This window comes from Trematomus bernacchii, unplaced genomic scaffold (genome assembly GCF_902827165.1).
Source record: "Trematomus bernacchii unplaced genomic scaffold, fTreBer1.1, whole genome shotgun sequence".
NCBI lineage: Eukaryota > Metazoa > Chordata > Actinopteri > Perciformes > Nototheniidae > Trematomus > Trematomus bernacchii.
In genome coordinates, this window is record NW_022987973.1 from 18,057,378 (window position 1) to 18,345,735 (window position 288,358).

Below are 288,358 nucleotides of genomic sequence, written 5' to 3' on the forward strand. Positions count from 1 at the left end.
TATATCAGATTGTTACTATTTAAAGTCTACTTCCAAACACCTACCCTCCTCCAAATATCCCTGAGTGCCTTTCTCGTACGCATCCATGGCCTTTCCCCTGTCCTGTGCACGAGCAACACCCCCTGTTTTTGATTGGCTGGAGGATTATTTTGTGGCTCAGTACTCGTTTTTTGTACTTCTCCGCAAGATAATTATAAAAACATTTACTATTTGAAACATTGATTTAACAGGACACATTGCTCTTAAAGGTGGGGTAGGTAAGTTTGAGAAACCGGCTCGAGATACACTTTTTGTTATATTCCATGGAATGCTCTTAACATCCCGATAGCAATGAATATCTAAGTGCTTTGACAAAAAATCCATAAAAAAATGTCATCTGTGGAAGCCGTAGTACTGTAAAAAGCACGACCAATTATTGTAGCCGGCCCGGCTAAAATAACTGGATGGCCTACCTGCCTGTCAGCCTTCCATCTGTGCACAAACTTATCTCGTGCCCTCATTGGTCATGTGCACGTTCGTGTGTGTTGGAGGAGGGGCTCTATAAGGAAGTGGCAGATTTTCTCCGGTTGTGTATTTCCAAATTCTAGCGATCTCGAGCCGGTTTCTCAAACTTACCTACCCCACCTTTAAAGGCATATTTTTATTTCAGACCTTGCTTCAAATAATAAAAAAGGCCCCCCAAAAAAACGTTTCAACCAGAATAGACTTTTCTTTGCTGGTGGCATTTTAATTTAACAAAAAGGAGGAGGAGAACTGCACAGAAGGTTGACTCTTTCTTGACTCTCTTTTAAGTCAAAAAGAATGATGCTGTATCAAAGGTCACAATTTTGGCATCATCTGCATTACATTTATCTCTTTCATTATTTTCTTTCTCCATATCAGTGCCATCTTGCAGTCCAACTCATATATCTACATGGAAATGAGCCGAGGATGAATGAATAGTCATTTACTCATAAACAATGCCACAGTTTCTCAGTCTTAACAGGAATTCTGTGAAGAGTTTGAAAGCAAATCAAAAGGCAACCGTGTGTCCTTTTTCCACTGTGATGCTGTACACTGCTGTGGGCTATGAGTCCTTAATTGTGCTCACTTACTCACTTACAGATGCTGGCCGGATGGTCAGTTCTTAATCAATCACCATTTTATCTGAAAATTAACTTGGTGGTTGTCCAGTTGCATTCTTGCATGAACATGAGGTCTCACAGTGTTTGCCGGCAGCGCTTTGTTTAATTTCATAATTTCATGCAAATCAGGTTCAGCCACAACATCATGGTTCAACAGTGATGTTGTTCTAAAACATACAGTCCCTGAACAAAGAGGTGAGGCCTTTTGTAGCACATATTTAATGTGATGATACAGAATGGTGAATCATTTGAATAACCTACAGACAGCACAGTGGGAATTTCTGGAATTCAAGATTTTTCTTTTAATGAAAAGTAATTGGCAAGCTATTTTGTAATTGATGCAGTGAAAATTGGTGAGCTGAGCGTATGCATGTATGTCATATGTATTTAGGCCTCCAATTGTAAGAGGGCAGTAGAATAATTTATAGACTCCCAAGCCTGCATGTTTTTTAATTGCCATTTAAGCTAAAATCCCCATGCATGGGCACGTGTGTCATTTATCATTATATTAATAATTAACCTTCTTAAAAGTGTTGCTGCTCTCCCTCATTCTGTTTTATTTTAAGTTTAGCCAAAACTAAATAATCAAATAAAAAATATATTTAACATTTCTGTATTCATCTTCTCATCCTTGATCCTTGTGTTTCTCTCCATGGGATGCATTGTTTTGGAGGATGCCTCTCACAACAGGTTTGAAAGTTAAGAGCTGCTTTCAGTGGGACTTTAAAGGGCCCATGTCATGCTTTTCCGGTTATTACCCGTCCCCTTGTGTGTTATGAAGGTTTTTATGCATGTAAACGGTGTGCAGAGTCACAAACCCTCAAAGTACACCCTGTAGCGAGTAAAACTCTAACACAGAAAATACCTCCCCAAAACGCCTCGTTGGAGATACGTCATTGTCCATTTGATTCTTCCATTTCGTTCCGGGTACGGCATGATGTCATGCGGTACCCGGAACGAAATGGACCAATCCGTGGAGCCGTTACGTTACGTCCGCGGAGCCATTACGTTAAGCCCCCGCTGATTGGTCCAAATTGACCAATCCACGGACTTCCTCACACACACATCTGTGTGCAGGGAGCAGGCAGCTCAGCTGATTTCTCCTCCCTGGCTGCAGGCTGATAACAGACAGTTGGGATCACGGCGAAATTCTCTATGCAGACCCATTCTCACAGCGTTTATCAACCTTTTTCTTACTCAATATCAAGCCACACTTATTGTTTTTACTTCGGCTGTGACTGTGTGTGCTCAGGATGAGTTTGGCTGTGTTTGGAGCTACAACGAGCCGTTAAAGGCAGAGAGTGAAATTCAGTGAATACACGTAGTTTACAGAGATGCTGTATGAGAAACCAATGTGAGTTTGGAAAATTGCACAATATAAATCTATTCTAGTAGACCTCAACAATGGAATTATGATCAGTGGAAATGGCCATGACATGGGCCCTTTAATAATAGTGCCAAACAGCACTTTCTGGTTGAGTAAATCACCCAGTTGGAGTGATTTGATTAATCTTTCCTTTTGTGATTCACAACTGATACATCTTTAAATGTATTTTAATCATAAAAAATGAGCCTTGTCCCCACCCGTCTACATGCCAGGCATGCAATATGCTTGAGCACCTGGTCAGCAGATTATTTCTCATATCTAGAGCAATGAACAGATAAACATCCTGGCAAGTGTTTGTGAAATATCAGAGTCTTTCTTTATCAGTAAGTTCTATGAAGCCTCAAAGTTCCCTTAAAAAATATATGTAAATACCATGTTGATAGCCAAGACGCTGTTGTTCTAGCTCAAAAGTGACAAAAGACTTGACATGTTTAAAAGATTAAAAGAATACTTCTGTAAAATCATTTAAATAACAATATATTTCCAAAAATAAACATTGCATTAGGGCTGGGATCTATTTTCATACAGGTAATTTCATGTCTCAATAACAAAACACATCAAAATATATCGTGTTTTCTTGTAATACAGTTAATAGTCTATATGAAATGACAACATGGTAAAGCATTTATTTTGTTACTCCTGTGTGAATTATGAACTTATTAAATAAAATGTACCAAGTATTTTTCTGGTTTAATTAAGAATTGTTGTGCAAAATGAACAACGCAGTTTTAAGTGAAAATATAGAGAAGTATGTACAGCTGTACACTATGCTTACATGCATGGACACACATGTGGAGTATTCGAATGAAGACAATAGTGAAATGTCTGAGCAGATCTTTTGTGGAATATTTGCCTCAGTTATTTCAAATTGACTTTATTATATCAAATCCAGGCGACTGTTTACCATAATATGTGAATATGATTTCCTCACTGTATATTTACATTGTAAGATGATAAATTAACATATTGCACTCAGCCCTAGATTGCATGATGCACTGTCTTTTTTTGCATTGCTGTTTTTTTTATACATTTCCCAAATAGCATAGACTTTTCTGATCCGAATCCTTTGTGGAAGATTATATCAGCCATTGTTCAGCATTCTGCAACCTAATAATAGAAGTTAAGTACATTTGGTTGGATGAATACTGTTGGACTTATTATCCTTGGCTTGTTCCAGGACTAACACTCATGCTTCTTTAGAAAATCTGCCTCTTGCTGCAGCTGGATCCAACAGAGGAACATAATGCTAATAATCCCTTTGTGTGGTCTATTCAGACATCAAAGGAGTGAACACCATAGGCGTAGCCTAGTTTTTGAAGGTTTTATCCAGGGAATACAAACAGTGACATCTGGGACACGAGTATGTAATTGGGATTCAAGGATAAAAAAAAAAAGTTTATGTCATTTATTGTATGCTGGAAATATCTATTTTAAGATTTGGGGAAGAAACATGAACTGCAGCTGGTTTTGACAATGCTGCATCTGAGGAGCGCTGAGGCGGGCTGGTCTGTTCGGCTGCAGCACTTTGTAAGGATGCTAGAACAGAAGACTTCTTGTTTCCATGGTAACTCTGCGAGTGTGTGAATGAAAAAGAGGGTGCCGCGGTGTAGATGCTTTAGGTGAGTACATGGAACAAAATGATTGGACCATGTACTATTCTTCCTATTATAGCTGGGCTGGTGCTGTAGCATCTCAAATGTCCGTGCTGGAGCCCCCAAAGGTTTTTTTTTATCTGGCTTCCAGCTGAGCATGTGGCCCACACTGTAGTTTCTCCAAAAATAAAACTTGAGACTGAGGGTTGCTGGTGGGAGACTGACATGTCTGATGAGGATATCTTTACTTTTTCCCCCTCCCTCATTATTTCAGAAAGAGGAAGTGCTTTGATGTGTAAGAAAACCCTCCAGAGAGTTGTGAAGTGTGTGTATGATGCATAATATATTTAAACTTACTGTAGCTGGTGAGTCTCCAAAGACTTCCTCACTAACTCTTATTATCTTCTGTGACCTCTAAAACTAACATGTTTATTCTGTACAACACTGAATTGTGGAATATCCAGAACTAACTAAAAAGAGATACAATATAAAGAGTGGAAAAAATGTCGAAATGTGACCTTCTTGCAAAGGCATACTTTGTTCATTAATCTTAAATATAGAACAATAAGTATTGTACTTGTCCAACGAATTGCTGGCTGAATATGTTATTAAAGTAAATGTCAAGTATAAAATGTGGTGAAAAATGCAGCACGCTTTAGTATGAATCTTCTGAATTTAGGTATATAGTCTGGGTTTCCAATTTCAAGGCATTGATTATACATGAAATATCCTCTAAATTGAAAAATAACCACTTAAATCTATGTGTTAATCCATGTCTCAAATATGAAGTTTAATTAAATATTTGATGTCTAAAGATAATGAAATGTCCAAATGTGGTTAAATCTAGATTTAACTGCGATAAATAAAATGATTCAATTGCCTCCAGAATATTTTTAGCTTTTACATAATTATCTAAGAGAGTATAACAAAATCCCATCACACTTATAATGGTCCTTTTTTTCTTATTGCTGTTCAATTTTGTTTAAACAAGAAAAAGTTAAACGTACAAAAAAAGAGTCCTCCTAGTTTAATTCAGATGTCACATGCTGAAAAGGTTGAAACCCACCGGAGAGTTACGCCCCTGCCAATCAGCTGTCAGGCACCAACAGCTTGTACTTCAAGGGCCACTGAAGTGCTGCTGTTTCTTCCCTCTAGCTTTTGGAGAATAATTTAGCGGCCCCTTAGTTTTTAAATGAGACTACGGTAAGTACCACACCATGTTTTGTGTCCACTACTGTTGTTGCTTTTGCTCATGCAATACAAGAAAAGCCAGTACTCATTATGCACCACCGCTGGAGAGCAATAAAACATGCTATGTAGACATTAATGGGCGGCTTGATGTACCATCACCAGGCTGTGTCGATGCAGTCGTCTTAAAAGCTTCTCGATTTTCAGCAGGAAAAAGACCAAAGTACTTCAAAAGTCCATCTGGAGGCAAATATAACAGATGGGAATGTTTTACAGTGCCATTTACACATGAAAATGATATTCCTAAGGCCAGATTCAGCCATCAACTGGGCATCATTTGTATATAAATGATTGTTGTTTTGAGAGTGTAGGCTTGGATCAAAGAACTGACTTTGAGGTAACACACAGCGAGTTGTGTTCGTAAAATAACTGCCACCCAGCAGTAGCAGAAACGTTACATGGATTAGCTATATATAAGATGAAAATGTCAAACAAACACTACTTTCATTCTGGCCTTTATATCCCTCGTTGCTTTCTCATGCTCCCACCCACTCCCATTACAAGCTGTGTGTTATGTTGTTGTTGATGTTTATTGCTCTAGCTGCTGGCCATGTAGCTCTAACTGCAGCTCATCCCTCACTGACACAAAAATCCTACTTGTTGTTCCCACTAACATGTACCCATAGGACCAAACTACATCAGTAGGTGCCGCACCACAAGCCATGTTACCAAAGGAGATGCTGTGGGAATTATATCTAGGATCAAGGACAAACCTTTGGAACAACTAGAAAAACCATTATGAAGTTTGCACCTATTGGTTTCCTGCTGAGGGCTTATTTTGTCATTCCACATTGTCCTTTGCTTCTATTACTACTAGAGTAAAGATGAATCCTTTTTGAATTCAGACGTGATTGAGAGTACATGATGAACAATGCCGTCTCTTCACCCAGTGTTTGATTTGATTATAATTTGTGCCAAAAACTAAACACCCCTGTCTTTCTCCCCATGATATTTGTTTGAGCTCATGTCTGATTACAATACACCATGCTGCGAGTGCCAACACAAGCAGATAATTATCATAAAGTGGAGTGCAAATATCAGGGGTTTGTCTTTCCCTACACATTAACCTCTATCAAAACTGCACTGCATTTGCACCAAACATCGTTGTCACTTAACCGATGAGTCAACTTGTTATTTGACACTGTAATGATTTTCCTGTGTCTGAGGCTGAGCATAATGCATTTCTGCTGCTCTTTGGTGTAAGTGCTACCGTGACTTGAATTAGAAACCACTGATGTATTTTGTAATTTCTGCTAGTTTCATTAAGAATAATTTATCAAATGTGGCTGTCTCTACTATCTGTGAGAGACATGTCTTTGGTATTCTGTTTGATCTGAGCTATAATTTGTTATGCAAGGACATAAAAAGTCTCTTGGTAGAAATGTTTCCACAAATGTTCTCCTAAATACAGAAGAGAGTTACTGAATTTCTGACTAAAGTCAAGCAAACTTTAGTTTGTCATCAAACTGCGATGTATAATGTCAAAGTGATGGTCTTGTGATGTCACCAGTATTAATAAACCACATTGCTGACAAAAGCTCATCACAACATTCCGGTTTAAACACTCTGGAGACATCTGTAGGGTAGATGGTTCTCAAGAAAGAAAACTGAAATGTGTTCTTAAATCTGCATTACTGATTTTGGATTTGGATTCATTCAACTTGGAGAATATACGCCCACAATTAATTGACCTTTTAGCTTCTTGGTTACTATATTTTTATATATTATAGATAGTTGCTAGCTTTGTAAGTTAGATTTTTTCGCTCAAAACAGCTGCCTTCTAAATCAGGAAACAAGGTCGATGTGAGCTTAAGGGAACTGAGGAGTTAGAAGATATTTCTCTGTCACTGCCTCAACAGGAGAAACCATTTTCACATGAAAGTAATCCTTTGATCAATTGTTGTGAAAGATTATAGAATATAGATGTACTATTGCAGTGATTTACTGAATCCTATACAAAGTGCAGGGACATTTCTAAAGTCCTACTTTAGAAACTCCAGGAGACCATACACCCTTTGGAAAGTTTGGATGAGCATTAACGTTTGCGTTTAAGGTTTTGTATTTAATACATCTGTTCTTTTAACTGGACACTTGTGCTTTCTGAAAGTTGTATATCCCCAATTGTTGGTTTGTAAAAAAGTCTTTTCCACACAGCCTTGAAATCATGTTAGATAAAAAAAAAAGATAACCCCTAAATTCTAAGATAATTTGGATTATAGAGGGAAAGAAGAACATATTTGATTCATAGCCTTCATTTAAACTCATAACTCAAGTATGTGTAAGATAATTTGATTATTATCATGCAATTATCTTGTTTCAAATCCTGTAAAGCAAGTGTCAACATCTCACAAAAGCTCATCCCAAAGCAGATGTCTGCTAGAATTAATGACTTGGCCTTGTGCACTGAAAAACATTTCAATATTTAATTCAAGTCACTCCCACCACACCAGTGTTGTTACCTAGTGCTTCATAATCTTTTACTTTATGTCAATACTAATGTTTGTAAGGGTAAAAGGTGTACCTGTAATCACCAATGTGTTGGATTAGCCTAAACAGCGTTTAATGTGTCTGGACCCTTGTATTTCAGTCATTCAGCAGTGGCCTGAATGAGCATGGGCTCCTTTTGAGCTAATTCTGACATTGGCTTTTCCTCTTTTGCTCCATGTCCTTTGAGAATCCATTATTAAATGATTAAAAATCCAGATGTTTGATCATGTTTGATGTCTAATTAATACCTCACAGAATGTTCATCTCAGGATGCTGGAAGATGAAACAAAGCTGCCGCTGGCCAATATTTACTTGATGTTTTGAAGAGAATATTTGGACATTTTGGAGATTACTGTCGTACTCATTTTGTTCTTTGATGGTAGTTTACTATATATTTTTATCTTTGGAGCACACAGAGGTTACATCTTATGTTATATTACCTTGGATTTGTTTCTAACAGCAGTCTAATACACAGCATTGAGATACACACATGTTAGCTTGAAGACACAAAATCATTATTGAGTCTTTTTTTAAAGTATTCACACTTTAATTCAGTTTGATTCAGTGGTGGAACAAGCTTCTTCTGTGTCTCAAATAACTTTGACAAATAATGTTGCATGAAAATGGAGAACTTGAGCCATGATACTTAGGATAACAGGACTGATAGATAGATAGATAGATAGATAGATAGATAGATATAGTAGATAGATAGATAGATAGATAGATAGATAGATAGATAGATAGATATAGAAATAAGCTAGCTAGATAGATCGATGATGATAGATGTAGATATAGTAGATCGAAGATAGATGGACTGGCTGGCTGGCTGGATGTCTCGCTCGCTCTCTCGCTCGCTCGCTAGATCTCTCGCTCGCTCGCTAGCTCGCTCGCCTCGTCGCTCGCTCGCTCGCTCGATCGCTCGCTCGCTCGCTCGCTGGCTCGCTCGCTCGCTCGCTCGCTCGCTCGCTCCTGCTCTCTGGCTCGCTGGCTCGCTCGCTCGCTCGCTCGCTCGCTCGCTCGCTCGCTCGCTCGCTCTCGCTCGCTCGCTGGCTCGCTCGCTCGCTCGCTCGCTCGCTCTCCGCTCGCTCGCTCTGCTCGCTCGCTCGCTCGCTCGCTCGCTCGCTCGCTCGCTCGCTGGCTCTCTGGCTCGCTGGCTCGCTCGCTCGCTCGCTCGCTCGCTCGCTCGCTGGCTCGCTGGCTCGCTCGCTCGCTCTCTCGCTCGCTCGCTCGCTCGCTCGCTCGCTCGCTCGCTCGCTCGCTCGCTCGCTGGCTCGCTCTCTCGCTCTCTCGCATCTGGCTCGCTCGCTCGCTGGCTCTCTGGCTCGCTGGCTCGCTCGCTCCTCCTCGCTCGCTCGCTCGCTCGCTGGCTCGCTCGCTCGCTCGCTCGCTCGCTCGCTCGCTCGCTCGCTCGCTCCTCGCTCGCTCGCTCGCTCGCTCGCTCGCTCGCTCGCTCGCTCAGCTCGCTCGCTCGCTGGCTCTCTGGCTCGCTGGCTCGCTCGCTCTCGCTCGCTCGCTCGCTCGCTCGCTCGCTCGCTCGCTCGCTGGCTCGCTCGCTCGCTCGCTCGCTCGCTCGCTCGCTCTCTCGCTCGCTCGCTCGCTCTCTCCTGCTCCTCGCCCTCGCTCGCTCGCTCGCTCGCTCGCTCGCTCCTCGCTCGCTCGTCTGGCTCTCTGGCTCGCTGGCTCGCTAGCTCGCTCGCTCGCTCGCTCGCTCGCTCGCTCGCTCGCTCGCTGGCTCGCTCTCTCGCTCGCTCGCTCGCTCGCTCGCTCGCTCCTCGTCGCTGGCTCTCTGGCTCGCTGGCTCGCTCGCTCGCTCGCTCGCTCGCTCGCTGGCTCGCTGCTCGCTCGCTCGCTCGCTCGCTCGCTCTCTCGCTCGCTCGCTCGCTCGCTCCGCTCGCCTCGCTCGCTCGCTCGCTCGCTCGCTCGCTCGCTCGCTCGCTAGATGCTAGCTAGATCGCTCCTCATGTTGTTCAGCAGCAGCGAGTGTTCAGGCCTTAAGGTCCCATGTCATGCTTTTCCGGTTATTACCCGTCCCCTTGTGTGGTTATGAGGTTTTTATGCATGTAAACGGTCTGCAGAGTCAAAAACCCTCAAAGTACACCCTGTAGGGGAGTAAAACTCTAACACAGAAAAGACCTCCCCAAAACGCCTCGTTGGAGATTTCTCATTTTCTTCCTGGGTACTCTGACGTGGGGATACCCAGAGGCCACACCCTCTGCCAGCCTTTCACGAAACAAAGCTTCACAAACCTTTCAGCTATTCATGCCGGATATGTACAGCGTAGGGCACTGAAGAACGATGCTGTTCCTACTTTGTTTGGACCAGCGGGAGATTTGGGTACACAACCTGTAAGTATTCATTGTTGTTTGTGTATTTATGATGTTTAAAACAAACAAGGTATCTACCACGACTGTTTAAATGGGTAAACGTTTTTCGGGCTACTAAGTTGGGATCGCGGAGAAATGCTCTCCACAGACCCATTCTCACAGCGTTATAAACCTTTTTCTTACTCAATATCAAGCCACACTTATTGTTTTTACTTCGGCTGTGAGTGTTTGTGTGTGCTCAGGATGAGTTTCGCTTGTTCTCGCTGTATCGCCGAAAGGCTCGTTGCTGCGATCTGCTGCGAGGAGCTGACAGGCTTCCGCTCCTCGCAGCAGATCGCAGCAACGAGCCTCTCAACGTCACGCCCAATCAGAGCACACTGGGCTCACAGGGAGGGGGGGGGGGGGGGGGGGGGGGGGCAGGAGCTCCAACAAGCCGTTTAGGACAGAGAGTGAATACCGGTGAATACACATACTTTACAGAGATGCTGTATGAGAAACCAATGTGAGTTTGGAAAATTGCACAGTATAAATCTATTTTAGTATACCTCAACAATGGAATTATGATCGGTAGAAATGGCCATGACATGGGACCTTTAACATATTTAAAAGATGGAAAAAGGTATAAACATATCTACAATAGAGAAGCCATATATCACAAGCAATATAATAATAACGTTCTAAGCCCGAGAGACCCCGGTACCGGGGCACTGCCGCAACATCTTGCAGGAAACAGTGTCTGAGGGCATGTTCATTTAATAAACTATGAATGTTTTATATCCATGTAACGGGAAGAAACTCATCTAACTGATCATTTTTTATTTTTTTTCAAAATAAAACCCACAATGCTAACACTGAGCCTCTGAATTAGCAACGAGTGAAAAATGCTAACACCTTACTGCACCGAAAATCACTCACAAAACCTTATTATTCATCTCTTCTCTACATCCATGACATCGTTTCACATCGTGAGGTGACACAGAATCGATGGACACCCACATTATCACTGAATTATACGAAATGGCGACGTTATAAGCAAAAACGGACATCAAAACAGGTGACGCTAGATAGCTAAAAATGCTAACATTTTTACCTTGGCTCTGTAGTCTCTCCAAAGTGGTCTTCAATGGCATTAAAACGATAAAAATGCTGCTGAAGTTAATCCATAGGTTAATCTAATGTGTCTGTGTCCCTTTGAAATTATTTCTGATAATCCATAAGCATTAAAACTGCTTTTCCGTTTCTAGATGTCAAAGCTAGAGATAGGTTCACTCTGATGCAAAATTACATGCGCGAAGCCCCCACCTCTTCTCTTCACAATGAGTGTGTGTGGGGGACTCCCCCTTCGATTCTATTGGCTCTAACGGTCAGAAAGAGGTGTCAACCATCAAAATCGACCAAGGGGGGCCAGAGATATGGAAAATCCACCCAAATGACCCCAGAAGTGGTTTATTTTTGCTAAATCTCACTAAAAAGGTCAAATGTCACTTGTCAATCATCAATCTTGATACAGGGTACTTATTATATGTTGTACTTTGGATTCCTAAAGCTTTTAGTCTACCTTACCATCATCCAAGGGTAGTTTTCACTATAAGTACAACATAATTTTTGGACGGACACTATAATTTACATTTTTTTACTATGTAAAATCTGAATTTTCTTTAAAATAAAAAACATCTATATTGATTTTGACTTTTCTACATCCAACTCACAGGTTTATCATTACTTTGAGAAAAAAGATTATTAATTTAACCCTTTTAGAAGGGAAGATATGGTAATTTGTTCTGGGAATGTCATTTTCGAGCCTGAGACCTGAAAAACAGGCTCAGGGCTTAACAGGTTAAAAGACCAAAATACTGTAGCAACATACATATAGTTTACTATAGGAGCAGAGACATAGGATAGTATATAAATTGCAGATGTACTGTACTGTCCATGCCTGAATATTTCTCTCTGGGACTTTTTATGCCACAGCGTTTCCTGTGATCAAGTGGCGGCAGTAATAATACACGGAGGACCTTCAGGTACACAAAGGGTCCATTTGAGCGACCAGTGAAGCAGACACTCTTACTCTCTGTAATATCTATATATACACAGTATGTTTTTAAATGCACTAGCATCTAATGACTTGTTCCATAATTGAACTATTGAACATCATGAAAATGTTGGAAAAGGACATCCAATTTCCTAGGGTCCAACGTCAATTTAAAAAGTAAATGTATTACAATGAGGTGTTTGTTGTCTGACCAACCTTTGTGTATATATATAGAAAAATAGGCACATGCCCTAACATTTTGTACCATATATATATATATATATACAAATGTGTTTTCTTGATGATCGTTTTTTTTTTTTATTCTTCTTTCTCTTTACCACATAATCAAAGGCAGGTGTATAAAGAGGTGTTTCATTATGCTGTTGAAACGACCATAGCCTTCTCAGTTTGAGTCCTCAGTATGTTCACATCTTCTTTGAAGAGCAGGTGCAAATCTGAGATTTTCTGATAGAGGCCTACTGTTAGCAATGGCTTTAGACATTTGTGCAAACTGGAGACACGCTGTTTATGACAAATATAGATGTCCTTATGGTGTCCCACACTGAATTTCATTTCAGCTAACTGTAAAATACATTGTCACAGAATAGCTATTAAGCAGTGCCTCCCAACAGCCTTCTCATTCACACTCTGTAATAGTCAAGCTCCCCGCAGGTTGATTTTCTCTTTCTCAATGTAGACCAGTGCAAACACTAAACACAGCTCTGATTTGAAGCCATGAATGCAGGCATAGAATATACTCATCCATAATGCTTTAATGATAAATGGAAGGTGATGGGCTTGAGATGCTCTACCAGCAGGAAGATACTATAGTATTGAATATTTTAGCAAAAGCCTGAGGGCAGCAGGTGGTCTTAGTCTGGAGAATAGTCAACGTTGGTAGGGGGTCTGCTGGGATGCACATAACCAACCGGTTCCAATACATCAACTCAGGGAATATGTGAAGTACCGACTTGATACTACTATTTTTCACATATCTAAAATATAGACCTTACTGCATGCAAGGCTCCAGTTATTTGCAGCAAAATGACATGAAAGCTGAAAAGTACAAATTATTCTCCATTGCATTGTTCATAATCTATAATTGGTTTGCACTTATAACACCTCAGAATAAACCTCCCACATCTCATATACTGTCCATACATGTATGGTATTGCAAGGGCTAATGTTAGTGCTTTAATTAAGCAAACACACTTCAACGTATTAAAGTAATTTCTATTGAGGTGTACATTGTGAGATTAGTTAGCACCATAAGCTTAGTATGCTACAGACTGAAACAGAATTAATGCAATTTATTTCAACACAGATTTTTATAACAACTAAGCAACTGTATGATTGTGAACCAGTAACGTTATGAACAATAACAATCTGTTTAATAATTTCAGTGTCGGCACTGTTAACAATCCCATACACTGGACCAGGACCAGTGTTATCTTAAGGCATGGCAGGGCAAAGGGAAGGATATACAGTACTTGATTAAAGATTTGAAAGTGGTGTAAATAGGTCAGATATTGTCTCAAAAATCACTTGCCTTTTGGTGAACTACTGTAATATCAAACATGGCCAAGTAATAAACACCCCCTCCGCAGGTAATAAAGCCAAGAGGTATATGTTTGAACAGCAAGGAAAACATTTAGTAATAATTTATGAATATATCTTGATTTCAAAACTGCAATGCTTATACACCTTAGTTGAATTTACAATCGGAACAACAACACAATAAAGCCTTATCATTCAGAAAAATGCACTAGCAGAATAGCTCCAAACTCATATACAAGTATAAAACAAGCTACACATTCTGCAGAGAAATTAGCTACATTTAAAGTTGAATTAGGAAATGGGCTTTTACCAGTCTGTCCAATAAATAAAGCAACACTAACATACTAAAAAATATGTTACTTCTTCTGAATTATTTTCTTAAATAGATGCCACAGTTATTTTCCTTAAGCATAATCAATGTGTGCACATGGATGAATTGTTATCATGTGCTATTTTTATTAGTGTCTAAAAACATGGGAGACTGCAGAGGGAGGAAACTGGGGCTATTATAAACAGTGGAGGAGAAATAAGGGCAATTTTAGGCAGCCGCGACTGAAACAATTCAACAAGATTCAGGTGGTGACATGTGATGCAGAGGAGTCAGCCATGACATTTCATAATGGAAAACACTGTGCATCTTGCAGCTAAAATGGGGCAGCTGGAGTTTTTTCAGCTAGGGAATACAACTTTCTTTATTGTTGGTGGCATTTTTTGTTTGCATAGTTAGGGCTTGGCTTAAAAATATGTCTAGGAAACTTTTGCAGTTCTGAATTTAAGATGAGTGAAAGTGGCAAAGAGGATTTATTCATTCTAACAGCAGGAACATTTCAAACAACAATCAGATAAGTGGGGGACAGAGTTTTGGTGTAAATGAGTGCTATTTTGAAAACTCCAGATGTTTAAAGTTAAAATAAGTGGAAGGAGCATTACACACAATAAACATGTATTGCACAAAGTATACATTATTCCTTCTGAATCGTTCAAAAATATATAATTGGTTTTCTCTTAAACCTCCTTTCAATCAACCCCCCACATCTCATACACACTATATGTGTTGCAATGGCTCATGTAAGTACTTTAAAAGAGCCAACACACTCTTTAACTCAAGTAAATATTAAATTGAATGGCTTTATAATTTAAAAACACGATTTTCCTATTGTCAGTGGCTATTATTATTTGTACAGTAAAGGAAGTAGGGCTCCCTATTCCACCCAAATTACCCTTTATTTTATTTTATTAACAAAGAACTTGCCGATTGTGTTGGTCTGTAAAATGTCGGTAAATACATAAAACATTATTATGTTTTTATAGAGAGCTCCACTGTTTGTCATGTCTTCAAAATGCTGCTGTGTGTGTGTGTGTGTGTGTGTGTGTGTGTGTGTGTGTGTGTGTGTGTGTGTGTGTGTGTGTGTGTGTGTGTGTTTGTCTTTTTACAGCTCTCTTTCAGTTTGTACGGTCAGTAACAATACATCATTATGGGCTTTGATACAGGGAGAAAAGCTAATAAAGGCTTTCCACAACTTTTACTAAAACTTATTCCCCAAGTTACCTGCATTTCATCTCCAAATCCCACAGATGAATTTTGTTTTTTAAGTAAATTTGATGTATAGGTTTTAAGGGACCTCTCTAATCACAATGCGGCATATTTGAACTGTGCCAAAGTTATATTTTGAATGCTTTTTAATTAAACTATAAATCTAATCTATTCAAAAACATTCCCCGTATACCATTCCCCCACGTGCAAAACATATAAAACCTCGTATGGTATATCCATACATATATCTTCCACAAGGGTGACATACGTTTGGAGTAGATACAAAGAGGCAGGTGATCTCTTGCCTCTCATTTGCTCTGTATCCTCTGAAAACAACATCATTTACATATTCAGCTTGCCTTGGGAGTTTCTGCCTGAGGCTTGGTCTCTTGGTTTTACACCACAACAGTCTCCTAAATTCAAACACAACAATAGAGGGAGGCTAGCCTCCTGAGAAGAGACAATTAATTAATTTAGCATGAATAATAAAAAAGGTTTTCCTTCTAACATTAGTTGTACTGTGAACTGACTTGTCTTTAATAACCGTTTATTTTGGCACATGGCCTTTTGTGCACACGGGCTATTTTATTGGTACAAATGTGTTATATGCAGGAATCCTCAAAAAGTGTACAACTCATACCTGCTGGGACTCATGGTTGCATCATTTCTAAACATTTAAGCTTCAACACTCTGTAGACTGAATGACACTGCCGGCTCAGAAATCATTTGGGTTAGTCATTTAAGTTGTACACAGGGTTTATCTGGATAACTCCGGTTGAGACAAGATAATCTAAATTCACTTTTGCTTGAAGCTATGACTAAGAGTCACTTGCAATTACTGACTGTACCTAAGAGGACAACATCATAATAATATGTTTTAGTGATCAGGTGTCATTGCAGCTTTTAAAAGCAGGTATTAAATAAAGACGTTTTAAAATAGCAAACAAATCTCTGCACTATACTTGAGTTGATAAAGCCTTCTAAATGTTTTCAGTTGATGTTTTTGCCGTTTAAATGTATAGACATTTTGATGGTGAAATACTGGTCAGAAATGAAAAGCTACTTTATGGTAATACATTTAGTTTTCTTTAGACTTGTCATAATGTGCCCACTATCTCACAGATGAGTTCTATGTTTTCTCTCTCGAAATCCTAAAACAAACTTCTCAAACAGCATTATTTGTTACAAACCGCTGAGATGAAACCCTCAGCTGTACTGTGAATCTGGATGAAAGCGCACAAAGCCCAAACATCCATAGAAGAGACTAGAAGTCTGGTGAGAAAAATATAGGGGGATCTCCTAGAATGTAAGTAGCATAGTAATCACATGACTGATAGCATTTCACCTAATATCCAATATCTGAAATATACAGAAACATACAACTATTGGCACAAACTCAGATGATATAGTCGTTTTACAACATGCAAAGTCATACACTCCATAACTTGTCCTGCGCTCTCCCACACTCCGTTATGTCTTACTCTAAAAGCTTAGCCATCACCCTGGGAGTTTGAGGTGGAGCTAACAGACTCCCAGATCCTCTCGGTTGTCTGCTTCAGTATCAGATACAGGAGATTATGGAGCAGAGAAGTCCTCCACCTACAGTGACCCCTCAGTAGTAAAGCACACTGAGACTCAGTGTCCCACTATAGCATAGGCTTAACAAGCGAGACTGAGCAGTAACGAGAATATGAGGTGAGCCCCTCTATCACAGAGGCACACGCAGTTTCTTTGTGGCTTTCCACCCCAATTACTGCCATATTTCCAAATGTCTAGTCAGCAGAGACAGACTGAAAAGTGTGTCTGAGAAATCTTTGATGAACTGAATCTCACTTACCAGATGCAAGTCAGATTTCTTTCTGCTGTGAAAATGCATTTTGACATATTGAGCTTAAAACCGTGGGAGGTTCGAGCTGCCTGATTTACGTCACGTTTTTAAGCATGTTTGTGATTGCAAGATAATTCATTTAAAATGTAAGTGGCATTTTGATCAGGAAGACTTCAAATATACTCTTCACCTGGCCTAACTATAAGTGACCTTTTCTGTGCCAATACAAATGACCTTTTACATGCAATATGCAGTGTCAAAGGTTAAGATGTGTCGTTTGTATCTGAAAGTCTGTTACCCATTCACCCAAACAACAGAGGATGAACAAATGGAGGAGATACTCAAATACAAGGACATTACTTATATTTGCCAATTTGATGGAGCGTCCTATTGATGAAGGTGTTATTGTCCAGGATTGTCTAGTAATCGAGCTGAGTAGTGCAACCAATATGTATTGTATTTTGTTTAGCAAAGCACTGCCAGCAGAGGGAAGGGGTCCTGCAGCAGCCGCCCCACAAGATGACCCGTTGAGAAAGTTAATAATATTTGGTTCATTATGAAACTGTGGAGGGCGGTGATGCTGTGATGTGGCCCACTACATGGTTAAATATAGGGCAATGTCCTCCTATTGGTTTGTGTGGCTTGTTCTTTGTCAGATAGTGATGAGGAATTGAAAGTCAATACATATAAATATAGTTCACATAATGACCAAATCATAATAAACCGTGATAATTGATGTCTTAGTGAAAGATTACACCTTTGATCAAGTCAAATCTGATCTGTCGGTGGTTCATTGTTTACATACATTAAATATTTTTAATTAAAATGGAGCCCTTCCCAAATAAGATCTGGAATATATGTTAACAATAATCCTTGTGCAGCGTGAGAGGGGATGCCAGAATGAATGGGCTGCCAGTTTTTCAGTTTATTTTATAAATGCTGAGTAACATAGAGCAAATTAATTCAGTACAATGAACACTAATCAACATACATTCCAATGGGATTTATTTTTGTTTAAATGCTTGTGTCTGCAGAGTAGTTAGGCTTGTAACACTTAAAATTCTCCTCCGGCTATCAGCTCAGAGGGTTCTCAGTGGAAAAATAGCAGCATTGTTCATTTTATCTAAATCTATATTTATGTTTTACTGACAAGCATCCTCTCGGGCTGTGCAGATAATGATAGGTGTCCTTGAGAGGAAAACTGTAAGAAGCTTAATGTTGTGATACAGCAGGTACACCACCAACATGGGAAGTTGGGGTGCATGATAGAGTTACATTTGGTTTATTTTACCACAACCAAGTTTGTTCCCTAACCGTAACAAAGCTATTACGCGTGCCCTTGACCCACATTCCTTCCATTATCTTAACTAAGACTTAAGAGTCTCCATAGATTGCATGCATTATTGACATTAAATGTAATGTTCCTTCACAACAATTTGCATAATGTGACACTGTAGGATTGGTCTTCATGTTATGAGGTAATGTGATGGTTCTTCAGGGAAGTCTGGGTAATGCTTGCAAGGCTAAATCTTATTTTCTTTCACCTTGACACCTTGTGGAAGTCAGCCAGCCAACAACAACTCTTGTGTTGTGTCCTCTCTCTCAATTTGACTCCACTCCTTTATCCTCCTCCTCTCTGCCTGCTGCACCATGCAAACATGTTCTGTACTGTATGAATAACTGGACATAATGAAACAAACAAGTCAACAGTAGTCCCAAATATGTGTTCATGCATGCCACAGCAGTTCTGCTCCCCTCTCTTAGAACTAAAGTTTGTAAACAGAGAACTGAAAAACGTTATGTTGATATTTAGTTAAAGTAATAACACAACTTATCAATTTAACGAAAAAAATGTCCAGAGTTAGATGGTCTTACAAAGTCTGTCTCCTCTCTTGTTCGATATTATATATCAGGTCGCACACTTTCAACAGTAAAAAACAACAAGAAGCTGACCAGCTCATCTCAATACATCATGTCCAGAATAATTTATATTGCAAGGCCAACCCCACTGCTCCACAGAGGGCCATTTGAATAGCTTCTGGTCTGCCCTACTTGCTATAATGAAACTAATTCAGTGTATCGCTTCTGTGTGAGTTATTCCTTTAATTACGGGGAAACCTATGCAGTATTGCGTGAGCATGTTGCAAGTTACTGGTTGCATTTTACAAAATATAGGAGACCATGCTGTGCGGGTTTGCGGTATCTGTTGGTCTTTTGCATATGTTAGACATTTAAATCTCCAAATCCACCAAAACAAAAGGAGATGCGCGGCAAGATTATGCAGTGAGTTTTGCTCTCAGAGTAACTGTATCCTCTCAAACAACTGAAAACATTTGATTTGCCGTGAGAAGTTGAAGGGAAGTGTCGGTGGGGTGGGGTGGGCGGTGACTATTGTTTACTACTATAGTCAAACAGCATAAAATGTGCTCTAGCAGTAAAGTGCATTTATTCAGACAGCCTCACATTTGCATTAATTTATATGTTTTTGTTTTTCACATACAACTTTGCAAGTAGATCTTTCAGCCAGTTTAGTTAAGTTTAGTTTTAGTTTTTAGCTTAATCACATGTATTCCTGCAGCAACATACATCTCTATTAAGCACTGATAACCCATTATATACAATCTGTCCAGCATAAATGGCACATATGAAGTGAGTGACTACATTCTCTATTAACTTGAATACTTACAGTGTGAGACCCAAGCTCGTGTTTCTTCTAAAAAGATGAGGTAATCTTACCTACAGTCATATTAGTCAGATATACAGTATACGATGGATGATAATGTTGTTCTGCATCTGCTTGGACACAGGATTGTTTTTCCATTATATTATTTAAATTATTCATTTTATGTTTGTTAAAGAATGTTGAAAAGAAAAAAATGATTGGGGTGATTAGATAGCAGTGGTAAACCGTCAGGGCCTTCAAGGTATTCAGAGAATACCCTGACACACTCAGATTAAACAAACAAAAAATCGATTTAATTATATAAATACAATTTAATACAATTTAAATAAAATGAATAAATGAGAATCGTATCTGTGTTGTTGATCTGTAACATTACAGTGTTACGTTGATTTGTTTGTCCTTCTCGGACCATGCACTACGCATTTCAGTGGTTTTGTGTTAGGAAAAAATGCAACCAATCAGATATGTTTCTGGGTCTCTGGGTAGAATATCCTTCAACCAAGGTATTCTATATCGTTGATAGAATGCCCTGGCTCTTACACTGAATGAGAGCGTACGTTTGGACTGACAGTTTGATCAACCAATCATATATTGATCTGTAGCCAATGGGCGTATTCTGTCAGAGTTTCCCTCGGTTCCAGGGTATACTCTAGAAGGCCCGGTAGTTCAGAAGGTCCAGTTGTGATAGACACGGTTCGCCACTGTATAGTATGTGTTCATTGAAAAGACCAGAATCAAAAGATATGTAGGTAATTATCATACAAAGAAAAGCGTCAACTGCTGATAATAAAAAGCCACAACAAGAGGATCTTTGATGTTCTTGGTTTGAAAATGTTAAAAGTTGTCAAATTAGTAAATTATCAGTTCCTAAACTGCCTAATGGTTCCCACAACTGTGTCAACTGACCTAACACTATTTTCCATAGAATGACATTTAGACACTGAAAAGCATCAAGCTGATAATGAGTTTTATTAAATAGGATCTTTAAAGAGAGTTGCCAAATACCTTGGATCCTGCGGCAGCATAAAGTCAGCCTTCTTTTCCAGAAACAATTATCGTCTGTGCCCAACACTCTGCACAGCTTTCTCTCCAGACACTTTGACTAACAACTGGCTTTTTTTATTATCCAGCAAAAACATGCAAATGATTGCTTGCAGCTGCACAGTGAAGAGTGTACAGTACACAGTAATCTTTGTTGAGCTGCACAAATTAAATATTAAAATGATATTTCCTCCTTTCTGTGATCATAATGTAGTTATTTAAAGACCCACGGTATTGCTCAAAGTAAGAATTAAATCCCTGCTAAATAATGTAGTGTTATTATCCACCACATACAGTCTCTCAAAATGTCGGTGTTTATCCCCACTGAGGCGTTAAATCCCACCTGAACTTTATACACATTGGCCTTTGTGCTTTGAGTTGCTAACTGGCTTGAGAGAGGAGCAAGATGCATTTGACCATTAAAGTGTTTTGCTGTGCATTCGGCCAGTGCAGGTTACCCAGAGCCATGTATGCAGGAGGATGTATTTGTTATGGCGTGGGCCGTAATGAGAGTGTTGACAGCTATTATAAGTTTGGGATGGCTGAGGGGTTTAATGAGCATTTTCACAGCATCTAAGATAAAAGTGCATCATTCTCAGCAAAGGCCTGTATATAGTTATTGGTAAATTATTCTAAAAGTGTTGTTGTAGCTACAGCCTATTTTTAAATCCAGCATTTAGAGAAGGTCTGCTGTTAGGGGAACAATTGTATTCATCCCAACTTTAATGGTGCCTATAGTTGTTTACCCAAAGATTTCGGACTGCTCTCAGCGAGTGCCTCACTGTGGAACATTTTTACTGGAAGCTGAATGCTTTGAAGCCTTTTGTTTGAACCCACGGACCACAATTAGTTAGTGCTTCTGCAAGAATAGCATCTGCATCTTATTCTGGGCTACAGTATACTTAAGGGTGTTAGTAAAGGATGGATAATTATAGAGCAGAAGCATTAAATGACCCATGGACTTTTTGTGATTTCTACTAACCTTACTGCTTTGTCCCGAGCTAAAAGGTTAGTCCAATCATATTTTAATCATTCCCAGAACATTAATCAGCAGTTTATTCAATAATTTCCTTTAATCATTTTTCAAGTAATCATACCAAACATTAGCTTGTGCTTAAATGTGATGATTTGATTATTTTCTTTGTCGTGAAAGGTAGTAGATTCAATAACTGTTATTCCTCCCTGGTGGTGAAAGCCGAGGCTAGAGGCATTATATGTACGGATCATCTGTCTGTCAGTTCCTTTGTTGTGAACACAATATCTCCGGGAAGCCTTGAGGGGATGTCTTCAAATTTGGTACGTTATCGACTCAAGAAGGAACTGATTTTATTTTGGTGGTCAAAGGTCAGGGTCACAATGACTATGAATTAATAAACTAATCGTGAAACAATTGGATTAAATTAGCTAATGTCTGAAATGTCAAAGATCAATTTCACTGTTAAATCAATATAATCTGCAAAAACTAAATTACATAACTCAGGAAGGGAAGAATAGACTGTTAGTATTTCACATTTAGTTGAATACTGAATTAGTATCAATACATTTGGGCGTCCACCTTAAACCTTGGGTGATTGTATAGATTTCCTGCAGAACCGTGTCAAAGTTGAGTGTGAAGCATCCATTTATATATATCCTTTTTTTGGAGAAAGATTGGGTGGCCGACAGGTGCCAATGTGTTACAATGGCCCAAAACACTTCCATTAGGAAAAATGTGCTGCAGTTTAAAAAACGATGCACATAAAAAAAACAAATGTGCCAAAACACATGCAAATTAAGTAACATCTTCACCATCTTGACAACACATGCGCTGTATAAACAAACTGCTGCAAATACAAAACGCTGCAAGATGTTCAAAACACAAGGGAAATGGGGACAATAATGAGTGATGGACACAACTGGGACCAGAGCACTTGTTGACGTTCAGGGATTATAGAGTTGGCCAACGCTTCTTGCAAGGTTTTGTATTTAGGGTTTAAGCGTGTTTGTACCTGTCGGCCACTGTAGGACATGCACACTTGAAGCATTGTCTACAGTCAATCAGTCATGGCTATGTTTTTTTATCAGAGTCAGATTTCTTTGCCAAGCATGAGAAGGAATTTGAGTCCGTTTTTTTCTGTCTCTCAGTTAAGCTACAGACGAATAGACATACAGCAGAACGAGGACAGCACGGCTTAACAAAGCCAAGGCAAAGCATTCTTATTACTTGTCCCTCCATCAGATCGAAAATATTCCTCAAGGGTCTTCCGAATCAACCCAGCAAACAACATGTGCCAGGCTTTGATCTTGCTGGCCTTAACAACTTATTGAGACTGCTGACCCCAGAACCTTCCTTAATGCCACCACCTAAGTACAGCAGCAGGAAGAACCGAGCACTGCAGACAGATCTACAGGAACCTTTGACACTCTCAGGAGTCTGAGTCTCCTCAGGAAGAATAGTGCTCTGTCTGTCTTGGACCATTCCCATTTTTTATTTTGCTCCACCTACTTTGACCACCCCAATCCTAGAATTCAACCTTCATTTTGATCTGAACTACACATCAGTAAAGTTTTGTTACAGCATCTTGCACCCTCACAAAATCTGTCTTCAGGCATTCAAACAACAACTAAAATACCTCCTGTGGTAGTTCCCTTTACAGTAGGAGCCTCCAAGATCACATATTGCTATGATGACACACACTCAAGCACACACAAAGGGTGAAAAGAATACCACTGCAGCACTGTTTGGGGCTGGTGGTAACAACCATCACTATGGGTGCAGCCTTGGCTTTGTCAATATTTATTCTCTCTACAAATAGGTTAAAAGACCTGTCACTTGCCTTTAGCAGAATATTCTAACTTGATGATGTTAAAATGCGAGTAGGTAGGGAATAAGGGTGTCAACCTCAGACGACAGAGAGTTCATTTTGGGTTCCAACCGTGCAAAGACCGGAAAATGAGATGTGTAAGCCACAAATCTAGCTCCTCTTATTGGTATTGATCAACCACCCCATTCACCCTGGGCAGATATATTAAGGTCATTTTTTACTGTGAGGTAATAAAACCTTGCAAAAGGTTATTTGATATAAACTTTGACAGAAAACTGTCAATGAGTTGCAACTTCCTGGTCACTTAATGATGTTGCAAAATGGAAAGGATCTGTTCAGATTGTGCCCTTAGAATGATTATTATTAATAACTAACCTCATTTTCAATTCATGTCACATAGCGATATTTAACCACTTTATTTATTTTCTTTAATTATTTTTCACAGGTGGAAGGACTTGAATAGAATAAACACAGTAATAGAAGTGCTTATTCTTACAAATATCGCCCACTATTATGTCCAATCCATTTACTATTTCTGAATACACAATAGGTATTGACAGGCTCAGGTCAATGGGCAGAAACAGACTTTGTTCTGAGGGTCACCTAATGCTTTTCTAAAATAAATGAAAAACTGTGTTTATATGAATGAATACCAAACGCAATCAAAGCTGAGTGCCCCTGCAGCGAATCGATGTTTCTAAAACATGGTGAAAATGGTAATTACAATTCTATTTCTCCTTTGAAAGCCCATTGAAAAGGACACTTCCTCCAGTGACAGTAATATAAAGCCATTTCAATTATTAGGGCCCGCAGAGTTGCTTTTATGATAGGAAATAGTTTGTCTAAAAATATAAATAATATCTATATGACTGTTATTCAGTCAGATCCCCTTTTGTTTTATTTTGCTTTAAACTCCGTGAAGAGATTTATTTATTGCTTTTATAATTTACTTGAAACGACTGAAGAGCAAAAGCTGTTAGATGTACACTTTGACATTGTCACGTATTATAATATAATTAATCTTGATACTAATCCCTTTGCACTTTACAGTATGTGTCATAAATAAGTCTCACATTTTGAAAACAATAAAAAAATAGGCAAATGTTTTTTATTGTTTATTCAATGACATTGGAGCTTTGCCTCTAGCAGCATCTTTTATCTGAATTTCAATGTGAAATAATGTGGGTCTCAGCAGTGAAAAGCCACGTTTAACATGTGGCTTTTAAAAGCTTGTCAAATCACAAAGGAAAGGAGAATCTTCAGTGTCACATTAAGTCAAGCGGTGACCCATGAGCATCCTTCTTCCTTATTATCTCTTTGACTTTTCAGGATGCTTTCAAAATACTTTTTACAGGTGTTCAGGGAGCGAGTGTTAGGAGAGGGAAACTGCTGATATTCGCAAGAAGAGGATAGGAGTGCAATGACATCATACTTCATATAGATATTGGTCATGATGACAAAACAGCCAGGTCAGCAGTAGAGGCTACCATTATCAAACTTAATTAGATTTATTTCAGGGACCAGGCAGGGAGCCCTGCTCTCTATGAGGTTGTAGTTATCTTCTTCATCTTACAGGGAGAACTGTTTCTGTTATTTAAAAAACTGTTTTGGTTTCTCCATCTTATTCACCATGAAACATTACCAAACTAAAAATGTGCCTTGTGTGCCTCTATTAAAATGCATACATGGTAAGATGAGTGTAGTGGATTTGATTTTTACATGCCAAAATTACAAGGTGTCAAATATGTATATCTACACTCATACAGTTCATTATGCATAACCCAGCTCTGCCTTATGAATACAACTAAATGATTGGGAAACTACGTTTTAAGTTTGGATATTTGCGATACATATTCCACAATAGGTAATTTGTTTAATGATGGCTAAATGTTCACGAGAACAGACATTTCATTTGGTCCAGATTGTGGAAACAAGACCTCTGTAGCCTGATATTCTGCTGTCTTGTTTTTCTGAAAGATCAATGAAAATCATAACTAAAACCAATGCCGTAGCAATTTAGCCTAAATGCTTTTAACTCCTGATAAATTGAAGCAAATTGAGAAAATGAACACATTTGAAACCCCTGGGGGTACAAGGGGGGTACAAGAAATTTGTATTTGTAAATCGTTTCCTATGACTGCAGTCTAATTAGGAGCCGGTGTTTGTGCAACTGGGAGTTCTGGCAGTAATGAGTGCCAGACAATCATAGGAGAATATTAAAGTCAATGCTAATCTGTGACGGACATCTCAACACTGGCCAATAAACGGGTGCTCATGTGTTCCTTATTCTGTTCCTCAGCATAGGTTTAAGGTAATGCTAAAAAAAAATATGTGTCTGGACCAGATTTCTGATTGGTTCCCACGCGGTTCTGAATTGATGGGAGTGTGCCGCAGCTCTTCCATCACAGCCCTCCACCTCATTAAAATCATTTAGTCTCCCAGCGCATTAGCAGGCTGAGCTTTAAGTGTTGTGGATAAAGGAGCAGATGAAGTGGGCAATATCGACACACTTGTGCGCTCTCTATAAAGATTTTGCAGTCATTTGTGGGTGTCGCAATTCAGCATCACTCTCAACTGCACATGTTTAAATAGCGAGGGCTATTCACCGCCATAATGCTGATGACTTTGGCTGTCTTGAAATCTAATTCTCCGTTTGTAATTTTAAAGCCATGTTTTTCTTGAATGCACTGCCGGGTTGCTAAGTGTTTGTAGTAAAGAAATGAAATCACTTTCTATTACCCTCAATGGGGATATGTCTAGATGAAATATTGCTTTCAAAACACATACTCATAAGCTAAAAATGTAAATGTAATTTTTATACAAAGGGAAAACAAAGCGTTTTAAAAAGCAAAAATCATAAGGAAAAAAATCATAAGGAAGGTTGAGGGGAAGGTAATACATGTAAATGAGTCTTTCATAGTGAAATCACAATAAGCACACACAGAAATATCTCGACAGCAACTAGAAATGCTACAATTTCAGAGTGCAAGGGCACTTGAATACAACAGAGCTATTGTGTGTTATAAGTGACCTGTACTTTTCCCACTATGACATTTACAAATGTCTGCTGTGAAAAGGGCCTTTTCATTTGACAAGTGGAAGAAATGTCCAACCTGATGTAGGAAACAACCCTCCCAGGGGATATTTGAATAATGTTTTGTGATTACACAATTTGTATGTGTGTAAGTTGTCCAAATGTTATTGTTAAAATCAAGTTTTGAGTGAAAACTAGCATGTAATTAATTGAATGCAACCCACTAATCCTACAGTAAATTATGTTATAGACTTTTCTTTTCGTCAATTTGTGGCTATTTCCCTCCCACAGCTGGATGAATTGCTGCGTAATTACCGAGAAGCAGTTTCAATTTCCAGCTATTAAAAACCCATGCCTGTGTCTGCAATTGTGCCAGCCATGTTGTAATCAGGTTATTTTGTTCTTGATTCAAATGATCATCCTTGATTATTGCGTATCCTGATCCAATACCAATATTAGCCTACATGTTAATAAAATATTGATCCAACACATTAAAATGCTTTCAGTAGTTTTCCAACATATATCCAGTCTGCTTGACCCACATACTAAAGCCCTGGTGCAATCCAAGAGAGAAGACCCTGCTGGAGTTTGGCCTACAAAAACACACGGCCCACTAAAGGGTTCAGCGACAGTGACGCTTCATTTAGCTCCAAAACAATCTTTGGCAGACACCGGCTCGCAGAGAGCTCACAAACCCACATCTGAGTTTATATTGGCGGTCCTCGAGTTACTAACAGAACTATCATTAATTAGCAACAGCTGACCTGCAGACGGTAACGGTTTTTATTTCACTATTAGAAAGGATAAAGTGTGATGAGAAGCTGCTTCCTGAAGGTTTGTACACTGATCTCTGCTAATGAGGAAGAGAGTGGAGGGATAATAGATGTATTACCTTGATTAAAGAATCGAGTCAATCACCGAAGCAACTGAATAATCCAAACACTCTAATTTTCCTTTGCATATGCAGTTAAAGGCTAAAAGTGTGAAACCCAGCTATCATTATATAGAGCAGTACTTCAACACTAGCAGACTGTGGACAAAACACAGTACAGTTAAGTAAGGGATTGGATTGTGATCGGATTTGTTTAGCAGAGACAGATCTTTAAGACCGCTTCGGGAGATCTTTAGCTTCAACACATAACCTCTGCAGTAAAAGGCATGGCTTGTTATGCTCATATCAGACATCATGACAGATTATAACAGATATAGCGTTTGCTTTTTTTCCACATATGAAAAGTTGCTGTACGGTTTCGACAGATGGGACAGTAAAGATTTGTGTATGAGGATAGTTTGTGCTGCAGTTTTGTCCTGTTGGCATCTTTACTTAAAACGTTAACAAAGCAAAACGAAGGCACACTGACTGTCATAACTGTGACCCCTAAATAGTAAAGAAATACAAGTTTTATGTTTACAATAGGCCCTTTTTGTATTCAAATAAAGACGCTATTTTCCCACCGACTGATCAGACATTTAAAAGAGGTTTCAGCTAAGCTAGAATTCATAATTCTGAGTTAATATCTTGGAAAATACAACATGTCCCAAAGCTTTGAGCAGAAGGCAGGGAAATGAATATGGCTTACAGAACCCACACCGTTCCTTTGATCAAATCCCAAGCTTGTTTACTTCATAGCGAGCTCTCCATCTTTCCTCTCACCCACTGCTCCGGTCACCGGCAGCTCGGAGGTTTAATGGCAGCATTTGCAAGGTCTGCCTTCCGTCTCCAAATCCTGGCGACAGGCCCTTTTGTTTGCTCTCAGCAAGACGTAGAGCAGACCTGGAGGAGGTTTCTCAATCTTGCAAAAAAAGATGGATTACAGGCCTTAAAATAGAGCTGTGCACCTGTCTCCTAACATTTTCCAGCCTGGACCCTCGTGGATGCAGTGACCGCGGCAAATGTCACACGATGGGGTTGCTGTGACCACAAAGCTGATTAAAAAGCTGGTTGCTTTCACAAACAAATATAGACGCTAAACATATCGGAGTGATGTAAATGATGTTTTAAAATGGTGACAATGACATTGTAGAGATGAGTGGTACTGTATGGTGAAATAGACAATAGAAAGTAAGGGACTGGCTGTGGCTTTAAAAACATCTTTTTTTATGCTTCAATGCTATTTCTTTTCTTAATTCCAATACTTTCTTTGTGCAAATTTGACCGCAGAGCCGTTTTTAATTCCTTGTTTATTCACCTTTGTTTATTGTGTGACTGCTGTGTGAGTGACTGATCTCATATCCCCCTGTGGACGCCCCTATTTCTGTTTCTTTCAGTTTGTTTTCTTTATCCTCCTGCCAGACATTCACAGAGTAAAGTCATTCAGACCCACCATAAGCCCAAAGGATTTGATCGTTTGAAACCATTTTAACTTACCTGCCTCACAGGCATAATTTGCATCCAATTTGCATTGACTTTATAGGCAACAGGCCACCTCTAAAACCTGCTTTGTGCTAGTTCTGAACACACCCTTAGCGTCATATTTATCATCATGATCCCATTATGAGCTCCCAAAATGATCTTCTACTACAGCTTGTGTTTGAAGATTTGCAGTCATGGGTGAGCAGAAGTAATTAGTTAGAGGAGGCCTGGTTTGCGTTTTGGACAATAAAGGTCATAGTGGGACCTTCCTCATTCGTATCAGATAATTATTCAAAGTACATTTTTTTTATTATGTAATGAATAATTTAGTATTAGTACTTTATTTTTGGGAAAATACTCATTTACTCTGACCTCAGGCATGTCAGTGCCGCCTCTTCTAGTAGTGTTTGACGTGTAATTGATATTCACAAGACGCAAATCCTAATTGCTCTTTGCACCGTGCAGGTTTTGCCTCCGTAGATCACAAACATACTCACTCATTTCTTTCCCACGAATAACCGTTTATTCTTCACACATTTACTGAAAATTACAGTTTATTGAAAGGACACAGAAAGGTCAGATAACACAGATACATGTAGCTAGGAGTTACTACTCAGTGCATGGCACATTCTCAGGGAGACGACCCATTGTGAGTCTTTGGCTCTTCGCCTCTGGAGTGTTGGAGGCAGAAAGAGCGCTGAAATATTAAACGTTGAGCAGTTGGCCAGCCAACTGGAGCCTCTATATTTCAAAATGTGGAGGAGTAAATTAACCTTTTTACAATGAGTGACAAACAATAGTCTAAGTTGGGTAGTAGTAGTAGTAATAATAGTAATAGTAGAAGTATTTTTTAATTGTCAATTGATATACTTATCACAGGATACAGTGTCAGACCTCACCAGTGCAAAGGGATTTTTTCTATAAAGATCACACATTTAGAAAGCAGTGTCCTCACTCAGAATAAAACTAAAAAAAGGAAACAACAAATAAACAATCATAAAACAAGTTACCAGTGCCATTGCTACCTTTTAAAAAAAGAATTTCTAGAATGCATGCCATTTTACTATGGAGGTTTGCAGATGACAGTTTGAAATCCAGTGTCTCAGCTTTTGCAAACAATGCTGATATGTGTGTCTGTGTGTGTTTGTGTGTGTGTGTGTGGGCGCACGGATGTTTTTGTGTGAGTGCGCAAGTGTGTGCTCTTAGAAAGATCCTTCAGGCAATGCAGGAGCTCTGCATTTTGGATGATATGCCGTCCGCTCAGTCGTATTCATGTGGCTTTGTCTTTTTGCTGCTGCCTCCCTCTGCATCCTCGCTGGCGTCTGAGAGCTTTGTGGTGGATTTTACAGTCTGCGCCTGGCTCCTCTGCTGTTAGGTTCAAAAGATAAAGATTCTTAATGAGACTGCACAATAATATTCAACAGCATGCGCGGTGGTCTGTAATCTGAGAATGAAATGCCTCTTAATATATCTATGGGATGCAAAGGAGGTTATTTAAAGATAATATTCATGGTTACTGCTGGGCATCTTAAACAGACTTCAGTCCTGCTTCTGAACACACAACTGCTGTCCTATTTTAGGAGCTCCATACTTCATTTGGTTCAGCTAAATGCTAGCTTTTGAGAGGCTGAATGCTAGTGTGGTCTGAACCTCCCCATCCTCACCATTCAGACTGAAGGCAACATTCAAAATAGTGTCATTGGCAGTTTGGTCCTCTCCAGCTGAACAGGCATTTTTAGACAATAAACGTATAAACACACTGTGAAGGGTTACATTTCTAAGAGAAAACACTGGTAGCCACACCCTAAAGCATAATCTGCTTTATCATAAATAGGACGATAATTTACTAAATTATCATCACACTGAAAAGAAGAATTGAAACTAACCATTGAAACTATAAACAGTTCAGGAAGTGGTGATACATCAAGTGAGAAATAGGATTTCTTTGTCATATTTTTCTATAAAATGTGAATTTCGGTTCCCCTGTCATGGCTGTTAGAGGACATGCAAGGTTACCGCTGGCTTAACCTTCAGTTTTATCTGAAAAAAGCCCATGTCCCAAATTCTGAAATCGTATTTTGTGTGACGGGGGTGAACATGCTGTGGCGTACGCGGCCACATCATTCTTTTTGACTGATACCTAGGTCGCAATACTTAATATATTCTTGACAACCCTTTATCATACTCTGTTTTAAAATGCTGATTTTGAATGTTGTATTGTTTGTGGCGGGGGAAGCACCTACAGCTGTTTTATATTCCAGCTGTTGAGAAAATGAGTTGCACTTGGAATAAATGCATTAACTACCTGGTGGGATGGAAACCAGCAGATCCAAGGTTTTGAAGACAAACTGTAAATGTTTAAAGCCGAGTGGCACATTGTGACACAGAGCAGTTAAGTGTGTGTTTGGAGGATGTGTGTTCATGTTATCACAAATTCCCACTAACATTTTAAGGCAATATTATTGGGATGCAATGTTTTTTAACAGAGTGCTATTTTATTTGGTATTTTTAATAATTAAGTTTCAGCAATGACATTTTTAAGCACTGCACACAGCTTTAGAAAATCAATTCCCCAAGCAAAGCATCTGTTTAGTGTTTACCAATGTCACTTTGGAGAATGCCTTCAGGCTTACTGGCTGCAATATTGAGTTACACATCAGTCTGCATTGCAGAGGGTTATAGCTCCAACACCTGGCTCCAAGCATTTACAATTGGAATCCTTTCAGGACCGCTTTATAGTAAACTCTGAATTCCACCATACTATATCAATTATATAATAATACATTATCAAGTAGTAGATTTATTTTAGTATGTACCATCATTTGGTGACTAAGTACTCGATGACTCTCATTTCTATCCGCAGGCAAATGATTTCTCACTCTTGTGGCTTCTTTCCAACCTCAGTTGCCGCCCTCTTTGATGCGAGTTAGGGGTTTTCCTTTTTATGTGTGTGTCTTTATCACCAGCTGAAACTCCCCTAATGATATCCAAAAGTTTTTGTTTGAGAGTGGAGTTTTTAATATACTTGCAACAACTTTGTAAGTAGAAGCAGTACCACAGAATGTCGACCGTCAAGCTTTCTAATTATTCTTTACTTTAATCTCAATAGATAGATAGTATTTATTTTGCTGTTTTAGGCTTTCTTTTCATTGGATTGAAAGATAACTTTTGATATATATATTTTTAAGACTATGTTAAGACGATATGAATATATAAACACTTTTGAAAAAGTAAGCTACCCTCTTCTTTGCCCTGTTTTATTTTGGGTGTCAGTGATATTGCAGGCCAACAACTAATTATCTAAGTGTCTGTGCCACAGATGGTGTGTTTGTATTTATTGGTATATACTAGAAGCCAAAACAAATTCAACACATTTCTTATTGGTATTCTTGGATATTGAGCCCAGCTTTTTGTAAAATCCCAAAACACATAATTGTTGAGAACCCTGCATCAAGAGCTGACAGATGTCTTAATTTGAATGATTAATTGATGATTTTGAACAAGTACATCAAGCTCAGATGCATTCTTCTGTTGCTTTTTCCTACATTTACCCTTTCTGATTTGTGATTTTTCAGCTTACACCTTTAAAATAGAAAAAAAACTGATTTAGAATAGGGCGAAACAAACAACGCTTGCTCCACTGTGCTCCAGGGATATGCTCTGTTGTTAAGTATGCCAGGTTTTTTGCTGAAGTGTTATGCAGTTATGTTTTTGACTTCAGAAAAAACTGAAATAAAACTTTACTCTCAATGAATCTTAATCACGGAGTCGAGCAGATACACATAATGTGCCTTTAACACTGTATATTTACAGGCCTGAACAATGTTATTTTCCTCCGTGTTGTTGACATTTGAGCTAATCTGGCTAGAGGTCCTGTGTGGGCTTGTGCTGTTGGACTGTCAGCCTGTCGATGTTCAGGCCACATCGATGAGCCTCTCTGTCTGATCACTCTGCCAGGGGAGCCTCAGTGAATAGGCGAGAGATTATTGTACAATATGTTGCAGCTAAAAAGTGCCGATGTTGCTCTGTTGTTATTTAAACCATTCATTGTGTTGTACAAAAACACAACAGGTGCAAGACTACACAAATAGCCTTTTCTTCCAAAAGCAACATAAGGAGAGATGCCTCGCAGGGTCTCACACTCAGGAATCGAACACATAATGAAGGTGGAGTAGTGACAGGAATAGAAGGCACTTTAATGCAGATTGATCCACAGAGACCTGAATGCAAATCATTACTAATCAGATTGTTTACTACACCATAAATGATGAGTGCTGTGCATGAGGGATGCCGACCGACAGCAGAGAAAGAGAGACGATTGTTGGTTCACTGCTGAAACACAACGGGAAGATTTACCAATTATTGAGATAAAAAAAGATTTCGCAAGATTTGCATAGATGTCTGAAATGGGATTTGCTGAACTGAGACGTTTCAAGTTATCTCTCTTGTTCGTCAACTTTGCAACTGCTCCTAAAATATTAATCAAATAGAAGTCAAAATTAATTAAAACATTGGAAATCACAGAAATCATCTTTTGTGTTTAATACAAAAACACAATTTCATCTACAATGTTAATTGTTTAAGAAATGTCAATCATTATTATGTGTTTTGTTCCATCTTGCATCCTGTGTTGACGCAGAGCAGCATAAATGCCTCTGGAATAAACTGCCTTTGACTCAATTTGTTGAAAATGATAGTACATTGTCTTAATTCTAAACATAATACAATTATCTTGTATCATTATTTGTTTTATTACATAAAAAAACTCCCAGGCTTGTGCCTGGGAGTTTTTTTATGTAATTTGACAAACAAGTCAAATTACTTTATTATTAATTTGACAAACAAGTCAAATCTGCCCACTTGTCGAGATCTCATTTGGAATATTCTAATATTCTTGAACGAATAGTGTGAGCGTCTAAAAATGGATCGCTGCCACTTGGAATGCAAGGCGGTTGCTCAGTTACACAGTATTGCACTGCATTGAAATGAGATTCATTGTTTTGTTGCACCATCTGGCAGCGCCAAACAGGTGTGACTCAATTCAATAATTTGATGAGGGAGGCAGTTATGCATAGGCTTTGGCAACGCATTGAATATCACATATTATAGGTGACAGTGGCACACTGGATATAAGGTTTTATTAGATTGGTTGCCTTTTATTTAGAGACTTTCCTTCTGCGTTGCATGTCACACTGTGTCCCCTGCTGTGCTTTGTCTCACGTGCATGCTGAGTTTTACATTACAGTTAATTGTGAGTCTCTGTGTGTATTCACACTGGGATGGTCACATCTATTTTTCTTTCCATAAAGTCCTTTAAAACATGATTGTCGTACTCCTTCTTTTTCACATTTTAATTATGAGATTGTAGTGAAATGGAATTTATTTTTAAGTAGCTATAAAAAGCTCTCTTGCTGTCAAGAATCAAGAAACAAAACAATTAATGACTTAAAGGTGGGGTAGGTAAGTTTGAGAAACCGGCTCGAGATACACTTTTTGTTATATTCCATGGAATGCTCTTAACATCCCGATAGCAATGAATATCTTAAGTGCTTTGTCAAAAAATCCATACAAAAATATCATCTGTGGAAGCCGTAATACTGTAAAAAGCACGACCAATCATTTTAGCCGGCCCGGCTAAAATAACTGGATGGCCTACCTGCCTGTCAGCCTTCCATCTGTGCACAAACTTATCTTGTGCCCTCATTGGTCATGTGCGCGTTCGTGTGTGTTGGAGGAGGGGCTCTGTAAGGAAGTGGCAGATTTTTTCCGGTTGTGTATTTTCAAATTCTAGCGATCTCGAGCCGGTTTCTCCAAAATTACCTACCCCACCTTTAACCCAGTAACAATGATTTCCTTGTGTATATTTATCTGTCCAAAAAGATTAAAAAAACATACATGAACCACAAAGATGCCCTGGCCGACGTGTTCCTTCATTATCATGAATACACACACACTGTAGTTTATCTTCAGTCATAAACGATGCCTTAATTAATCCAAGGCTTGATATAGACCACCAATACATTCCTAATTTACGCCTGTTGGGGTAGAGTTGGCAAAAAACTGCAATTCCCAATTGTTTTAAGAAATATCTAGGCATTTTAAAAGATTTTATTTGTGAAACTGTTTGTTAATATTCACATTTTAATTGGGAATAAGTGTCAGACATGGTAGGCAAGCAGAAATGTCTGGACTACATTGTGGATTTTGGTATTTTAAGGGATTTCCTGACAATTAATACAAATCTATAGGTAATATTAGATTTAGCAAGTATGGCATTTCCCATTATAAACTGATATATCTTTCATGTGGAGCAAAAAAGACCAATAATTCACAACAGCAACAAGTAAACTTTGAAATGTCTGCATCTATTATGATCTAATCTGACCGCGCTCACCTGCTGTGGCTCTGGTAGCTTTTTACTATCTGGAGCTGATTCCTTCGTCTGATTCTGAAGGCAGTCGCCCCCGGTCTATAGGAGTAGAAAGAACATATTCAGTGCAGTGTAGAGAGTACATGCTGTTTGTATTCAGTAACACAATATGAACAGACCTTTATATGGGACATTCAAATCCCCCTTTTTATGTTCACTAGAAAGCAATCAGGAGTCTTATTGACTTCTTCTCAAAACCATTCAATAATCCAAATATGTTTCACACTGTATTGACAGTGATTTATTATTATTTATTCTACTACAGTTTACTAGTGATTCAACTGGTAATCATTTACTAATTAGTCAATCAACAGTTATTCAATCAACAACCAAATTGTATGAAGCAATGAATCATTCAAATGAGTAATTATAAATTAGAAAACCAATGCCTGATATTTGTTGGTGGTTTCATAAAGATCTGCTGCTCTCCTCTTTTCTTTTCTCACCTTACTATGGAAAACTGATTTTAGACTGTTGGTTGAAAAAAAAAAATAAGCAATTTCAAGATGTCACCTCTGGCTCACAAAACCTCAAACAGACCTTTTTTGCACTTATGACGTAAAAACAATCAATCTTGAAATGATCAATAAAGAAAATAATGATACGCTGCATACCTACAGGATGTGTTATTGTTGATCTGTTACAAAGTTGCACAAGTCGCTAAAAGCATCGTCAATCATTCCCCCGCTTCAATACACTTGCCAATTTGCCAGCAAGGTAATAGCTTTGCTTTCATGTAACATTGCTGCCAATTATTATGGCTAAAACAAAGCTTTGCACAGATTGAACACTAAATGTGGACATTACAAAATACATGAAATGCTTCTTTATAAAATAATAAGGTCAATTATGAATTACTTGCTTGAAGGACCTGCTGTATAGAAGAACATTTGGATGCATAAAACCAAATAAGTTTGATTTGAAATATAGATTTCAAACAGTTAGGTGTGACATCTTTCTACTGTATGACAAGCAAATCATTTGACAGCCGCAAACGTATCACATTCCATTTTCAAACTGAAACACAGGCCGTACGCTACACGCTCACACAAACTGTCTCTTGTCATTTCCTCCCGTCCTACAGGGGGGGAGGACAGCGGGAGACGTAGCGGTGCTCACGAGCGGACACCATATCTGAGTGTCTGTTTCAAACATGTCTCCTCTTATCTGTATCAAAATGTTTCTCCCTCTCGCTGTGGGATATTTTTCCACCCTGCCTAAATTATATAAGCAAATATGGGACACTGCTGAACATTGTTCTTGGCACAATGTCATTAAAGAACAATCTCTTTGACACGGTTTTCACAGAGGGTAATATCCTCTCTGGGTGGCATCCGTCCGTGCTCCCCTGTCTTCAGTGGTCTTTCAACTTTGATCTGTAATAGTTTTTGATAGTTGTAAAAATCATTAGGCTTCCCCATCAGAGATACACATTCAGAGCTGTCCTCAAAACTGAATCGTAGAGAGGCAAGTCTGTGACCATTAAAGCACCTCCAAAAGAATCTGAACATTAGAGGTCAGTTTCTCCTTCTATCTTCCCTCCCTCAGTACCAGCGTTCAGAGTGCTGTACCAACAATGCACTCAATGAAGATCCTCAGTGTAAAACACAGTGTCTGTTTGCACTGGGCAAGTTGAGCTGTAAGTGAAAAGCTCTTTGAAGTTGGGTTGAGAGTGAAAATAGTATCTTCACTGAAACGACAGTTCTCTTTCAGCGCAGTTAATGAGTTGCTGAAATCTTCCCTAAGTGAGATTTAAGGCTCTAAGAAACAATGATGTGGAATAATCCATTGTGGCATTTTGTAGATGAATGAATCATCGAAAAAACAAAAATATCCTGAGATTTGAGAAGCAGAAACTCGAGCATGGTGCTAATTGATTTAATCAAGTTACAGATCATTAATTTTACCAATTTTCTGCTGATTGACAACTCATTCATCATTTCAGCTGTGAAGTGTATAATTATTTCCTGCGGCGAACGCAAGGCTCCATGCGCTGTAAAAAAAAAAAAGAGATATTTTCATTCCTCTTAATTTTAGCTTTCACAAAGAAAAAATATGCTCTCGTGAGGTTGCATAAACTAAGCAGTGTTTTAAACGCTTGTGACCAGGGCAGGTCACAACTAATTACCATCACATTATTTTTATTATCATAAAAGACGTAGCAGAGAGGCTGGGTTAGAACTAGGCGCTGCAAGAAACATTCAACCTTCGTACTTCGTACTGGCCGCCATTTGCCAATAATATTTGACGATAAATCAATCAACCATTTAGTTTCTATAATCTGGAATACACTCAAAAATGGCCATCACAGTAGACACGTGTCAAACCAATTTTCCAATACCTGAAAGATATTTAATTAAATATGAAATCAAATGTTGCAAATATAAGCATTAAAGCACAATTGTCAAAAAATAGTTTATGATATTTTCTGTTTCGATAATTGTTACCATACCTGTTTATGGTCAATATTGTAATATAATAGTACAGTATAATCATTTGAAGTGATTTAACTCAAGTGTAAAAGTTGAACTTGATGATATTGACTGAAGAATGACGGAAGAATACTTAAACGTTTAGAATGTTTTGCATCAAGTTTTAGAACGAATGGACCTACTGTAGACCCTCAGAGCAGAAGAGGCTTGTCTGATTTCAGATGAGGGGCTTGAGCATGGATTCAGTGAACAGATGAACTTCATGGACACAAGCCCCCAGGTAACATATGCCATTATAGTTTAATTACTCTAAAGACTCACCTTTTCCATCTGGCAGTCCTTAACTCCGCCACTCTCTCTCCTCATTACTTCCATGTTCATGGGTGATTTACTGGCTGTGACAATTCTCTGAACTTTAGAGATATCCTGTTGGCAAAAAAAAGACAACATTACAATTTAGGGTTACAAATAAAATGTGTAAATGGCGTGTTAATGCAGCTGAAGCAATGGGGTTCTTTGAATGTAAACAGTTCTGACTCAAAGGTTCACAACAGCTTAATTTATACTTGTTCATTTATATTAATTCAGCTTATTTATGAGTAGTGAATAAATCATTGTTGGTGTGACTATTTCCCAACAAGCAGCAGAAAGGGCAAAAAACTGCATAATGACAAACTAAAACATAATTACTGAAATATTAAGGAGGTGATTCTAGTCTGGTTATTTCAATCATTACATATCCAATGACGGGGAGACTGACAAGGGACTAAATAAATTACTAAAAGTCATCACGCTGACAGGAAACTGCCTTTAGCTTTGATGAACAGCAGTGTTAGCGTTAGTTTTTGACTTCTGGGAATTGCATTTCCCTTAAAAAACAAAGTGGTGTTAATATGAGGAGAATATCTGCTTAAAGAAACCTGTTAAGTATCACTAACATGTGTTGGCCACAAAGCTCATTTGGTGCAATATAACTATATCCAATGGGAAAGTCCTATTGTATTTTGTCTAGCAACCACTTTAAGATGCTAACTTCCGTCAGCAGCATTATGTACTGTAAACACAACTGTTGGAAATGTTCATGAGCTTGGTTGAAGGGTATATTATTCTTTGGAGCAGATCCAAACTACAGGGTGTAAAAACACATTATTTTTCACTTTTGTTTAAAAAAACAGATAGGACAGTTGGCTTTGGCGCATCTCTCCGAGTGCCCTCTTAGTTTTGTTATGAAATTACATGTAGTTGTTATGTCCCCCATGTTGGACCTTCAAACCAGCATGCGATTGATGCCTGTACTGCGTGTGAAAAGTAAGCATAATCCTGGGAGGTAGATTTGAGCATTACAGCTGTGAGAGCTTCACATGATGGACAGTGATGTTACAGTGAAGTGACCCGGTGCAAAAACAGCCAAAGCAATTTCAAGATTGCAGAAGGAAAACAAGATGGACAGCCAGAGATGAAAAGCTTCTCTCTGGAGAATATAGAGCAATCTATAGCTCTACAGAAGGAAATGATGACTTTTGTGAGGTTGATGTGCTTTGAATCGGTGGTGAAAGAAACGCTCTATGCGTATAAAGACAAAAAAAGTTAAAAAAAGGAAGTAAAAACTGATTTCAGAAGTGTTACATGGCAGGGTTGAGAGAAAATTATTTTTTATTTCATACCATAATCCATCATTAAAATAATGATGATTGATCCTTTAGCAGGCTTCATTGCAGAGACCATGTTGTGGTTTGTCAAAGTGAACTTTTAGCATGGCTTGAGATCAAATTCGTAGCCTGTTTTGCATCACACTGTTAAACCCCAGCAGGATCATGTTGTCATTTATAACTTATATTTATAAGAAAATATTTCAAACCGCATTCTTTTAACATACATACAGTATCTACCTTCTAAATGTTGACAGCAGCAGAGTGACTCAGCAAGTTGTTGAGTTGTTATCCTATACAGTAGTCAAAGCTTCATGGCACCATTGAGTGTGGCAGTGCTAAAATGAATGTATGATAGAGATGTATCAAAACTAAGTATCCACAGATAGCAAGTGCCAAAAAAGTTAGCGGATAATCTTTGCCTTCAGGCTCCCTGGCAGTGTAGTGTGGAGAAGACTGATGTCAATATCTTGATTTTGTGAAAAATGTTTTCTACTTAGAGGCCCAAGTACAGCAAGGGCCTTCAGTTTGACCCTCCTGCATAAGGAATAGATAGATAGATAGATAGATAGATAGTACTTTATTGATCCCAAATTGGGAAATTGTTGTTGTTACAGCAGCATAAAAGGCATTTTGCAATAAAACAAAACTACAAAATATACAAGAATAGAAAGAAAAATAAAATAAAATATAAAATATAAAATATACATGTCGAAATAGAAAATATACATGCAGATATTATATATATATATACAAATATATATATATATATTCAAAATATATGGAATATGGAATATGGAGTATACATATTGAACAGATTATAGAGTAAAATGTACAACGTGGTTTTATTTCAAGAGAAACTATGGAGCAGAGAGTTCTCTTCCAGCCAGAGGTGATTTATTGTACAGTATTATTGCAGTGGGCAGGAATGTTTTTCCAGTATCTGTCCTTGTGACAGGGGAGCTGCAGCAGTCTGTTGGAGAAGGAGCTCCGTTGACTGTCCAGCTGCAGGTGGAGAGGATGGGTGGGGTTATCCATGATGGACAACAGCCTGTTCAGTGTCCTCCTCTCCACCACAGCTTCAAAGGGGTCCTTGATGCCGATGACTGACCCAGAATATTGACATTATTTAGTGTTGACCAAAGTTCTCACCCACAGTAGCAAACTTGTTACTACTACAGAAACAAGCCAATCCAAAAGTAAGATACTTGTATTTGGTACAATCTATCCATGCTAAATATACTGCTGATCCATAGGCCAGTGACTTACACAGGCGTTGAGACTACAATTCAGCAGGAAAGGGCATCCCTGTCATGTATTCTGTAATATGCCAACATTTACAAGCAGTGCAGAAAATGTACGGCGTGGATATTATTTATTTAGCCTGTTCCCAGACACAATTTTGAATAATTCAGCAGTAATATTCACACAAATAAATATAATAAATCATGCTTGGATTAGATCGTTTTTGTGCTAAAGTATACAGCAATTTAGTTAGTTAGCAACAAACAGTAGAATATGAACTACATTTTTTACAGCAAAACAAATAAAAATTCTCTCCGTCTGCACCAGGCTGCTACATAGTACCTTACCTAACTGGGTCAAAAGTGGTCTCTTGTGAGATGAAGCAATGGTTTCAGGCAATTGTAACCTGTCACTGTCATATCCCATTCTAACTTTGTCAACTGAAATAACATATGGCTTTACTTGTGAAAGTGTCCACTTTGGAGTGAACACTTGATGCATTATATCCTGACTTTTGACAGCATACGTCAGATCGAGGAAACATTTTCCAGTACAGCAATGGAAGAGGGAGGGCATTTAACAAGCTGTTCTGTCTGCAAAAGCCAAGTGTTTCTACAGTAAAAACTTAAAAAGGAGCTTAAACTGTGAACATTAATAATCATGGAATGTCTGTTTAATTGTAGACTACTTTTGTAAAGTAAAAATAGTTTAACGAAAAAGAGCTTGATTAGAAAAAATGACTTCTTAGTAAGCATTTTGACATGCATGATGCAAATGTAATTCTACCATTCAAATTCAGCCGATAACTATCTTCTCCGTCAGCCCTCTACTATCTCCTCCCTTCGTGGAAGAGATGAATATCCCGTTGATTTATAAAGACTAGAAAACAATCATAAAAGTAAATATTAAGTGCTGAGGGCAAATAAATTCCTGATCTCTCCTCCAGCTTAGTAATGTGAGCATCTAAGACATCATCTCCCATTACTTTGATGAAAATTGCATGCTATCGGACCACAAGGCTTGGCCCTCTCCCCGAAACTCTTAAATATGAAGTAACTTCTACTCCAATCTTGCTGATCTCTGCATCCTCACACTAATGAATCTTTCACCAGCGAGAAGAGCTGTGTGTGTGTGTGTGTGTGTGTGTGTGTGTGTGTGTGTGTGTGTGTGTGTGTGTGTGTGTGTGTGTGTGTGTGTGTGTGTGTGTGTGTGTGTGTGTGTGTGTGTGTGTGTGTGTGTGTGTGTGTGTGTGAGGGACAAGGCCTGGGAGAGTCTTATCTGTGGCTTCTACCAGAGCTTAAGCTCCATTATGTAAACGCTAACTACGAGCGTGAAGCTCAAAGTGGTGTCAGTGAGTGCTTGAGCAAACATCCCTGCACTTATCCACTTTGGATTTCAAAAACACAAAGCGGAATTCAACTCAAAGTGTTCTCATGAAACTAAAATGTATGTTTTATCATCCAGTTACTGAATAAATGCTTTCTCCATATGTTAAACGCCTTAGGGGAATTGATTTTTCGCGTTTTTCATTGTCGGTAGAGCGATAATACCCTGCTGTGCGCAGAATTATTGCCTTTTGATCATCAACAATATTAGCATATGATTAGCCATGCATTTTCAGAAAAGTATAGCATGTCTCACTAAATGCGTTCATTTACAATCCACTTATACTAATATGTCTTGTCCAAACCTACACAAAAGAAACTAGGAAACAAGGATAGAATAATAAAACTACTGAGTGTTTGATACTGTTAATGAGCATTATAACACCACGTGGTCATCAGAGACCCATGTTCCTGACATTTGCCTTTCTGTCAGTGAATTGTTTCCTAACTTCTTAGCTGCAGGTGATTTGGCTCGTTTATGCACAGTAAGTGCTATTGTCTGCTGTTTTTAACTACTTCATTTGAGATACATTTGGCAGTGATTACAATTTGCTTTGACCCACCTCTACTTGCACAGGCAAAGTGGACAGATGGAACACCCCGGCAATCTTTGCAGCGGGGGTGTGCTCAGATTGATCAGACAGCCCGTCAAAGTGTACAGCGGCTACAGGAGTTAATGGAGCTAGCAACAGCTCACAAGTGAAGTGCTGCTATTGGTATGCTAATAAAGTAGGAAGCATAAACCTCATTAGCATAAGCAAATCAACCCACACCTACCTTGAGTTTCCTTTACTTCTTATATCCTGAGATGCCTATTGTGTCCATGTGCTTGCATTTATTTAGCTCCCACTAATGAAAGGAAGATGACAGGGAATACACTTTTGGTATAATGGGATTATGTGTTTTGTTTTTGGCAACTCCTACCAGATTTCCAATGTGGACAGAAAGTGTCAATTACAGAATATTGCACTGTATGAAGGCACAGCAGAGGGACAGCGGTGACAGTGGTGCTACTGCTGCACGATAAGAAATGAAGAAAACAAAATAAAAATCCTCTAAGGCATGTCAAATCTCTTAGGCACCCTTGAAAAAGACGCAGGGTAAATTGTCACTGCCTTGCTGAGAGAAAAGCCTGTTAAAGACAGAATTGCTCACCAGGATCATGGCAGATAAGGCGCTGTGGTGCTGCGGCTGACTTGATGATTTCTAAGTGACTGCAGTGACTGCTTTGCAGGAACCAACTCAATCTCTGATTAAGGATGACATGAATGCTTGGTAGACGGACAAATAACCACAGGTTCTACGAGGGACATTTTGAAGAAGCAAAAATGATGTGTATAACGGCTCCATTTCGGTGTATAGATCTATAGAATAAAACAGGTTTGTTTATAACACTGTTACATGTTTTTGAAATGTTGACATGAAGTGTTTGTAGAATAAAAACATGTGGACTGGGAAAAATCTTGACACTTGAAAGGAGTCCTAACAACTAGCAACACAAAAGATAATATCTTCACTGAAATGGATTAAATCCTGAGCCTGTTGTTTAATCTACTGTGACCTTGACTGTGAGAATATCCCAAACAAAGCCTGTTTCTTAGTGACTTAATCGTATCTTAGCGAACAGACTTTAAATCTAAAATATGAAACTCTACAACCCTGTCTCCTCAAAATGACGTAATGTGGGAGAAAATACGTTTGTAACTAAACGTAATTGAGAATGCAGTTTAGTTCTGTGGGAACGTAATTTTGAGGAGACAGGGTTGAACTCTAACAACACGTTCAAATAATTAGGCTCGTAAACTACAGCACCATATTAACAAAATACTAATATTTAAATTACTGCTTGATTTAGACATGTTATTATTCTGAACAACCTCCAGAACTGTGTTTGCCTAACCTGTATATTTGGTAGTAATTATTTCCCGGGCTATTTCTCTCTGGAGAGTGATGGCATCAGATTGACAAATAGCCACTTATACACACACAAATGGCTATCACTTAAATTCATGTCTCATACAGTGCATTATGTGCTGTGATGTGTGGTGAGGTGAAAATGTTGGCACCGAGTTATATTCCATGATGTCACAAGGCTGGGACATCATGGAGTTACAGTGTGAAATGAATTTTAATTTGAAAGTGTTTACACAAAGAGGAGCAGAAAACAGCTGCCACCTGCTTTATCTTATCTGAAGAGTCTGAAGGAAATTATACTCCGCCATTACAGAGGCAAATCCTTAATCCTGCTTGCATTGCATTTTCAATGAACGCACTTATCTTATTTTCCTAAAGCATTGTAACTGCTGTGTTTAAACTGGGGTCACTAACAGTCAAACTGACCAGATATTGTGACACAACTTCAGGCTTTTTCATTGAAGAGAACCACAGGTGTAATTAATAACATTATTGAGTGCCACACTCCATTTAGCTCTACCTGTTTCAGGGCACTACTGATTCATTCTGGCTGTGTTTCTGACACTTCAATGGAATACAGTCAATGTTAATGGTAATCGGTGCACCTGAGTTTGCCTGCCGTTACAAGTCAAAATGTCGTCTGTGAAAATGGACCATTGGTCGTGTTGCTGGTCATTTCAATGGGCTGTGGAAATGCTTTTTGCCTTCAGCCTGCAATGTTTATTCATGGTTACAGTGAATGAGGCTGCCTTGCAAATGCAATCGACCATGATTACCACAATGACCTGAATCCACGCTACTAAATGTGTTGCTTAGACTTTTTCTGATTTCATCTACAGTACACTAAATGTTCACTCGGATACAGCATAGTTAATTCAATAATACTGGAGTTTAACAAGTTTAAAATGTAATGTAAGACTTTTAAACAATCTTAAGTTCAAGATAAATGTTTCCAAAAATAGTAGACTAGGTCAGGCGTGTATTTGTGGTAAATTAGATCTCAAAAAGTGATAAAAGATGTAATTATTGAAGTTCAAGCAGTCATAGTAAAATTACAAACATTTGAAGTGATATTTTTCATAAATGTTTTTATGGCTTATTGTGCAGCCCAAGTGTTAAATATATGTGCTTTCAGTGGCTATAAAGCTTTTTTAAAAAAGAAAACATGTAAGATATGGCAACCAAAAGGAATAAGAATATAGTTGATCATGACCTATTTAAAGCCTATTACTTCATCATTAACACTTGAATGAATGCAAGATATAAATGCTTCTCTTGACATCCATGAGCAAGCCCTCATCTACAATAGATATATCTTAGCCCGAGCATACACTTGACGATTCATTACATCTAAAAAATTGTTGGTGTTCTATAAGAACCAAGCCCTTCCTTTGAATAAACATGAAATGAGACGTGAGTGAGTGGAATAGTGAATTACCTTGGCATGTGGCTGCTGAAAGGTGACTCTGGAGCTGTTGATGAGCGATGAGTATCTGAACAGGTGGGAGGGGAGGAATCTGGGGCTGCTGCTGGGCTGGTTGTGCAGGACAGCTGAGAAGCAGATGTGAACTGTGTCCTTCAGCGCCTTCATCTGAGACTCCTGTCCCCAAACAAAATGACACACAAAAGCACATTTCTGAATCCCTCCATGCCTCCTTCCATGCATCCACAAGAGAAATGTACTTAAGCATTAAAGCCATTGGCCATGCTTGAAAGCAGCTTTAGTACAGCTACTGTTGGAGGCATCGTTAGGCAAGGCATGAAGCGTAACTCACTAGAGTTATAAAAGAAGCAATGCTCAAAAGATTATTTCACTTTAAATCAATAATAATAATGGACAGAATGATTGTTTCATCTTTTGTACAAGGGCCTCTGATGTCAGTACACAATAATTGCCTGTTTTGCTAGGCAACACTTTCCTCCCCATGTATTGTTAAGTCATCTAACTTGCCCCCGGAGTCAGTGTGTCAATAACCACATGTATAAACATTATACCTCATAAATGAAAACTGCCGCATTCTTTGAAACCTGCTGAAGCTAATCATCTGGAAAATATATTCTCCTTAATGAGACACATGGTTAACAATCATCCTCAAACTGCACTCCCTAGAACAGGTTAACACAAACTAACATTACTTAACATACTTTATTCATTAAATAATTCAAAAGCTATTTTATTATTTATTCGGTGTTTGACATCGCAGGGTTTAAATGGGTCAAATGAGAGGGACAAGATGAGTTTAAAGTTACACAGACTATAACACCCCTTACCAACCAACTATGTACAATATGTGCTATGTGTGCAATATATATATATGCCGTTATAACTGTGTAATATATACCTGGCTGATCAATCCTAAGAACTGTTACAGGATGTGTATTTTGTGAATTGTGTAACTTTTTATTTTATTCTATTTTGTATTATATTATAACCTTTTTTTTAACTTTAATACTTTTGTATGCATGCTTCTTCGTAACATTAATCTGTCTTTGGCTCTTTTTCTGCTGTAACAACGTACATTTCCCTTCTGTGGGACTAATACAGGTATTCTGATTCTGAACCTACGTATGATGGGGCATCATAATGTATCTCCCACACATATACAGGCTTATGTGTTGTGTGGACTGAACCTAAGTAAACAAATGTTGCATGGGCATAAGACAGCAGGAAATCATCCTTTCTTTCACCTTATCCAGGGCAGTCTTCTCCAGTTCTTCCTTGGCAATGGTTAACTTCTGCTCCAAGTCCATTAGCTGCTGCCCCTGCAGAAAGACATGGCTTTTGAATCAGCTCGACCCTCTTTGTTCTGTGCACACAAAGCATTTTCTCCAGCCCCAGTGAGTCTCCTCAGCACTATCAATAACACAGATCTATAGCACACAGGATTGAGACTCCTGCTTATTACATTGCCGATCATTCCCTTTGTCCTGACTTTTTTTTTTAAATCTGCATAATGACACTTCACACATACACACACATACACACATCGATTGGGTACTGAACCCCATTTACATTATACGCTTTTAAGAACTCAATGATTCCCTTGGGTCTTTACACAAGAGAGCATTGGGATCTCATAAACCTCCATAATCATAGTTGCGTTATATTGATACTTGTGAGTACTGAACTGCTTTATGAATAATACCTCTGATTTATTTCCTGAGAACAGAAAGGTGCAGAATCCAGAGGGATTAAAAAAAATTCATTCAAAGCCACAATTAAAATAAAGATCACATGAGTTCTTTAGAAAGGAAGGTTTAACCCAGACAGTTATAGGAGCAGGCCCCCTGGAACCATCAACGCCCTTTAATGAGCAGATCATTGCTAGAGTTTAATCCCTGAGGTGAACAACACACATACATATTCTCTGCAGTAAATGAGCCAGTATACCCCATATGAGGATCAACAGAGTACCTTCTGATGAGTCTTTCATTATTGATAAACCCATCATCAAGAAGAAAATAAACTCTTTTTGGATCATGTGCATGCCGTCTGTGTACGTAGAACTTGCCTTAGTGATTGACTTTGAGCCACAAACTTTTATTGGGTGCCTTTTACTGCCCTCTCAAAATGAAAAACTGCATGGGCCTACATCCTGAAACGCCCAAGGTCAGTAGGTCAGTTTGTCAGCTTACCCAAGAAACAGCATCCACAATCTTTGGGAAGAAAAAGTGTTTGGAGATTTTTGGAGATGGACAAAGAGGCTGATTGATGGTTTCTGGGGAGTTTTATCGTCGTGTTTGGTACCTCAGCGAATGTTGTGACACAGTGGGGGATCTTGGCATGTTTTCCACGGAATTCATCAAATTTTCTTTCATCTCGGTTTCTACCAGCCAAGCGTACATTTTAATGATGAACATGTCTGTCACTTCTACCACTCAACAGGGGCGGCTGAAATGATGTTTAAGTTTTCTCTGATGGATGAGTCATGCAGTGACAGTCAAGGACAGCGCAACTTTCACCACAATGAGTTTCTCACAGAAGCCCAGGAATCAAATCTTTCTCTTAGAATATTTTTTTTCCAATTTACAGTTTGGAACCATTTTAAAAATTCATTTGTACTGTAGGTGTCGGGCTGCGCTCCGCAGGGAATCTAAAGGTAATATATTTGGAGGAACAGCTCTTTAATCATCACACAAAAGATTGCAAATCATTTCTTTGTGGCAAATGAAAAGCATTCACTGATGATACGTTAGGATTTCTTTCAGCATAATGGGGTACAGTCCAATTCAACAAGACGTGTGACATATTATTGGAGATTTGCCAGTAAAGAGCTGGATAGGATACTATAATAAGATGTTACAATCAGCTGAAAGAACAAACAGCAATTCAAAACGCTTCACTTGGAGCTGCTGCGTAATGTATATATGTGTTTGGTTGTGTAGTACAGCAATGAATAATGATGAGATCAGGTTGCAAACACATTCAGCCAGCTCTTAGCTTGTCTCCAAAGACTGTGTGTTTGTTGTGTAGCATCACAGTAATGCGCCATTACCGTCCATTACACTGAGCATCATCAGCGGAGAGTCCTCTGAGGGCTGTGGGGAACATGGCCACTGACCCAGATATGCTGACTTTCAGGGTTAGTACCTCCAGGTCTAAAGCTCTATATTACTGCACTGAGTCCATTACAGAGGTGACGGGTCAGTGGGTTACTAGCAGACATGGGGTCGTTACTAAAAAAAAGTAATATATTACATATTACATATTACTTTAAAAAAAAGTAATATATTACACTACTTCGTTACTCTCTACATAAAGTAACTCGTTACTTTACTCGTTACTTTACTCGCAGGGCCGGCCCGCCCCTCCCTACAGGCAGATCACGCAGACTGCTAAAGTTTCAAATGTTCTCTTTAGTTCAGTTTCCATTGTCGCATAAGACTGATCCAGATAGCTCTGACTATGGCTGTCCTCTGTCTCCTGCTATCTGTATTTTGCGCAGTATATCTCTGAACATTGCGTTGGTGATTCCACTGTGCAAATGGGCAACATTACCTCTACTATGAAGGATGCTACAAGCCTGTCCATCTCTGCTTTGGTTACCGGTCCTCCAAATTCTAATTTGTGCTGCTTCGGTCGGCGGCGGCGCACTCACAACATCCTCACTCTGGGTTCGGGGGTCCTTAGCTATTAGCTTCACCTTAGCATGTGTTCTTTGCAGGTGTTTGTTGAGGTTTGACGTGGTGTTTGCAGCAGAGTATAACAGCTTCTGGCCTGGACACAGTTTGCACCTCACCGTCACATTCCTGTCTATTCTTCGGACGAACTCAAAATAATGGGCATACCTCCACCCCTCGAAAGTTATCGCTGACTCTGCCATGTTTATGCAGCACTGCACGTGGAGATGTGGACGCGCAAGTCGCGCAGATTACGTACATATAAACCTGCGGCGGAAACCCCTCTTGTCTGTCAGTGTGATTATGACTGATTTTATAAAAGTAACGAAGTAACGCGTGTCGGGGAAATGTTAGTAACTGTAGTGTGATTACTGAATTATAAAAGTAACGCGTTACACTACTCCGTTACCGACAAAAGTAATATTATTACAGTAACGCGTTACTTTGTTGGGTGTAACGCGTTACTTTGTAACGCGTTACTTTGTAACGTGTTACACCCAACTCTGGTTACTAGCCACTGCGAGACGAGGCATGCAACTGCAAACCATCATTTTACTTTTCACTCCTTCGCTTTTCTCGAGAAGAAACAGCTCTGGGGTAAATGTAAAAGTGGTCTGACGGAGTGAAGATGTGAAGGCTTGAATAAGGCTCCTCGGCCAAAAATGTTGTCTTGTAGGGATACGCGGGGGAAGGCACTGTCAGTTCCTCTGAAGTTTTATAATGTTTTGGCTGAGCAAGTGAAGGGGAACCTGCCTGTGTTAATGTTTACAGTTATGTTCTGGGGCTGCATAGTTTGGATTCACTGAGTCGGGACTCTTTTTAAGTTGTCCTTCAAATCTGTGGGCCATTACAAATTATGCACTTTAGAAAACATTCAGAAAACAAAAGGCTGCTTTTCTGTTACTGTGGGTGTAATGTAGTATGCCCTCATTTTTTTTAAACTCGCATTATTGCATTGTGTAAAAACATTGCAGTAGTTTTCTGTTTTATAATTCTTCATCTTTTATGGCGTACCTGTCAGTTTCAAGAAAGACTCAACGATTCCCAAGACAAAAATAATCAGGTTTTGAGGTGTCTTTATTTTGTTATGTGTCCAATATTGCAAGGTTGTTGTGTCTTTGTGCACTGTGACACTGCTGCAAAATGCAGTTTGATATGGTGCAACGCCCGTCATAACCAATCCAACTGTCTGCCGGTCAGGTGCTTTGACTGACACCCCCCCCTGTGAGGCTGAAGACATTTCAGAATCTTGAGTGACTCTTCTCTGCTTCCTGCTCCCTAGTCTCCCTCTGGGCTCTCACAGCATATGTGGAATACATATGAGTTTTCAAAAATAGCAACTGGGATCAGGGAGGTCAGACGGACATGATGCATTTCCTTCTGACCTTTTCTTTAGAAAAAAAGCAGAATGTCATCTCTCCTAAGATGAGTATGATACCATTAGGCTTATCCATCTGCAACTACAAATCAAATAAGACCATAATGTTTAAAGGGCCACATGAATCGTTTGGTGACATTGAGCATAAGGTTATGTTGTGTGAGTGACTGATGCAATTTAGAGAAAACGATTTATGAGCAATGACACCAAGCAAACAAGTAAAAAGCATCCATAATTCTCCAGCTAGAAATAGTACACGGAGCAGGACATTCAGGGACAATATATTCAGGCGTAGAAGCATAACGTTCAGTCTGCAAGGATTGAGTCATTTTTATCCATTAATGTCTGACACAGCTTTAGGAGCGATAAGTCTGCGGGATCAAAATGTACATTTCAGAAATGACATTGAAGGGCATTGTGGCAGAAATGTCAACTGACATTGTGACAGTGCAAACAAGGCCTGAAAGGTCAGTGCATTTACCAGTAAATGCCAATAAATATTACATATTGCTCTCAGATGGTTGGACATTTAATCTTTGCAAAAACAAAGGGCAGTGGCGTATGTATGGGTACAATACTGAACAGTCTCTTGTTTGCCACTCTTTGCATTACAGAGGAAGTATGTGTGTGGAAGATACAATTCTGATGCCCCATCATATGGATCCCACCAAATTGGAGCGTTACATGATGTCATCTTTAATTTCCGTCTTGAAGATTCCCTTAAAGGTTCTAATGCATAATTCTGTATAAACTTCACCCACTGCTGTCAACATCATTTAACCATATACCTCCCATGATTGAAAAGGATGGGTTGGATCTTGTAGAGTGGAAATCAGAGGACAGGGCTTATGTTGTGTGTGAACTGAGCGCTGGCCAATTGGCTTTGCGCGCTGCTGACAGGGTGGGACTTTGTAATTGCCGACTGACTAGTACCTCCTCTGATGGGATCATCCTTTTCAAGGTGGTCTGAAGTACCTGTTTACCCCTGGTCTGGAGCTACTATAAAGACACCCCCTTCAGTTTGAACTTACCTTAAAAATTAAATCCTTTTTCCCGTACCGCAGTTCTTTCAGTTGAGCCTGGATCTTTTTTGACTGCAAAGAGAAGATAAGGAAATAAGTGTTAGCTTATTCAAATAGCGAAATTGGTTTTAGATCACGAAGCAGGATTCTGCCAGCTGCAGCAGAAGACTCCTTTGTGAATGTTCCCTGGGCAAAGCTCTGGCTCAAAGGAAGCCCCTACTGAGAGGAAGAAAATATCAAATCTCCCCTTCACTGAACTGCATAGTCCACACAATGATGCAGTCATGCACTGGCTTCTTGCTCAATGTCTAAACCTGTATTCTCACCCCCACTACACACATTACCTGTAACATCACCACTCACATAACAGGCCCAGGATGGGCTCTCGTCTGTCATCGACACACACACACACACACACACACACACACACACACACACACACACACACACACACACACACACACACACACACACACACACACACACACACACACACACACACACACACACACACACACACACACACACACACACACACACACACACACACACACACACACACACACACACACACACACACACACACACACACACACACACACACACACACACACACACACACACCACACACACAGCAGCTTTTTACCTCCGCCCCCAAACTGACACAGTGGCCAGTGCTGCCTGACATTCACTCTGCTGCTTCACTTCAGTAGGCACATGCAACATAGAGGCTGTCTCCTAGATAGCTTGATACACAGCCATCCTCAAAGCTGCACATGATGTGAGCATGAACAGTGAAGCCTCCACATGGGACTCCGCACCAGTTCAGATGGTTGCTCTCTGTGACTTCAGTGAGGCTAGTGTAGTTTTATAGTGCTTTTTTTGTTATGAAGCATGGTGGACTATAACGATGTAATTGGAATGCAGATCAAATTGCCTGATGTATTGGTCAGTGCATATTTGAGTCATTGTGATTCATCAAGAGACAATCCTACTGACCTCTCTCTGACCTCCACTCTGTGATCTGTTTGGGCTTTCCGGGCTGCCATACTTCCATTTGATTAAAAGATGATGATACAAAAAAATCATATTTAAGATCTATCCATCCATCTTGAACTTGTTAACTGTATATACAGTATCAATAATTATTTATTCACCTATATCTAACTATATTTATTATACTTGATCTTTCTACTGTATAATTAGGGGACTTTTTATCCACCTGTTTTTATGTTTAATTTGTGCATCAGAACAAAAGTGGAAAGCAGAAAAGAAATCAAAATATCACAAAAGGTGTCCTGCTTGTTTGAGTTAAACATGTTGGTGTATCGATAAAAACAAGTTGCGGAATCAGACTTGTGCAAACTTTGGCTATAACAAAGAACCTCATCATGTTTGAGTTCACAAGGAGACTGTAAAGTTAAAATAAGAAGCTTTAGGGTAAGAAAACATCTAAAATGTCTGCAGCTCTTTTAATGATGTAACTTTGTCTAGCACTTATTTGGCAACTATCAGAGACAGAGACTGGACATTCCCCATATCTTTTATAATAAACAAGGCATTTGGATAAAAACGTTACTAATATACTTTTTTTCTTTCTATCTTTTACCCATCAGTTGATATCTCTGTCATTATATTTATACACATCTCTTCCTTTGTGCCTGACTGTCTATATCTATAAACCTCTCTTGCTCTCTTCCTATCTATCTCTATAATTCCTCAACACAGGCAGTACAAATGTGACACAAGGTCTAATCTTTCACCAAAGCGAACCCGATGCTGAAGGACAAATTCACTTCAAAGGGTTTTGTGTACTTGACAACTAGCACCCTCACCCTTTTTTTACGAGAGTCTTTATCTTGTTATTCCTCTTCCCACAGTGCTTCCATGTCCCAAGACACTCATCTCTGTCATGTGTAACTGGATTCAAAAATTGCATCCAGAGGCTCTTTATAAAACAAATTGTAAGGTTAAATAAACAAAGAGCTAAAGTTAAGCACTAACTCACAGGGCGAGCCATATATTTAATCTGGAATTGTAAAGACTGTTGCTGTGATACATTATCTTATATATCAGTAAGTGTGAGAAATTCTCTGTTAATGCAATGACTCATATTAACAGGCTACAAAGTCACACACTATTGAGTGGTAACTTATGAATGCAAATATCTGAACTTTGAAAATGTGCTGCGCTTTTCGACTTGTGAAAGCATTGATCTATGATTTTACTCCCTCGGCCCGAGAGATTCACAGCAGCATCTCTGCCATCTTGTTCCTGATGGTTCGAATCCTGCAAGGCTGGGACCTTAATTTCAAATAGAACTGGCAAAATGAAAAACACTGACATAGGTTGATGTAGTTGAACAGTTATGCCTAACGTTTTCCTAAAATAATGTATGACTGAGTCATTGTCCTTGTAAAAATGATGACAAAACTCAAACAGTCTGTTCCAAGGACAGGCTTGTTAATGTGTGCAAGTACTGTATATCTTTGATACTAATGTTCTGCTTGTATTATTAGTTATTTATTCCTAAAACAAATCAAACTAGAACTAGAGGATGCCAGGTTCTGAAGGGATTTGGTCTAGAACTGAAGGGAACTTTTGGGAAATAGGGGTCGCATTAGCATAATCAACAGTTTTGCATAACACAAAAAAAATTGATTTGTTATTAACATAAAATATTCATTTGTGCAATTAAAATTATGAGTTTATTTTAATGTCATAACCAGTTAATTAAGTCCCTTTTTCTGAAAAGCATTCAATGCCATCCCATAGTTCAAAGACAAGCCAACTGGATGTTCCTTCATTCCTTTGGGAGCCTCCCATGGACTGTAAGATATGGACGTAGTGTCTGTGATGTCACCCAAGGGTTTCTGTAAATCTATCGGCTCAAAGTGGTTGACTCTGCTCGTCGCCATCTTGGCAGTGACAGTCCTTCCCAATTCCCAGCTAATCCAAGATATATATACCCACATTTGTAATGTGTCCAATTAACTAGCCTTCTTGTTTGATATCGATCGTTTTTAAGATATACATTTTTCTTCTTGTCTTCTTTGCCTTTCGTTTTCAGACAGTGCCAATAACTTCAGTAGGAAATTCTGCATCTTACACATATCTCCAAAAGTATGGCAAACAGCCTTTAAGGAATTCTTATTATCCAAGTTCAAATAGCCTACAGCACAGTATATATAACACTGTGTGAACGTGTCTTGAATTGGAATCATAGAAAACAATCTGTGAGAAAAACAAAAACAGTAGTACAATCAAACCAAGACAAACACAAGACGAAACTGTAATATGAGTGTGTATTCATAAGTTGTCAGTATGATCTCTACACTTATGTTTATCCTTTGTCATTGCCCAGTAGCTGTCAAAGCTTTATGTAAGAAGGGACAACTTACAGTTGGCTTAAACTGCTACTGCAAACATTTGTTTACTTTTGGCAATGAATAGAACAGTTTTGTATGTACAGCCTTTGCCATAAATCATTGCCATGAGGGAACAGCAGAAGTGCTCCTATCTCACAGAAGCAGATTGAAACAGGTAACATGACACCTAAAGGTGATGACACCCTCAGCATACATCTGTATGCACATTTGTAGCAGGAGCACAGACCAGCTACGTTTCCCCGTTTACACAGATTGCCCTTCTTGTGGAGTGTGTCTGATTGGCTGAGGCATGGAACCTGAGATATACAAGTGACTGGCTGCCAGCCAAAACGTACTGACTGAAGAATATATTTCATTTCAGTCAGGGTAATCTGATTTATTCAATATGGATGCTGAATGAAGAAGAGCATGGAACTACATTTTTCTTATTTAAAGGATTATGCACATAACTATTGTATGGAAAGGTACATACATGAAGCTTGGAGCACACATCTTCCTACATATACATTATCACACCTGCCATACACCAAATACATAATGTTAAGACAATACATTGTCCTTTTGCCTATTATGTTCTCGATTAATGTTGAAATAAAAAGGAATTTCAGTGTTTCACATCACAGAAAAACAACAATATACCACTTAATCTGATATGGGAATTTACATTCAAATCAATAGTATGTATGACCTTTAGGACTTGCTTTATAAACATTTTTGTAGTTCAAGAATAAGAGCAGACGGTAGGCATACAGTACACCTCCTTTCTCCCTCACACACATGCAAAGTCTATTAATAAAAATGTGCGAAGGAAATGTATTACAAACTGATGCCTCGTTATTAAAGACAATGGAATCAGTTAGATTTATCGCCTCAAAACACTTAAGATGATAAAGGCATGCTGCTCCATTCAAAAAGCCCTGTAGAATTAATTACATGAGGCCATTCACCTTGAAATCAGTCATTACTGGAAATCCTCCCAAATCCAGTTACAGTATTACATTTTATCTTCATAAGGTTCAGGTTCTAGATGTTTTCAATAAATCCTGATGCAAGAGAGATATTTAATTCGGGTGATAACAGAGCTGAAGTGTTACGGCATCCTTCATCCAAATGACTTTGCAGGAACACCATACATTTTAGTAGGAAACAGGTGATACATTGTCGCTCTTGAGGAAAAAGATGCGCAACAGATTAAATGGCATCTCTAATGCCATGTGTCGCTCTCCTCCGCTGAAGGGTCTTAACCTTGACTTTGATTTAGGTTTTCTGAGCCATCTGATTTAACATGCCATTTTACCAATGAAATAGATAAAGAGCAAAACAAATAATCAGATAGCATATATATCTGTAAAGCATGCACTAGTAGTTACAGCATCAGCAAACTGAGCAGCATCTGCTATTAAAATGGACTGCTGAATTTAGGAGTGTTTGTGATTTGTGAAGTGAACAAACACTCAGCTGAGTCAGGGCAGTGGCTGCCTGCCAGTGGGTTTACTGACTGAACCTCACTAAGCCTTTTATACTTTTTGGTGACCTATCTTTATCCTTATTTGAATCATGACCGGGAGGTGTGTGGTGCAGTGGGTTGTGCATTGGTGTTTGGATCAGGGGGGCACAGGTTCAAACCCCACTGCAGTCAGCATGTCGTTGTGTCCCTGGGCAAGACACTTCACCCCAAATTGCTCCTGTGGGGATTGCCCACAGTATTGAGTATGTAAGTCGCTTTGGATAAAAGCGTCTAACAAGTAACATGTAATTTAATGTAATGACCATATGAATACAAAATACATGTTTAAACGTATGAAGAGTGTTATTCATACATATATGACAGGGATAACATGGTTCTGAAAGATGATCATTCTTCTTCTAGACTAGAGCGGGAATGATCAATCATAAATAGGACAGAAAATGTATCTGCAACTATTTCAATAAGCTATTTAGGCTTTAAAGGTGGGGTAGGTAAGTTTGAGAAACCGGCTCGAGATCGCTAGAATTTGAAAATACACAACCGGAGAAAATCTGCCACTTCCTTACAGAGCCCCTCCTCCAACACACACGAACGTGCACATGACCAATGAGGGCACGAGATAAGTTTGTGCACAGATGGAAGGCTGACAGGCAGGTAGGCCATCCAGTTATTTTAGCCGGGCCGGCTAAAATGATTGGTCGTGCTTTTTACAGTACTACGGCTTCCACAGATGACATTTTTTTATGGATTTGTTGTCAAAGCACTTAAGATATTCATTGCTATCGGGATGTTAAGAGCATTCCATGGAATATAACAAAAAGTGTATCTCGAGCCGGTTTCTCAAACTTACCTACCCCACCTTTAAATGTGTATTTAATTGTTTTAAAGCTAAAATGTCCGGTAAACAATGGCTCTAGCTTCTCAAATGTGAGGATTTGCTATTTTCTGTAAATATAGATTAAAATAACATTAAACTGTTAGTCAAACAAAACAACCCATTTGAAGCTGTCATGGTTTTAGAATCTTTAACTATTCTTTTACATTTTGCAGTTTAAATTACTTATTTTCATTAACATCAGTGCAGCCTCACCCCTGAAGTTCTCTCTTCATAGATCAACTACAAAACAAAACAAACATTCTTAACAAGAGCATTATTTCTTGGTAATACTTTAGTTTCATTAGTGTAATGGCTTTCTGAAAAACATAGCAAGTTTGTTTTCGTCTCAGGCAGTGAAGACAGGGGATCAGCTCATGCATTTTGGTGTAAAAGCAACCGCTCGACCTCCTTTGAAGTGTTAACATGTATTTTTAGCGGAGTAGTTCTCACCACACAACACAGATTAAGAGCACAAAGCCTGACACTCACATACAGTAGCAAGCAGAAGCAAAGCACAAGTTGAAGCAGCTTTCTAAAAAACGATTACCACACCAAGTGAAATGTATTCCAATGTACAATGTGGGAAATCCCAAAGCCAATTTTTCACTTGCAGAAAACACAAATCACACAAAAAGGAAAGCTGTTACTAATACAAAGTCTAAAAATGTCTCATGCTGCCAAAGGAGTTTAGAAAGTGTATCCAGGGCTAAGACAGAACAGGGCTAATCTCAGTTCTTGGACATGGCTTCAAAGCTCTCAGTTAAGATTCAAAGATTTTATCACAAGCTTCTTTATAAACTCTCAGGAAATCTTAATTGAAAAGATCTTTTGAAGATTATTTCTAGACAGCAATTAGGTACAAGTGAAATGCTTATGTTTGATGCATGTTAATTTAGGTTCAGTTTGGGTGTACTGTACGTGCAATAAAACACATATTCCATAATATTTCTATACAGACAGAGCATATATCATAATTTATGTTTACTAGAATCATGTATCACAATAACCTGCTTTAGTATCTCTTTCTGTGCCTCTGCTTTCATTACACGATTACAGCTGCAGTCTGTAACCCTTCCCCTTTAAACATAAATAACTTTCCTGGATGAAAGGAAGGGCATGTAAGAACATGTCTCTCACTGATTTACTTCAGTTTTATAGACTCACAAGGGAACTGAAGACAGTGACCTTCAGTGATCTACCTGTTAGAGAACACTCTCCTTAAATTCTTCCTTAACAAACCCAGAGTCTGTTTGCCTTTATATCACCCATACACGCCCCGTAGAAGAACACATACTGAGCGTAATATATTATCATATTCAAGCACAAAGCCAAGCAGTCATATCTTTAGCCGCTCATAGATCATTCCCTTTGCTGTCTCTAGAAATGTCCTGGCTCTGCGCTGACTGACCGACATCTTCAATCAGGACCTCTTCCTAGCCTTTGTACTCTTTCCAACTCTTTCCGTAAGTGTTATAATCAGACTTGGCTGGGATGTCAAATGTGCCATCATCGTCTCACAGTTTGAATATGTGATGATGGCTTGGATCAGCTAAGCTGGTGAAATGTCAGGGACGTTCAGCTGGAAGCTTTGTAGAAGGAAAGAAGCATGTCATTTTCAACACCAATTGCACGTGTTCCCAAAAGATCTCAAGAATAACCCTAGTGGTGGAGCACACTTCAGGGTCCATGAAAAGCTCTTTAACATCAAGGGCTTCCAAACACTCAATTCTCTTTGTGGACCTTTGCGCTGAAGTGTGCATGTAACTTAAGTCCATCATTGCTGATACTGTTAAAGTGGAACAGGAACCTTCACAGGTTGTTGCTAGTATAAAGTCAGTTTCGGTGAAGCATCCATGCTAAGCTGCTTCGTGCTGAAGTGCCAGCTTATGTTCCCTTGAAGTTAGACTTTTCTTTTCAATCGACCTTGATCCTTTCGTCTTTTGGAGTAATCAAGCTTCATTGGCTGTTGTGTCAGCAGTCTTTCCAGAACACTTTAGTTGCTTGAGGAGGCATTCAACTATGTAATGATTGTGTAAAATAAACACTGAACACTGACCTTTACCATAACTATTTTCAGATCACAGTGAAGGTATGCATTTACATTTAAAAAAAAAAAGTCTCCCATTATACTGTTTTTCATCAATATATTATAGGTCTCAGATATACAAAACATGTCTCTGACGTGTTTGGCTCGAAATACCAAACAGATCATGCATTGCAGCATCCCATAATCCCCTCTGTTTCAGCCCTGTTTCAAAAGGGCTGATTCTCTGTCTGTTACTTTAGATGAAAATAAGGAGCCACTCCCCACGCCCCTCTGAGAGAGATTTGGTTAAAAAGAACACAATGGTGCTCTAGGAGGAGAGATAAGGGGGGTACCTTGGTTGGTGATTGGCTAATGGTTACACGAGCCAAAAAATCTTTATGACATGATAAAGTGGCCCAAATCTGATCAGCTCATTTTCATACAGGTTGTTATATAAATGGATCAGGAGAAAAAGTGAGCAAATCTTTTTCCTGACATTTTCAGAATCTCTTTACACAGAGGGGACTTATGTTTATGTATAAAAGACAGGAACAAGTGGATTTTGCATAATAGGTGACATTTAAGCCCCTGTCACACTGTCCCGAAATTGACACCAGATGGACACACGATAAAGGAAATGTTCAAATTCGGCTCTGATCGTAACAACATCGGGTCATTCGTGAGGGCATCTTAAGCCATCGTATGACCGCCGGTGGAGTTTCTCAGGCTCCGGCAGCAACTTCGTGAGCGGTGGCAAAATCTTTGGCATGCCAAACATTTTAAAAAGGACCTTGCGAAGGTTCATTTTTGTGTTGAATTTGTGTGTCCATTTTGCCCTTCGTAAGGGACTCGTGAGGGAATCTTGTCAAATCGTGTCACCTTCGTCTGATCATCGGTGCCATCGGGCATTTTTCGCCTCACGAAGACAATAGGAAGGAAACAAGAAGCTGCTCGATTGTCTTAGGAGGGCAACACGACTACGTGAAGCCCTCGCAATGCCGTCGTGTAGCCATCGTATTATAGTACGATGACATCGAGATTGCATTTATTTCACAACAAAATCATGTAAACATATTATGGAAATAACCCAATTTGTGTTCTGTGAAACTGAAAAGGATATTACATTGTTTGTGTTACTTTCGTTGCAGTTGTATGTCTTAAATGTAATGTAGGTTAACTTCCTGTTTTCTTTAGATGCTTTTATTTTGAAGGCGAGTTTACGCTGTTGACAGGAAGTTGTTGTTGCTATGGAAACAACATGACGGAGATAAGTAATATCTTCTAATCTACATATAAAGACGGAGAAAGTAAAGAATAAAGTGTATGTTTAAATGTTAGCACCCCCCGAAGAGGCACAAGCTCTTACGTTGAGTCTGGATACATTCTAAATCATCAGTAAAGTCGACGACCATATTTTCGTTTGTGGTTCGGGTGCCATCGTGTGGCCTTCTGTAGGCATCGTACTTGCTTCGGCTGTTGCTTGGCTGTTGACCAAGTTCGGGGCCATCTTCGTGCAAAATTCACAATTCCATATTCGTGTGTCCATCTGGTGTCAATTTCGGGACAGTGTGACGCGGGCTTTAGGGAAAGCCTTCATCCCATTCACATATTTAGACTCACATCTAGAAGCTGCTAAGTACAACCATACTCTGATCTGGTGACCACTGAGCAGCAGCACGGGGCCATGATAGGGCTTCTCAGTGGTGGTAATGAAGGAGGGACAAGAGTTATTTCTTCCCTTTCCCCACCCAAATCTATCCTGCCGGTCAAGGTGATGAAACAAGACATAAAAGAGAGCCTATCAAAGTAACATCCTATTTGTTTAAGAATATACACTACAGTACATTGCCAGTTAATTTGGAACACCAAGCTAGAACTGATGCAGTTTCAACCATAAAACTGTTTCAACAAAAGCTCACTTTCACAGCCTTAATGAAGTTAACATGTATTGCAATCTGTTGGATTGGACTGAAAACGTTTTTATCTGCTTTATAAACTGCCAACTGAGTTTGTCTTTAAAAGGGCATACACAAGGTAATATAAGAGGTGCTCATGTTCCCTGTTTTTAAAAAGGGTTTCTTATTTCAAAGGAACAGTTAATGGGAAACTATTCTGGGACATGAATTCATGTGAAATAAATGCTATTGTCCGAATGACACTCTTTATTGTGTGAAAGAGCGTGTAAATAAGATAAATTAAGTATGTCAAGTATTAGTAATTGTAAATATTTTGTTGTGGGTACAGATTCATGATTTGAAACGCTAACATATTACAGTTTTCCCTGTAATACCTGCCAGGCTGCATAATTCCTTGTCTTCTCCTAAAAATGCAATCACTAACAACTTTTCTGTCATTCAAAATCTTTAGTAATATTCTCTGCGGCATTGACCAAACAAGCCTCAGCTGCCTTGGGTGAGGTCTAGCCGAGGGTCTTTGTAAAGAAAAATGTCCATCTGCACACCAAGGTTGCCATCTATCAACTTGTCTGCATCAACACACTGCCCTATGTTGTAAAAATCTGAGGTTATTCCAAATACTGCAGCCTTGGTACAGAAAGTGCATAAATATTGAGTCCTCAATTACACAGCTCCGGTTGCTCTCACTTCTCATCGTGGTGCTCTCAGGTCCTTCTGCCTTGTAAGATCCTGCATAGCTAAAACACAGCCTAGTATTGGTCAGCATTACGGCAAGAGCAGGAGTTCAAAGCCCTGCTTGAAGTGAACCTGGTGCATGCTAGCAGACCGTAACAACTGGCAGCAAAGCCAAAACAGAAAAAGAGCAAAAGTCTGTGACAGCTAAAATGACACAGACGAAAATGTACTCGAAGCTGCTCTCTATACAAGTTTGGCTCCCCGGATTGCTCTGTGCAGCCTTCAAAGAGCATTCTGTTAGAGAAAACTTGTCCTGAGATTCACTGGACAGCCAAAACCAGGCAAAGTTTGCATGTGGGAGAGAGAGTGAGAAGGACAGGAATAGACTGCTTCTAATCTATAATGTGAATCTTACGCCATGTACCCACCGAGAGTTTCCTAATCACAGTTAAATTAATAGTCCAAATGATAGTGGACAACTTGTTTTAATTACAAGCAACAAGAACAAATATTCTCATTTAGATGTTCTAATTTGTATTTGGTTAACGTTGCTTGATCACAAGAGAACGAAATGTGTGTGCAATATCCTATCGTGAACTGCACCTATTCCATTAACAATGAACCAACAAGTAGTGGGAGCAGGTTAATAATGAATGTGAGAAAACAGAGTGTTATAATTGAAAATCCTTACCTCTTCGGCATAGGCATCACAAAGTTTGTGTCCCGAGAGTAGTTTCGTTTTCAAGCTCTTGTTCTGAAAAGGAGAATAGAAAGAAATGAGTGATGCCATTGGTAAGTCTCCTCTGTGTTCGTCACTTCATGTTCCTTTAACTTTTTTGCTGCTTTATAAAAAGTACTATTTACTCAGTAGGCTTCAATTTCTCCAACAAGGCACTTGGCTGTTGAGGAGCCCTGACAGCAAGTGCTTGGTTGCCTCTCAGTTTGAAGAGCAGTCAGGAGTGCCCTGTCTCAAAGAGCACTCAGGCCCAATGATAGGTCAGCATTGTAGCTCAGGGCCAGACCCCCACTGAACTTTATACGTGATCAGTAAAGCATTAAAATCATTTGACTGGCAGCCTGTGAAGACACGCCATAGCACGGGTCAAAGGGTGTTGTTGTTTGGTGCCAGTTAACATCCTTGTTGCAGTTTTCAAACAATCTGGAGGACTGACTGCTACAATGTGTTACAGAAATGTTCATGAAGTACATTCAACCAAAAGATGTTTGCTGTTGAAACCAAAATGGTGCTACTAACAATGCCAGATTCCTTAAAAATCTCAATTCAAAGTAAAACAATGTCTTGATAAAAAAAAAGTCACTTTCAAATATGTATTTCTGAATAATTTATCTTAGGTCAAATAAGCATGGTAAAAAAAGTATCTTTAGTACAGTCCCTGTTTCTTAATGCTATTGTCACAGTCAAAGGCTTGGGGTAAAAAGGACTAATACCAAGATCTTTCTCACTTACAGTAATTTAGTTTCAGTACAATGCACTGCTATATATTTAAAAGGAGCCAAGAGGAATCATGTAAAGACACTAGAGAATGGGACCTGAGGGTGATAACAGCTTTTGAGAGGAGGGAATTTCCCCTTTTAATTGACAATGATCTGAATGGTCTTAAACCGACTGAATGCTTAACCCAAAGTACCCATCCAGACCTCAAGATGACCCAATAAAACAGCACAATCAACCATGAGGAAAGTAACACTGAGTCTGAAAGAACTACAATTGTACAGTCTCCAGCATGTGCAGTTAAGGGAAAGTCATTAGGGGCAGACAGTCTCCGCTGTGATTTTAAATTAGATGACCGTCGCAGAGATTTTATTACAGTGGGAAAAAGAAAACTGCTTGAGAGAAAACAGTATAATGCAGTGGACAGAACATACTGCACTACACAGCATATGTATTTAACAATCCATCTATGAAATACGAAGGCATACACAGGCTTTTATTGGTTTGTACTGCAGCAAGTCTGAAGCTTGAATCCATTTTAAACAGCTCCTTAGAATATGTCATATCAAAGTTAATATTGTTTCTGCTAAACATAATGGATGATCCAAGACTCAGTCGTTGTATCTAAGCTATCACATGCTTTATGATAATAAGAAGTTTAAAGACAATGGTCTGTTAATTTGTGTGTGTGAGAGTGTGAGTGAGAATGAGTGTTTACTGAAACATTTGGGGAAATATATGAAAAAAAGGCATCACAGATCCTTGAAATGTGTACAAAAATCATCCTGATGGCTGAGTAAACCTAAAACTCATCCAACAGCATTGTTGTATATTGACAGGAAATAATTGCCACTCTTGCATAATTCAAATTGTACCACTTGTTTTATCAAAAGAAAAAATACAATTAGATGCAACTTAATCATAGCAACCGGTGGAGATTTATTCACACTTTTTCAATGACTCGGCATAACATTTAAAATTCTAAATGAGTTTATCAATGAGCCAATTCACTGTAGTTGAGGGTCTATTATTCAAACTCGTCCATTAAAACTCAAGTGAGAGCAATGAATATTCATCCACTATACTCAATTCAATGAAACTGAACACAGTGACGAACAGAAACAAAGCACGACAGAAGAAGTTGGCCCTCACTCTTCTCATATAGTACATGCATTATGTTATGCTACATACAATAAACAAGTTAATGCCACAGCAACTATGTGAACGGATTAGAGTGTATGGGCTTAGACTGGGATATAACAGACTTTGAAACAGCATGATGGATGCCAGGAGGGTGGTCCTGAGCATCGCCAAGACTGTGTTGTGTTGCTGGGCTTTACCATGGCGGTAATCTCCCAACTGCACGACGAATGGACCAGAAAACCTCTTCACAATGTTTGCTATGTGGGAGGCAGCCCTTGGAGGATCTACATGGTACATGAAGAGGGTTTTTGCATTCCTCGCTAACGCACAGTTTGAAACAGTCAACATCGAGGGTAAAACCGTTTGTTCCAAGAACACACAATGCACTTGTTTAAATGACAAATCTCATGAAAACCAAGTGAAATCAAGTATGATGTAATTATATACCATTATAGTTGTATAGGGATGTTTTTATTACTCAAATTAGGAAAATGTGGTAATTATTACACAATGAGCACAAGAAAAGATTTACATTAGGAGAAAAGGATCTACAGTTCCAAAGATATTTAAAAAACTAAATCTCAACAAGCTGTTTCAATGTTTCATTAGTTAAAACTGAAGGAAAAGCAGATCTAACCAGAGCCGGCCCGACCCATTAAGCGACATAAGCGGCCGCTTAGGGCCCCGCAGCCACTAAGGGCCCCCTAGCAACAAAAAAAGAAATGAAAAAAAAAAAGAAATCTCAGTACACTGTCGCCGTGATAAGTATGTTTAATTAATTTAGTTAATATGCCTAGATTGCCTACTCTCAAAGTCATGTATTATATTATTGAGTCAATCATATAATACATTAACGTGCTTTACCTGAACCTCATCATGACACTAGAGGACGGCAAGATTGTAATTTCCCGTGTTCAGTGAATGCAACAGAGGCAAGACACCAGACCAATCACCAGAGAGTTGCATGGAAATAAACATCCGTCTTATTGGCTGACAGGTACCTATCCTGTGAGCTGTGACAATGTTTAAAATAAACCTTCAGTCGGACACAGAGTTTTTGAAGATGGACATAAGCACATTTTTTCTTAAAAAATACGACAATTCTCAAGTGGTGGCTCACACAACAACCCCAGAGCCACCACTTGAGCCAGGTAAACAAGGTATGTAAATGTCAGTAAACTTCCAAGTTATGCGAATGTAAGCAAGCATAAATTACAGCTACGTTGACGTTACTTTGAATCGCGGGGGTAAGCTAAACCGTTAGCAAGTAGCTATAGCTAGCCAGATATATTAAATAAACACTTTGTCATACAATCTAAATGTTATGTTTTTTAGCGTTACCTGGTGATTTCAAAGAAAGCTCTCTGGAAAATGTTGACTTACTGTTCGACATGAAGCTTACAGTACACAGCTGATCCTGAGTCCTGTCAGTTAAAGTGTTTCATAGTTAGCTTAGCTAAGCATCAACCTAGCACTGAAATATATGGATGTTATGTGACAGAAAAAGTCAGCTGAAATGGTGGCATAGTTGCCACTGCTTTACGTGTCGACAGCATGTTTGAACGTATTTGCAGCAGTAAATGTGGCTGTTTGGCCACTGACGTTAACAACACCGGAATTTAAATGTGCAACCTCTTTTTGTGACAGATTTTTGCTCGTTGATACTATGGGTACTTGTAAATGTCTATAACTATGTAAATGTATCCTGTAAATATAATGTATGATGTCCTTTATTGTTTTATGTTTCATGTGGAACCTATATGCTGCAGGTCTCGCTTGAAAAAGAGATCTATGATCTCAATGGGACAAATCTGGTTAAATAAAGGTTTGAAATGAAATGAAATGAAATTATAATTCTTCTGAATGATATTCCTATTGACAGCTAGTTTCTATGTGAACATTATGAGATGGACAGCCAGAGAGAATAAATGAAAAACAGGTATGAAATACTATATGACAAAACAAGAATACAGTTTAAAAGGGGAGTGATTAGTAAAATATCCATATAGAAAAATCTGTTTACAGTTCTGTTTCATATGGGTGTTGAGGGATGTATCCATAGATCTCTTAACTTTGCTCTCAAAGTGCACCAGATTGATGCTTTTAACTTCAATATTTAAAAACAAATCTTCCCGGGGGAGTATGCCCCCGGACCCCCCTAGAGGAGGTGAGGACCCCCCTAGAAGAGGTTAGGTCCACAGTGTTTACAGGCTTATTTATACAATATGTGTGCTTATGCTAACATCATAAGACAAAAGTTGGTTCCGTGTTGTGTATAGTGAGAACACGCTAGAGTGAGGGGGGCCCCCAAGCCAAAGCTCGCTTAGGGCCCCCAAAAGTCTAGGGCCGGCCCTGGATCTAACAAGGAAGATTTGGAAACACACATCTCAGACACTGTAGGGAAGTCTGTCTGTCCACCCTTCAGAATCAGTGCCAGTCAGTGCTTTTTTGGCTTCAGTACAAGTGAATCAAGTTTGCATTTCTAGGAGATTTTTTGAAATCACAACATTTCCAAAAGCAATTATTGCTCATTGATGCTGCATTGATCTTATTTAGGTGGAGATAACACATTTATATATATTATGTTGCCGTGCTCTGATGATGGATCTGCTGCTCAATACAATTAGGTGACGAGATGGCTGTGAACCACAGGGACATTTTGGATACAGGACGAGTAGGGGTGTGTGCATCCACCAGCTGGCCCTTGATATCTACTTATAAATGATGTGGCCACATCCACAATTCTCCCTCTGTCTCATGGAACATGCTGACTGCTATGACAATTGCTCACAACACAGCTGCATCTGTATAGTTTGAATTAGCCATTTGTTTGCATGTTTTTACCACGCTTGTAGCTTCGATCCATACTGAAATATCTCAAAAACGATATGATGAAATATTGTAAAGATTGTAAGACTCTAGGGATCGAACTGACTTTGATAATGTCCTGACTTTTCATCTAACCACCACAGGGTTTACTGTTGTGTCAACCTGTTTGCAGGACTATAATTGGGAACACAGCAAAAAGCTGCATTCAGATCAAAAAGTGGCATTTTCTCATATACGGTACTTCCTGGCCTGTTTCTTTCCTTTGTGATTCAATTCTTACTCCCACACACCTGTACAGTGTGCTGGTACTCCAGCACATGGACTACATGCACACTGAGTAGAGGTAATGAACTGAGATGGCAGTTGTTGTTGTGATTCAGAGGCAAATCTGTCCGTGTATCAATTCCTCACAGTTGCACCTCTTCTCGACCCTACAGAAGGACCACCATTCGAGGACATGTAGAGTTGGCAGCTGTCATAGAAAAGTGACGCAGTTTAGCCCTGAGACATTCTCAGAGTGAAAATGAGATGCTCTGGAGCTTATGTGCCATAGCGCATTATTCAAATGTTGATACACTGAGCCACATATGTCGTATCGTGTTATTCCCGCAGCGCAGTCATTCTGCTGACCTGAAAATAAATGTCATATTTATATGTTGCTCATATTTTCTATTTAGAAAAATGCAATAGTGCACAAATGAGTTGGGAAAAGTATTTCTGTCAGCCTGCCACAAGGTGTTCATCACTGATCCTTGGCTTGTGCGGATGCCAACTTTGAATACAAATCACACGAGGGAATGATGGTTTGCTGGTAGCTTTTGGTTATTTGATGATTTTAAATGCACAATCATATTATATTCTCTTTTCACAATCTGATTGCAGGAGGTTAAATCATTGAATAACTCCAACTTGCTTGCTGGTACCATAAGTGACACGTGAAGGTGGAGCAAAGGTCAACCGAGCGCTGAACGTTGAAGAACTGAAGACACAGTGAGATAGTGTTAGTGGTACAAAAGAAAACACTATGTTAACCAGTTTAAGTATGTTAACCAGTTTAAGTACTAGCAACCAGTCAATTAAAGTAGAAATGCACTAAAGCACAGACAAATTATTTTCAAAATGAACATCATGCTCTTTAGAGAATACCGGAAATTAGTAATTGAGACCATAAACTCATGATCACGATGTTTACTGAGGAAAATATTGACTGAGAAGGAGGGTCTTTTTTTTCTAAACTTCTATACAATCAGAATGTTTACGACCAGTAGAGTCGCCCCCTGCTTGCTATGAGAGAGAATGCAAGTTTAACTTCACTTAGTGCCTCACTTATTAGCCCTGAAGGTTGCCGCTTGGTTTGTTGCCAAGTGTTCACAACACATGCCATATAATTGCAACTCTCAAGGGTTGATCTTTGTCTCTCACCATCCCCCCCATTTATGTCAAATAAAAAGCGAGATTGACCAAAAATGTAATAGAAAATCACAAACCATCTCAAGGACTTCAGAACTCAAAAATGTCTATCAGACTCAGCTCAGGAGTTTCTTTCACACATTAAAAAGTGCTGAAATGTCAACATCAGCAACAACACTGAGGGTGTTGATGCTTGCTGTCCATCTAGGTCAACTTTCACACCACTTGACACACATCACTGCTAGATCCTTTAAGCCTTAGTGTGAATTTACACCATCTGGGTTAGAATGCAGTAATGCACAGTTAATTTTGCCGCAATACATATTTTATGTCATCATTAAATTCCATTTCCGATGTTAAGATTAACACCTCGCGTGAAGCCTTTTGTCACAATGTTTAAATGACTCAAGTGCGATTTAGTACGACATTTTTTCTTTTCGCTGCAGAGTCACACTAGCCATGGCGTGCATATCTCTTGACACCTCTCAGCTGTACAAGCGAGGGACTGATGTCACAACATATTTCAGCTTAAAAGGTCAATAAGCTTCATCGTTATGACAAAACCAACAAAATGACAAGATGTTTATTTTGCCTCCCGCCTTTAATAGCGTTGGCATCTTCGTCGTAAAAATATGACTTCATTATTCATGTCAATTAAAGGCCACAATTAACTGCAACCATGAACCAAAACAGAGCCACTGTTTTCAGAGGAGGTTAATACAAGACACAGATAAGTAAATAGTCCTAAAATGAATCAAAAAAGCTATTTAGTCTTCAATGTAGTTTTAAATTACATGTTCAAGAGATTTATGTTTAGCAAACCAAATATAGAAGTGCTTATTCTTGCATCAAGGAGTGCATTAATCCTCCTTAGTAAAGCAAACAGTGAAAACAGAAGATAGCATCTGAGAATGTAACACTTAGCTGAACTATAGGAGCAAAAGCTTGTTGAATTGATTCTGAGGGCGCGGGGCTTTATTGGAATCTCAATACTCACTACTATTCATGTAAGAGGTGAGTTTTATCTTTGAATTCCTTTATTTCATATCATAATTTAGCTTTAGAAATTCACACAGCTCTACTACAAACTCTTAGCCTGCAGGCAGCAATCAGAATTTGGTGAGACCTTGAGAGACCACACAGTGTTTGGCATTGTAGAAATTGGTGTGAGAAACTGCTTTCAGCCATTGTTCGCTTTGTTTGGTTGCAGTGGTGGGAGTGTAGATTGATAATAATCTGGCAAAGTGGTGTCAGAGCTTTCTAGACTTCCCTTTCATTTGAACTTTCAAAGACTCCAACGCTGAACCACTGGGGTAAACGAAGGGGAATTATAATATTATGGACTATTTAGAGTGTTTTGATTTTAAGTAAAAAACAAAGTCCTTTGTTGTGGGTTCTTATTCATGTGTCCCGTGTTAAATATTGAGTTGTCAAAGTATTACAATTAATTATGTGCCAAAGAAAGCATTGAAAGCTTGTTTTCTCTATGTATAATAATAGGATCAAAAGTCATGGGGTCACCCAAAGTAGAGGGCCCAGCAACCTCTAGAATATTCCAAAAGCAGATACTTAAATTGACATAATCGCTCACTGCACCGAAGACTGTTTTAGAAGAGATTTAAATCATATAGACAATGTTTGCTGCTAAACCTTTCCCCTCTGTAATTGTATTTGACATCATTTATGATAAACAGGCTTCCAAAATACAGGTCTGTTGATGAAGCAAAATAGAGTTGGAAATGAAACAGGAACTTGGCTTGCCGTTCAATGTCAGCTCAGCTTTAAAAACCCTAAAAAATAACATTGAATAATTAACAGTAAATAATTCTCGAGGGAACTTCTTTTCAGCAAATCCCCATCTTTTCCTGACAATTAAAAACTGTTATTTATGAATGGCAGCTTCAGCAGTTTTAATCTCTTATTTAACAGATTTCCCCCCCTGGATCTTGGTCCTCCTTATAAGTTAAGAAATGCATTCCTATTATAAAACAAAAAACACATTCGATCTATTTGACATCCTCCGTCATATTTGAATGAGCAGATTCCACACAGAACATAATCAATTACAGTCTCTGTCCGTACTGTCCGACAGGCTTGTCTGCTTTTTTAAAGCCACATCGGAAGAAAATTGTGACGGGGCTTTAGCACTTATGTAGCTGTCGAACGCATCTTATAAATATTACAGGCATTAGCAAAGCAAATGTTCACTGTGGATAAGCTATTAAATATGACATGGCCCCAGACGTCTTACAAAGCATTTGGCGGCTTAAGCTAAACTCATCCTGGCAGTTTCTTAAGGGCTCTTCAGGTCAAAGGGGGAATTATACTTTAGTGAAAAGATTGCACTGTGTCATTGTGTCATGATTTTAGTTTTGTGTGTTTAGTTTTCGGTTGTATTTTGAAATTCTGTTCTCCCTGTGTCTGGTCTTCCCTCCTGTGTCTGATTGTCTCATTGTATTCACCTGTTGCCCCCCCCTGTGTTTCTGCCTCCCCTCCCCAGCTGTGTCCTGTCCTGTGATTACCCTTCTGTGTATTTAGTCTCGTCTTCCCTTTTGCTTGATGTTCGGTCGTCGTCTTTCTCGTCCATGTTACCCACCTGTTCCTGTCTGTAAGTGTGTTCCCCGTGCTCCCCGGCTTGCTGATGTTAAGTTGTTTCTTGTTTTTCTTTGTCATCGGCTTTTTTTTATTAAAGCTCGTTTTTTGTTACTAGACCTTTTGTCTTTTTTACTGCATTTGGGTCCTATTTTCCCCAATCCTGACAGTACGACCGAACCAGTATGGACCCAGCAGTTTTTTCATTTTCACAAGAGCTGTATGAGCTTGAGAACACTCCTGAGTGCATCTTTAATGAGTGGATGAGAGCCTCATCTAGAGGGGCCAAAGAGGCTGTCCCGTTGGGGGTCACACCGACACCTGTTCCACCGGGGTCCCGCCAACACCTTGTCCTGTTCCGTTGGGGGTCCCACCGACACCTGTTCCACCGGGGTCCCGCCAACACCTTGTCCTGTTCCGTTGGGGGTCCTGCCAACACCATGTTCTGCTCAAGTCCCTTCCCCGTCGGGGGTCCGGCCGCCACCAACTCCTGTTCCGTCGGTGGTCCCGCCGGCTACGAACCCTGCCAGTCCTCCGGAGCTGTCATGCTGCCGTCGTGGTCTTCCTGCCCGTGCTTGTGCCCGGCCCCCGGAGTTTCCCCGCCGCGGCCATCACCCCTTCTCTGCCTCTGTGCTGCCCCTGGGCCGTCCATCCGAACCCGTTCCCAAGACCCCCTCCACCCACCCTTTTGGCCCTTAGTCATGCGATTTTTTTAAGTACAAAATTAATGGATGCCTACTAAATGAGAAGCTAAATATCTAAATTGAGCTCATACTTTATAAACAACAACTTTATATTTCCTTCAATTCTGCCAAAGAGTAAAAATAACTCAGTACAAAAGCTTTTACTTTATGCTACACAGAAAATAATAACTACCATCAGTTCCCTGTTCTTTCAGACACACCACTGTATTATTATCATCATTAGGATATGCTTTAAGGGAAATATTATCCACATCCTTATTAGACCTGACCACATGCATCTGCTCAATCATTATAACCCTATATTCCTCGTTGAATGGCCTTTGAATGAGCAGCTGTGTAAGATGCTTGACAAGGCCTCAGGCTATTTCGAGGAAAAGAGATTAGATGAACTCTATTGATCCAGCCAGGGAAATTGGGAAGGGCTGGCGTTTCAAAGACGAGGAGAAATATTCCATGCGAAGTAGTCTGAATAACCATCAGCATAATAGGAGAGCTGCAGATCTCTGCAGTTACCCACCCACCTGAACACTAATCTTTTCTGGTCATTTATTTCATTGCCGTTCCTTGTATTTGTTCAAGCTGAATAAAAAAAACAAAAATAACAAAAGACAGCAGAACAATGTTATAAATCAGATGGAAATGATGGTGAGGCCTCTTACGCAGAAAGTGAATTATCTGACAGATTAATTGAAACACTTGAACTGTAACATATGAAGAACGCCTAGACAAATTATTATTCTTTCAAATTGAATAAATCAAAGTTGATATAAACAATGGGTGCAAGGCACTGCTTCCGTCACTCTGAAGTGAAGTAGTGAAACAAAATGTATTTTACTGTGATGTTTCCCCAACAGCTCTAAAAAGTTTAAACTGATCTGTAAGCGTGTGCCTTGACATTAAGTCCGTAATCAGATTATTACATCTTGAATTTTCCCATTAATATTTCAGAGTTGCTAAGGAAACGAGTCGACTGTAGCTCAAATGATGAAGAAGGTTACCGATTTATCATACAGCAGGTAGATCAAATCATTCATTAGCAGGACACTGAACTCTAAACGGCTCCCGAAGCTTGTGAAGGATAAAAAAAGGTCCTCTAGGTAATGGAAGAATCTAGACATGGTTAAAATAGACAAATGTTGGTTTAAGACATTATACAAACTATGGTCTCCAGGGTCAAAGCTGAACATTCAGTATAACACTTCCTGCAATAGCATAACATTTAACTTTATACTGAATCCACATCAAAATAAAGGTAATTTTGATGTGGATTGTGCTGGAAACTAGCAAATCTTGGAGCTATTAAGGACATTAAGGGACACATCTTTGAAGACAGCCTTCAAAAATCAATAAGCTATGGATGTGAGGGTAGCTTATGTACAATTATGTCATACCCTGACATACAAAACAATAACTATGTTTGTTCCATTAAGAGAAATGTTGATCATACTTTATTGGACCTAGAACAGTAACATCTGTCCTTATACTGATTGTGCCTATTGTACAATACAAAAGTACAATAACTTTCTTACTAGTCAGTCTAATGTAATTTAATGTTGTGGTAAAACACATAGTAAACACATTCAATGTACTAAACTGTTGCCAAGAGATGGAACAACAATTTCTGTAGCTGGACTAATTATGTAAATCATACTGCATCGCATTAAGTTCAGTGTGTCTGAGTTCCACTGCAATATTTGCAAGGAGAAAATAAAGGATAGAAGTGAATATTGATGTTATGTTACCAGGTATAATGGTGCTTCAGCAATACAATCTTAGAAAGTCATCAGCTATTGGCCAAATATTATACATTTTTAGAGGGAAAAAAAACAAGACAAAATGACTAATTAAAATCTTACAATCAAAAGGACATTGTGTGGTAATTTAAGGCGTATATCCTATTTGAAAAGGTTGTACACATACATATGGAATAATAACTTTTCCCCACTACCCCCCACTGTCTGCAGTTGAAGTTTTAAGCATGAAAGATTAGCACTGTTGGGGTTAAACATTTTCTTAAATCTACAATAACTGTTTTAATAGTGGCAAACACGAGTTGTGAACACAACATTGACACATCATGGAGGTTCAATAACTGTCAAACTAGGGGAGGAAGAAAGTGTGAAAGAACAATTTAGCACAGATTTTTTTACTTCCCACATTTCAGATGTGATAGATTTGCTCAGGATTAAATACATCTTGGTAGAGAGGGGCATGGTTAATAATTGATCACCCCTTCCTCCCTGGAATATCAATCTGCTCCAATTGGGGCTATAGCCTGAGTACACTAGAATGTGCAAACACTATACTGTGATAATTATCTTTTCATCAAATTAAAAGTTAAGAAAAGTCACATTGAAGTTTAGTTCAAGTACTTAAGGCAATTTGTACATCCTCCATCATCAGACAGTTACTCAATTTCATTTGTTCAGCCTGCAGGTAGAACAGGTGGGTAAAGTCACAATCTGAATGCTTGATTACCTGTTTATGTTTTGCAATTCTTTTTTTGCAGCTTTTAAATCTTTCTTCTCTACTTCCACAATGGGGGTCCATGTTCTCTCACCAAGGTTGCGGTCGAATTGTCAGTTTAGCTTAGGAACCTTCCTAACGGAGTGAAGTGACTCAGAAGTACCTCAGTGGCAGCCATGATAAGAGCTGTTCGAATTATTTAGACGATAGGAAAGGAGCTTTGAAACTTCCTTAATAACCTCCTTTAGCTTAGGAAACACTGAACCTTCCTTTACGAAAGGAAAGGAGAAAATGCTGCCCCACAATGCCTTGCGGCCGCAACCTTTACCGTCACACAACATTCGGCCGTTCACGGAAACAACCGATTATGACCGAGAAATGCGTATCATGAAAGTTACAGTGCTTGTTAAGCAATTTACAACTTATGTGGTAACTTGCCAAAGGGTGTTTGAACGCTCAACACTATAATAATCAAAAGGAGGAATATGAACGTTACTTTTTTTACTGAAATTACCAAATAAAGTCTCACAGTCTTTACTGAGCTGTATGAGGTTTGTTAAACTTGTTTGAATGGTGATATACATAGTGATAGATGTTCAGGACTAACACGTTTATAATAAATACATTTGTATTTATTTTAAGATCTTTTCATACAATCATACGTATTGGGATTCATGTGGATTAATACGTGTGGACCGGAGGGAGAGGGTGACAAGCATAAGTTTCACTTTCCTTTTTTATTTCAATTCGAACCTCGGTCATGAATAATATGTTTCTCTGTTATCCACGTTCATAAAACATAACACAACAACATAAGAGCACGGTGCAACGTTTCCTAGATGCGTTTACAGTAGTCCGCAGTTCTTATAATAATATGTAGTTTAGGCCATGTTCCCGCTGTATAAAAACATTTCCTTTTGAATTCTCCTATCCACTATTCCTTAACCCTGTGATGTTTCTCACAGAGGTCAAGGAATAGTACATAGGAAAAGACGATAGGAGCTGATTTTTGGACTATTCGACTGCAACCCCAGTCGCTAGAGTTTCAATGGTGGTGGTGATGGTTATCAGATACATCTTTTTTTTTCCCCACTCAAATAGAAATGAGTCACATGGCACACTTTGATAAAAGGAAAAATAAGAGTAAGTATATAATCAGCCCACCACTTTTGTTGAAACATTTCGTCTGTATAATGACAGGAAAACTTGCTTTGCAGGAAAAATGTTCTTTCTAAAATAATTTCTGATATCTTCACACAGTCCAGGTGTCGAGACATTGTAAAATTGAACGCCTTTGTAGCCACAGTGTTTTTTAAGAAAACCTCTAACTTCAATAAAGTAGGAAAAAAACACATTTTGTGAACACGTCAAAAGACATATCTACAGTCGCAGCCTTCATCACAGTTGAAGCATTTGGATGTATCTGAGCAAAAATATAGACAATACACTTTCTAGTGTCACAGCTGAATACCACAGAAAACCGGTCACTTGTCTGGAAGCAGAGGGCCAGAAATCAATAGCCATGGCAGGCTGTGAGGAATAAAGCAACGCTGCTAAGTGACAGCATGGCACCGCGACTCTGAACACAGGCCTGTCTTTACCTCCCTCAGACAAGTTTCTATGATTCAAGTTCAGCGCCAGTGCCCACGTAGGCATACGGATCCAAAAGGCAGTATTATGTGCAAAAACAGTGTGCAGAGTGACACAAATGTAATACGACTTCTAGAAGGAATACAAAGACTTATACATAAATGTAGGAGCTACCAGCAGGTGGCTGACTTACCCAGAAAGACATGCCGCACACTGCAAAGGAGAGAGTATGATTTTTCACGTCAAGTTCTCGCGAAGTGAAGAGAGAAGCATCTCCTTGATGGCTGCTGGCGTTGGTGGTAACTTGGTGGCTGATTGTTATTATGCTTTCACTGTGGAGCTGAGGGTCCACATGATCAGAGTTTTCCGACGGCTATTAAAATGCAACAATATATATAACTCTGAATCATCAAAGTTGTAAGAAAGCACCTCGCTCCAGTCAGAGTTCCTACTGTGCAAATAAGGGCATCGAACTCTACATCGCTGCAGGCGCTGATAAGGTAATTTGCAGGTCTAGACATTGATGTTAAAGCTTGAATACATTTGACTGAAAAGCATAGGTCTTTAGATGTCTTGGTTGCACTTTTAAATGATTATAATTAGTAGTTTGGGCCTGCTTCACAGTTAAATCAAGTCATTAAAATGCTTTTAAATCAACTATTAAATGTAACCTATGATTAGCTTTTAACCAAGCTTATCTTTTGATTTGCTTTAGATTGTCCAGCTAATGGCCACTTCAGGAACGTTTCCTTTTCAGTTTTGTTATGTAAGCTTTATACTGTAGGACTTATGCAGCTGCAATGAAAGGGAGACATCTGTATATGTGGGCTTCAGAATATTCCAGGCTGCAAAAGTTTATATAAACTGCTAGCTGCCATAGACAGAAACAAAGAAGAAGTTTGTCTCCTCTGATTGTCACGTATGACGCTGCACAGAAAATGGATCAGAAAGATAGACAACTTGACTATGACAGCATCCCAAGAGCTTTTGTGTGCAACAGCGAACATTTTGGGACAGCAAGGGCAGCTAAATGTAAGGCTATTTTGGTCGAAACAATTCAGTACATTGACATTGATTATAGATTAAAGACTTGTGTTTGTTTTTTCAAATACTGTAAGAACATTTTCAAACTAATATGACAATCCTAGGCTGTGTGAGTGAAATTCAGTAAGTGAGATATATTACCTGTAAACAAAAGTAGATACTATATTGACCTTTTCTCAGAAGGTTATTTGTCTTTATGTATATTACAGTACTTTGGCAGTGTTGGGAGGAAATGCAGATTTAATACAAGCCTCGGTCTCCTAGAGGAACACAACCTCATTTTAGTACGAGACACTGAACCAACACATCCTGCTTTCAGGCAAACCTGTCACTCCAGATCTCATTACAGACACGCTTTGGCAGGATTACTGTACTTTATGATTGCAATATTCTCTAAATAGCTTTTATTTCTCTCTGACAAACCACTACATTTGCTCTCTCTGTTTATGAACTCATTATTCATTATTCAAGACCCTATATAGAGCCATCAAAGGGAATTAATAAGGCTTATTTGCAATCCCTTAGCCCTTGGTTATCAGTTTTAATTTAAAGAAAATAAACATCAACACAAACATTGCAAAACTAAATAGGGAAGTTCACAATGTGACTCACCATGACCATCCCTTGCATAAGTGTTCATGCTGATAATTAATGAACAGACAACCCTGACAGGAAACTTCTCCAGCACACCAGCCTCTGCTATGGGTGACGCAGCCTAACCCAGATCACAATGAGACAAAAATCAACTGCAGGTATTATCCATATAGCTCAATCCCAAAATGTTTTAATCCTGAAACATGATTCTTACTTTATCTTTTATACATATATTAGCAATTCTCAAAATGTAAAGATCAATTTCCTAAGTGTTTGTGTTTTATAGACCCAGGCTTTTAACTAATTCTGCTAAAGAAACCAGTGAATGGCATATACATTACTCTCTCTTTGTGCAGCGATAAATAAAACAAAACTGGCTTCTTTGCACTAAGCAAATAACATTGATCACTTGATATCTGATGAAGGCCACTATTCACCTTATCTACAATTCAGCATGTTCCCTCAATTAATAAAGAGAGAGAAATTAACCTTAGCTATTTGCTTCTTTAATAATTGATTTCAGCGTTGCACGGAGGAGGGACAGTTCCATTCTCCATTAAGAACAAGCTGCCTGTCAATGTCAGGGAAGCATAAACGGACTCTTTATTTCTGTTAAACTGTCCACTCAGTTATATAATCTAGCACATTACAAATGATGTTTGCCTGATTCCAATTAAACTATTTTCCTGTCTTCTTTGCCACACTCAACATCAAAGGAGCAGCGAGACCATGTTAGCAGTTGTCAAAATAAATTAGCAAACACTAATATAGATTTATTTAGTCCTGGACACTGATTGACAAGCAGAGACGTGTCCACTACAAATCACGTCTAAACCCTGAGCAACATTCGATTCCACGCTAAACTGTCCAATGAATTGATCGGTGTGTGTGTGTGCTTTTTGAATTCACTGACAGGCTCTCCCAACCTGATCTCAGCGCAGGGAGAATCAATGTTGCGCGAAGACAGCGCGGAGATCGGAGCTGTTTTGGGTACTGGAATCTGAAATATGAACATGATGTCATGAAAATAAATAACATACTCTCAGCATGAAAAGAAAAAGAAAAGAGGAACCAGCAGGATGGGCAATCCTCATACACATCATAGTTAGATTTTCCAATTGTAATGCTTATTGATAAAGTGTAAACCCTTAGTCAAAGTTTTATGATACTGATAATAGCTTCATTAAAAGTATTTGACTTATCTTTAATAAGGTTCAGGTAGCGTGTGTTTTGATTTGTTTTTGGTATTCTTGCCGTTGTCAGTATATTACAAACATTTATTTCTTGATTCCCAAGCATGTACATTTTAAACCTGACCACTGCTTTGAACTGGGAGTTGTCTTCGATGTGTAACGGACCGTTAAAATCTATTATTAGTTTCGTTTTTTCACTCATACAGTTTCTGGATGTGATATTTATTGTGTTACTTGTACCTTGTGTTAGCATATTAGCATAGCAACCAAAGACAAATGGATAACATGTTCCAATTTTATTTACCTCTAAATAAAATGCCCATAACATCCGAGATTCTGGACTTCAGTGAGAATAGTTGTAATGAACTATGATGAATTCTAGTGGATATGATTTTTCATGTAACGTCAGTGTTTTTCACAGTACATCATGAGTCATCATGCAATTTCCTGAAGCTTCAGCTTGACTGTTAGCTCACCTTTCAAAAGGCAAACAGATGAATCAACATGTCAAAATATGCTTCTTTCACATTTTTAAACTCAAGCTAGAGGGAGATAATGGTCATCATTTTGAATTCACATCACATTAATTTGTTCCAGAGTTCATACTCAGTTCACAATAATGTCACGGTTGTGTTATTGTAGTATTGAGAGCACAACATGCACAGATGCCTGCATCAGTTACGGGCTGCACAGATCTGTTTCCACATGCTGCAGGGGCCAACATGACCTTTTATTCTACAATGTTGAGTTTAGATAAGAAGGAACTGACTGTACATCATTTAACCATGAAGCCAGACTTCTAGCAGTGGTGTCTTTCAGGTCTTTGTTTGAATCTTAATGGATATATTAAAATTCTCATACCTCTAAAGAAAATCAAATAAACACAACTGGGAATTTGAACATTTCTCTGTGGCTAACCCTTCACAGTGTGTGGAGCAATGGATCCTGTTAGCATAGGCAGGAAAGACATGGCTTATTCAAGTCAATTTGTTTTGCCTCCACATGCCTCAAAGAGGTGATGCATCCTTTACATGTTCGGATAAAAAAACATGCTAACTGTGTATTTTCACCAGAGTTAATGCACTTTAATATATCATTGCCATCTAACTAAATCTTTATCATTAACAATAAACCCTGTCAGCCTTGCTGGTTGTCAAGTCCACCATTGTTCTCCTGACGTAACAAGTCTGGCCTGCTGTGCCTGATATGTGAACACCATCGATCAGTTTCCACATCGCCTGTCTGTCCAGTGCAAAAACAACGACATTGTATGCCATGACACGTCTCACTTTATTTCAATTAATCCTACATTTATGTCAGCTCACTTTGCTTTTAATGCTTGTCAGCAATGATATGTGTGACATTACTTTTGATAGAGTCCTTTGGGGGCCTCTTTGTGTTAATTCAGTGGCTACTCAGTTGTTGAGAAATATACCATTGGAGTAGCGAAGAAGCCGTTTATTCTCAAGGCAATATTGACTAGAAGCTTAGCGTGTCGTGTGGAGTAACAACGAGAAAAATAATTATTTTCAAAGTTGTCTTTTCCATTAGACAGAAAACACAGGCATTAACTGCCCAAATATTAATGAAAGCCACAGATATATTCAATGTCTGTGACTGTGACTCAGAGAGTACACACTTTTAGAATATTCAATTTCCTTTCTCATTTTATCCGTGCTTTGGTGACAATTTGAAGTACTTTAAATAACAATAAAACTAATAAAAAATGACTAACTAACATCTATTTAATGTGTTTTATTTTTAGTAACTTTATGGCATCAATAAGTGTTTTTTATATTTAAAGAAAAAAGTACATGACTTGCTAGACTATAATATTATATTAACTGCAGTATATTTTTCTTTGTCCTGTTCAACACTCACACTGATGCACTTTCCATTTTTGCCTACTCTCCTTTCTTGACTCTTTATTCCAGTAAGAGTATCACTAAGAGATACTGAGAGATCCAGTAAATGCCCTGATGCATGATATTTTTTAATGCCGTTTAGCCGGTGAAATTACATCAGGAAGACATGAAACGAAGAAGACAATGATGGGAAGCAATTTTAGACAAAAAAACATCAGCATCAGCAGCGAGTAGCTGAGTGCGTGGAAAAGCTGTCCATTATAATGCTCGGTGAGAACCTGATGAATCCCAGCAGGATCCAAATCAGTCTACAAATCATTCTCCATCAAAACACGCATAAAAGGCCCTGAAAGCAAATCATTGATGATGGCTCCACAGCTGTAAAGCTTCCCTCTGACACCACCACGCAGTTCACAGTTATTTGCAAATAAAAAACACATTTTCAAAGCCGATGTAAACAAAGAATATGGTTAGCTTTACATATGTTCCTTTCAGCTCTATCAGGGAGATATTTACAGACTCACAATTCTGAGTAATGTTATAGCATTAGAACCATACAGGACGTGAGTTTAAGCTACTATAGATATGGCAGTTTATTAGATACGATAAATGAATAAAGTCTAAGACACAGGGGTATCTCCTCTTGCACTTTATGCATCTCTTGTATCATCTCTTGCACTTAATAAATACTGCACTCTAAAATATCCCTAACACTAGAACCGCCAATCGGGTCAATTTGACCCAGAGCTGTTTTTTATTGTGTGTAACTTTTTTTCAATAAAATATTAAAGTCTTCCAGTCCGTGACTTTTCCTGAAAGTGTGTTATGTAGCACCCTATGTTGTTAAAAATTGTCAATATGAAGTCAGATTGAAGAAATCGCCCAAAAAATGGCCATTTATACCTATTTCCGCCCAGCGGGTCATATTGACCCCACCCCTTTTCATATAAACATGACGTGTTGCTATAGCAACGCCTTTTGTCTACTGCGGTTCCTTATAGATTGAGAGAGAGAGAGATAGATGGATAGATATATTGATAGATAGTTATCTAGAGAGAGAGAGAGAGATAGAGACAGTCTGTAGTGAAGGAGTGCGCTCCCGCTCACGGGAGACTGCTCGCACTGTGCTCCGCAGCAAACAGCTGTGGGGCGAGTTGAAAGTACGTTATGCTGGCCGCGGTGTCTAAATAATGCTTCCGGGCCAGCGGGCCATTTATAATGTCGAGCCCTGAGAGTCCACAGATTATATTGGTATACGTTTCATCGCTGTGCGATCAAAACTCACTGTTCAATAAAAGAACATTTTACCTTGAAAATCAATGCATTCTAATAGCGGGTCAATTTGACCCAGGTGGCGGTTTTAGGTATAAAAAATCTCTGGCGGTTCTAGTGCTAAGCTTCCCTAAATGAACATAAAATAAAAGCTGCTATGCATTCACACCTTTTTATATTCAAGGAAATACGGGAGCTAGTCCCAAGTTATGCACTGCTTCTTGAACTGCAATGTATCAGGACATAGAAACCAAGCTCATAATATTGTATAATATATACATGCTTGTCTGTAGGAAACAGTTTTGTTTATTTTAGCTTAGAAAACATGTATAAAGTTCTGACTTCCTTTATGACAAATAATAATAAAGGAAACCAATTGTAAACTAGTAGTATTGTATGAAAAAGGAAAACTATAAATGTGCAGGAACCTCACGTTTAACATTACGGCAGCATTTGTTATGGTGATATTCAATCAAAAATAGTGTATGCCTTTATTCCTTTTCTTTGAAGCTGCAGACCAGTCGAGAGCATGCAGTCGGACTGAGAATAGAATATTCTGCTGATGATAATGCTTTAACACTCCTGACCTTTGAGTTTGTGCAAGGTTTTTTTTCCGTATCTCACAAGTGTATCAGATGCGGGGAAATGATTCTCATGATTCCCTGCATGTAGCCACTACAAATGTCAGAGTGTCACAGATGTCAGAGAATTTCCCAGATGTCTGTTGACTACAAATGACCTCACTGTGATTACAAAGGCCCTCACACCAACAGAGACCAAGATAGGTACATTTGGAATAGAACAAGTCAAACCTCAAAATGTCAACAATGATGCACTCGCATGACAGGGGGGGGGGGCAATGGGTCTATGAAAGATGCTTTCCGTTTGTACTCCTGCTCTTTGCCTCGTCCAGCGGCCTTTTAACTAATATCAGTTACTAACCTTAGTGCTACTTCACCTGGTGTGCAAAGGCATTACCATGGCATTTCCACCAAAAACTTCTGTTTATGTTTCCAATCTGTAAATAACATTTCAGTTCACTCCAATTCAGGTCAAATTCTTGGCAACGCTGTTTGCCAGCTCTTTGAATTGGAGAGATTAGTGGGTACATCAACGAATGACTTATGGTAATGAGGTTTGGCAGAAAACTAAAATGTGTGTGGCAAATATCAGAGCAAATTTCCTTTTTACGCCGCCCTGTCAGTGTTTTAGCACCTGTTCTATTTCAAAATAAGATGTAATTTAAGAGAAAAATAAATCCCTAATTGTTAATTACAAAGACAAATCATGGCTTCTTATATGAGTCATTGAGTCTGTAAAAGCTTCTGCTCCAGAGTGTTGCCTTCATGTGCTACTTCCGACTGTGAAAATGACTTGATTCACGTGGATTTGTCTCTACATTTACCTCTGATTACCCCTTAGAGAGTTACACACGCAAGAAACATTCCAATGGGAAACATTCACAGACACCCTGAATTAAACCGCAAATTGAGATGTTACTTTTTAATCGATCAATGAAAAGGATTCAAGGCCTATCCACTTTAGAACCCATTTTATTATATTTAGTTTTTTGTCTGACAAGTATTTTGAATAAGTTTTCCTTTCAGATGTGTCCATTCATTCGTCGTTAAAATATTTTTGTATTCATTGCTCCTCTCAGCATTCAATCATAGCCTGAATACACAATCTGGATTTCTCTATAGAGATTCTGGTGTGCAATATTATATCTATTATATCCATCAGTTATACAATGGCTGTCTTTGTGGTTGATATAGTCACCTGAACTTTGCCAGAACATATTACAAATGCAAATTAGTGTTGAACTTCTCAGTCAATGGAAGAAATTAAAGAAAAGCGTTATATGCAACTGATAGATCCTTAACAATAGGTTTGTTCAATATTGACAAGATAGCGGCTTCAAAAGAAAGCTTACATCAGCTGCAGCCATCTTGTTTTTGAAAATGCCTCGACAGCTCTCTTATTTACAGCCTTTGCCTCAGACATGCGCCCTTATACAGTAGATACATGGTCACGTATCAAGTTGCTGGAAATCTTAATTGTTATTGTTTGTCTGGTTTCCATGCAAACAATATAGCGATGACTGAATGATAGCAATGGCAACATATTAATAATGTGCAACAAAAATATATACTGGAAAATAAACACAATAAACACCACAGTGGGAAATAAAGGACATTAGGGGCCTATGATATTTGAACAACAAACAGAAAATCTTAGCTATGTATATTTGTGAAATGCCAAATGTGCCATGTGTTCCTGAAGGAAAGTTATTTTCTAGCTAATCATTATTAAGTGGCTGTCGCTGCATGTTTTATATTATTTTTTCAAAGTACTGGTCTGCACAAGTTTTATCTTGACAATTTTCCTATGTGTATTGCTGACACACAAACAAAAGATACCAATGGAAACATCCAACAAGAAACCTCTTTAAAAAGCTGCAGCAGATGTAGCTCTGCAGCATTTAATGGGCTGATGTTGTTTTGATGTTGTTTTTTTAGTATTTTATTCAATTTTTTTCACAGATAACAAGGCAGATAATGTGGTGTCACAAATTCAGTACAGTTACAATGGTATTTGCCAGCAGAACTTTTTTTATTTTCTCTAGCTGTCTAAGGAATCAGCGGTAAATGTCAGGCTTTGGTGTCAGCCCCTCAGAGTCAAACAGAAAAAAAACTTTAGTTTTGACAAACTATACTGCACTGATGTTCAACAATCAGGCAGTGAGAAATCCAGTGCAGAGGAAGAATAGAATAAGCCGATTTCTCAACCAACGCAAGCCATGACAGTCTCGATAACAATCATGATCACAACAGACTCCAGTGTTTGCAAAGTGCACGCTCAAACAGACACATTTTTGCAAGTGAATGTCCACCTCTGATTAAAAGCTACTAGCTCTCTTCTGGTCCCTGGAGATATTCAGAGGGCATTTGGCAAACAGATAATCATTACATGACATAGAGGTGGTCAAAGTGGGGAAAGTGGGTTCCTGATCGGTCAATTGGAGTAAATTCTTCCTTTATGGCTACATATGCATCTCTTAAACGCACTAACTGAGAATACATGTTGTTTAAAGCAGGGTTCAAACTAGCCTAAATGATGCTTTGATGACTCACCTCTTGCTGTAAGTCCTTGATGATTTTGGTTTTTTTCTCCATCTCCACTTTAAGAAATTTGATCTGAAAACAGAAACAGAAAAAATATCAAACTCAATCCCCCACTTCATTGTTTGTTTGTTTTCCATTCAGTGAACATATTTAATGAAAGTCATGGAGGCTGAGCATCACCGCTTTAGCAGGAGCTGTATGGGAAATTAAGTGCATTGAACTAAAGGGATTATGACAATGAACCAAAATCAGTGTCCATACATGATTTATTGCCTTTACTTATTAAACGAAAGGTAGGCAATATTTTATTATTGTTATTCTCAGCAAAATCCCATAAAATCCTGAACTATCAAAGACAACAGGATTTGGACACAACATGTGTTTTGTGTAATATTAACAGACTTGTGATTTGCTTTGTGCTATTACTAATATTGATGAATATTTTCAATGTACAATGTTGTACAGAAATAACACATTTAGTTCCCTTTTTGGTCAAATCAAAGTGACATGTTTTCCTCTTCCATGGAGGCACCCCGGGTAACTAGATCAAACCGGTTGAGTCACATCCCCAAGCAGAGGGCATGATATAATCAAAGGTCATGTTCAGTCACTGTCACTGCCCCCGAGAGTAGTAACACAATAATTGAAACATATAGAGAGAGCAAAAACATCCTGATGCAGCATTTAGTTTGTTCATAAGGTATTAAATAACATACATTAAAAAAGCCTGTATGCATTAGCTGAGTGAACTGGAGGCTTGAGATGAAGCCAGTGGAAGTTGCAAAGACAGTGTTAGCACTTGATTTATTGTCTTTAATTTAACCAATACGAGCAGCGCTGGTACGTTTACATTGATGCAGTATATTCAGGCTCCAACCATAATTGAACACTGTTTCTTATAAACTGACAGTAACCCGGAGGCCCCCTTGCTGTAGTGAAATTTTAATACACCGTTTTTAGCTGGCCACCCATCAAGGCTTAAAGACTTTTTAACTCTGATGGAAAACCTGTCACATATTAAATTCCTCTGGTGTCGTACAATCTGAGTTTAGCATAACAAGTGTCCAGAATCGTCTCATCCGGGGCTCTCTGAATGCGGCACATATATACGCTTAGGCATTTATTCCTACAGTGAGTGACTACCGACTATCCACTGTGTGCCTGATTTAATAGCCCATATGCTTATCATTTCAGAGTGATATCTTTGTTTATGCCTTTCATCCTGAGCTCAGCATGTCTTGCTAGTGCAGGCCTGTGGCTTGTGTTTTTACAGTTAGACGGAGGTTCAAACACTAACTGCAGATGGCAAACTGCTGCCATGGGCTACCGTACGTAAAAATAATAAGGTGTGGGATAGATAGGCCAAGGTCTTGTCTTTCTTTCTTTTCTCTTTTGGAAAGACCTTTTTTTGTGTTGCATGTCCTTGAGAGAGGTCATCAAGATAGTGTGGAGGACAAAAAGGAAAAGCTTCATGAGGCTGGTGACCTCATAACAGGTGTGTACCCTAGGGAACTGTAAACTAAGCCTCACCAGTTGACTCATATCCCAAAGCAGGGTGAGATAACATCAAAGTTTACGTTTGAGCCTTTCAGTCACCGCCAGAGCCCTCAGGAACAGCTCGAAAAACAAATACTGGTGCAGCATTTAGGGATCGAAAGAGAGATACAACAAAACAGCATTACAGCATACTAGGTAAGTCTGATGAATGAAGCTATTGTTTGTATTAGTTATTATATTTGTTCAGCCATCAAAATAAGTTAATTCTACTGTATCTCATGTGACATGTACATAATAGGATTTGTTTTTCACTGATTCTCAAGTCAATGTATTTAAAACCATTTGAATATTGATTAGTAATTTGTGTGTGTCAGATGACATATTCTATTGGATAAATGTTTTTTAATTAAGGACTCTAAACTGAGAAATTGGAGAGTAGCTACAATAAATACAAATATTTATGCACAGAACAAAAACGTCCTGATGCAAAACACTGTCTAAAAAAGAGATTGGCTTGAACCGTATTGCCCATCTATCGGCACATATAACTTATTTTCTGTCTGCTGCTTGCTGTTTGCTCTTGGTACAAAAAACTATTTTTGGACCATCTCTCTTGAGTTCTTGCAAGTCCTGTTTTCCCACTGAATTTTATGTGGACATGAGGAATCTAAACCAGATACAGCATTTCATTGTTCTATTGACCGTCTGTGGCATTGTATATGCTGCAGAGGTGTTCCTTTCCATTTGGAATCTTAGCAGGAGGGATAAATTCCATTTAACAGAACATAAATGTCAAACTCAAATCATAAAACCGAGCAACTGGGATTTGTCACCATTTTAGAAATTGGCAACAATGTCCCTTGAAATGTTAGAGTTATATTAATGATGTGCTTTGATTGTTTATTGTTGTTGCCAATGAAATCTCACGACAGTGCATAAGAAGCCGGGACTATTACATTTCATCTTTTTATTAGCATATACTGGACATCCCAGAACAACTCCAGCGCTACTCTATAGCTTTCTTTGCAGAACAACAGGCTTCAGGGTGATTTGTTGATAAGGAGTTGTGTTGCAGAATAAGAGGAGGTCTATCTGGGACACACATGTTGGGCAATAAAGTAAGATAGAGCATATGCATAGACACAACTTTAAGTAAAACCAAACATCTACTGTACAGTACAGACTAGCTGAGTACAATGTATGTTAAATAGGTTTGTGTTTACACCGGCAACATATGTTAAACAATAATGTAGTGAGAACTTCATGCTATAGGTACTACAGTACCATGACTACACAACAGTCAATTGTTTGGAGTAAACCCATAGACTGTATATATCAAATGGAAAAAGTCGCACAGGAACTCTCTACACAGTCACTAGTTGCTTTGTTCAGTATAGTTCGGATGCCAAGAGTTTGTCGCTATCTTGTTTTTGTTTTTTTACAAGCAGTGACACAAGAGGGTGGGGCTAAGAACCACCAAAACACATTTTTTTAGGCAACTCACATTTTTACAATTTTTATAAACTAAAAAACACAATCTCATAAAGTTGATATTCAAAGACAAAAACAAGAACAACACTGGGGAAGTAACCTGTCAATCACAAAGTATACGCTGCTGTACGGTCTATTTTACTCTCTATGGGACTAACATTTGCAAAATAAACATCATGCTGTTAGAAGGATATTTGAAACCATAAATTAAGACCTTACATTGATGTTTACAATAAATAAAATGAGAAGTAAGGTCATTTTCTCATAGACCTCTACACACTTGCACTGCTTTATGCAACAAGAGAAGTCGACCCCTGCTGGCCTGAGGAACAAATGAAGGTTTAAGGCGGTTCTAAATGCTTTTTACAGAACCGGAAACTGTAGGCAAACAACTTTCATTTTGATGATTTGCTACATTTGTCAGAGAGACAAAGTTTATCTTAATTATTTGCACTTGTGTCTGCTTTCACTATAGAAAATAATACTGGGGCTCGGATAGTAAATCAAATAAGTCACAACATATTTTTAATGACATTGTTATATATTGTTAGCAATATGATTATCTTGCTACACAGCATTTGAAAAGGCCCTAAAATATAATTAGTATAATGACTGGAAACAAAAGCAAACATGCTTTTATGGACAAATGTAGGCTGTGGCTAAGTGGTTAAGTGCGCTAATCTTCAGATCATGGAAGCAATGGTTCAATCCCCACTGTAGTCAGCATGCCCCTGTGTCCCTGGGCAAGACACTTCACCCCAAATTGCTTCTGTAGGGATTGGCCACACTATTTAATGTATATAAGTTGCTTTGGGTAAAATCGTTCAACAAGTGACATGTAATGTAATGTAAACATAAACTTAATACACAACATAAATAAATATATACATATATTGACCTATTCAATGTGCAATAATTAACATAATCACTTCAAGACATTATTAATTTGGTAATTTAATTAGTTTCAGTCATGCACATTAATAACTCTAAAGACCTAGGTCAAATCCTTAGAGCTATGAAGATAGTGTCATCTGCATAAACACAACCACTATTTTATTAATCATTACATTTAAAATTAATGGATCTGAAATTATAAAGTTAATAGCTCAATTAGTCATCAGGTTAAGCTGACAAAACATGAACCTGTTCCCACTGGAAACAAGTGTTAATGTTCAGCTTTTATATGATTCCTTCAATATTAAACTCAATATATTGACTTCAGAGACTATTGCTCCAATTTCAATACATCACCTTGGGCTTTGAGTTCTTCACCATTTTACTGAAATTATAAAGACTTTGTGATTAATTTAAATTATTTGTGTAGTGTATTGTGTATTATTTGATAGTGTTTAAGACCTGTGTGGAATATAAAGCAAGGTGTCAGTGTATTGTGCAGCAGAGATAGATAGGTACAGTGGATACTGTAGACAGTGGGATTGATTGATGGATAGATAAGAACATGTTCTTAGGTTATAATGCCTTTGTCTGTTCTTATCAAATATTTCTGCGTGGGTGTCAGGGTAGGAGGACACAAAGATTTCTCTTTCAATTTCTGAGAGTTTCAACTAATGATGTATCAAGGAGGCGAGAGAGTTGGCTGGGTAATGAGTGTGGATAACGGGGGGGCTGTGTGACAGGTGACGGCGCTGGTTAGAGGAGATAGGATGTTGACGGTCAGGTCAGCTCTCTCTTACCGTGGCCTGCTGCTTCTCCGCTCTTTCATTGGCCTCATCCAGCTGCTTCTGCAGGGCGGTCTGGAGGGACTTCATCTCCTCTCTGTCAAGTGGGAGGGAAGGGAGAAACACCCTGTTAGCAGACCCTGCTCGCACCATCAGCGGCTTCGACCACACTGTCACACACAAGCTTTTCTTTTAAATACCACTGAGGAGAGTCCTTTTGCACAGACACTCAGTAAGGTAATTTCACGTCATAGTAGTAAAGAAAAAAACAGAAGGTGCATTTTTGACATGTTATGAAAAAAATGAAAAGTTGGAAGATTGCTGACAGGTTTTCCGTCTGCATAGACCCATATAAATAAACGTAGACATTATAGCAGTTTGTGAAGAAAATCTAAATACTGTAAATTCAAGTGTCAACAATCAGAAAGCACTCAATTCAATATGACTTTTATCTTTTAAATATAACAATTGTGGCTATACCTTTTCCCAGTAGGAAAACTGATGCAGTAATGCAAACAGTGGCACCTTATTTACAGTGTAATTAGGTAATGCAGATGATGTGTACCGGTAGCTAAACTGACTGCTAAGAGTGCTAACATTTCCTTTTTTTTATTTGCTAAATTCCATTTAGTTTATTTGAATTGATTGTCTTTGGGCAATTCTTTTAATTTTGCTGTCAAAACAATATTGTTTTGCAATATTCTTCACATAGTTTAACATTTATTTATTATCCTTTAAAGTTCCCCTGTTTGGATTTAACGGTTCAGCTGCAGAATTTTTTTTTAATGTTGAGTTTTTCTTTTCTCAAGATAAAGTACAGTTTAACGACCAAGAAGGCAAATATCAATAATGGTAAAGGTTATAGACTTAAGGTCAATAATGCGTTAAAAAATATATATAAAGAAAACATAGTGCTTCACACTGATTTAATGCATTCTGTTTGAAGGCTGGTGCTGCATTCTTTATGCACTTAACATAAATGTTAATTCTTGGTATGCAATGTGTATTTCAGTATGTGGGCAAGGGATGTGGGTCAGTAGTTTCAAAAACGCTTGTAGAAATCACACCACGAGGAAGCCTAGCTATTTTAGAGGTAGCATTTGATTTACTGTTTCCATGCATGGCTGTACGTTCAAAAGTCCATGATGCGTTTGTAGTCTGCCTCTGATGTAGTCAAGCGGCCAATGTTTGTATGGAAAGGGTGGCATTGCATTGCATTCCAGCTATATACACTCTAGGATTTCACATGCCAATGGACTTGTCTCTTGGCATAAGTTCAGCCGAGCAAATATTTTTCTTTACAGCGACCAGCCAACCACCACTGCCACGGAATTTCATTTCTTCTCTCATCTCCTGCATCCAAGGCTTGGAAAAATTCAGATCAAAACTGCCCAAACTCACAAAAAAGGGCACAGTAAATGAGACTCTAACATACCTTGAAAGCAGAGAAGTGAGCATAGAACACAATACTTCAAATAAGCAGCAGGTTAAATCACAGCGGAATTCCTTGTTACTATTTTTAAACCTTAAAATATTATTTTGTTGCCGTCTGCATCTAGTCTTTTTGTAAATATGTGTTGCTGCATTACAGTTTGTGGTAAACGTATTTTCTGAAACCAAAACCAATCAAATGGCTGTTAAGGGTTGTCAAAAATAAACGACTTGCAATGAATCACCTGTCTGCATGCACCGTGATTGAGTCAGCTAGTAATCACACTTGGCAGATATTGAACTCCAAAGTTGGATTAATAACATTTTAAAGAAAAATTGCAGCTCTCAACTGCTAGCTAAGCAGCATCGAGCCAAGCTGCGGCTTTATGGTTTTTAGCTTCATGACATGTGAGTGCTGCCGTACACTGGTGATAGGCTATTGATTGGCTATCAGGATACTGCACACAGAAGGTTGGACTTCAATCAGGCTGACATTTCAGAGAGCATGAAGGCCACAAATGACTCGTAATCATTAAAAGTCTCACTACACACAGCATTAATCAGACAATCCTAACTGGTGAAGCACTTTAGGTAAACGCTTTTCCAGCTTGCCCGCACAAAGATAAAGCAATACATCACAGACATTTGATGTGCTTTTTCACAAAAAGCAGACAGGCAAATTATTTTCGAATATACAAGAAGGATTTATGATTGGATTATGCATTCTCCACCTGCTCCTTTATATAGTGCCATGTGAAACAAACAGCAACACCTTAAAATAACCAACATCAATAATAGTAACTCAGACATTGTTTAACGCTTCTCTCTACTGCACAAGTATGTGATCCAATATGAACGCTTTATTTTCCACCCATGGTGAATCAGTCATTTCAACTTGGCAGACGTAGCAAAATACTGCAACTCCCATGAGCTAAGGTCCCAGACCAGAGGTAGAATTCTAGCAATAAGGACTTTAACAATGTTTTTCCTCAGTGATTGGATGTTGGTTGATGAAATGCACCTTGGGAGATGCAGTAAGTGCTTACCAAAAATGTTTTAAGAATCCCTGGCTTCTACCTTTCTTTTTTTATGAACAAACTAGTACATTTTCTAACACATTTGTTCATCTTTTGCACTGATGAGTTAACCAGGAGAGTTTCATGCCAACCAAAGCTATAGAAGGGCATCTCTCATGTAAAATACTCATGTTACGTTGATGGCAAAATAACTGGAATTATGACTTTACGATCCAGGGGTGCTCAAAGTAGTTGTTACTTGATTTGAAGAGTTTTCACAAGCTTAAATAAGTAATAACTATAGTAAGATACTTACATCAAACTGTATTTAAAGCAATGATTGCCACCATCACATATTCAAAGGCTTCACTGTCATTTTCCCAACAGCTATGGCATTGACCATCTTAAATATTGTGCTGGAATCTTATCAATCACAACTGCTTCTGGTTATTATAAATGCATAACCTACATTTTGATGACAGGCGTGAGCAGCCTGTTACTGTTGGTAACTCATGTGTCATCCACGATGCTTCACTTTACCTCTGTTTGTGGCTGAGCTCCAGAATCCTCTGCACGTCCTTTTTGGCCACTGAGTCATCCTTTTTCAGCGACTGAAAGAGCACAGAAGAAGAAATTATTTCAAAGTACCCCATAAGGCCAGAGACTCGCAAATACTCGTTATAAACATTCCTTGAATCTTGCAATAAATGTTTCAAAAATATAACACGGTTTTTAAGGTTACAAATAACCTCAATCAACAGGGAAAAGCGTCAGTGTTAATTATGCGACTCCTAAATGTAGAATACTGAAACGAAATGTCAAAAGCACCAGACTCTTAAGGTAATTGAGGTGAATATTATTGGATGATGAACCAGATGTAAAATGGTGTTGATGCAAAACACCCCCCATTGAAAAGAAAAAAACAAAGGAAAAAAAACGAAATAGCCTATATTAATGTTGGGATGAAAGTCTTCCAAGAATCCTAACGAGGGCACAGATTGGGTTTTTCGGGTGTCTAAGCATCTGCCTGATGGCTAATTATGGATTAGTCAGGTCTCTGATTGCTCAGCAAGCCCTCCAAGATATTTCTTACTTGTTATGAGCCAAACAGACATTTCCAGACTTCTAAGGGAGTGTGGACGCTTCTCTTTAAATGTGCTTGAAGGGAATATCTATGCAATTAACACAACATTTCCATAAACCCCGATTCCTCCTGTCACAGAGGAGATGTTTCTTCTTCTCGGCAGCCCCTGAATTCACTTCATGTTCATTTATGTACGAGAGCTGGTCTATAAACGGGACCAAAAACAACTCTTGACAATAGAGAATGTATATCCACTTCAGATAATTGAAGTTGTGCAGTTTGAATAATAAAGCATCATGAAAATGTATGTTATTTGCAAAATAACATACATTTCTCTCTCTTGTCTCCCTTGAATCGATAATTTGTATCATCTGTCATGGAGCCAAGATCTAAATGACCACTTTTCTACTCCCCCCAACATTATTGTCCACAACAAAAGAAAGATAAAAGCCCAGGCTTCTTATTTTAACAAGCATTGTTTTGTCATTTACTGTCACAAAAAGAGCTTTACTGTTTGGATGAAAATAATCTTCAGTACACACAGTGGCGATTGAAGTTGTTGCTGAACATAATTTATCCCTAAGGCCTAAAATGAATACAACATATTTATAAATAAAGACAAGAGGCGATAAAAAAAAAAAAATTATTTTGTGTGGTTTTATTCTCTTCTCTGCCTCAATTAATTTCATCCATAAAGAAACCAATATAATTTCCAATTAAAATAGGCCCAGTTTAACACATTGTAAAAGGCTTCTGTAGTTAAATAGTAAGTGAATATGGTTATAAATTACAGTTCCTACATTTTTATGTTAAAACTAAATGGAGATGTTCACTGGATCACATAAGTCTCTGTTCTTCACATACATCAGTGTTCTATTATTAGTGTTTCATTGTGAAAAATACAGTTTACAAGGTTCTTCTTCAAGAGATGATTCAAAAGCTACACAATAAAATATCTTTAACTATCAAACTGCCTTTTTTGTTTTTTACTTATGTGCAAATGTCCCATGTTAGGATAATCTAAATTGTCACTGGAGCCCACAGTAAGGGGCAGGATAAAAATATAGATAATAATGTCTAATCTTGTACTAACTGCTTCGCAGACGGGAGCGTTTGCCAAGAATAAATTCCCCATCACACAAAGCTTAATTATAAAGCGTTTCTGACCACCACCTATGGGTGACTCGTTAAAACAATAAACACTTGCTCCATCAGGTCTATCCGTATCTACTAACGGATTTTCCCTGTTGACTTGATTCCCCTTTAAAAGTTGATGAGTTATTTGTATGTAGATTATGTTTTCCCCCTGAAGCTTTGTTCCAGAGCACACTATTCCAAATCTAACCCAACCTCTGTCCTGCCCAGTGTGCTGGCTCGGGGCCCGGGGGCCAAGATGGATGCCAACCTGGCTAGCCTTGAGTGAATAGACATCAAAGCCTGCCCCGCGGATAATGATAGTCTTTCTGCATGAGCTTTTCCCAGACACATTGGACATCTCTCGCATACACACACAAATGTTGGAAAAATTGTGTACATCAGTTTCTTGATTTTCAGACAATTCTATTAGCCTATAAAAGTGATCTGAAAGTGGAAACATAGACATCCTGCGAAGAGGAAACTATCACTCACACTGCAGCTGTGAGAGCGCTGTGCAGAAACGCAGGGCATCTGGCACCAAAGCTCTTAATGTCCAAGAGGGAGGCATGTTTTGCATCATTGTTTCATACACTAATGGGACTGAAAAATAATACATGATTCAAATGTCTGAATGTATAATTGAGTTTCTCTCATTTCTTGTCATTGCCAGGAGCCATAATGAAGTTGACCTAAACTGACTGCTTGGAAGTGTGTGCAGTATGTGGCACTGTGATAATTATGTTATGCGAAATGCTCACATAATTATAATCTCACCAATAAAATGTGGTATTACTCGATGAAAAGTCCAGGACCAGAATTTGGGGGAACCAAGGGATATCTCCTTTTGCAATAAGGATAATAATCCTCATTACCATCCATCTAAAAGCTGTGTTATTAACCCATTCATATTCCTACATTATGGAAAATAAGCCTTTCTGTAGGAGCTGGGGTAAACATGTTTGTATATTTGTTTTCAGGCCAAATTTAATTGGGGCAAAAAAGCCAAATATTTTCAAAATGTAAAAAGGCGTTTGTGGGCATAACAACTTTTTTTTAGATTATGGTGCATTCATTTTTATTCTTTTATAAATCCATCAGAAAAGGTTGATTACAATCTAGGGGACAGGGATTTGTTTAAATTCTGGTTTTAAAAAGACATTACATTTTTTAGATTCATCGGAAAATGAACAGGTTATGGTGAACCAACTTAAGGGTTGTAAACAAGCGGACAGTAAAAACAATGTATTTGTTATCTTATAGACGTAACATTTAAATTGAGTGGACTAATATGATGTTCAAAAAAGTAGTTTGAGTAACTGTGATGAATGTTTGTTTGCCTGACATTTGATCTATTTTTGGTGATGTTCCCAGAAGCAATTACTCTGGTGGGAAATGTTATCATAACTGATATAATCGAGGGCTGGAGCTTTGAAAGTAAATCCCACGTTGTAATTAACTGTAGTTCTCCATTAAGCACAGTATTGATCCCAACAGTTAAAGGCTTTAAAATTGGATTGGGAAGTGTTTACATTTTTGTGAATTGATGGTGCTGTCAATCTTTTCAGTTTTATCCTTCCATCTCATAAGCTGTGTTGCCGCTGTTGTCATTAGAGCTGAAAACGTTCACTTGCTAATTGATCGGATTTTCCATCTTGCATTGCATTTTCAGTAACTGCATTTCCAGTAATACATGGCGTACATAACAATGGGTGGGCTCGCCAAATTGAAAAACATTTGCACATTAATTTGTAATAACTGTGAGTTGCTATATAACAGATTGATTGAAACAGAAGTGAGAACAGTCATGGGTTTCCTTATATGGCTGAAAATACAGGATGGAAAATAACCTCCGGCCTAGAATGACGGCCGACAAAGCCGGCTAAAACTGTGGTATCTTTGAAAAAGAAACACTACATTCACAACCTGAAGGTTGCCTTTTATGCTGTCCAACTCCTTTGATGTCTTGGAGAGCTGATGCAGGATGTTGCTCCGTTCACTGAAGACTTCTTTTAGCTTCTTTTCCAGCCCATCGTAGCTTTGTCTGTTGAGAGAATGAGATATTTAGATTTCACTATAACATTTCTTACACTGGCTAAGATAATTCACTTTATTGGCACCCTTGGGAGGAAGAGGTATGTTTAAACTGGATTGAAAGCACAATCTTTAAGGCTAAAGGCTCTAGCTATAGGGGAGATAACTAATATCTACTCAGCACAGTCTCTGGAAGAATAGAAGACAAGGAATAACTTATATTCCTTTCAATCAACCAATTTATTGAAGGCTCGTTTTACTGAGATATTTCTTGTGACCTGAGGTATGATCCTGCTTCTCCAATTTAAATATCCACATATTCCATCCAATTATTAAAGAGAACTTCTACAGGGCACATTTATCAAATCCTGTTTGTCTCTTTCAAAACTGAACTCTTGAATGGCACTGCAGAGGAGTTCTTTTCATGTATAACTGAACTCTGAAAATATGGAAGATCAGGGCACCAAAAGAGGAGTTTAAGGGGCCTGTCGGTAAAGGGAAAACAGACTCAAAGGAAAAAGGTCACTTGGCTAAAAGACCCAACCAATTCGACCTATGTTGGATCCATTGTTGACAACTGCATTTTCCCTTTGAACCCTTTTATTGATACATATGAACATACCACATAATATTATTTACTTCTGTACACAAATCAGAACACAGACAAATATATTGTTTACAACCTTGTTTTCTGAATCAAGGGCAGCAACAACTGATGAGAGGTGTTTAAAATCAATTATATCTGAATGTGATCCCCTGCAAATAAATAAGAGTCAAGGCCCTGTATTTCTATAATAATAATAATGATTCTCATACACTTGAATATTTTGATGACCTCACAAGTCTTCCGACTGTTGATGTTGATGCTGTCACAAGGACAGATACAGGAAAACTCCTGCCCACTGCAATAACTCTGTACAACAAATCACCTCTGGCTGGAAGAGAACTCTCTGCTCCATAGTTTTTCTCTTCACTGTACATTTTACATTTATATATTCAGTCTAATATTTAATATTCCATCTGTCACAACATATAAAGCAATACCTTGCTTTATATGTTGTTATTGCTCATTTGTAAATTCAACATGTATATTTTCTACTTTCTTGTTTATTTCTTGTCTTTTAATTTGTATTGTACAATGCCATGTCTTTTTATGCTGCTGCAACACAAACATTTCCCAAATTGGGATCAATAAAGTTCTATCTTATCTTATCTCTAACACTATCCATAACCCATCCAATGGCCACTCTCTGCTGGTCTGTTATGAAGTTAGCCGGTAGAGGAGAAGTAAAAAGAAGAGATCATTTTCATTTGAAATAAGAAATGTTATGCTTTTTTTTTTTAAATGTTAAATATGTTTTTCATCAGAATGTGAATAAATTAAATGGCCATGCCTCACTCTGTATTTGCCCTACAGTATTTTACTTTGGCCATTTTTTAGCAAGTAGGCTAATGCAGTGGTTGGTGCAAGGAATAAACTAATTTCACTCTTCAACAGGCACCACACTCTAATATGACTTATATTTGAGTATGATGGCCAGCCAGCCCAGCCATTGAGGAGCCGGAAATATTTTCAATTTCTTATGAAACCATGCCTGGATAACTTAAACTACGGCCAGGGCCACAGTCTATACAATTAATGTCAAAGACTGTGCTACTTGGATCAAGCCAACTGTTCTCCTTAATATAATGTAAAACATGAGGATACATTAAATAAAGATTCCATTGCTTTGGCTAAACCCTGCACATGTAAACCTTATTACTTGAGCTTTAAGTCAACGTTGATTATTTTTTTTGAGTGGCTAAAAATAACCATACAAACTTTGAATCCTGCTGTTTAGTCATTGAAGATTTGGTTTATTACGTTAATGAAAAACAAAGTTTGAGCAATCATTCCTTTTCTTTTTTGTTGCAAATAGGTCCCATATATATGTAATTATCTGGAACACATGTTTGTTTAATAGTCAAATAAGGTTTCATTTTTTTAAATCAAGCAAACAACAAAACAGCTCTGTTAGTATATTGTTCCAAATAATTCAAAAGATCAAAATAATTTTCTCTGCCTACTTCCTTACAGTATGTAATCTGAAACTCCAAATGACATCAGCAGCTTTAAGCACTACGTATGCACTTGACATAGCGGAATAATTCCTCGCTAAATACAAAAATCTCACATTCATTCCCTTTTACATTAATCACTTTTTATAGAAACACTCTACCATTCCCCACTTGCTACTGAAGGTACCAAAAAAAAAAGATTCTGCATCCATGGCTTCCTTTCAGCCTGGGCCCTCTTCCAAAAAGCCTGCACACCCCATGTCATAGATCCTAGGCGCAGATCATACACAATAACACATAAATCACAAATAGAAAAGCAACACCTGGGAAATAAATAAATAATACGGCATACTGAATCCCACACATGACTTGCCACCATATGGCATTGGCGGGGAAATATATTGCAGGTTCAGGCGACGAGGGAAGATGGGGTTAGAGATTCCTCCCTGTCTGCCATATTATTCACTGCCCAATGGAATAGGCCCGTGGGTATCTGTGAAATGAAAGCGACCTATAATTTGAGGCCCACTGACACAGAAACATGTATATCACAGGCTTGTTGGATTAGGTCTGGACTTTTTTTTACAACAAATCCACTATAAACTGCTCATTGCAAGAAACAAATGGTACCAGCTGCATGACTACATCATAACCTCTAAAAGTCCAGTGTTCTAGCAGCCTCCTCCCAATTTGTTTAGTCAGAGATGTTTAAAAATGAGAAAATCAGAAATAGCACCACCAGGCACATGGCCATAGAGCAGTGGAGAAGAGATAATTAAATATTTCATTTCAGACATCTGCAGTTTGAAATCACTCACTTGGTGTCTTTATAGAACTCATCAAATACCCAAGACTGATGCCGAGACATCTTTTATTGGATCCGACTATGGAGGGCAAATATGTCTGTTGGAGTCACAGCCGGTTCTGAGTTATATGAGGCTGACCTTGCATTGTGGGAAATAACTGCTGAGGCTTAAGAAAAACACTACAGTCAACAACCAAACAATAGCTTAATAAAGCAATCCAAGGCTATAGCATAACAGAGAAATCTGCAAGAGCTTACGATCCATTGTTGACAAGAGCTAGCTTCTAAATACAACGCTCATAATTGCAGCTTTTCCTAAACAGCCTAGTACTGCAACCACCCATAACACGCTGTTGACTATGATAGTGTTTGACATGGAAATAGAAAACAATACAAGTACAGTTAAAATTGTGACCCTGTGTGGGCAAATGTTTTTGTGCGCCCACACACTAGCATTAGCTTGAAGTAATAGAGAGCAGCCGGTAATAAACTAATATCCTTCTGCACGCATCTATCTCAACACACAGGGATGCCTGATGTACCCAACGAGTTGCGTTGCTATACCTGTTTCATCTTTGTTCCATCATTATGCTTATTTTGAATAAGCTGTCAGAGAGCTGTAGTAACTGGGAATGGGTAATACTAAAATAAAAGTAGAGTCGATAGCAGAACAATGGCTCCTCGTTTGTAGAGTCCAGTAAAACTTAATACAAGGACATTGAGGATATCCTCCACCATCATCTGCTAAGCAATTACCGTAGCTGTAGTGAAATACTCACAGAGGAGCTCCGTGTGTTAGCAGGTTGAGTAATCTAATGTCTCCCCCCCTCCCTAACCTTAATTCTCAAAGCTATTTTTGGAAAATGTGCAAGATGAAGTCGGCGGTTGGGGCAAGGACGAATGAAAGGATTCCCCTGGGCTCCGTGTCTTTGGAGGCCTCTCCACCACCAGACTAGTTGTTTTAAAACCCACCCAGAGCTGAAATCTGAGCAGTATCAGTAATTTATTCAACATGTCATCTACAGTATACACATAACCCAATGAACATAACAAATGTGCAGCCAAGAATATGTCATTTTATTTTCTTCTTGGAAATGGAACATGCCGACTAAGACTCTGGCCGTTTCTCAATGTCGAGTAAACCTGCTGCAGAGCCACTACTTCAAGTATACTACGTCATCGAGTGGACTGTTTAAATGCATGTTAAATGCCCAGCATTCGGCGCCACTCGATGACGTAGTATACTTGAAATAGTGGCTCTGCAGCAGGTATACTCGATATTGAGAAACGGCCTCTGCTTCTCTTTCTTATTTGGTTTTATGCTTTCAAGAACATTATTGAAGACCATGATGAAAAACAATCTATCAACATTTAAAGCTACTGTATAGTCGCCATCCACCTCTTTTAGCTAAAAGAGACTTGTCGTTATCTACCCATTTTACACCAAATGTCTATAGCTCAGTAATGGCTTTTTAAGCAGATATTTATGTAACCCTTCTTAATTAAACAATCCACATGTGATGTCATTTGTACCATCAATGGCAATGGTAGATTGCAGACCTCAATAACGAAAAGAAAACATAAATTGCGTATCCGGTGAGTGTTTCGGATCCACTCCAAATATTGATGGGTTGTAAATTGGCCCAATTTTTACAGCCTCCACAACAAGTTTCCTAAAAATCAGACCAGTATTTTTTTTCCCACAATGCTGCTGACAGAGAAGCAGACAAACAAACTGAGCCAGATATAAAACTTACATTGCAGAGTTTATATTAAAGGGGACATATTATGCTAAATGCACTTTTTGATGTCTTTTACACATAAATATGTGTCCCCGGTGTGTCAGGGAACTCACAAAGTGTCAGAAAACAAAACCCCTCTCTCTTTTCCTCCAGAATTTTCGCTTCTATTACTGCCTTGGCGACATCCGGCCGACATGACACGTCCCAACCAAGCGGCAAACTCTGGGGAAGAGCCGGGACGCCAATACGGAAGTGCCACAAACTGCAGTTCATATATTGGCCGACAGGCGATGACTGCAGAAAGGAGCAATTTCCATAGACCCCCATGTTAAAATGCCCAATTGTACAGCAGAAAAAAACATGTTTCTACCCCTGGATGCAATAAATATTATTATGGATATAGTTAGATTCCACCTTCATGATTATGAATCTGTGAGTGAATTGTTTTCTAACGCGACCATTTTATTTATATTAGGTCTTAAAGTGTTTGCATAGATTAGGGCGTGGTCACTTTGATGGACAGGTACGTGCCTCACTGTCAGCTAACAGCAACTTGTCCACTCTGCTAGGCTACAACGTTAGTTAGTTGTAGTTACTGTACTTGACCCTTTAGCCGTGTTCGTGGTGATTGTGCCTTTTAGGGAATATTGTTACAAATACCAGACAATTAAAATGTCGTGCTGTGCGCTTGAATGTACTTCCAAGAAGTCTAAAATGATAATATTATACATGTTAACCCCGTTAGCAGGTGTTTGTGTGCTTGTTAGCTTAGCTTGTTATGTAGCTTATTAGCCAGCTAAGGACGTAACCCTTTATACATGTATATATATATAGCCCCCTGCGGCTCCGTTTGCTCCGGGTGGTGGAGTCCGGCATTTTGTTGAAAACCAAAAGTGCCAGCAGTAACTTGGTATGCATGTATTTCATGTTAGCTTAGCTTCTTAGCCTGAGCTAGCTCTGTTTACTTCCAGTTCGGAGGCAGCAGGTCCCGCCTCGGCTCCGCCTCTTTGCCCTTATTTGGAGCAGGCGGGAGTTAGACTCTGACGTCACTGTCGAGCCGTTAGTGGCCGACTCCGCCTACTAAGGGCTTCTCGGCAACTCTGCAGAATCCTATGGGTGACGTCAAGGACACTACGTCCATTTATATATACAGTCTATGGTCCCAACCTATCGTCTCCGGCACACGTGACACGTCCCAACCTATCGTCTCCGGCACACGTAACACGTCCCAACCTATCGTCTCGGTATCTCTCGCAGCTGTGTGTCTGTGTATTCAGCAGGATGTCTGCAGGAGGCACTAAGAGTACAGTTGTTATATATATTACACATATAATGGCACTGTTCTAGTGGTAAACACTTAAGAAAGAACATGTCAAGCTATGTGCTGTATCAGAAACAATGCGCAGCGTGTTTTGGGAGTAATATGCTCTGTGTTTACATTAGCAAGCATGCTAACACTCAGAGCTAACCATGGAGCTAACGCTGTAGGCTACTGGAGAGAATATGTGAAACGTAATGTCTTTGTGGTAAACCCTGTGAGAGAGAAAGGTTTGAGCTCCATACTGTTTCAGAAATAATGCTTGAAGTGGTTGGGAGCATAATATGGCATTTAATCACCGCAGCGTTTAGCTGAGTTTCTCCCGGTAGAAAACTCTCTTAGCAGGGGAAAGCTGCAAGACGCTACAAAGGGGCGTGGCTAGCAGCAGCCGTTCCATTTAAAGCAGAATCAGCCTTTTTGGAACAGGGCTGGAAAAGAGGGGTATGAGCAGGATGAGGCATGGCTACAATGGGTGATCTGTTTGGTATTTTAAGCAAAAAACTTCACAGACATGTTTTGTATAGGTATGGCACTACCATATATTTTTCAAATATAGCATAATAGGTCCACTTTAAATAATTTAGTCCAAATAAAAAAGCACCATTTGACAAGTAAATTAAGTATTTTCAACACACTCTGTTGGTATACATTGAAGTCATTGCTAACCTGGAGACCTTTTGTGCTGTCTCCTGCTTACAATAAGTGTCTTTTGATTGTCAATAAATGTAACAAAATCAACAAATACAGCACAAAGGGAAAGAAAATAGTGTCGCCCATCAGTTATTAAACCAAAATTCAAATTGTGTAATATTTACTCTCATTTGTTTGCAGATTGCTTGAAATTCAAACAAGTTATTCATTATGATTATTTTTTTTATTCATGCAGTGGAAGCAGAAAGTTATTGGCTGGATGGTTATATTTGAACTATAAGAACATCTTAACGTTAGATGTAGTCATTACATGAACATCGTTGGACTTGAACATGGAAATACATTCCAAACAATAAGTGCAGTGCCAGTGTAACGCATCTTAACACACCATGCCATGTCCCTGGTAGTAGGATCACAGTTAAATATTTATCATGTTACAAGGCAGCAGTCACAGAAACCAACAGCTCCTAAGCATAAAAGCAGTTTATTTGCCGTCATGCAGATTATAGGCAGACAGCGGTTTATGTGGTACTTCCAATTTCAGGCTGGATTAATTATGCCATTAGGAGAGGGCACGTAAATAGTTTTAATAAGGGGGACAGCCCAAGGCCTGTCAGTGAATTAATATATTCCTCTAGCAGAGCATGACCACCAGCTAACATCTGCAACAAAAGTCAGTCATGTTTACAGACTGTTGTATAAACATAGCACACAGCAGGGAATATTAATTGCATGCATGTCAGAGGATGTCTGGCACTAAATCCTCCCTAATTGTTTAGAGGGGGGGACGTAAAGAAAACAATTGGTGGTGAGAAAGCCAATTTTGCCTTGTCAATAAAGGTCAAAGCAACATATCCAGGACATCTATTGCACGTAAATGTAATCTGGAAATGTCAGAGAAGAAATCACTAAACTTAAAGACAATCACAATATTGTTAATTTTATAATGATGTTCTTTTTATTATTTTGAACTCTAGGTAATACAATCTGATAGAACTTGAGTTTATGTTTTGGAATTGTAATGCCAGTGTTGTCCGAAGATATTCAAGAATAACCACTCTTTTATCTTGCATCTTATCCAACTCAGTGTAGACTATATCAAAGATATAATTGATGTTCTGAGCACCCCAAAACATCTATTATTATCTCCCAGGTTTGCATTTGAAAGGAAACGTTTTTCTTTTCTTTTCATGTGTTGCTAACTCTATTCTTTGCAACAATGATGAGTAATTTTTTTTAAAAGCATGAGTTCACACAAAGAGATGTTCTTGGGTATTACTTCAGTACTGCTATGGCACTGACACTACAATTGTTGAGGATTATCTTCTCTTTTCAGTGAAAGGTGCAACAAATATAGCTTTTTTTAACATTAAAGTTGACTGAACAAATATTTCTGTGAAGTTGTGGGGGAAAAAATGATTAACAGAAGAATGAAAGTCTTTATATTTAGTTGAATTAAAATGCCAATCTAATGATATAATGCAAGATTAATGATTTGGAAACAAGTACCATCCAACACTGAGAGCCTGATGCGTCTGAAATATAATTAAGTGAAAAGCAATTTGAACTTAAGTATTTTATCATTTAGATGGATGAAATTGTATTGGTATGAACCGATTTTACACATGAGCAAAAATCCAGACAGTCTGCATTTCTCATTCTTTATTTTATTATGTGGTTGAAATTGAGAGCATGCAGAAATGAAATGGATTTTCTGACCTGTTTGTGAGAGTTGATGTAAAGATCACAGCACATTTTGACCTCTGGTTAATCATGTAAACTGCCCAGCAGGCTGCGTTTGAACAGCGGATATAACATTACAGTGGCAGTGATTAAAATGATATAAGAACTCTCCATTTTATACATACTCCTTCTAATTTGTTCATCAATTAAGTTATGTAATTTTCCACCATGGGAGGTTTAAGGCATTGAAATAGAAATACTTAACATATTAAATGAATAATTCAATGATTACTCGCAGGCATTTTTATGCATAAGTAGATGGCAATTACTTTCCCTTGACATTGAACACTTTCATTCTCTGCCTGTACTTCGAAACAAAATTGTTTCTAGACCATTTCTAGGTTCAATTGATACATAACAATCCCAGAAATGGAACAAAATACACAATATAATGCAAAACTTAAGCGGGTAAAACAAAAAAATAAAGCAAATAAAGCTATTAAAGAATACCTGAAACATATGCATCCACTAACAGATACAGCATCATCTCTATGAAGCATTTTCTTCATTGGAAAACCAAGTTATTATTTAATATCTCTTTCGTTCAGCTTCCTGATATGTAAAGAGAAACATTAAAAGTATTTCGCTTTTTCTATTCAAGTTGAGCTGATCACAGTCCTTTATGTCTCGTCATTCATAATTTAAATCCCAAATCATATTCATTGAGACATGAAACCTAGCATGCCTAAACAAATCTGCTTTGGATTTAAAATGATCCAGGTCAAAGCCAAGCCCTTTTTTCTGGCTAATTATATATTCACACCGTGTTTGTTTTCTATTCACTGCTCCTGTATTTTACATACATTTAACATCGCAGAGATGGTGATGTTAAGTGCTTTCTTCAGCTTGATGTATGATGTTGATGTGACTCATTCTGTATTCCTATGGCAGAATCTCTCATCTAAGGATCTACTGTATATCACACAAATTACAGCTTTGAAAACATCCCAAGGACCTCGTACGGTTGCCAGCTTCAATTACATCTTGGATTTGAGTATATCTAATGCATATCCGCCCAACCTCGCTTTCCAAAGATGTGTAACACTGTGTTTCCAGCTTCAATAATTGTTGCGCTATAATCAAGCAGCGTTGAGCTCCGATTTTTTTAGTTTACTGTGAAAGGCGCACTGCTACTGCGAACAATAAAGGGATTTCTTTCAAATGGAAGAGCCTCACCTTTTCCCTCTGAGACATTTCATGACAACTTCTAATCCAGCATTGTTTCCGATGTTTTGTTTGGAGAATGCTACAAGAAGGAAGCTGTTTTACACCAGAGGCAAATTCCTCGGGAAATTAACACTACAAGCTCAATACGTGTTTCAATCTCAATTTGCTAAAGCAACAGCACGATGTGACAAAAGGACCAAACATGAACAATTGTAAAAATGTAAGAAAAAAACCCACAGATATAGGTCAATGCATAAAAAGTGTTATATTTCAGTGCAGTTCATTTAGCTTAATAACCCTTAAATAGCATGTTGAACTCATTTGTTCTGTCATTTTTCTGCACTAGTTGGAGTTTCTAAATAATGCATTGCAGTGTTATAACAGGATAAATCCAGGAATAAGACGAGTGAAACACTTGAGGGACAGTCTTGAAAAAGAATGCCCTTTTCACTAAAATAAAATAACATTTAAGGGCACTTAAAAACAACTCAAATTGATGTTACATTTGCAAGGTTCCCCCAGGTGATGTAATAGCAGAGATGGAAAGTGTTTGATGGAGGATTTCAGCCACAGGAGGACACAAAGCACTCGTTAAAATACCTCTGTGTGTGCGTGATAGCAACTTATTTAAACAATCGTCCAGCTATTCAATTTGAACTTTAGGCGAACCTCAACACAATGTTCATTCTGTTGGGAGAAATGTGTGTCCAGCAGGCATTTGCCTTGGGTTTGACCTGTGATGCAGAGGTAATGACAGCAGGATAACAGTTTCTGGCTTATACAAATATGTAGCATGTGTTGCTTATTTTCATTGCAGCTTAAAATTATAAAATGTTTAACAGGTAGGGATTTAATGACAACTTTTCTCTCAACTAAATTAATTGTCTGGTCTATAACATGTCAAAACTAATTGTGACAGTTGCCATCATGTTTTCCAAAAGCCTAATAACACAATTTAAACTGCTCTCTTGTGTGTAACCAACAGACCAAACAATTTTCCCTTTCACTTCAAATCCTCACATATGACATATCTTAAAAGGACTAATCCATTTTCAATTGATCAGTAATCCATTAATTGACTTATTGTTTACACTCCATTAATGATTTATTCTCACACTAACACGTTGCTCATGTTTTATTTATTATTTCCGTATCAATAGAGCATCTTTAAATCACAAAGTTGGAGAGTGTTTTGATAAGTAAGTTATTTAAATAGTTACAGAAAGTTAAAGAGGCCCTTTTATGCTTTTCCCTTTCCTCTAGTGTGTTAAATAGGTTGTTGTACATGTGAAGGGTCTGCAAAGCTCTAATCCCAAAGTTTCTCTCCCACACACTCCCCCCCCCCCCCCAGACAGAGGGTGAAAAGAGGTGCTGCAGCACAATACAAAATAAAGAGCTTTTTGAACATTAAAGCATGGAGACATGTCAGAATAGAGACACTAAATACAAATATGAACCTGAAAATGAGCAGAATATGTCATCTGTATATAGCGAAAAAAACATTGGGTAAAAGATGAGTCTTAAGAAGAGATTTCAATAAAGAGACTGAGTTCGCCTGCCACAGCGCATGGAGATAGATGGCCTATTGGCTATTATAATGAAACAGGTATACATTTATAAAGGTGTATTTAACTAAAAGAGTAACAGCAAAGTTGCACGAGTCTTTTTTGTATTCCCCCCTCCATCACACCAATGGCTAAGAAGTTAGGATGGGCTACCAGCAGGCAGATGCATCTGATTCACATCAAGGGCAATCAGTGAAGCCTCTCCCCAACTTCCAAATGTCACTCCGGGAAAACAACCGAGGACGAGTTAAGTCAGGCAGAGGAGTGGGAGGAGGGGGGAGCGCGAGGTGCAGAATTTGGAATTGGATGACGGATGTGACTTGATTACTGGTTAACTACCCTGCCGGTGCACCACTCCGATGTGGATGAGAAACCCACTGGCGGCTGGATTATCAATTTGGAGTAGGCAAGACTATTTGAATCTATTGTTTCATTCCAGGCTGACAGTACCAAGGCCCTTGTCTTTCACTGAGTTGGCTTTCTGGCTCGTACATGCCTCAGTGATTTGCCACCTCACCAACCCTTTAATCAAATCTCCTATCAAGCTTTTCATCAGATGTATTAGTCTTCTGTTGGTTTATTGAAGCACCTGCACCTGCCACAAAATGGTGCTTCTCACACAAACCCGCTGGTCACAGTTAGGACTGACATGATTAAATGAGATGGCAGACATCCGGAGAGAAGAAAGCCTTCTCTCACAACAGAACACTTCAGAAGAGAGCTGGAAAGAGTTTGATTCTGTGTCAAGTAAAAAAACATGTTTTGCGATCCAACTATTGTGTTTTTTCAAAGTATACGGGATAGGATCATAGCAAACTGGGTACAATTACCATTACTGCAGCGTTATTTTAAACAATTACCTATTTTTTGCAACCCATTAGAAAGAATGAGTATATATCTTGACACATCCCAGTTCTTCCACACATATTTACCGAGTTGGGAATCAGCCATGCTCCCAACACCCACATGCTTACCACCCTGGAATCAGTTTGTGCTTATTATTTAAAAAAACACATTTTAGAAGAAGATGTTATAACCTTGTGTCCTTCCTAAAAGCCTACGTACTGTACTACTGCAAGTTGTGCGTTTTCATGGCCTCCTCTCTTACAAATCTTATTAAATGTGCTGTTATAAAGATCTGGAAAGCACCGCTGTCTCTGGTGGATATTTGTATGAGTATGTTGTCTCTGATGTTGTTGCTGGTTTTCCAAAAATCATCCTGAGGCAAAGAAACCAACCTACACACAAGTTGCTGGCCAGTGATTTCCTGCACACTTACAAGCTGCAGGCTGCTTCTTGTCTGACCTCAGCAGCAGATTTGACATTGCTCCTGCAGGTAATGAGCGTTATGATATTTTTACGGGCAGGACACTCATTTATTGATTTCTCATTATCCATAAAAAGCTTTGGATTTAGTTCACTGCTTATTGACATAAAACTGTGTTTTTGAAATACCCTTGGGTGAGACATAACACTACTTAAGTCAGTCTGGCAGTGACAAACAGGAAGTATACTGTATATCTCAGCTCCTGCCTGTTTTAAGCTAATAACATTAAGCAGTTTATACCACTAACATAGATAATACTGGATTAGGATGTATGCATATTGCAATTTGCATACCAATGCATGCATTATATTACTAATGCCTCAATATGTAGTGACTGTGAACAAGCGTAACAAAGCAGTCAATGCAAGACAACCACAATAACTGCTGCAGGTCAGTGTATTAAACACATAACAACATGATAACATATGTTTGAGGTTGATTTGCAGTGTTGCTACTTGGAACATATTTTTAAGCTACCACATACCGGAGGAACTTTAGCAAAGCTTCCCAAGGGAGAATATAGAACTAGAACTAAACGACTACTTAGTATTTCAAACTTCTTAGATATCATATTAAATTAAAACGAAATACTATGCACAGAAACACGTGCCAGCTAAGAATACCACTTTGATTCTTTTTTTCTAAAATGCCCTCTTGTTTACAGGTCCAACATGAATAAAAACAAATGGAGTTACCCATTAAAGATTATTTTCCCTGCTCCTTTTTAGAACATTTCACCGACTCACGCATGTTCTTTTACACAGTACACAAAGCCTAAAAAACTGGTATAAACAATGGACTATCTTTTGTACTGTACTTGTCAGAAAGTAAGCATTTTTTTAGCTTTTACAGCCTAAAGTAGTCGTAGTACTTTCGGGAACTACACAAAAAAATGGCAAATAAGAAGAATCACTATGCAAATATAAATGTATGTAAATTAACAGCAAACTACTGTAATCTATTCAAACTACGAGTTTAATAACATGAAGTTCACTCGTCCCTCAACACTGCATATTTCCCTGCTGGAAATAATCCATTGCTGTCTAAGCCACCATAAATAGCATTTCCCCATTGATCAGAGCAAAAAGGATGAAATAGAAAAATCTCAACTAGGACAAATTGTAGTATACGGAATATATAAGTATCCTATAATGGCTCTCAGCTTCTAGGCTAAGTCATCTTTTGTATATCATAATTATGCTATAAATCGCGTTACAGGATCAGGCATATTTCAGGTGATGGGAGGATGATAACAGGGTTCCTGAACGTTTGAAGTGTGCCTTTAATGCACAGCTGTGTGCTTGTGCTTTGCAGGGAATCAAGGGGAAGCACCACGCCGACACCTGTTAACACCAAATTTGTTGTGAATAACAGTCAGGGACTTCTGTTTCATTAATGCATTAATTTTTCCACTACAGTCAGACAAGCTTTTAGCAAAAGAGCACTTGAGTCCCCAACCTCCAAAGTGATGGAGGTTAGCAAAGTGTTATTCCAATCCGGGAGCCAGGGATAAAAAACATTGTAAACCAATTATCAAACAAAAACAATGGAAATAGTTTGACCAATTTCTGTGACTTTCATGTGATTTAATTTGTATTGAAGGAGCAGGATGTGCAAAGCACGATTTATGGCTGACTCGAATGTGTGTGTTATACTGCCGGGTGGGGATTACATAGACACACAGTTTCTCTTCAACAGGGCTCTTGGGAGTCTGCACAGTTTAAACAGTGCATACAAAAAACCCTCACAACCACACGTTCCTATTAATGTGCTGACCGAGATGAGCGTGATGACGGACAGCCGGATGCTGATAGAAGCTTTCAGGTCAGAGCGACAACCTTGATTTCGGCACGTAAACAACACGTCACCTCCACCTTCAACAAATGCAATTTTCTCAGCACCAGACACATCAGTCTTGACGGTGAAAGCAGGTTATTGTATTGCAAACACACACACATTATCAAGTCTGCCTTTTAATCAAAGCCAAGGAAATCCCATCTTATCTGACAGAATAAGACACATTTAACATGTTGATATGCAATAGGCAAAGATTATTGAACTAATCCGCATGGATTTCAAGTCAAATTCATAATTACACTTATTAGCATATTAAGTAAAAAATTCAACTCTAATCTGCAGGTCATTTACGTCCATTATGCTACATTGAAACCAAAATTATCTACCATACCAAGTACCAGCAAACTGAAAAAAAAGGATTGAAGGTTAATAGAGGTCTTCACCCACAGATGAAAAGCAATAATGTGCCCATTTAAGGCTTGGGTCTTGAGTGACAGGAAAACCATTGACAATATAATGTTATTCTAGCCTGCTCAGAGAACCATCCAGTCATCTGATATGTTGCTTTAAAAGACAATGCGTCCTCTGATATCCACCGGTATGGGAGCTGGATGCTGTTGCTGAATACTGAAGCAGGGCTTTTTACAGAAACATGAGAAGGAAAAATAAATTAGGCTTTGCTAAATTGATTATTAGCAGACAGAGCAGGATTTAAAATAACAGCACATTGCTGATCATCCTCTAACAGTCTGGTTTAAAACCAGATTCAAACAGCATGTCATGGAGCTGCTGATATCTTTTTTTCAGAAATGTTTTATTTAGGGAAATAAATGGACACAAATATTTTCATGGGGGATTCGGGTCCCATACAATTCATTAATATAAAATACCAAAGTTAAGGTTTTTCTCTTCATATAATAGGTTTTTAATTCCTGAGTGAGAGGACTTTTCATCATTGAGTCAAACGCTCCTGAAAGAAACCTGTGTATCTGCTTTTTTCAGTGAGAAACAGTAATAAAGTCTACTTTGAAAAAAGAAATCAAGCGTTTTCTTTCACATTTACCAGTATTATTCACAAAGCACATTTCTAACTGCCTTTGTATTGGCATAACTCTGCTGCTATTTGTTGTGCTATTTCAGTGAAGCAGTCAATCAAACAGTGTGTTGCTATGCTCCCTGGTACCGGCCCTCTCAGTCTTTGCCATCTGTTAAAATGCTTAATGTGCTGCATACTCTTTTAGCTTGACCCCGTCTCAAATCACATTTCAGCATAAAAGCATCCATCTCTTTATGATGTACTCTGCTGCCTCAGTATCTTTTTCACTTGAATAAAGCTGCAACGGAAGATTTCTCAAATTGCTTGTCTGATGAATAAACTGCTGCTTGATTATTTTTGTTGGGGGGGGGGGTTCGGAGACACTTTGCCCTGAGGCATGGGACAATTTTAAATAGGTCCATCATTCATTTCTTAAAATCTCCTGCAGTAGCCCTGCTTGTCCATGAATATTAATAGCATAAGTAATAGTCATACAGTATATCTTCAGCTAAATGCTGATGAAAATGCAATTTTAGTGTCTATTTGCAGTGAGGTAAGACATGTGATGTCTTTAACTAGGCATGAAACAGGATTATACAGACTTAAGTCTAAATGGAAAGATTATGGTCACACTTATTTGCTGAATCTAGATTTAAGTATAGACTAGCACATTATATTTGATTACTTTAGGTATTCAAGTGTTCACTTTCTTACATATTTATACCACTTTCCTGCTTTTTACATTGTATTGCCATACAACATTCAAGGCATTGCTGCAAATGGTAATACATCACTAAAAAGGTGGGCAACGCTTAGATTTGTACTTGTCAACAAAGGTCAAGACATTGTGTGCATCCTCAATGCCTGACAAAGAGTTTGGGTCCATTTCCTCATAAAATATTTGCAGAGCTGATCTTTTGAATTATTTCAAACCAGCATTGTTTACATCCATGTTTGCTGGCTGTCAGTCTTCCCTCAGTGGAAAAGTGTGTATGTGTATCACTGTCTTGGTGGACAGGCATGGAATACAAACTAAACTCTGTTTTCAGCCATGCAAGGCAGATGTTTTGACAGAAAAATAAATCTATACCTGCTCAGCACCAGAAAGCAGACAGACACAATATGAGAGACTAGCTGGTTTTTATAGTGGCTGGCGAGCAAGATACCCCCTACCGGAGTTGGTAGAGACCAAGATCAGAGCTAATACACAGTGAATATTGGACTTCCAGTGTTTACATTTGCAATTATTAGCATAGAAATATGTTATAAAAGGATAAAAAGGGATAATATGTCAATGCTTTGGTCAGAACCCTTCAGCTTAAGTGTCTGAAAAATTGCAGAATAATGTGGAAATGTTTAGAAGCTCTTGATTTTTTATAGATGATTTTGTATTTATAGAAATTGATTAATCTACACTGGTATAACGGTTGACATGCATACATTTTGAATCCAAATAAGTCTACAGATATCAGAATCAGAATACCTGTATTAGTCCCATAGAGGGGACATTTACGTTGTTACAGCAGAAAAGAGCCACAGACAGCTTAATGTTACATATGTTACATGCATACAAAAGTATTACAGTTAAAAAAAAGTTATAATATAATAAAAAATATAATAAAATAAAAAGTTACACAATTTACAAAATACTGTAACAGTTCTTAGAATTTAGCAGCCAGGTATATATTGCACAGTTATTAACGCCATATATATATATTGCACAAATAGCACATATTACACATAGTTGGTTGGTATTTAACAGCAAGGGGTGTTATAGTCTGTGTTGTTGTGTGTGGGGGGGGGTCTACTAGGGGCCGTGCTGGTTATATAGTCTGACCGCTGCAGGAAGGAATATATTTCATTATATAGTAAAAATCTATCCATTTCCCCTTGAAATGAAGCATATAGTACTGTATGAAGTAGCAGAGAATGAGAAGTGCTTTAAACTTTAAGAACAGTATTTGAGTAAAGGAAAAGTGACACTTCCCTCCTCTACTCTTTAGTATTCAATACTGATTATTCAACAGTGAAATAAAAAAGTACGTATTGATGTATAATCTGTATTGGGCTCTTGTGATTAAAGGTTGGTTTTTAGAATCAATAAAAGTCGGAAACAATTTTCTTTTTACATTTTAACTGACCAGCCATCTTGATGTTCCCACGATGATTAAAGAATTACAAAATAGTATTTCAAATAAAGTGTCATATTCAACTTCCGCCTGGCGCCTCAGGGTTGTGAACCTTTTTTTATATTTTTTTATGGTGAATTTTCCAAGGAAACTAAAAATGTCCAGGTTTTAAATGAAGTACACCATTAAGCTAAGCTTTTAGAAGGAAATTAAGGCATACCTTTGGTTTCTTCATGGTGTTCAATCAACTAAGACATTCAATAGGTGAATAGATTCCAGCCTTGGTTTAATTTCGCTTAATGTTGTCTCAGCACACACTAGTTGAAAAAGGAAGGTGAGTGTCCTCTATCTTAATGGAGAGGATACAAAACAAATCCTGTGCCCTTTAAATGCTCACCACTTACTAATGTAAGCTCTTTAAGTGAGGTGCACTGAGTTGAAATAGCCCACACACTGTATAGTGGCACCGCTTAAAGGTTCTTTCAGACTTATTACATGGACCTGTTATCGTCTAGCTCTTCAAACAATCAATGTCAGCATTGCCCCCTCACAGAAGGGTCTCACTCTGAAACAGCCACTTGAGGACTAACAAGTGGATACAAAGCTTTATAAATGATCAACGAGGTTCGCAGAGGCTACACAAAATGTCAATAGTTATAACATTTCTCTTCAGGTTAAAGGTGGGGTAGGTAAGTTTGAGAAACCGGCTCGAGATACACTTTTTGTTATATTCCATGGAATGCTCAACATCCCGATAGCAATGAATATCTCAAGTGCTTTGACAAAAAATCCATAAAATAATGTCATCTGTGGAAGCCGTAGTACTGTAAAAAGCACGACCAATCATTTTAGCCGGCCCGGCTAAAATAACTGGATGGCCTACCTGCCTGTCAGCCTTCCATCTGTGCACAAACTTATCTCGTGCCCTCATTGGTCATGTGCGCGTTCGTGTGTGTTGGAGGAGGGGCTCTGTAAGGAAGTGGCAGATTTTCTCTGGTTGTGTATTTTCAAATTCTAGTGCACTCGAGCTGGTTTCTCCAAAATTACCTACCCCACCTTTAACATTATTAAAGAATACTAAACAAAGAGCAATATGACAAGAACACATCATTAGAAGGTGTTCGAAACTCAATTACAAGATAAGTAGTTTGCTGATGTCTTCTAAAAGTCATATGAGTTTACTTGTGGAAATGAAATTGGAGACTCTCTGCACGCTAGTATACAACCTTTATCACAAAAAATGTTTTACATTTGTGTTCACATTATGTTATATCCTGGTATTTCTCATTGTGTTCACACTATTTGAATATAACAGCCGGATAATGATGCTGCTTCACATTTACCGCAAACAAAAGATATTCCAAGATATGTTTCTTCCTCAGTCCCATCACAGTCAGCACCAAACGTAACACCAAGTCACCCCGTCTCAACACTCAGAGCTGTCACTGACTTGTTCAAAGCTTATCCATCCTCTTCAGTGACATTAATTAACTGAGCATGGACTGGCAGCAGCTAATCCACTGCACTCCGAGTGTGAACAAGTTCAGAGAAGAAAATGAGAGGCACATGAGAGGCGGGCTGATAAAAAATAAAGGGTCGTAGTGCATCTATCAAAGAGAAGACAACGTCTAATGAACATATTCACAGCACTTGTTTTCAAATCCCAAGAGATGTTTTTCTTATTTGTTCGGGAAGCAATCTGACAGGAGAACATTTATTTTTACATTGAAGCAACTGTTGATCATGTTATGAAAAGGCTTACAGGAGTTTTTACAGGAGAATTCAGTTTAACATCTATACTTGGTAATGAGTTACTTGGCATCCTTGAACTTGTTCCACAGGAGGCACAGGAGGTGTTGGTTTTGTGCATTTGAAATGTTCCAATTATTTATCTTCAATGTGACATTGTGGGTAATTTTGATGCATCGGGATTGGCAAATCTGAATCTTTTAAGTATAAAGGTTTTACTTTGAAGGTTTTCAGGCACACATATTATTAAAAGGGTCAGTTCACCCACAAATACATGCAGCAAATTGCCTCAACCCTCTGTTATATAACCAAACAGATCGTTATATGTCATTGTACCTTTCTTTAGCAGAAAAAAGCCATCACACCGATGTTAATCATTAAAAGCCATATGTAAGACATGTAAGACATCAGAAACAATGGGCACACGTCCTGGTTGTGAATAAGTGACAATGACTTTTATCACAGTGGAATTGAATTAAACTGTCATCTTACTTTGGAGAGCCTTACAATGTGCTAGAGTGAATTGTAATAAATGTGATGTATGCTCGATGAGGCCCATTTTTCCTCCCAAATTGGACAAATGGAGGAAGAATTGCACACTGGGCACGAGAGACAATTTCATCACAGACAAGTCTTTAATGATGTCTCATCTGCATTTTTCAATTTGAACAAGACAAGGCCAAAATTAGATCAGTGGCCAGGCTTTGTTGAATTGACTCACGTTAAATGGATAGCAGTGAGACAATCACTTATCCAAGGCCTACGTGTCTACTTTACCAATGTCCCATTAATATGTTTAACAAACCCTTAGTTATGATTAAATGATCATTTCCTGTTGAAGTAAATACTATCAAAAGGGATTTGTTGATTTTGTTTATTTGGATTTCAGTTAGATGGCAGTGGAGGCGAGTGCACTTGAAATAAGAACAGATAGTTATCCATTAAAACGTAAAACAATATACTACCACAGTAATAACCATAATAACATATATACAAATAATATAAGTGCATAAAATGTAATTAAAAAGCAGATCTACACACATATATGGATGAGTAATCAGCAAAATATTATTTTATTGATCAAATCAAGTAATTCAACGTTTTTCTGAAAGAAGAATTGAGAAAAATCATTTATGGATTAATCAGAATCCTAAATTGCAGCAATGAATGTTATATATTATTAATATAATGTTCAAACATTAGCCGTACATCTCGGTTGCATTCAAGTCATTTGAATCATGTTAATAACAATACAGTCATAACAATTTCAATTGCAAATGGTACATTAATACTGTTGCATTATACAAATGAATGCTAACTAAAAATGTAAACTTATAATTGCAAGGACTCTGCCTGTTACTGTCAAGTATTCTCTCCTGCTGCTGCTGTATCATATTTGCATAATACAAGCATGATATTTGAATATGTCATGTGCAATATTAGCCAGTATGTGCACAGAGTGTTACTTCCCCCAAGGAGAGGCCTGCCCTGCTAAAAGCCTGCTAAGAGCCTCGGCCTTCCACTTCAGATGTGGCTAAGCCAGTGACAACACTGAGGCTCTTTTTTTGTTATTGCTATACGCAGCCAAAGACTATGAACATTTGGATAAACTCAGCAGGGAGCTTTAATAGAAGTGGATCATAATCAGATGCCTGTGATGAAGTGAGACAGATAATGGGTAAAGCTGGCACTATTTAAGGGGTCAGAAAGCTTTATTTGTCGGTCTGGATTTTGCATTCTTCTCTCAACATAGCTCATGATATAAGCTCCTCATAATGTCTCCACTTCTTCACAAAGGCAGAGCAGGGAGTGCCGGCTTAGGCTCAACACACCCCTCCCTCTCGCGTGGCTCTTATGTCCCTTTATGTGAGTGTCAAAGTCAGAACAATCTCTTATTCTTCTTGCTCTGGGTCCTCAGTCCATTCATGACCTTTAAGATTAAAGATAAGTCAGAAGGGGTTTGCTTCACTCCACCAGTCCTTTTTCACCTTATTTTTTGCTGGTTGATCTTTGATTAAAGATTTAGAATAGCATTTCAAGGAGCTCTAAAGTGGCATGATGTGTAAATATAACTCAATCAATCCTGAGAATTAGGTGTTGTACGGCTTCACGACAAAAAAAAGGCTCGATGAGAGTCTCTTCCAGCAGAGACGTGAAAGCATGCCTGAAAGATTCCTGGTTAGCTCAGGACGAAACCGAACTCAACGCGTATATCTCCAGGAGCTACGACACAGTCTGCTAGCTGACTAAGCCCTGAGCCTGTTTTTCAGGTCTCAGGCTCGAAAATGACATTCCCAGAACAAATGACCATATCTTCCCTTCTACAAGGGTTAAATTAATAATCTTTATTCTCAAAGTAATGATAAACCTGTGAGTTGGATGTAGAAAAGTCAGAATCAATATAGATGTTTTTTATTTTAAAGAAAATTCAGATTTTACATAGTAAAAAACTGTAAATTATAGTGTCCGTCAAAAGATTATGTTTTACTTATAGTGAAAACTACCCTTGGATGATGGGTTAGTAGACTAAAAGCTTTAGGAATCCAAAGTACAACATATAATAAGTACCCTGTATCAAGATTGATGCAAAACAAGTGAAATTTGACCTTTTTAGAGAGATTTAGCCAAAAAAACCCACTTCTGGGGTCATTTGGGTGGATTTGACCTATCTCTGGCCCCCCTTGCTCGATTTTGATGAATGAAATCTCTTTATAACCGCTAGAGCCAATGGAATCGAGGGAAACTTATATACACACCAAAACGTTAACAAATAAGGAGTGAGAGTGACGCGTTACCAAAACCGGAAGCTGCATACACTCTGGTGGTTACCATTAGCAGCTAACTTTTCCGCTCCAATTTTTACATAAAAATGGAATTATGGATTATAAATAATTTTTTCAAAGGCACAGGTACATTATCAACCTATGGATCAACAGTTGTAGCATTTTTCTTTTTCGTTTTAATGCCATTGAACACGTCTTTCGACCTAATTGACAGCTACGGTGAGACGATCTGCCGTAAATGCTCCGTAAAGGTACGTGTTGTGATGTCTGTGTTTGCTTCCCCTGTCGCAAGTTCGGATCGCTCAGTGATGATACTATACCTAAATAATCTGTGGAGTCTCAGCTTTAATCGACTATATTGTATGTGCAGCTACGATAAGTAATAAGGGTATCTTTATCTTGAATTGTGTGCCGCAGTGCGTTAGAATCTTTTCGCTCAGGGGTCATTTAGACGCTTCTTATGAGACTTGTGTTTTGTTTTGGAAAAAATGATTCATATCTTCAGTTAGCTGAGATTCTTCCTGTTAATCTGGTGCTACACATTAATAGTTTCATAAATGTTAAGAAGCCCTGAGACATTGTCTCGAAAAAAAAACGGTGGGAGGGGTCCAATGGGGGGACCGCCGTGCTTAAGAGGTTAAACATTCGCAGAAACAAAGTTAGCACCACGTGCTAGCTGCAAAAGAAACAAAGGAGTCACCCTATTCTCTGAGCTACAAAACCAGAACCCAGAATAGGAAAAACACAACTTTCTAGTGTGACTGATCCAAATCCATTGGAATCAACCGCTAAGCCAACATAGCATAATGCTAACTGCTCTCCCGTTCATGGACTGAATGTTAACTAGGCATAGTTTAGCGTCATTTTAAAAGGCTTAGCTTGAGTGGAGAAGAGGTACAGTAAGTAAGAAGTTCATCCTAACCAATTGATACAAAAGTTCAAAGCACATATCATTCAACTTATTTTTTCCGACCTGTCTTCAGAACATATAGAGACACTTACACACGTCTTCCCTTAGTTTAGAAATGTTTGTGTCTCACCTTCACTCTTTTTTTAAATAAATACATGTTGAATACTGGTCTATATTATGTTGTAAAAGAGTGAATGCTGCCAAATTATAATGCTTAGACCTCCCAATTCCATTAACCTTTCCTGATAATTGGTTGTAGCTATCAATTAATTATAAATAACATACAAAGTTCAAAATAATAATAATACAAATAATGAAATAATGAACTGACTATATTTTTTCTTTGCATAAGGTGGTGACCTTTAAAATTTGATAAAGTTATTATTCAATATATTTTTTCTATAAATACTGATAGCCATTTCAACTCCTTTTTTAATTGCTGCACCTACTGTATAACGTGTGAAGAACAGAGCTTGCTGAGGCAGAAAGCTTTGATGGAAGGATACAAAAATACAGAGTGACATAATCCCCTCTGGCAGCACAAAAACATCACACGAACTCCAGCAGATGTTTTGTTGTTGTTGATTTGTTGAGTAATTAAGCACAAATGTGTCATTCCGACCAGCTTTTCACAAACAAGACTGAACAAAGCACTCATCACACAAATAAGCTGTTACATGATAGTCATTAAAGTGGGTTACAATATAAACACTTTACAGTAAACATAGAACAATATCATTCTATTTTAGTCAACCCATGTTTTGTGAATTAATTCAAATGAATCGTCCATATTTAAATGTGTGCAAATAGGTCTACCCGAGCTGCTGCATTAATAAAGAAAATATTGTAAGGTAAGTTAACTTGATGATGTCAGTTTAAACTGTAGCAAATTGATAAAGATATAACTTGGCTGATATGGCTTATGACACTTTAAGGTTTCTCGTATAAAACTTTGAGTTTAACTTTTGATCCTCAATTTTATATTAAGAAATAAGGATAAACAAGTAATAAAAACAATTAAATAAAGAAAACCCACTCGCATGACAACAGCTAGGACTGTCTTTATGTATTGCATTCGTTAAGCCTGTCATCTTAATTAATGTCCTCTATTTGTTTAACAGATAACCACTCTGTAAGAGTTGTCAATAAGCATTTGCCCACTGTCTCCATGGTGACTAGATAGTAAGCTCATATGCCTACAGGCGGTGATGCTTTGTCAGACTGAGAAAACTTGAGACTGAGATGACATTTTGAATCTTATGTAATGTAATTAGGCTGAATTATAAACATGCATAAACTAATAAATAAATCAGATGTCTATAGTAGACTTCTGTTAGGAAATATTGAATCAGTCTTCTCAGTAAATGTAAGCTTTACATGTAGCATTAATGCTATGCCATACACAAAATGTAGTATAAACATATACAAATGTAAAGGTCCCTCAAGGGACACAGATTACATATATAATTATGTTACTTGTCAGGAGAAATCTGTTCACATTCATAATAGCTCTTAAGACCAGCAGAGATAAACTGAATGTTTAATTGTGCAATATTTCCCCAAAAAATGCAGGATGATAATGAAAGTGTAAAGCGGACTGGAGTTAAATACATTATTACATTTAAGATATTTGTATTTACAGTTAGCCAAATGTGTTAAAATTAAACACTTGGTTGTGTAGGTTGACATTCAGTGGTACCATTTGCTTCCTAAAAATAAGGTTATAGATAATCAGACATTTTCAACTCCAAATATATTTGGAGTGGCATGAAAATAATGTCCTTGTTAATCTGAAGAACACACATGAATATATATTTTTTTGGTCTCCCAGTCGAACTCTTATCCTCCTCCAGTTAACACAAAGATTCAACAAGTTTTCTTCTTCGAGAACTAAGGCACTGAACGCTGCTTCATCTTGGAGTGCATGAAAAGAGTATATCTGATGAAGGTCCAACAGTGCATTTACCCTCTTAGAAGTCTCTGATACTATGTTCAATCTATACATTGTGTTTTGCTGTATGTAATAACTGCATGTTATATTGGTGTCTCCTTTTATCATAAAGCTGTGGGTCAAATGCTTTTGTTTCACAAGTATTAAAACAGCATTTAACAACATGTTATAGTTGTCTTTGGCTGCTAACATTATATCAGACACATTGAATTTTGTATTTAACAAATATCGACTCCTTGTTCCGCCATCAGAGTAAACAGAGGACAATATTTAGAGTTTAGAGTTTCTTACTCAAACATAGACTCAGAGTTTGGCTTCACAGTAGGACTCAGTCTACCTGTGTAAACAAAGCTCTCACTGTAGAATTGAACGATGTAATCAGCTGCACTGCAGGAATTTATTCACAGCGCCTGCTGTTTTGTTATGGTATGTATGCGAATTAGTGTGCAAGCTTGGAAGAAGAAACATTTCAGAAAGATATTCTTATAATAAAGTGAAATATAGTCAAATATCACATCTGACATCAGGACAGACATAGCAAATACTGACAATAGCATTAGCCTGGTTGATGACATGATAAACACATGACCTCATGTTTAGGCAACATCACAACATTTTGTATTCTCTAACAGTCACCGATAAACCTAAGACGAGACATTTCTAACTGAGGACTATAGACTCATCAAGTTCTCTCCAGGAGCGAGAGCAGTATGTTCCCAGCTCACCAGCGCTGCAATTTGTAAAGCAGTCTCAGTGGAGAGTAGCAAATAGAAAGACAGAAAACAAAACAACATCCACGATTAATCCTTGTTTAAAATTATATTATTGGGTTCAGCTGGTGATTGTGTTTACCAGGGGGAAAAGGTGGGGGGGGGGGGGGGGGACGACTGTGTAACAATGAAATAGTAATTAACTGGTGTCCAAGCCCATATTAACCCGAACCCCCTCATCTTAAGTGATAGCAGAATACGTGTTCCTTAACCCTATACGCACCTCTTTCAACTCATAAGAAGGATGTTGTGACACAAGTCAGAGGAATGGATCTGATGAGTTCAAGGTAGATCAACATTATCTAGAAAGAGCTGCATAACACAAGAACATTAATAAATCAAATACAGTGTATATAACCACTCTATATACTCACACTTCCTTCTATACATACATGAGCAGAGTGTCTGCAGCTGTAGGGAACGTGCAGGGAATGAATAGTAGTGCCTAAGATATATGTCCCAGTAGTACTTGTGTACTAGTTGTGACTACATGCTCTCTCCACACCCACTGCTGCAGCAGTGATGTGGGGTTGCACTATACTTCAAAGCTACATCGTAGCAGGGTGTGTGGGATGTTGAATTAAGTTTACCCCACAGAGTACAGGTGCATTCAACTGCAGAATACAATACTAGCACTTTTTTTCAGGGATCTTTTAATGTAAGGTAAAAGGTAACATCAATCACCCTAAAGACCTGCTCATTAAAAAATAAAAACGTTAAGTTATTTAAGTTGCTTATTTGGCATGATATACATACTTAAAGCTCTTCTCAAGACACTTTTTAAAGTATATACAGATACCCTGCTAAATGTATTTTAATATATTTTCCTAGTTTTCTCACATAACATGTACAACAACAAAAAACACTCGGAAACAGGGCTGGAAGCACATTACTACTACACTTGCCCCTTCATTTAGTAAAATAATGACTCTATGAATATGAAAATATGCAAATATTACAGGCCTTGTCTTATCCCATCACTACCACTTGCACTAGGCTTAAAAGAGAAGTGCACATCAGGATGGCAATACATGTTTTACCCAAATGAGGTATCTGTTGTGCAAATGGGTGACTAGCAGACACATCCCAAACACTAATGTGGTTAGAATCGTGTTTTTTTTTTCGTTTTTATGAAACAGCGAAACTGGTTGTAAAACTTACAATGACATCCATTGGTATTGCTATTAGTATATGTCAGCTAGTGGAGAGATATGTAAGCTCCAGGGCTCTGATAACATCAAAACACTGTACACTCATGTTTACAATTTAAATGATAGTATAATAATTACAACTTTTAATTAACCTCAGATTTTAGGGACATTTCTCCCTTCAGTAGAGAAACAAGTAAAAGGTTTGTCACACAAGTCAGTATAGTCAAGGTCAGACAATTTAGGGGATATAGACAAAGAAAATAAACTCATTTGTTGAGTGACAGGGTACTGATTTTCAGGGCCTTGAATAAGGTAGCTGTGTCCACTCCAAAGCATCGGATTGGTGCATCCCTCCCACAGAGGCCAGTGAAGCAGAAATCCGGTAAGCAGCTACTCAAGGCCCCATCACACCAAGCAAACTGTCAACCCATGTTCATCAAACATGGAGGCTTAGCCCACTGACAGCCCATCAGCTCTAGTGTTTGTGTTGTGTCCGGCTCTATTAACTTGATGAACCTTATCATTAGACGTTCATCCGATTGATGTTGAAGAGGGGATTCATGTTTGTTCCTAGCTGGAAGCAACTCAGTGACCTGCGCGGCTCGGTTGGACACAAAGAACTCCTCTAGCTTTAATGGAGGATGTGAGGGTGCTTTGATGATCAGCTTGTAAATGGGCGAAAAATGGATTGGAGGTTTCAAACGACTGTAGTCATGGAAATAAAAATGCTCTCATCTTATTTCCTGCTTTTAGTGATGTTTGTTCTCATGAACTTTAGTGACTCTGGATTAGCATCAGCAATGCATGTTGTGAGAAGGTCAGCAAAAATGTTTGTTTGAATGCCAATACTCAGTTTGCAATGGATAATACTGGTATATGGCTATCTTTGAAATCTAACAGTACGTATGTTAGCACACTGAGCCCTGTGAATGCTTCATGACTGTAACGGAGGTGATCTCTGGGGCCGTAGATCTAGGTCTCCGTTACGTATTATATAGCTTCACTATTGGCGAAGCATATTAATTTGTTCCACGGTAAAACATTGCACAGGAAGCATTTTATGTATAAAAGATGACAAGAGCTTGTGTGGTGTTCAAACCTGTTTTATTGAATGGTTGACGTCAGTATGAGAACACATATTAATCCTTAATGTCGGGGGGCTGGATTTGCACGCCAACCTATGGGTGAACAAAGTGTGATTAGCGTTTCTAGTAATTCATTAGATGTTTAGACTAAGCAATGTACCTTTCTGTTATATATTTGTCATATCATCCCTGCCGTAGTTGACATCATAACACTCACCTCCACCTGTTCTCCCGTCCCTACACTGTAAAAAAAAAAAACGTTGTTTTTACGGTAAAAACCTGGCAGCTTTGTTGCCAGAATAATGATGTAAAAAATACGGTAAACTGTAAACAACTTTACAGAACAATGTGTATATTTTACAGTTTAAAACTGTTGTAATTTACATTTTAAATCTGTCATTTCAACAGCCCTTTTCTGCTGAATTAGCATGATCACGTTGCTATTAAACTGATTATTTCAGTAAGATTTACATGCAGTTGTTGTCTATTGTACATTGAATCCCATTCAATTTTACAGAAAAATACCAAACAAATAACACTGTTTAACTGTAAAAGCATCAGTGTAATGCTGTAATTTAACTGAATTTTCCCGCAAATTGTAATCAAAAGTTGTGTATAATTTAGTGTATTTTGCCGTAGTAATGACGAGTTTTACAGTGAAAGCAACATCTAAATACTGCAATTTAAATTTTCTGTAAAATGTATTTATTACAATTAAAATGCAGAAAAAACTGTTCTATGAATAGCAATCTCAAATATATATATATATATATATATATATATATATATAGTATAAAACCGCCTGTAAGGATTATTGATATATAAAAATGTTTTTCCTATACATTAGTCAGATTGAAAGATTTCATTTAAACTACACCTTCACTAAACCTTCATATATATATGTTTGACTATTACCAGAAATGTGAAGAATGTAATCCAGGGTACACAGATTAAGCACTTAAAATTTAAAATGCAAAGCTAGATAAACCTCAAGAGCCACTGTATTAAAAGTTGAAAAAATTCCAACAAGAACTTGCCTTTCCAAGAATTTATTATATATATATATAATAGCAGTGATCAAAAACATCTGTCATTTCTCAACATACATATTGGTAAAACATACAAACTAAGGCTGCACAATAAACAAACAGCTCACATTGTCCAGGAAATTCAAGCTGAACAAAGTTGAGAGGTTACTTGCATCACATCAAATGATTTATGGGAAATAATGTTTTTAAATATTTTAGTACTTTATATGTCTCATCTCTTATAGTGGGCACCTGTATAATATAATACTCGACTGTCACAGCCACAGACTGAGCTGTAACTTAGCCAAAATAAGGGATTGTCTTAGTTGAATACATGTTCATTGCTAAAGGAAGTGTGTACGTGATGAAGCTACAGTTGCAAAACACATGTGTGTGTGTGTGTCTAAGTGAGATAGGTGAAGAGGTAGGGTCAGCAGAGACCCTTCACTTCAGAAGCAAAATCCCAAGTGGAAAACAAAACAAAACCACCCAGTGGAGTGTAACACATCAACATTTTTACACTCAACAGTGATGTCCTGAGCTTTTACAATGACCTTAAAAGAATAGTTTGACATTTTGAGAGTTACATATTGCATTTTTTTAAATTAGTTAAAAGAACATGGAAAAAAAAGGCACTTCAAATTTTAACTACGATTTAAACAATCAAACAAACTGTAACTTGGGCACATCGCTACATGCCATTGATCTTACTGTCCATATTCAGACATCACGCCACTCATGGTCCGAAAGTTCCTGTATCAAGGTGAGGACTCTCGGGTTCACCTGAAGACGGGATGCACGTGTCTTCTCCACTTTGGTGCCCTTCTCTGGGTTGATGGAGAAAAAACACCTTAAAATAAAAATACAAACAAACAACAGAATTAATAATAAAATAGCTTGCCTAACAACAAAAAACTTCACATCAATCTTATTATTTTGAAGCCAAAATGACAATTATCTTAACCCCCAATTCACTGAAGCAGCTGCTTTAGATTTGTTGCAGTTTAATAAAATAAATTGTTGGATAAAGCCAATCCCAAAAAACACATACCTCTGGACAAACTCCAGGGTGGATGCCAGCTCTGACAGGTAGGCGATGTTGAAGCAATAATAGCTCCCAAACATCATGGACAGGGCAGAAACCAAGGAGGGGATGTTGTCCTGTACTATGTTTCGATCCACACTCAGCATGAATCGCCTTGAAGAATAGCATGATCGTCCTAAAAAAGAAGAAAAACACAATTCAAACTAAATTAAAACAAGACTTGTCTTCCTGAAATATTTCACAAAACAATTTTAGCACACATTTTAAGGTCTGTTAAATTGCTCACCATCAATACAAAAATGTATGTATGTGTATTTGCAGGTTAAGGGGAGATAAATGTAATGTCAATTTGACTTGCTTTTAGGGGATAGTTCATATTGTTTGAAGGGGGGTTGTAGGAGCTACAGTTTGGAGAAACAGAGAGGAGAACCAGCAGACAGCTAAGCAATGCACTGCTGTGGACATAGTTAAGCCACCAAAAAAACTAAAACAATATTACTCTTAGTGTATGCTATATTAAAGAATATTTTCAAAGCTCTACCTTGCTGTCAGACAGCTATACAGTCTGTTTCTGATAGGGACTGAAGCAGCAGGGTACATTTGTGACAATATTATAAATATAGCGTACACGTAAACTGAATTTTTAGGTGGCTAAAATACGTTTCGCTGCTGCACCCATCCACAGCTTTACATACGTACCCGTACTCCTGCCTGTTCCTCCAAAGACATGCAAGTAATACACTGACTATGGATAAGTATCCATAAGCATCCAAACTAGCCCTTTACGAGCTTACAGTAACAAAAAACATTGTGCAACATAAACGTCTCAAATTAGACAGAAAAGAGAGAAAGAAGTGGCAGAAAGAACAGAAAAAAGTAGACTGCCAGTTAACTTTGAACCCCCTCAGATGTAGCTTCAAACCCCCCACTTCACAACAGCATGAATTAAACGAAAATAAAGAGTTCAGCTTTTAGCATGATACTTCAATAACGTTACCAGACTATTTAAATTAACTCCCGGTCAGTAGACGTTATAACTATGACTGCAAAATGCACTCAATCACAAACAGAAGCTAGTATTGTCCTGACAACACACCGTTGTTTGCTTGCAGTTCGCGCCAACACATTTGAAAAAACACTTATGCAATGCAGAACATAAACGTTTTGCTGCAAAATGCACTCAATCACAAACAGAAGTTAGTATTGTCCTGACAACACACCGTGTTATAATTGAAGTTTGAAGAAAATAAACGGTTAGCTTACCAGTGCTACAGATGTGATCCTGCGCTCATGTGCACACAGCTCCGTGGCATGCAGACTTGAGACAGACTTGGCCGCGCCCTGAGCCGTAACCGTTAACCTGCAAAAACGGCAGGTAATCATTTTTAGCACGCTAACATGACTGCCCGTTAAATTTGAACCCCCTCAGATGTAGCTTCAAACCCCCCGCTTCACAACAGCATGAATTAAACGAAAATAAAGAGTTCAGCTTTTAGCATGATACTTCAATAACGTTACCAGACTATTTAAATTAACTCCCGGTCAGTAGAAGTTATAACTATGACTGCAAAATGCACTCAATCACAAACAGAAGCTAGCATTGTCCTGACAACACACCTGTTTGCTTGCAGTTCGCGCCAACACATTTGAAAAAACACTTATGCAATGCAGAACATAAACCCTCAACGTTTTGCTGCAAAATGCACTCAATCACAAACAGAAGTTAGTTTTGTCCTGACAACACACAGTGTTATAATTGAAGTTTGAAGAAAATAAAAGGTTAGCTTACCAGTGCTACAGATGTGATCCTCCGCTCATGTACATACAGCTCCGTGGTCCGTGGAAGGCAGACTTGAGAGACAGACTTGGCGCGCACTGAGCCGTAACCGTTAACCTGCAAAAAGTGGCAGCTCCCGCGATAATTAAATAGTCCAATGAAATAACAGAAACAAACTATACTGCTCAGTAGGCGTGTCTCAGTTCAGCGGCCGTTTCCTTCGGAGGCGTTCGATTACTGTTTGGGCTGTCTGCCGTGGGCTGCATTCCACTCCAAATAGCCGGTCGGCCGCAGAATCCAAACGCCAGCTGTTTTATGGATTCTCATTTAATTTCCAAGAATATCTCAGTACTGGGTTATTTCCAATTTCAAAAATAAATATATGTATTAAACAAATAGAAATAAGAAGTAAGTATATTATAGTATATTCAAGAATGAAAAAATATAAAAAAACATGATTTTAACACTGTCATGTTGTAATTTTAACTGTATTGTATTGTTTTATGTATTACAGTTTTTCTGTGTTCAAACCACAGTAATCTGTAAATTATACAATGAAATATAATTATTTTAACATATTCTTAATGTGAATTTAACAGTTTTGTTTGGTTCAGTACTTTACGAAATATTACTGTAAATTAAACACTGCTTCATTGTTTCTCTATTTACAGTTTTTTGATGTTGTGATTTTACAGCTTTTCCCTGTTAATTTCACGGACTTTTTTTACAGTGTAGGTCCGTCACCGTAAAGAGTCTCCGGGGAAACGGCGAACCCTCTTTTATCATCCGGATGGGGTTAAAGAGCAGGATGGAGGCAGGGGTGGTTTTATATCGTGTACATTGATGTTGTTGGTTTATAATATTTGTCCTTTCATACATTAATTAGTCATAATTTAATTAAAGGATGTTTGTTATTTTCAAGTAATGTTTATTTTTCTTTAACTGGTTTCATTATCTGAACTAACCATCTTTGCACATACCACCCCTTTTGATGGTACAGTCCAATTGTTGGGCCTATAAAACGTGGCGTGGTAGGCTCATTGGGTGTGGGAATAGTGCTGGAGACAGTCATATGGATGATTGATGCTGTTAACACGACTGTTAATCATGTACCAATGATTATTAAATGCCCACACCGGGTTGTATTTGGACGTTCTGCCTCTGCATCCTTAATTTGGTCGGGCCGCTCACTTGCCGGTCTCACAATGACATCAAGTACATTTTTGAAGTTGTTATGTGATGCATGACAGCACATGGCAGAGTGCTATTGTGAGGAAAGGACAGTATGTTTTTGTCTTTGAAATGGATATTGTAAAAGCCTAAGACAATCTCCCTAGATGAAAGGTTATTTGGTATGCTTTGCTCCAGTAAGTACATGTTGCTGTTCAGAATGTCATTTTGTATGGCTTTATATACAGACCACAAAGCAAATCACATCTAACTGTAGATACCTGGAAAATAATTGAGTTGAAGGCTGACCACAATGGGCTGAAACTCAAACAATCACTCTAGTGCCAAAGACAATGTTGTTTAGACTTTCGTCAGTTAATTGGCTGACCCACAGTATACCCTTAGTTCCGGACGATTTTAAAGAGACACACTAATGAATGCTTGGACAGGTATTCGTATCTTAAAATAGCAGAAATCCCAAAGATGCATCAGTTTGCAACAATAAAAAAATAACGAAAAGATTGGCCCCTGCAGCAGATTCTGTCTGAACAGAAGAACCTCTTTCAGTTTAGGAGAGCACGGCTGCTGGTTTGACTATAATGTATTTTCTGGTGGATCGAGTTGATACATAATTCAAAGTGCAATCTTGTGTTTGACCTTCTATTGACCATCTTCCACCACACACACACATGCACACACACACAGCCTGGCCATTTCATTCTGTTTCCAGCTTTCAGACAGATCTACCTTATCTGTTTGCATCTACTTATAATTTGTGTAAATGATCATTGCATCTCATCACAGAGTGTGACAGAAGAGGGGATTGTGTTTCGCTCTAAACCAAGTACCCTTTGCAAAAGATCGTAATGAGGGACAGTTGTTACATGAGGAATACAGCTGTTCATTTCCAGTGAATTTTGCTTGAAATCCTGGGGAAGGAACTCTTACCAAAATCGAGCAAAAGGAACTCAATGTGTCAAAATCGGGGGCTACATTTTAAACGTAATGTATTACCTTTTGTCTAAATCAATTGAAACACTCCAACCTTGCCAACAAACCTTCTTCAATAGGACAATCATACTGCGTAAAATAACAATTGGAATTTCTGTAATGACAAACACTCTTAGGTAGATCAATTGACAATAGCATCTGCAGAAACTTACTATAAACGTAATTGGAAGGTTGGAAAGGTTTGCTCTGCAGAATCACAGCCTCTTGTGCTCATTGGATTGTGCATGATAAACAACATGCATGGAGCCGTGTTCATTTATTATATTAATGGACTGCAATGAGGTCTACACCATGGAGTGTGCACATTTGTAACCTCAAGGGAGCTGACAAAAGGATATTCATATAAACCTAAGGCGAGCTTTTGTGAGTGTGTTGGTTTGTCAAATTGCACGTGTAATTTTTTCAGTTTTTCCATTTAATACGGGAAACAAATCTCCAAATTGTAGAAATTACTGCCCCTTTGGCCTTGTTGGTCAAAGAACACATTTTCCATGTAGAAAAAGTATTACAAATGATGCATACTAATTCCTGGAGTCTCAGTCAAGCCTAATAGCAGAGAACTCAAACAGATTTGTTTTAAATGTCCTTCATGACTGGATAACCCTCCCTCTGTGTGATGGGTTGAAATGAGGAAGCTAGCGTTGCATTAATCAAGCCGATACCCTTGTCATGTTGCTGTTGACCAACCACAATTAGAAGGGCTCTTAAGTCTGCACATGTCTGTACTTCAGCAGGGATACTTTGTCATTTGAGAGCTGGGAAATGACTCACTGAAGCTTAAAACACCCATAGCAGTTTTTGTAATTTCCATTAACAGAACATCATTAGGACCTAAGAAGACAGTATGTGAGATCTTTCTTACAATAGGCATCCATCAATAATTGTAATCCATTTTTGGTCTTGTTTCTCCCCTCCAGTGTGCATCTCATCATGTTTAGGTGTGTCTGCATGTGTCATTTTTTTATCTTCCATTAATATGAATAACTGAACTGCCTTATAACCCTCTGTACACACACATACACACATGCTTCTCCAATCAAATGTGTATATGGTGACTTATTAACACTGACAGATATGGTGCAGATATTTGGATCCAAGGATAGAAAAAAGTGATCCCAAAAGTCAGGGAAACCCAATTGACCAAGTGACAGGTAAACTTCAAATGTAGGGACAGGCCCTTTAAGAAGTCCCCCAATTATATGTATAACTCTGTTTAACAAGGACTACAAATAATGGTTTCCCGTCCATGTACATTAGTTATTTAACAAATCAATTTGATACAGACAATTGACAAACTTCTCAAAGTTTGGTCAAGCTTTTTCTGTTTTTCTTTTGCCATCCAAATGCCTCAGGAGTCCTGACATGAACTTAGTATCCTACGAAGATCATGACATGAACTGAGACATCAATGAATCCATTAGAGGATGATGACTGAAGTGCAGCTAAAAGCCTTGGAAAAAATGAGTAATGGACCTTGAGTTAATATATTTCAAACACGTTTCATTAAAGGTCAAGACTTCTTTTAAAACAGACCTTTCTGATTCTCTGGAAATCCCTGGAGGTGAACTGAAGTGTATACAAACTTTGATTATCTTATTAGATGTTAACTACTGCCACCTCAGACAAACTATTTTATGTAAGACTTCTAGAGATCTTAGACTATTAAGCAATTACCTCATAAATGTTTATCTTTTAAGATATAAAAAAACCCCACTATGCCACAGTTTAGTAGGCCTATCCACTGTGTAATTAACTGTTTCACCTTGGTTATTAACCCACAAAATAATTATTGTGCTCATGGAGTACGCATGTTATGCCACTTAGGGGATGATGATAAAACACATTCAGTGTCCTTTAACTTCCTGCCAAACTGCAGTAGACTAACTTTATAGTAAATGACCCGCAACATGAGGACAAACACATGAATTAGAGTTAGTTATATGCCTGTCAAAAGTGTGCATCTTAGCAAAACATTTTATTACTGAACATGTCCTTCAAGGATAGATTTAAACAATTTAGTTTTAAATCAAGACACATTTGTAGAAGAGTAATGCCGGGCTTGTAAATGTCACAAAATGAAGTCCTGAATACAATTAGAGAAGTTTGCTAACAGTCAATACAACTTTCAAGATTGTAGCTTGGCCTTAATTTGTTATACTGAACAATATACAGAGCCAAATTCTGATCTTGCAATAAAAGCCTACTTTAAAATAAAAAAACAAAGCCGGCTCCACTTCATTTTCAATGTCAGATAACACAAAAGCAAACATATCTCACAAGCCACTGAAGAAGTATTTGCTCTAGTTTTAACACCTAAACGCGTCATGTAAGAGAATCCCTTACATAAAGAGACGGTTGCCATGTGAGAAGAAATAACGAAGCAAAGGCGAGAAAGTGGCCAGAGGGAGTGTGCTTTTATCCATCTGGACAAAGACAACTGCAGGTGAGAGTTCGGGGGACCATGTTTTGGTACAATATCACAGGTAGGATCTCAGAGCAGGGCTTTGAGCTGATTCAGATGTCCCTCATTCCCATTTATTAAATAAGTAACATGACCTTAATTGACTAAGTATAACAGTCAATATAGAAGCTGCAAACTCTACCTGAATGTCAATAAGTAAAGAGTAGAATGGCAGTGTCTATGCCATTTTATTTAAGATATGACTCTTGGTATATTGAAAGAGAGATAACAATCATAGATTTATCTGCTTAATACGTTTTGTTTAATCAATAAGACATTTGGTTCATAAAATGTACTGGCATAACACAATAGCTTGTTTTGTCCGATATGCAGTTCAACAATCCGTAAGATATAGCACCAGTTCACATTTAGACCCCTGAATCTAGGCCAGTTTTGTTTATGAAAATTGTATAATCTATTAATCTGAAGGTTAATTAATCCATTAAACTGTAAAAGACAAGATAGCGAGGTAGACTTAAATACAGCAGGCAGAGAGGAAACACAAACAAAGAACAGGTGCTGATTACAAAGGTAATGGAGGTTAGACTTCTTTCCAAAAAATAATTGAGGGCATTGCTAGAAATGTGGCTTGCTGCTATTATTTTGGTTGATTACCAGACGCCTTTAAACCCGGACATGCTGGGTTGCATATCCTATTTGCAATCTGCATAATACTGACAGGTAAAAAATAAATCACTCACGGTGGCAGGGAGTCTTCTTTCTGCTCTCATTACCGCTTCTTATTACAGAACAGAGTTGAAGTATATAGTGTGTTTTTTTAAGATTGAGAGAATCAAATTGGGCCTTTGTCTGCCTCTCTGCTTTATTCTACATAGTTAGATACCAGGGCATTTTCCTCTCCTTAGAAGAAGTCACTTGCTGTCAGTCATTGTCAGAAAAACAATCTCTTAGACTTCAACAATTCCCAAGTAAAATAATCCACTGCATTGAACATGAGCCCTAATTATTTCTCAGTTCCTCTTGAATTATGTTCTGCGTATACCTGACATCCAAAGAAGGAAATAAAGGTGAAAGGAAATACACACAGTTTCTTACCTATTAGTCCCATCTACTGTAGCAAAAACTATGTGAAAACCTAGCAATACATATGATGTCTTGAGGGTTATAATGTTCAGTTTTGTGGAAACCATTTGAGAGAGTTGAGATTGAAAGTTAATTCTTGACCTCAATCCTAACATTGAAGCCAATATGGAGAGAAGCCCTTTATATTATCAGGACACAATCAAATAATTGACTATATCTTTAAAACTGGGAAAACAAGGAAAATGTTGAAATTTGATTGAAAGCTATAGAACAGCTACAAATTACAATTCAACTAAATATTCAAAGAGGTTTGAGAGTCTGGAGCCATGCTAGCAGCTCTATTAGCCTATTATAATGCACATATATGCAATGAGTTAATGCATGAGCTGTATTATACCTGTTGTAGCAGGTATCATGTTTACCATCTTTACCATTTTAGCTTAATAGCATGCTCACATTTGCACATAAGCACTAAACACAAAGTACAGCTGCAGGCTGATTGGAATCCTATATTATTAGCAGGTTTTTGTTACGAAACATATTGAAGTATTGGACCCTATGTTCATTACAATTAGTCCTAAAGGAAACATGAATATCTCAAATGACGAGGCAATATTTGTTATAATACCTTTGCAGATATTTCACTGAAAAGCACAAGTGTGAACCTAATGGTGGATTAGGGAAGTTAAAACCATTGAAAACAAACTATGTTTTCCATTGCATCCCGTAAATGTTGTATTTTACAGGATAAGTGAAAAAACACGAGCTGCTGGTGGCTCTACAAAAGCCAGGGGATAACACAAGTCATTAGCTTTTATCCTACCAGGGCCATAAATGTCTGTACAAGATCTTGTAGCAATCTGTCCAATATGTCTTGAATTATGTTGGACTGGACAAAAGGGTTGGAATAACCAAGCAGCCAATAGATCGTCCAACACATTGCCATGCCTACAGCCAAGCTACTAGCACAGCTGATATTATACAGCAGGCATATCGGAGAATGTTTGGGTGGAATGCCAATTACAAAATAGTTGTAGACATTACTCAGGGGTCAGAAACTCCATATGACACTGGTAATGTTCCTGAAAGCAGCAAGTTATCCATGAAAATATCACTTGCAGTGTAGGAAAGAAAGAGTCCGTGGCGTATCTAGAATGCAGTGTATATTGATTTTCCAGCTCTGAGCCTGTGTATGATACTGATACTCCATTTCTGCCATTGGAGCGACTGGCCTTGAGGTAGTTTTCGAATGTCCACAGTATCACATGAGAGCAGAGGACTACATCAGGAGAAGAGACACGGTGCACACTTATTTAGTACAGCGGATTCAGAATGGAAGCTTTAACCCTGAGATGAGGCCTCATGGGAAGCTCATGGAAACAGGACTGAGTTAGGAATCTGCTTTCATCAATAGGCACTCATGAGATAAGACTACCGGACACACACACACACACACACACACACACACACACACACACACACACACACACACACACACACACACACAACACACACACACACACAACACACACACACACACACACACACACACACACACACACACACACACACACACACACAACACACACACACACACACACACACACACACACACACACAACAGACACACCACACACAACACACACACACAACACACACACACACACACACCACACACACCACACACACACACACACACACAGACACACACACACACACACACACACACAACCTTTAAGTGATCATTTGGCTTGCGGAAATGGGAGTTATTTTCTCTGCCTCTCCATTTCTTAGTCTTTGTAGTGTGTTTCGCTATGGTGATAACTTTTTTTACAACGCGTACAAAAATAATTCAATTCAATCAAATGCAAAAGGACAGTACTGAGAATTTCAAGGCTGCAAAACCTTGTTTTCAGTGTAATGCTGGTTGATTTCTTCAGTTTTGTTTGTTCTACAAATGTGTGTGAAAATTGATAAATATGCCCACATATCATAACTACCGAAAACTGAAACAGACATCTTATGGTGTCCTATTGTGTCCAACAAATTGGCTTAAAGGTAGGGTAGGTAAGTTTGAGAAACCGGCTCGAGATACACTTTTTGTTATATTCCATGGCATGCTCTTAACATCCCGATAGCAATGAATATCTTAAGTGCTTTGACAAAAGATCCATAAAAAAATGTCATCTACTGTATGGAAGCCGTGGTACTGTAAAAAGCACGACCAATCATTTTAGCCGGCCCGGCTAAAATAACTGGATGGCCTACCTGCCTGTCAGCCTTCCATCTGTGCACAAACTTATCTCGTGCCCTCATTGGTCATGTGCGCGTTCGTGTGTGTTGGAGGAGGGGCTCTATAAGGAAGTGGCAGATTTTCTCCGGTTGTGTATTTTCAAATTCTAGCGATCTCGAGCTGGTTTCTCAAACTTGCCTACCCTACCTTTAAAAGATTGAATGAATAATCACATGTCTATAAATTGTCATAATTATTAGCAATAGTATTATTATGATGATTAATTGTAGCAGTAGAAGTACTTTTGAGTACTTTGATGTTTTTTAATGAGTGCACTAGGCCGTGAAGAGAAAAAATATATTAAAGTTGAGTATAAGGCTCAAATGTGACATACTATTCACTATACTACTATATGACATGATTAAGGGATGCCATAATCACCATTACAAGTCAGATTAGATTGTGAGATTCAATTAAATGAGTAAAATTCAACAGAAATGGAAATAATAATCTAAATGATTAATGCATTAGAATGGCAGTTTGAGATGATTTACTTATAACTTAAATGTTTTCTCCTTAACCCCCCTCTTTGTCTCTGATTCAAGAGTCTATATCTCATTTTGCATTGTTTGGTTGTTGTTGCTTTAAACCCTGTCAAGCCACACCTTGTTTCTTCTTCTGTGACTCCCCTGTGATCCACCACCTGTCTACACAGCTGCTTCACATGTACTGTACAGTATAGTTAGCAGTGTTTTCCTTGCTCTTCATCTAAACAGTACTAGTGTTGTTACCTTTCTATTTTTCCATCCTTTCCATTTTAATATTTTTCTTGCTCCTACAGAGTTTTTCTCCGGTGCCTTGTTAGAGACTGTTAAGCATGCCTGACCACCAAGTAGAGAGTTGTTTTGCAAGCATCTGCTGCTGAACCCTCTCTTATTACAATGACTATCATGTATTCACGCCCTGACAGCTTTACTTGACAGCTATCATACAGTCATGTTGGAGTGCACTACACCCACAACGATGAGAGAGTACAAGAGTGACATGTTTATGTGTTTATATAAGCTATATAACTGTTACGTGCACAGCTATGCAATCCCAGTGATGCAAAGAAGCTCATGTTTTAACACATTTCCATTATTTTAATGCAACAAATGCATACGGTTGTTCCACCTAGGAGATATTCCATCAGCTAAATGAGGTTCACACACTGAGTGCAGAGTGCAAATTGTGTTTTTTATGTCACAATCCGAAGGCTCACAGCACTGTCACATTTCCCAAAATGTAATCTTGGGGCAAGTCATCTTCCAGAAAAGGTCAATAAAGCGTCACTGGACTTTATTGAGCTCTTTTGATCAGACTATTTGCAGAAACCTGAAGGTTTATTGTTTAATGTGTTGTCTCTGGGCGGCAATCTTTTATAACAGCTAGTGTGACATTGTACAAATTCCACCCCAGTTGCCTAAATCCCTCAAAGTGAGTTGCCATTAACCTTGAAATGGTGAATGACTTTTTAGATGACAGTGGAAGCTTGGAGCAATTTTTTCCCGTTTTCCGCTTGATGAGGAAGCAAATGGCCAAGAGTGTTACATATGTCAGCATGCAAGGACAAATGTCAAATGATTTTGATTGCTAATTCAAAGGACACTCACAGCATGTTATTACAGATACCGCAATGATTAATAATCCTGATTAATTTAGTTTCTTCAAAAGGGAGACAGTAATGCATTACCTCAAAAAATATGGGCAAATTAATAGATGGGTTAAATGTCAAATTGTATAATGTATTCAGTGTCTTGATGAAAACCAAAATCAGACACCATGTGGAAAAAATGTAGATGTCCAAAATGTTTTTAACAATTTTATTCAATAAACGATGGTGTTAAGCCCATGGTATATTAGCTATAGGTAGATATAGCTTGTAATACACATTGCTTGGTTAGTTTAATGATTCATGACACTTTATTCATTTCAATTCTATGTGACGGATAATAATTGCATCAGTTTCATCACAATAGGGAACTAAAAAGCAACATAGAATTTGCGTGCTGATTTCCTGTAATTACTACTTGTGGCTAGAGCGGTGGCTGTTCAACAACATTTACACTGCATCGCTTAAAAGAGGCACTCTGTAACCATAGAACAATGATATGTTATGCTGATAACACTTATCAATGGCAGTGACAGATGAATAGGTAGCTTGTCCTTCTTAGGAGAGCAAGGTATTAGTTACATGTTACTGATTTACTCTGGCTCTCTATACTTTGGAATGTTAGCACCTGTTAAACCCCAAGCCTGTTTTTCAGGTCTCAGGCTCGAAAATGACATGCCCAGAAAAAATGACTATATCTTCACTTCTAATGCCCCTTTCACACCAACGCGGTTCCCGTTCTAGCTCCGTGCTTGCGCTCTTCTGGTTCGGAACCGGTTTTTCTTTTCAGCCTCCGTTTTGTTCACACCGCCCAGAGCCCGACTGGTGCTGCTGCGGCTGCGTCATGACGTCACCGTTTACGTCGCTGATTTTCTCCCCAACAGCGTCGGGTCGATGATCGCGTTGCTTTTAATCATACGAAGCCAAATAAAATAAAAATAACTACTTCTCAACCCTTATACTTTTCTCCAGAGTGCCGTGGTTCATTGTTTATTAATGTGTTTCACCGGCATTTACCGACCGCTGCAGTGCTGGCCGCTGTTTGGCATCACAACGCTGTTATGAAAGTTTCTCTGGTATAAAATGGGTGATGTTAGCATAGCAACCGAAGCAAAACTGACTATCTTGACTACTTGTTGCTATCCTATTGTGGCATAAGCCGTTTTCTACAGGCACATTTTACCGGCGTATTTTTCATTATGATTCTACTTGTGATAGTCAAGACAGGACAACCCGTGCAGCCCATGTATTGATTCCATCTGATAGCTGCTATAATAAAAAACAAAACGTCTGCCTGCTCTCCACAATGATCAATGACAGCGAACGGATGGTCAAAGTAAGGTACAAATAAACAGAATCACACGAAGCCTGGTTAGTGTTGCCTGACTTTATAAAGTGTGTTTTTTTTAATAAGTGTGTGGTTGCGTTCGAGTTACTTTGGTCAGCGCTACTGCTTGTTACAACTTTAATTTGCCGTACTCGCCATAAACTGTTAATCCCGCCCCTGCCCCCACCTCCAACGTAAGCGTGACGCATGCGGTTCTTGCTTCTAGAACGACCATTTTTTGGTGCTTAGAGCCGGCTCCGCTGCGGTGTGAACAGGAAAAACCGGTGCTTATCATACTCTAGCTCCGGACCGGCCCTGGAACCGCGTTTGTGTGAAAGGGGCATAAAAGGGGTAAATGAATAATCTTTTTTCTCAAAGCAATGATAAACCTGTGAGTTGGATGTAGAAAAGTCAGAATCAATATAGATGTTTTTATTTTAAAGTAAATTCCGATTGAACAAAATAAAAAAAAGTTTCCGTCCAAAAAAAACATTACTTATAGTAAAAACCACCCTTGAATGATGGGATAGTAGACAAAAAGCTTTAGGAATCCAAACTATAACATATGTGACCCACTCTATCGAAATCAGTCAGAAGTCGCAACGGCTCATTTCAAAATAAACGTGCATTTGCGTAAAAAACTATTTTTTCGGGGTTCGGGTGTTTTGTTAAATAAACAAAGTCTTGGCTTTCAGAATATGAAACTTTTATTTCCAAAATCACACGATAAATACATTTGTGAAGCTTGTAAAGGGAAGATGACAGGCACCTCTCAATCGCAATCTGCTGTTCCGTAGCGCAGCCCCCCCTCCCTCTGGCTGAAATTAGGAATGTAAGGCATATAGTAATCATAGATAACACGGCAGGGTCCGTTACAGTTTGTTTTCATCTGATTTCAATTAAACAAAGTCTTGGCTTTCAGAATATTAAACTTGTTTCAGCAAATTTAGATGATAAATACAACTATGAAGCTTGTAACGGTATAATTACAAGCGGAGAACGGAGTAATTTAACGTCACAGCAAGCATAACAACAGCCGGTGTTTCTCGTGAGTGTTTTCCCCGGGAAACAAACACAATATACACAAACGCAAAAATACACAAACACACACACACACATACACACACACACTCGCGAGCTTCCCCCAGACCAGTAATCCAAACGGAAATATTTTCCTGCCGGACTATTTTGATCATTTGCTCCGCTAATAATCAATCAGAACGATGGATTCCAGAGAAGAGGAAACTTTGAAGGCCTTTTTCTCAAAATGATGACTCGGTGACAGTCATTATATAATGTGACATATTTTGCTTAATATTTGGAGTACAAAAACAATCTTGATATCATTAGAAAGCTAGGAATCTCCTCTTTCCAACAGTGTATACAACTCAAAATGTGTCTTCGGGTCAATGCGACTGATTTCGATAGAGCAGGTCACATATAATAAGTACCCTGTGTCAAGATTGATGGAAAACAAGTGAAATGTGACCTTTTTAGAGAGGTTTAGAAAAAGAACCCCACCTCTGGGGTCATTTGGGTGTATTTGCCATATCTCTGGGCCCCCTCGGTCGATTTTGATGATTGACACCTCTTTTGAACCGTTAGAGCCAATAGAATCAAGGGGAAGTTCCTAAATCCATCTAAACATTACCATTGGTGAATAAGAGTGATGCACAGCCAGCATGCCCAAAACCGGAAGCTCTCTTACACTCTTGTAGCTCTCATAGCAGCTTGCACAGTGATGATACTTATACCATTGGAATCTGTGGAATATCAGCTTTCATATGATAGTTAGTTTTGGCAGATTGCATGAAGTATAAAATATCGCTACCGTGAGTTATGTGCTAAGTGCGTTAGCACTCTTTCGCTTAGTGCTAATTCAGACGCTTGGCGTTAGAGTTGTGTTTTGTTTAGGTACAAATGGTTCATATCGTCAGTTAGCTGAGTTTCTTCCCGTTAAGTGGGTATGACACATTAATAGGTTGTTAAATGTTAAGACCTGAGACACAGTTTCGTGAATATTGTTGTGTTTTGCCCCCGGGGGCATGGGGTTTAACAGGTTAAATGCATGATTGAGGAACTACTGCAAAACATAACCACTGTGAGTCAGCAACTTGCTTCATAACCAATTTGTAAAAAAGGTTATACAAAATGGTTCACATTAAAATGTTTGCTGCTCTGACCATCACTCCACGTTGATTTGAATAAATAATGTTTGTTCTACTCCTATTCTATTGTTGATGCCCCAGGGTTAAACCATGTTCAAGTAAAGGAACAGAAGCAGAAATATGTCAAGACGTTCAGTCCTAACTACAGGTTAAGCTACCAAAACACTGGATCCTACATTGTTCATAATGCTTATGAATGGCACCATTTGTTGAGACCTCCTGCCTGGTGAACTGAAGGCTATGTATTTCTGTGCAAAATGTCAACACTCATCACCAGTTTGAGATAACTCTGATTATATTGTCAGAGGGGTTTTTCTCACACTTCTGGAATGTACCATTGGGAGCCAAAGAGACATTCAACACCTGTGTTCAGGGTGACAAGTAAACTGATCTTTATGTGTAAAATCTGCAGAGTGATTGCCTATTTCAATTTTCTTTTGTTTTAAAAAATAGCCAAAAAAAGTACATCTAATATCCAGAAACATAAATTCCTGAAAAGGATCCCTGTCAAATTAAGTGAGACAACACTCCGTGCCAGAGTTGCTCTGAAGGTCAATCTCTCTGAGTCAAGTGAAAGGCTGACCTTCACGGCTCTTGCACAATCAATAAATAAATCTAATCAAGGAACGTTAGCCGGGGTTCAAAACCAAATTATGTCAAAAATAAGGAGCTTAGGATTTGTGGGCAACCTGTTAAATCAGGGCAGAATGTTAAGGATAATTTCATTAATTGGCAAGCACTTCAATGTTTGCTTCATCTGTTATACATTATAAGAACATTTGTGTCCTCTAAAGGGTTCTTGGTTGCTAATCATCCTTGAGTAATGCTTGCAGTTAACCTTAAAAAAGCCACTTTGAAAAAGTCATTTCCAAGCGAAGTACAGACAGCATCAAAAGTACACCCATAATATACGCTTAAACTGTACATTTATACGCACATTTCACAGTCTTTGCATGCACACATTGAGAGGATTCAGCTTATATCGCTCAATTTACTGCAAGCTGGCCGTGTTTATTTAACAATTAGACTGTCATGTACTGTTCAGGATCCCTTTGCTACAAGCACCATCAGTCATGTCTAACCTGTCATCAACAGGAGTCATTCTGCTGCCCTGACATTTATGTTAGATGTTACTTCATCACACTTTGTCATACACACTCAGTGGGGGCACTAGTTATAAAGAAAGAAAGAGGGTTAAAATATAACAACCTCAGTATTTTGATTTAGCACGTTGATTTTATGATGTGACTAATTTTGCAGCAATTCATGTTTCATAAATACTTGGAGCAACATTACTGGGCAGAAATAAATTAGGATATAATCCAAAATAAATAGTCTGTTCTTTAAAAGTTAAAAAATGTTGGTTTTCATTTCTGTAATGTATTGCATTATGTATGCATTTCAATGTGATTTGTGAGGCTATATTTAGAAAAGAGAGAAGCAAGAATAGTCCATCTGTTGTTGTTTTTGTTGGAAACTGGATACTTTACTTTTTTAATATGATTTCAAGTTGGCCCAAAATGGAAGATTTACAATGTTTTTTTTTCTTCGAAATGTTGGGTCTCTTACAGCAATTTCAACTGATTTTGTCTGGAAGAGGTGCAAAGTAAACACCAAAGGAAAAACTGGAAAAAAGACAACTTCCATGTAATCAGCATTTTGAAATTGAGCCATTACTTTGGACTCATGTAAAATGGCATCGCAATTTCCAAGAAAGCCCAAGAGCTAATCATGAAATTGTCGACAAAACAACATCTTCAAATCCAGTTTAAAAATGCATTTTCATATCTGTAGAAAGACTAATCTAACAGGCCTCACTCCACCATCAAAGGCAGATAGCAGCAGTGCTTTGGTAAGATTCACTCCTGTGGAAAATCCTTAACCTTGCCCGTGGCAGATTGATTTTAAGGATCATTTAGGCCGGAGCAGTGGACATTTCACCTTGGTAATTCAGTTCTTAGGTGAGTGTTTAGGTTTATTGGGGATCCGACTTGGTATTCATAGCCGGGTGCATTGCCATGCATGATAAGAGTGAGCAGTGTGCATGAGGTACAGATGTGAGGCAGTGCTCATTCAACAGCTCGCTCAATCGGTCAGTAAGCTTACAAGGTTCCAATTTTCACACACATCTGCCTATGACCAGGAGACTGAGCCGGCGACTTTGTAGTTCTGTCACATTCGAGGCATCTCTTCGTTTTCATCAGTCTTCCAAAGCAGCCACTCTATCAAGTATCTCCTTGGCTGCATCTCTCGAGCTCCTTGAACAGAACTCCTCTATTAAGAGATCGTCACTCCAGGGTTCTTAACTAGGCTAAAGCATGTGATTTCATTGGATTCTGGGAGATAGTCAACACACGATCAAATAGTAAATACACATTTTGGAGCGGCGCTGAGCATCTGATCACAGTTATCCGAGGTGTGCAACATCAAATCCTCAACTCAAGGCTGGGAAAACTATTTTGCAGAGAAGAGAGCACAGAGGCAATGCTTTGAAATCTAAAGGGCCAAAAAATGTATCTGCTGCCCAACAGTTTCACATTTTCTCTGCTCATATATCCATTTAGTACTGTTTGCTACAAAGCTCAGGGGCCTCATTTATAAAGGGATATACGCTCAAAAAATGGCGTACGCCAGTTTCTACGGAATGTTTGCGATTTATAAAATACTAACTTGACGGGAAAATGTGCGGTCCTCCACGCAAACTCTAACCCATGCGTACGCACTAAGCACAACAACGGGAGAGACGAGAAACTGCGACACCTTTGGCAGAAGGAAGAATGGAGAAAAATATGTGGAAATAATACCATAAATAAAATGTTACCTCTCATTTATCATTTATGAAGAATTCATTTTCAAACATTGATTAAAGCCAATCTTAAAATGATTAGACAAACGCCTGTTTGCGACTCAGTGCACACAAAAACATAACTTGGAGAAATAAATAAATACGGTTATTTAAAACCACCTCGAATATGTTGTGTTAATGTTATGAAATGTTTTCTCATAAATGATGCGGTAAGCAGGAGGACAGAATTACGTCTAAACTGATGCCGTTTTGCATTTCTATAGGTTGTAGATACGAGCATGGTTTTATATAGGCCTACTATCACGTTTAATCGTGTTTTATGCCGTTTGCCAAGACGTGATAAGTCGCTCGTAAAACACAGGAGGCATGGAAACTAAGAACACCATATGTGGTAAATTGTACTAATATAACACAATACATTAGTTGTATTTCTTTTAACTGGTGGATTATGGATATATAGTTGCTGATCGACAGCTGGAACACAAACCACCAAATACAACAAAATAATTCAGATCCAGTCGTCATGACTCCACTCCGGAGGGATTCCCCGATCATTTCTTAGAGTTTCTCATCAAGGGGGTGTCTCCTGTCCCCGGGACAAACACACTGCCTGAGGAAGGTTATGTGTATTTTTTTTGTCATTAACTTTTTTCGGACCACTTATTTATTTATTTTGGTGACGATCCGACCTCCATGCTGCTACTCTGGTTCAAACTGCATCCACCAAACAATATGATTTATCTCGACCTCCCCAAAATAACCAAAATCTGACATGGTGTGAGATGTCTTTTTTAGCTGTTCTGTCCTCATTTCCTGCGATCTTCTTCATGCAGTCAGTCAAAATGAATGAATGAATGGGCGTTTCTTTGACTATTTATAGGCAAATATGGGCGTTACGTGAAGCCCGCAAAAGCTGCGCCGCATTTCGAGTCGATTGTGATTTATAAAGGGAAACAGGCGTAGGAAGTGCCGGTACGCACTTCCCTCGCCGGTACGCAATGTTTTGTGAATCGGAAAATGTACCTATTTTTTAGCTTTGTACTAAGCAACCTTCTCACGTCAATCCTACGCAAGGCGTTATAAATGAGGATGGGTAGACCTCAGGTTTTCTCCCAAGAGTATATACTTTAGGCATGGTTTACCTTTGTCCTATTGGGTTAAGTTCTATTTCATCATTTGGTTTTGTGATTTTAAATATGTTTTATAAGGATACGCTATGTCTTCCACCGATTCATTTGCAGCCTCAAAGCTTAAAAGGGTTTTTTGGAGAAAACTCTAGTTAACTCTTAAAAGGAGAAGTTAAATATAATGTATAACCATTTATCCCTAGAATTACAATAGGAAGGAGATGATTAACATTAAAAAAACAAAAAACAAAACATACTAACAACCATGTTAATCATATTAGAGCTACAATTCCATGAAGATTTATTTTTTTCAGATTTTTGGACTTCTAGGCTCTGGAAAACGTTTGGGATTTGTCACTGACAGTTATACACAAAACTGTAATCATCAGATTAAGCAGTTTAATGATGCAATTAATCATGAGTCGCAGCCCAAACATTCTATTATATCAGCCCTATACCTTTTTAGTCTTCAGTGATATTTAAAGATACTTTCAGTCTACTTGCCGTTGCTCAGTTCCCAGCAGGGATAAAGTGAAGTATGAAGAGAATAAATATGACCTTACTCGTCTGATAGTGTTGATTACCATTTGCAACAACTCACACAGAGCCGGGTGCACTTTGGATCTCAGGAAAATGTTGTATTTACAGTTTATTGTGTTCTCTGCATAAGGATGATAAAAAATACCATCAATCAAAGAAGTATTTTTGCTGTTATTTGTTATAGCAGAGAATTGTGGATATTTTGTGACAGACATAACTGATGCTGACAGATTGATATCTTCAGCAATAATACACTGTCAACCCTTATAAACAAGATAGGGTTTCAACTGAGGGCAGCAAACTAAAACTGTCTTTTATTTTGTCTTCTTCTGTCATATTTTCTTGAATGTTTTATTGCATCATTCGATCTTTTGTTTGATCCAGTTAATTTAACCAAGTGTGTAGTCCCTAAGGTTTATAGGCTACAAGACAAAGAGGGTTTACAATGATTTGAAAAAAATCTGCCTTCCTGCCTCTTGCAGCGAAAATATCAAACTGAATTTAACTTGTGTTTAATCAAAAGAGGAACAGAGCTTGAAGCTCCATTAAATTATAACAGGTCTTGGACGTCATTCATTTTTTAGAATGACTCTTGGACATCATTCATTTTTAGAAAAGAGCTGCGTAATGGCACAAATATTTCAGAGGACTTGGAAGAGAATAGATTCTACAAGTTGTGTTTGATGCAGCCTGTTTGGGGCAGAATCTAACATCTATAATAAACAATGGTTAAGACAACTATTTTTTTGCAAAATTGATTACAATTAATCCCAGTGGAAACTGCGCGACATATCAATCCATTGATTCTCTATTGATGTTTTCTTGGCAAAAACATTATTCTGACTTTACATAAACTTAGTCAAACTCAAACTTGAAAGTCCTGCTGCCAAAAAACGGACATGTTGTACATCGTTATTGGTGAGAGCAAAGTCAGATTTGTTTCATTATGTTGAATACTGACAGCTTGTTGCTTGATGTATTAAAGCAGCAGCAGCAGCATGTACCAACGGATGCTTTTCTATTTTGCTTCCATTATACTGTCAGCTTTGGATTTATCCAATTAGGTAGCAATTATGTCAATAAACACTGACGCTACCAAATGTGCTCCTCATGTATTGATTTTTTGTGATAAACTTTGGAATTAAGATGTCATTACTCTACCTGCAATGATCAAGTAAAGCATGGGAGCCAAACATTTCCTACCAAGGATAAAAAAAATGCAGCCAGCTATACAGTATATAGTTTATTTTAACCTTAAAACATCAACATATTGAGGTGATTTGCATTTTCTTCTAAAGCCAATCCAGACTGTAGACATGGATCTACTGTACCTACGCAGTTGGCCTTCATAAAATACAATGTTGGTCTCAAACCCCGGTAACTTAGTCCTTTTCACTTCCTCTCATCCTGTGTTTGGTTTCATTAAGGCCAAAACAAACAGAAGAGTAGCTTTTTGTAAAACCCTGAAGTAAGGAAATGAAAAGCTGCAATCCAATGCAGGCCGTTCAAATTAGCTCTATGAAATCTCTGTGAATGCTGACAGCAGGATATTATGATGGATGCTCTTGATTTTGTCCATTCCCAATCCATATAAATCAATATGGTTCCCAACCTCTCGCCACCTGAACAGTTTCTTCCCCTTCGTTACCAGCCTCTTAAACAAGGCCCGCCCCCCCCACTGACACTTTACCTCAGCCACAACGTAGTCTCTATATGCATTACATTAATGCACACAATGTTCAATACTGCTTCCTGCACATATTCTTATTTAATATTTCATAGTTTATATTCTATAATTCATTACATTCTATTTCGCTGTAAATTACTGCTTTATTTTATTGCTATTTAACTATATTTTATAACAGTGTCCTTAAAGATTTGTTTTATTAGATTCTTTGTTTTATATTTTATGTATGCACCACGACATCAAGTCAAATTCCTCGTATGTGTGAACCTACCTGGCAATAAATGAGTTTCTGATTCTGAATTCTGCTCCGATTGGTCCCATTTCCCCCTTAGTCACCCCAGTGTGAGTGTTTGTATTTTTTCTTCAGGACGATGAGTAGAACCAAACAGTCCTCTAGGGAGGTTTAGATGATGTGCCAAGTACAGACTAGGGGATAATTAACTCAGTTTTTCCAATTAGGACAAAACAATCCGCTGAGGATACATGTAGGGGGAGCATAAACACTCATGAGTCAGTATGGGAGGAAGACAGGACAGACAGATAAATAATGAGGGAGAAATACACAGGCTAATGATAAAAACATTCAAATGCCACAATATGGGATTGATGCCATCTCGCATGTTTTTATGCATTGTTTACTATGTAATTTGACTTTTTGAGGTATAATTATCCATGTGCCTTCCTGGAATCAAAATATGAGGATACTTTTCCATCTAATAGAGTACATGCATAGGATTATGTTGAATTATACATATATTTTATTTTTCAGTCTGTTTCCCCTATTTTCTCCAGTTAGACGAAAACACTGCTCAAATAAATAGTCTAATACAGTGGTTCCCAACCTGTGGGCCACGGACTAGGAAGGCATTGCAAGTGGACCGCCAAATACTTTTTAGGTTGACAACCAAAAACCACCAAAAACACAACATGGCAAGCATATTTATTGTTCCTTTAATCCCACTCTTCGTTAGAGCAAATTATTTCCCATTTCATGGCGTGTTGAGCCACCCTTTGATTTTTTTGTGGCAATAATTTTTTCCAAAATAAATTGTATTTTGTATCTACTCTTCAAACACCTTAAATTAAGATTACTCCTTGATTGACTTTTAAAAATGTGTATTTTAGCCAGAAGAATAGTTGTATTTATTAACTGTGTGCGGTCTTCATCTAAAAGCCCAAATGAAATATTAAAGGGTGTAAATGTAAATTCAATATTTGCCGCCAAATAATTTGCAAAATATTATGATTTGTGTGGAAACATTTTCATTATTAAGATTTTGTTTTATTTGAGCCTCTTTTCCTTTTTCTTTCTTGATCCTCCTTAGCAACGGGCATTACAGTCCTTGACAGCGGTCTGTTCTACTGGATTTACAACATGTCACATGTTCTGAATTGACCAATCAGAACTGTATTTAGCCTCCGTATTGCTTATGGTTGAATGTGGGCCGCGAAAAAAAAATGGATTCTTAAGTGGGCCCTGAGTTGAAAAAGGTTGGGAACCGCTGGTCTAATACATCGACTGAGGCCAATGTGTTGACTCAATTCCCTGAATAGACTCTGCAGACCACTGAATGTCATAGCTTTTCTTCCAGGAGCCCATGAGATTTACTTCAGTATAGCATTTATTTTGCTAAAATCACTATATATAACCTTAAGAAAAAATACGTTATGCCTTTGTTTTCAAAATAAAGGATTGATAGTTCAAGCAGAGTACACACTGGTCTTTTGGGTTGGGTTTTCATTGCAGATTCAGGGGGGTTGCAATCATTTGAAGTGTTAGTAATGGTATTATTTACCAGTTGCCTGCTTCCAATCTTCGCCACAGTAAAATCGCATCACTTTTAGCCTATGTCTCGTGTAATGATATCGCTGAGAAGGTTCAACTGTGGTCAATCTGATTTAGCTGCTACTGCTGGGCTTTAGAGGAAAATAGTACACTTAGGAATAGAAATATTTGTCATTCTTATGCCAATGCTCTTTTCTTCTTCTTAGCATGATACCAAACAAATCCAAAATCATGTGGTGCAAGGACAATTTCAAAGAAGAAAACACACTGAATAGGATTCATTTTGTTTCGCACATGTTATCCTAGTCTTAGTTTCTCCACAATTACAGATCTTCTGGCAGTGAAATTAGGCTGGCATGGAAAAAAGGACAGTCGCCATATTTATGGTTTTAACATATAGTATTAGAATACAGCATCTGATGAGCAAACATTAAAAGTAAACAACACAACTATTCAAACCAAAATTAAATGTTGACATACGTGTCTCTTTTTCTTTTTTACATGTATCAAATATAAAAAAAAATGTGTTTTCTGTGTTATAGTTTAGACGAGCCTCATGAATACTGGGTGAACTGCTGAGGCATGAATTCTGTTTATGGGCGGATTGTTTTTGAATACCGGAGCTGTGCTTCATTTCATCCACTGACACTGATTAATTTATTCATAGATATTTATCATCATATCCATATCTAGTGACAGTGGCTTAAGGCCGATGGATCACAAAGTCATAAACACAAATTCATGTGAGAAAATCAACGACTATGAGGTTAAATAAGAAAGCTCTTTAAGGGTGATGATTAGGGATCATTGTTTTTTTATTTATCAAAAAATCTATGAAATCCATAAAAAATCCAAGTAAAACATGGATTTTCACAGAGCTCACATTTTGATTTGTTTCTTTTTCTTGGGTTATCAGCATATCTGGTTCTACCCACACCTTTTCTGGAATAAAAAATTATTTCGAAACATTTGAATTTGTAAAAACGCTTTGTAAAAGTCGTAACTTGATCTTGATTAAAAGCAAGATGTTGCATACACTGATACAAACGATTTGTTTGCTCTAGTAAATAATACTATGATGATGTGTTTAAATTATACAAGAAATTACTAATAATTTTCTTTTACTCAAAATCTCTCCTTTTATTTAATGTGTTATTTGAATTTGCAAGTAATTTTGTATCTTCATTTTGATAAGTACATTTAAATCATAGCACCAAGTAAATGTGAACTAAAGTAATGTGTTGACCTACAACCTGTGAAAAGCTAGTAAAATGTACTTGGGCAATGTGAGTAAAGGTGGGCGACGCCCCCATGACATCAGAGGAGTTTGCGCACGGTACAGACATTTGAAAAAAAGCAGACGGTTCCAGTTGAAGAGAAGGGCGCATGGACCCTCGTCTAATATGAATACTCGTGGATTTTGAATCATGTAAGTATATTTTTGTACTTTATTAATTCTTTACATCCCTGTTAGCTTGTCAGCTTAATGTGGATATCAAACAAACGTTAGATAACGTCAGTGTTTCAGTTTAGCAATTTAGCTAGTTAGCGTGCTAGCTAATTTAGCCTGCTGTCATGGACGAGGCACACACAACATGTCAGTAGCGAGCCGTCAGGGCCTAAGATATTCTAAAATATCATATTTGAAAAAATAAAAAAAATAAAAAATAAATCCTTCGAATCTGCCTGTTCAGTTTCTGTTGTGAAGGGTTAAATGCCGTTTCTGCGAGTTATGTGAAGACGGGAGAGCTGATTAGCATAAGTTCGTTCATGATGGCTCATGTCAGTGATAGTGATTACATCGTTGCGAAATTATTAACCGAGTTATTTTCAAGATTGAGTTACAATGATAAATTGGAGTGGCAAAGGATCAGCTGCATGACCCCGCCATCAAGGCTACTTCATCCAAAAGGACACGAGGATGGACATTTTTTTACTTGGCTGTGGGTGCCCTGTCATGATAGGTGTTTATATAAATGGTGTTGTTTTGTGTGGTAGAGGGTCGCTGTCATTGATGCGTTTTGCACCCCGGGCCGTTGTTTTGATATTCCGCTGAAGTATACGCTGAGACGTAATAACTCTTCTTTTTTTTTCGAGGGAAGGGGGGGGTCAGAGGGCCTAGGTATAAAAGTCACGGCTCGCCACTGCAACATGTAATACTTAGTGGTTTAGTAGTTGCTTCAAATTAGTTAACAGCTGGCGAAATTCACCGTTTTGAATAAAACATGTGGCAGTGTAATAGTAGCTACGAGGACTAGTAGTCAGTAGCGTAGGCAGAAATGTACTTTAGGGCGGGCCTGTATAAAATAGGGTGGGCCAGCTTTTTCCAGGGGGAAAAATGACTTTAAGGTAGGCCTGGCCTATAATAATAATAATGCCCATTGCCAAGCATTGTTGTAGCATTTCCCTCCGAATAATGGTCGAAGACTTGACTGATGATATGAATTTATTGAAATCTCCAATATCAACGTAAGAGCTATAAAGACACAAAAATAACAGATACATTTAGGCTCCATTCGTATTAGAATCACTTTAGCATACTACCAAAAGTGAACTGTAAACAGCCAGCAAAGCTACAAAACAGCATATAAATGAATTAGGACACAACCTACATTTTTATATTATAGTTAATACCAACTTTGTGCCTCTTCGGGGGGTGCTAAACTTAAACATAAACTTTATCCTTTACTTTCTCCGTCTTTATATGTAGATGAATCTCCGCTCCTTTTCTCCGTCACGTTGTTTCCATAGCAACAACAACTTCCTGTCAACAGCGTAAACTCGCCTTCAAAATAAAAGCATCTAAATAACACAGGAAGTTAACCTAAATTACATTTAAGACATATTTACAACTGCAACAAAAGTAACAAAAACAATGTAATATCCTTTTCAGTTTCACAGAACACAAATTAGGTTATTTACAATCGTTATGTAACACTTTTATTGCACTCGGTAACAGCAACAATAGGTTGTAGCATTCAAACCTGCTCATGGACTTGCAGTGGTCCTCGCTTTTTTTTTATGTCTCTCCAACGAGTTACGCAGGTGCTTCCAGTCTACATATCCATCCCTCGTAAATGCACCTTCAGCTCCTGGGCTGGGGAAATGTCTGCACATTTTACAGAAAAGCGCGTGCCTACTTGCGTATTCCACCCAGGGAAAATCTTCATACCACCTCAACCAATTTTTACCGGAAATTAGTTCCGTTCAGAGGATAAAACAAATACAACATTAATTAAACTCAGGCCCGCCCAGTTTCACTGCAGCCTAAAGAAGGCGAGGGGTGATCCAGGAAGACTACCGTTGAACTGTTGGTGCCTCCTTCTGTAGTGCGTTAAATTGAAGTTAAGGCATAATCTTTGTTTCCAATTTATTTCTGTACTTACATTTATGTGTGTTCGCTACAATAATTGACATGTCTGTGTAACAGATGTAAATATGCAGTGGGGTTTATTTAATTTAATATTGTATAATCACACAAATTCTGTGTTTTATATTATTTTATTCTGTGTTCTTCATTTTATTGAATGTTAAATACCTGGCAAGGACGGAGATCAGTGGGCGGAACCTCTGAAGTGTGGTCGCTGTGCTCAGGAGTTCATTGTTGTGAGGACTTTCCCCCCTATATATTGTGTCCCTCCCGTTTCCTCTGCCCTTTTTGTAAACGTTGCACGTGAGAGGAGTCACTGAGGGAAACTGATGTAAAACTGATCGTTTTTATCTGTCAGGTACGTGCCCTTTTTGTAAATGTTGCACGTGAGAGGAGTCACTGAGGGAAACTGATGTAAAACTGATCGTTTTTATCTGTCAGTCATTAAACAGATCGTCTCAACTTTACGCTGGCTCGGGTCTCGTCCATATCAAAACAACGCAGAGACCGCTTAACCACACCGGTTACACTTGGTGCCGTTTGACCCGTTGCATCCCCGATCGGCGCTCGTCTGATCTGCCGGGAGAGAGCTGCGGACTCCCGTCTTCTCCCTCCCTCCTCCCCGCTCTGTGGACTCCTTGAACAGCGCTCGTGCCCGAGCGCGGGAGGTGTGTCTATTGTGACGAGGGATTAGAGTGTGTTTTTATTTAATTTTGTTCTCTCTATCTCTCAGTCCATTTTGTTTTCTTATGCTTGCGAGGCTATGGTGGCCTGAGAGTGCATTTAGGGTTACTTTTGGCATGGAAAAAAGGGTACATTTTTGAAAACGTGTGTGTAGAGTGTTATATTCTGTGTAGAATTAGCTCTTTTTATATTTGTTTAATTTATATATATTTTGTATTCATCTTGTGGTGATATTTGATGTCTATATCTGTTTTATACCTGTACTGAGAGTGATAACCTGTTTTTTTATTTTTCTCTTCATTGGTATTTATTTTACAAGTTTTCTGGGCATATTGTGATATCAGAGGGTGGTACATTTGATCTTTGAGCTATGGCTGGTCATGGGCATGACTTTACTTTTGGGGTGGGGAGGGGTCAGCAGGCTGCTTCTCCTAGTTTTGGTAGGGGTAGGTCTATGTTGCCCAATATTCTCAACTACACAGTTGATCAGTCGGCTGTTGATCCACGTTTGGCCCCCGCTGCCAGTTCCACACCATTCATCCCACCCGGCCCTAAGCCTGCACAAGTCATCTCTGTCGATACATTTGGGGAGTTGATTACAGACTTGGCTAGACAGATTGGGGAAAACATCTCAGCCAGCCTTAGCGCTATTCACCAACCCAGTGTCATCCAGCCTTATTCTGCTACGAGTCAGTCATCCAGTCATGATGGTTTGTCACACTTGAAGGTTGTTGTGCAGTCTGAATCAAAGGCTCCACCTTACTTCAGGGGTGACCATAGTGACACATTCTCAGTTCATGAATGGGAGGACATGATGAAATGTTACATGAATAGGATTAAATGTGACACTCATGAGGAAATGTTCGACCTGATAATGTCAAGGCTAACAGGCAGAGCTAGGGATGTGGTGAAAGTGTCGCTCCGCAGCCGCCCCGAACTGGATTTCACTGCCCTGCCTGCAGCAGTGTTCGACATATTAAAAGGTAACTTTAGCGAGCTCTCGTACTCCAATTTGCCAATGAAAGATTTCTATAGTACCATTCCCCGTGCAAATGAAAGTGCCATGGATTACTGGATTCGCCTCAACAAATCCATTGATGCTGCTGACGAGTGCCTGAGGAGACGAGGTAGGTCTGTTGAGGACCCCAGTGCTGAAGTGGTCATGATGTTCATTAATCACTGCCCCGATCCCAGTCTTACCATGTCATTCCAGCTGAAGGCACCTGAGCAGTGGACTGCATCCGAGGTCCAGGGGCGTTTGGATAGTTACACGATAAATGTGAGGAGGACAGCATCTGAGTCCCGACACACAGAGTGTTTGTCAGCTTGCAGTCAGAGTCCTGTGGCTGATTCTTTCCGTTCTTCATGTCCTGGCGGTGCACAAGCTGCCTTCGGGATATGCCAGTTGAATCCCCATCAGACCTCTCTGCCTGCCCCTGTGGGGGTCTGCGATCTGCCTCGTCAGGACAATGTGCTAGTGAGTCAACATGCATCTAATGCACTGCCTTCACCCCTTGCTGCCGTTTCTAACTCAGCCCCTGTCACCATTGACTCATCAACCAAGGAGCCTGGTGTTCAGCAGCTAGTGGCTATGTTTGATAAAGTGCTGTCATTGTGCTCTGCTTCCTTCGAGAACAGCCAACGGCCAGGTTACCATCAGGCAGTTTCCCGTCAGCCTGAAAACAGTCAACCACGCAATCGGCAAGCTGGCCGACCCTATCACCAGCAGGGTTCAGTTCCCACTACATGCAGAGTTTGTAGTTCAGACACCCATTCAACCCATGCGCATTGCAGACTTTACCGATTGTGCCTCAACTGCTTTGGTCCTGGTCACATGAGGCTTGAGTGCCCGCAAGCCTCCCGCTCCCCAACCACGCCTGCCCCTTCACCCTCCAATGCCGATTTAAACTAGCCAGCCCATGTAATGAGAGGGATAACATGGGCAGTGCTGGTGACACCCTCAGCAGGGAGGAAGATTTGCAGTCTGTCTATGCAAATTGTTCTAGTAGTCTTCCTGACGATAAGACAGTGATTTTTGTGGGATCACATAAGGTGGAGGGGGCTAGCGACTTGTTTTATGCTCCAGTGGTCATCAGTAGCCAGTCTACATTGAGAGGGATGCTTGATTCTGGGAGCATGTCATGCACGCTCAGTGAGGCGGCGGAGTCCAGGCTTAAGGCCACTGGCGTCATTCTGAATCCTCAGCCGGTTCCTGGAAATGTGATCCTAGTTGGCTGTGGTGGCCTCACGACACGACCCACATGTATCTATGACCTTGAGATTTTTGGATCTAAGTTCATTGTGCCAACCTTCCTTGTTCCTGGCCAGAGGGACGAGTTAATCATTGGGAGCAACGTTATCAGACCCATGATACAGAAGATGAAGTCTGATGAAAAGTACTGGGAGCTCATATCTTCAGGCACCTCAGACCCAGAGTGTGAACAGTTTCTTCAGATGCTCAGTGGCATCACACGCTGGTCTGGTCCTGAGTTGCCTGACAAGATTGGTACTGTCAGACTGCAGCAGGCTATCACACTTGCCCCTCAGCAAGAGTATTTGGTCTGGGGGAAATTACCCAGTAGCGCACCTGTGTCACCAGGGAGCACTGTCATTGTGGAACCAACATCCTCCCGTTCAGCCCCAAAGAACTTAATTGTTGGGCGGGTCGTAGCACCAATGTGGGGAGATCGCTGGGTCCCAATGAAGATCATGAACTCGACGAAGAAACCTGTGACGTTACGTCGCAATGCCAAAGTGGCTGACGTCTTTCCTTGTGTTGCTGTAGAGGACCTCCACATCTCCCAGGGTGTGAACAGGTCACAGGCAGATCAGCCTGCTGAACCGGTCTTCAACCCAGAAACCACCTGTAGCCCCCTTCAACAACTCAAGGAATGTGGTTTGGCGGACATAGACATTGATGGCTGCGAGGTGTCGGGCGAATGGAAGCAGCGTCTGGCTGACCTTGTTCTTACTTACCAGGATGTATTTTCCAAGGACAAGCTAGACTGCGGGGAAGCAAAAGGGTTTGTCCATCGAATACACCTCACTGATGATCATCCCTTCCGGCTCCCCTACCGTCGCGTCCCTCCAGCACACTACCAGAAACTGAGAGAAGTCTTGGCTGAGATGGAGTTGAAGGGCATTATCAGCAAGTCAGTCAGCGAGTATGCCTCGCCGCTGGTTCTGGTCTGGAAGAAGACAGGTGAATTGAGGATCTGCACTGACTTTCGTTGGCTGAATGCCAAGACAGTCAAAGACGCCCACCCATTGCCCCACCAGGGAGACTGCCTTGCCGCCCTTGGAGGGAATGCATTTTTCAGCACCATGGATCTCACATCAGGCTTCTACAATGTCCCCCTCCATGAGTCTGACAGACGGTACACAGCCTTCACAACACCATTGGGCTTATATGAGTACAACAGACTTCCCCAGGGGCTATGCAACAGTCCTGCATTCTTTATGCGGATGATGATGAGTGTTTTTGGTGAACTTCTCCAGCCTCCTCTGTTATATGGATGACCTGCTGGTTTTCGCTCCATCTGAAGTGGAAGCCCTGAGTCGACTCGAGACGGTCTTCTCACGTCTCAGAGCTAACAATCTGAAGCTGTCTCAGAAGAAGTGCCACTTCCTTCGCAGGTCTGTGCGGTTTCTTGGCCATGTGGTGAGCAGTGATGGTGTCTCAGTCGATCAGGGGAAGGTGGAGGTCATATCTGCTTTCAGGAAAGAGGACCTTATGGACGGTGACGGCTGTACTCCATCTCAGCAGAAGGTCAAATCTTTCCTTGGGATGGCACTGTACTACCAGCATTTCATTCCTGGCTGCTCTTCCATCGCCAAACCGCTGTACGCAGGGACGAAGAGGAGTGTGAAAAATTCCCCTGGTCGGCGGAGAGTCGGTACCTTCCGGAAATTGATTCCTCAGGATTGGACTCCTGTCTGTGAGAAAGCGTTTGAAGATCTAAAGAGTGCGCTTCTCAATAGTGTAGTGCTGGCTCACCCAGACTTTGATAGGCCTTTCATCCTCTCCACCGATGCCTCCCTTGATGGTTTGGGTGCTGTTTTGTCCCAGGTACATGCTGGTGAGGAGATGGCAAGGCCCATTGCCTTCGCCAGTAAGTCTCTCAGTCACAGCCAACTCAACTATCCTGCTCACAGGCTTGAGTTATTGGCGCTCAAATGGGCAGTATGTGATAAATTCAGTCATTGGCTGATGGGTCACAGGTTCACTGTCTGGTCAGACAACAATCCTCTCACATACATCTTGACCAAACCCAAACTTGATTCGTGTGAGCAGCGTTGGGTCTCCAAATTGGCGCCGTACTCCTTTGAGATCAAACACATTCCTGGCAGGCTAAATGTGGTTGCAGATGCTCTCAGTAGGGAACCATTTGTGAAGCCTTTGAGAGAACAGTTGTTGCTCGAGCCTTACTCTGAGTTGCTGGACCGGGCCTGTGATGTCAGTGACGAATTCATACAGGACTCCTTCCGTCTCACCTGCCAGCCACAATCACTGACACACCCATTGACCTCGTCGGCCCTTGATGTATCAATGTCAAGTGAGGATGTCTCCTCTATCCTCTCCTCGTTCGATGAGTGGGATTCAGCCCCCGGGCAACGTGCGTCCTCTCTAGCCGGTCATCTTACCTCATTGGAGCCTCCTGGCCAGGATGTGTTGCCATCTTTGTCTCTTGCTGACCTCCGGTCTCACCAACAACAGGACCCAGTAATCTCACGGGTTGTTCTCTATGTTGACAGGAGACGCAGGCCTGCTAGACGTGAACGCTGCAATGAGAGCCTGGAAACTCTGAGAATTCTTAAGCAGTGGGAAAGACTGACACTCACGAACGGCATCCTTTATAGGGTCACAAAGAACCCTCTGACAAAACACAAAAAGTTCCAGTTTGTTGTACCTGAGACTCTGGAAGCAGATGCATTGGCTGGTGTTCATGACCATGCTGGTCATCAAGGTCAGCCCCGCACACTTTCTCTGGCCCGCCAGCGGTTCTTCTGGTATGACATGGAAAAGGATCTTCGCAATCATGTAAGGAGCTGTCACAGATGCATACTCAGCAAGGCCCCTGAGCCCTCCGCAAGAGCCCCATTGGAGAGTATTAAGACCTCTGCCCCTCTGGAACTTGTGTGTATTGACTTTTGGTCGGCTGAGGATAATAACAACAAGTCTGTAGATGTTCTTGTGATCACCGATCACTTCACCAAGTTGGCTCATGCCTTTCCCTGTCAGGATCAGACCGCTAAAAGGGTGGCGAAGAAGCTGTGGGACAGCTTTTTCTGTATTTATGGCTTCCCTCAGCGCCTCCATTCTGACCAGGGGGCCAACTTTGAAAGTGAGCTGATCGCAGAGCTACTCGAGTTGTCAGGCGTCAACAAGTCTCGTACTTCACCTTACCACCCCATGGGTAATGGCGGTACTGAAAGGTTTAATCGCACCCTGGGCAACATGCTGAGATCTCTACCCCTCCGTTCCAAACAGAAATGGCCACAAATGGTCCAGACCATGACTTTTGTGTACAACTGTACCATTCATGAGACCACTGGGTTTGCACCTCTCTATTTGATGTCCGGGAGGGTCCCCAGACTGCCGGTTGACCTTCTTTTCAAGAATGTATTGCATGATGACACAGTGTGTGACTACGACGCTTATGTCAAATCCCTTTTGGATGACCTTCACTGCGCCATGGTGCTGGCTCAAAAGAACAGCACTGCTGAGCAACGACATCAATGTGACCAGTACAATAAACGGGTCAGAGGTCATCCCCTGTCTCTTGGTGACAGGGTGCTGCTGGCGAACAAAGGAGCCAGGGGGAAACGTAAGCTTTCTGACAAGTGGATGCCCATCATTTACACCGTGGTGGCCTCAAAACCTGCCTTGCATATATACCGGATCAAGGATCGAGAAGGGAATGAAAGTGTTGTCCATCGGAACCTGCTGCTCCAGGTTGACTTCCTGCCCATGGAAGAGGCCTCAAATGGCAGTCCTGCTCCTTTGTCCATGCCTACTGTTAGCTTGGCCGATGTTCCCCCTGCAACTGATTTGCACAGGACTGTGATCTCTGAGTTGGATACTACAGCTGCTGCTGCCGGATCGTCTCTTGCTGGTTCCCTTTTGAGTGCTGTTGGCTGGGCAGATAGCCGCACTGCCTCATGGGTCCATGAACAGTCCTCCATTGATGGCTCAGTTAGTTCAGAGTGTCCACTGTCTCCCTCTCTGGCAATTTCCCTTGCTTTGGATGTTCCTGCCCCGATCCCTGTTCCCCTGTCACAGTCACTGTCTGCCCATCCTGGTCCACAGCAGTGTCCGACTGCCAATGGGAGGCTTGCCTCTCGGTTTGGCAGAATCTTTAGGCCAGTGTGTCGTCTGATTGAGTCCATAACACAACTTGAGTATGTTCTAGGGGTTGATTCAGGCCCCGGAGCTGTTATCCATTTGTGAGAAATTGGGGTGGCATAGGATTGACGTTTTGTTTTATTGTTATTATATGTATAATGTTTTTTTTTCTTGTGACAAAAGAATGTTTTTGGTTAACTCTGCTGCTGTATGTCGCACTTTCTTTTGTGTATCCACATGGTTTGGCCGTATGTGTGATGTATAAGGCATCTCACTTTGTCTAGAGGGTGTCATGTGTTATTGCTAGGCGCCGGGTAATACTCTGATTCTCTTATCCTTTCAGTAGGAAGTTTATATTGCTGATTCCATACACTTTGTTTGTGTATTTCATGGCCGATGTGTTGTATGTGTGGATTGTTTTGGTGCTCAGAATTTTGTGTAATTCTAGGGGGGAGAGTGTAACAGATGTAAATATGCAGTGGGGTTTATTTAATTTAATATTGTATAATCACACAAATTCTGTGTTTTATATTATTTTATTCTGTGTTCTTCATTTTATTGAATGTTAAATACCTGGCAAGGACGGAGATCAGTGGGCGGAACCTCTGAAGTGTGGTCTCTGTGCTCAGGAGTTCATTGTTGTGAGGACTTTCCCCCCTATATATTGTGTCCCTCCCATTTCCTCTGCCCTTTTTGTAAACGTTGCACGTGAGAGGAGTCACTGAGGGAAACTGATGTAAAACTGATCGTTTTTATCTGTCAGGTACGTGCCCTTTTTGTAAACGTTGCACATGAGAGGAGTCACTGAGGGAAACTGATGTAAAACTGATCGTTTTTATCTGTCAGGTACGTGCCCTTTTTGTAAACGTTGCACATGAGAGGAGTCACTGAGGGAAACTGATGTAAAACTGATCGTTTTTATCTGTCAGTCATTAAACAGATCGTCTCAACTTTACGCTGGCTCGGGTCTCGTCCATATCAACACAACGCAGAGACCGCTTAACCACACCGGTTACATCTGCACCAGGTTGAATCGATTGTTCAGCAGCTTATTACGACCTATAGTCACGCTTCACGTCGGGCCGAACCACGCCCCTTAGCTGTGATATAATGAGCATATACCACGGCCTGTCGTGAGCTATTGCTTAAATATACGACCCTCCAGAGCATTTGCAGTTTCCGCAAATTGTTGTTTCTTACACGACCACTAGAGGTGCTAAACTTTAAAACGTGACTATAGGTCGTAATAAGCTGCTGAACAATCAACCTATTTGGTCGTTTTTTGGAGGAGGACAGGCTGACATTAGCTCTGTTCCATAATTGAGAAAGCCCTATTTACATTTGTAACAAAGCAAATTACTAAAATCCAGACTTGCAAAACTAATCTCATATCAATATTTATTCAATACTTCCGCTTTCAGCTGCATAACAAATTCTGCATAATTATTTAACAAAAAGTGCATTTTGTCTTAAACTTGTAGTCTATTTTCAGTCTTTATCTGCCAAAAAATGGAACCGAAGGGTCGCCGGTTCACGTCCCGATCGGACCAAACAAAAAGAAAAAAGATGGAGTGAGCTGGTAGCTGGAGAGGTGCCAGTTCATCTCCAAGGCCACTGCCGAGGTCCCCTTGAGCAAGGCACCTAACCTCGAAACTGCTCCCTTGGCGCCGGGTACCTGGCAGCCTCTGCTCTGCCACCTCTCCTATCTGCATGTGGTTGTGAGTGTGCATGTATATCCTCTGTGTTTCTGCATGTATATGCTCCCTGTGTGTAATGTGTGTAAACACAACAGAGTGGGGAAAGACATTTCCCTGTAAGGGATTAATAAAGTGTATCTTCTTCTTCTTTTTCTTCTTCTTCTTACTGAAGAAGTTGTGTTGCTTATTTTCACTAAAATACTTTGTAGAGCACTGCATGTAATAGTTATGTTTTCAATAGCCAAGGAGTTGTACTTTTATACAATTTATTTTGCTATAATGACTACATACAGCCTTGAGAAAAAAAACACTTCTAGTTTTTGGAATAGAAGTGGTAGTGCAAAATGCATTACAACAGTATTGAATAGTTTGAGAAAGTAGAAGAACCCCATGAGCAAGTCAAGGTGTGTGAGTAGCTCAGACCAAATCACACAATAAATATATAATGCACGAAGCCAAGGTCCAACGAGGTGGGCTCACTTGTTGCCATACTTTTAAACCATTATGGAATACTTTTTTTTTTACAAAGTAATCATTGTTAAAATCACAATGCTTTGCATTTCTATTAGCAAATGCTGTCGTGGGTGCTGATTTGTTTCATAATATGGAGAAAAACCCATAACATGTTTACTATTTTTCCGAAAGACATGAAGAAAGAAATGGTGGATGAGATATTGCATTGAGTTCCAGGAACAGGTGGAAAGTGAAGCTTTTTGATAAATCCAACCAATAAGCAGGTCACACCTGAGCAGATAGGAAGCATGTTAGGTGGAGGGATCAGAGATAGCCTGCTGATACATGGCAGAGAGACAACTTGAGAATGAAAGTAAAAAGCATCAGCCCTAGGGTTGGATGTTCAGAGACAACCTGTCAGTGTCACTGAGTTCAACTTATTTAGTTGACAGTGCTAATCAGCCACGCTTCATTCATGACTGGCATCATCCATCATTAAGAGGGACAGACTTATTCTTAAAACACATCAGATGTGAGAAATATAAAATAATAGAGGGGGAGAGAGATAGATGTACAGTATCTACATGGTTGCTGAGTCTATTAATCTCTTTGAAGATAAATTGAAAAAGTGTTCCTGGCAACTGCTGTATGCTGCTTAATTAATGATATTAAAGTCCCTCTATTTGTGTTTCTTTACATGACAAATTACCTTTGAATTCTTCTTATATTGTATTAATTGTTTTCTGGTAGAATTGTATATGATCTGATGAAGCACAGTTTGGAAACTGCCATGTTAACACAACAAATTATGTACCTTTGCATACCAGTTATAGTGTCGTCCCTATGTAGAATCTAATATTACAATTTATGTTCATGGGCATATCTGTTCTATTTTAAGAAGCTATGGCTTTTCCATATGTTTTCCATATCTTCTGTACATAAACTGCTATACTTTACAACCAAATAAATCCATTTATGAATACATCTGGGGATTTTTCTTTGTGAAAACAACAATGGAGCAGCATTATTGTGCTCTACAGTCAGACCACAACACAATCTGGAATGAATACTGGCATATATAATATAATATAAAGTATTCATCTTTTTTTAAATGTTTTTTTAGTGGGACCACAATTAACAATTTCATGGTTTAACAATAGAGGCTTTCTCAGGAATCGAAGAAAATATAAGTGTCAGTTCAGGTTGGGTTAGTGTGACATCACCACCATCACTTTCTGTTTGGTCGCTGTGTTTTTCCAATTTGAGTGACAGGACTGTGGAAATCCAATTTGAATCTTATTTCAATTTACCTCCAAATGTCGTGGCAATTGAATTAAGACTTTTTCAGCCCAGACTTTCTAAAATCAATGTGGATATAATATGAACAAGCCGGAATTAAACAGATACGGGTTAGATATACACCTGGGTTGGAAAAGACCGAATAAGCCCTTGAACATTTTTATTCGCATTAACAGCAAGAAATAAATAGCAGTTATGTTCCCTGTGCTGTAGTTTCTACAATACGATACGATAATACTCGCACCCCATCTCAACACCCCGCTAAACAGTAACAACACAGTGTCAGAATCCTCCCAATGGAAGGGTTAACATCATGTGTTTGGATTGCTTAATTGACTGGACCTTATAAATATATCTTCGCCCTTTGGCTAATTGACTCCATTCCTGACAAAATGATTGGCACCAACATAATCACACCTCAATCTCAGTGTGAAGATTGTTGGATATTTGTGTGTTGCCATGGCGACGGGGCCGTATCTGAATCACAGAGTCTGCAGTAAATCCGCTGATCATTTGAGAGGTTCATAATCTGATCAGAGACTTTAATATCCAAAGGAAACACAACATCCACAGGTATAACATTTCATACAAGCCATTCGCAGTAACTCTATGACGGGAGATGGCTCAATTACGTGTAATATAAACTTCAAGCTATGTTTTTAATAACAACTTCAAAGTTTAATTTAATTTGTCAAGTTCATACAGCTCAAAATGGACTGCCAAGGGATATATTTAGGGGTGTACAGTATGTGATACTACAATAGGAAATATGTTGTGTCATGTTGCGACATGGTGGTGGATAAGTGGTTCCTACCGAGAGCAAACAGCTCAGCAGGAGCTCTGACACTCAACAGCAACCCTTTATAGAAAATCATTATAAGGCGCATGTGTTTCTGGAGAGTTGGGTGTGGGGGTTGAAAAAGCGTCATTGAAAATAAAGAAAGAGCAGTGGCGTATACATTTAGTGACACATTATAACAACTATTACTTGACTTGATGCAGAAAGATCACTTCTTTGCATATCTCTTTATAATTCTAAATATATATTTGATATTGTTCTTGAATTTTTAACAACTCAGTACAGGATTTATAAATTATAATAATAACTTTTAAAAATGTATATCCAGAGATATGAGAAGCGCATAATTTATGATTTATCATATATGATTTTCTCAGCTCATGTGACCTTTTTCCTCCCTGAGGCCTTTTTAAGCACAGAAGAGGAGCAGATTAAATGTAAATGCCATACCAATATGGCAAAATATGACCTTAAAAATGAAAGGTTTTTATCCATCTGCTCTGATAAGCATCAAAATTCTGCTTTCCATCTGCTAAAATGTCACTTTATGTCGACATTGTTTTCAGATGAACTGAGCAAGATATTCTCACAAGGTCACTTTGCAACTAAACACTCACAATGTGTCTTTTATGTGCCAACAAATGGAGACACCTTGAGTTTGTATACATATTTAATACTTAGACTTTTTAATTAATTTAACAACTATCATAACATGTGCTGTCTTTGACCTATCAGATTTGAATCTGTCATACCTAACACCTTGTGTAAAATATGTCCCTGAATAGACAGAGGACACAGTTTATTATTTGCAGTCTTTAATGTGGCCACATTATGAGATGCAAAACTCTTCCCAGAAATCTGACACGTTCCCTTTTTCACCTCTGACGCCTCCAACCAAGGCATTTTTTTGGAACCATTGTCTTGCATTTGACATTGTAAATCTCATTATGTAGATATAATTGATTGGGGTCACGTTTGAATCACCGGGCTGGACCACGGGGTCGAGCTGATAAACTAATTCAAAGTGAAAATACATTTGTGTGAGGAGATGAAGGTGATGATGCCCTCAGTTCAAAGCCCCCGGTGGAGACACTATTCACTGTCAATGAATGTCTCAGTGGCCTTCCATTACATTATTCCTAAGGACAGCTGTCTACTGACACATAAATATGTACCCCTCATTCCCATAGGGGTCAGTGCAATCAATGCCCCGCTGAGGATTGGCTGTCACATTAGGTGTCGGGGTAAAAGTATCTTTAAGTGAATGAAGCCCAGGCTCAACAGGGGTTCTTGCTGTCTGAAGGACAATGAGGGTGACTGATATTGATTCGAGGGGTTGTAACTGTTATTTATTGGGACCATGAATAGTTTTTTATCAATGTTACTGGAAAACGGAGCGTCAATATCATACTATAACACTCCTTAACATGAGTAACAAGAAGAATATTCAGACTATTTAAACATCCTAATTTGTCTGACGTTGCATATCCAAGTGCACAAAACTGCATAAATAAACTGCAGGCATCCTCTGGAAAACAGACGTTCCTGTTGGAGGCGCCTGCAACAGGGCACCATATGTGCTTGCTGAGATAAAACGGAAAGGATAAGCATACCCCCTGTAGGTAAATACTCATCAGACCAGAGTATTGGCTGCTGTGTTACTAGATTATTCCACCATTAACTGGCAGTGCCAGACATTGTCCTGCAGTCCTCTGATGAGTTCGGACCCTGGTGGGCAGGAAACAGGCAAAAAAAAAATCCTTCCGCATCCCTGGAAGGAGCACATATGTCTTGTTTTCCGGGTAAGTGGCGAGTTAATTGGTAGTCTCAATTCTTGTTTTAGGGACCTGCTTGGACAATACTGATGTAGCAACTCTGTTTCAATGCAGTTTGGCTCATAACAAAAAAAGGTACATACTTTTGCCGCACACTCGGACATATCCATGATTTTTGCTTTTTATGTTGCCGACATGTATATTATGCATGTGTAATAGTCCTTACTAGTTCAATATCTTATTTTGAAGAATGGGTAGAATCACATGCTTGTGCATTTTTGATGGATGTGGACATGATTTTCTGATAAAAAGCTGCACGGAAAAGTGCAACTGAAGTCACCTGGCAGCCAGGTATGCAGTATTCATGAACCACCATATTTTCTGTTTGCATGCTGTGAAGCATAGACAGCCCTGCTGTTCACATGGCCGTCATAAAAAAATTCAATTAGAATCAATTCCATAGTCTCATACACAGCACACTGGATTGTTCAATGAACTTCAATGGAGCCGCCTCACATGCAATGACTTTTTCATGCCCCGATGAAGATTTAATAATATAAATTCAATAACTGACTATGGTTTAGTCACTACAAAGATAAGTACTGTGCTCTGCTTGGAAATGTAGGAAGATGAGATTAAATGTTTTGCACAAATACAGCATGCGTACGCCCTTCTCCAGGATACAGGCTCTTTATGACTGATGTGATTATGTTGTCACCCAACCGCTCCTATCTGCTGGTGTGTGTTACGAGTCAAACGGCCCATAACTCAGAAATCATGTGTTGCCTTTTCATTACGGTCCGACACCACCTACTTGGCATATGTGACTCTCATATTCTTCAATGGCGCTTGTGATTAATCATATCATATACAGCTTGGACCTTTCCCATTAAAGTCGCAATAAAAAGGACTTTTGTTTTGCAGATTCTCCACAGCAGAATTAACCTTGTTTTTAAAATCTGAAATAAATGATGCTCACAATATGTGTTTATTTCCAGGAAGAATGTAGCCTAACACTGTGCCAATAATTCAAGGTTCCCCAACTGCCTCTCCGTTCCTCTCATCACATGAACTGTCATAATGTGCACAATGTTTGCACCATGGTGTGACAGCACTAGATAATGCACAAAGCAATTCACATAGGATTGCTTTACCAGATACACTATGGAGTGGGCTTCACTGCTTTTGTTTTTTTAAATCTAACTCAGCCACCCAGCTCTGTTTCATGCAGGAATACCTCAATGTACTGAAGCATCACACCAGAGAAGCTGTCTACTGGTAAATAGAAAAACATCTGATATGTAGACTGATGCAAAGACCTTTCACATATACTTTAGGTATACAATATCTTAAGATTTAGCCATCCTTTAATGGAGGATGTAATGTAGCTTATAACATTTGTTCTTTTTCAAAAGTATCCAGAAATGGTTGATGAAGTGCCCTTTGTCGATATTCAAATGCATATTGAAAAAACTTGTTTTAAATGTCTCTAAAAGTAAAACAGTACAAGATACAATTTGTATTTCAAGTGCCTTTGTGGGGTTGAAGCGTGATGTATCTGATAATGTCATTTCTGGATCCACCATGTCTATTATAATATATTATGCTGCCAATTCTGAGTCAGCCCCTTCATTAAAATAGAAATAAAATAATAAATGAACCCACATAAAGGTTAACTCTAAGATGCACCAGGCTGCACATCTACTGAGTGTCATGGGGACAGCCGCGAGCTGTCAGACTCTCATCGCGGTAATGGGAAACCCCAATTAGTGACATTGTGCTGGGAGAAGAGGGCGACATCAACATGAGGCTGCTGCAGGTGCCTGAGAGATAATCTGCATTTCCTGTCTGAATACAGCGAAGGCAACTCAATTCAATATGCCACATTCATTCGATTTATAGACCAAAAAAATTTCTTTTATGGACATTTCATATAATTTCACTTACTATAGATCCTGCATGTGTTCTGTTTGTCTTGATAAACATTCCTTGCTGTTATGTGTTCTACACTTACAATCAAACAGGAGATGTACATGAAAGTGGCTCTCTAGTTTCTGTTCTTGTTGCAGCACTGGCTCCTATTTCTGGTAGGTTTGTCTAAACTGCCTCTCTGTCAACCAACCTCAAAGCTCCTCAAAACTCTGCTACTTTCTCTGTCCTCTCTCTAATGCGCTATACTCGTTCTTTCAGCTTTTTTAGACATTCCTTTGCTTTCTGCCAGATACATCTTTGATAGACTTAAACCTACTCTGTTCTTTCATTTATTTCCCTCTCCTTTTTTAAATATTTTCCATTCTTCAGGGACTCAGTTCTGATCCTCTGTACTGTATATCCTCAGTATCTTTGTCCTTGCATGACTCTTGGAGTTTCCAAAGTGTCATTCCTGTCATTGTTTGTACATAATTTAATCTCATTCATAAATAAAGGGGTTAGCATCTCTAGACTTGCCAGTGGTAAAACCTGAACATATTATTGACTGATTGTACTTTGTGATTCGCAATAGTGTGTTTTGTCAAATATCTTCAGCACGTTTGCTTAAATAATATATATATATATATATAAATATAAATCTCTGCACAAGGTACTAGCTAGTATAAGGTCATTCATAATGCACAGCGGAAAGTGTTATTTTTGGACCTTAAGTGAAAAAGAATTCTTTATAGATGACGTTGTGCACTTTATACAATTTATTTTGAGTTTCATTCTTTAATTCATGCAAATCATTCCTTATTCAGTAACTTTTATATTGTATAAAATGCTAATTACTATAATTATATCTTACACCTAATGAGAAAAGTAGTCACCATGTTATCATGAAGTCACATGGTTTTGCTGTCGTGTTGAATAGAGCATAATTAATTCATCTCGCCTTAAAGATGATTTTGGATTTACTATTAAGAAAACATTTGTTTTGTATATTTGTGAGGCTTGTCAACAACAATAACTGTCTTCAGAACATAGAAAGCTTATTGTTCATTTTTAGTTTGTCAAATCACTGCTGGTAATTTAAAATGTTCTAAGAATAATCAAACGTTCTGCATCTGAACTACCTTTTGTTTTTCAAGTAATCTACTTTAAAGGGCCCATGTCATGGCCATTTCTACTGATCATAATTCTATTGTTGAGGTATACTAAAATAGATTTATACTGTGCAATTTTCCAAACTCACATTGGTTTCTCATACAGCATCTCTGTGAAGTATGTGTATTCACCGGTATTCACTCTCTGTCCTAAACGGCTTGTTGGAGCTCCTGCCCCCCCCTCCCTGTGAGCCCAGTGTGCTCTGATTGGTCGGGACGTTTGCGAGGCTCGTTGCTGCGAGGAGCGGACAGGCTTCCGGGTCGGCGATACAGCGAGAACAAGCGAAACTCATCCTGAGCACACACAAACACTCACAGCCGAAGTAAAAACAATAAGTGTGGCTTGATATTGAGTAAGAAAAAGGTTTATAACGCTGTGAGAATGGGTCTGCGGAGAGCATTTCTCCGCGATCCCAACTTAGCAGCCCGAAAAACGTTTACCCATTTAAACAGTCGTGGTACCTTGTTTGTTTTAATCATCATAAATACACAAACAACAATGAATACTTACAGGTTGTGTACCCGAATCTCCCGCTGGTCCAAACAAAGTAGGAACAGCATCGTTCTTCAGTGCCCTACGCTGTACATATCCGGCATGAATCGCTGAAAGGTTTGTGAAGCTTTGTTTCGTGAAATGCTGGCAGAGGGTGTGGCCTCTGGGTATTCACACGTCACAGTACCCAGGAAGTAAACAATGGAAAATGAGAAATCTAAAGTGTGTTTTTGACTCTGCAGACCGTTTACATGCATAAAACCCTTCATAACACACAAGGGGACGGGTAATAACCGGAAAAGCATGACATGGGCCCTTTAAAGATAAGTGAGGCAGCTGCTGCGTGAAGATTAATATGGATGCTAAAAAGCTATTGATACGAATATCCATATAATTTCAACTGTTATGGTGTGTCATTAAAAAAATACATTTTGACCGTTCCATCATTTTAGTTTGAAAATCCAGATCTGCCGGTTGACCTATGTACCATTATAGAATGCCCTACATTAGTGAACACATGCTACATTTAAACATGACCAAAGACGAGGTCACTCTCCAACCACACAATTACTGCACTTCTTGTTTAAGGTATCGCTCTATACACTCTAACTGTTGGCCCACTGGAGGGCCGTGACTTGAATGCCAAATATGTATCTCTGCAGTAACAACCCGAGTTAGGATTCTGCAGTGCAAACACAACTACCTTTACCTGTCAGAAATAAGACCTCAGCGCTGTCACAACACATTACCATTGTGAGCTGGGTGAGAGTTATATTCCTTAACTATTACAGAGGATCTGATGTAACTATAGAGTGTGCTATGAAATTGGGGCTAAAGGCAATGAAGTGTTTGCATGCAGGAGAAAAAGGTCTCAGTGGTCTTATCAAGTGTTCGACTCCTGTCAGGCGTTTCAATAAATTAGGCCCAAGATACCTCCACCAGCCTATGCTATTACAACATCTCTGAGTTATCTGTATTCATATATACATGCACATGATTTAAATGATGTCTCTATAGCAGAGTGGACATGTTAGCTCATACATGTGTGTATGACCAGATAACCCCGTTAGTAGCCTGAATTCTTCACATTTCATCGGCAAATTACGAGATCTAAGGTTTGAGCACTGTATTTTTTTCCTGTCAGTCCAATTTACTGGTTCTGCTTTCCAGGCTACTTCAGAATCCAGCTTGTCAAAAGTCTTAAAAATAAAATCTTCCTGAACTATGTCTGCCCTCTTCGAAGTGATACAGTGTTTATTACCACTGGAGGAATTGTCACAGTTTTAAATGCCAGTTGAAAGCAAGCTCCTTCTTAACACATAATACGTGTGACAGTCCTGATTGCGTTTGTTTTCATAGTTCCTGTCCTTTCTAGGAGACGGAGGAGTTTGATAAAGAACATTTCTGCAATGACCCTACGTCCTATATCTCACGTTGTCATACTTGGCCCTCTTCCTATCCTTGATGTCCTCCACCAAGACATCCCAGCATCTCAAGCAAGACAGGGTTGGGCATTGTAAAAAAATGACCATATCAGTACAAATATCCGTAAGTGAAGGTAAGTGAGCAAATAACACGTTTCATTAAATCGAAGAACTCTTACGGTGATTGGCTCCGAGCAAAACCGTACAAGGAGTCAAGAATCAGTACAAACAGAATTGAATGCAGGGGATTGACTGGGTTTGTTGCAATACTTGGTACTGGATTATTTCTGTCAATACCAATATCTTAAAAAGGTATTAATCCTGATATCCAACCCTAACTATGACCCATTTGCTTATGTGACTCAACTTCATGTTGTTATTGGCCCTTAAAATCTTAAGGGTTCTCTCTAGACTTGGGGTTTTGTGTAAACAATCCCATAGCAAGGGAACATTAAAGACGAGGAAAAGATATCACTCAGCCTAAGTAGACCAGAGTCCTGTGCAGAGTGTAACTCAATGTTTAGACTTGCTTGCTGATTCACTGTGTCTTACCTTTTCCTTTCATCTGCATTTTTGTGACGTGAAGTCCACAAACTTCCGATTGTATTGTCCTAGGCTTAGCATTCCCTTAGCTGACCTGACGTGCATGTTCTTGGCATTAAATCATACTGATACTGTGAGGTGCAGCAGTAAGCACAGACAACAGACTGTTTTAAAATCCCTGCCTTTCCCCCCTCCTTGTTTGTCCCACATGCATTTAATATCGTTGCTCCAATCTATGCACACAAGGCAGCAGAAATGAAATGAACTTGCTTAAAAGCTTTGTATACAAAAGAGGTGTTTATATGGAAAAGCAGCTCAAATTCCCAAGTGTACAAGATCATTGTTAATCCAGTTAGCCTGGAAGAAATATTTTATTATTTGTCCTATCCATTGCAGTAATTGGATTCTGCTCACTATGCAGCCAAGCACCATATTCATAGGAACCTGTTGTCAACTCAGGTTGGGAGGTGTTGGATTAATGTAAGTTGTATAACATATTATACAAGCTTTGAGACTCTCAAGGGATGAGCAGTCAGAGATATGGTTCGCCCCAATATGCTGCAGAGACTCTGCTTAATACTAAGAGGGAAAGTGTTGTAGGTGCCAATGGACTGTTTTTTATTCTATTGGCACCTATACTTCTATCTTTGCACTACAATGGATTCACAGGGGGATTTGAAGGACTCACAATTGAAGAATCTTTTCTAACTCAAGGAGAGACAGGCACACGGAGAGTTGGCCCTACTGGGTTGCAGTCAATACAGCCGGCAGGTGACACTGCAGACCCTTTGTCTGGATTGAGGCTGATAAGGAGAAGATTGACAAGGTCGTGTCCAGAAGGGAACATTTCTGGCTCCCACAGGTGACCATTGTTCATGTCTTTTTAAACCTGCCATGTTTCCAGCTCGACACCATTGTTCGACGTTCTCTCACACTGCCATGTGGAGTGTGTGTTTCAGTATAATGAGTTTTAAATCCTACCAACAACAAAACATTGAATTGATAAATTCCTTGAGTCCTTAAAATGTTAATCAAAATGTCAAACGTGCATCTTAAAAAACTAAATTGAATTTACTTTCATACGACCAGAACAGATTCATATTTTGGGAGGCTGTGGCTCAGTGGAAAGTGCGCTGAACTTCGAATCAGGAGATGGGAAGTTTGAGTCCCACTGCAGTCAGCATGTCGTTGTGTCCCTGGGCAAGACACTTCACCCCAAATTGCTCCTGTGGGGATTGCCCACAGTACTCAATGTATGTAAGTCGCTTTGGATAAAAGTGTCTAACAAGTGACATGTAATGTAATGTAATGTAATATTTGAGTAGATGGAACCTGCTATTTTCTAGGTATTACTGCTATTATTAATAATAATAATTACTGAGTTGCTTGCTAAACAAGACATCTGCACCCCTTTTGTTTATTCATACAACAAGCATGCATAATGTGCTCACCAGGACGAAGACATTACACCACTTCTAGCAACAGGACAAATTATTCATAATGCCTGCAGGTGGGCAGACACGATGTGCTTTGTAATGCAGATTCGCACCAACTTTGCTTTGTTATATTCTAAAACATGTGACTTTGTGATTTGGCTCTCTATGTGAAAGACATACTGAGCTTCCTGAACATACCGAGAATCATTCTGCTCACTTTATGGACTTACATTGTGTGTCTCCCGCAGGTTCAGCTCTCTGCAGGAGAGAAACTAAATATTCTCATCTCGTACTGTGTCAATGACCTAAGTAACGTAGAATGAAGGAATAAAAGTGTGCTTAAAGGTGTTGGTTTATCTAGACAATCCTTTCTTGAAATATGATATTAACGATAACCTTGAACATAAAATAAATGCAAATTATGTTGAAGCTTTTAAAAGTTAATTGTCGATGTGGATATTTAAGTGTTAATTCTTACGTTTTAATTGATTGACTGGTGGTTACACATGGTGCATCTAATATCCTGCTGTATTTAAACTAAATAAGGTATGACTGTAGGACGCAGCAATCTGGCAATACAGCTTTGTTAGAAGAAGAGACTGATCTCAGAGGAGTATATTGTTTGTACAAATGAATGTAGCGTTTTCATTTCTGTATATAAAGAAGTATTACTGAGGTGTGGAGAAGCTACATTAAATTGAATGCCTGCAGTAAACCCTGAAGCTTTGATTTCCCTCCATGCTTAACAGATGTGTGAGCAAGTCTGTTTTTTCACCAATAACAATATGGCAAATAGAAATAGGAGGTCTTTTTAGAAAAAGACAAAGATTAATAAAATATGTTTGTACATGCATACATTGTATTTCTTCTTAGAGTACAGAATAAGAATAGTGTCACTGCCATCAGAATCAGCTTCAATCAACAATCACACATCTAGGTAACCTTGGAGATTGTTGCCTTGTTAACAACCTTGTGCATGCATTTCTAATTAAGCATGCCATCAAGATAAGAAACGGCATAATGACAGTCATATTACACATCACAAGGAATGTCATACTCGCATACTGTGAGGTTTACAAGCTAAAATAAAGGCATCATTTACACACGAGTAGAATATGTGTTCAGTGTTTTCAGTGTGTAAAGTCCCATGAACATTTTAATGGATTCACAGCAGACACTTTCCATTTGCTTATCTCTAAAAGTATCCTGGAAACTAGATAATCCCAAAATTCATCCTCCAGGGACTTTCATAAAGCTCATTAAATCAGTTTTAATCCAAACACCTGTCGTCAAATGCTAATTTGCTAAACATACCATGCAGGTTGTTTGGTAATTTATTTAAGGATATGAGTTATGTTTTGTCAAAGTACCTCCAGATGCTTATTTCAGTGACAAATTGTGAATTCTGATGTCAGTCTTATAGTTTGAAATATGTAGTAAATGTCCCAGATAACCTCCACAGTCCCCTGAACTAGACCCGTGCTTGTACCGTTTATTAAAAAGGGCTCTAGTGTAACTGGGCCCCTATTAGACAGATTATGAGATTAGAGACACATTAGAATGCAACTCTAATCCCACCAGTCAAATCAGGACAGTAAGCAAGGCAAGGAGAAGCTCAGAGAACACAGGATCTGCTCCTCTAACGACACTCAATCTGCGCTTAGACACACACCATCAACACCTTGTCATAATGATAAAACATCAGGTAGTATATTTTTCTACCCGACAGCTAATTGCAGTTGCTGGGATGTAACTGTACCCACAGTGTGTGCACAGTTTGCTTCTATAAGAGCAGGGACAGTGAAGTGTATGATGTTCTACATTCAAGTGACCCTGTGTGTTTTATGTAAATATTCAAATGAAGGGTCATGCCTTTTAGAAAGTACAGCTCTCTTCCCGTTAACTTTTTTTGGTGTGTGGGAGCTTCGGTGCTCATGGGGAAACGGTGCTTCGCTGCAGAATTGACATTCACTGGAGTGTGCCCCCCCCTCCTGTCATTTTGTCAACACCATCACTGTGTGGAGCTCAGCCAAGCAAGACATCTGACAGACAGGCAAATGGGAGTGGTGGACTTCAGCAACATAACACCCTCTCGCTGGCCTCTCTGTGCCAGTGGTGAGGTTCAGTGCCCATACATACACACGCAAAAGAAAGAAAGGCCATATTTCTTCAACCTTGGCTTCCTCTTTGCTCTCTTGTAGTGCGCAGTTGTCTTGGGCAAAAGAAGAATCTGGGACAGACACGGATTGATCAGAAAGATGCAATCAGCCAGAGAGACACTGCATGAGTGGGTTTCCATTTGTTGCCAAATAGTGGACCAGACACTAAAAATTGATCGGCATGTTACAATACCCCTTTTGTCTAGAAGCTTCATCCGGAGAACAATGTTGCAGGGTCAAGAATTATGACACTGTGCCATGGGATGTTTTTCTGGTCACAATTAAAGCCTTGTTTTAATCTCTTTGGAGAATTGCAAAGAGATTAAAATGGCACATTGCTAATTGAATGCCATCAATGAACAATAAAAAAAGGTTTAAAAAAATGGGATGATCTAGCTGTAATTTATAACCGGCATTAGTTTTATAGTGGCCACAAATTCATGCAAACTGTGGCTCCTTTGACCGATGCCTGTGGATTAATGACATCTCTGACTCTTCCCATTTCCTCAAGACACCATTTTTCTTCAGCAGTGAATGAGCTGGAGTCTCAAAAGTGCCATCAAATGCTGAGGTCTGCAGGCATGAAATCCTCGATCAAAATACAAAACAAAAACATTTATGAGATAAACTGCCACCATGGGCACCGCGGAATGGCTTCTCTGCACTAAATGCTGTGTGTCACTGCTGAAATCCTTCGCCCTTCTACAAACAGCCTGAGTAACACACTTATCAGTCAGGTGTCATGGCAAAACACTGGGAAAACAGGGCGATAGGGGACTCGCATGGAACCAGCACTTGTCAGACAGGATGGATCCTGACACCAGAATATGCTCAGGAAATGATTAGATAAAAATGACAGAATCCGCCCGGGCGTCTTCGAGGAGGTGTGCTGGCGGCTGATAAAGGACTCAGATTTATGTAGCCTTCACTAAAAAAGGAGATATTATGTTTTTTTTTATCTTTAAAAAAATGGTACATTGGAGTACTTGGCTGTGATGTACAGCAGCGACAGCAAATACGGAGGGGTTAATAAAAGACAGGAAATTAAAAACCCAGCTCCAGTCTGGCAGCGCTCTGTGATATCTTAAGGAAACAATTTCAGCTCTTGAACGTAAGTTTGTTGCATGTGCCCTTGAATATTGACAGTAAATCTCTGTCGGACATGTTTTTTTGTTTTATACCCATGCTGTTAAGAATGAGTGTCTTTGTAGCAACTGTAGCAGGTTTGTGTATTAGCGGAAAAGAGCTTAGTAATCAAGTGAGCAACTCACATCAAATATGTTTTGTTGAATTATGCTCAAGACCACTGACAGCAGTTGAGTCAATTCTGGCAGCTCCGACACTCATCCAACTGGTTCACTCAACACTGATCAGACCTCAATTACTCAACTACACGGCACCTACAGGAAGGCTTACACTTAGGGTGCTGTACTGCACCAAATTAATTTCAGATTTGCTTCGGTCTCAACTGCAATAACCCATAAGGGACAAGTGCCGCAAAAGAGTTTGAAATGGACCTTAACAGTTCAGAAAGCAAAGCGAGAAGAGATTAATCCGATACAGCACGGCTCGCCTGAGAGAGCTTGCTCTGTAATCATTCCTACAGGGGGAAGGGGAGGCTGTAAAAAAGTGAATCCCCGCCCCTCAATATTGTGCTGTGTTCATAGAACAGCTGTATGCAGGAGGTTCTGCCGATTGTTCACTTGCCTTCACACAAGTGGGTAGGGCGATGTCAAAATGTTGAGGGTTGAACAAAAAACTGTCTAAAACTCTGCCGTATACCGTTTCTACCAAGGTACAATACCTGTTCCTCTAAATGTGCTGGTTATTTCTGAAAAGAGCTTTTTAATCAATGTCCTGAAGTAGCTAGAATATGTCTGGCATCAAATCAAGTGGTTCAACATTTAAAACAACATTTCCAGAAAATGCACAATACACAGTTCTAGTCAGATCTATTATGACAGCAATAACAATAAATCCATCCGTCGTGAGGGTCAACATGTTGAGTTTATATTTATACTGTTCTATAAGTGTTAACTCTGCTGTCAATCCTTTTTTTCTACTGTTTAGTCAATACTGTACAATGTATGAACAATTTAAAGAAATATCAATCCCAGTTTCTCAGTCCAAGGTGCTGTCGATAAATATCCTGTTTTGTCAGTGCAAAAGCCAAAGATTTTCAGTCTAATGAAAAAAACGGTAAATTACAATTTCGGAGAAGCGGAAAAACAGCATATTCTGACAATAATAATGTAATATGTATTGTATTGGACAATTGAGATGTTTCTAATGCTGTCTTGTATTCTTGTAAAAAAGACATGATCCTGGGGTGCCTGTAGCCTTGGCCTGAAGTTAAAGAAATAAACATGTTTTGAGAATAAAAACCTGCCAATTTGGATAAAGACTGAATATACAGAGAAAGGTATTGTTTTACCCTTCAGCACGTTAGCTGTGTGTGGTTCATAACTCATAAACCATAACACTTTTATGAAAGCAGACCTGGGGCACAGTGTGGGAAATAAAATAAAATCCATTGAAGACTGCAACCCTGAATTAATGGCGCAGCTGTTTGACTGGACTGCATGTTTTTGCACAGGTGTCTGGTATTGTGCCCGGCACTTCAGCCAAAATAGATTTACGTCACATCTCCCTTTGTTTAGGCCCCTGACCACTTATAATTGAGGTCTTTGTGTATCCCATTGTACATTCTAATCATTCACTGGGTTTTAACTCTCACTCTAAGCACCTTTTGTTGTCAGCAAACAGGTTTTTTTGCTTGAATTACACTTGAATCATCAATAGGCTATAATTTGCTATCCAGATCCCAGCAATCGACCTTACCCTTAACTTCATAAAACTGGATGGCTTGTGTATTGATTGGGTGTTTACGAAAACAATGGTGAAGGATTTTTTCAAATGAATGAATGAAAGAAAACTTTCAAATGTTTGCCATGTCTCTTAAAATGCTACTAATGGCAGCTTTTACAAAACAGAGCAGTCTCATAGGCGGCAAAAAATAACTAGAGCACAGACAAACACTGTAAATATATTGATGAAAAAGGACCAACCAATGCTTCTCTGTGTGATTTCTCACTAGATGTAAGCCTTGTGTGTAAACCTGACTGTATTATTTATGATTCTGTTCAATCCAAAACCAATAACTCTTCATTCTCTGATCCCTCTAATATCGTGTGTGTAATGCCTCTGAGCACTTCGGTTCATTCCATAGTGAGCCAATTAAAGTGCAGAAAAGAATGAAACCTGGCGATGGATAGATTGCTGGCAGCAGCTTAATGATGAGAGAAATAGGATATGACTGAGAGCTGAATCCCAAGAAGGGAGGAGAAAATAAAGAGGTGGGGAAGGGGAACTTGTTACCCCCCTTATCCATTCTTCCCTCTAAAAAGTACTGTAGAGGAAGTCTTAGGCCAGCCCTAAAGTATCTGCTTCAGTGGAGCTGTTCAATAGAGGACCATGTGATCTGTGAAGGGCAGCAGGGAGTGTAACTTTATGAATGTGGAACATGGCGATGCAGGTAGAGATGGTATCTGATTAGTAACAATGGCAGCCAGGGGGCACAGAAGGAAGCAAATCATTCAAAAGCAGGTAACATAGTTATACCCCTGTGCCTGAAAGACATGCAACTGACATTTAAACTGTATAAGCAGAGGTGGTCTATTATGTTATGGACTATGGGAAAAACGACTTCACTGAATGTGTATCTATCATGAGGACGATTCAGATGTACTTCAAGAGAGTTTGTTTGCAATGTTGAATCTGTCCATTTCACATAGATATGTTGAAGTATATGGAATGAATGCTTCTGTTATTGGCAGATGTTTGATATGATTTTAATGTACTGAAACTCTCTGCATTTGACAGTATTTTTGAGTGACTTTACTGCGCCATAAGGGATGTTTTTTTTATGTCAACCATCAACAGCGAGAGGGGGTCAAAAAAAGAGGGCAGAGAGATAAGCAGTGCAAAGCAGCAGCTGTAAGTGTGGTGAAAACCAGAGAAGCCTGTAAGAAAAGTTTCTGATTGCGCCCGATAGAAAATATAAAAATATTCAGAGAAAGGATTTCAGAAAAGATGATAGGAACATTTGTAGGGTGTGCTCTTTGGGGGTGGGACTTAAACATGCATGCATACGTCACAAGCATGCATGCAGTGTCTGTTTAATTGTTCTCAATACTAGAAGGGGGAGACACAAATTCCACACTGTGGCTTTAAATTCAACTGTCCTAACACAGATGTCACATTTAAACTGAATGAAATCATATAAAACATGGTAGATAAATACACTTCAACTTAAATCAAAATGCCGTGACTGACATCTACATTAAAGAAAATATGAAAGGCCCCAGATATCAGTCTATGCATGAGCAAATAACTGATGCACTCTCCTTTAGCTTCAAATGGAATAGCGGCTCGGAAACAACAAAAGCAGGCACTTTATATGTAGTGCCGCGTTGAGGAGGGATGAGGCTCAGCTTCTGTTTATTATGGTCATACATCTTGCTCTTCACAGTAAAACAAAAAGCCAAGCCTTCCGCTAATGACTCATCACTGAGAGAAGAAGACGGGCATCATGTTTACAGGGACGGAGCAATTAGGGGCCTGCCAATTACAACAGTGACAAACCAACGCTAATATATATACTCACAGCATCCAAGGAGGGAAATAAAGTGCTGGTTGATACAGCAATAAAGATTTGAATTACACTAGAAGCTTCTTTAAATCAACAGCTATATAGATGTGAGGTGCAAATGAACTCAGCAACAGATGAGTAGAAAACAAGCACTGAGCAGTAACAGGAAGTAGAAAAGAAAGCCAAATATGTTCTCACATAACCAGAAAAAAAGAACTACTGCAGGAGTAGAGTAATAATTTGTCAGTTGGAACACATACATGTTAATGTTGCTTTGTGTCTATTGGATGTTTAAATTAGGAACTGCTTGCTAAAACGTTCACAAAAAACATCTTTATAAAAAAAAAGGTAAAAATATGTCGGTGTCAGCTTATTTCACTGCTCACTTATCCATACAAACAAAGGTATTTTATTTTTACTCTTACATTTCAACTTGTTGCATTTAGTCTTTTTTTTTTTTTTAAGTTAAATGAAATGCGTTTTCAAAATAATGAATTGTCTGTGTTTGATTGACAGCAGATGGAGGGTGCCAGAGTGTCAGAGTTACACTGTAGGGAACCAGTGACAAATAAACAAACGTGGCGTGTGCCCTATATGATAGTGTGTTGTTAGTGGTACTGATGTCTGAACACCCCACCAGCATAATAACCCTAATTAGCTATCTAGCCTGCACATGTTGTTAGCAGTGAACTTTAAGAATGTCTGTGTGGTTGTGTGTTCAAAAAGCTTAGGTGTAGGAGAGGAAGATTTCTTTAGATAGATCATCATTATTACCTTTCATCACTGTGCATCTTTAAAATGATGTTTGGAGAAATCCCTAGTGCATTAGGTACACCAAACTAAAACTGCAGTAGTTTGCAGTAAATCCTCCCTTTATGAAGGCTTTCATTTCCATTGTTCTGTTGAAACTGTTTCAGAGAGGTGATGATTACATTTCATGGTGATTATTGCAGCTACTATACAGATAAAGTATACGGTTGAATTATACTGAGATGTAATTCTGATATATTGTTCAACCCGGTTTATATCACTAACTATAGACTAACTGCTATAAACACCACTCGGTATAATACAATTAAAACTACAGCGTACATCATTTGAATAAAGTTAAATCAACATTTGTCTAAAGTGAAAGGTGAAACCTTTACAAAGGTAGCATTTAGTGCAGGATTAGTATGTAATCATTTTAGTTCATTGGACTTAATACAGGAAACAGGATGTTTGTCCATTCATGTGAAGTACCTAAAAGGTCATCAAAGCAGCAGGACCTTTAATACAGGACTGTGTCATGTTGTCTTTGTGTTAACTTCATTAATTGTCATATTTGTAACCAATGAAAGCATTATAGTTTGTATTTAATTCATCCGATTACATTTCATTAAATCAGTTATCCAGTATAGAGCAGAACATCATGCCCTGCCATTCACCTGTAAACACTCAGTGAGGAAAAAAAAAGTATTTATATTATCTTTTTGCTATTGCCACACAGGTTTAGATCACTATAAACCTTCAGGTCATCTCAAGTGCAGTCATCTGTCAGTGTAACATGCAGCGATGTGATTGGTTCTCTGGCTGTGATAACGAGAAGGCACGTTTCGCTAAAGAGAAGAATGATGATTTGGTCTTACTCTTTCAAGTATAGGTTAATGGCAGGTCAGAAAGGTTTAACTGCAGAAGTCAAGCAATTATACTCACTTCTAAACTCTTTATACACTTTGACCATAAAAATAATACTCTTTTTTTGCAAAACAAGACACTACCAATGTGCCAATGTCTGTTAATTTGTGATTACTCATTCAGTTAGAGTCAAACCAAATCTCTTTGTTTTTACACAAAGCACATATTCAGTGTCTCGCATTAGAGGATGATGCTCCTTTCACAATAAAACACTGTGTTCCAGGAAACACAATAAAGTAATCTATGACACACACTTTCCATATTTGAAGAGTAAACACTGCTGTCATTTCAAACGTCTTCTAAGAGCAAAAGCACAGTACCTGAACTGTGGCCTTGAATATAAAACATTTGGCTACTCTTCACACGCACTGAACGAGGTCCTTTTAATTACTTTCTCATTTGTAGGAGCCACCCAAGGTTGTGTTTATTGTAGCCCACTTCATTACTGTCATGTGGCCAATGTGGTTGCCATGGTGTGAACATCACGCCATGTACTTTGAATTTCAATTATCATTCACGGTTGAATTTGTGCTGGGGACATTACCTGTCTGCACAAATATCATTTCCTCTCATCTTGAGGATACCGCCTTTCCCTGAAAGTCCTATTTAATATAATGTCTCTGCTATAGTGTGGATGTCATTTCATGGCATGAAAAACCGATGTAACTGGCACACAACATAAATGTTTCCCAAAAATCTCCACTACACACTAAGTATGTGGCTGCCTTTGCATTAAAATTACATAAACGGCACTCTTGTAAGAGTCCACTTAAGACACTAAATTACTGCGCTGCAAAATGCATGAATGTTTACCCAAGGGTGTCAGTTCCAACATGCCAGACTTCTCGTCTTTCGGTATAAATAAAGCACCAGTTAATTTAGGTAATGATGGAGCTCTCAGTCAATGACAATCGCTGCAAATCGAAATCAAGCCAACCCCACTTAAAGAAAGAAAATATTGGTGAGCTCCGCACACCATACTTACTTAGGTGAGCCTCATTTGTTTCCTATAGTTGCTTTTTTATCACCCAGTCTCTAAAGAACGCCCAGGGAGAAGAGGCGGATTATTTCCGCTAAGTCATTATCCCTGCTAACCATTTCCAGTCCATCAGTGCAAAGATTGACATCACCATCTCCCCCTGGTCAATAGCTGGGTCTAATTCTACGGCTGCTTCACACCTGACCTATAGTCAATCCTCAGGTTCTCTATGTGCGAGAAAATATTTGTTGACAAACTAGATTTGTTTCATCTCGACACAATAAAGTGCAAAGCAAAGCAAAATTCAGCCTGCGAGCATTCATTCAATGAGACATCATGTGGAGTTTATCTCCTCTGCCGTACATCTTGATGGTATTTCTTCATTGTCATTTCTTAGAAAGCATTGATTGGATGTAAATGATGATCTGTGGAATGTTTTCAACTCCGCAAACGTGACGGATTGAGACAAAGGAGGCTTATGCTGTTGTGATGAATAATAGGAAGCTAGGCACCTTTCAGCTATGCAATCACAGTTGCATAAATAGACATTATATACTTGAAAACGGTTTATTTGACAAGAAAATACCGAGCTGTTTCCACACACATCATGGCAATCATTTTAATGTAAATGATGACATATTGTTTGGTTTGATTGCCAAAAGTGTCATAACTGGATATAAGCACAACATACTGATAATACACTTGGTTATCATACAAGGAAAATGCAAAAGGTAAATAAAAAAGCAGACATCTCATAAACCACCTTCCTTTTCATGTCTGACCTTATGTAATATTTAAGAGAGATTCTCGATTTAATTGACAATATGCTCATATCCACAGGCAGATGTTAAGATATAAAGCAATATGGCTGTGTGTCTACGCTCTGTGTATAATCCAAGGCTCTCTGTAGTCCGTTTAATTGCCGTCCAAAATACTCATAAATATTTGATGTTGTGGATATCCCACCAGATACCACAGTTTCCAAGAAGAGTCTACTAAGGTAAGAGACATCAAAGGTAGTGTCAAGAAAATGTGTCAAATATATTTCAAGGAATACTCTGAAAGGGAATATTTGAAAGTGTAAAAAGGTGGAGGTTTTTGATCTGGATAGGGAAGAGAAAACAAGCCAAATGCAAAAGAGCAGCCTTACTGTAGTAGTCTCCCAGCCCTGACCCAGAGGTGGACAGTCATATCTCATGGGACTAGTGTCAATGCAGCCTTGCTTTCTGGCTGAGTGCCAATTGATTTCTGCAATGACACATAGCCTTGCACCCCCATTATGTGACCCAGTAATCCACTCGATTCATTAAAATCAAGTGCACCTTAATCAAGCTCTCATATGAGCACAGGATTTTCAAAGACATAGTACAATATGTATAATGTTTGGAATTGTGAATAAATGTACAATGTTTTTTTCTTTTAACAATGCACATCTTTATTTAGGCATGCATAATATCTTTAAGAGAGCCTACGGGATTTGAAGGCTATAAAACAGAATTAAGCGTAGAGCAAAGGCTTAAAATGCCGCTATCATGCATAAAAATTGAAATGGTTCCTATTTCATTAATTGTCGTTCCTCAAGGCGACTCTATCAGGTCACAGAAAGGAGGTTGCAGTTAACATAAGAAATGGATTCTCTCACGCACCACTGATGTGATGATAGTGAATTAAGCAAAGGGAGGCAGAGCAATGCGTACACTGGACAGCTCCAGTCACAATTCATTTTCCTGCTGCTGAAACACCTTGCATCGGTCTCCTCCATGTTTCACTATTACAAGAGAAAATGAGGATGTCACAAATGATAAGCCTTATGTGGGATTTTGACCTCTAGAATAAAAACAAAAATATGACAGGAGCTTGAGGAACTAATCAACCAAAGTAAAAATAGGTTGTGTGTTGATCAAAAGCAGCGTCCCCTGGCATGCTTGTGGTTTTGATCAAAAGAAAAAGAGAAAAAAAGAAAGCTGAATATTTTGAGTTTGTAATAAGGTACATCAGAAAACAAGGCCTAAAGTCGACACTTCTGTGCTCCTTTTAATAAAATCACCCCATGTCAGCAATAATAAAACCAATTTCCAGAGTTTTATTCAAATGCATCACTGCCAACTGGTATTGCCTCAGCAGAACTACTCTGGGGCGGCACTACATCAACAGACAACATACAGTAGCAGCAAAATGCACTAGCTAATTACTGCCAGCTATTATAAACATTGCTGATCCTGTATATCTGAAAGGGGAGGAAGTACATGTCAACCGCAGCAGGAGCCTTGGAACATGATGAAGCAGAGAGGTGGCATGGATCAACTACTCTCCTGTTCAGAAGTGACCTTTCATCGAATCCATTCATGGATGGTGATGACAAATCTTTAGAAACAGGAGAGAACATTAAGCTGTCCTTGTGGATGCTGCTTTATTAATGATTTGTCAATGACATGTAAAGACACATGTTCATAAGCACTCTCAGCATAGAGTATAGTCTTTTCACAAACTCAAAGCCTACTAACCAAAGGGGCCTTTTCCTGTAGTGTGTTATATTGTTTCTGGTGCATGGTCTGCAAAGGATAAAATCCAAAGTTCTCTCCAGAAGGAGTTTCTCTCCCACACTCTACCTTGCCACAATGCCCCGATTGGACTCCTTTGTTTACTTCAATAACACTGTGACATCACTATGTAACAATCAAGCTTATATTGGCTAGCGCTCACAACATTGTATGTGATAGGCTAAGGGAAGGGACATCTCCAAGCAGTTGATCAATCACAACAGAGCCATCCAGCTAACCAATCAGAGCAGACTGGGCTCTGGTTTCAGACAGAGGGTGAAAAGAGGTGCTGCATCACAGGCAGTATGAGGAAAATAAAGACCTTTTTGAACATTAAAGCATGGAGACATGTCAGAGTAGAGACACTAAATACAAATATGAACCTGAAAATGTGCATAATAGGACCCCTTTAAAATAAAATAAATACACCAGTATGAGTGTCAAAGGTCATTGATTAAAACAGTGACAGTGTTTCCTTTACTTAGATCACATCATGTCAACTCAGAAAAAGGAAGTTCCAAAAAAAGAAGCTAGTAGAAGGTGTTAGAACCTCTCAGTTTAGTGTTGTTTTAAAAAAAAAAAACTAAAGCATCAATAATGACTTTAAACTTCAATCAACAAATGAAGTGATCTAAAAAATAACTGCTTAACATTTATTGTTTAAATAACTTGTAATCAGAGCCTATTCAATCGTTACAATGTCACTAAATTGTTGTAATTGTTTTCTTCCTCATTAAGCATTTGAAATCATGGTAGCTTGTGCTTCCTGTAGGCAAATCAGAAAGTTATTTTCCATTTGAAATCCCTCTATTCTTTGAAAAACCTTCTGCCTTTGACAAAAACCAGCCTTAGGGGTAGAGTCTCGAAACAAATTAATATAAACACTGATTGAATCTGCATGTTCTTGTAATTACCTTTCATGACATTCGCCCTGAAGAGGTAGCACACAATCTGTGCTGACCTGCCAAATTAAAAGCAACATTTCTCCCTCTCCAATTAGAGCCCAAAAGATCATCACAAAGGCTGATGATGGTAAACACTATATAAAAAAACCTTTAAACGCTGTTTTAAAACCCATTTTCATAACTTAAAAAAACCTCAGTCTGCAAACTTAAAACGGTGATAAAACCGATGGAATATTTCTAAAGCATTTGCCTGAAGCTTATTTATGTATTTGCCATGTGTACATTAACATTGTAGGTGGGTTAAAGGGTGTATTGGTGCTTACTTTGCTGACTGATTAATGCAAGAGGTTAATACATCAATACAACCCCTACTTGTATAATTCATACATCATCGGTATATTAAGCTGCGTCTGACTTATAGATAAGATGTAGGCAATAACCTTGACAAATGTCAATCTTCTGTAACCTCGTGAGGCAAAGAAAATAACTTGCATAGTAGCCATGCTGGTGTCTGGCAACACACAATGAAGAACGTAGCCATTTATTTGTATTCTATCTAACATTAACAACAGAGACCATCATCCTCCATGTGCACACATTCCTCAACATTCAACTCATTTACTCAGAAAAAGATAACCACGGTATCAAAATATCTTTGGAAAAAAGGCAAGTTGTATTATGCATGCGTTCCTGCGTATGATGTCTCCATGGTATAGTCAGAGCCTTGCATTTTCTCTAACGGCACTCATTAAGGCAGTGGTGTAAGGCAGTGGCAGAGAAGAAGGATGATTTTATCAATGTTTGAATTAATCATCAACACACACACACACACACACACACACACACACACACACACACACACACACAATTCCCTCTTATTCCTTCTTCTTTACCCATCACTCTTCCCTCGGCTTCTTCCAAAGTCTTACATCACACACATAGAAAGACACATAGACCTCCTCTTTTTTAAGACACTGCAACACAAGTCCCTCAGTTTCCCTGACTCAAACTTGCTCTTTCCCAGACACACCAAAAGTCCCGAAAAGCAATGTCGCCACTATTCAGGACGCACTGCATTCAGCGAATTACCACCACAAAAGGACAAGTGTCTTTCAGCCTGCCCAGAAACTGACAGAGATAATAGCGTAGTTGAACAGAAAAGCTCTTCCTTCCTCCTTTCAAGTCTTTCAGTCTACGACATGCTCAGCACACAGAGAGCCTCTGCCCGGACGGATTAAGGCATTCAGCATTTGGCAGGAATGATCTTTAGATTAGTAATCTAAAGATTTCTCATAGCACGGTTTGAAGCTTTACCCTCTCTTTTGTTCCTGAGTCTCTAACCGGGTGAAACTGAGAAGACAACCATCTGCTGTTATTTATCTCTTACCTGGTGTTGAGGCTCAAAGCTGGACAGAGAAGCAGTAAGCAAATAGCTTGGACGAATTTCATAGCTGTCTCACACTCCCGTTCCTTCTCCCTTCTCTGATGCTTTTTTGCCTTTTCCCCGTGTCTCTCTAGCTCTCCCACTGGCTGCCTGGGTTTTTTAGCGCACTCTCATACACACACACACACGCACCGAGACACACAAGCAGCGAGGCAGACAGATGCAACACAGTGGCTTCGCCTAGAGGGAGGATCTCTGGCTTTAAATAACACAGGGACACGGACCGACTCGCTAATGGAAATGAGCGGGTGGGGCGGAAATCAAGATGTGGGAGATGTGGGAGTGATATGATGTCAGCGCCCGTGCAGCTCCGGCTATTGGTGAGAGGCGTTCTTGCCATTGTTTGGTGCCGGTTGTTCCTCCAACAATACACCTTTTCCATTCATTGCATTATGCCTGTTTACTACCTGCAGCCTGATAGGTGGAAGTGCAGCAACACAGTGAGCTGGAAGAGTGGGCAGCCGGGTGAGGGTGAGGAAACACTCGGGGGATTAACAGTTAACAGCAAAGTCACAGTTCAGTAAAGGCAAGACGCTAATTAATGTAAAGTGTAATTAGTGATGGAGCCCTTTGTTTCCAACAGAAGGCAAGGTTAGGATGTTAGTAAATGAACAATGAAAACAAATCTATTCCCTTTAATTACCCAAACTAATTAAAATAAGTCTGATGCTAAGTTATGTATGATTTTTGTTCTTGCTGCATTTTCTACTTTATTAAGATTAAATGTTTTCCCTTTGCTTTCCAGATTAATGATGTGTCAAATAGCATACAAGTAAAAAAAGGCCTTTGTGTGTTATTCAGCTAAACCTGGCTGCACCTAAATAAAGTAAAAGTAAATACTTGATGAAGTAAAAAGCCCAACAACTGTAGTCTGAGAAAAATAAATTAAAACTAATAAAATATGAATAAAATATAAATAAAGAGAGACAGATATAGGAAAGTTTTCAATGTAGAAAGAGTAGGAAAACAATTTGCTAGCTATTGACATCTACAAACATATTCTATGTTATGTTCCAGATACATATTCTAAAAGGAAGACATACAAATAAATAATGAAATGAAATCCTTACTTTATGTAGTACATTTGGTCAATTTGATTTACAATTATGTTAAAAGGTTTGATATAGAGTTTATATTCATAAACACGTTTATATTAAATAAATTACATTGACTTTTACGGTTAAAATGACATTTGAAATTTCTATTTATGTCTATTCTAGTGAAATAAATAACTGCCAATTCAAGCGAAGCACAGAAATGTATGGATAGATTATATGGCAAAATAACTTATAGTAGATATGGTATATAAGCCTGGGGTATGCAGTCATCATCCACCCCTACAATACAGTCGTATATTTTAGAATAGTTTGGAGGAAAAATACATGATGGCAAAAATCCCACAAAAACCCTTTTTGTGGGATGAACTGTTTTCATAATACTGCATAATGTGCTCACTCATAGTAAAACCCTTTTGTAAAGTAGCAAGGACAGTCCTAATTCTTTATATCAACCACTACTGGACAATGACGGGCAAATGGAAATGTGTTGTAATGGAATCATCTCATGCCTCACCTCTGGTCTTTGAATTGCTCAGAAATTCAAGGTTAACCTTATGAAAGTAAAAGCAGCTCAAGAACAAAATGTTGAGGACTAAGAGGATGTTCCATCTCAAAGCCATGTAATACAGGTAGAATATTAAGCAGTGCATACAAAAGGTGGAGGTCACACACCAAAGGCATGATAAATGATTTCCATTATAGGATTAATAGAGTTTCGAGCCTATTGGGCCACAGCAGTATCCCATTTTCTATACCTGAAGATCTTCACCCATTTAGTTGGTCTAATTACAAGTTAATGCATGGAAGCCAATGGTGACCAGTTGTAATGAGTCTGCTAGACCGCGGCATGCCTTGGTTACCGGGGAGAATTCTCGGCGGACCTCAGCAATCTGTCTCAATCATGTAGCACATCAGCCAGAAACTTGTAGTCCCAGTGCTCCGAGCCAACCTGTTGAGCATCTTATCATAATGAAGAATAATTACCCTAAAACAGGCGTGAATGGCTGATATTATGCAAGATTACATTTGGATAAATCCCCATAGCTAAGCCTGAATATCACATCAATTGATTTGTATATTTTGTTTACGAATGCCTCATTTGAATTTTGATCATGCCTAACTGGGCTGCTTTGATTTAGTCGGAGCGAAGCACTGTTTAGATGTGGAACACTGCATTGACAGGAACACGTTTTTTGTGGGAAATATATGGGGATCCTTTCTTTGCATATTTTCAGTCCTTAAAGCAGTTTTGAAAACAGAAAAAAAAAATCCCATATCTTCTTGCCAGTTTAGCATTGAACATGCTAATTCCTTTATATTTACAGAATGTAGAAAATCACTACAGATGTTAGGCAATTACGCTTGGTGCCCCACAATCTGAGCTATGCTTAGAACTGCAGTATTCCAGCTAAGTATGTTGCATGAACTAAAACAAAAATGAAAAGGCTGGTGAGGGGATCCGTAAGGCTTCCTCGCACTTCCTCCAATCATTTGTTAATGGCCGCAAGCAAAGTTAGAGTCATAAACATCCACGGAGTGATGCAACAAAAATCTGGTGCATGCAATTTTCAACATTTAAGCTAAAAAAATGTAAGTAAATATATCAGCTTTGTATCCACACTGTGGTCACTGCAGAAACAAATATGAAGGTTATACCTAACCATCAGGATCTAAAAATTGTACTATACTGTAGTTTTGTTTTGGAGGTCAGAATGATGTCAGGACTGTATGGTTTTGAAGGAATTATTTCAGTTTTAAACTGTTAGAATATAATATTTGGTGAAAAATGTTTATATTTGTGTGACATTGCTAATCTATGGTTTATAAGAAAACCAATGAGTTTTACTTTGTTTTATTCTTGAGTTTTAAACTAGGATAGGGTTAGAGTCAGGTTTAGGGGTAGGCATGTAATAAGGGATCATGTTTTATTGTCTGGTATAAGATTATTATCTCATAAGTAGGGCTGTCAACTTAACGCGTTAATGTTAACGCCACTAATTATTTTAACGTGCGATTAACGCATGTGTATTTGTCCTCGGCCCGCCCCGTAGTTTCAGAGCCCAAAGGCTTGACGTTGTTGTTGTTGTTGTTGTTAGTTGGATGGTGGGAGATTCTAGCGAGAGATATGGATACAAAAAAAGGTGTTTTAAACAGCAAGCCAAGCACACAGCTGATGCTGACAGCCCCGCTCCTGCCGCTCGCTTGCGGCAGACCACACTTGAAAGTTTGCCGGGGAGACGCCTGGACAACAACAGCGATAGCTAAATGGGTGGCTACAGCTTAACATTGTGGAGGACGAGGGGCTGCGTTAGATAATTCGGATTGCATCCAACGTGTCGACTGCACATCACAGCGCATTATTTTGACCCCTGTGGGAACTTCAGTTTCATGCTTTGACTGAAGATGAAGACAGAGGAGCGGCATTTCACCGACAACTGTAAACAGGCTTGTCTGTTTGAGCAACTGGCTCAGTGCAAAGAAGTAGACAGGGCTGGGAGAGAGTGTAAGAGAGAGAGAGAGGTTCCAGGTTGTTGTATTGAAAATATTCAGGAGAATATTTGTCATTGTTCCAATGATCATAAACAAACATTTGCATAAAGCATATTTGTCCGCTCTTATGTTGATAAGAGTATTAAAAACTTGAAAAATATTCCTCTAAGGTACATTTAGAACAGATAAAAAATGTCCGATTAATCGCGATTAACTATGGACATCATGAGATTAATCGCGATTAAATATTTTGAATCGACTGACAGCCCTACTCATAAGATTATTGTCCAATTTCTAAAATACCTTGAACAGCAAAATGTGCTATTTCCTAACACTAGTATGTACGTTTGGTGGTAAGTGCTATAGAATGAATCTTGTCAGTAAGAGCTTTCACAAGAATAGGACTGTAAATGTGTGTTTGTAGCTTTATGAGAATTTTTTTTAAATAAGGAAAAGGCAAAGATATCATAGAAGCTGTCAAAAAATATAGTAGGCACGGCATATGGTGCTTTTAAGCCATACAGTCTATTCTTTAGACTGAATCCAGTATGAAAGGACTATGTCTAGATCTTTTTTGTTTCCTTTAAAACCCTATATCTTTCCATGAAAGGCTTTTGCAACGTGCAGAAGATACTTCATCATCCTGCTTCCCATTTCAATATAAAGCACATCCACCAATGGAACTGACAAAGGAAGTCAATACCATTTTTAACTAAGTAGCTGCACTTGGCAAACTGGGTTAAGTGCCTTGCTAAAGAGCACTTATATTGGCTCTTGAGGGATTGCACAACTCAATCGCTGTGTCCATCCACATTTCTCTTTACCAGAAACTTATTATTCTAGCTTCTGGTCAAAAGCCCTTCTTTTTACCTTCAGGCTGAAACAGTCCGAGCAGGCAACTTTTCCACTCCTCTGCAATAACATAGTCAAGGACAGTGATATTGACTGGCAGTTGCCTGAGTAAATCAAGATATCCTGGTTCAGAGCGAGCTAAAATAATGGCCTGTCAGCAACAGTGCTGCTTTGACGATTGTTTGTTTTCTGCAAAGATGCCTCCCGTTCCTCACCTGCTTGTCCTCTGCATGCATATTAAGCTCAAAAAGATAAGTTAGCAAGCACTGAAATCTCCATAGTCTGTTATGTATGTTTACTGAGGGTTTTCACAAAGACAGAAAAAGTCCAACATTCCCTTGAATACATTTCCTTTCTCACAATCTATAATGCTGTACAACATTTTGTGCCGAAAAGGAAAGACAAAACCAGGAAAGAGAAAGGTCTGGCAGCTAAAGTAAAGCTTAAGGCTCTTCCTTTTCAGCTGGTCCATTCTCTCAGAGCAGGAGCATAATGTGCTTTCACAGAACTGGTGCTGAAATGAACTCTGAACATCGTGTCTGGAACGTTTTGTTTGTCAACATCTGTTCAGAACAAATGAAAAGAGATACTGGAAAAAACAACCCTAATGCCGGCAAGCACAAATATTACAGCTGTTGTTGGTCAGCAGGAGCTAGGATTTGTAGAGGTGTAAATAAAGCATTCATGAGAGACATCTGTTCAGATGTAACACATCCACAAAAATGCAATTATTTCAACCAGCCTTTTTTTAAGCAAGTGATTCATGTCAATGTGCAATAGAAAAATAAATGTGAGTAAAATGAATATCAAAAGGAGGTAAATCAGCTAAAAGAAAGCAATGGACACAAAGTGAGCAACAAATCATGTATTCACAAAAAAAAAAAATCAAATATGTCAGGCTGAATTTAAGGGGTGAATGTGTCAAATGCTGTGCAAGTATTTATCATTTAAAAAAGTCAAGACAATGTAAAAGACCAGCCATTATCAGAATTATTTATATGGCTTGAGTGTTGGAATAACACATTAATCATAGTCTTGTTTAACAACAAGTTCTTAAGAGAACTTATTACTGCCAAAAGGAGAAAATAAGTATAGTGTAGGGTGCAGGAGGTTGAACTATTTCATCATTCGAAGTTATACTCACAATACAAATGATGTTAGTATCCCATTGAACCTTGAAATGAAAACAGTTTGTTAACGAGTAATCTGCCGTTTTTCTTTTTTAATACTAATCAGCCTATACAATTTTAGAAAAAGTGAAAAAAAATGTCAATCCCAGTTTCTGAAAGACCAAGGTTGTGTCTTTAAATGTATTTTTCAGCCCGAACCAAATTATTTTCAGATTGATATGAAATAAAACATGAGCATGAAGGCTTCATATTGGAAAAGCCGGAACACCTTATTGTCTGCCACTTTTAATGAAGATGGTGATACATTTTCTGTCTATTGGACAAATCTGTTGACTTTGCAGCTATGTTTTTGATTGGGTCTGTTGGGTCCAAATGCTGTGTAACATTATGTGTAAAACTGATTTTAGAAAAACTTGCCAGCTTTATACGGCGCTGATCATGATTGAAGCGATATGTGTGTGCTTGTAACAAATGACCTGCAGGGCCCCCAATGCTCAGGAGGTGAAGGGTCAGAGCAGAGGTCAGATCCGGAGAGCAGAGATGATAGCATATTAGCAATGCTAAGGAAAACGAGCAATCGTTATTGTAATTCAAAAGGTCTTACATTCAAAGTTATCTTTAAAATGCTAGATACAACAAGTATGCAAAGCCGATTCAAAAAGATTTTAATCCATCAACTTGACAGCAACTGGACTTTTAAGATTAAATAATAAGGGGGCTTGCCAAGCTCTTTTTAATCAGCAAGAGAAAGAATAACAGAACTACTTAACTTGTTTCAACAAGTTTCTTGTCACGGCAGATGGATTATACGCTTGGTAGTCCCAAGGGAGAAGGCTAATGTTACATTAGGGAAGACACAAAGTTTTGTTTTCTCAAAATTAATGTTGGGTGAATTCCTAAATAGTCACTCCGAGCGACGGAGGGCATATGGCACAATTTGGACTGTTCGTAAATTCAGGGCGCCTATTGTACCCTTTTGGTAATTCATTGCAGCTCATTCTTGGAACAGCAGTGCACTCTGGGTACCAGAGCACCAAGCACTGTGATTTTTTTAAAGTTATTTTATGCCATTCTATATAATAAAACATTAGAACACCTATTTGTTTTCATAGGCATATTGCTGCAGTCTATACGCTGTCATGTTTCATCATGATCATCTTTTTCATTGTCATTCTAACTGACAAGTAAAAGGCTCTACATTACATTATACATATCGATAGGAACGTTTTTCCTTAATGCATTTAATCCTACCAGTCCATGAATGCATATAGAAATAAAACGATCTGTCCAAACAATAACTCTCTTATTTTAGTGTCAAGTGTCAGATTGGATAACCTTTCACATCCATTTACTTGTTAATTGCAATCAACAGTGAAATAGGAGATTGTGGCTGAGTGGATTAGTGCGCTCATTCAGCTCAGGGGAGCACCGGTTCAATCCCACTTTGATACCCACTGTAGTCAGCATGTCACTGTGTCCTTGGGCAAGACACCTCAACCCCAATAGCTCCTTAGGGGATTGCCCAAAGTAATGAGTGTATGTAAGTCGCTTTGGGTAAAAGCGTCTAACTAGTGATATATAATGTAAAAATAGGTTGGATCAGAATGCGTCTCCAAGCAGGGTGGGGGTCCGTCATATGTTTTGTGCGGTTACGGGTACAAAGCCTCTAAATTATAGAGGGGTCGGTTTGTTTGGGGTTGTACATTTCCAGATCTTTTCGGGTTGGGTCACACATTTTTGGACGCAAGAAGACCTCTTCTGTGAGGCACCAGTCCCATCAGATCAGTGCTAATAACTGCAGCTAAATATGGCAATCTTACCTCGCAAGCAACAGCAGTAGAACCACTATAGTCAGAGGCGGGACACCCACAATCTGAGGCAGGATGCCAGGACACCCACATTTAACAGGCAGGAAACTGGCAGGACACCCACATGGAGCTGTAGAAAAGATCCCAGGACAAAGTATTTTAGCAATAAGACATCGGCAGAACATTGATGTTGATGTTTAATGGCAGAGCAGCTATGGATTTGTATGACTTTAACGACACAGCACAGGCCTTTTCAAAGCCAACACAATCCAAACCAGCAAGGACAACCGCAGTCATTGTACTGGAGCTATGTTCACCCCAATGCATTGTAATGTTCCAGCAAGAGCCTTGGCCTTAAACCATGGTGATGTTGCCACTGGAGACGAGCATTTGTGTGGGATTGTGCCTCAGTTTATTGTGATTCTGTGGGCTTGTGAGCCATTGAGCTACTTTCCTCCGAGTGAAGGCAAAAACAGCTTAACAGCTCACTAATTATTCACCCATGTGATTGTTCTAAGAAGACTATTATTAATTAAGTTAATTATGTATAATTAAGTGCTGATTATACTTTACATTTTAGAGCTTTAGTTGATAATCTAAAGAGCAACTCACAGCAGAATAAGTTCAAAGTCTTACTTCAGCAATATTACATGCATCTCATTTTTAGGAAGTGGAAGTGGTGCTGCCAAAATGGAATGATAACATGTGTATGAAATATTTGGACAAATGATCTTGATTGGGGAATGGCTGTATAATGACACAGAAGACTGACAGTCTTGTATATGTGTTTTCTCAAGCGTAGGAGGGATATATGGGAGAAATGCATGAATAATATAGATTATATTTTAACAAGTTTCCATTCAAGGCCAGCGTACAGTTATTGACCCTTGTAAAAGTTTAGATGTATTTTTTGTGAGGCAAGTTCATCACTGATTTGCATTTAACCGTCATAGGTCAGCATCATACAGCGTAGATGTACTTCAACAATGTCAAGATCACCAAAAGGGTAAACCAGTAAATGTTTAACAGCATGTGTTGCATTGTTCCACTAAGGTATAAAAACTGGCAGTTTTCCAATAAACATTTATTTCCTCTCTTCTGGCCTTGAAAATAATACAGAGATGGCCCTTTGCTACGAGTAGCTTGATTGTTGCTGTGCTAATGTGCCATAGCTCCAGGCACAGAATCTATTTATTCGCAGATCTATAAACATAGATTTCTAGTTTCTGTAAGATCAGCATCTTTGCCATGTGGAAACTCCCAAGATATATATTGGATTATTTGTGTGTTCCATGTATCAATTGGTTTTGTATCATTAAATGGCCATTTCTAGAAAGGATTTTCGCCCTTTAGCACGCTTTTGCTCACACTGGAGTCGGTCTGGTCTAGGATGACCCCACAGGACACATTTAAGGCAATATAGGTGAGTTAGTGTTTATGAAGACCATTGCTCTGAAATGTTTGCTAGTTTGACCATAAGAGCCTATAAAGTAGGTAGGTGGCACATGGTTTAAAAATCTTAATTGCATCATGCATTCTTGGAAAGATTTTACCATTAAAACTCAATTAAATATGCATTGCATCGTTGAACAAAATGAAACCGATTATTGTTCAATCCCTGTATTTCCTGTGCTGCCATGGTTTCAATTTGTGTGTTGGAACATTAACATGTAGTTTCAATCCATAATGTAAAAGCAGAAAGACGGAAAGATGCCTCTCCGTCACGCTATGGACAAATCAATGAAATTGACCAAAGCCAAACAATTGTGAGGGATTCGCATTTGGGACTGTATATTATATTGCTTTGACCACATGCTTTTCACTGAAATTAGGGGTCCCTCTCTGTAGAACTGTTGTTTGAGCCAAAGGGAGAAAATGTAATGGAGTTCACATTCCTGTGCCATCCTATGGGTGGGTGTCCTTAATCCACCACTCCAGAGGAAACAGTGAAGTACTACAAGAATACAAACTGAATTGTCTGCGGTGAAAGGATTAACTATTTAAACTCACTGGTGGATTTGTACTTCCATCTTCAGGTTGCTTAGTAAATTGCAGGCAATGTGTTGACTGACCACAGCAGCACTATTTCCCTGTTGTAGGATAGAACTACAAGAGACAGTAAAGCTACAACCAAAAATATATTCCTCTTCAAACTAAATATGTCCCGAAATGCATCGGGGTGTGCATTATATTGATACTGGATGTTGCTTGTTTGTTTTTATTCACAAAAAGGCTAACCCATTTCCAGTAGGCAGTGAGGCATCTTTAGGACCTTGCATGGTTTTTTCTTCACAGCTGCTGCCTGACCTGGATAAACAAAATGCTGCAGTGACAGCAGAATTATCAGCATACTGCTGATGTTATGTATAAAACACAAGCAGAGACACATGCTCTCTATAGTATAAAGCTACATTTAAAAGTGAATAGTTACATGTTGAGAAAGATTGAACTTTTCTCTGGGCCTCAACATGTATTAATCAATGATTATACTACATGTTTTTAACAAAAATCTATTGTGAAATGTAATTAATAAATAGATCAGGTCACTAACCATCTTCACCATCCGTTAAAACATTATATAAGTAAACATTTGTATGTCTCACTTAATCCAGGCAGAGCGCCGGAACAAGTATTTATTGACAGAATATAAATGTGAGCTAAGTGGTATATGGGGTCTGGCAGCTGTACCTTTAGTTTATAAAACCCTTTCTAGCTGTCTCAGGATAACACTCAAGTTGAAAAGCTGGAGAACAATGGCGAAAGACCAAGAGGGGTCAACAGCTTAAACTGATCTGCAGTCTGGACTACAGAGGAACAGCAAGACACAATTACAAAAGGATTCACATGAGTAACTGCAGGTGGAGCGCGGACTTCCAGACAGCCAGCCGCAGCACTAGCCAGGAGGACGTAAACATGAAGGTTTATCCGAGCATCTTTGAGCCAGCCGCACCGCCTGACAAAATGATAAAGACTGACAGAGTGCAGCTGCGCAGCTCGCAGGGAAGATAAAGACCGAGCCTATGGGAGCCAGCAGTTATATCCGTCAGAACAGAGTTAATATGGTGCAGAGACTTTAACTCGTAGTTGTTTTTGTCAGATTGTGTTGCCGATTGCAGCACAAAGGGAACATTGAGTGTCTCTACTGGTAGCTTTCTTTAAAGAACACAGGTTCATGTTTGATTAAGCGTTTCAACAACCAATGTTTCTGGGGTTATGAGTGCTAACATTCATATATCATTCAAAGAAAAGCATTGCTTTTTTGAAGAGCTGTTACTGTATTGAAAGTATGCAATATGGTCTTTTTATATTTGGCCAAAGGTGAATGCTGCCAAGTTCTGTACTTAAGTACAACTTTCATCAATACCAATATGTTTAATGCAACATGTGTCTTTTTCAAGTCCACGTATTATCTATTTCCGATTATGTAGGCACTAGTTACTTTGCAGATTAAGATGTTGCATTTAGAAATATATGAAAAGCTTGTAAAATATGATGAGCGTGTAAATTAGGTAGTTAGACTCAGTGCCACCTGGACCGGTGACAGCACTGAAATGCTGCCTGCAGGTTTAAACAGCAATAACACTGTGAAAGAGACCATTTAAATTAATGAAAAGTTTTACTTTTGATGCATAAAGCCAATTTCGCTATTACCAACACATTTCATCAGTTAAAATTGGGAATAGAGGGAATGCATTACTTAAATTGCCTGTGGGTGTAATGGCGCATTTCCACTACACGGTCTCGCTCGGTATGGCTAGGCCTCGTTAGGCCTTGTTAGGACTGGCTCACTTTATGGCGCATTTCCATTACAGTTTAGGAACTGGGGTAGTATCTATAGTAACGCAGTGTAGGCGGAGCCGTGACGTCATCTTCAATGAGAACCCCAGAAAAACAACATCAGCCGTTAGTTGTTAGCACTCAAGCTCACAGCTCCTCATATCTGTTCAGAAACTAGACAAAAGTTAAACAAGTACAAACCACAGACTGTCTGTGTCATGGCGAGTACAGTCGCTGGTTTATTTATGTCTGTATAGGCCGTTGTTGTGAGTGTGGACGGTCGGAGCATATACAACGTTAGCTTAGCCGATCTCCATTTAGACAACACGCATTTTAAAAGGTTTTTCGCCTGCTGTCTGTCTGCAGACTTGTCAAAGCATTAATTCATGTTTTTTACTAACTGGTATCAGTATGTTGTTACTTCGGCATCATTTTGAAACGTGTATTACAATTAAATCACGGTCAAATATGTTCATCTTGTTGTAGTTGTAGCCCCAGTAGTTGCCAGCGATTCTCTCTCTAGTTTAGCATACTCAGCCCGACTCAGCCTGGTTGTTGGCCCGGAAAGAACCTCGATTTTATGGGGCCAGAAAAACTGTGAAATAGTACCCGCTAGCCGGTACTACGCTAAGTGGAAACGCAACCAAAAACGGGCCCCGCACGGCTCGGCACGCTTAAAGCGAGCTCCGCGCTGTAGTGGAAATGCGCCATAAATGTTGTTGCTGGTCGTTATGTCTGTATTCAATTATTCTCTGTGTTTCTTTCAGTCTGAATGGATTTAATTGTAATGTTGTTTTAATCCTATTTGTCTCTTGTTAAGCCTTTTTGACTGATTTGGATTTTTACTAATGCCTTTTCGAGGTATTCAGAAATTTAAAATCTATGTATCTGTAAAAAATCTCATTATAATATGGTATAAAAATGAAAAGTATGAAACTGATTAACCTCTTAAGCCCTGAGCCTGTTTTTCAGGTCTCAGGCTCGAAAATGACATTCCCAGAACAAATGACCATATCTTCCCTTCGAAAAGGGTTAAATTAATAATCTTTATTCTCAAAGTAATGATAAACCTGTGAGTTGGATGTAGAAAAGTCAGAATCAATATAGATGTTTTTTATTTTAAAGAAAATTCAGATTTTACATAGTAAAAAACTGTAAATTATAGTGTCTGTCCAAAAGTTTTTTTTACTTATAGTGAAAACTACCCTTGGATGATGGGTTAGTAGACTAAAAGCTTTAGGAATCCAAAGTACAACATATAAGTACCCTGTATCAAGATTGATGCAAAACAAGTGAAATTTGATCTTTTTAGAGAGATTCAGCCAAAAAACCCCACTTCTGGGGTCATTTGGGTGGATTTGACCTATCTCTGGCCCCCCTTGGTCGATTTTAATGAATGAAATCTCTTTATAACCGCTTGAGCCAATGGAATCGAGGGAAAGTTATATACACACCAAAACGTTAACAAATAGAGTGGCGAAGTCCCTCCCCTTCCGGTGGACCTCCATGGGAAATATTTCGGAAAAATTATGTATTGAAGTCAATGGAGAGAGAAAGATTATCTTTCGATCCCGTTTGAATTGTGCCACAAATCACACGTATGATGTTTGTCAATTTAAAAGATAATTTTGCAAGTCAAAAAAAATAAAATGTGTCGTAAAACTGTGAAGTAACACATTTGTTTGTGTGAAACGCTCAATGAACTACATCTCTGGTCAACAACACACGTCACCAAGATGGCCGTCACTACTGTCTTGTCAACAAAACGATTGACTACCCTCATTATCACCACAATGAAACACGTCCTGAAGAATGTCATGCAAAGCTGCCTGCCTTCCTTCCTCTGAACTGCCTGGTCTTTTTAATTTCAACCATTTGTGCAGATAGCATGAAGTAGAAAAGATCGCCGATCGCCGATGCTAGCGTTAGCATTTTTCCCCCGGGCTTAAATTGTGTATTATAGAATGATCACACCGGTGACAGTACTCTTCAAAGGGTTCACGAAATATGACTACTACTCTTACTGTTTAACATTTTGGGTTACTTAATGTTACTTCATGTTAAGGCTAATAAAAATGACAAGGCTGTAATGCTAACTAACGTGCTAGCTACTACCTAGGTAGCTAACTTGATCAAGCCACTCCTGGTCCTTTCATCAGACGGGAAGCAAAAGAACGAGCAAGACCCATTGCTGGTATGATAACAACCTGGTACTAAGCACACAGGCATCTTGTTAAAGTTATCTTATCTTAGCCAGCGCCATATAGATAGATTATATCTATATGGCGCTGATCTTAGCTATCTCTTAGTGGAGGAAAACAATTGTGACATCACTTACGCGACTCTGGGATTTGTAGTCTTTCTAGTTGCGTATTTTTCATAGTCTTATATTTCAACAGTTTTACGACAAACTGTGACTTTTTTTTACATGGAAATAATTGTTTAAGATTGACAAACATCATATGTGTAATTCAAGGCACAATTCAAACGGGATCGAAAGATAAGTTTTCTCTCTCCATTGACTTCAATACATTATTTTTCCGAAATAAGGGCCCATGGACCGGAAGTAGATGGGCGTGACTTCGCCACTCTATAAGGAGTGAGAGTGACGCGTTACCAAAACCGGAAGCTGCATACACTCTGGTGGCTACCATTAGCAGCTAACTTTTCCGCTCCGATTTTTACATAAAAAATGAAATTATGGATTATAAATATTTTTTTCAAAGTCACAGGTACATTATCAACCTATGGATCAACAGTTGTAGCATTTTTTTTTTTCGTTTTAATGCCATTGAACACGTCTTTTGACCTAATTGACAGCTACGGTGAGACAATCTGCCGTAAATGCTCCGTAAAGGTACGTGTTGTGATGTCTGTGTTTGCTTCCCCTGTCGCAAGTTCGGATCGCTCAGTGATGATACCATACCTAAATAATCTGTGGAGTCTCAGCTTTTATCGGCTATATTGTATGTGCAGCTACGATAAGTAATAAGGGTATCTTTATCTTGAATTGTGTGCCGCAGTGCGTTAGAATATTTTCGCTCAGGGGTCATTTAGACGCTTCTTATGAGACTTGTGTTTTGTTTTGGTAAAAATGGTTCATATCTTCAGTTAGCTGAGATTCTTCCCGTTAATCTGGTGCTACACATTAATAGTTTCATAAATGTTAAGAAGCCCCGAGACATTATCTCGAAAAAAAAACGGTGGGAGGGGTCCAATGGGGGGACCGCCGTGCTTAAGAGGTTAAGCCAGTCTTCAGCAGGCCATTTCAACTTGACCCAAAGATAACGAAGATTATGAAATAACTGACATAAAGAGAGAGACTTTGAGTCTAGTTAAGAACATACTGGATGAAATGAGAGTGGTCATGTGTTTTTAGGATCCTCTCTACACCATTGTGCACGATACACAACACACAATGCATGTTGAGCTGAATGAACAAGATGAAAAATTCAAATACCTGTACAATATGTAACAGCATCACCATTCATTTTATGTGAATTTAATTTATACAATGTCTGTATGTGCTGATTTGTTTGCCATTGAGTAGCTTTCTCATCTGTTCTAAATGGAAAAATTATCCTGAACAAGAAGCATGTGACACATTAACAAAGACACAACAATCAACATCCATTGTTGAAAACATCTATGGATGAACATTCTGAATATAATTAATAAAAAAGACATTAACAAGAGCATGTTCAGTCGTTGAAAGCTATTTTTTCAGATGGTTTTACTAGGTGTAGTGCCAGAGAGAAAAACATGAATTCCCTAATAAAGAGATGTGGACACTCCAGCAGAGCTCTGGCTGCATGACAACCCACGACTGTGTGGCTGTGACAGGTCCAAGGAAATTTGGGCTCGGTCCTCCAGGATCCCACATAACTGAACTGTTCTGAAGGAGGGCCGGTCCCTGCCATGCAGACGGCATTTGCTGATGCTGGGAGAGGAATACTCAAAGTGTGTAGCCTGAGGAAGCAGCTGTCATGTAACTCAGCTGGGGTCAGATACTGATGCTGGGGTGAGCTTTACTTCAGCCATGCTCTTTAAGAGTAATGAGACATTCCATTGAAACAAAGAAGAAACTGAGAAGTCAGCAGTACTGCAAGCTTCATCAAAACATGCAACTAAGGTAAATCTCTGTTCAGCTCATGGATCACAAGCCAGTACTTTGACAAGTGTGTGACGTGCATTTTCCTAAAACTACACAATTCAGTCAATGGTCTTTGTAGAAGGAGGGGTCAATCATGACACATATACAATTTTCAAAATATTGCCTTATTAAACTCACAATAATAAATTGTGATGCATCAAGTGTGGACCACACTATGTCATTTTTATTTAAAGAGGACCTATCATGCAAAATGCACTTTTCTATGCCTTTTATACATAAATATGTGTCCCCTGTGTGTCAGGGAACTCAAAAAGTGTCAGAAAACAAAACCCTCTCTCTTTCCCTCCGTACCCAAATCTCTAAAACCTGTTGGTATTTTGAGCAAAACACATCATAGACATGTTTTTTATATATTTTTTTTAATATATCTGAGACCCATAATATGCCTAAAAATAGCATAATAGGAGACCTTTAAATTGGATATTAATTGTCACATGATGTTGAATTATTGTTGCCAGTAGGTGACGCTATGACGATGACTCAATGTTGAACTGTAAAAATTACTAGAAAATGCATTTCCTGCTGAAAATGCGTGCGAATGCTGTAAACTGTGTACATTTGTTGCTGAATTTAGCACTCTAGCTGTGACATCACGCACTCTAAGCCTTAAAGAGCTGCGCAATACACACTAATGTTAAAATCTGAAGAAGTCCCCTTCAAACTAAGTTAAATATCTCAATAGGTGTAAAATATATCAAAAATCGGAATACAAGTGTAATAGCTGAATGTCTTGTGACCGTTTTAAAGTTGGAATGAAGTCTCTAGCTGAAAGTATGTGGAAGGAGTAGCATTTGGCGCAAGGTGTAGGTAAAAGAGGATTTGAAGCTTCCTCCCATTGGGTTACAATGTAAAAATAAAAGTTAAAAAAGCTGAACATTGTAAAAAGTATAAATGTCCAAAACAAGGAAAGTCATACCAGTCATGTCCTGAAGGAGCTGAACAATTTAATATTTGAATGGTTTCTGTAGCTGAAATTATGCTGAAGTAGTTAAACGGCAAACATTGGTTGAAATAAGTTGAAGAATAAAGGTTTGAAGAACAATAGTGGAATGCTGTTGCACAGCATTCGCATTAATTAGGCTTTCACCCTTAGCATGCATGTGACATTTGGGGAATGTACATTTGAGTTACACGAATTACTTTATCATGGTTAATTGGGCAAAATGGCCAGCATGCCACATTTAGAGCGTTCAATCAAAAGTAGATTAAAATAATTTGTCATCATGTTCAAGGTTTGTGTTACTGACCAAATTTAGACCGATAGAAAGCTGGCATGAATATGATATAAAGATGGAAAAATCCATTCATAGACAATAGATTAAGAGATAGATGTATAGATGAATGGCTGGTTAAAAGATAAAGACATAAAAGTATGAAGCAAACAAAATAAAATAAAAAAAGTAAGGTTCAAGTTTAGCTTTACTTATTATTGTTGCAACTAGTATCATGATTAATTCTAAATTTGATTTGGGAACAGCCTAGACTTTTGATATAAATGTTCACCACAATAGGTGAATCAAATGTTCTTCTTTCCTACTTAGTTTTAACAGAGAGCTTTTGCAATAGAGTGCCACAGTGACGCGTCCTAAAACCCGGAAGTAAACTCCTTCCGGTTCCTTCGACAAAAACCAATGCAATTTCTCCATAGGATTTTGGAAAATAGATCGAAATAAGGTCTACCCTACTTTTATAATTTTCTAATCATAAATCTAATCGATAGATTAATCTATGTGATCGATAGATTTATGATTCGAAAATTATAAAAGTAGGGTAGACATGTGGATATTATCCGGCTGAACAAAACGTGATCTGTCTCTTCAATTTGTGTCAACCACAGACCTTATTTCGAGCTATTTTCCAAAATCCTATGGAGAAATTGCATTGGTTTTTGTCGAAGGAACCGGAAGTGGTAAAATGCTAACTTACTTCCGGGGTTTTAGGACGCGTCAATGTGGCACTCTATGCCTCATCACTCTTAAAGGAGAGGTGTCATGCTTTTCCGGTTATTACCCGTCCCCTTGTGTGTTATGAAGGTTTTTATGCATGTAAACGGTGTGCAGAGTCAAAACCCTCAAAGTACACCATATAGCGAGTAAAACTCTAACACAGAAAATACCTCCCCAAAACGCCTCGTTGGAGATACGTCATTGTCCATTTGATTCTTCCGGGACGGCATGATGTCAAGCCGTACCTGGAACGAAATGGACCAATCCGTGGAGCCGTTACGTTACGTCACGTCCGCGGAGCCGTTGCGTTAAGCCCCCGCTGATTGGTCCAAATTGACCAATCCACGGACTTCGTCACACACACATCTGTGTGCAGGGAGCAGGCAGCTCAGCTGATTTCTCCTCCCTGGCTGCAGGCTGATAACAGACAGTTGGGATCGCGGCGAAATTCTCTCTGCAGACCCATTCTCACAGCGTTTATCAACCTTTTTCTTACTCAATATCAAGCCACACTTATTGTTTTTAATTCGGCTGTGAGTTTGTGTGTGCTCAGGATGAGTTTGGCTGTGTTTCGCTATGTATCCTAAACAAGGAAACAACACCTCCACGGAGCTAAGCGCGATTCACAACGTCCCGACCAATCAGAGCACACTGTGCTCACAGGGAGGGTGGGGGCTGGAGCTATTGGAGCTACAACGAGCCATTAAAGGCAGAGAGTGAAATTCAGTGAATACAAGTAGTTTACAGAGATGCTGTATGCGAAACCAATGTGAGTTTGGAAAAATGCAAAGTATAAATCTATTTTAGTATACCTCAACAATGAAATTATGATCAGTGGAAATGGCCATGACACCTCTCCTTTAAAGAGCATGGCTGAATCGATCAACCAATCAGAGGAAACTATCCATCAGGATTATCATAGTGTGTGTTTCAATGGACAATCAAAGGGCTTGTTTCAATGAATCAGAGGGCTTGTTTCAATGAATCAGAGGGCTTGTTTCAATGGACCCATCATAAGGCTTGTTTCAATGGACCAATCAGCTGCTTTGTTTTAATGTACCAATCATATGGTTGTAATCATTTTGATAAACAGAGTTATTTTCAATGGACACATATTATACATTATATATATATATATATATTGTGTTTTTCTTACCACTTCTGGCCAAAGATGTTCTGAAAATGACATGCAGTTCAATTAGCTCACTGTTGAGTGTCTAACTTCTTGCTGGCACTGCAAACACCTTATAAATAACTCTGTATGATATTATTCCCAGGCAATAACAATAGTCAACAGTTTGCACAGCACAGAAACCTTTTCTCATTTGTATTTCATGTTTTAGTTTATCTTAGTAGCATCATTCCATATTGGTCCCAACACAAGTATTGTAACAATTACTGAATGGATTTTCCAAAACGATATTCCCAAGTAAAGGCTTCATTTATGTTTTTGAGTAAAATGTCAAGAAAACTTTTGTTGGCATTTGGTTTATCATTTTATCTTAACGCTTATGATGAATTAAAAATAACTCTGCTCTGATACGAGCTGCTAACATGGTTCATCTTTTTATTCCATTATACCTCTATGTCTGGAAGTATAACGTGTTGATTGGCACATTCTGTATGCACTGAATGTACATGACATCTGCCTTTAAATTATTTAATGAAAATCCCTCCCCTCCCATCTTTTAATGTGTATGAAAAGTCTGACACTGACTATCTTAACAATGTAATCAGTAAGTTTCTGCTTATGTTGTATTTGTTTGTTCTATAACGGTAATAAACTTTTAATTTCATCTTACATTATCGCTGTGGGGCTGCATTTGCCTTCACCACAGGATACATCTATAATTATGTGCTATTCAAAGTATGATCCCACAGTCAAGGAGACTAATGACAATCATTCGGTCACTGACTGCTCTGAATGGCTATCTAATAACCGGAGAATGAAAAGAAAGGCAGCATACTGTATATAACAAACTTTGTTCTCTCACAAGGAGAAAATCAAAGATGATAAAGCCCCTACAGAAACCATTATCGGCAGTGATATGAACGCCAGAGAGCTGTTCTGCAACCACGAGATCTGAAACTTGGGGGGTAGTTCTGGAGCAAAATGAAGTATGATAAAGCAGAGTTCAGTGAAGTGATATGTAACACAGCACTGAAGAGTCAAAATACTTCTCTAAAGGCAGACTGGGTGGTGTAAAATGTGCATATATGCCATGAGTTCTTTATAATCGATTGGGGCGATTTTAGGACTTCAAACATCACCTTCTGGCATTTTAAAACACCAACTAAAGCGATTTGTATGCGTGCGTGTTCTTGATTGTGTAGTCTGGCATTTAAAAAATGTACAAACCTTGGAGGACTCAAGTTGGACTGCAGCTAATTCAATCTGACAAAAACCTTCTCATGATGAGCAGAGGAAACATGCTGATATACAATCGAATATGATTTGAAATACACAAAATGATGTAGAGCAAGGTCACAGGAAATGATGCGTGACTGCCAAGTATGGAAGGTGGACACGGATCACAGCTCACACACTTTGAACACAATCAGCTCTGTGCTCACTGGCATTCTCCCTAATTTCAGAGACAGGTGTTCACATTCTTCTTCATATTCCCTCATCGCAGCAGTGAATGAAAAAAAAGAAATGTCTTCAGCAGATATGTCACGCTCAAACGCACACATAGGCTGTTCTTTGACATGCTCCCAGCGCAGTCAGCATCAAGACAGAGGAAGCTGCCAGTTTTCCTGTTCTGAGGGCTATTCACTGGATGAGACTGCATGTTTGCATGTGCTGATGTTAGAAGCAATGTTACAATTGTTTTTGTGTCTGGCTGTGCAGCTGGTGGGACTGTATCAAATAATGACAACACTGCTGCTCCTCTGTATGTCCAGTAAATGATACATATGTCATTATTTTAAGCATAATGATAATGTGGGTGTTAGCTGTAATGGGTTGTAGAAAGTTATATATTTTGTTTGGATGTAATGGCTCTCATTGTGGTTAGTGTTGGCTCCAGCCCTAAGGCAGCTGCAGATACATGGATCTATTCATAACAACATAAAGCACCAAAATGGTGGATAAATTGTGCCAATAAATAAGTAGGAATACAGAAATACAGGAAATAATAAATAAGTCAAGTGTTATAGCTGCTCTGATCCACAAGATGGAGCTCTTTTATCAATTTTGAGCAAGAAAAGAGAAAATAGTTATGTCCACAAATGTACCTAGATGTCATTTGTGTCATCAGTCGTTATTTGACCATTTACTTCACAGGACTGTAGACAATTCTGAAAAAAGTTTGATTACAACAGTTTCTCATCAAATCATGTAAAAAAATAGGGCTAAGCAGACTTTCAAAGAAACAGACATTAACTTAAAATGTTAAACAAAACAAATATCTAAAACAAAGATACATTTAGATTTCCTTATTTTCAAACACAAGGTGTTTTGTTATAGTTGTACTACATTAACAGTTAACTGTGGCTCTCCTGATACACAATGTGTAGCTAAGCGAGACAAAGTATTTTTTTATAAAAATGAATTACAGATATCAAAACGGAAAAAATAATGGGAATACATTTTTAAGTGAAATTGAATGCAACAATGCATTTTATAAGCAGATAAACCATTAACAGTGTTTGCAAATGTGCTGTTGTCTTTATAAAGACTGAGCATTTGATTATATCCATCCTGTCCATTCGTATGTTACACTCCAGTGATTCACTTTAATGATCAATGTTTTGTGTGACCGTCTAATCAAACATGGAATATCATTAGCCCCATTACTGCATGCATATCTGGCTGCCAAACACCCATCATATTTTAATCCAGCTGTATTGTTGCCATTCTTCACATTCTTAGCAACTGTTTGTTGAAAACTTAATAATTAAGCACCACTGCACGTGCTGTTATACATTTGTTTTACCCAAATGCTGACCAAAATCCTGTGAGGTGTCTCCTTTTGTTTTATTATGTTCTTTGACACTTATAGTTACCGCAAAAAAACCAATGGCATTAGTCTTGTATGTTCTTTAGCAAGTGTGTTTAATACCTTATGGTACCTTGCTTGTATGCAAGAAGCCTGTGATAAACAGATTACTTCCACTCTCTCTGGCACATACAACATTTCTCCCATACTTTATAGCTTGGCACTGAAGAGTTGGAACATGAGTGATTTAATTTCTCCTGCTTTTGCACTTATTTATCTGTGTGAAAACGTGACTTTATCATGTGTGTCAAGCTGTTGCAATCAGCTGTTTAACCTGGAATCGCTCAGTGAACTGGTCCATCGTTGTGTGGTCTGCTATTGTATGCTATTCTTGTTTTTGACCTTTGTCTTTTATTGTGGCGGTCCTTTGTGGTTCCTTGCACAATGTACTGTAGCTTGCAGACAGTGGTGTGTGATTGTGTGTGTGTGACAGAGAGAGTATGTAGAGCAGTGTTGGGAAGAAGATAGATAGAAGATAACAACATTGAATGGGATATGTCCATTGAAAGAAAATCATAGAAAATATGCTCTGTGGCAAACAAAAGTTTATGACTGCAACATATTGTGTTAAAAAAATACATGTTTCAGTAACGAACATCATTTTAACATTTTGTTTAGGCGGAAATTCCAATTGGCAGAAGTTAAAAGTTAACGTCAGGGAAATAAACGCACTTCACCACAGTCGTATAGCTCAAGTCATGATCACTAAGGCGGCTACTGTTCGAAAAGTTGACCTTAACTAGTGTGATTAAATTAATGAGTGGGATATTAACCAACATACTGAACGTCAACTTACAGAACATTAAAATGTCTTAAGCTTTAAAAAAACAGAAGCGCTAAAATAAATACATATTGCAAGGTTTCAAGACTCATTGCTTCAACACTTAAAGGTAGGGTAGGTAAGTTTGAGAAACCGGCTCGAGATCGCTAGAATTTCAAAATACACAACCGGAGAAAATCTGCCACTTCCTTATAGAGCCCCTCCTCCAACACACACGAACGCGCACATGACCAATGAGGGCACGAGATAAGTTTGTGCACAGATGGAAGGCTGACAGGCAGGTAGGCCATCCAGTTATTTTAGCCGGGCCGGCTAAAATGATTGGTCGTGCTTTTTACAGTACTACGGCTTCCACAGATGACATTTTTTTATGGATTTCTTGTCAAAGCACTTAAGATATTCATTGCTATCGGGATGTTAAGAGCATTCCATGGAATATAACAAAAAGTGTATCTCGAGCCGGTTTCTCAAACTTACCTACCCCACCTTTAATAACAGGTATATTAAGACACTTTGAATAAAAGCACTACATAAATACAAGCATCGACATATAAATGCACCCAATATAACAAATAATCAAGATCATAAATGGTGCTTTGTTTTTGTCATCTCTGTCCCATAAGTTTAATGCTCTGCTTTGTTCACACGCTACTATCATTTGGGCAGGCAACATATAGAGAATTGGAGGGATGAAACCCTCTTTAATGTATATATTCAACCCGATGAGAGCTGTGAGACTCACTCCGAACAGCAAGGTGGTTAAGAACCAACAAGGAACTGAAAGGCGGCAAAAAGCTCTGCAGAACTGAGGGTGTTAGATGATCATTCTCAAATGACCTGCAGTGCAGTAAGGTTTTTGCTCAGTTGTATGAGAAAATTCAAACACAGCTTAACGTCATCTGTTGAGCCAGATGTGTTTGTGTCCGGGGAGAGGCTACAGGTGGTCTCACAGTACAAATACCTGGGGGTCTTAATTGATTCAAGACTCAATTTTAAGGCTCAGGTGAAAAAGGTGTGCAACAGGGTCAAATTCAGTCTGTCAAATTTGAGGTTTACCAGAGACTGCATGTCAACTCTGATGTACATGCACTCTATGGTTCTATCTCACATCACCTACTGCTTAACAACCTGGTCACATGCCTGTACAACCACTCTTAAACCCCTGGAATCATTATACAAACAAACACTTAACATAGTAGATAAGAAATCAGTTCATTCTCATCATTGCCCAATACTCACAAAATACAACTTGTTGAGCTGGGAAAATGTAATGAGATATGCAAATGCTTGCCTCATGTACAAAAGAATACACGGCCTTACCTCACCTCCGCTCAGACATTTTATCACCATACGCACACCTGTAGTCAACAAGAGCTGCAACAAGAGGAGATTGCGTTGTTCCATTAAGGAAGAGTTCATTCAGCCAATCTTCATTTTCTTTTAAAGCTGCACAACAGTGGAACTCAATCCCAGTAACGATTAGAGAACAAAACACCTGCAGTTTATTCAAATCTCATTTAAAAACATGGTTAGTGGAAAATCAGCTCTGTCAACACTGACACAATCTGCACTTTACAACGCTCTGTTTGTACACATGTGCCTTGACCTGTTATCTGCTATCTGTCTGCTTTGGGAATATGTATTTTTGTTTTGTTTTTATGTTTTTATAGATGCTTTTATCATAATATAAGCATCTATGTTGAATGTTGTTTTACTGATTGTATTTACCTGTCATTTGAAGTAAATGATTTTCAACATCTGTCCAGGGACTGCAGATGAAAAATAGCCTGTTGGCTAACTCTGGCGCATTTACAGAAATGTTAATCAAGCAATAAAAAGATTTGTACAAAAAAAAGAAATGTTAATCAATGTGCACTGTCCCTGTCAAATAAATAAATAAAGCTAGACCAACAAACAAACAACAGCAAGATCTTTAAGTAAAATGTTGACGCACTGGAAAGCAGTCAGGAGAAGCCTAGAGCTCAATTGTCTCTATTCTTTCAATTCACCACAAAAAAGGTTTTTCAACAGCATTTTGGACAAGTAGATGCAAATGGGACAGCAAAGCCCAGTTAATAGCCAAAAGGGATAAATAAGAACCAACTACCGAGTTAATTTGTTTATCAAAGCTAGGACTGCGTGAAACATTCCTCCAGATTTTCCAGCAAATGGCTTTACAGGGTTTCTAATGGTGGTAATGATGGAGTCGGGGAGGCGGAATTTGACAACTCAGACTTGCTCTCATTAAGCTTGAGAAACAGTCTTTGATGTTTCAGTTCTTTCCGTCAATATTCAACGTAAATAAACCTCATGCAGCAAATGTATTTGTGTTTATATCTTTTCAAAGATTCTGGCTTTTCAAATTGAAATGTATTTCTGTGTATTCACACAAACAAACACATACAGAGCCATGAACACAGAAGCTCCTCTGGTTTTTCTAAAGGACCTACGTTTAACGCATGCTACCTCCTCATCATCGTGATTGAATATGACAGAAACCAAAGTGAAATAACTCTTTAGGCCTTTCCGGCTTCTACGTGTAGTGCAGCCAGTGGAAGTGTCTTTTCTGCTGACCACTCTTGCTCCATGGACGACTTTTCTGTAGCAATTTCCACAGTAGCAGTTTCCCTGCAGAGACTAGGGGGAAACTGCTGTGTGAATTTTGGGAGATGCCACCGCATGTTAGCTGCTTCGTGAAACAAACTTAATACCAGCTGTAACAGGTCTGATAACACACGCACAACACAGTTTGGTGTTAAATCCTCACTGATCTGGCTTAATTAAAATATGACCCTACTGAAAAGCACTTTAACACCAACCAAGCAGTCAGTAGCTTTGTCCCTTGACACATTTGTGTACCAGGTATGCTGTGAAGTGTTTATTTACTCTAAATCTGGATGGATCCAGAAGAAATGATGCCACTGTGACCTATTTTTTGCGATTGGCATAAAATGACAGACCATGTCAGCATTAACTGCCAGTAACAGTAAGAGCAGGCGACAGGGCATGACCTGGATAAAAATCATCCATGTTGAAATCTTCGAACAAAATATTCCTAGCTACTGTAAGAGGTAAAACATGTACTCAGCAGTGAGAAAATGAATAAATCAGGTAGTTAATCTTTAAGCAATAAAGTTGTTTGGCTGGTTGTTGAGGAGGTGGTAAAGAGGTGAACGGAGCCTTCCAGGTAGTAGCTTCACCACTTAATCGATCATGCATTTGTAATGTCCTGGCAAGGGTCCACAAATAGCACACGCACAGTGTGACTATACCAAAATAAAAGCATCATTATACACATTTTGTGACTGCAGTAATGAAGTGGTTGTAGTTGGGGGAAAAAAACATCCAGTAAACAGTTAAAAAAACGAATGACTGGAGAGAGCAGAATGCTGAGAGAATGGTGCATGAAAGGAAGATTTTTTTCTCCGTGAACCCAGAACACGGTTTCATTTTGTTGATGCAGATGGTGTTTTTACCGCTAAGTCGAGTATTTAACAGGCTCAGGCGCAAACCCCCCAAAACACGTTATAAGCTCAGGGACAGATGTTTACAAGTTTTCTTGCAGTTTTGTGTTCATGGACAGTATTTAAATTTAGTTGGTGTTTCAAGTGTGTTGGGTTTAAAGGGGCAGTTTATCATCCGGCAAAAAGCCCCCACAGAGGAGCATGTGGTAGTTATAATATATATGTTCCTGTATCAACAGCTGCATGATTGTATTATTTTGGATTTACAGTACTGATGCGGGCCAACAATCTAATACACACTGTATATAAGGCACAAATGAAAAGAAAGCAATCCCAAAATGTGAAGCTTTTAATGGGATGAATGGGCTGCAAACATACCCATAGGAGCCAAGGTTCACCTCAAGAAAATACCTTGTGATCATTTGTTATGCTATTATAAATCCATCCTGCATAAAGCTGCATTGCATAAGTGCACACATTAACTATGGGGAAAAGAGCGCTTGCATTTTTTATTAAATCAACCATCTTTGCTGCTGGGATTGACTTTTGTACCATTAAATGCAAACACAATTGTATTTTTCCAACTGTCTCAGGCACAAATCCAGTCGCAAATCATGGGCTGTGAGTCACACGGTTTTGTCCGCCCCGATCTGCTGACACGGAAAGAGGAGAATTCATAGTGCCATTGAATGTAAATGAACATGTCATGAATCAGCTGTCCAATCTCTTGTAATTGGACGTAGTAGGCATGGTCCCATTCAAACGTAAAAATGAGATGAATTCCTCCCGCTCCATGTCGGGCGGCTCTTATCCTTGGTCTCATTCATTCAAATTTCACTCACTCACATTTCATCTGGTTTTATTTCTTACATAAGGCATAACTCATCTGTTTTAGATTAGCTTCCAGTTGGCCAAATGAGCCATAAATATATTTTATGTTGTATAGGTGTAGAGTGCTTCCCCTTTTCCAGCTGCCTGAATAATTCTCTTCCTCTCCATGTTTTATTGTGAGGCCGAAATGTGCCTCTATTGGATGTGTCTTCAGCTCTGTGTACTGCTGTTTGTGAAACAGATTTAGTAGAAAAGCAGAGGTACAGTATGCGTCATAACTTGGTCTAAAAAAATTGAAATGAATCTCTTGTAAATTTAAAAATAAAATGTATACAATAAGATGTAGATGTCTCTTGGTAAGCTATTCTGTGGCCAGGAGCCTTTCATGTCCACCACCACCACCACTCGACTAAATCCTCAGCCCCCTAATCTTCCATAAACACTCCCTGACTACGGAGCTTCCTTGGCATTGCCAGCATGTGTGTGCCAGCCCCATATACCCATTAGCACCGTTAAGCCTGTGCGTCTCACCCCCAGCCCCCACTCCTCACAGCAAAGGTGAGTGATGATTACCTCATGCATCACTACGGGTGGCGTTAATCCTCAACTCTGGCAAGAAATCTTTAAAAAACGGAAAAAACGTCTCCATCCTGATCCACTACAGTCTCAGGTTGTTTGTCATTACCAGCAAAGGCTTGCAAACTGAACAAATTGAATTCCATTAGCTGTGTATCCCTCTATCACTCACTCCTCCCCTGTATAACCCCACATCACTTTTTGTTGATCACCTCCTTTCTTCTCTCACCACACACCCGTTTGATTGCTTTCCCTCTCCCACAGGGCAGCCAGCAGCTAACCAGATCATTCCAGTCCCTCCATACATAGGAAACTACAGTAAACTAAAATCTGAGCTGCCAGTGCAATCAGGGAACATTTCTCTCCACTTCTTTTCAACTCTTCTCTCTGGATGAGTGCTGCTGTGTGCCTCTCAGTCTCCCAGCACACTGCAGCTCCTCCCTCCACCTCCCTCATCAGCTGCCCCTCCCCTCTCCCCTCTCCCCTCTCTGTCGCTGCTAGGTGCAGCATGTATGCGAGCGTGTGTGAGCCAGCAGAGCCGCCTGTGTGTTTACATGTCAGCCTATCAGTGCTGCCGGATTTAGCGCATCTGGAGAGGAACGAGGCTTCTCTCAAATGCCCCTCAGACAAGGGGGATTCTCAGCGCTGCATATATCCCTCTTCCCCCGTCTGAATCCAGCCTGTCGTGAATCCTGCATCCCTGTCTCCATGCTTTCGGAGGCATTTTGAATTTCCTTGGCAACATGGAGCTGCCTGAATTAGAATTCTCTGCATGACAGTCCTGGTAAGTACTCGGTCTCTATGGTGGGCTTTGAGCGCTGAGGCATTGGATCAGATTTATTATGGTGCAGTGGTGGGGCCAGAGGATCGCCAGGGAGCAAATTAATGACAGAAATAAAACTGTGTATCGAAGGCAAAATATAGGGATGGAGAGAGGGAATATTATTCACTGAGGAGGGCTCCAGATCTTATTTGTGCCTTGTCATCCAGATGGCTTTCATTTCGCTACGTGCTATGAAAACTGGGTTTGTATTTAGGGAAACACACACATGCATGTATCATTTTGAACGTACAGTATGTTCTGTTGCTTGTATATGTGTTGGTGGTATAAATACAGGTATATGCTATAAATATTATATTGCATATGTGTGCATGGATGCATGAAAACACACCTATGTCCAGCCTTTTTACATCACAGCAGAAGGTGTGAGGCTGATTAAGAGTGTGTCTGTTTTTGTGACCCCCCCCCCCCCCCCCAGGGTGGTTGACGACGCTTCCTCGCCTGCCCTCATTAACATTCATCTTCCTTCAAATGCCAGTAAACTCATCTAGCCTCACACTTATTCATTCTCAGCTGCCTTTTTGCTGTCGGCTATTTTCCACTGGGTATGAAGGAGTCTGTGCAGGTGTTAGATTTGCCACAGGTTAGATGGATGGGTGTCAGTGGGGGGTGATGGGTAGAGTGGGTGTGGGGAATGATGATGCCCAATGATTATTTATGCAGGCCAAGTAAACGGTCTCTCGTAGTTTAATTTATATTGCTTGTTATATTTGCATTTTTATAATCATGGCTGCGACGCTCCAGCAGGCAGACAGCGATGAGAGGACTTTTCCTCTCTCTTTTTTTTTTTGTATAACTGCACAGTAACAACCTCTGCAAACCACAGAGCCCTGGCAGTGTCTGAGTGAAGGGTCTGCTCTTCACATCAAGGCTTTAGGAGCTAAACAAAGCTCCTAATTGGAGCCCTGTAATCAGGTTATGACAGCTGATTAGAATCTCTTCTCTTTTTTGTAGTTAATAATGCCTGTCAGTGTGTGTGCGCGTCTTCAAAGCACTCAACGAAATTTCCATCGGAGTGAAATGAGCGAGGCATGTTGATTTCTGATTACATTTGATGATTAAAATGAACTCATTGTTATTGGACAATCTGCATATTGTCTCTTTGTTCTCTTCACATTTTTCAACTTGTGCTGCATTTATGGACATATTATAGCTGTATTTCAAGACTGGAGAATATATAATACACATTTATTCGTATTTATTTTTAATCACACTGATATCAGATGCTAATGGATGTGGTATCAACATATTTTAGCATTACCACAATATTTAACCTGCTTTTCTCCATTAAAGCTAATGGGGATCTACACAAAAAGCACTGAAATTATCTGCATATAAAGATATTGCAGGTTTGTTTACACAAAGTTACCCAATTAATGTACGCATTCAGCAGAAATGGAGCAACATAATCATCACATTGGAATCATACAGTGTTTCTTCACCAACTATTGAGCTGCTAATTGCTATTATATGTTCAGAAGGTAGACAGCAACTCTGTTTATCTGCCATGAGTTCCTTGGCAGATAGAATATAATGGGATTCAGTTTTGTATTTATTGAAAACCTTTGCCTGTTGTGGCTTGAATCCACGCTGATAAGAACCTTTAAAGTGACTAAAACAGTGAAGTTGCAAAAATACGTTAAAAAGCACAACGATGAGAACTGCAGGTGATGGCTTTCTGTGGGTTCATGAGTGCACCCTTTCACGTACAATTTGATCAATAGACAAATATAATTTAGCAGCGTTAATGAGTAGAGCACAGTAGAGCTTAGTGTGAAATCATTTTGCCTAGCAACCATTTGGAGCACTTCAAGATGTTCTGATGATCAATGATAAGCTATTAAGCAACTACTAACATGTAAGGATGGGGTCAATTTAAACAACAAATTGCTGACAGTACATGACAGTTCCATTTATGACTAGCCTTATGGGTAAATGTAAGTTCTAAGCATCATTATAACTTTGAAAACCTCATTTCAAATGTACATTTGAATGCTGAGCAACTTATTTTTGGATGTCTTTTCATTGTGTTCAAGGACAGTATTTCTGCAGTTGCAAGATAAAGTCCTACTTATATATGATTATATTAGTATTAGTTACACTATTTGTAGAATAGGATACCAGTGATGGTTACATAGGATAGTTTCCAACTGGTTCCGGACAAATATTTTCAATATATCCGGGGCGATGTAAAGTCTAAAAGTACAAATGTATTGAAATGAATATATATATTTCCAAATTGACAACATGTCTTAGTTTAAATGTTCTGTTGGCACTAAGCCTTTAGAAAACAACATTTTTAGGTTGGTCACCTAACTGGAAGACACAAACTGACAAATGATATTCATGAAGCTGATTTACTAAGACTAAACTCATTCAAGATGATCAATCACAAATTAAGGATTTTCTTCAAGGATTTCTTAGGTCGATGAAAGAATAAAATATGACTACAGAGATTTGAAGCTTCTTTCAAAAACCTCAAAAAGAGTCAGATGTAAAAATAAATGACATTCAGTCTGAGTAAATGTCAAACACATTGAAATGCTCTTAGTTGAAGTGCCTGTTGTTTGGGTTCCTCTGAAGAAGAAAAAAAGGAACATAAGCCCCAGAATCCTTTGAGGCTGATGCATTTGTGTGCATGCAATAGGCCTTGTAATAACTTAATAATCATCCACAAACATTGGAGCAAAGTGGGCTTGTGCTAAATGATCCTGAGCAGTTCTGACCTTCATGCTCCTCAGAGAAGGTGTGCACTTGAAAAATAAGAACATTGAAGTATGGACTTAATTCACTCCAAAAATCTCAAGGAAAAAAACCTCAAAAGGTTCTCTTAGTTACCCGATATATTGCAAATCTATTCAAATGTAACTGACAAAATGTGTATGATCACTTAAGAGTTTTTGTAATACATTGATATTACATTAATTAAGACAATGCATTTACACTTAATACTGTTGAGCCGATACTCCAGTTTATTCAATCCCTAATAAAACAGCTACACACTCAAAGCAGAGCTGCTTTTTCACAGCACTTTGTTCCATACTGTCATATGCTAAATATTCTGTGACATAGTGATAGACATAACACTGAACAATTGCCAATGTCCTCACAGTAGGATCACATGTTGATCATCACAGCCAAAGTAATTTGTTTACAGATGGATTAAGGTTATTCCAGTTAGAACTGAATAATAGTATAGGTTACTTATCCCATGTTGGAGGAAGTTACAATTAGCAACATTTGTGGAAAACTCAAGAGTATATTCACTTGAAAGCAGATTGTTTTGCTTCAGAGTTCATTATACACCATATGCTCAATGTAAGAAAAACGACATGTCAGATTCATCTGAGGATTTTGTACGGTCTCTTGTGATTCCTTTCTCCTCATGTTTGAATTTAGCTTCCTAATAAAAGCCCATTTCATGTATAGCTATAATCAGGGCATTGTTGCACATAACAGTTCATTTGCGATGCCCCAGAAAGAAGTGATGTATAAAGTAGCCTGAAAACATCTAGGGTGTTACTATTGAAGCATTATGTGAAACAAGATCCATCTGGAATCCAGATGCTGCCACATACTGGGTAACATCAGCCACCTTGAAAAGGATCCGGTGAGACTGGATGTGGTGAGGCTGGCAGATCCCATGTTTGTACAGTGTCTGCTGTATGGCGAGGTGACACACGCAGGCAGATCTGTCACAGGATACTCACATTTTCATTCTACAAATGTATTCAGAAGGTCACAGTCCGGCTGCAGCTGCCTTCCTCATTTAAATGTAATAATAGCAGCTTTATGCTAAATATGAGACAGTCAGGGGCTGGTAGGATGGAGCAGAGCTCCATGTGCAAGCTCCTGGCTGGAGTCATGCTCTGGCACTATCAGAGCCTTTAATAATATACATTGGATGTGATCACAGTGGAACGACCGTCCCTTCATCTGTCTGCTCGTCTCATTCTTTTGTTTGGTGGGTATTTATATTATAACTGGACACCAGAGGTCTGGTTCCTTTCACTTGAAAGAAAGAAGATGATGACTGATTGCCTTGTCTTTCTGTATTCTCAAACTGTAATGACTGTGGCAGTAAGTAATTAGGCCTTTGGAATCTATATGCCAGTTTTTTCCATATCAAAACCAAGGCTGATGCGTTCAATCATAGAAACCGAGGCTTAGAACTTGGGTGTGGAATTTTAAACCTGCTGTTAAAAAGAATGGTCTAAGTTTTTTATTAACCGTAAAAAATGGCCAAGCCACACAACCTTCATATTTGTACTGTAGCAGGTGATCATTTGGTGTGAAGATCTCCTATTGAGCCTGCTATAAAGGGCTGTTAGAGGCTTGTCGGAGGTACAGTTGCCTTTAGCATGGCATTTAGCTCTTTCTTTCTCAATCCAAGTGCAAAACATTTGATATTCCCTGATGGTGAGTAGGGGATAAAAGTTTGTGTAATTTCCAGCTTATCCTACTTGACTTTCCAGAGGAATGGGTGTTAATGAGGAGAGGAGCCTCTTTTGTAGTATTACTGGAAGACTTTGTCAATGAACAAAGAAACATGTTAAATGTATTGCACGTTTTTACCCAGGGCCTGTTTACCAATACGTTAAAGTGTATAGGGATCATTTAGCCGTTTTAACATCTCCTCATGTGTCTGACTTATTCTGGAAATGAGTCCAATAGGACAAAAATATCTCAACATCTTTAATTGGATCTCGAATGTAATAATAAATAATGCAATGTAAAATAAAAATGTCTTTAGCTTGCAAATGTAACCTCCATTCAGCAATATTTTCTGAATCAACACTAAATCAAATGAGTGTAAAAAGGGTTATTAGTGCTGCTGATCTAGGAGAGTGAATAGCCCCGTCTGCCGCTCTGAGCCTCTTTGAGCCTCTTCCTGTTAATAGTTTTGGTTCACCAGCCCGTCTGGTTGAGTTCCTCTGGCTCTCACTGACCCCCCATATAAAACCGTGGGCAGCTGTTCAAAAGCTTCTAGCTCAAAAGCTCCCACACACTGATTGTACTCTACTGGCCCGGTGTGAAATGGTAGAGTAGGAGTCAGAATCTTTCAGAGTCGAGTGCATGGTAAAAACGGCCGAACATACATTTAGCAAACAAAGGGAGAGCTTTTTTTTTCACCAGTTGTAAGACCAAACAAGTGCTAAAACGAAAGTGACTGCTGGACCATTTCTCACACGGCCGAGCAAGTTCTGCAGAGTGCAATACATTAGTTAGCCAAACTACACAGTTCTCTCAAGCTATGGCTTTGTTTTGAAGTCTACTCTCTGGATCTTGAGCCCTAAAAAGACTTCAAAACCGTTTTTCATTAGTTAATACAAAGAGCCATTGAAGATACCATCAAATCGCACAATAAGAGTTTTGTAATGATTTTCTGCTTGGATCTTACCCCTTAACAATATGCGATGCTTTTAATGTTCTGCTTGGATCTTACCCCTTAACAATATGCGATGCTTTTAATGTTCTGCTTGGATCTTACCCCTTAACAATATGCGATGCTTTTACATATACCCATCATGGGCTTGTGAAACCTGGACTCAATTTTAAACTCACCAAATGATCTTGATCTTTTTGATTTTAAGAAGTTATTAGTCATACAGAATCCTATAATGATGGTTACATGTTTTCACAGCCATCTACAGTATAAACTTAGCTTCAGGTGTTACAGGTGTATAGCCAGCCAATGAGTACGAGCATTTTCAAGTTCCCTGTTAACATTTACTTAAAGTTCAGGATTTTGAGCCATTCGGAGTTATGTGCATTGTGATTGTTATTTTTAGAATAGCTTGTCAAGCCACATAAAACTTGAAGTCAACAGATGCAAAAATTATGGTTTGTGTCAAATACAATCAAGAGAGAAAATAAACACAGAACTCCAAGGCACCCAGGGTTCGCTGTGTAGTAAACGCTTTTATTCAAGCATCGCTGACACCCACTTGTTTTCCGCTGGAGTCTTCTTCAGGGCGGGATACGTAGGTGTCAGCTCAGAACTTGAGTACATAGGATTTCCTCTTTTGTTTTTCTACATGCCTCCAGCCATTAACTCCAAACAGCAACTTTGTTTGCCGAGTGTGATGTTTCAAAATGATTGTTTTCCCGCTTAAACAACTAAAATATTTTGATAACGCTCCAATTTTGTTTGCTTTATTAATTGTTCCGAAACACAATGGTGGTACGGATTAGACATCTAAAATGTTTGGATTAAGAGCCTCTCTCTGTATGGCAGAGGTTGCTCCGAGGGGTTTACGGATTCGTGTGGCATATTTAAAATTGAGGAACTTTGATAATACACTCACAGCAGGGGGCAGGGACTGATCAGAGCTTACATTCACATCCATCAAAAATAAGAACACATTGCACCACCATGAAGGCAAGATAGCAGAAACACTTTGATGAAGTAAATAAAGCATTATGTTTTGGATTAGAATTGTGTAATGTCCTACTTTTGTTGTGGTATAAGAAACCAAAAGTTGTTTGTTGTTTGGTATTGCATTTTTGTTGCAGTCTTTTTTTTTGGGGGGGGGGTTTTGCAGTGTGTCTCTTTATTCTTGTTGTTTGCGGTGATCCACATCAGTTCTTTAATCTGCTGCATTTCCAGCCAATCATGAGGGGCCTTTTTTACAGCAGACATTTTGAGTTATTGAAGAAGGAAAGTTTTTATTTATAAATACTGATCCTAACACTGAAGCAGTTTGTGCTTTTTCTGCTTACCTTTAACATGCTTTCCGTATAAAAGACCTGATCATATTATATTAAAATGTGTGGAGCAAGCTGACACGAGCACCTTTGTTGTTTTAAGAAATGTTGTGGCAGCTAATGATGAACTACCGTTTAACAGGACATAAAGGTGAGGCAATCACAAAAAAGGATCAAATTAATTGTTTTAGGTGCACAAGAAAAGATGAGGGATCAAAGATGATTAGTCTCATCCACTGACCACACAGGAGATGAAAGGAGCCTTCTGATCTTCAAGCTTGTTATTTCCAGATCAGTAGTAAAGACGATGAACATGAGAGGAGGATGCAATGCTCGCTGACTTGCTATTGGCCAGCAACCTTGGGATGCCTTTGCACAAGGTACTGTGGAGGCGCATACACAGTGTGCAAACTTAACATTAGGGGGTATGCCCCTACATGAGTAAAACATGAACAACTATCCTTCAAAAGCTCATACACAGCATGGTGAGCCTTGAAATAGGTAGCAAAGCTCACTGTTAAAAGCTCATGCAGAGAAAATATCCCTTTAAATATGTATTTATGCAATTCCAAAAACAGCTTTTCATGTGATGGTCCTAATCGCTTTTCCTTTGCTTTATTAAAAAAGTATTACATTACAATAAAAGCATACAACTTAGCTTAGCAAGCTTTCAACACCACCAGCTCTGAGACCTGTGGTTCCTGACTGGGTGAATGCAGTGTTGATCAGAGTGCACTAAATGTACTTTGAGACAGACAGAATCAAATGGAGCCCCTCATGGAGACTGTTGTTTTCACTTCCATTGACCACAGGGATGTTTAGGTAAGGAACACGTTTTCTATCATCAACTACTCTGTGTCTTCTAGTATCTTAGAGACCATTGATCTACAGTCTCACCTGTCGAACTGAAAACTATCCAGCATGAATGGCAAAGCTTCAGTATCTCCCTCAGTTTCTTAGATAAGCCCCCTTTTTGCATTGGTTCTTTTCCACTCTGCTCCACATCACCTCAAGATAACTCAGACCAACACTTTCATGGCTAAGCCTTGAACTATTTGTTGTTTTGATGTTTATGCAGTTTATACTGCTAAACTTAAATAGTTCCTACTTAAATCAGTCCTTCATCTCGTCTCCCTACCTTCTCTGCGCTTATATCATCTTAGGTATAGTATCATTATTATTGTATGTGGACATATTTCACAGTGGCCCAGAGCTCTGCAGGTGCACACCTCTCAACCTTTTAAGCTTATTGTAACTGCTTCTCGAGAAACACTTTTTCCAAAAACACTTTTGCAAATTTGCAATACATGTGACCACATACAGACATGCATCCAGACACACACCCAGCCTCACAAGAACTTGACCTCCATGCCAAACTTTAGACTCCTAGGGCGAAAACTGTGGCCTCCAAATGATGGGGACATATTAGTTGGCTGACCGACCAACACAGCAGTCTTTAGAGCTGCTTGACGCAGATAAAAGCGTTCGGAATACCAGTGGAAATCAGTTGCACTCCAAACAATTGTGTGGCTACCTAACATTTATAAGACACAAGGTGTTATGAGGAGGTTTGTTTTAAAATAGGACCGTCAAAGAACTACAGTATGATCATTGACTCTCTGTTATGGAGATAAACAAACTGACACAAGCAATTACATGTTGTCTAACATTTTCATTGTTGCATGAATACCTTCATGAAGTAGTTTTGCTGCTTTTGCTCGTCCTCCACATTGATCACTATAATTATACGGATTCCTCTAATCTCTCTTGACAACATCTCTGTCCAAAATAAGTAGGCCATAGTTCTGGGAACGTTCTGTGCAGCCTTTGTGGCTGAGAGCCCATGCTAACTGCTGTCAAACAAAGAAAGATCGTGAGCTTGCTGACCCCATGCAGGTGTGTTTCTGCATCTCAACAGGAGCAGTTCCCATGCACTGAACCATTTTGTCCTTCGCTAAGCATTTGATCCTGGCATGGGGGAGCATCAGGCCATGCTGTTACTTTGTTAGGTTTGCAGGGGTTGTTACCTTTATCTTTGGCTTCCATGGAGGATTTGTTTTCATGGGATTTCTCATATCTGACTGCGTATTCCTCTGGAGAATGTAGCTTAACTGGCAATACACTTCTAAAGAGTCTATTTTTACCCAGCAAGTATTTATTGTAACATAATAGAGGGAAACATGGCTCAGGAGGTAATCGGAAGGTTCCTAGTTTGATCCCTGGCTCCTCCAGAGAGTGTGGAAGTGTCCTTGAGCAAGACAATGTAATCCTAACCGCTTATTATTATTATTATAGCAGCTTTATTTTTAATATCATTACTGATGGAATGGAACGGCATATGTTTGTTATTTGGCTACTATCTTAATATTTCCAATGCAATCAAACATTTACACCTATGCGTCCAAAAGCACAGAAAAGACATTGCATACATAAATCACATACTGCAGGAGGGGAGACTTGTCCACTCTGATCTACCACAAACATTGCAATTTGTGCACAGCAAACAATGTTTCCTTGTTTGTTTGCTTTTCGACTTTGAAATGTTTGCTTTACATTTGTCAGTTGAACACAAACACACCAGTGGAATCAATCGGCATCTCTTACATCCTATACATATTTGCTTGCAACTTTGTAGTTGTCGCTCCCTCTTTGTTTCATCCTCTGTCTATTCCCTAAACAGTGGCAGAATAATTAAAGCTGCAGGCTGGAGAAATGTTTTCCTCTCTACAACAAGCCTAATGTGTAATAGACGGGTTAATGGGCGCATTGTTTAGGACTGAAATAAAGAACATGGAAGCTTGAAGAAAAGAAACAAATTAAATAGGACTTTGTTGGTAAAAAAAGCCTTTGAGGAAATGTTGGACAGCACCAATGACTGAAAACATGTGTGAAATGTAAAAGAGAAATGATGGATTGTATATGTTTGACTCACTTGAGGATATTGAGATTTGAAATAGACACTGTAACCTCAGACTATAATTGACCCCAAATACATTGCAGCTGTTTTCACGTTGCCAAATGGTGTTTCTCAAAGATGTTGTGCTCACAGACCAAAAGTAAGACCATTTCAATTAAATTCAGATTTTGTTCAGTCACAAATGCACACCCTGTTACAAACGTTCAGATTATTGAATAGCAATAAAAAGCGTTTGTCAGCTATGGAAAAGATTCATGCAAATAGACACATCCTCTGAGCACAATTTGCATGTGCATCAATCAAAACAAAAAGCTGAATTATTTATTATATCAAGGGAGATACTCTGAAACTCAAGCTGCATTGATGATTCATGACAGCGGTCACAAGTTGAAACTATCCAGCAGGGACATAGCAGACAAATAACGTGAATAGAGAACTGAGTTACAATGCTAATTGGTTTGCAACTAACAACAGAGCTTTGTCTTTTTCATGATTTTCTCATGTTATCTTGTCTGCCTCCCATATGAGGGGATCAATAATCTCTTTTTTTTTTAAAAGTCCAAGTTCCTGCTTTAATGTAAACATCCTTCCAACATTAAGCTGCAACATAAATGTACTTAATAGTACCTGAAGACAACCGTATAGGGCATGAATGCACCACTGCGTATAGCTAATTTGTCTAGATGCTGCCTGCCGCTTTCAATGACCCATTAGCAGAGCACGGCTCTCTTCGGTTTGCCCGGCATCAAACCGCAAGGCACCATAAAAGAGGAGATGCAGGGTTTCAAGATAACAAGAGACTAATGGTGAGCCGAGAGGTGCTTTTGAGAGAAGACTGACAGGGCGAGAGGTCCACAGAGAAAATGCAAGCATTCATAGAACAGCAGGATAGAAAAGACTTGTCCACTCATATTCCTCCCATTCACAATACCATCAAATGAAAAAAATCAAAACAAATCATGGTGGGCACAAAGAATGCCCAATGGAACAATAGAACAATAGAACAAAAGGGTACAAATGTTCTTCTTCGCTTTCAAAAGATACTTCAAGCCACACTCTCAAAATGTAAAGACTATGAGCACTGTACCTGAGGTAGTAAATGAAAGGATACATTTCTTTATTCAGAAATGCAGCTCAAGGTCAAAACAAAGTGGTGATACAACAAGCAGCTCTGAGCTGTGAGGCCAGATTACACAGATAGTACCCTGCCCTTACCACACGCTGAATCATAAATCATGCATAGTATTTTGGTAAGAAAATCACCACCGCATTTGCATTTGCTTGTTTCCGATTATCAAGGACATCAGTGAGCCTCATCTTCACTCATATGCCTGACTTGACAAGATAAAAATCACATTATGTGTCAAACAGATAAGCATGTTGCCCCGTGTTCTGCATCGAGTAGCTTAGTAATAATTTCATTTCACTCCGAGGTTCAGCATCTGCCACAACACATCAAAGTTAAATGTGTGCTTGTCTCTTTTGAATAATATTTGACCATCCTATTGGACCAGTCCACATGTTATCCATCGGAGAATTCACATGATTAATGAAAGACGGAGTGGGAGGTTACGATGGAGCTACTGATAGACACTTTTATTGTGTCAGACAGTTCCTACAATGCACTATACTCACTGGACCGACGTGTCTGACATATGCAGCCGACCGAAATTAAAACTTCTGCAGGAAGGCAAAATGGAAGCTGCAATTACCGTTCCATTGGAACTACTCAGACCACAGTCCAATTACTTGAATTCACTGTGAGTGATGTTTCATTTGTTTTTGTGCAATAAAAGCAGAATCATTCTAATCTTCACTATCAAGTTTACATTTTTATAAAGCGAGGTAGACAGCCTGAGAGGTTCTAAAAAAGCACTACACTGATAATTTGAAGCACTCTTACCAAAACGCTTTTGTGGTGTATGAGTTACAGATCAAATACGCAGTGGCTATTCAGTTCCCACGTATGACAGCCTGATGAATATGGGGAGATTGTATTGTCCCATCATAAAACTAAATCCGGTTTGAAATGTAAAATAAATTGCTTCACGGCACCGTTTTTTGTTAAATAATTGTATTTATTGTGGAACTATTTCGATTTTGTCAAGCAATATAAATATACTAGTGAATCACATAAGACTGTTTTGCTTTGTTATTGAGGAATTGAGAATGTTTGTCAAAGTAAAGACAAATGACCGTGTCATTTCTCTCACTTCGCATGAGGCGCTTCTGAGAATGTGTCCCACAGAAATAGCTGCGACTGAAATCACAAGATTGATGCGAGAAGTAGAGCTTGAAGGTTTTAGCAAGTTAAAGTTCCCCTCGGTCAAAATCAAAGAGGGGTTTAAAGATCTCTGACAAGTTCCTCCTTCCTTCCATTTATCACCGCGTGGCAGCAAACTCTGCTTTACATAACTGCTAGGTCAACAGCTCAGCAGTGGCATGGAATGAGGTCATTTTGCATACATTTCAGATAGTCATATAACAAGATATACCATGGCATTTTTAGATGTTAATTACAAATGGTTTGTACAGTATGAGCAAAGACATTCTTTCACTGAAATTGGCACACAGTACTTGTTTACAGTAGACTCAGAGTTCAGAAGCACAGCAGGGTGATTGGATTTTGTGACCAAGCTATTTTATTGATTTCATTTCAAGTGAGCAATGCCACCATAGTAACATGCTATGCAAAGAAAGGGGTGGGGCCGGTTATATCTTTGTAAGTGGAGAAAAAATGCAATTTCCAATGACTTTGCAAAAATAGACCTGGTTTTATGTTTTAAGAAATGTATTTAGCTCATTGTGTATGTTTGCTTATGGGTTATAATGCTAGAGGAATCATTTTCAATAATGGTTTATTATCCTGAAAATATTTAATTGCAGTTACCTGTATAATTTGTTAAGAAACACACAGCATTTACAAGATATTTGAGTGGTACGTGAAGAAAAAGGAGAGAACTCACCACTTAAAATGCAATATATTCTAGAGTTCTAGTCAAATCCGTCTAAAAATGGAAACCTCGTCAGTAAATAAACCTTTTCTACTTCCTAAAAACAGGTTTCACCGCTTTTCAGTTGGAATTATTGACAACAATATTTAGGACACTCTTTCAAAATCATAAAGGAAAAAGAAAAGCTGATTTTGTTTTTTAATAAATGTTGAAAATCTTTTTTCTAATGTTTATTTTGTTCCGTTTAGAGGACAGAATGACTTTTATCAAAATTGTCATTGGCATTTGTGTACCACCAGTCCTCTCCACTAACTCCCCTTTCACCATGTCTCCACAGGTACGCAATAGGATGGTGTTTGGCGAGGCAGGAGGGCACAGCTACTTGGTGGCATGCTGGCAGCCCATCCTGATCCTCATGCTGGGCACCGTCCTCTCTGGCTCCACCACCGGTTGCCCCTCCCGATGTGACTGCAACGGTCAGGAGCGTTCAGTCGCGTGCAATCGACGGAGACTGGCAACTCTTCCTGAGGGCATCCCCACAGAGACTAGGCTGCTAGACCTTAGCAAGAACCGTCTGAAAACACTGGGGCCCGAGGAGTTCATTAATTACCCTCAACTGGAGGAGCTGCAACTCAACGAAAACATTATTTCGTCCATTGAACCAGGGGCTTTTGGCAATCTCAATAACCTTCGAACTCTAGGTTTGCGTAACAACCAGCTAAAGCTCATTCAGCTGGGGGTGTTCACAGGCCTGACCAACCTCACCCAGCTCGATATAAGTGAAAACAAAATTGTCATTCTGCTCGACTACATGTTCCAGGAGCTCTACAACCTGAGGGCTCTGGAGGTAGGCGACAATGACCTGGTATTCATCTCACCCCGATCATTTCATGGCCTAAGCAACCTTGAAAGCCTCAACATTGAGGGACGCAATCTGGCCTCAGTGCCCACTGATGCCCTGAGCCATCTGCATAACATCTTGTCACTTCAATTACGCTATCTCAACGTCACTGTCATGAGGGATTACTCCTTTAAAAGGCTCTATCGACTCAGAGTGCTGGAGATTTCTCAAATGCCTGCCTTGGATACCATGAGCGCAAAATGCTTGTATGGACTCAACCTCACATCATTGTCCATCACAAACTGTAATCTTACGGTCATCCCCTACCAAGCCATCAGTCACCTAAGGCATATCCGGTTTTTGAATCTGTCTTTCAATCCCATTCATACCGTGGAGGGAAACAAACTGTTCAATCTGCAGAAGCTCCAAGCTTTTCATTTGGCCGGTGGAAGATTAGCTGCCATTGAACCCTACTCATTCCGAGGGCTCAACCACCTCCGTGTACTCAATGTGTCCAGCAACAGCCTGAACACCCTAGAGGAGTCTGTGTTCCACTCAGTGGGAAACCTGGAGACTCTGGCTTTGTATGACAACCCGTTGGCCTGTGACTGTCGCCTGCTCTGGGTCTTTCGCCGGCGGTGGAGGCTCAACTTTAACAGACAACAGCCCGTGTGTGCATCACCTGACCTTGTTCAAGGGAAAGAGTTCAAAGATTTCCCAGACATTCTCCCATCCGACTATTTCATCTGCCAGAAATCAAAGATAATGGATTATAAGGTTCAAGAAAGCCATGTAGATGAAGGAACTACGGTTCATTTCGCTTGCAAAGCTGAGGGAAATCCAGGCCCTGTGATAATGTGGCTGTCCCCTAAGAAGAATTACATCACTACCAAATCTGCGGTGTCAAGACTTTCTGTGTCTAATGAGGGCACACTGGAGGTGCGATACGCCCAAATCCAAGACAACGGCACCTACTTGTGCATTGCAAGCAATGCAGCAGGCAATGACACCAAAGCTGCTCACCTTTTTGTGCATAGCTACTCCCCCAATTGGCCCCAACAGTCAAATAAGTCATTTGCCTTCATTTCCAACCAGCCCAGCGATGAAGGAGCTAATGTGACCCGGGCCACCATTCCATTTCCGTTTGACGTTAAGACACTTATAATTGCAACCACCATGGGATTTATCTCTTTCCTTGGAGTTGTTCTCTTCTGTCTTGTAATATTATTCCTCTGGAGTCGCGGGAAAAACAATATCAAGTCGAGTATAGAGGTTGAATATGTGCCACGTAAAGAGGAACCAGAGGAGGCCAGTCCAACTGAGGAACCCATACAATTCAACATGAAGATCATGTGAAACTCAAATGGAGAAGCTTACAAACAGCAGTCGGGATTCATGCCACCTTTGCTTCAAATATGTACTCCGTTAGTGAGCAATATAAATTGCACAGCAGCAAACGCATCTTGACAAAAGACCCTTGAATCTTTCTTTTTTTTTTACTTCAGGGACTGAAACTTTAAAAGCAAATGTTGAACTTCAAATATTCAAATTTCTGTATATATGTATTGGCAAAACTGTATCAGTATGTTAACATGCACTCAACAACATGTGTCGAACAAAATGATGGAAATAGTTGGAAAAAGCACATGGATCACAGTAGATGGGTTTCCAAAAAATGATATGTGGGTTTGTGTCTGGAAGGATGTGGACATTAGTCTCCAGATACAATCTAATTATGAGCACACAATAAGAGAAAGATATTTTTGTTATGATGTTGTTGCCATGTTTCGCTATTATAATGTACAAAGCACAATAACCGATTATGAGAACCTAAGTTCAGTTACTAATTAAAAATGTGAAAGGAATTTTTGCCATTTCATATTGTCCCATCATAAGCATTTGATAAGTATGACATGAGTATCATATCTATTTTCTAAAGATAAATAGCAAAAGATAACAGGTTGATAATAAAGTTAAAGTTTGTGAGAGAATATAGATGTACTGAAGAAGTCATGAAATTGCCAAGATCAACGTTAAACTTTGAGAAAGAAAAAAATCTGCATTGCAAGATTTGGAAATAAGTTTGTAATGTTGAGCAAATAATAACTTGTTATTTGAGAAAATATCTGTTAAAAACAATATGATGGTGGATTAGAAGGACACTTTCTAACCACCCTGCAGGTCTTTTAGAGCAGTAAATGATGCCTTTAACATCATTATTTTGTGTTCTGATTTTTTCCCTTCAACTTGCGCATGTTGAAAAAAAACATGTAACAGTTAATCCAACAGTATCGTTTCCCCATTATGTCATAGACAAGCCTTTTCGTCCATAGGGTTTACATTTGACTGTGTCTATCAGTTGTATTAACTGGAGTATTTCCTTATCTGGTGACAGCTAAATGATAAGTGTGCATGTTAACACACTGAAGAAAAGAAATAAGCCAGTACGTGATTTTCTCCTTTCTGCCAACAAAGGAAGTGTTTCATTAAATGTATTAACATACATGTTCAGCTATAAATATTCTTTCTGTATTTCATTATTTTCTTGTACAATATGCTATGGCACAAATGTAATGCTTTTAATGGCTGTGAGTTCTGAACATATTACCATCCAAAGAGCAGATTAAATATTGATGTTTTGTTGATGTGACCAAACAAGAATGAGTGTTACAGCTCTTCAAAGTACCTTTGAAAATCATCAGATTAACAATTTATCATCAAGTGCAACAAACTTAATTTGTTTACTGATTTGGCAGCTCAATAAGCGTAAGAACTCCGAGTCCTGCGGTTAAATTGTCACCGGTGCATCAATAAAAACGCTGACATTATTAAATTGTTGCTTTAAGTAACCCATTTTCCAGCTTTCAGCTGAGCAATACCCAATGTGTAAGGGGTAAACTTGAGTTTAATGCCTCATAGGGATTTTATGTTGTCTAATTAATTTCACAGTCAAGGCCTGCTCTGAAGATAATGTGTTCATTAACTCTTAAAATACTTGTTTAAAAAAAAGGGATGGGCAGATGAAAATGCTATTAAAATAAATACGATTTTATACTACCGGGTGCTTATTTAATGCTAATTTAGTATAGAATGTGACGATGCGTTTATCATCTCTCAGTCACGTTTACTCCTGTGCTGCAAGTAATGACCACAGAGCTCATTGCTTTAAATACAGAGGCTCAAAATGAAGCACACTTCATTGAATACCAATTAAATACTCATATTACCGATGAATGTTAATATTTGAACTTGCCAATGTGGTCATAAAATGTCATACAGTGTGTACAGACCTCGTAGTAATGTGACACCATGCGCTTGTCCCAGGGATGTATGTATTTGTGCCCTGTAAACCAAAAAGCCATGTCAAAGTGAGATCAGGTTACCATGGTATCCTTTTTCTTTTGTCACACTTGGCTCAGCTTTCATCAGTCTAAGCTGCATATTGTTAGGTTCAGCCCTCCTTTGAGCTTAACACACAACAACATTTCATACTAAGCACTGTAAGTGTGTAAGCTGTGGCAATTCCTAAGTTGTGCAAGCAGCCACTTCTCCTACAAAATGTTTGGTTGTAGTGATAACAGATGCTCAAAACAGAAACATACCATTCAACTGTCAACTTCACACAGGGGACAGCACATTACACTGAAAGCTTAAAAGGCAGAAAGACGCCTGGTCCTGTTTTAAAGCAGTAAATGTCAGAATGATACAAAAAACATCACAGGGACATCAAGAAAGAATGTGCTTGCCTCTGGACAGGCTTATACAAATAATATGTTGTTTTTCTTTTAAATCACATGATATTATCATGATATCATATGACAGTGCAAGACATGTGCAGACCTTATGTAGGTGATATACTGTAAGAACGAAGTAGAACCAGTAGAAGGTCACTTCTGTCTCAAGACCTAACATGAGACTGCCTGTATTTTTCTTACGGTTGTTTGTAACACTCACTAACCAAGCTCACGGTTCTCTGAATGGAAAAGGTAAAACGTGAAATATTAGTGAACCTGTTGGTCTTTGCAATTGTGATTACACAAACAGAGCTATATAGATACACAAGCTCCTACACTGACTTCTGGCCCAAAAAGGCAGTGTTACATTTCATGACATCCGCATCAATCCAGGGATCCAGTTACTCCATGAAACCAAAACTGCACTATGCATTTATTATTTTTCTACAACATGGGGATATGGCTGGAATAACAGTAAGGCATTCTTTAAAGTTTAGAATTTGATTAAATAATTGGTCGTTGTCTCAGTGTTACAGTTCCAGTACTAGACAATGTGCAGGTTTCAATGCTTTCTATGAAAAGAAAATGGTGACTACATATCTTCTTGTTTTAGGCAGACAATGTGCTTCACATTTATGAGAATAAGCTTGTTGTCACGCTCCAGAGAACATGCCGGGACCTGGTGCATCTCAGTTATATGCTCAGTTGGACAGAGCAATAAGACAGCAATAACTATAACACTCGTAAAAGCAAGAAAGCATGAAGGCAAAAGGGAGATTACTGACAACAGAAAGGCATAGTAACAAAACGATTTTACATTAGGGTGAGTTGTCTTCTTGATGCTTTCATAAAACTTGAGAAAAAGACTTCACTTTTTCCTTCACTTGAACACTGGTTTAATAAGGATAGTGCAACCCATGTATATCTGATGGGCTGACACCATACTGTAACTGGCCATATACTATTAGTGATGAAAACGTTTTTCCGATAGCACATTGCAGCAGCCCTACAAACATGACAACAGCAGCTGGTTTGTAAAAGCGTAATCGATTCTGTATCGATACCTTGATTTCAAGCAAGAGACATTTGGAGGCCACACTTGATAGAATTACAGCTGCACTCTGGGCTCATAAAGAGACAACAGTAAGCAGACGGACATTACTGAGCCCAGTAATCACTGAAACTTTCAAATCGATTCTGTAATGCAACCAGTGTAGAGAAGCTAGGGGAAAATGGCTGTAATGGTTGAATGAAACGTGTTTATTTCTTATAAACCAAAAAATCATGATGCCATCGATTTTTTTTGCCAAACTTGATATAATATATAAGGGCTGTGAAACCATTTTGTCTAGAGATGTATTATGGCCATCAACAAGGGCTACTGTTATGTAAAAGAAACAAAATGGAATATATTCACAAAAGCTTGTAGGAGAGGATATAGAGATTAATAACACAGCCAAAAAAGATCCAAAGGGGAGAAAGCTTAAAGGCACTTCATGAGTAAATAATGAAGCAGGAGAAATATACACACCCAAAGGACTTAACATTTTCTCTTTGACAGGTGAGATGGGAGCTACATCTGGGGGTTATTATGAGCCGTCAACAATTTAAAATCCATTTGAAAAAAGTGCTTTGGTGATAGAGTGCTTTGAAAATCGCTAAAATAGGCATGTACTATTCACATTTTCTGATCAATTAGATCTCTATTCATCACTTCATTTGTGAAGAGGAGTCATTTGATGCACATCGGATGAAGAAGGAATCAGTCGTGCAGGCTATAAGTTAATTACATTTTCAAGGTGGTGTATTGGCTTGGCACTGGACAGGCACAAGACGAACAAGGATCACCCTGCGTCTGTCTCAATGCACAAAAAACACCATGTTTGATTAGACCGACACATGGAAAGCCCTGTATAAAAGAAGGTTCAACCTGTAATGGGTTTATAGAAGAGAACATAAGAATGTAAAAGTATCAATCCAGTCGAAGGGCTTATACAACTACTACTTGACCAGTATATTGCCAAGGCCTCTCCAAATACCATTAAAGAGGAACATTCAAGTTACTCTCAGTAACCTCATCCTGAGCAATGACAAAATGTGCTTTACACTCTAAATGCAGTCCCTGTAAAACTTAACTGCAAATCTGGATGGGTGAGAAAACCATCTCCAGTCAGCACAGTGCAATAGATAGGTATTAATGCCCCTCAAACTGTTCAGGGAGGTCATTACATGCCTCATGTTTCTGTATGACTTGTGCTATTAACAATTAGCAAGCTGGCTAAAAACCAAACGCCCACTAAGAGAAATGTGTCGATGACTCACATGGATCGACTGCAAAGGAGGCAAAGCATTTTGATCACAGCATGTGCCCTTGCTTACTGCTCAGGAATGTGAAAAATGCCACAAGCCAAATTCTTATTTACAAAATGTCAGTTTCATTATCACCTTCGTTTATTACACGGGCATGGTCCTGGAAGTGAGGATGGGAGGAACGGTAAAAGCCAATAAAGCCCTTTAGGAACGCAATTCGGTTATTAATGTTCTTAGTTGCAGTTATACTGGGTTTTCCCACACTGGATACTTATTCTCCTTCACCGAAAACACATGCGTAAATGAGAACTGAATAAATAAGTACCGTCTTTATTTATTTCAACTTATATATTGACATTTCTGAAACCTTTTTTCTTATATACAAGTAAGCACAGTACATGTCATCTTCAAGGGGATTCAGACATGTTTCAACCACTTTTAAAGTTACTGTCATTACCATTTATAACCATCTATGGTGGAAAGCTTGTGACAGATTTAGGTCATATAACAAAGTGAAAGGATGGCAGTTTTGGAAGTTCCTCTGAGACACAAAGGCATCCATTAAGAGTTGTTCTCAAGCCTCAAAATAAAGAATGGAATATCAATATATACGACGGCAGAGTGGAGTGGCACTTCATTAATCTCACCAAGGGTTCAGTTGCACCCATAAGGAGAACCTTTTTCACCTGACACATTGAGTGGATGTGTAGCTGATGTAAACTGTCCAAATGCTCATGTGAGTTTGACCTCACTGTGCAGCAGAGATGCCTGCTAACAGCTGCCTACAGCTTATTAACAAGTAAAAGCCAAGAGACTATTTATAAATACAGTGAGTCAATCACTGTATTTCATTCACTGAATATATATTGATTAAGGTAGCTGAAGCAGTAGAAACAGTATTCCTAAATCTCTAGCGGTGGACACATTTCTACCGTTGCACAGTCAAATCACTCAACCCTCATTGAAAAAAAAAAAATGTGTCCAGCAGTCAAGCCTGTTTGGGGCGTAAATTGTTACCTGGGCTTCTTTTATTTGCGAATAACTGGTAAAATAAACGACTGCCCAACTTAAAGGTCTCCTATTATACTGTGTTTCATCAATATATTATAGGTGTCTTACATTGGAAGTGTTTAGCTTGAAATACCCAACAGATCATGCATTGTAGCATCCCATATCAAAAGCTTATCAAAAATCTTAACTTCACATCACGGTCCAAGAAAACGACAATTTCTCACATATTATTATGGCCCATGTAAGTACACCACTTAACATTCACATAAATGTCCTTAATCACCACCTTACAAGCATTTCACTATTTTGTACAGTTAGTGAGATGAATGGCGCTGCATGGAGTCCACCATACAGGTGTATGCTGGAGTACCCACTTAGGTTCACTCTAATAGAGTCATTTAAATGTTCATCAGTCAGTCTTGTTCTGTATTAAGATTTCATGACATTCATGTCAGAAAAAGCTGCTTCACAAAAGGTATGTAGAGCCAAATAAAGCAGACATGTTCAGTGCTGCTTGGTGAATGTTCTTATAGTTTTCTGGGTCTACAAGGCTCCAGAAATGTTCTGAGTTTTGCTGAGACTTAAGCTGAACATTATTTTGGAGATTTATAACCTCCATCTCCAGAGGATTGACACTGAACAGTTCAGCCATCTTTTTCTTCTTCTTCTTCTTCGTCTTGACATTAAATTATAAACCATAATAAATTAATTGTATAGGTCTAGCCTCCCTGTATCTGTGTGTGAAATTGTTCCATCCTCAAAAACAAAAAACTAATGCTTCTGCAGTCTAGCTGCAGCTTCACGGTCTTCTGTTCTAAAAAGGACACTGAATGTCTTGAATGTGGCATCACAAAAATGACTTGAGTCTGAACACAGCAGGCAACAGGAGTATTTACAGCAGCATATACAAACTAAAATAGTGCATGTGGGTGCACACTTACATTCTCTGTCTTACTGTTACATAAATCCCATGAATGTATGAGATTAAGTTAGCTTCATCATATCTCAATCAGTGATTAAGTGAATAATAAAGTTTCTATCGGGTCACTATCAGCCTGTCACTCATTATTTTCAGGGCGGGGTTTGGAGGAACAGAGGAGACGGGGATCGCGGAAGCTTTTTTCCTCCTGCCTTCACAAACTTTACACAAGGATTTATCAACTGAAAATAGCAAGAGGACATTCATACTCTGCAATCCAAGACTTGATTAAATCCACCAAAAACCTGACATGACGATAACGAGTGTTTTTCAAAAAACACAAATCCCTCCCTGTGTGTCTCTGAGCCGCAGCGACAGGGCCTGATTCAGAGCGGGTCATTCTGCTGTTGGTTCTGGACTGGTGTTGGTGGAGAAAGCAGACTGCTCCGTGTATGTTGTCGCTGTGCTGCTGTCACGTCTGTTCCTTGATCTCTGCGTCACCGACCAATTTGATATTCGTGTGGCAGAAAAAATTCTAAAATAAAAAAACGTTTTTGTCGAGCCGCGGCCGAAAAATCAAGAAGCAACCTTACTACGCTATAATCGATAATCGAGCGGCGAGCTACTGAAAAGCTGCCGATCGACGTGTTGGAGAGCCCTGCTTTAGATGAAAATAAGGAGCCACTCCCCACGCCCCTCTGAGAGATATTTGGTTAAAAATAACACAATGGTGCTCTAGGAGGAGATCCAGGTGATAAGGGGGGGGGGGGGGGGGGAGGGGGGGGGGGGGGTTACCTCTGTTGGTTATTGGCTAATGGTTACACAAGCCAAAAAAATCGTTATGACATCATAAAGTGGCCAAAATCTGATCAGCTCATTTTCAGACAGGTTTTAACAGGGTTGCCAACTCTCACGCATCTGGCGTGTGACACACGCTTTCACTCTCAATCTCACGCTCTCACGCTGCCCAAACTATTCTCACGCCAAAAACAAGAATACGAAGACTAGAAAAAGTTTTGAAAACTTTTGTCACGTAGTGATCGTCTTCTCAATAGAACATCTTTGATAATGTCTTCTGGCCAATCAGAATCACGATAACGGCGTGGTGTTGTTGCAGGAAGTCCCGACGGAGAATACTTTTGCGGTAGTACATCTCTATACATTGATACAACATTACGTGTTGATAGAAATCAACGAGGAGCAGCACTGCTGCAGCAGGTTCAGCTTTCAGAACAAAGTAACAAAAAACTAATATGGCATTCATTTTTTTTAAATGTGTAGTAATAGATTTATTTATTTTTCTTCTCAAGAGAGTACCAGAATGTGTATTTTATGTTAGTATTTAAAAAATTCTCCTGGGGGAGAATCCCCCCAGACCCCCCTGCAGGGGTTGGGTTTTCAGTCAACTCTTTCACCTGTGGGGAAATTGCAGGATTGGCTCCAGGTCACCCTTTTTATTTACTACAAGACAAATGTGCCTTTTTATTTCATACAGTTCAATTTGGATTGAGAGAGACAGGGAAATAATCTAAACCTCACGCGTGGCGTTTCACTGTCGGGGGGAGCGTGTATGTAATTACATTGCAAATACTGACTTGAGCCCCACCACTGTATGGGTTAGCCCTACCAGAGATTACCCAACAAAAATACTCTGGAGCGCATGCGCAGATCTAAGATCCAGTAGAAATGATAAAAAAAGTAAAAGTCTGCTGCTTATTGTTCTACTAGGCCAAAATAGAGTCAAAGAGTATATGAGAGTGAGAGTGTGTTAATTAATATATTTGGCAGTTTGGAGTAAGTCTGTAGATTTGTTTGTGTGTGTGTGTTTCATGTATAGGCCTCTCACGATAATTAATTTTGTTGGATACATTTTCCCGGAAATTATTGCAATAAACGATAATATTGTCGGCACCGTTGTATGACCATTTTAGACCACTGACATAATGCTAATATATAATAATAATTCAAGTACATCCTTTCAAACTGCTAGTCACATCCTCATGTAAATGGCAATTTATCGAGGTCAGAAAAGTTATCGAGTTCATTTTTATTTATCGTACGATAAGTCAATGAATTGCTTATCGCGACAGGCACACAATAAAACAGTGGAAACAAACATGTTTGACTTTCATTAGTGAATGAAACTGTGTGCCCTTTATAGTCTGTGTCCATTATTGTGTATTTGTATATATTGTATATATATCCTATATATATGCTAAGGTCCCGCTGCTGACACGATAGCAGTCATTTCGTGCGCATATGTGTAATTAAACCGAATGAAACCCATGATATCAAAATCTCACTCCAGCCAGGTACCCAAAGTTGGCAACCCTGGTTTTAATGGATAATGGATCAGGACAAAAATATATTTTTTCCTGAAACGTTCAGAATCTCTTTACACAGAGGGGACACATGTTTATGTATAAAAGACATGAAAAAGTGGATTTTGCATAATAGGTGACCTTTAATATGAGTCAAATTAAGCTTAAGATTGGCTCCTTATAAGACACTTGTTACACTCTACACAAAGTGAGTACAAAGAAGAGGTTAACTGAGGAGAGTTTATAAGCATCATACAGGGTAACTTAATCCCACAACAGATGTCTCATTAGTTAGTATAGTATGCATCAGTCAACTTTACAGCCGGACTGCTATAGAACCCCAGCTCAGTCACTGTTCAGCACCATGGACAGCACTCACAAGTCCACCAACTTAAAGAGCAACTTGCAGGGTTTCTTTTTTTTTTTTTTTAAATTACATTTATGCTTAACCTTGCCTGAAAAATACAATTAAAAAAGTTAATGCAGGATTTGATATGTTTTACGAGACATAAGGGCAGGAATTCAGAGGGGAAAGTAGCCGTTTTGAGCTCTGCTACTAAAAACTGTCATAGGTCAAACGCGTCATATTACGTCACATGGGGGAGCAACTTTCTCGGACTCCTTCTCTGCCCAATCCACGGTAGTAGTTTGTAGTTGGTTTGAGCGGGTGTGATTTAGTGAGCTGGTATTTTTTCGGTAATTTTACATTGCATTTCACCATTTTTAATCATGGTGAGCTTGACAAACTCCAGCCTGTCAGGACATTGAGTCCACAGTTTCCCTAACAGGAAAAGGACCGGAGCTAGCTTTCGTTCATGGGTGCGTTGCGCAAGGTGCATCCACCCCCCCTGCAGCTCGCACAGTTTATCAGGAAACCGTATTACATCTCTCTCCCCCCCTTCGCTGCTCTCTCTCTCCCCCCATTCGTTCCTCTCTCTCTCTCTCTCCCCCCCTTCGCTCCTCTCTCTCTCTCCTCCGGTACACAGCACCGTAAGACGTAGTGTGGAGTTGCATTAGGTAACGCGAGGTAACGCGAGATACGGCTGATACTTGCGGATTAGTTTCTGTTATGGATCAGTAGCAACAGTCCTGCCAGTAACGTTACTATATTATCAATACTACTTTAGTTATAGCCTGATATATGATAGCTAACTTTACAATGTTGTGATGTGACCGACGTTAGCTAACATTAACTGTAGCTAACGCCGGTCACTCACCAAGACAGCTGCCCAGTTCTCCACTGGTTCTCCTCACACCACAGCTCCATTTCTCTCCGATGGCCGTTATTCCTTCTAATCCTTGGCTGCTCCTGGTCTCGTGGACGCCTAGCAGGCTTATCATTATAAGGTTGTGGTCCGTCATATGCATACAAATATACATTTTCAACCTCTTCTGTGTCCAAACTAGCATTGTGAACCATGTTTACTAATACGTTAGACCGGCCGCTCTCCCTCATGTGACGTCACACGCGGGTGGTCTTTTTTTATGCGGAAGTAAAAATGTCTTACAAAAACGACGCCAGATGTCACTGTAGTGTATATTTATGTATATTGTTTGGAAAATCTAGTGTATACATCATTTTCCTACACATTTATTCACTGGGGTCTCTAACCTGCAAGTTGCTCTTTAAAACCATTACTTAACGTTGGAAATGTTAACACACGCTCAAAATAACTCAAATGTATGCATCCCATTATGTCTGAACTGCAGACTATTTGATAACACGTTGTTGATTCTTGTTACAGTCAGATCCATTTGTTGTAGCCTTTAGAAAAAGTCTAAACAATTACTAAACGTATATATTAAATTCTACATTTTGTATATTATTTTGGCAATGCTCGAAAAAAACATATATATACACTTTCCAATTAGTTCCAGTTATGGGATATGCCCAATCACACATGGTTGCTTGTTTATTGCTAAATGTTAGTGTTTTTAAATTGGACTTTGCAACAACATTTTGAAAAATAGCCGTGTCAAGTCATCAAAGCAATTCCGTTTCTTAGTTGTAGTTACCTAATTATATTCTACATTGAAATTGTCTTTTGCATAATCCTTTTCTAAGCACCTTGTGTGTTTAAAATGGAGTTTACATTAGAGTGTAGATAATGTCATTTGGGACTCTGCCATCAGCTTATGAATGCAGTATAATGGCTCTGGCTGCCCTCCAATTAGAGCTGTTTGCTTGCTTTTATAAACAGAGATGAAAAAGTATCACTCATTACACAGTTAGTGGAGGAGACAAAAGCCATGCCAAAACAACTGTTCAAATTATTCATATTGGATAGAAAATTGATCAATTTAAGTACATTTGTGAGGTAGAGCTTTTAGCATAGCTTCATGTTTGCCTAAAAGCTAAGAACTCCCAGAGCACAAAAAAAAACAGGAAATCGGAGAAAGAAAATGAGATCTGAGAGAAGCAGAGAGTGAGTGGGTGTGTGAGGCGGTTAGGCTGTGTGTGGAATAATCCTTTATGACATGGGAATGGCCATCTCTGGTTACCTTCTTGTACCTTTTCCCTCGGGTTAAGGCACAGTCCTTTTGCATAGGAGTAAGATGTGTTGATGCTCCACAGTTTGTTGCTAGGGAGTGCATCTATATTCTGAAATAAATGCGGGCAATCTAATTTAAGTTAATTACTACTTGCAAAAAAAAGAACCAGCTTCGTTTGACACCACCAATCTCCTTCTTGAGTGCAGTGCTGCTAAAAGGCACCAAAAAGTCCACTGCTGTCTTATTTTATATTATTAAAGAAACACTGTTATTCCTCAATATAGCCAAGGTAGGCAACTTGTTTTAGAATCATTTGTGTTGTATTGTTGAGACTCTTTTTGCATCCTGACAGCAATCAATAAATCAAATGCTCTGACAGACATAAGAAGAAAAAAATCCTGTATCTGTGGTTATCGAATGACTCTAAAAAACCTGCTTACAAATTGACTCAGTGCGACACAGCTGGACACCGATACCGCAAGCTCCGCAGTGTGTCCTTTTTGAACAGCAGGAGTCTGGTTTATTTTTTTCAGTGTCAGTGCTGAATCTGCTTTTGGTTTTTAAATGATGTACTTTTTTTCACATATTTTTCTGCTGTATTTAAAGAAGGAGTGAGGGAGCCAGGCAGACGCAGACATAGGGAGACAAAGAGCACCGAAGAAAAATAGCTTCAAATAGGAACAGCACTTCCAGCGTTTGTTGATCAGCCCTAACAATCCTGATGGGAGCACCCTTTGTGAGGGAGGCAAGCACGGTTGAGTCACAGCAAGAGGGTTTTGGGTTCAAACCATTCTGGGTAAATTGTCATGTTCCCCTCATGTCAGCGTGGGTTGTCTCCAGCTTCCTCCTACAGTGCACAGACATGCAGTGCGGATTAATTTCCGACTATATATTGCCAATAGCTGTGAGCGTCAACGGTACTCTGTCTCCATGTGTTCCCTTTGCCATATCTGGCGGCCAGTTCACGGAATAATGACAGCTAGGGTATGCTCCAGCCCCCACACGACCATGATTAGGATAATGAAATAGTTTAAAGCCAAATACCACAACATAAAAAACGAATTATCAGTTTAATTAAGGAATGAATAAAAGGGCATGAAAAAATACAGATAAAAAACGAAAATGTATACATTTGGTTTGATTAGTAATGGTTTTAGGCTTTCCAAGGACAAATCTAAAAGAACATGCGGATCATAACCTAATTAAAATTCAACTACAGTACCACGCTGGCATTATAATTGTAAAATATCAGTGCCCTAGAGAAATGTCAGTGTTTCAGATTTCTAAACACTGTTTAAAATCACTCAGTGGGAGCTCAATGAGACTGAACTCATGTGTTATCTATTTAACAAATGTGTTTACAGTACTATTTACCTTTCTTCATCAAAAAGTGGAAGAATAAGAAAAAAGGCAAAGCACCTTGGCTTCATACAGCTCATAATCAATTAGCTGTTAGCCTAAGATACTTTGGCTCACTGTGATCACAATGACAGATTGTGTTTAAAGTGGTGGAGCAGCTTAAATAGACATCTGGTACTGAGTTCAAAATTCTGGTTGCATTTATTGGAAGTTGACCTTAGATTGTTTTGGTCATTAGTTGTACTTAACGGAATCCATATTAATACTAACTATGAATCAAGCCTAAAAATGAGGCTAAATTATTAGCATCTTAAACAATAAGATGAATTGTAATGGACCTCGGTGGTGATGACAACATATTGCCAGAACTAGAGATGTCCCGATCCGATCACGTGATCGGGGATCGGAGCCGATCACGTGATTTTCAAAAGATCGGAATCGGGAGAAAAAAATCGGGGATCGGAATTCTTTTTTTTCTTTTTTTTAATAAAATATTTTTCTTATTTTATTTAATGTTACAAAACTAAAATGACCATGTTCACGTCTTAAAGTCATCCTGAGGCCTTAGTTTTGGTTTAAAATTACACAACATCATGTATGTGTTGCTTCTTTTGGGCTTGTTTTCATAGACCTGGTTGCTTATTTCTCTCAAATCTGGCAACAGAGTGGGCAGGGCGCAGTGTCTAATAGTAGCAGTAAGCTAACGAGAGGCTACGTTCAGCTGGTGAGTCGGGACAGAGAAAATGTCAGGAGTTTGGAAGTATTATAAAATTGAAAGCAAAGGCAGTGTAACAGCCAGATGCAATGTTTGCAAGGCGGAGGTTCCACGTGGTGGAAAGAACAGAGCTACGTTCAACACGACCAATCTAATACGCCACCTGAGAAACAAACACCAACAACAACACGACGAGTACACAGCGGTCACTCGGGTAACGGCACTGAAACAACCAACACTTTCAGAGACTTTTAAAAGGAAAGAGAAACTGCCCCAGAACAGTGAAAAGGCCAAAAACAGCCAAGATAGCTGAATTCATCGCGTTGGATGACCAGCCGTTATCTGTGGTGGAGAACGTGAGGTTTAAGGGACAACTTGAATGCTTTTTTCCTTTTTTTTCTCTTAATGCATTGCATAAAGATCGGATCGGGAAAAATCGGTATCGGCAGATTGTCAAAATCAAATGATCGGAAGCGGATCGGGAGCAAAAAAAGGTGATCGGGACATCCCTAGGACTATACAAAGATTTTTTGAAATGATTCCTTGTATTCAGACAATATTTCCTCTCTAATGAGATTCCAGTGTAAGGGGTTTGAAAAATCCACATCCTTGCTCTGTTAAAAAAGATCTATTCCAAAGTTGATAACATAGCTTCAGCAGTCAGCTCCAGTGGGGTATCTAGCAAAGTTACAGACTTTCTAATATGAAATTCTCTGTTTCCCCAGACAGTGTTCAATTGCTGAGCTACAGCAAAGTGGAGGGTAGTTTCAGGACTAGGAACGTTTTGGACTTCAAGACTACATCCAGACAATCCCCACTTGATTTGGACATATAGCCTTAAATAAACTTGCCCTTTTGCACAAAACGAACCATTTGTGTACCAATGTCTTACATTGGAAGTGCATTGAGAAGTATGTTACCTTTACATATCAGAATTTCACCACACTGAATGAAAAACAAATACATTTTAATTAAAGACCAGCAGTGGTAAAATCAAAGCATTGACAGTAATATTTCATGAGTATGTAAGATACCCACTTCAATTATTTGTATCCCCTTAATTAGAGATGCATGTTGTTCCTCAATCACAGTCAGTATTTTCTCTGTTTTGTATTCTCAAGCTAATTCTGCAGCAAAATGAGCAGGCTGACAGACAGCCTCCGTCTGTGCAACTGGAGTCCCAGTATGACAGTGATGGAATTCATTAATCATTAGCAGCCTGCAAGCATCTGACCTACACCCAATATGCCTGCTGTGAGGCCTGTAAAACTGCGCCTGCTAGATAGCGCCTTCACACACGGATACCGAGATTATTGGGTTGTATAAATATAGATCTGGCAAAAGGAATACAATGGTGTTATTGGGCTTTCAGGTTTGCTCGTCTCGGTCAGACCCACCTCTGCCGTTTCAGCAGGCCATCCTTCACTTACCCTTGGCACGTGGTAAAATGTAGCACAATTCGCAATGAGAGTGGCCAATCTGAGAGGAGCAGAGCAGGGACCAAGAGGGAGAAGAGGATTTAAAATGGAGCAAACTTGCCCTAAAGCAGTCCTCATAATTGAGAATGATAAGAAATTATAGAAAAATAGGCTAAACATTCAAGTGAGAAATGATGCATTTCAAATGAGTTTTTTTTTTTAGGTGCAAATCCTGCGAGTCTGTGGCGACTTATCACTCGACATTCTGTTGTGTACTGTGTAAAGCAAACAATAAGTCAGTGCAGCGCTTCAGGGTTGCCAAGCTACAGAACCTCAGCCATTGAAAAGACGATCCCACAAAAGGTCCCTTGAGTTTTCAGAGTAACAGAGCAGCATTTCAAGTTGGAAGTGAGGATTCCAGAGACAAATGCTAGGGAGAAAACAATGGTGGTATTTGAGACAACTACAGGCATCGTGCGGTAGGCTGTGCTCCAAATAAAGGACAAGATAAAACTGCAATTTCTGCCTTATGACTATAATAGAGCTGCAAGGTCCTGGATCAATACCAGTGACTCAAGTATTGCTTCACCAGGAATCTGAGGTGCAGTGATTAATTCTTCCTGCAGGAAAAAACAAGCATTCCTATTTGTGTGACAGTTCATTCGAAATACATGTCTCCACTTGAGCCGATAGTCATTCCTAGATATGACTATGCTATGGTTTATTACAACAAGCACCCTAATTAATCATAGTAAACACATATTTCATAATTTAAATAGTCAAGGTCACAGGGGAGCTTGAGCACTCTCTGTAGCCTTGGTCTTCATTTCCCCAGGATACATTTATATGGACTAAGGGAGTGAGTGTGTATCCTCCAAAATAAGTACATGAATAAGGAATAGGACAGGTTCATTATTTTCAAAGACTAAATTATTTACTTGAACAGCTGGGCATTCTAGTTAGTAAACATTACTCAAAGAGCAATGCTGCAGTGCATTTGTTTGGGAATACTTTCAGTCACAGATTAATATACATTTGGTGCACTGCTGAGAAAACATTAGCATATATACGCATGTGGGATTACCTCATATTAAAGCACAGTGCCTATGTTCATCGTAATTAAGGTATATATTCCCCAGTGTGACGCTCGTGTATGTGTATACTTAATAGTGTCTAGATAACAATAAAAAATGTGCAAGGCACAGAAAAATAAGATCCAACTTTGGTTACAAAGACACCTCTTGTTATTAGGATAACATCTGTGTTCTTATTGGTCTTTTCACAGGATTCACTCAGGCTGGCAGTCAGGATGGGCTTGACATTAAGCCTCTAAGTCACTTGTCCTTTGGGCTAGAAGCTGAGATGTATTACTTGCCCAAGAAACTAACTTGTTATAAATGGGACATTTATCAAGGCTACAGCCTAACATTTTATCACTACCCTTCCAGTGCTGTCCCAAAAGTCAATGTAAACCGCCAAGAGAAGATCTCTGTTTATAGTATGGTCCTGTGGACGCGTATCGTGGAGCTCAGCAAAGTAAAGAAAGCAGAAAGTTGGACACTTGAAGGCGACTGCAACATGTTGCGTTGCTGTACATAAAAACACCTGTGTGAGAGCTAGCATATTAGTCGTGATAGCTGTTAGCCGACACCGATAAGCAAAAAGATGCCTTGATTGGGGGCATCCCTTATAAAAGATCACATAAATGTGTCACTTGCTCGATCGGGCAATTCCAAGAGCATCATTTCCCATACAAGCAGTGTAAGAAAAAGTTTTTCGAGAGCACTTGTCCATGGACAAGTGAGTTTGGCTATTTACTTGTCCGAATACATTTTTCACTTGTTCATAGTTATACTTTGTGCATGCTGCACCTATTTTAAATATTATTAAATATCAACATAAAGCATACAAGAATCTGGGTTACTGTAACTAAGGTAACATTTTATTGTTTATTTGTTCATATTTGGCAAGAAACATGCTGTACAAGAATCTTCCTCTTGGGGCCACTGGAATCTTCTTCTTCGGCATCGTATTTTACATTTTCCCACGGTTTTACGACACCGCTAACGTAAGTGAGCGGGAAGATTTTACTGCGTTTTAACGGTGCTACTACTTTTATCGATACCCCTTATCGATCCGGTCCTTTAACGGTACTCTTATCGGTTCTTCTTCTTCTTCAAAAAAAAAGGTAAATTAACTAAACAAATTGTAAATAATGTGAACTTACAGAACTGTAAAAAACAAATAAAAATACAGTGATACAGAGCAACACAGGTGGGGCATACAGGTATGCTGCAAAAGGTCTAACGGTTCTTCTGGAAGAAGATTGAGGTTGTGGTGGAACATTACGGGACATAATGTGTTGTTGTTTAGACAAATTGCTTGTGTTACCGCCCTTAAATGCTAAACTCTTATTGCACTTTTGGCCACGAGCATTGTCCACATCGAGACGGGTAAAGTTTAACCACACCTCTCTCTGTGTGTGTGTGTGTGTGTGTGTGTGTGTGTGTGTGTGTGTGTGTGTGTGTGTGTGTGTGTGTGTGTGTGTGTGTGTGTGTGTGTGTGTGTGTGTGTGTGTGTGTGTGTGTGTGTGTGTGTGTGTGTGTGTGTGTGTGTGTGTGTGTGTATGTGTATGTGTATGTGTATGTGTATGTGTATGTGTATGTTGCATGCATGTAGCAGCCGTGTGTGTGTAAACTGCCCCGCCCCTTCACACACAGACAGGGGAGAGAGATGTCTCGTCTGGATTGGAATGATCGAAAATGCATCATAGAAGCATTTTGTAGTCTTATAGCATATTAGAAACGGAGTTGGCGAAACTAAAACTGCAATATAATGTTTACGTAGCAATACTACATAAACATATATTTTTTAAATGTCTCCAGTATAAAAAAAAGAATTCTGGGGTAGCATAGACAAGTATTTTCTGTGTTAGAGTTTTACCCGCTACAGGGTGTACTTTGAGGGTTTTTTACTCTGCAGACCGTTTACATGCATAAAAACCTTCATAACACACAAGGGGATGGGTAATAACCGGAAAAGCATGACATGGGACCTTTAAGATTGAGGTTGGTGTGTTTTTAACTATCTCTGCTTCAACACAGATACACAGACCGCAATAATTGATTGGCAAAAGACACAAATTCAACAATAAATACAATGCTTACCATAGTCAGTTTGCAAAGACAGATAGAAGATAGTTGCCTGGGATTAATCAATACAATTTCATTTATTTAGCTAAACATTTATATTGATTTCATTGGGGATTACAATCTGTACAACACACAACAACTTAATCTAGCGTTGTAGTCAAATAGGATGCATCAAGAATAGATCCACAATTTAAATCAAATCATTTTGTTTGAGAACAGACGGAATTACCTTGACATAACAGGTTTTCTTTTTGTGAGCACATCTGTCAAACTGACCTAACACAGATCCATCTCTGATACAACTTCAGCAACAGCCAACTACACCCTGCAGTAAAAAAAATACATCTTGCTTAAAGCAGGGCAAGGCAGCATTAGAAAGTTATTTGCAACCTCTGACTTTAAGTCCCTAGGTATTTTATAAAAGGTTTGGCACGAGGCAGTAGGCTAATTATGCTAATTCAGTGAATTAATGGACTATCCCGACCCTTACATCCAGATTTCTAGATGGTGCTTGCCTGCTTTAGAAAAGAGTCAACATGATGAATCTGCACTCATGCTTCTCAATTCTTACATGCAGACAATGCATTTATATTATAACTTCAGCACTCTGCAGTATAGAAATTAATGATGACTGACATACATTTGTTTTAGTGAGAAACAACTCAAGTTCATGTTTCAGTTTCTTTTGTTATGGAAATAGACCCTGTGAAATATTGTTTTCACCTAGGGTACAGGATGAAAGGATATTGCTCTCCAAAGATTGTTCCCTTCACACAAACATATGCTCTGCAAACATGACTATTGTTTGGCAAATATATAATGTTCCAAATGCTTTACAATGAAAGATAGCCAGCTTTTCAATTTCAGAGGGGTTGTTCCAGCATCTACTGTATTAACTCAAAGCATCAGGGTGTGCTTACTTGCCTCAGAAAATGTCCCCTACCACAAAGAATCTGATGAAAGTCGGCCCTGCAAGGAAAATATAAGAAGTGTCATAATATTGGCCATTAATAATAAAGGTACTGTTGAAAATGTCCATCAGTATAAATGTTCAAATCTGAGTATGACAATCTCTCAAACGAGAATACCAATCCCTTTAAATTAAGAGTGAATAGCTTGTGAATAATAATGTATTATAATGTGATAGATAGCAGAGATACAGACAAGAAATGGTTATATGTTATAAATCCCAACCCAAGCACTGGACGCCAATATCATTCTCCATGCATTTAGTGGAATTGTAACTTACAGAACAATGAATGTGCCAGCAATTTCCGCACATGATTTAACAGTAGTAGAAGTAGGGCTGTGCAATTAATCGTAAAGTCTCGATTACGATTTTGGCTTGCAACGAAAACAGCGTAATCGAAATAAAACGATTATTTTGCTGCATTCCCTTTCGCAATGATGCTCTCAATTTGTCTTGCGTTATACATCCTGCCCCCCCTCCCTAAAAGCCCTCTCGGCCAGGTTGTGTTGTGACTTGCAGTCTGTTTAATAAATCCATAGAAACACGTTACAAGGGAAGCTTTAGTTGCCGTGTCTCTATTCTCCGGTCCTCCATGCTCCGGTCTCTAGCTATGGGCTTAGATATGTCTCATAATTATTTGTGTGAACATAAAAATAATTTGTGTGTAAATATGTGATTTGTAAATGTAAAACACCATCCACAAATGCATTTGAAAGATTTGCAAACTCACAAATACATTTTCAAATGTAAAACGGATCTGCAAATACGCAAAATATTTGTACAAATAAAAAAAAGATCTTACAACTTTCGATCAGGCATTTGTGAATCCATTTTGTATTTGTCGATCAAAAATGCGCTTTCGGATCTCAAATCTCTGCTTGTGGATCGTCTTTTTACACACACGGGGTGTTTCTCAATCGCGAGTAAAGCTGCTTCCGAGCCACTATTTCAAGCATACTACGTCATCGAGTGCCGCCGAAGTACTGTTCCAATCTCCAGCATTCTTGGAAATCTACCGAGCCCGGCGTACTCCGTTTGGAGAAATATCGAGTGTGCACATGAGTAGACTTCGCGGCCTTAAAATCCCCACAATGCTTTGCGCACGGACCAATTTCCCCAAATCTGTGGCGGAAGATGTAAGGCGGGGCCTCTCATATGACGCACACCTGCACACTTGCTAGCGTGTTCCACACTTCGTTTTTCCGAATGCCAGGAAGTATTCTTGACTCGCTTCTGAAGCAAGATGCTCGGGAGACATGTGCTACCAAGCAAGCGTACTCGCGATTGAGAAACACCCACGGAGTTTTGAGACAACCTTTCCGCTGGTCTCGGCTAAAATCTACTCGTGTCACTCGGTTATTTTCAGAAACCACGTGATGGCCTGCTGATGACGACATTTCCGCATGCTTTTCAAAGTAAGAGCATGATTGTTTGTTTAATGCGCTGTTTCTTAATGAACAGCGGAACGTTAGATGCATTCTTTATCACCATCATCATCATGTTAGTGATACAGTTAGTTTGTGTTAGTTTATTGGTTCAACTTTCTTCATTGTTTTTTGTGTAGCCTATTCAGTCAAGCGGGTCAAAGTTACAAAGCACTTCACATCTTATTAATCGGCCTAGTTTTACCTTACCAGTGCAGTGCTAAGGTAATCTGTAGAAAAGCACCGTATTTAGGTCAGCCTTCATAGTAAGGCTACATTAAATGTTATAATATTCATCGTGTCCTTTCTACTGTATGTGCATATATTCCTGTCTATTGCTTTCATATGTATTTAATGTTATTATGTAAATACTTGTTTCCACACATTTCACAATTTGGGATGAATGAAGTATCTATCTATCCATCTATATATATCTATCTATCTATATATCTATCTATCTATCTATCTAACTAGGGGCGGTGCCAGGCGGTAGCTTGCAGTTGCTACAGCAACACCAACAATTGGCCTAGCAACTGCTAAGCAACCCCAATAAATGTATGGGTTGTTATTATGTGAAATTCATAATTTGAAAAATGATTGATTCGAAAATGATATGCTACAGTACAGTAGCTCCGTGTGTGTGGCACGAGCGCACGAGTGAGTGAGCGAGCGAGAGAGAGAGAGAGCAAGATTGTTGTTGCTGCGCTAACGGATATTAGAAGCTGTTTCTACAACTAAGTGAAAGGAAAGTCCTCTCCTGTCAGATACCGTCAGCTCAGTGAGGTAAAGGACTCTCTCAGTGTTTAGATAGTTAACTTTAGTCTAAGTTATCTCAGTGGGTCTCAAAACATTTGATCACCATTTATGTAAACAAGTATTTCCGAGGCACACCTTCATATGATCATTATAGTTAGGCTATAAAACAATAAGAGAATAAATGAAAAACCGGTATGAAATACTATATGACAGTAAAACAAGAATACAGTTTAAAAAGGGGAGTGATTAGTCAAATATCCATAAAGAAAAAGTGCATCTGTTTACAGTTCTGTTTCATATGGGTGTTGAGAGATGTATCCATAGATCTCTTCATTTTGCTCTCAAAGTGCACCAGATTGATGCATTTAACTTAAATAATTTAAAAACAAATCTTCCCGGGGGAGCATGCACCCCCCTAGGAGGCTGGTCCGCCCCCCACTTATAAAAAAATAGCACTTTACCCTTCCTATATGCCGTGAGCTGATTATCGAGCCTTCATTGTAACAGTCGCGGGTGTAGACTACTGTATGTGCGTGTGGAGAGTGTTGCAGTAGAACATTTCACTGTAGCCCATAGCTACATTAATGGGAAACCCTACATGTTTGAGCAACCTCTATGAAGCGGCAAGCTACCCCACAGCACCCCCAACAGAAAATCTCTGGCGCCGTCCATGTATCTATCTATATCTATCTAAGCGCATTTTTGGTCGACAAATACAAAACGGATTCACAAATGCCTGATCGAAAGTTGTAAATGTTAAAGAGATATTCAAAGCTCTTTTTTTTATTTGTAAAAATATTTTGCGTATTTGCAGATCCGTTTTACATTTGCTAATTTATTTGTGAGTTTGCAAATCTTTTAAATGCATTTGTGGATGGTGTTTTACATTTACAAATCACATATTTACACACAAATTATTTTTATGTTCACACAAATAATTATGAGACATATCTAAGCCCATAGCCCCCCTACCCATTTCTTTGGTTCTTTGAAAAAAATTGAACTCTCGCGTTTAACGCGGCACCGTTCAATCGCCTCAATCGCGTGATTCGCGCCGCGTCCACCGCTTCATGCGCACCGTCGGAGCGAATTCGGGTCTGTCCGCGTCTCTGCATTGACTTTACATGTAATCGCGCCGCCCCCAAACATCGCATCGCGTCCGGTGTGAACGCAGCATAAGCCCATATCTAGCGTACCGTCAACTTTTACTAACCTCGTCAAGCCGGAGCCTCTTAGCTCGCTACTTCCGGTTTCCGGATAAGGGGTTACCAAAATAAGAGTACTGCGTGTAGCAGTATAATTCAACATTACAGGTTGTGAGTGACATTAGTTATCATATTTATATATGTTTAGTAGGTTGTGGAAGTGCGCTCCAAAATATGTGTTGATCTTTATTGGTATTTAATATTTTTGATATTATTTATTTAAATGTAGATATAAATGTATAATCTTTTTTATTATTGGTTTTTCAGTTGAATTATACTTAAAGGACACCTATCATGCTATATTTGAACAATATATTGTAGGGCCATACCTATATAAAGTATATAAATATAGTTTTTTTTTCAAAATACCAAACAGATCCTGCATTTTAGCCATGCCTCATTTCGCTCCATTTGCTCTTTCCAGCACTGTTTTTGCAGGGGGCTGATTCTGTGAGCTGCAGCGGACCACGCCCCCCTGCAGGAGAGGGGAGCGTGCTCTGAACAGCTGCTGGGCTGTCAGAAGAGGGGGGAGATCTCCGTCCTCCGTGTTATTATTATATTATTATATAGAGTCGTTATTCATTTGTTTTAAAGCTCAATAAATAACAAAGAAGACCTTTGACCGGCACTTTTCTAATTTTGTCCGGAAGATTTAAACTTTAACGGACATCTTGACCGGCGAAATAAAACCTAACTGAAACTCTGCCGCACGGTCCCCTCGTTCCTTGGAAGAGGCGGAGAGGTGGGTGTTTGTCATCTGCTGGTGGACTAACCGGAGAAAATTACAGCAGCTTGCCTCGGGGAGGGAGAAAAAGAGCCACAGCGGAGAATAAACAGAAGGGAAACCATGGAAACCATGCGCGGGAAGTCTTCTTCGCTGCTTTTGTGGCAGACTACAGCGCCACTTACAGGCCTGGCATATGTACTACAGCGTCTCCAGCGCTTTCGAGCGGCAATGGCCGGCCGTGGCCCAACCCCACATTCCCCTGATAGGTGGAGAGTTGGCCCAATAGCCGTAGCGCCACCGTCCTGACGTCAGTAACGTGTTCAAATCTGGATACGTTTTTATCAGATCTGTTGCAGCCCCGTTTTTAGAGATTTGGGTATGGAGGAAAATAGAGAGGGTTGTGTTTTCTGACACTTGGTGAGTTCCCTGGAACACCGGGGACACATATTCATGTATAAAAGACGTACAAAAGTGCATTTTGCATGATAGGTCCCCTTTAAAGTTCAGGGTATTCAACTGTTAAAAACATACTGTTCAATTATTATTATTTTTTTTTTTTTTAAAGTTCAATAAATGGATGTTTTCAAAGCCAATGAATAATCGTATTTAATAATCGTGATATCAATATTGACCAAAAATAATCGTTATTATGATTTTTGCCATAATCGAGCAGCCCTAAGTAGTACTACTATACTGTATGATTTACAATTTGACCAAATGTTACTATTTTTTTAACCTTTTTTTTAATACATAACTCATGTACAGCTGAATTTCCTTGTGGCTACAATGTGCCCTTTAAACAAGCAAATACAACTAAACAATGTATATGTACCAGGGCAGCATGGAGGGAACTCTGGTCCAGATGATGCTTCCCATATGAGGATCAGTGGCTGTGCAACTTGCTATAAATCTTGAAGCAAATGTGAGGTGTGACATTGATTATATTGCAAACATGTAAAATGCCTGCCCTCATTATACGGTTGCCGAGTTGCCGGGACGACCAATGAAACCCTTTGGTCAGTCTGAAGTGAATAAAAGCAAATAAAAAAAAAAAAAAGGAGCCATGCCATTTACATGAATTATTTTCATTAAAATAAATGTCTTACTACTAGTGAAAAGCTTATGCAGGGTTATCTTCCCTCTTCTGAATGTAATGAGAACCTTATCGCTCATGATTATGGGTAATAAAAGTCCATCTCATTGGGAAATCAAATATTTTAATTGGGCAGGGTCAGCGTTTCCGCCAGGGGGGCATCTTGCCGTCATTTGATGCCCTGATTCAGCTCGGAACTCCCTGAACTCGAGCCGAGGGCGTCCAAAAAAAATAATAATTCGAGAGAAGATTGAGAGTTTTTATCGCTTGAAATGATCAAAAGAAAAAAGGACAAGGACATCCTTCTGTTGGAGGGGCAAAGGAGTCTGGTGGGATTATTTTCGGAGTATTGACGATCGATTCCCCGACATCGGCGGTGCCTGCCACAGGACAACACGGAACGTGCGCGATTTGGACGCGATGAGCGGGGGGGGGGGGTGCTACTGGAGCACGCGCATGAACTGCAAGCGCCGGAGCCTCGCAGCTGCGAAACTGACCCCGGGATTCCACCGGGTCTGTCTGCGCCACGGTTTTGGCATTAGGTGAAACTTATCTTGTGCCCTCATTGGTCATGTGCGCGTTCGTGTGTGTTGGAGGAGGGGCTCTGTAAGGAAGTGGCAGATTTTTTCCGGCTGTGTATTTTCAAATTCTAGCGCACTCGAGCTAGTTTCTCCAAAATTACCTACCCCACCTTTAATTATTTCATCCAATGAAAACGAATATGTTAACTGAATTTCCTCACGGGGATTAATAAAGGTCCATCTTATAATTAGTTTTATAATTGTACAAGTAATTTCTTAAGTAAAATTCCAACAATTCATTGGTCCAATTTATTAATTTGTTTAGATTTTCTTTGCTTTATGTGGCAGTAAAGTCAATATCTGTAGGTTCTGTACCATCGGTCAAACCAAAAAAACGTTTGACATTTAAGATAGAATTCTTTGACATTTATAGACAAAACAAGTCATGGAGAAAATGACTGAAAGGATCAATCCTAATGAGATGCTTTTTTTCAAACTCTGATAGGCAGCTAGTTGCTCTGACATCCAGTCCCTCTGCAGTGTGCGGATGGAGCTAACGGTGGACCTGCGGGGTGTCAGTCTCCTCAGGGTGCTGCTGTAGTCCCTCAGAAAATGTCACATACAGTACATGTCAGATTCACCTTTAAGGACAATGTCTCCAATTATCCTTAGCTCTGAAACCCTTACTGCCTTCATCTAATGTGAAAAGACAGCTCTGCTTCCTTTTCAGATCTCTAGACACACGCTCTCTTCTCCTTTCGTTCAATCAAGAAATGCATGAGTACACTGTACTCTTGATTAGGCATACTTATTGCCAATTATTAATGCTAACAACTGGCAGCTCTTTTAAACTGAATCTAATATGTAAATTCAGATTTATCAAGAGATTAAACTGCTGCTCAACTGAAGCGAGACATGTTTTAAGTGATAGGGACATACTGATTTATCGGCTGAACATCAGCAACCTCAGGAGATGGCAAGCAACTGCTACAACTGCAATGTTTTAGATTCTTCTCTTTTCTTTTTTTTTATCCAGCAGCGTGACGAGGTGCTGAGCAATGCGGGTTTCTAGTTTTTCTCTGGTAGCCGAGAGTTGAAAAATCTTAAACTTCACTGTCATTTTTTTCATAGCCATCCAATCACAGGGCAGAAGGGGCAGGAAGTGCTCCTAGGACATGTACAGTATGTATGAACTGAAACGTTTTTCTCATATGTAGTTGTAAAACAGACTCAAAAGACTGATGTTTTATTCGTTATATTAAAGATTTGTTCATAAATGTCTGGGTGAATGTATTTGTTTCCCTGGCACAAAGGGACAAGAACAAAGACATATATATTGGCTAACAGTCAAAGTGTTTTTTTAATTCTTATATGTGCCCAGAATTTTACAATTGGTGCCTCATTAGTAAGTGACCATCAATTTCTCATCTTTTTTGGTACTAGATGTAGTCTTCTGGTTTCAGGGTGTTTTATAATAAGATTTCTATTTATACAAGCAATGGGACCATAGGAAAAAAAAATGTTGCCAGCAGGCTGTTCTGTTGTGCACAACAACTTATAAATGACAAACGTTGCAGAAGAAGGGCCAGAAATTCTGAAGCTAGATACAAAAAGGCCAAGAGTGCACAAATAACTCGTGACAACAATTGTCTGGAGAAGGCCATTGGAAGTATGACTCGTTGAACCTTGAAGCAGCAAAGGAACACACTGAGTTCCAGACAACCCAGAGCAGAAAGACTGTGCTACAGTGGGAATTTGATTGAAAAATAAATTGATTTCTCAGGGACTACAGATGTAACGATACAAGATATTTGGTAGAGAATAACTAGGGAAATACCATGATTCCTCAATACGAATTTCATTGATAAATATAACGCGTATTTTGCCCACACATATTTTGAAGAGGAAGAATTCAAATGTGGGTACACTGCATTCTTTCCTTTAACACTTTAACTTTCAAACTGAGACAACTTGAAAGAGTGTTTTGCAAGATTGACAATGAACACAAAATATTGCCATAATTGCAGTGTGTACGTGGAGTTGTTTACTGCATTTTCTGTCTACTAGCAAATATGTCCTTTTTTGAAGTATTTCCTGTCGAGCTAATCCATGTTTCTCGTTGCAAATTGCAATAACTTCAACGTGTGGAAATGAAATTAATCTGAAAATATATACTGTAGGTATAGTTATGCCCAGAACCATCAGTGTGTTAAGTGACCTTTCCTTGAGTAGCACCCTGAGGCCACCCTGCCTCTCCCTTACAGTCCTATCACACTTCTTTTGTTCACACTCATTAGCTGCGCTGTGGGGGGGGAAGAGTCATGTAGAAAACACTGCATAGGGCAGGCAACCACTCTAATGAATTTGTTCCATTTGGGCTGAGATAAAAGAGGAATCACTGCAGGGGAAATGCCGAACAGCCAACGTGTAAGCCCTCCAGCATGTCATCAATTTGAACTCTAAGCATTGCTGCTTTCATCACAATATGTGGATCATAATCTGTCAGAGGGAGCAGTGCTGCAGCGTAAGATGTTACCCTTGACTGCACAACATGGATATGAGATATATATAAACACACACACACACACACACACACACACACACACAGGAGACAGAGTGAGAGACGATGGTGTAGATTGATGATCAAATTCATCGGTTAACATGTATGGCATGAGCTCTTCTTTCAGCACCAAAAACATACAAGTTACATTACAATACATTACATGTCATTTGTTAGACGCTTTTATCCAAAGCGACTTACATACATTCAGTACTGTGGACAATCCCCACAGGAGCAATTTGGGGTGAAGTGTCTTGCCCAGGGACACAACGACATGCTGACGACAAGTAACACTTTATTAGTTGATCTAATCGATTGATCTGTAAAAACAAGTTTCTCCACAAAGATTCATACTAAAACACAACTTTAAATATTGTGTTTGACAGACATGTCAGTTGACTTTGTTTACACTAGAGGTCAACTCTGACTAATACGGGGCAGCCAATAAATATAACTAAAAAACAAAATACATACAAATCTATCATGATATTATTGTGTTTAGAAACTGGTTATGTGCTACAGTATTTGAGGTTGTGAATTATTATCCTGTAATCTTTAACAAAGAAAGAAAAATGTTCACAATACAGAATTGGAACAAGGGTATAATTGCCCAAAGGATTCATCAGTAATCCAACATTTTTATTATTTAAATTTTGATTGACAAACCAATTAAGATACTCATTACTTCCTGCTCCACTTCACTGCACCAACTTAATCGTATGCAGTTATTTAAAGAAAATGATGTATTCTGCTGAATACAAGGGATTTCTAAACAGGGATTCTTCACACAATATATTCATTACATTCTTGCTGATAAGATTAACATGTTTGATTCTCTGTAACAACACCCAGCACTCAGAGTCAGGAAGCATCACAATGCTTCAGGAGTTGCTATGGTTTCAAGATGTCTGGGTAAAAAGAATAAGGCTACTTGGCCAGCATGAGCCTTCTGAAAATAAAGCATGCTGTACTGTATTTCAAGGCACATTATGCCTCTGCTTGGCTGCCAGGCAGGGGGAATGTGGTTACACCGGCCCTGTCAGGGATTTCATCTCATACGCATCACTATGTCATCTTCACATCTCATTTCATGGCACTCTGAAAACTGAAGTCAACTCAGACGAGCAGGAATGCAATTCTCAAGAGTACAGAGAAATTCTCAAATGAAGGTATGGTCATATGACAACGTCAGACCAGATTTAGAAATACAAAAACAAAACACAGCAGTAGTCAGAATAGTCTTTGTTGAAATATTCTGATTCATCAATCAGAGGAAATAAACAAAAAAAATGTTCCCTCTCCCAAAAGCATGATTTATTTCTGTTTATTTCTACTTGTATTCATGCATTGTAAAAACTTGGTTATCAAATACTGTTGGGGAATCCAAAAAGTGCTGACATTTGTATTTGTAGTTCATATCTTCATAGTCATGAGTCTTACTGGATATAGGATGTGTGTGCCGCTAAACTATTCTTCAAACGGAATTGTAGATATGGAGAAATTAGGCAAGACATGGACTTCAAAAATAGTTATAGCCTCAAGTAAACCCACTGTCTGCTACAAAATGTTGCAACAAGTTTATTTTATGTACAACCATTTGAATTTCTGGGCTGATGGTAGTCTATGGGAGAAAGAGAGTTGGAAGTAAGAAGACATATTGATATAACCGTTAAAGTGCACTTTCCAAATATTTGGACTCATTGTGTTTTAAATCCTTGGAAGCTTTGTTCTTGAAACTTTGAATGGCAATAAAATAAATATGTTATGTTAACACCTGGGGTGGGCGATAATTCAATATAATAATTTATAGTCTTTTAAATGTAATCATATATCGGAATATCATGGTAGACAATAACTGACTCTTAACCAAAGCAACGTACAATAGTAGTAGATCCGACCATGAAGCAATAAATAAAAAAATACATTAGCTATCACTACTAAATCTTGTGTCTTCATATTTTGAAGGACTATCATTTGAATATTGCAGTTTTGTTTGTTATGCTTAACTTGTTTTATCATTCTATTGTCTTAAACTAATTATATTACTTGTCATAAATGTAAACATAGTCAATGTAGGGTTAGGGTTAAGTTACTTAACTTATTAATTCAATGAGAAAGATATGCTACAAATGTACTGAGTAGTATACAAAAGTGCCCTCAAGCCTGTGGTTTTTCTATTGAGAATATATAGTCAATTTAATAATAGAAAATATTTGACATCATAATACAAGATTTTGTCCATATTGCCAAGTCTTAAATACAAATACAACCAATAGCAAAGCGAGCTCAATCAATCAATCAATCAATCTGTCAATACATCATTCACAATTTGCAGATGCATGACTGCATGCACTTAGGAAGACTATAATAACAGCAGTGATGAATTGCCATTTGACCAATTTGTTTAATTGAAACCTCAGCATGAAAATCTGCAAAGCATGCTCAACAGCACGTACAGACGCATGGCTGCTGGCCACTGTACAAGGCAGACACTCATTCAGAAATGCAACCCACTCAACTCAGCTAGACAAATAACCTATGTTTAAAACATTTATGTATTCTGTTCAGGATTCCACTTTTAGAGACAGAATAGCCTTCATCATAATTATCCCTCATGGCTGACCATTTTCAGAGTCAATAGAAAATAAGTTTTTATTTTTTTATTTAAAATACAAAACCATAAAATACAAGCAACAATCATTGCAGACCTCAATACCCTGTCATTTACTTAATGGCTTCATCTTTGTGGCCAGTAATGTTTGATTCACTCATACTTGATTATTTGTTTTGTTATAAAATGAACATGTTGTGCTGGTAAACACATTAGCACCCATTTAAAGTCTTCATCATGAGGAATACACTGTTCTTCTGAATTCATTGCAGTCATAAGTGAATCATTTTTAGAAGATTTAATGCTGTTCATCATTTCCACTAAGCGCTAAGTTTTGCAGGGGAACCTCTAAAAAAAAGCTTCTCCTCTATGAATGAAAGTAAGAAGACTTAATATTTGGCTTTTAGTCAGACGTTGTCACTACCCACAAGCAAACGCCAAGCTCAGCAGCACAGCAGAGACTGGGAAGTGACAGTGATAAACAAACCACGTCCAACAAGCATTGCTGGGAATAGACTTTCTAGGAAAGTGAGATGGATAAATCCACAGCCGAAAATCAACCTGATGTGCAAGCAGCAGCAGGCTGAAACACACCAGCTCTGCAGCAGATGATTATTCACTTTAGCATATCAAAATTCAAACACGTTTTGCTTTAGAGCAGACAGCCACTCCATATGAAATGTGCTGGAAAGCAGCAGATGACCATCAGTAGCCTACATGAATATAGCTTGCAGAAAGCTTCAGGTTTACAAACGGTGCAGCTGAGCGAAGCAGTGTAGATGTAATTATGATAAGAACAACAGTAACCTAAGCTGTCACATAAATGCATTGCTTTGAGTTGTAACCTGAACATGGAGTGTGTGAAGAAAATGTGAAGTAGCCTACTATTGAGAGATTACAACATAATATTAGAGAGAAAAGGGCTCTGTGCAGGACAACTTATTCACAACAACAAGAATAAACACAACTAAACAGACTACAAAAACAAAACAAAAAACACGAATTCCCAATGTCCATGGAGAGCTAGCATTGTATTTAGTCATTGTAAGACATCATCAAAACAGCAGGTAGCCTCAGAAACTAGGCTAACCACCCAACACACACAGCCAAGTCATCAGCTCACGATACATGTTAGCAAAAAGCTCCAATTAGCCTCCTTACCTCGTTGAAGGGATCGGGGACTTCCAGCATGTCAAACAATAGTCCTGCATTATCAGCAGGAGAAAGCCCCAAACACATTATTTCTCCACACCAGCAGAAACGTGGCTAGCTTGTTAAGAAACTCTCCATGAGCAGCAGCAGGTGTTTTGACCCTATGTGCACTGACCTGTGTGGGCGCAGCCAATTGCTGCTTACCGCTGCTTCAAGTTAAAGGACTACAAACTTTTTTATCGTGATTCTGAACTCTCAAAACTTCCAATTAGGCTATAGCTATAGGCCTACTATGAATTAGTATCATATTACTGTTATGTGGTTACTTTAAAGGTGCATTGAAAATACTCTTATGGCGCATTTCCACTACACGGTCGGCCTCGGCCACACTCGGTACGGCTCGGTACGGCTTGGCCGCGTTGGGCCTTAACAGGGCCGACTCACTTCATGCTGCGCTTCCATTACAGTTTAGGAACTGGGGTAGTTACTATAGTAACGCAGTGTAGGCGGAGCCGTGACGTCATCTTCATTGAGAACTCCAGAAACACAACACAGCCGTTAGCTGTTAGCACTCAGAGCTCACAGCTCCTTATATATGTTCAGAAACTCGACAAAAGTTAAACAAGTACACACCACAGACTGCCTGTGTCATGGTGAATACAGTCGCTGCTTTATTTATGTCTGTATAGGCCGTTGTTGTGAGTGTGGACGGTCAAAGCATATACTGCGTTAGCTTAGCCAATCTCCATCTAGAAAAACACGCATTTTAAAAGGTTTTTTCGCCTGCCGTCTGTCTGCAGACTTGACAAAGCATTAATTCATGGTTTTTACTAACCGGTATCAGTATGTTGTTACTTCGGCATCATTTTGAAACGTGTATTACAATTAAATCACGGTCAAATATGTCCATCTTGTTGTAGTTCTAGCCCTCTTGCCAGCGCTCCTCTCTCTAGTTTAGCATACTCAGCCCGACTCAGCCCTGTTTGTTGGCCCCGATAGAACCACAATTTTCTAGGGCCAGAAAAGAGGTGAAAAAGTGGCCCCGCGCCGTGCCGCGCCGGAACTAGGCCTAGTGGAAGCACAACCAAAAAAGGGGACGGCACGACACGGCACGCTTAAAGCGAGCTCCGCGCTGCAGTGGAACTGCGCCATTAGTTGCCTTTAAGTAGGCTATTGTAGAGCCGATGAAAGCAACCTGAGGCCTGTACTACGAAGCTGGATTTTCGCTTAGCCGGCTAAATTCAGGGAAATCTCGGGCTTTCCGGTCCTACGACGCTGGTTCTCTTTTTAGCAGGCTAGATTTCCATGGTAACTTATGCTGAGCGGCAAACCTGCTCCGGAGCAGGTTAGGTGGCAGGCTAAGAGATCAACTCAGTGAAAGCACCGCCTGCTGACCAATCAGAGCTCCGTGTGCGGAGTTTAAAGCGATCAATTCATATTACAGGATAGAGGAAATACAGAAAAACTGCCGTTGCAGGAAAGACGGCCGTGAAAATTAATAGAATATCCCCTCCCATCTTCAGAGCAATCTGACTATTATAATATTAGCGTTAAGAAAGCTTACTTAAATATCTGCCACGACATAAGTAACCGGATCAGAGTAACATTAAGTACAGTCCGCGGCACTGTGAATGCATATCATATCACATCATAATGTATCATATATTTCCTTATTTGAGTCAGCTTCTTGAACCGTATCTGGCCGTGCAACACTCACAGTGTCACATACTGTATGCAGAAGTATTATTTTAAGCAACACATTAAGTTGACGAAACACTCGAGTCAAATGTAATTAAAGTCAGATCGTGTCTTAGACGGGGCAGTGATTTCATAAACCTGTTAATGTACGCATTCAAACACTTTTTCTTTTACCAGCTGTATTCACCTTGCAGGTGCAGCTATGTGGCTTTTATCCTGGATAAAGTGTTGAAGTCATGGATGTTTAAAGTTTAACTTCTTCATATTTGACTAATATTAAAGTTCACTTTTCATTCAGGAAGTATGACGCTGCGCTGTCAGTACGCTTGTCCATGTTTGAGATTGGTCGAATGCTCCAAATACCACCCCTTTCATGTGAACGCGCACCTAACTAGATAGGACACGGCTGGCTTGAGCGATCCACTTGATAACCGGCGTCGTAGTACAGCTTAGCGCCAGCGCGTATGTTTTGGCTTAGGCCAACCGGCTAACTCCAACATATCCAGGTTAGGTTGAACCAGCTTCGTAGTACAGGCCTCTGGTCTCACCAGAATGCGTGACTCCACCACGACTCCTTAACACCGCAGTGCGTGGTGGAGTCACGAACTTTGCTACATTTACGTGTCGGCACCACGCAAACAACCCCAATGTAAAGTGAATGAGGCTCCTTTGTCGTGGTGCACACACGCATTCTACAACGTCCCGCAGTGAGCTTTTATTCTATAAAACGTTTTTAAAATCTACTTTATAGCTTGTAGTAACTCACGGGAGGCTTCTTTTATTTTATTTGTATTCATAATCATTTTTATTTTTCGTCAGAATGTATTATGGTGCATTAGTTACGAATTTTTGTTCTCAAAAAACAGTGCATTGTGTGTAATACAACTGTGATTTTTATTAAATGAGTTAGTTTTTAAGGAAGGCCAGAGCTTCAGCTGTGTCAAATAGATTGTTCCCTTTAGTTAACGTTATTTAAAAGATAATTATATTCCTATTTGATCATGTCCCCTTTATTGTATTACGGACACAGAGAGCAATGTGAGCGTCCATTCCCATTCATTTTACACCCGGAAGTAAGTATTCTCCTTACTGTCGATTGATTTTACAGTGATATCTGCACTACTCATCGACTCAAAAACACCAGATTATCCTTGTTAATTACACAACATTGATTGGTTTAAATTGTGTGCAATGCTTTTGTAATTTTCCCCTTCGATTCGGAGAAACAAATATGTGTTCAGAGTTTAGGATGGCCGAAGACACTACACTACCCAGAATCCTCAGCTATTGTTCCGCTTTGCCTCAAGCTCTGTGATTGGTTGACCTCCAACTGCATTCCATATGGAAAAAAAACGTTTCGTAAAAGATCAAATCATACTTTATTCAGCAGTGCTTGCTTTACTCTTTGAAAGTCATCACATGAATGCATTGTAATGAATGGTTTGGCTGCATTAAACATTACACATCTGTCGTAGTTCTTTATTTATCTACAGAGGTCGGGCCTCAGAATAGACCGGAAACTATTCTTTTACCGTTCGGTTTTAATTTCACAATAAAGTTAGTAGTAATAATTTGTTTTGATATTATTGTTTTTTATTAACTACTAGACCGCTGGGTCATGTTAAGACCATCTTTTCTGTGTTGCTGTGGCTTTTTTACATCGCTTTTGTGTTACAAATATCAAAACAATAACAGAATATATCCGTCGTAAACTAAACCAGAAACAGCAGTATATTTTATTTTGTTAACACTGTAAACTTGACAGCTTTTTAACCCGCACCTCCTACTGGTTAAAGCACGTTATTACACGTTTAGAGTAATTGCAATGCAGGTAGATTGTGTTGCTTTTTAATGACTGTTTTAAAATGCCTTTTTCTTAATGTCTTTCATTTTTGTAAAGCACTTTTGAATGTGTTATATTTGATGAAAACATTTAAATATTAAGAGTACATACTCTTAATATAGTGGGAAAGTGGAAGGTCAATGATATAAATAATATAGAATAGAAAATATCAAGAAGATACTGTAAGTGATCTCTACAATAAAACAGTTTAGTGCCTGATAGGAGGATGTGCAAAACAGACAAACTAATAAGGCTTTATTTAAACATTAAAGAATACTTTAGGTTAAGGTCTTCTTTTAAATAAGAAAAAAGCTTTGGGGGTATCTACAGATATTAAGCCTGACAAAGTACTTAACGTCTAATATATTGCATGGTTTGTTTTGGAACTTGACAATCAACTTTCCTTCAATGTTAACTATGTTGAAGCACTTATTTTAACTGATATTATACATATTAATTATACTCTTATAAGATGTATGTAGATAGTATAAGAAATGTGCAGAATATGTTTAATGGTGGAGGTACACAGATATCGATAGATGTCTTGTAATGCACTGTTGAGGAACCTGTGACCCAAGTTTTTCATTCATTGCATAACTACACCGTAGTTGTGTATATGATATGTCAATGAACCTTAGAAAATCTTGAAATCTTGAAAGGGATGTGCAAAATAGCCATTACTGTATATACAGTTTTCAATTAACTATTAGTAGAGAATAACGAGTAATGAATATACTTTATAGGGATCTGCAGATAAATATTTAGCCTTCTCAAGCACCCACTACCAAATATCTCGCCTGATTGTTGGCACTTGACAATCACCTTCACTGAATTTTACTCAGGTGTAACTAAAGTCTGATTTAAGGGTTGTTTATATTTCACATCATTAATCCAAATCTGTAAAGTAACTAAAATAAATGTAGTGGAGTAAAAATACCAGGTTAACCTTAAAGAAAGCCTTCAGGATTATAAAAGACCCCCATCACCCCAGCCACAAACTGTTCTGTCTGCTGCCGTCTGGCAGGCGGACCGCAGCGCAGCATCCGGACTAAAACCACCAGACTCAGGGACAGCTTCATCCCACACGCCATAAGACTATTAAACACCTGAACTTTGAAACAACATCCATAACATTCATCTGGCTGCTACTTAGAAATTATTTATCTAATATATCATATTCAATCACTTGTATATAGACTCTTATTGCACTATTTCACTTTTTACTATTTTTATTTTTGTATTTACTGCACTATTTTGTCTGTGTACCTGTTTTATTGTGTTGCACTGTTGGAGGAGCCTGTGACCTAAGGGGGGGGGGGGGGGAGGACCATGGATGTATAATAAGAACTGGATACAGCGTGGGAGGCGGGGCCTCATTCATTCCTATGAGAGTTGCTCATTCGCGCATGATGATAAAATGGCCCAACTTTTGAGAGAGCGAAACGTCACAGATTACCCGGCATGCCTGAGAAGTACCCGTATGTGCGCTCATAGCGCATGCGCAACTTTAACCATGCCCCCCAAAATGCTCGTTCACATCAAGCACGTCAATTTGCGTACACGTAACAACACCGCACGTTCATGACAGCATGGTAATGTTTGTTATGATAGATTTGATATTAACGAGGCGGCAGTTAGCAGCTAGCGGTTAGCTAGTAATTATGCTAATTTACACATCAATCGTTATGTACTTTTATATTACGCTGTAACAGGATCTAGTGATATCCAAGCAACAGAGCTTCATTTAGCATGAAAGAATTATTGCACTGTATATATATATATATATATATATATATATATATATATATATATATATATATATATATATATATATATATATATATATATATATATATACACAGTGCAATAAGCTTCTTAGTGCAATAAGAAGCTACAGGGACGTTAATCTATGTCGGTAATATTAACTTTATTTAATACAACATTTACGGTACAAGATTTAATCATACAGCCCATGTAGTATAATATTTTACAAATGATGAATTACAGCAAACATGTGCAATATATCCATTATTACAGCTCCGTGGGCTGGCAGTAAGGCGATATGGGTCCGTTCTTATTGTGCATCCATGGGTAAAGATAAACTCATGTAGTGCTGAACACGTAACATGAACGTGCCGGGCGGCGCGGTCCCGTGGGTTAGATGCGCGTTCATAATGCAGAGGGAAATAACTCTCAGAATAACGTTATTAGCACATTTTACAACTTGAGGAACGAATGTTTTTAATAAGGGCTATACAAGTGTTCATACTGGGTAGTTTATTTAGTTTAAAAAAAATTATCCAACGATTTACAGACCACTCTTTCCCCATGTAAGTCAATGGGAAAAAGTGTTTCCGGGCCTGGCAACCAAAAGGAAGTGTAGTACCGCCGTTTGGCCAGCACGAATATTTTCATCAGAGTCCGGCGCACTTCCTGGGGGCTTGGGGAGGACACGTTCCAAGCACATGGTGTAGTCCCATAGCTGAGGATTCTGGGTAGTGTAGTGTCTTCTGCCATCCACACACTATGAACAAATATTTGTTTCTCCGAATCGAAAGGGGAAAATACAAAAGCATTGCACACAATTTAAACCAATCAATGTTGTGTAATTAACAAGGATAATCTGGTGTTTTTGAGTCGATGAGTAGTGCAGATATCACTGTAAATAAAATCAATCGACAGTAAGGAGAATACTTACTTCCGGGTGTAAAATCCTCCGTTATCCAATGGGAATGGACGCTCATCGCTCTTTGGGTCCGTAATACAATAAAGGGGACATGATCAAATAGGAATATAATTATCTTTTAAATAACGTTAACTAAAGGGAACAATCTATTTGCCTTCCTTAAAAACGAACTAATTTAATAAAAATCACAGTTGTATTACACACAATGCACTGTTTTTTGAGAACAAAAATTGGTAAATAATGCACCATAATACATTCTGACGAAAAATAAAAATGATTATGAATACAAATAAAATAAAAGAAGCCTCCCGTGAGTTACTACAAGCTATAAAGTAGATTTTAAAAACGTTTTATAGAATAAAAGCTCACTGCGGGACGTTGTAGAAATGCGTGTGTGCACCACGACAAAGGAGCCTCATTCACTTTACATTGGGGTTGTTTGCGTGGTGCAGACACGTAAATGTAGCAAAGTTCGTGACTCCACCACGCACTGCGGTGTTAAGGAGTCGTGGTGGAGTCACGCATTCTGGTGAGACCAGGTTGGATGAAAGGGAGTCAGAGGCGGTGTGAATTATGTCCCATAACGTGTCACCACACTATACTTATCCAAAGAAATGTCAGTATGGTTTGTGGTAGGCCTAAGATTAGTAATAATTTAAATTGCATTATCTGACTTGTGATTTCAGCAACAGGGAAGAAATAGGCCTCCTCACTGTTATTGTCTTTTTACTTCAACAGAGACTACAACAATTCAACAGTCTCATAAGATCAAGTCTATTGAGAGTTGTATGTAGGCACAAGGCATGGCTCTTAGAATGAAACTATAGTCACAACAGCATTACACAAAATGAATATGATTACAATTAAACACATCTTAGATATTGTAGGTTTACCTAATGTTTATTTTCCCTGATCATATAGGCCAGGGAATGAGAGAAGTACCAACATGGTCAGATAAGCCAAAAAGTAAACTGAATTGTATAACCAAAATATGTTGTTTATTAACTCTTTGTATGAAAAGGCTCATCAGCCTATTCATAATAAACTAAGAAAAAAAGTTATAAAAGGAGCACATCCCCTAACACTATTCAAAGGTCTCACACAGACACAGCAACACATTGGACACACGCTGACAGAGAGAGACAATGCTGCAGCTTTCCTCAGCCTATTATCCAGGCCTGACGAGGGATTAGGAACACCTGAGAGAGAGGCAGCACCTGGAGGGAGACACACACACACACACAACACAACATAACATGTAACACTAATATACCAACAGCTAAGTGTATGTTGCAATGAGTGGAGGGCGGAAACTTTTCATTTCTGTCTTAGTTGGACTGATTTACACATAGTTCATATTTCGATTTGACAATACTACATTAATAGTAGGCTTCAATAATATTTGTTGTAAAGTTTCTTGAAGGTCGCCTTTATATGGGATTAGTTTTGTACAAAAGAACCCTTAGAAAAGACAGAAACATCAGAATGAGAATACCTTTATTTGTCCCACAGAGGGGAAGTGCATTTGTTAGAGCAAATAAAGAGCCAACATGACTTTAATATTACCGGTAAAAGGCAAGGCTAAACCATCTCAAAGATAACATCTTTTTGTGACTGTACTTATGGGTAAAATGAGAACACATTAACTACAAAAGGAAGTCTCCTCTTGGTAAGACATGTTTTTATCACATAATGCAGGCGCAGAGAGGACCGAACAACATTCGAGCAGAGCGCACAGATTTTAATTTACATCGACTGACCTTTTCAACTCCAAGAGAAGCCACTTTCCAAAGGAACAGTGAACAGTTTCTTAAATAGCCAGTGACAGCTGACAAAAGAATGACTGCCCTTAATCCTCACCAAATCCTGCGTAATAGTGGGATATGTAAATGTTAACTTGTGATCCTTCATTATGTGGACATAATGGCCTATTCTTTAAGGGCACTGCAAGTAAGGGACATTTTAATCAGTGGTGCAGAGTTTCAAATCTAGATTCACCAAAAAGTATTTTAAGAGTTGTTTAAGAAGATAGTTTGTTTAATTGTTTACATGTTTGTTCTTGTTCAAATCTACCAGTACTGCCTCCTGTTTTTTTCTCTGTGTGTACCTGTGTCTCGCTGGTTTGGCGTGGCTGACCTACTTTCTCCTTCCCTCAGCTGCTGTTCATCAACCTGATTACCAGCACTCAACTGCACCTGTATATAAGCCCTGTCCTCACCTCCAGTCATCACCAGCTCGTCATGTTTCCACTTGTTTTAAAATGCAACGCCCTATTCAGTTGTTGCCTCCTTGCTTGTATCTGTCTTTGCCAGAACATATCCTTTGTCTCCTGTTTAGGACCACTGACCTGACTATTTGCCTGCCACGTCCAGTATTGTCCTGCCTCGCCCTATATTTTCCCCAGTGCTTGCTCCATGGACTCCCTGGTTTGCACCCCCTCCCCTTGTAAGTGGTTAGCCCCTGCAGCTCTTTAGCTCTTGTCTTGTGTCCTTGTGTTTGCATAATGGATTCAGCTCTGTTGCTCTCAGCGAGCAGTAACAGTTCTACAAAACCAGGAAGGTGTCATGGAGGAAAAAGAAAAAAAATATGGTTATTCTATAGTTTTGGCTGTTAAACAATGTATTTTAGGATAACTGATGTTCATTGTTGTCTGACAGATATCATCCATTTGATTAAAAACTCAGCTTAAGGGTTTTGAAGTGCTTCATAAATGCCTACTTCATCTTTTACGGATGTACAGGAGATGGAATGTACCTACCTACTAAAGGTTTTTGTTACCCTCACCAAAACTTGACAGCTTAGTGTGTACAAATTATTAAATCTAAAGCACAAAATATGTAATAATGAAAAGCCATTGAAGTTCATACGTGTATTTTGAATAGTGAATAAATAGGGGGACATTGCTGTATCATTCTTTTCTTCGGTGCTAGAATATGAATACCTATATTTTATTATTTAAAACAGGGCAGTGCCTAATGGCAACGAACATCGTCTCCAAATTGGATCAAAAGCTTTTGACCATGTCAATCATATTTTCATGATAATGATGTGTACTAAGGGATAGAACATCAAAGCAGTAAAGAACCTGTTTGATCATAGATAAGATTAACCTGGCGTGTTATGATCTAAATCCTATTTTCATTGTTCTTCCTGTTACTCTGCATTGAATGATTCTGTGCAGATGTTCATGCTATTTTCTTTTACGAGCTGTATGTGTTCAGACTCAATTTCCCCAGTTCTGTAGCCTCAGATAACTGCTGGCTCCAAGCCTCAGCTGAACCTTCTCAGCCATGTTTCCTCTTTGCTTATCCCCACTTGCCATGGGCTTGCTTTCAATAAGTAAACTGTACACATTACTTTCAAATATAAATCTAAAACTCTCACTTTGCTGACATCAATTCAAACCAAACTAGACAAGTCTGTATCATCACTCCCCACCGTCGCAGCTGCTTTTGTTTTAATTGTATCACGTCCTCAAAATCCTCTTGGGGCATTGGTGCTTTCAGACCTCATGAGTTGGGCTGATTTTTGTTTCAGAGTGTTGGTCACGTTCACAGCATCAAAACCAAACACTGGTATGAGGGATGAATGGCACAGGCATTGCACTTTGATTTACCAGAGGCTTGAAAAAATTAAAGACAGTTTCGGCAGCACCTCGGATTATCGGATTTGTCAAGGATTGGCTTAAATAGACTTGATCCAATTTGCTTAGTAGTTAACAATAAAGAGGTCTCAATGAAAACACAATTAGTCACTCCTGTTTCCCGCCTGCAGTCATTCTGACCACAGCCTGTTTCCAGTTTCGCCTGCCTGCCTCCTGCCTGCTTACAGATTACCTGTTGCCCCTCTGCTTTGAACTCTCAGCAAGTAAACCATTGATTGCTTTTAACTGTGCTGCCTTTGAGTCCTTCTTGTGACTCCACATCTCTGTGTTCAGAGCTGTTGTTGCAATTTCCCCCTTTAGCCATCTCATACAAACATTCCCTGCTCTTGCCTTCCCCCTGTCTTCTCTCTTTACCAAATTCTCGGTTCATGTTTTGCATCCTATTTTACACTATTCATTATACATCCCTTCCCCATTTATTCGGTGTCACCATGCTTTTCTCTCTGGCTCTCACTTTCCTTCCCGTAGTGGCTCATCTCCCATCTCAGACACCACAATGCTGTGTGAGTTCAGAATAGGAAGGAACTACTTCTGCTCCATAGCACAGGACAAGACAAAAACCCACACAATGCACGAGTGCTGAGCATGTTGACTGGGCTTACACAGGGCTCTGGTCCAGAGGCTTACACATTTCTCCGCCAAGCAATTGTTTCCCGTGTTTTCACCCTGCAAGCAGCCCAGTGAAATGAAATCTATGTCATACTGACGGTGGATGTGATGCTTGCAAGGTAATTATTTGAGAGAATATATGAATTTTCATGGCATACCTTTATTCTGTTACATCTCCTAAATATGGATCAGATATCTTTGTTGACCTCTGTTTTCTGGGCTGGAGATTAAAGAGGAAACTTTTCATGGAAATTACATATGATTGCAAGCCAAAAGTCTGCTATCTTAATCATTCTAACCACTGATACAGTAAGTGCTGGAAACGTCTGTGATGTTTCAAGAATCAAGCTCATTTTAAGATTCAGATTTCCCTTGGCTTAACTTAGCAGATCAAACTTCCTTCAATCAACCAAATAATTGGTAAAATCTTTGGGATTTCCTGGACAACATAATTCAGCCATCTTTGTATTTTCTTCTGCTTCTCTGACCAGGCACAGATGTGTTATATGACCAAATTAAAACAGGAAATGACGATTGCAGCTAATTCTCAGCTCATCTTGATTAAAGAGCAACTCAAGCAGTTTAAATTCTCACAATGCTGCAATGTTCACAGGTGCAACATATATAAAGTTGTACTTAATTGCTCTTTCAGTAACATTTAAGCCACGCTAGTGTCAAGTGTAATACATAAGACAAAACATGACATTCAGTTCTTCACTTCCTCTCAGTCGTGCTGATTGGAAAGTTTGATCGTGTTGATTGTGAATCCAATAGGCCTCCCTGAAGAGCAATGCGTTGATAATAACACTCTTTTGGTTTGACGACACCTCTTGACACCTCTAGATTCTATATTGTCATTGTGAGGCATGTTATACATTTCCAAGAACTTTAATATTTCTGCAGAGCCACGTTAATGTCTGTCGGTCAGACTATACAACCAGCACAGCCCCTGGTAGACCCCCCCCCCCACACACACACACAACACAGACTATAACATCCCTTGCTGTTAAATACCAACCAACTATGTGCAATATGTGCTATATGTGCAATATATATATATGCCGTTAATAACTGTGCAATATATACCTGGCTGCTAAATCCTAAGAACTGTTACAGGATGTGTATTTTGTAAATGGTGTAACTTTTTTAAAAATTATTTCATTTCATTTAATTTCAAACCTTTATTTATCCAGGTGAATCCCTTGAGATCAATTGATCTCTTTTTCAAGGGAGACCTGCTCAAGTAGGTTCCACATGAAACATAAAACAACAGAACAACAAAAAGGACATCATACAGCATCAATACAGGGATTACAATTTACAATAACTATCCACATGAACAGGTACCAACAGCATCCGATTCAGTAGCATCCAACCGAGCTTTAAAAAACATTTAGTGGCACCAGATTGCTCAGTTTCCATTTTAATTGCAGACTATTCCAAGACAGAGGAGCTGCGCATCTAAAAGCTATCTTCCCTAAGACAGTCCTAGCAGTTGGCACATTTAATAAAACCACAGCATGCGATCTCAGGCAGTAGCCACTTACAATTCGCCGTGAGATCAGGGAGCAGATGTAGGATGGAAGTTTCCCTAACATGGCTTTGTAGATGAACATGTACCAGTGACTGAGCCTCCGTACAGTTAGTGAAGGCAAACCAGCCCTTGCATACAGGGTACAGTGATGGGTTAATACTTTACAGTTTGTCACAAATCTCAGTGCACTGTGATACGCAGCATCTAACTTGATCAGGTAATTGGCAGGTGCATTCAAATAAAACAAATCACCATAGTCCAGCACTGCTCACAGTGACTAGCCTTTTCCTGGCCTCAAGCGAGAAACAGGACTTGTTCCTGTAAAAGAAACCTAGCCTAACCCTCAGCTTTTTAAGCAGGTTTTTGACATGAAGTTTAAAAGTGAGACAATCATCAAGCCAGATACCAAGGCATTTGTAACAGGCAACCACTTCAAGTTGTATTCCTTGCGTAGTTACAATATCCAAAACAGGCTCTGGTGTCTTTTTAGCTTTTTATATTTTTTATTATATCATAATAATCATACATTTCCCCTCTGTTGGACGAATAAAGGTATTCTGATTCTGATTCTGATTCTGTAAATAGGACAACTCATGCTTGGTGCTTTTTTGCAGATTCAACTTCACATTACTTTCCTTTCAAGCCAGAGTAGAACACTTGTTCACATTGAGACTTTGGCCCACTCAAAGGCTAATTCAGTTGCAGGTCGTTCTATCCTCCTGGAAAACTGACAATAATTAGATCAGTTGTGTCTTTGAAAGACACAGACTCATGCCTTTATGTCATTGTGATCTGATTAATCTTGACTTGTCCCTAGTAAGTAGGTAATGCGACACTGGTAATATTACTGATAATAACTGCCTGTTAGTTTAAGATTTGATTTCAATATTTGATTTATCCCTTTTAATGTTTGAACTGATAAGGCTCCTAAGTCTTCTATTCAGTTTATTTTTCTCTTCTTCTGAACATGACTTGCCTGAAATACTCATAAAGCACCTTGTTCATCACATACTTTGGAAGTATTTCATAAAGGCATCCTTTGTTTTTAATCTTGATAAATAAAAAAGACACATATATTACATTGCACAATAGAGTGGGAAAGGCATAATCTGGAGAAAAAGAATAAAACTAGTGTGGCTTTTTGTTCCATAAAATGGGATAACTTTACATAATGTTCAATTATGTAAACAGATATGTTTACATAATTGAAAAGTGCTGGCATATTACCCTTAGTGTTCCCCTATCCGTGCCATTTTGTGACATTTGTATGGGATTCAGATTACATTAATACTGTATTTCAGAACAAAAGGCCCAAGCTAAATAAAGAACTTCTCTGAAAAAGCCATTGACCGTTTTCTCTGCTGCAGCTGTTAGCTATCATCATTACCGCAGGGTGCCATTTTTACAATACAGTTGATCAATGACAGACGAGAAATCCTCAAGCTCTGTGGCTCCTTGGCTCACCCAAGCTTAAAGGGATGAGACATCTATCCTGTCCTATTTATCTTCATATATCTATATATCATTTTTCAGTAAAACCCGTGCAACTTTGAAGAGGAAGTAATGAGAAAATGTAGTTATAGCTGAGGGGAAGGAGGCAATGCATTCTTAAGAATTGTTTATTTTATAGTGTATATGTTGCCTGAGATACAACCTGATTAGGACTCAGTCTGCATTGTCTTTTTTATTAATTCCTATTGTCAAATGACCACTTTTTATTATTTTCATTACAGTCTGACATTATTACTATCTATCATTTTCAGTCATTGAATCCCATAAAAAGGCAAAACCCCAAAACTGAGTCCATCTGTCAGTTGCTTCCTAGCTTGTTTCTGGCACGAACCCTGAAGCCTCCTATCACTATTGGAAAAGTACATCAATAATAGAAAGCATTATACATAAATATAAAGTTACTTTTAAAGAGCTGAATAATCCTTTGAAACAGCTGGGCCGTGTAATGTGTTCCAGATGTTACACAGGAAGGAGTAAATAGTGCATTGGTTAGGGTACTATATTTTTTTCAAAAGGAAGATAAGGGACTGAGTAAAGAAACTCCAGTGCTAACGTTAATTTTAATGAAGGGACAGTAATATCTAGTGCAACAGTGTGGCTGATTTGTATATTATTTAATCTTTTTTAGGGAGAAAGAGGATCATCTATAACTGGCTTTAGTAACACAGACAATACCCATTAAATAATATAGAACATCTACAACATTGTCAGGAGACCAAAATATTCTCTGCATCGCAACTTTATTCTTATTCCACGTGTCAGGTTCAATATGTACATGCAGTCGTACAATAAACCAAATCTGCTTTAACAATCCCCATCCCTCTGCTGACAGTATCATAAATGCAGGCTGCCCTTGCTGTCTCTCTGCAGGCCACACAGCAATGTGCGGCATGGAGAGCACAAGCACCCAGAGGACACAACAGGAGCAATTACACTTAACTCTTGACATTTGAGTGACAAGGAAACTGATTCTGAAATAACCTGTAGCACAGCGAAGTGTTAAGTGCTAAAAATCTTTGCCTGAGGCGGCTATAGGGGAGCTGGGCCCACACAACAAGCAAGTTGACTTGCTGTTCTGGAAAGAAACGGCTCCCCTTTGTGCGTTTCAGGGAGCTAAAGAAATACAGTAATCTGCTCTCTGAGACACAGCGTGCTAACTAGACGAGACAACATATCAGTGTGGACTCTGGGTTTAGCACCACCAAGTCTCCAGCTGTGGAATAGATACAGGCAGTTCTTCAGGTTTGATTTCAAGGGAACAATGTTAAAATCACCCCTTTTACTGCCTATACAGCTACATCAGAAACATAGATGGGCTCTGTTGTCCTGAACTGGTAGATGGCTGTGTTCTTTATTGACACTTAAAGGTAGCATTAGTTTCTAAAATGGCTGTTTGGGAGCGGAAATATTCGAATAATGGACTGTGTTTGGGCCCATAAATAATGTTTTATTGTACCGGTGCTGTACAGTTCCTGCACTTAACAAATATTAATATGTTTTGAAAGCTAGAAAAAGGTATATGGGCTGTACAACTTATTTGACAAATGCCTAACACTTTGCAGATGTACGTGGTTTGAATAGCTAACCAAAATGCACGCACAGAAACTTGGTAAGAGCTTTAAATATAATAAATAACTTTTTTAAAGCTTTATTTTAGATGGATAGTGCAAGCGTCTCTAGAGACCAACATATTTACTTTGTTCTAGCTGAAACGGTTGTATATTTACGATTTACATAATGAAAAACATGCAAAAGTGCTGCATAGGAAGGTGATGCATTAAAAACATATTGCCTGAAGCATTACAAAAACACGTAGTGAATCGGACTAATTCAAAATGTTCATGACTCTGAATCATTGAGACAAAGTATAATTTCAAAGTACTGAAATAATCTAAAAGGTTAAGCACTAAAGCATTGGAATAAAGAAAACAAATGTCAAAAGCTACCCACAAGCAGACACACCAAATGTTTATCTGTTTACACAGTGCCTGAGGCTGTAATAATCTCTTTAGTTCCCACAACAGTCAAATGTTTTGTGTTTGTCACAGCTGCTCCTGCGTCAGTCTCATCCCCTGCTTCCCTTTGTCTGTGTGTTTATGTCTCTTTTTCAGATGCTGACATTTCCCACCTGTCCACCAGCCACCCTCACTGTGTTTTCCCTTGAGTCTGACTTCCTGTACAGCTGGTTGTCGTCTCAATTGCAAATTATACACTAATGTTGAGTACTGCCTGCACACTACATTAAAGAACAAGTGTTTTCTGTTATGTTTAGTGTTAGAGAGCAGATTAAGGGTAGTCAAACCATGTTCTGATGTATGTTGTGGCTCATTAAAGGAGACTCTTGGCGTAACAAACCATGCAAATGTCATGTCAACATTTTCTTATTTGTTCTAACCCTGAATTTGTTTAAGAGAGGTTTAAGGTTGATGTTGTTTTCATGGAAAAGGGGAGAAATTATTCTGAATTACTATAGTAAAAGGACTATAGGGACATACCTTAGCCAGATGAGACAATCATCTCTCCATGAATCTTGACTGATAGTAAATGTTTCCTTGTTGCTGCATGTCCTGAATACAATAGCATAATTTAGCATTGTTGCTAACCAGGATCTTCTCCTCCTGGATGCATGTTTCCCCTTTTCCAATTGAGTTTTTCAGTGAGGAAAATGCAACACGACAGTGACTTATGTTTACTCCATTGGTCTCCCCAGACGCTGGATCTCTACCAAACAGATAACCATTGGGCTGAGTGACAATGATTGAAGAATCTGCAGCGAACGTGTGGTATCAACTCCGATGATGGACCAAGATTATTGTGTTCCAGCTCTTTGTGAAATCTTGTTCTTGAAGTATCTGCCATGAATCAAGTGAGGATGAGTAATGTGTCACCTTAACGTGACGGACAATTGGCAGACCACTGCTAGATAAACATTTCATATTTGTTTTTTATGAGTGATTTATGTTTGTAAGTCGACTTACAACAACCTCTGTTTCAGCTTCATATTGACTTGCCCATTTGTGGTTTCATGGATGTAACCAACTAGCTAGCTTGCAATTAAAGTCAAGGACATACTGGGCTCTGATTGGTCATATTTTTTTCTCCAACTGTTGGAAACAGCCAGCATGGCCACAACAGCAGACCTAATGTAGATATGCTGGACATTTCCAGAGACGTAGCTGGGGTTTTAGATGTTTGAAAACAATTGAATTTACATACAGTTAAGAGTAATCTTCAATGTTAACAAAACAAGACCCCTTGAGGAAATAACGTCACAGTGTGGACACACACGTTTTCAGTAAAGGTTACACCATTGTTTTACTATATTTCAAAAAGTGTGAACTGCAGTAATATGTGCACAATCAATTGCATTTATTTACATGGGCATGATCATAGGATACAATTTGACTCATGATCACTTGAACAAACAAATCTGTTGAAGTTGATCAATCTGTGTTCACATGATTTGTATGAACTTTATGAATTAACCAGAACAACCAAAATGTACAAGTGACTGGTATGATTTTCAGATATTTAGTCTGTGCATTCATTTAAAAAGTAACTGTTTTGTTTCAGGGTGTTATGTGTTTGGATAGCCATGGCTACAATATAAGACAAAACAAAAGAAAAGCAAAGAAAAAGTACACAGTTCTATTTTCCAGCCAGTCAAAGCCAGACAAAATCAGGCACAAAGATTGTTTTCAAATGGGAGTCAGTGACAGTCGACTGTGTTTTGCAGTGTGTCTAGCCTCCGGTACCTGCACGTAGAACGAGGGTCACAAAGGATACACCAATTGTGTCCTTCAAATGCAGGCGAAAGCGGGACCCAATCCTCAGGCTGCATTCCTTTGGAAGGGGACAGCCTTGTCATGTTTGGTTTTGAAACACAGACTTCAAAGGATGCAGCCACTGAATTGGGCCACCGTGAATCTGTGCAGCCCCAACTCTGTGATGCACATGTGGTAGACTGTTCATCATAACTAATTGTGTTCACAAAATGCAGAGCCCTCACCCATCGTTATACGTTTTATGCCGTGGGTTGATTAAGCATGTCTGTACATGAATAGGCTCAGTCACTGATTTGTTGTCTGTATAGCCATCAAGGGAGAGCTCACCATCCCTTGATGTGTTTATATATTACTCATGAATATGGAGGACAATACAGTCTGAGATCCCATGTCTAATTTCTACTGACGGCCCTGGATGCTTGGACAGAGCCTGTGTGGAGAGGTTGTCTGTGCTACCCTGCAAAAACAGTCCAACTTATGTCTATGAGGGTTATGGCAAGGAAACCTTTGATATTGCAATGGTAATTTTTAGGATGCTATCTCTTTATCGTCTCTCCTTCTCACTGCATCTTTTTTCTCTCTGGCTTCCATTTAATTTTATTCGGGATCATCAATTAATTACGATGGATTGTTATTGTTTGTTTCCCCTCGCAAACAAGATTGTGCGTTGCTGCTGTGTCAGCTGGGGCTTGGAAAAAGAAGCTCTTAATCTCATCTGGATCAGCTGGTGTAAATAAGAGTTAATAAAAATGGTTCTAGCTGTTGTGGAGCAAGCTGAGCTTCTACGTTTCTTGTACCTTTCTTTAATGCAATGAATGACACCAGACTCCTGCAGAAACTAACGTTAACAAATGCAGAAAGAGCGTTTACCTAAGTGAAGTCAATCTTTCAAATAACTGGTTTGACATTGGTTGAAATGTGAAATATTATTTGATCATGGGGAAGTTTGTAAAGGAGGACGCAGCACAAATTTTATACAGAAGTTAGTGAATAGTTAAATAGACATACTGTATAATACCTGTCCTGATGGATTGAAAAAACAAGAAAAATATAAAACATCTTTGGTCTGATCTACATTTTACATCTTACCAGAGCAGTTTTTTTAATTAAATACACATCACTTGAAAAAAATACTTTTCTCTAACTATCCCTCCTCTGCAGGTCATAATAATTATAATGCATGCTATTTATATAGCGCTTTTCCTGGTGCTCAACGCGCTTGAAGGTCATCTCAAATATAATTATATGGGTAACATCAATAATTATTTGAAAATGCAATGAGCATGCAATGTGAGACCTTAAATTGACATTCCTGTCCAAATTAAAACATCTCCATATTTAGAATTGTTATACAATCTTAGTCTCCGAGATATGAAAATGAAAATATTCAGATCTCTTATTTGTCTTATTAAACCCAGGTGTTCATTTTACTATCACATAAGAAAACCAACCAATGTTTACATTCAATAAAGCTTGTGCTAGGCAATCTTTGACATTCATTCTTTAAAAATAATGTTTTTCATAATGTTTTCTCATTAAATATTAAATTATATTACATATTTTATTTCCCTCACACAATGAAATATATAGGAGCCTGGGTGACCTTCAAGATAACTGCACTTTATGTATTATTAACAACAACTCATATGTAGTGGGTGGTATCTAAAGGTAAGAACCCGTTAGAGCTGTATTTAATGTCTACCTGGCAAAAGATCCTGTCATCACACGGATGCCACTCGACTCTTATTAAATCCGCTGCAGTGAAATTGTTTCCTCCTCCTTGTACTAGCACAGCCAAGGTCACTACAAAGAAAAAAACAGGGTAACCTTGTCAAACTAAGCTGTGTGCGTCCCCAGAGTGTACTTGATTAAACCAACACCAGGGTTAACAAAGTTACTTTTGAACTGTTATAAATCACACATGTAAGTCAGAAAACAGGCGAGATTTTCAAGCAGTAGTAACATGGTGTATGTCATGTCATGATGTTTATATGATCTATTTTTTATTAGGTGTTTATTTTCCTTCTTGTTTTGAACAGTGGGCAGTGGAGGAAAGTAGGGAATGAGAAACGTTTTCTAAATGAAATATAAATGCAAAAGTTAAAGCTCTGTGATCAAGTTTCCATCTTATAATTATGTACAGTCTCACATCAGAGAACTGACGGCGAAAAAAGGTAAAGAGAGAAGGTAGAGATTTAAATTCTAACACATATATATATATTTTTTATATCACAATGAGTCACTTCTTTCTACAGTTAATTAGTCTGTTCATCATCTCTAACAAAAGGCCATTCGAAACACCTGCGCAAATTAACTCTGCTTTAACTCACTTCCTTTTTAAAGATGGCACAATCTTAAATAATTATTTAATTCATCAACAATACATTGATAATCTCATGCAACAATAAAGCCACCTGCTGAAGGCCTCGATTCAACCTTGACTCAATCTTTCATTATTTTACACTGTGCTGCTATGACTTATTGTCAAACATGTCTGTTCTCTACAAGGTCGGAAACAAAAGATTATTTTCATTATTGATAATATTTCTGATTAACTGCTTGATCTATAAAATGTGACAAAATAATGAAAAATGTCCATCGCAGTATAGATGAAAGTCAGAGATGATGTCTTTTGAAATGTCTTGTCAATGCAAGGACACAAAGATATTGAGTTTAATACAATTAAAACAGAAAAGCAGGAAAGTGCCTCATTTGAGAGATTAAGAACAACAATCTCTAGCATTTGCATTAAAGGGCCCATGTCATGGCCATTTCCACTGATCATAATTACATTGTTGAGGTATACTAAAATAGATTTATACTGTGCAATTTTCCAAACTCACATTGGTTTCGCATACAGCATCTCTGTCAAGCATGTGTATTCAGCAGTATTCACTCTCTCCACTAAACGACTCGTTGGAGCTCTTGCCCCCCCCCCTCCCTGTGAGCCTAGTGTGCTCCGATTGGTCAGCTCGGCCACTCTGTTCTGATTAGTCAACCACCAGAGAGGCTCCGCCCGCTTTTTTCGGGGAACATCAGTGTAATAATGGCGTCGGTACAGCTGATATTTTATACTAACTAACCGAACTGAACCTACAACTGTTGTTATAGAAGAGTGTGACGGCCCCAGGGCCTTTGTGCAGGTGTGTTGCAGGGCTTACGGTGGGGTGGAGCTGAAGAGGGTAATCAGCGCGATCACGGACACCTCCGTAGCCGGTGCTATTAATCCCAGCGGCCCGGAGTCTCTCTCCAAAGCGGCTGCAGAAGGACGAACTCGGTGATTCTCTCCCCTCGACCACCTATCTCTGCATTTACCACAATAAATGTGCCGTGGTTTTGTAAACTCGTGTATGTCTCCTTGCCTTTCCGTTGTGGCCTACGAGCCGGTCATAACAAAGAGTAAGTTATTTTTACCTGTAATAAACTACTACTGTTTGATGAGAAATCAAATCATGGTTTGCTATATATGAATGATATGTTAGAGGAGCAAATAATTCAGGGAAGAAAGGATAGGCCTACTAAGTATTTCCATTAAACTTTATTTTTAGAAATGTACAAAATGAACATATATACACGGTATATCATCCATTCATTCAAAATGCATTCATCATCATAATTATTCTATATATATAATTTACACAGTGCCTGTAAACCGGAGGAGAACGCTGGCATTTCTCCTCCTACTTGAAAGACTACGGAGGGATAGGGTCTGCACAATTAGTTTGTGTGTGTGTATATATATAGGTCTATATAGCTCTGAACGTTCCACTTCCTGCCTGCCTGACCTTACGTTACGGCTGCGCCGCGACAAAAATAGGATTCGATCCTAATTTTAGAAAAGCCCTGCGCCGAGCCGCTTCTGGGACGCTTCTGGGACGCGTCTGAGCCGTAACGCGCCGCGTGTGGTGGAATAGCACCCATTGACTAGAGTGGCCGCGATCACCTTGAGCGCCGCAGACGGACCCGGTGGAATCTAGGGGTGACACGATATGAACGTTAGCTTGGAGGAAAGGCAACTATAATGCAGTGTAATAAAACTACTATGAACAAAAGCTAGTGGTTCATATTAGGCTAGCAATAACGTGTTTATAATTGCAATCGTATACGGGTATTCTGCTACGTTCGGTCATACAATTTAACTTGCATGAATACATTGTTTTGCGCTAGCATACAGCTAGCCTCGTTAGCTATACATGCAGTATATGTACGGTAAATCACCCGGAGTATACTGTATGAGTATTCCGTGTGTGTGACTGCAGACATTCTCCTGCCATGACAAACATGTAAGGCCATCTGCTGACATTGTAGTTGATATATTTAAACGCTAGCAACGTAGCATCACAAAAATGTTTTTCCGACCAAACCTAGCTCTAGCTCCGTGTGATCGGTTGCATACACGCTACGCCAGCTATAATGTAATTACGTTTCGCGACTGACCGCACGGCAAATCACCCAGAGTATACTGTCAATACAGTAGGTATTTTGTGTGTGAATGCAGACATTCTCCTGCTATCCCTGCTGAAAAAACCAGCTTAGACCAACAAGGCTGGTCTGGCTGGTCAGGCTGGTAAACCAGCCTGACCAGCCAGTCAATATTAGGCTGGATTAGTTTGCTGGTTGAGAGGGGTTTTGGACACTTTAGCTGGTCAGGATAGCTGGTTTGGTCACAGTGGTCTAGCTGGTCACCATTAGCTGGTCGGGATAGCTGGTTTAGCTGGTAAAAGCTGGTGGTCACAGTGGTCTAGCTGGTCAGGATAGCTGGTTTGGTCACAGTGGTCTAGCTGGTCACCATTAGCTGGTCGGGATAGCTGGTCTAGCTGGTAAAAGCTGGTGGTCACAGTGGTCTAGTAGCTGGTCACCATTAGCTGGTCGGGATAGCTGGTTTAGCTGGTAAAATCTGGTGGTCACAGTGGTCTAGCTGGTCACCATTAGCTGGTCCGACTGGTATGATCTTGAGTAGAACTTTAACTGGGATTACTTGATGGTTAAGCTGGTCATATATGATGATGAAACACTCTCACCCAATTGCAGTAGCTCAATGAACATCTATCATTTCAGATCAGAGCAGCTACCTTACCAGAAAGGTACCAGAATGTATAGAATGTCTGTAAATAAATACTCATACATCAAATGATTAGAAGCAGGAAAATAATTTATAACACACAATGAACATTAACACACATTTGAAAACATTTTCAAAACACCCATTACTTCATATTTTTAAGCAATTTCCTTCAACTGTTTCTTTCCGTTTTTCACAAGGTCCTGTATTTTTTGTGAAATGTAGTAACCGGCCAACTTCTCCTTCTCGGTCTTCTCCACGTTTTGTGAATTCAGCCATCCTCTGAAGCACTCTTGAAAAGAGAAAGGAAAAACAGATTACATTTTAGCTTTGTGTTATGATTACTTAAATATGTGCACTGTGAGATGAAAAAGACAAATGTATCAAGTTTAGTTTTGAACATTCACTGTGATTGGGTCTATTGTCCACGCAATACACCGTATTTAATTTTTTATTTAATATTCTGTTCTTGTAAATATCATATTCTATTATATTACATGTATATAAACTTTTTGCACTACTTTTTATTTTGTATTTTTGTATTTTATTGTATATGTTGCATTGTTGGAGGAGCTCAGGTCAGAAGAATTGCATTGACATTTCTACACTGTAGCTGCTGAGCATATGAGAATAAAACCTTTGAATCTTGAATCCAACACTTTTTTCAGTGGAAAATCCTGAATTGTAGGATACTTTGGCCATAATAATGCTTTATGATTACATTTCTAGTGAGAAGTGTATATTTTACTTTCAGAATCTTCCTCCAGTGGATGTGTAGCATCTACAGTATGATAGATATATTACTTTACACCCGGAAGTATGTATTGTCATTCTTATTGTCGATAAATTGAGGGATATATACTATATTTTATTAACACCAGTATGTACTTTATACATCCACCTCGAGTGTTTGTCTCTGCACCGGAAATAATTTAATTTTAAAGTTCAACCACATATTATATAAACTATATCAGTGCCACACCTGCGTAACACATGGTGCCTCTTGTCTGAACAATTTTTTAAGCGATTTGTAATCTATTCTTGTCGACTTGCAGCCTAAATACAAAGATAACTCCACTCTCCTACCACTGCTTACCTCTAATGAGCCTTGGTAGAACTAGTGTCCGAGTCATGGGGTCCAGAACTGACTGAAGACATGTGGAACAGAGTCATAGGGTCCAGAACTGACTGAAGACATGTGGAACAGAGTCATAGGGTCCAGAACTGACTGAAGACATGTGGAACAGAGTCATAGGGTCCAGAACTGACTGAAGACATGTGGAACAGAGTCATAGGGTCCAGAACGGACTGAAGACATGTGGAACAGAGGACAGGCATGGTTCGATGTACAGGGAACTTTTTGAACCTTTCTGCAGCGATGAATAAAGAAAACAAAGAAGACATTTTTAATAATAGTAATGATGGTAACAACAATTATATTAGTATAACTATTTATATAGCACTTACACAATTGCAAAGTGATTCTCACAACAAAAATAAAGAACAAAACAATATCAACAATAAAAAAACAAATGATTATAGGAATGTTAAGAGACAAAGAAATGATAAACATTCTGAGAGGCCGACTACAAAAGCTAGACTCAATGGCTCTTGATGACATCAATGAGCAGTCCCAATAGATGCTGTTAGGGATGTCCCGATCACCTTTTTTTGCTCCCGATCCGATTCCGATCATTTGATTTTGACAATCTGCCGATACCGATTTTTCCCGATCCGATCTTTATGCAATGCATTAAGAGAAAAAAAAGGAAAAAAGCATTCAAGTTGTCCCTTAAACCCCACGTTCTCCACCACAGATAACGGCTGGTCATCCAACGCGATGAATTCAGCTATCTTGGCTGTTATTTTGTTGGCCTTTTCACTGTTCTGGGGCAGTTTCTCTTTCCTTTTAAAAGTCTCTGAAAGTGTCGGTTGTTTCAGTGCCGTTACCTGAGTGGCCGCTGTGTACTGAAGTAAAAAAGATATGATTCTAAACTGTATTGAAGTGAACATGTATTGTTTGAACTGTTTTAAGTAATCCCATATATAATGTCTTCTCACTTACAACTCACTGACCCAGAGATCCTTTTACACACACAAGCACCTTCCTTCTCACCAGAGTACACACACATGTTCTTTTCAAGGTTCTTTCTGGGTAGCATTATGTTCTTTCTGGGCTCATTATATCTGTATACAATGTTTAATTGTCTGAGAGTAACAGTTTATGTGAAAGATGCCATGGGAAAACAGGGAGTGAATACCGGTGCAGAGATAAGATTGACTTTGACCTTGTAGAACCTTAGAATCTCACGTTCTGGTCAGAACTCTGATTCGCTGTATTGAACCCGGCCAGAGGTGGATCCAACCAGTAAGAACACCTGGGGGAGTGAGCAGCTCACACAGCTCCTCCCCACGGACTCTCTGATTCGCTTCGGAGTAAAATGGGAAGGAAGAGTCGACACATCTCCGCCCCAAAATATGGATATGAATACTGTTGTTTTTGTATGTAAAAATACTTCTGGTTTGCTGAAAGCTGGTCTAGAGACGGTAAACCGCATCACAAACCTGGAGTCCATACTTCTCGTTTTCTGAAAGCTGGTCTGTCTACCTGTAAACCGCATCACAAGCCTGAAGTCCGGAGTACTCTGTAAAACTAGTATACGTGTTTTGTTTCCTACCAGTAAACTCAGATAATTGTTATAACTTTTGATTCCGGTGTTTTCAATTCCTATCTTTATTAAATAGAGATCAGCCTCATCCAACGAACGGCGCGCAGCAGAGGGGGGGCTCTCAGCCACCCTAATAGGTGTTCTGCTTCAACAAGACTCGTCGTGTTGTTGTTGGTGTTTGTTTCTCAGGTGGCGTATTAGATTGGTCGTGTTGAACGTAGCTCTGTTCTTTCCACCACGCGGAACCTCCGCCTTGCAAACATTGCATCTGGCAGTTACACTGCCTTCGCTTTCAATTTTATAATACTTCCAAACTCCTGACATTTTCTCTGTCCCGACTCCCGAGGCACCAGCTGAACGTAGCCTCTCGTTAGCTTACTGCTACTATTAGACACTGCGCCCTGCCCACTCTGTTGCCAGATTTGAGAGAAATAAGCAACCAGGTCTATGAAAACAAGCCCAAAAGAAGCAACACATACATGATGTTGTGTAATTTTAAACCAAAACTAAGGCCTCAGGATTACTTGAAGACGTGAACATGGTCATTTTTGTTTTGTAACATTAAATAAAATAATAAAAATATTTTATTAAAAAAAAAAAAATTCCCGATCCCCGATTTTTTTCTCCCGATTCCGATCTTTTGAAAATCACGTGATCGGCTCCGATCCCCGATCACGTGATCGGATCGGGACATCTCTAGATGCTGTGGTATAAAAAGAAATAGAATAGGTCCAGATTTCTTCTATTTTGTGTTGGATGATTTGTTTTATTGATTGCTGATGGATGTATATATATAGGGTTTATTCAACAGCAGTAAAGCATTAAGTTGCTAAATTAACGTACACTGAACTGTTAAACAACTTACCACTATTTAGGAAAGGCTCTGATCAGGAGGGTTGACTAGTAGGACAGCAAAGAGGTGGTGTCATGTACAACCATTGGTAGATGTTACACCTGAAAGAAAGATAAGGAAATAAGAGAAGACTGGAGGACAAACATCCTCTTAAGTAAAAGACCAAATCAAGTCAAGCTTTAACCTGAGCCTGAGGCCGACTACAAAAGCTAGACTCAATGGCTCTTGATGACATCAATGAGCAGTCCCAATAGATGCTGTTAGGGATGTCCCGATCACCCTTTTTTGCTCCCGATCCGATTCCGATCATTTGATTTTGACAATCTGCCGATACCGATTTTTCCCGATCCGATCTTTATGCAATGCATTAAGAGAAAAAAAAGGAAAAAAGCATTCAAGTTGTCCCTTAAACCCCACGTTCTCCACCACAGATAACGGCTGGTCATCCAACGCGATGAATTCAGCTATCTTGGCTGATATTTTTTTGGCCTTTTCACTGTTCTGGGGCAGTTTCTCTTTCCTTTTAAAAGTCTCTGAAAGTGTCGGTTGTTTCAGTGCCGTTACCTGAGTGGCCGCTGTGTACTGAAGTAAAAAAGATATGATTCTAAACTGTATTGAAGTGAACATGTATTGTTTGAACTGTTTTAAGTAATCCCATATATAATGTCTTCTCACTTACAACTCACTGACCCAGAGATCCTTTTACACACACAAGCACCTTCCTTCTCACCAGAGTACACACACATGTTCTTTTCAAGGTTCTTTCTGGGTAGCATTATGTTCTTTCTGGGCTCATTATATCTGTATACAATGTTTAATTGTCTGAGAGTAACAGTTTATGTGAAAGATGCCATGGGAAAACAGGGAGTGAATACCGGTGCAGAGATAAGATTGACTTTGACCTTGTAGAACCTTAGAATCTCACGTTCTGGTCAGAACTCTGATTCGCTGTATTTGTATTTGTGTTGGATGATTGGTTTTATTGATTGCTGATGGATGTATATATATAGGGTTTATTCAACAGCAGTAAAGCATTAAGTTGCTAAATTAACGTACACTGAACTGTTAAACAACTTACCACTATTTAGGAAAGGCTCTGATCAGGAGGGTTGACTAGTAGGACAGCAAAGAGGTGGTGTCATGTACAACCATTGGTAGATGTTACACCTGAAAGAAAGATAAGGAAATAAGAGAAGACTGGAGGACAAACATCCTCTTAAGTAAAAGACCAAATCAAGTCAAGCTTTAACCTGAGCCTGTTTTTTCAGTCTTTACAATGCACTGTTGGAAAATACCTTCCAAAGGCTACATTCAAACTCAATACCATAAATAACTGGGTACCAAAGTGCTTTACCTGATAGAACACGTTCCACACGGAGCAGCAACCATCCGGCTCGGCCTTTTGCTGCATATCATCTCCTCCCTCTCCACTGTTTCCAGTAGATCTCTACTATCCAATAAAACTGAAATTCCCCAAAAAATCATATTAAAAAAGGTTAAAAACAATAACTTGCTTTTGGCATTGAAATAGATTAGATTAGATTAGATTAGAATCTCACCTTTTTCCTGGATGTCAGGAAGGCGTTCCCTTCAAGTCCGCAACCAGTCATAGGGGTTCAAATGCAAAGCCTGAACGATGACAAGAGCGAGATTTACATTTTACAATTATATTTTTAATTCATACCAGAGCAGTGTGTACGACATGCAAAGAACAGATCAAATCCCCTGACAGACTCACACACTTTGGTGATGTCCTTATCTGATAATGTTTCATTTTTTAGCAGCAAAGTAACATTACTCAAAGTATATGTATGTTTTGCATCTCCTCAACAATAAGAAAAAAACTGTCCCCACAATTTCAGCTAGATTAACACACATTTGTAAGAAAAG

The 288,358-nt window shown here is 39.0% G+C and overlaps 2 protein-coding genes and 1 long non-coding RNA gene across 3 annotated transcripts; 1 reads left to right on the top strand and 2 right to left on the bottom strand.

Annotated features, from left to right (window-relative positions):
- Nucleotides 1-29,528: 29,528 nt before the first annotated feature.
- Nucleotides 29,529-187,151, bottom strand: luzp2 (leucine zipper protein 2). The gene is made up of 12 exons (XM_034116041.1): nucleotides 186,897-187,151; nucleotides 96,494-96,611; nucleotides 92,890-92,960; nucleotides 89,918-89,999; nucleotides 85,245-85,307; nucleotides 62,647-62,709; nucleotides 51,614-51,676; nucleotides 46,772-46,846; nucleotides 45,522-45,683; nucleotides 38,212-38,316; nucleotides 35,423-35,497; nucleotides 29,529-30,396 (listed from the first exon to the last, which is right to left on the bottom strand). The coding sequence occupies exons 1-12, from the start codon at nucleotides 186,956-186,958 to the stop codon at nucleotides 30,289-30,291; spliced, it is 1,047 nt and encodes a 348-aa protein (XP_033971932.1). The 5' UTR covers nucleotides 186,959-187,151; the 3' UTR covers nucleotides 29,529-30,288.
- Nucleotides 187,152-214,380: 27,229 nt separating this feature from the next.
- lingo1b (leucine rich repeat and Ig domain containing 1b) lies at nucleotides 214,381-231,159 on the top strand. The gene is made up of 2 exons (XM_034116189.1): nucleotides 214,381-214,625; nucleotides 227,599-231,159. The coding sequence occupies exons 1-2, from the start codon at nucleotides 214,614-214,616 to the stop codon at nucleotides 229,456-229,458; spliced, it is 1,872 nt and encodes a 623-aa protein (XP_033972080.1). The 5' UTR covers nucleotides 214,381-214,613; the 3' UTR covers nucleotides 229,459-231,159.
- A 51,982-nt stretch (nucleotides 231,160-283,141) lies between these two features.
- LOC117471785 lies at nucleotides 283,142-284,115 on the bottom strand. Its single transcript, XR_004554812.1, has 2 exons — nucleotides 284,043-284,115; nucleotides 283,142-283,238 (listed from the first exon to the last, which is right to left on the bottom strand). It is a non-coding gene; the product is annotated as an uncharacterized LOC117471785 (long non-coding RNA).
- Nucleotides 284,116-288,358: the final 4,243 nt, after the last annotated feature.

Excerpts from the sequence above, each read along its gene's own strand:
- luzp2 (XM_034116041.1), bottom strand. The coding sequence starts at position 186,958 with ATGAAATTCGTCCAAGCTATTTGCTTACTGCTTCTCTGTCCAGCTTTG. Across the intron at positions 90,000-92,889 it reads GAGCTCAGCCACAAACAGAG|AGAGGAGATGAAGTCCCTCC; the intron begins GTAAAGTGAAGC and ends CCCACTTGACAG. Across the intron at positions 85,308-89,917 it reads CGGAGAAGCAGCAGGCCACG|ATCAAATTTCTTAAAGTGGA; the intron begins GTAAGAGAGAGC and ends TTCTGTTTTCAG.